This window comes from Felis catus, chromosome B1 (genome assembly GCF_018350175.1).
Source record: "Felis catus isolate Fca126 chromosome B1, F.catus_Fca126_mat1.0, whole genome shotgun sequence".
NCBI classification, from domain to species: domain Eukaryota; kingdom Metazoa; phylum Chordata; class Mammalia; order Carnivora; family Felidae; genus Felis; species Felis catus.
The window spans coordinates 35454959-35743316 of record NC_058371.1 but is presented as its reverse complement, the minus strand read 5'-3'; the positions used below and the strand labels follow the sequence as shown (position 1 = coordinate 35743316).

Sequence of the window (288358 nt, the reverse complement as noted above, 5' to 3'; positions counted from 1 at the left end):
CAAAACAAAACACAAAGTTTATTGTTTATTACTCACAAGTCCTGGAGGGTATACAAAATGCCTGAGGGCCACATAGCAAGGTCAAGGGGAGAGAAAGAAAGGAGAGAGACAAGGTGTGTGTGTATGGGGTAGGGGGGGACCTGAACTTCCACCTTTATTAGGATCAAAGGTGGGGTGCTGGCATTGTGTGGGTTTACTCTTTGTCTGGTGAATTTAAAACATAAGAGCAGGAATCAGGATGTGGGGAGGGAAAAATAGGGGCCCTCAATAAGTCAGACTTCCACAAGGCTTTCTAAAGAACTTCATGGATAAAGGCAGCCTGGCTCCTTATCTAGTTGTTTAGCTGGCAACACGTGTATTTGAGATGGAGGTCTTTGAAATGCGCACCTCAGCAATCAAAAAGCTTAATGTCAGGCACATACACTTGCACATTCTTGTTGATATTTATTATTGTATTAGTCAGCTACAGCTGCCATAACAAAATGCCACAGAATATGAGGGTGGTGACAGTGGTGCTTAAACAACAGACATTTGTTTCTTACAATTCTGGAGGCTTAGAAGTCCATGATCAAGGTGCTGGCAAATTTGGTTTGCGGCGAGAGCCCTCTTCCTGGCTTGTAGACAGCTACCTTCTTGCTGTGTCCTCACAGGGCCTTTCCTCTTTGCTCACATGGAGAGAAACAGAGATCTCTGGTGTCCCTTCCTCTTCTTAATCCTATCAGAGCAGGACCCCTACCCTCATGACTTCATTTAACTTTAATTATCTTTGTAGAGGCCCTGTCTCTTAATGCAGTGACAGTGGAGGTCAGGCTTCAACGTATGAATTTAGGGATGGCAAGATTCAGTCCATGACTTCCTGCCCTATGGTTTCCCAAAGTGCATGTCGTTATCACATGCAAAACACATTCATCCCATTCCAGTACGCACCCCATCCCCTAAACTTTTAACCCATTCCAGTGTTAACTCCCAGTCCAAAGTCTCATCTGGATATCATCTAAATCAAGTTTGATTCATCCTGAGGTAATTGTCCTCTCCAGCTGTGAACCTGTAAAGAAGAAACAGTTTTCCCTCCCAGATTGGGGTGTGAGTCCCAGCCCTGACATCTCTGAGTCACCTTTGGGGTTATTCTTTCCTCGCCTTAAAGGATAAAGCAGACTGAATAGCTGTATTGTCCTGTCTTCTAGAGTCCCAGAAGTCCAAAAGCCTTCCTTTCTTTCATCCAGGCTCTGTTCCTTTTGGTTCAAACTGGCAGTGTCTCTGCTGGTTATAATCCCATCTTTACTCCCAGTTTCTGCTGAGATAGCTGATTAACTCCATAGTTAATCTTAGATAATCTCCTAATGGACTGGATTGTCTAGCCACACCCTTGGTGTTGTCTCCAGAGCAAGATTTCCCATTTTTGCAATATGGGTAGGCTGAGAACTTTCCAAATCATCAAGTTCTAGTTCCTTTTTGCTTAATCTTTCATTCAATTAAAAAAAATTTTTTAATGTATATTTACTCTTGAGAAAGAGAGAGAGAGAGAGAGAGAGAGAGAATGAGCAGGGAAGGGGCAAAGCAAGAGAGGGACACAGAATGCAAAGCAAGCTCCAGGCTTTGAGCTGTCAGCGCAGAGACCTACTTGGGGCTTGAACTCACAAGCAGTATTATGACCTGAACTGAAATCAGACACCCAACTGACTGAGCCACCCAGGTGCCCCAATCTTTCCTTCAATTTCTCTCTCTCCTCTCACATTTTACTAGAAGCAGGAAGGAGAAGCCAGGTCTCACTTTCAACATTTTGCTTAGAAATCTCCTTAGCTAAATATCCAAGTTCATTGCTTATGAGTTCCACCTTCTACAAAACACTAGAGCACAATTCAGCCCAGTTCTTTGCCACTTTATAACAAGGATTACCTTTCCTCCAGTTTCCAATAACATGGTCCTCATTTCAGTCCCAGATCTCACCAGAAGCACCATTAACATCCGTGCTTCTACCAACACTTTCTTCAGGGCAATCTAGGCTTTTTCTAGCATGCACCTCAAAACTCTTCCCGTCTATACTAACCACCCAGTTCCAAAAACACTTACAAACTTTTATGTATTTGTTACAACAGCACCCCACTTCATGGTTCCAAAATCTGTTATTAGTCAGGGCTCTCCAGAAAAACAGCCATTAGGGTACATATACGGTGCTGTTTCAGTCTGAGAGCTGACAGGCTCAAGACCCAGAAACAGTCAATGTTTTAGTCTGAGTCTGAAGGCAGGAAAAAGCGGATATCCCAGTTCAAAAGCAGAGAGGTAGGAGGAATTCTTTTTTTCCAGAAAGGGTCAGACTTCTTGTCCTAATTAGGCCTTCTCCTGATTGGATGAGGCGCACTTACACTAGAGAGGGCAGTCTGCTTTATTCAGTCTCTCAGTTCCAATATTAATCCCATCCAAAACACAAAATGTTTGACCAAATCTTTAGGCACCCCAGAGATGGCCTAGTCAAACTGATTAATAAAATTAAGCATCACAGGTATTATCTGTCTTATTTATTATAAGCATTCTGGTGGGTGTGAAATGATATCTAATTGTGGTTTTAGTTTGCAGTTCCCTAGTGACTAATGATATTGAGCATATTTTGCATGTGCTTACTAGCCATTTGTATATCATCTTTTGTGAAAGATCAGTTGAAATCACTTGTCCCCTGCTTTTTTATTGTTTTGTCTTCTTATTGAGCCGTGTGTGTGTGTGTGTGTGTGTGTGTGTTTATATGTGTTTTAGATTTAAATTGCAAATAACAAAAGAACTGTTCACTCATTTTATTGACCCTAAATGTGTTTTGTATGTATCTATTTTTCTTGTGAGTTCATATTTACTGACACTTTTTAATGGGACATTTGAGGCCAGGTTGAAGCTATATTTCTCCTGGGAGGATCTGTATTTACTTATACCTGAAACCCAGAGGTACTACAGACATAGGTCTACTTCCAAGTAAATCCTCCCTGTAGTTTCTAGGCCCAACAGGCAATGTAATTTTCTGCCCTTGACCATGCTGTGGCTGTGGTGACTATATTTTCTGAACAAAAATACTCTGGAAATGTGGTCAGAATGGAAGTAGTTATGAGGACAAAAGGCCAGAGTGTTTGAAGTCATGATTGCCTGGGAAAATCAGATTGCAGGTAGTTATAGGGTCATCTTCATCCTGAGCTTTAGAGCCTGGCAGGGCTAAGTAGATGGAATTTGGTTTTATGAAAATATCGTTGATAATTTAATTTTAAATACTTAAGACAGTATGATGTATGCGTGCTATTTTTAATTGATATCCTACGTATGGTTAATTAACAAGTGAAGTACCCTGATAGGGAGTATAAACTCCAGGAAAGGTTGATTAGCTTTTGAAAGATTCTAAGCAGATGTCCACACTTTAGAGAGCTTCAACCATCTTTATGTCCACTCAACACTGAGACTATATGGATTTTTCTTTGGTGAAATAAGTAGTATTCATAATGTATGGATTGGCTAGAAACACTGTACAGAGGCCACCTACTCTTGCATGACAAGGAACCCTAAATATGCCCTTTGTAATACATATTACCATTACCCTTAGTAATGGTGCTCTTGGTTTAGGTTCCCAAACTGACAGCTTCAGAACATTACCTGAGAATTGTTGTTGTGAAGATCTGCTGAATCCTGCCCCTAAATATTGTTTCCTGGGTATGGAATAAATCTTCCATGCGAAGTTTGATGAAAGTACCCAGAAGGACAGGGAGTTGGGACTTTACCAAGGTTACAAAACAGTTTTTATTACTGTTTTTGAGTGCACTTGCTACTAAATGTTTGCATGGGCAACAAAATTCTGCCTACTATATATGTTATTAGAACATAACATTTTAACATTGCAAGGCAGGAAGGTAGTAGGGTAGAAGAACTTACAACGTTACAACGTTAAACAAATAATATCTACAAACAGTAAAGGGGTATCTTGCAGATAGATCCCTGCTTTGTAAATCCTCCTGCTCCAATAATTTTCAAACTCTATTCTGATTTGAGAAAAAGAGGAGATTCCTTGAATGTGTGGATTAAAACAAGGTATGAAATATCTGAGGTTTGGAAAAGCCTTCTCTAGTGCTATTTCATGCAGAGTATTTGCATGTCTCAGCAGCATCAGCCAAGGTTTCTTGAAGCTTAAACCCATCCACCTTGGAAAAGCTGGGTTTAGGTAAGGGTGTAGTTATTTGCCAAAATATTTGGAGTGGGGGAGAAATCTTTATTTTTTTGGGTGAAAATATTCTGTAATTGCAAAATTAACCACCAATACTTTTATATACTTTGGAGAAAGCTTTTCTTGGCTAACAGATTCAAACATCCATACATAATAATAGTAAGCAACATTTATTGCAGGCAATCTTGTGGTAAGTAATTTATATACATCATCCCATTAATGATGTATTTCCATACAACCCTGTGAATGGATGTTTTTATTCCTATCTTATATATAAAGAAAGCGAGGCACAGAGATCACATAATCAGGTGACCTTGAGTTTGAATGTAAACTCAAGTTTACCCTTTATTCACCACCTATATTCCTATATCCTCTAACTGAGAAGGATGGGGCAAGTCACTTACATTATGGACAAATTTTTTTAACGGGAGTTGCCCACAGAACGGAGTCTAGAGCTTAGAAAAAACACACTTAATTAGATTTACCCCTAACTTCCGGACCCCCATTTCTAGCACTTCTTTGGGGATGAACCTTCTGTAGAACGAAGCTGCTAGAAAGGGAGAGGTTCTTTTCTGAGACGAGCCAATGAGATGGCTGCATCATATGAGTGGCACGTCGTTTAGCCAATGGGTTCAGCCCTTGAGGCCTCGCGAGAAGACCAGAAATTGGTCTGGAGCATGTGGGCCTTTCGGCGTGTCGGGGGCGTTGAGCACCGGGTTCTCCTGAAGGCCGGCAGAGCGGGGCGACGGCTGGAGATTGGTGAGTGGACGGGACGCAGGTTTGGAAGGCCAGGGAGGCGCAGCTGCTCCCGAGGCAGGCCAGGTGGGCTTTCGCTCAAGCTTCAGGTGGCGAATGGGGGCGGGGAGGGTTCCTTTCGGCCCACTGCGGACTCTCTGCCCTCCACCCCCCAACCCCAGGCGGGAGGGGCTGTGGGTCCCCGGTGGGGCCGGGGCCGGGGCCAGGGCGGGGGCTGGAAGTCGTTATTTGAGGCTGGGTGTGTAGGAGGAACGCAGGACTGGAAAAGGTGGGAAGCTTGTGGCCAGAGGAGAGCGTGAAAGATACTTAGACGGAAACGGGGAGTGGGAACCCCGACAGAGCTATTGGTTTTGGGAATAGGACTTTGTTCTGGGGTGGGAGAGTAGGGTTCGCCTTCACAGGCCTCCCTTCTGGTTAGGCCCCAAGTCATAGTTCCCCAGCCCAGAGCTCCCACCTGGAGAGGTCGGGAAGGTAGGCCTACCTGGGGCCCGTCCCTATCGCGCCTTGTAACCAACCGGCTCTCTGCTCACTAATCAAAGGAGACAAGTCCATACTAAGGGAGGGCATACTGTAGGAGGAGCCTGAATCCCTAGAAGTGATGATGGAGATGAGGGAAGGGCTGAGAAAGAGGAGGATTCCAGAAATCCTGTAATTGGTAGGTATTATAGCGCCTCTCAGTGTGTGCTGGTTAGACAACTGATTCTTTGGGTGCTGTTGGGAAGATGTGAGCAAGGAGGCCAGGGCAACTGAAAAGGAGTTTAAACAATTAAAGGGGAGTACTATTGTAGCCTTTAAGGAAGGGAGGCATATCCTGCCATTTTAGTTTTACATTTATAGTTTAGTTAAAAATCAAAAGTTTGTTTTTTTGTTTTGTGGTTTTTGTTTGTTTGTTTTTTTCCCAGATCCTGAACTATAACCATCTGTAGTATTGACTTAGGAATTCTGTCAGTCTTTTCTGTATGTGGATGGCCTGATTTTTTGTAGCTAATACTTAAGGCAAGTTTGCAAAAGTTAAGAGGTTTCCTTGTCAGTTAAGGGATCAGGGGTGGGTCAGGGCATTGAAGGAAGCTCTTTAAAGAAGGAGTCCTGACTTCTATAGATTATAAAGTGATTTTGAAGAGGCTTGATGGTCCTGAGATTTGAGGAGCCAGGAAGAGTCTTATCCCTGGTTACCTGGGTGAGAAAAGAGTGTTAAATGTCACCCATGAGACTCAACAGGTATTGCAAGCTCAAAGCAGAAGAGTCTGCATCCTAGAGACTTCAGTTCTGGTAGAGTTTGAAAGAAGAGTTTTATAGAGAAGAATTGGATAAAGATTCAGAGAAGCAACTATGGAGATCAAGGGGGAGATGGAATAGTTTATGTGAAAGTAGACTGGGAAAAAAATTACGAGTCTAGTAGAGAAAAGAAGGCCCAAAACAAAGCAAAACCCATAACTATTTACTGACAGAATAATTTTGTGGTATGATTATGTTAACTGTGAATTTGTTCATAAACCAAAATCCTGTCCATACATAAAAAGTGCTTCCTTGTGCAATAGGTAGTTAACGCGCAGGACTGGGTTCTCTGAGAGGCTGTTTGGGTAGAAAATACAAGTACCTTTGAGGAGAGCTTGGCTTTTAAGGGCTTGCTGATGGAGAATATTCAAAATATTCTGGGCTAAATAGAGCTTTTGAAGTGAACATGATATAGGAAGGAGGCTGGTTGTATTACTGGTCTGACCTAAAGAAACTATATTTCCGGGGCATCTGGGTGGCTCCGTCAGTTGAGAGTTTGATTCTTGATTTCAGCTCTGGTCATGATCCCAGCATCGTGGGATTGAGCTGCATTGGGCTCCTCACTGAGCGTGGAGCCTGCTTAAAATTCTCCCTCTTTCCTCCCCCACCCCTGGCTTTTGTGTGCATGCGCTCTCTCTCTAAAACAAAAAAACCCAACTGTGTTTTTAATGCTTTGTGAATCTGTCTTGAAGGAGAAGGAAAACAATTGGGAATCTTTAATCTTTATAAAATGAAATGTTGGCAGGTAATTTATCAGAATAGGATCGACACCAGTGTCCCTGCAGCCGTTGAATGGATCCTGTCCGAACACCCTTCAGGGGCTCTTCTGTGAACCCATCTCAGTGTGTACGGATGCCTGGCTCTTGGCCACAAGCTCCTAAACCTTTGGACTCAGCGCTGGGCAGGGCAGGATCTACAGGCAGAGGCCATGTATTTGGGAAGCCAGGGGAACCAAGCCCACGGAGTGGGCCAGCACAAAGGGTAAGACCCTGTCTGGATGCAGATGTAGCAGCATACAGCTTATCATCAGAGGAAATAAGAGATTTCAAAGTGCTTAGAAAACTGAAGCCCTGTATGAAAAAAAAATGGTTGGGGTTTTTTGGTTGGTTGGTTGGGTTGGGTTGGTTTTTCTTTAACAAGTAATTGCATGCCGGGCATCTGTTTCAAATCCTAAAGTTGCAAGAGTTTAGAAAAAGTGCCTCATAAAGAATGATAAATAGAGTTGGGTAAATGCTTTAGTTCCCTAGCATCTATACATATAAATGCATATACACAAATGACAAGTTTAAAGATAATAGCTTGTTGTTCTTTTCTAAGTGTTTAGATTTTCATGCTGGGTTGGGCTCTGTGATATTAGCAGACAGTCCTGCTTCTGAGGTAATAATTGTTAAGAAAGTTTTTCCAGAAGGCTCCTTGCCCAAATCTTAAATAAAAAGATCTTCAGCCATTTCTTTTAATGTGTGTACTCTTGCATGTATATGCATTCTTAATCTCTTAATTATATAGTAATTTTAAAAGTGGTATTTGTAATTTAAAAATCTCAAAGAATAAGGAGTTAGCACATATAGGAAGAAGCTGATAAACAGTTATGACAATTTTAAGAGTTGACAGTGTCAAATGTAATATTCTGTAGGAAGAAAAATTGATGACGTTATGTTGTGTTTTTACTCAGATGACTTGCTTGAGTCTATAAGTGGCAGCTCTAACAGGTATAACAGCAGTAAACTTTCAAACCTGCCGCAAGAAAACACCAAGTTTTGTTAGAGGTCGTTAAAAAAAACCCACAAACTTCAGATACTTTTAAATGATCCAGTTTTTCTGAAAATATATTAACTAGTATATGTGTTTTCTCTTACCTTGGGTGTATAGGAAATAAACTAGAAGAATTGCACTCTGTTACTCTATACATCAAATCATGGGCTATAGCTGTATATATGCTTGACAGTCTAATATGACACAGTTATAAATGTCATATATAGTCACATGTAGTTATATAAGTGTTTATTAAAAGTTTATTGGGATGCCTGGGTGGCCCAGTCCCTTAAGCATCTGACTCTTGATTTTGGCTCAAGTCATGATCTCAAAGTCATTGGATCAAGCCCTGAATTGGCCTCCATACTGAGCATGGAGTCTGCTTGGGATTCTCTCTCCCACTCCCATCCCTCCCCTCCCCCCGCCATGCGTGTTCACTCTCCTGCAAAATAAATAAATAAATGTTTTCTTTTTTAAAGGGTTTATTAAATATACCTATAATTTTTTTATAAAGCATTTTTTCCTTTATGGTTGTAACGTATAGAATTCAAAGATGATTTTTATTACATCTTCTTAAACACTTCACTATGTGCATTACAGAATGTGCATCACTTCCAGTCATTGAAATAACACTGTTACTTAATTTTAGAAATGAAATACATTCTGCATCTTAGAATAACTTTTGAAATATATCTTAGCATAACTCTACTCTTTTCATAGGAATGTGTGGATTTGGTCTCCATGTTCCGAGGACTGGGCCTTAAAACAGTGTCTCGGACCCCTCTGAAACGGGAAATGCCTCCATTAGGTATGTGAAAAACTAATTTGAAAAAAAATGTGGTGGTATGTATGTATGGTTGCTTTGTTCTTAAATTCGTACAGTTTATCTTCAGGAAAATAATTGTACTTTAAAACATCTTCAGCTCACAGTTATAGTTGGGTTTTGGCCCTTCCATTCAGGTAGAGGCATTTTAGGTCGAGGCTTGTCTACCAGTATGGTACGCAAGGACAAAGAAGAACCCCATCCCACTTTTCCGGATCCTTCAGTGCTGGCAGCTGGGGATAACAAGATGGCAGAGGCCTGTGTTGGTTGGAATAGGTAGGTAAAGTTGCCTTCTCAGGTAAGTGTCAAATTCAGATGAAATAGCTCTGTAAATCCAGAGAGAAACTCTGAAAAGGGTTGTATTATCTTATAAACAATGCATGGTTTTATATTAAAGAATGGATATTTTGCAAGAATAATTAGGAGCCACTGATGTAATCAGTCATTAGAAAAGGGTAAAAAGTAGTTCTCCACTGAGCAGTTTACAACTCCATTTACTCTGTTAAGTTAACCTGATTGTGTGGTTCTTTAACCTGGCTGATTCTAACTTCCACCTCAGTTCTTCCATGAAAGTTGGCCCTGAGAGTCAGTATTAATAGAAATTAGCGAAATGAGTCATGTAGGTGTATTGGATCTGGAGAGAATCCCAAGGTTGGGTCCCTGTTGCTGACTCCTCCAGGAAAAGAATGTAGACTTGGAGGAATCATTTAGATGGGTTGTAGACGGTCAAGAAAATCCTGATTTGTTCTCTTTTCAATGTTTCAGAATGCTTGGAAGAGGGAATTCGGATATGTCTTTATTCCCTTTGGGAAGAGCAGCTGGTGGTATAGGCAGAGGAGTATACAAGGCTCCTGCTACTCTCAGCTTGACTTCTCGGGATCCTGCCCAGCTGTCATCACCACCACCTCTGCCCCCATCCTCACCACACTCTCTGGATCACCCTCTACTTGGGACTGTAGAACACAAGGGAAAGTAAGTCCGGAGCACTGCCTTCTCTGCTTGGCATTGGTGTGGGGAGAGGCCTTCTCATAATATTGTAAACACTGTTTTCTGTTGTATCTAAGCTCCTTTGTGGGTGGTAGCTACTGGAGGGTTGTTTGTTGTGTTTCTTGTTGTTGTTTTTTTTTGCCAGTGGGGGGAATGACAAGAGGTGGGACAATTCCTGATGAAGTAAAATGGGTTGATGGTATAGATAGCATGTACCAGAGAGTGATTCAAGTGATTTTTCATTCTCTTCTCAATTCAGACACAGCAGTTCTTTGTCACATTGAAGATAAGGAAGTCATCCAGGAAAGATATTGCAGCAGTTTATCTTAGTGGAACTAATTTTTGTGTTCTTAGTTATCTGGCCTAGATTATTCCATTTATATTACTGGAGCAAAGAAGGTGAACTTGCCTCTCTAATTAGAGATTGCTAAGAATTTAGCTTCTAGCCTTCAAAGCTTGCTTTTGTGTGTCTTGTGTAAGCTAAGTGTAAAATATTACTTCCCTCAATGTTTTTTTTATTTCTTTTTATTTATTTTCTTGTGGTATGGGTTTGCACTTTTGTTTTGGGTATATATGCATGCTTTTGTTTATTTTTCAGAGAGCTTTTTGTGAAGCAAGGATCAAAAGGTACACCTCAATCTTTGGGATTGAATCTTATCAAAATACAGTGTCATAATGAAGCAGTCTATCAGTATCATGTGACTTTCAGGTATTCACAGCTTTTTTCTCTGTATTCACTTCTTAGCATTAATGAAATAGTTTTCCTGGAAAAACCTGAATATTTTTCTGTGTGTTTCATAATGAACTTCTGCCTACAATAATGCACAAACTCTGGTCTTTGCATTAAATTTAAGGTTAATGTTATTTATATTTAGCTATGTTACCATTTCAGATTTTATTATTTTTGTTTTACCATTTTATGCGCCTGTAAGGTGGATTTTCTGTGAAGTTAATGAAGCTTAAGTGCAGGGTCTTTTACTTGCATAGACCCTTTCCATAATCTTTTAACTTATTTTGTATCTATTATTTTGTATTCCTTGTCTTAAGGAGAGACCCCTCTCCCCCAGTGGTGTGAGACCCACATCTCACAAAACGCAGATCCTCCTTGCAGTAAGTCTCCTATCATGATGGCTCTCCAGTGACAGTCTACGACAAAATCTGAGAGTGAGGGGTGCCTGGGTGGCTCAGTCACTTGAGTGTCCGACTTTGGCTCAGGTTATAATCTCACTGTTTGTGGGTTTAAGTCCCATATGGGGCTTGCTGCTGTCAGCGCAGAGCCCGCTTCAGATCCTCTGTCCCCTTTCTCTCTGCCCCTCCCCCACTTACACTCTCTCTCTCAAAAATGAATAGACATTTAAAAAAATCTAAGAGTGAGAAAATCAGAGAGAATAACTTTAATATTATGTCAGTAACTTCAGGGTTTCTCATTCTTAAAAATTAAGAATTCATTTTAGTTTGTGTTCTCTTTTAAAATCTCAGGAAACTTATTAGCTGGAGGTTATTGCTGGAATTGTGAAAATGAGTGTTTTGGAGTATCTTTGGGGAGAAAATAGGAAAATGGAAGACTGAATTTTTGAAGCACAGCTGCTAATTGGTACAAGAGGAATACGTAGAGTGTAAGAGAGAAGAAAGGAACAGTTAGGAGGAAATACCCTGAAGATAGATTATAAAGACCAAAGGAAGGGCTCCTTTGAAATTTTTTTTTTTTTTAACGTTTATTTCTTTTTGAGACAGAGAGAGACAGAGCATGAATGGGGGAGGGTCAGAGAGAGGGAGACACAGAATCCAAAGCAGGCTCCAGGCTCTGAGCTATCAGCACAGAGCCTGACGCGGGGCTCAAACTCACCGACCTCGAAATCATGACCCGAGCTGAAGTCGGCCGCTTAACTGAGCCACCCAGGCGCCCCAAGGAAGGGCTCCTTTGAATGAGAAGGAGGTGGTTGACTTTGGCCACAGTAAAAAAAGTTAACTGAATTTACTTTCAAGAGCACCCTTGTTGATTTCCTAGTAGCTTTGTTAGAGTTATGGAGAAAAAACTAGACTAAAAGAACCAAGGAGGGGCACCTGGGTGGCTCAGGTGGTTAAGCATCCGACTTCAGCTCAGGTCATGATCTCACAGTTTGTGAGTTCAAGCCCCCAGTCGGGCTCTTTGCTTTTAGCACAGAGCCTGCTTCAAATCTTCTGTCCTCTCTCTGCCCTTCCCCAACTTGTTCTCTTTCTCTCTCTAAACAAACTAAATAAAACTTAAAAAAAAAAAAAAAAAAGAACCAAGGAGAGCATAGGCCATGAGAAACAGCCACTAAATTGGCCATTTATTTAAAAAGTATGTAAGAGGAATGAGAAATGGAATGATAATTAAGGAGAGTACCAGGATGATTGCTTTAAAGCTGAGCACGTTACAGATGAAGAGAAGGAACTAAAAAAAGAGGGTAAAATTCAACCCCTGAGAAGGGAGGGTAGTGGGAATGTCCCTGCTCTGGAATGTAAGGGAAAGGAATGAGCATTAAAAAGAGGAAAGAACCCTTTCTGTGGAAATGGATTGACAAATGTTCATGATGCAGAAAGGAGTATGAGTCCTCATAGGTCTCTGCATTGACTGACAGTGAAAAAGACATGGATTTTATAAATTTTAAGATTATAGATCTGGACCTTTGAAGCTGCAATAAGAAGAGGATGCCAGGCCATGAAGAGGATACTGAGAAGATGTATTATAGTGGAGTGGTCATCCTGTGGCTTCCTTGTATTATGTGAAGGGAGTCCAGAAAGACAATTTTAAGTGTTGTGTTCAGGACATAGTGCCTTTCATGTATATGAATTTTTTTTAGAGAAGCTTTTTGAAATGTGATGTTAGCATGTGCGTGTTTAGTTTTGGGGACAGCTATGTTCGATTACCACTTGACGTTTTTATTTTTATTTAAAAAATTTGTTTTAACGTTTCTTTCTTTTTTTTTCTTGAAATTTTTTCTTAATGTTTATTTTCTTTTTGAGAGAGACAGAGACAGAATACGAGTGGGTTAGGGGCAGAGAGAGAGGGAGACACAGAATCCGAAGCAGGCTCCAGGCTCCGAGCTGTCAGCACAGCACAGAGCCCGATGCACGGCTCGAACTCATGAGCTGTGAGATCATGACCTGAGCCGAAGTCGGTCGCTCAACCTACTGAGCCACCCAGGCGCCCCTTAACATTTATTTCTTTTTGAGAGACAGAGAAAGAGCACAAGCAGCAGAAGAGCAGAGAGGGAGGGAGACACAGAATCTGAAGCAGGCTCCAGGCACCTAGCTGTCAGCACAGAGCCCAGCGCAGGTCTTGAACTCACGAACTGTGAGATCATGACCTGAGCCGAAGTTGGACGTTTAACTGACTGAGCCACCCAGGAGCCCCCAATTTTTTAATCTTTCATCATGTACTTGAACATACTCACCCTTTTAAGCCTTAGATTTGTTTAAATTTTGCAGTTAGAGAAGAGATGGTGTGTTACTGAGATGAAATGGGACAGTCATTGTACCAAAGTAGCTACTGGAGCTTTTCAAAGCTGTAAGATTTGTGACAATGAATCAATAAAGTGTAGAAATTGCCACAAGTGAAAAAAAAGAGTAAATTTTTTTTATTATTTATTATTTATTTTTGTTAATTTTGGAGTGCAAGTGGGGGAGAGGGGCAGAAAGAGAGAATCCCAGGCAGGTTTCATGCTCAGTGCGGAGCCAGACTTGGGGCTGGATCCCATGACCCCAGGTTCATGACCTGAGCGGAAATCATGAGTCACATCAACTGACTGAGCCACCCGGGCACCCCATAAAATCATGTTTTTAAAAAGTTCTTTTTAAAGTGTGTATCTCTGCAGGTTCTAGAGCAGGGATTGGCAAACTATGACTGGCCTGCAGGGCAAATCTGGCCCACCATCTATTTTATAATAAAGTTTTACTGGAACATAACCAGGCTCATTGGTGTACATGCCATTTGTGGTGTTTAGGTACGTGTTGGTCAAGTTGAGTAGCTATACCAGAGACCATGTGGCCTGTAAAATCTAAAATATTTGCTATCAGGTCCTTTAATGAAAAAGTTTTCTGTCTGTCTTTTCTAAAATCTGGAAGAACATATGCTGACATGCTAAGGCAGTTGTCTTTGGGTAGTGGGGTTTTTTTCTGTGGGCAGGTATTCTTGGGTTGAAGTTCCTTTTGTAGTCAGGTAAACTGTATTTGAATTTTTCATACGACCACTAGATGGAGCAGTAGTTACAACTGACTGGTTCTTAACAAACCTATTTAGTAAAGGTTGCCATTTGAGCAAATTGAAGTAAAATCCTTTTTGTTTTCTAGCCCCAATGTGGAGTGCAAAAGCATGAGGTTTGGCATGCTGAAGGACCATCAAGCTGTCACCGGCAACGTTACTGCTTTTGATGGATCCATTCTCTATCTGCCTATTAAACTTCAGAAACAAGTGAGACCAAATAGGAAATGTATTTTGGAATGAAACCTAAGAGAGTTCTGGTGTTTTGAGTGGTAGGAAGTCATAGACATCCTGACGTTTGAGTTGTTCTTTCCTATTCTTAGAGGGAAGACAGACTTCTCCATAACAACGAAATGTCAAACTAAGCCACTTTTTCATCTGAGTTCTCCAAGAAGTCCCTTCTTAAATAAGAGGAGTGGTTTGAAGCCTGTGAACTCAGTGATAGGAAATGGTTTAAGATTTCAGATGGAAAGGGATCTATTGCTAGTCAGTTCTCCATTACATTTCTCTTACCAAATCCTTTCTTAAATCCTTGTTGTCATGCTATGATTTTGTTCAGTGTGGACAGCAAGGTGAGGGGAAAGTGGAAAATATAGTTAAGATATTTTAGTGTTTTCTAGAACACATTTGATGAGATTAGGGCTTGGTAGTTTTGTCTTTTTTTTTTTTTTTTTTTTTTACTTGCATATATTTATTTGTTAGGTCCTTGAGTTAAAAAGTCAAAGGAAAACTGATGATGCAGAGATCAGCATTAAGATTCAATTGACAAAGATCCTGGAGCCTTGTTCTGACTTGTGCATTCCCTTCTACAATGTTGTTTTCCGTCGGTGAGAAAACAGCTTATTTTCTTTAATCACAGTCTTGTGTTTGTAACAGTGCTCTTCAAGAAGCTTGGATGGTATTATATACCACAGTTCCTATAGAGATGAGTTTGGAAACATTTAATAAATAAATGGATGGTATTGAGGCTAACTTATTCAAAAATTATGTCAAGTGATTAGCCAGATTTGGGTATAATGAAGGTCAGTAGCAGGATGCGTTCCTTGGAATCATTCAGGAACTTTAAAAGTAGATGTTTATATTGCATAATTTAATGGTGTTACTGACGGGGCTGTTCAAAGTGGTAGTGCACAAAAATTTTTGCTGGAAGAATTTTTTCTAGGTCCCTTGAATTTTTGGATACAGACAGTTCATATGTTTTTAACTTTTTATAAGATCCAAATTTTCATAAAACTTATTCCTGCACCACCTCTTTTTAAATGAAACACAGAACCTGATTTCTAACTAATAAGCTGAACTACCAGGACAAACATAACTTCCTATGCCAGAGTGATCTTTACAAACAGAAATTGACTCTCTTGCATTCTTTTTAGTTAATTGTGAAAAATAATGTAAATGGAACTTGGGAAATCAACTCAGTTTTTGGTTACCTAGTAACTAAGACAAGCTGTTGTCAGCTGTATGTACTCCAGGATAAATGCTTTGATAATTTTTCTTTTTCGTTTGGCAAGGGTGTTCTCAGCATAAAAGCTATGTTGTGCAAAGGACACCAACATTTTTGGCATTTCAGGCTTTAAAAGGAAAATATAACTAAGAGTAATAGAGCTTAATTTTTTTTCATTCTTCTCTAGAAGACCCATTTTTGCTCTTTATTTCAGGGTAATGAAACTTCTAGATATGAAGCTTGTAGGGAGAAACTTTTATGACCCTACAAGTGCTATGGTTCTACAGCAGCACAGGTCAGTGGTGTTTTTCTCTTCCTTACTTTTGAATGTTCTGGAAAGAAATTTTTCATTGTGATTACCATATTTAGTACAGAAATCTCAACAGTATTTTATGATTGTGAATACAATTTATCAGTTAAATCTGTTCCACAATTTAGTTTTTTTAGTAAGTTCACAATGATGTTGATTTAATTTGATTTGTGGTGCTTTTTCCATTGTTATTAGGGAGGCGGGTGGTATTTACTCACTTGTTTCAAATGGGGCAGGGAAGTATCTGTGGCCCTTTTAGAACCCTAAGATAAAACTCACCTGTCTCTTCAGGTTGCAGATCTGGCCAGGCTATGCAGCTAGTATCCGAAGAACAGATGGAGGTCTTTTTCTGCTAGCTGATGTCTCCCATAAGGTCATTCGGAATGATTCAGTGCTGGATGTCATGTGAGTGAATGGTGGGATCAACTTTTAACAAGCTAACAATTTTCTGAAAAGTTTAATAATAGCTGGTAATAAATACAGATTGGCCATTGTTCTCTTTGGGTTTTAAATTGTAGAACTGATTAAGGGTACTGAATATATGTGCTCTATTGATAAGTCTTGCTGAGATAGGTATTACTTGCTGTACTTTGAGGAGGAATTGTATTTAATGCTCTGGTTAAGAAGGCTTGGTTTAAAACATTCACACCCTGAGGTACCTGGGTGGCTCAGTCGGTTAAGCGTTAAGCATGTGACTTTGGCTCAGGTCGTGATCTCATGGCTCACGAGTTCAAGCTCTGCTTCCAGCTCTGTGCTGAAAGCTCAGAGCCTGGAGCCTGCTTTGTATTCTGTATCGCTCGCTTTCTCTGCCCATTCCCCACTCGTGTGTGCATGCGCGCTCTCTTTCTCTCCCTCTCTCTCAAAAATAAATAAACGTTAAGAAAAAGTTAAAAAAAAAAAACACACTGACACCCTGGATTTTTTTTTTTTTTAATGTTTTTTATTTATTTTTGAGACAGGGAGAGACAGAGCATGAACAGGGGAGGGGCAGAGAGAGGGAGACACAGAATCGGAAGCAGGCTCCAGGCTCCGAGCTGTCAGCACAGAGCCTGACGCGGGGCTCGAACTCACGGACCGCGAGATCATGACCTGAGCCGAAGTTGGCCACTTAACCGACTGAGCCACCCAGGCGCCCCTGGATTTTGTTTAAATGTGCTACTATAGTGAATCATTTATTATAGTAAATATAGATGTGTACAATTTGTAATGGCTTCACGAAATCTCATCTTATAGATTAAATCTGCGTTCATCGCGGAGTCTTTAAGGCTATGTACTTAGAAGTGGAATCACTTAATGAAAGGGCTGAACATTATAGAAACTTGATAAATATTTCTATAATAAAAATACTTAAATGTACGTTGACAAATTACCCTCTAGAAGACATTAGTTCATTTTTTTCACCATCTGTGTACAACTACTGGGTGTTATCAGGCTTATAAATCTTTGCTTATCTGATAAATTGATTGATTCATTCAATATGCATTTGAGCTCCAATTACATACCAGAGCCTTGAGATGTATCAGGTAACATAACAAAGATCCCTCTTCTCATGGAGTTTACGTTGTAGTCAGGTAAGTGAATTGTATAGTGTACTGGAAGTGTTGAGAGCTTTGGAAGGAAGAAAAAGAACACAGGGTAGGAGAGATGGGCGTACCAGGGGTGGGATGGGGTAGGTTGGAGAGCTGTAATTTTAAATAGAGTGGTCAAGTTTGTTTGTGCCAATACTTGCAGGAGATGAGGGATTTAGCCAGGTGAATATATGGTCGAAAGGACTTGTCAGAGAGACAGCTAGGATAAAGGCCTTTAAAAGACAGAAATATGCCTGGCTCATTCAGGGAGTGGCAGGAAACCCAGGGTGGCTACAGCAGAGCAAGTAAAAGAGTGGTGGGAGGAAGGGGAAGATGGAGGAAATGACAGTATAGGAAGGCTACTGTAAGGATTTTATCTTTTACTTTGAGTGAAGTGCAGGACTTGTGGCTGGAGTGACATGATGTGGCTTGAGTTGTAAAATGATCCCTCCCATTGCTGCACGGAGGAGAGACTTTTAAAAGGGTAGGGATAGAAGTGGGGTGACCAATCAGGAGTCTCAGTGGCGACATGAAGATGGCAGCAGTGGAGGTGGTGAGAAGTGGTTGACTCCTGGTTTCGTGTGTGTGTGTGTTAAAACTTAAGTTTATTTATTTTTGAGAGCAAGAGTGTGAGTGGGGGAGAGGTGGGGAGGGGGGAGGGGGGGGAGAGAGAGAGAGAGAGAGAGAGACAGAGAGAGAGAGACAGAGAGAGAGAGAAGGAGGGAGAGAATTCCAAACAGACTCCACACTGCCAGTGGAGAGCCCGATGCAGGGCTTGAACCCATGAACTGGGAGATCATGACTGGAGCCAAAGTCGGAAGCTTAACCAACTGAGCCACCCAGGTGCACCCTGGATATATTTTGAAAGTAGTGCTCAGTCAGTTTCTTTTCTACTCTTTCACCATTAAGTATGTTATCTGTGAGTTTTTTTTTTTCCTTCAGTGTTCATTTATTCTGATAGAGGGAGGGAGAGAGTGAGCAGGGGAGGGGCAGAGAGAGAGAGGGAGACACAGAATCCAAAGCAGGCTCCAGGCTCCGAGCTGATGCGGGGCTCAAACCCGTAAACTGTGAGATCACGACCTGAGCTGAAGTTGGACTCTTAACTGACTGAGCCACCCAGGCACCCCTCTGTGAGCTTTTTTAGAAGCCCTTTTTCAGAAGCCCTCTTTCAGATTGAGGAAGTTCCATTTTATTCCTAGTTTATGAAGTGTTGTTATCATGAAAGGCTCTTGGGTTTTGTCAATTGTTTTTTCTATTGAGATGATCATTTAAAAAAAATTTTTTTTTAATGTTTATTTTTGACACAGAGAGAGAGAGAGACAGAGCATGAGCAGGGGAGGGGACAGAGAGAGAGGGAGACACAGAATCAGAAGCAGGCTCCAGGCTCTGTGCTGTCAGCACAGAGCCCGATGCGGGGCTCGAACTCACCGCAAGATCATGACCTGAGCCAAAGTCAGACGCTTAACCGACTGAGCCACCCAGGCACCCCGAGATGATCGTTTTTTAAAAAACATCCTGCTTTTAGGGCGCCTGGGTGGCTCAGTCGGTTAAATGTCCAACTCTAGATTTCGGCTTAGGTCATGACCTCACAGTTCGTGGGTTCAAGTCCCACATCAGGCTCTGTGTTGACAGTGCAGAACCTGCTTGGACTTCTCTCTCTCTCTCTCTTTCTCTCTCTCTCTCTCTTTCTCTCTCTCCCCCTCCCCCTCCTTCCTTTCCCCTTTCTCTGCCTCTCCCCTGCTTGCTCTCTTGCTCAGAATAAATAAATTTTATTTAAAAAATCCTTTTTTAATTGATCTTTGGATATTAAATCAACCTTGCATTCATGGGATACATCTTACTTGCTCATGGTGTATGATTTTTTCTATATGTTGCTAGATTTGGTTTGCTTGTATTTTGTTGAGGATTTTTGTCTGTATTCCTAAACAATATCTGTATCTTTCTTGTGAGGCCTTTGTCTGATTTTGATATCTCGGTAATACCAGCCTTATAGGAAGAGTTGGGAAGTATTCCCTTCCTCTGTTTTTTGAAAGAGTTTGTGAAGGATTAGAATTCATTTTCTTTTGAATGCTTGGTAGAAAGTCAACAGAGAAGCCATCTGGGCTTTGGTTTTTCTTTGTGTGCAGTTTTTAAATTACTAATTCAATTTCTGTACATGTTAGATATTTATCAGATTTTCTGTTTATTTTTGGGTCAGTTTTGGTAATTTGTGTCTTTCTAGGAGTTTGTTCATTTTATTTAGGTGATCTAATTTGTTAGCATATTGCTGTTCAAAGTGTTCCCTTACAATTCTTTTTATTTCTATGAGCCAGTTGTGATGTCCCCTCTTGAATTCCAGGTTTTAGAAATCCAAGTCTCCTTTTTTCACAGGTAGTCTACCTAAAAGTTTGTCAGTGTTGTTGACCTTTTCAGAAAACCAGTATTTGGTTTTGTTGATTTTCTTTATTTCCTGTTCTCTATTTCATTAATTCCCACTCTTATTTCCTTCCTTTTGCATACTTAAGGTGTAGTTTGCTCTTCTCGTTCCAGTGTCTTGAGGTGGAAGGTTAGTTTATTTGGGATATTTTTTCTTTTTAATATAGGCTTTTACAGCTATAAATTTCCCTCTAAGTAATGCTTTAGCTGTATCCCGTACATTTTGGTATGTTGTGTCTTCATTTATATCTAGTTCAAAATATTTTCTAATTTCCTTTATGATTTCTTGTTTGATCCATTGATTATTTAGGGGAGTGTGTTGTTTAATTTCCATATATATGTGAGTTTCTGAATTTCTTCTGTTTTTGATTTCTAATTTCATTCTATTGTGGCCAGACAACAGAATTGTATTTCTATCCTTTTATATTTATTGAAGTTTGTTCTATGATCTAGCATATGATATACATTGGAGAATGTTCTGTGTGCGCTTTCGACATTGTAATTTTAACTCAAAATTTTTTTTTACATTTATCAAGGAAAGTGCCAGAATCAGAACAACTATGGTATACCTTTATATTGGAAGGAGAAATTCTTCCAGGCAGAGTTTGAGACCTTTGACATAGGCAAACTTAATGACAAACAAGAAAGAGAAGCACTAAAGTTGTCTAAGGATGTGTGTTTGTGAACCGTATTTCAGGTTCCAAGCACAGATAGAAAGGGCCATGAGATCAGTGATCCAACTATCATTGACCCTGGAATTTGAACTAAATAAACACAGTGAGCTTCTTTCACAAATTGCCAAGACAAGAAGTGCCTTCCTAACTAACGTTTGACCACTTGCTTTTTTACAAATTGGTTGCTGGATTAATGGACCTTCAAGTATGATGTCTCTGAAGTGGATTAGCTTAGTTTGGAGGCTTTCTCTGGTTTATGCCTCCGTGCATTCTCTATAGAACACCCTCATACATTTAACAGAGACAAGGAAATCTAGGGCAAAACAAAAACATATGAAAGAAGACTTTATGCATCTAGACAAATAACAGCAAAAGCAAAGTAAGCAAATGGAAAATAATCAAGTTAATGGCAAAAATAATTTTCAAAACAAAGACTTGGGTCCAAACAATTACTTTTTTTTTCTTTTTTAATTTGCATCCAAGTTAGTTAGCATATAGTGCAATAATGATTTCAGGGGTAGAATCCAGTGATTCGTCTCCTACGTAAAATACTCATTGCTCATCCCAGCAAGTGTCCTCCTTAATACCCCTTGTCCATTTAGCCCATCTCCCCACCCCCCCATCCTCCCCCCAACAACCCTCAGTTTGTTCTCTGTATTTAAGAGTCTCTTATGGGGCGCCTGGGTGGCGCAGTCGGTTGAGTGTCCGACTTCGGCCAGGTCACGATCTCGCGGTCCATGAGTTCGAGCCCCGCGTCAGGCTCTGGGCTGATGGCTCCGAGCCTGGAGCCTGTTTCCGATTCTGTGTCTCCCTCTCTCTCTGCCCCTCCCCCGTTCATGCTCTGTCTCTCTCTGTCCCAAAAATAAATAAAACAAAAAAAACAAAAAACAAAAACAAAACAAAACAAAAAAAACAAAACAAAAAACGTTGAAAAGAGTCTCTTATGTTTTGTCCCCTTCTGTGTTTTTTTTTAAATATTTATTTTTGAGAGAATGCGAGCGGGGGAGGGGCAGAGAGAGAGGGAGAGACAGAATCCAAAGCAGGCTCCAGGTTCTGAGCTGTGTGTCAGCACAGAGCCTGACGCGGGGCTCCAACACACAGACTGCAAGATCATTACCTGACCTGAAGTCCGACGCTTAACCAACTGAGCCACCCAGGCACCCCCCTTCCTATTTTTATATTATTTTTGCTTCCTTTCCTTTATGTTCATTATTTTAAATTCCACATGAGTTAAGTCATATGATATTTGTCTTTCTCTGACTAATTTCGCTTAGCATAATACATTCCAGTTCCCTCCACATTATTGGCAAATGGCAAGACTTCATTCTTTTTGATTGCTGAATAGTACTCCATTGTGTGTATGTGCGTGTGTGTGTGTATGTGTATCACAATCTTTTTTACCCATTCATTAGTTGATAGACATTTGGGCTTTTTCCATACTTTGACTATTGTCAATAGCGCTGCTATAAACAGTGTACGTGCCCCTTCAAAATAGCACACTTGTATCCTTTGGAGAAATACCTAGTAGTGCAATTGCTGGTCATAGGGTAGTTCTATTTTTAATCTTTTGAGGAACCTCCATACTGTTTTCCAGAGTGGCTGTAACAGTTTGCATTCCCACTAGAGTGCAAAAGGGTTCCTCTTTCTCCACATCTTTGCCAACATCTGTTGTCGCCCAAGTTGTTAATTTTAGCCATTCTGACTGGTGTGGGGTGGTATCTCATTGTGGTTTTGATTTGCATTTCCCTGATGATGAGTGATGTGGAGCATTTTTTCATGTGTCAGTTGGCCATCTGGATGTCTTCTTTGGAAAAGTGTCTTTCATGTCTTTTGCCCATTTCTTCACAGGATTACTTGTTTTTTGGGTGTTGAGTTTGATAAATTCTTTTTAGAGGATACTAACCTTTTATCATGTATGTCATTTGCAAATATCTTCTCCCATTCCATCAGTTGCCTTTTAGTTTTGCTGATTGTTTCCTTTGCAGTGCGAAAGCTTTTTATTTTGATGCAGTCCCAGTAGTTCATTTTTGCTTTTGTTTCCCTTGCCTCCAGAGACATGTTGAGTAAGGAGTTGCTGTGGCCTAGGTCAAAGAGGTTTTGTCTGCTTTCTTCTCTAGGATTTTGATGGCTTCCTGTCTTATAGTTAGGTCTTTCCTACATTTTGAGTTTTGTGTGTGTGTATGGTGCAAGAAAGTGGTCGAGGTTCATTCTTTTGCATGTCGCTATCCAGTTTTCCCAGCACAATTTGCTGAAGAGGCTGTCTTTATTCCAGTGGATATTCTTTCTTGCTTTGTCAAGGATTAGTTGGCCATATATTTGTGGATCCATTTCTGGGTTCTTTATTCTTTTCCATTGGTCTACGTGTCTGTTTTTGTACCACTACCATACTATCTTGATGATTATAACTTTGTAGTATAGGTTAAAGTCCGGAATTGTGATGCCTCCAGGCTTGGTTTTCTTTTTCAGGATTATTTTGGCTATTCAGGGGCTTTTCTGATTCCATACAAATTTTAGGATTGTTTGTTCTAGTTCTGTGAAGAATGCTGGCATTATTTTGATAGGGATTGCCAAACAATGACTTCTAACCTGAAAGGTCATTAGGCAACCAAAGCCTAATGAAACTAGTCAGAGCTCAGCTTGTTGTTGGGATTGACTCACTGCAGCAGATCTGGTGGACAAATAGAGTTAAGCACAAAAGGCCCAGTGAGTGCATCTGTTGGTCTGAAACTCCTGGAGTGTTGCTGAGGAAGAGCTTCCATAGTTACCTTGGTGAAACCTTCAGAATTGCCAAAGAATGATGAGACTTCTGTTTTATCTGAAATAAAGAAAAGGCTGAGTTCCTGCTTATTGCAGTAAAAAGAGACTGCTGACCTTACATAGAGTATTGGAGAGGTATGGAGCTCAGGACGGCAGTCTTGCAGAGGGGCAAGCAGTAGAAAGTGGTTGCTCAGGCAGTCTATTGTTGATTGATTAGTACTCTGTGGGATGCTTATTGGATTAAGGCGTTCCTCAATGTATAGAAACAAGGGGTTGACATTGGTTAGATAGCTTGCAAGAGGTGACTTGATACACATGTATTAAAACTGGATCTTATGGGGGTGCCTGGGTAGCTCAGTCGGTGGAGCATCTGTCTGACTTAAGCTCAGGTTGTGATCTCACGGTTCATGTTCGTGCTGATAGTGCAGAGCCTGCTTGGGATTCTCTCTCTCTCTGCCTCTCCCCTACTTACCCCCCCCCCTCAAAAATAAATAAACATTTAAAAAAGTGTTTTTAGGGGCACCTGGGTGACTCAATATGTTAAGCATCCGACTTCTGCTCAGGTCACGATCTCAGGGTTCTTGAGTTCAAGCCCCACGTCAGGCTCTGCTTTGCAAGTGTGGAGCCTGCTTGGGATTTTCTTTTTCTCCCTCTCTCTCTCCCCCTCTGCCTGCCTCTCTCTGTCTCTCTCTCTCTCTCTCTCTCTCTCTCTCTCCCAAAATAAATAAAACTTAAAAAAAATTTTTTTTAACTGGATTTTATGGCTACTGGTTACTGTGGCTACAAAATTATCTTTTCCAAAGTTTGTGATGATTTCTTTTTTAATTTCCAGGAGGATGTGAATGTTTGTTATCATCTACTTTTATTACTTAATTTCTTACACATTAACATTAACTTAATAAGAATTTATTTTGTAAATGATTAGCAAGTGTTCTTATCCATTTTTTAATGATATATTTCCCCTCACTAACTTGAAATGCCACTAGTGATCACTGGACACTCAATCCTAATGTATATTCCAGTCTCATTTGGATCTTACTCTATTCTGTTTTTTCTTTTTTCAGATTTAGTAGGACACAGTGGACACAATCAACCTTATACATTTAAAGTATACAATTTAATGAGTTTTACTATACTTATATACCTATGAAACATCGCAGTGAAGATCATGAACATACCCATTTCCCACTCAAAATTTACTCATGTCTGTTTCAGACCTCTCTCTACCCACCATGGGCAGCAAGCACTGATCTGGTTTCTGCCACTAGAGATCAGTTTGCATTTTCTAGAATTTTCTAGAAATTGTAAGTAGAATTATATGGCATAGACTCATTTTTTGTTTTTTTGTTATTTGGTCTGCTTTCTTTTCAGCATGATTTTTTTTTATTTTAATTTTTTATTTTAATCTCAGTAGAGAAGTCAGAGTAAAATAGTACAGTTAAAAATCATTGATTTTTATCTACTTTTCAATGTTGAATATTGGAGTAACAACATACAGGTCTATATTCTTTATCTCCTGCCTTCCTCAGTCCATTTTTAGCTTTTTCTTGATTGGGCCTCCCTCTTCCATATCTTCCACCTACCTTTTCTAATGCAAAAGACAATGATTAGGGGAATGGGCTTTGGTGAGAGAATATTAAAAACTGTCATGGAAGATTTTGAAAATAAATTACAGCTTAAAAAGTGTTTGAATATAGACTGTATACTAGTGGTTACTTTTGACTTCCACAGCTACATATATATAGCGAACTGTGTTTGTAGCCATCTCTCCTCTGTATTTAACCTAGCAGACAGAATAAGGCCACACACACACACACACACACACACACACACACACACACACACACACACACACACACACACACACACACACTGCATCCGGCATGTATCAAGCACTAATGGCAATGATGGAGATGATATTTGCAAGCACTTAACACAGTTCTATTATCTGTGCTAGGCACTGTTCTCAACGCTTCATTTATATAAAGTCATTGTGTTCTCTCAACAGCACTATGAGTTAGGTTCTTTCACTGACCCACTTTCACATGAGGAAACCAAGGCACAAAGAGCAGTAACTCGCTCAAAAGTTTCATAGGCTAGTAAGTGTAAGACGCAAGATTTGAACCCAGGCATTTTGGCTCTGGGTCTGTCATCAATGTTGAACTGCTTCAGGTGTCTGATTTTCATCACTTACTATAGTCTTTCTTAGGGAGAGTTCTGCAGGACACTAATTATCCAGAGTGGTAATGAACTGAATGTTCATTCTGTGAGGTAAAAAGGAAAAAGGTGGGAGGAATCTGGTTAAATACATTGGAGGTAAATCAAGCTAAGTATGTTTCTTTAGTAGCCTGATATGCTAATGTATGCAGTGAATCTCTAAGCAGGGCTTATAATATGCAGAATGGACTCAACTTTTTTGATTGTACAACCTTTTCCACACTTCTCACAACTTCTCAAGGGACCAGTGTTTCTGAAGAATATACCCTGGGTGACACTGACCCACAGAACAAAGTCCAAGCTCTGATCCTTGACTTACAAGGACATTCACATCTGGTCCCTGCCTATCTTCAGCCTGTGCTTACCATCTTCTGTCCCTGTTCCACCTCCTTGTCCTCCCCATCCCCAGATCCCTGCTTGTCCCCTGCATACTGCTGCCTCTGCCTGGAGTGTCACTCATTCCTCTGCCCCCTGGCATTTCTGCTTGGCAGATTGCTTCTTCAAGTATCAGCTGCCTCTGTAAACTTTCCTGGACTCCCTGGGCATATTCACACATGCTTCCTGTGAGTTACCTGTGTTGGGCTTGTTCACGGCATTGTTTAGAGGTTACCTTGAGGGTACATTTGCCTATGGTGAGTCTGCTTATCTGCATCTTCAGCATCTTCACCAGTGCTGTATAATGATAGGTATTTATAATCCTTTCCATTAGCTCAAAAGGGCAAATATAGTTGAAAGAATGTTTTGTTGTTCCACTGTAGACTATCCTAATAATGATGATACAAAATAATTATTTTGTTTGATTTGTTTGAATAAATACCCCTTTTGAAGGCAAACTATGAATTTTACTAATTTGTAGTTGCTGTTTTTGACTTTTACCTTTTCACTATTTTTTATTGATTTTGATTTTTTTTGGTAATGTTAAAGAAAAGAGATGAGAGTCCTATCTCTTTAAAGAGACAACTGGAGCCTTCTGGTGCTATATAGCTGTGATCATATCCCTGAGGTACTTACTTGCATCCCCTATCCTTTTCATTGTGCTCTGCATGTACAAATATGATGAACAGTCTTTTGTCTCTTTCCAAAGGCATGCCATGTATCAGCAGAACAAAGAAAACTTCCAGGATGAGTGCACTAAGCTTCTGGTTGGCAATATTGTTATAACCCGATACAACAATCGTACCTATCGCATTGATGATGTGGATTGGAATAAGACACCAAAAGATAGCTTCACAATGTCTGATGGGAAGGAGATCACATTCTTGGAATACTACAGGTGGAAAGAAGAGACTGACTGGGCTTGTGCCTTTGGGAGGGTGTGGAATGTAATCTACCATTCTATTGCAGGATATTGAGTTCCATAGTAGCAAACAGCAGGACACTTTTAAAATAATTGGATTGGTAATACACCTAAGGTTGAATGAGTTTGTTTGTGGGATTTGATTTGAATATGGTACCCTTACAATTTCATTTCTTTTAGTGCATTTGGAAGTTACTTTATAAATTAAAGCCAGGGCTTTGAATTATATTTCTTTTGCTGGTTTAGAAGTCTGGTTGGAGAGATGAAATTCGAGTCATTAATCATTTGACTATCATTTTGCCTTTCCAGTTGCCCAAGCCTTCAACCTGATACAGTTTTAAGCAAATTTTTCCCTGGACTATTAGACAATTTCTCCTCCATTTAATTGCAGTGTTAACTTGAGCCTGCCTTTTCCAGCTATAAATATGCTATAATGAGTTTCTAGTGGATTCTTGACAAGGGTATTATGCAAATTGTGTGCCTCAGTGCTAGTTAAGAGAGTCAGACTGTGTTGCTGTTAAGAGTAGTGATGCTGCTTCTGAAATGTTTTCCTGCCTCTGCCCTGCTCTAGCAAAAACTATGGGATCACAATTAAGGAAGAGGACCAGCCACTGCTGATCCACAGGCCCAGTGAGAGACAGAATAACCAAGGGATGGTGAGTGGGGAGTGTCAGATTTGTACTTCCAGCTTAAGTTCTTCATCTTCATCCGTGGTGCTGGGGACCCTGGAGCAGAGTTACAATGTGGTTGGGGAATGCTGTGCACGGCTAGGACTTGCTTTTGAAGCCCCCGTAGTGAGGAGCTAAGTATCCATATGAGCAAGTTAGGTTAAGGAAGAAAGAATTTGCTGCTAAAGATTAGAGCACTGCATCCATTAGGGAAGTTGTAGACATTTAACAAACAGGGCTAGGGGCCAGGGGAAAGTGCCTTGATACTGATTCCTCGGTCTTAGGTGAGAAAGCTGAAGATCAATGGGTTAGATGAGATGGAGGTATCACCTTAGCTTGTATGGAGGCCCAAGAGGGACAGATTGTTTTCTTCTAGTTTTTCCTTTCTTTTTTACCATATCAGTATTTTCCCCTTTACCAGGGTGCCCGGGTGGCTCAGTTGGTTAGGGTTCTGACTTTGGCTCAAGTCATGATCTCATGGTTCATGGGTTCAAGCTTGGGTTCAAGCATGGGGCTCTGTGCTGACAGCTTGGAGCCTGGAACCTGCTTCGGATTCTATGTCTCCCTCTCTCTCTGCCCCTCCCTTGGTTGTACTCTCTCTCTGTATCAAAAATAAACAAACATTAAAAAATATTTTTTTTTCCCTTTACCTAATACAACAGGCTCAAAGTATTGTGACTGAAGGGAAAAGGGTAAAATACTTGCAGTGTTTCATTGCCCTCTTTGGGGTTTTATGTTCCCTAGTGTGCCAGTTATGTCCCTGCAGGCCCAGCCATGAGCATGGCATGTCTGTCAGGTCATGGGAACAAGACAATCTTCTACTTCCTTATTTTTGCTTTCCATTCTCTCTTCAAAGTTGCTGAAAGGTGAAATCCTGCTGCTGCCTGAGCTTTCATTCATGACTGGAATCCCTGAGAAGATGAAGAAGGACTTCAGAGCCATGAAGGTGAGAACTGCCCATGTTGAATGGAAGTCCTTTTTGATAGCAGCTTGAGCTAGACCTGGACAGGCTTGTGGCATCACCTGGGTAGGTCTGTTCTTCCAGGCTCCAGTTCTCCTTTCTATAAAACATGATCCAATGTCCCTTCCCACACGCTATGAAAAAGCTGATCAGATTTCCCTTTTGAAGAGTGTTAGAACAATGGAATGATTGGATTATAAGGTAAAAGGAAACAAGTATCTCTGTTTTAACCCTAACCAATCAAATAGATGACTGTAAGCTAGTCATATGATCATAAGAGGTTTTTTGAGAGCACTGAGTTTTTCTAGCATTGCTACAAGCCTTCAGTCTATTTGAAGGAGTGGAGGAGATAATGCAGCAAAAGGCAATCCACAAGTCAGAGGCTGACGTGAAAGGATAAAAGTTTATCTTGGGGCTTGGAGTGTCCAGGAGGTGTCAGGCTCAGCCCCCGTAGGAAATAGCTGAGAAGCAGAGACGTGTGCAGCAGCATGAATCCAGAGCCAGAGTGCTTTGCCTCCACTCTGTCTGCAACGCTTGGGACTTTCCACACTTGAACTACTGTGCTGCCTCACTTTTTCAGCCCTTGTCTGTGTTACCCTTGGATCCATTCCTGTCTCCAATGCCACAGACTATTTTCAGTAACATCGTCAAGAGCCTGAAGTGAAGCTTAACATTCTTGTAAGAGATTTCTTTCATGTTTACTTTTGTTCCTTCTCTGTTTCTTACATAGGTCAAGGCTCCTTCCTTACAAGGCTCAGTCACCTAATGATTTTATGATCACAGAGCTATCTGTGTAGCCACGTTGACTGGTGCTAATGACTGCCTCGCAGGGAACAACTGTACTGTTCTTTGGTCTCAGAAGAATAAAGAACTCACTTATGTGATAGTCTTCATATACACCTTCTAGATAGATATTCATTCAACAATAACATTTAGAAAGCACCTATTATTGTTGAAACATTGGACAAAAAGTGTCTTATGGTGACATTAAATATAGTGCTCTGTAGTATGACATGAAGATTAAGACTGGATGTGATTTTCCATTCTGTTATGTTTGATTCTGTGCTGGGTACAGAACACTTTCCCCCATATTTTTCCGAAATATTAAATAGGTATAATCAAGCCCCCTTTGCTCCTGTTTCATAGACTTTCTTAGGAATTTTAAATTCAGAACCTGACTTTGAGAAAGAGATAAGGTCATATGGGAGAAAGAAACAATAACATTTCAAATTCTTTTATGGTTAAAATTTTAACTGTAGACCTCATTCACATTCCTGACAGATGTTTATTAAAATCCTTGGAGGTATTTGAAAATTCTACAGATTTCAATGGGAAAGAGGTTTTCTTTTGGAAATGTTTTAGACACATTGGGGTTTAACTTCATGTTGGAGAAAGTAATAACTTATAACATTATCTCTGTCTTAATTCTATTTAGGATTTAACCCAGCAGATCAACCTGAGCCCCAAACAGCACCATAATGCTTTGGAATGCTTGCTGCAGAGAATTTCGAAGAATGAGACAGCTAGCAATGAATTGGCGCGCTGGGGACTCTGTCTCCAGAAGGATGTACATAAGGTGAACTGGAGGGTGTAGTGGAGTAGGAACCAGCATTGACCAGCAATTTTAAGAGCTTAATGAATGAAACTGGCTGATAGCTCCCTACCTTATCTTTATTTTGGAGTTTTGCTTTACTATTATACTTTTTTTGGGTCCTAGTCATAATATTTGAATTTCCTTATCTTAATTTGCTACTAGCTCTTACAGATTTTTCTTCCATATTTCCCAGGGCTCCGAGGTGTTAATTTTTAGTCAGGCAGATGGCACAAGGAATACTGACTTACAATTTACCTCATTTTCAGGTTTCCAACCCAAATAATTCTTAAGGTTCTGTATGTCCTTTTCTTTTTTTTTTCTTCTCCAAGAAGTAACTTGTGATTCTTTGAATATACTATTGTCATGCTTTCTGTAGGCATAGAGAGTCTTAGTCTTACACAATCGAATTTTCTTACAGCCCTTTCTACCTGCGGTTTGCTGGAATCTGCTATGTTGTATTTTATGCAGCGTGATCCGTAGGGCAGAGGCAGCATGAGATGGTAGAGTCCTTGGCCTTCAGTATCTGCTTATTTGTCTTTGAATCTGGGGGCGCCTGGGTGGCTCAGTCGGTTGGGCATCCAACTGTGGCTCGGGTCATGATCTCAGGGTTCGTGGGTTCAAGTCCCACGTCAGGCTCTGTGCTGACAGCTCAGAGCCTGGAGCCTGCTTTGGCTTCTGTGTCTCCCTCTCTCTCTGCAGCTCCCCCCTCTGTCTCTCTCTCTCTGTCAAAAATAAACATTAAAAAAAACCTTTATTTGGCTTTGAATCTCAGCTCTACCACTTGCCATCTTAATTACTTTGAACAAATTGCATAGCATATTGTAGTTTCTTTATCTGTAAAATGAGGATAATGATTGAATTATAAAAACTTAAATGGTACCATCTTTCGTATAATATGTGACACATAGTAGGTGCTCAGTAAACATTAGCTGTTATTATTTTTCACCTGCTTTCGAGATTATACCAAAATAATTAATTCTGTCTTTTCTGTAATTCTTTTGCATTTTGAATTGACTCCTTGTTAAAAATTTCTTTTTCTCGGGGTGCCTGGGTGGCTTAATCAGTTAAGCGTCCAACTTCAGCTCAGGTCATGATCTCACAGTTCGAGCCCCACATCAGGCTCTGTGCTAACAGCTTGGAGCCTGGATGGAGCCTGCTTCAGATTCTGTGTCTCCCTTTCTCTCTGCCCCTCCTCTGCTCACACTCTTCTCTCTCTTAAAAATAAAGAAATGTTAAAAAAATTTTTTTTTAATTTCTTTTTCTCTGTTTTAATAAAAGTAATGGATAGTGAATAAGGAAAATTTGAAATTTTAGAAAATATAAAAAAATAAAAACATCAGTAATTTCGTCATCCAAAGATGATATCTCGGTGACTTATTTTAGATATTTATAAAAGATAACTTCAGGGGCACCTGGGTAGCTCAGTTTGTTAAGTGTCCAGCTCTTTATTTCAGCTCAGGTCATGATCTCGAAGTTGTGGGATCAAGCCTTGTGTCGGGCTCTGTACTGAGCTGAGCGTGGATCCTACTTAAGATTCTCTTTCTCTCCCTCTCTCTCTCTGCCCCTCCTCTGTTCACACATGTTCTCTCTCAAAAAATAAATAAATAACATAACATAACATAACAAAATAACATAAAATATACTTTGGTGTATTTCCTTTCTCTACACATTTTTCTGTGAGAATAAATGTTTTTCTTACAAAGTTGTGATTGTATTGTGTATGGTTTTACATCTTCTTTTTCATTTAATATCATATCCTGAACATGTTTTCATGTTATTGTCAATTTGAAGACATAGAAAACATAAACCAAAGAAGAAAAAAGTTCATCTTGCTGTATCAAGATAACTACTCTTAATATTTTGGTACATAACCTTCATTGGATTTGTGTGTGTGTATGTATGTGCATGCTTACATGCTTACGCACACTCACACATAGCATGTATTCATATCGTTTCCTTTTTTCCCCTCAGTTTTTCCATGTCATTTAATATTTTTCTGAATATTTTAATGGCTGCCAGATAGTTTATTAACAATTTCCTTTTCTTTTACATTCAAATTGAATTTAGTATTTTTCTGTTAGAAATAGTTATTCAATGAAGAGCCTTGTAACTGAATCTTTTTACATGTTTATTTTCATAGTCAAATTTATGGAAGTGGATTTATTAGGTCAGGGGACACTTATGTTTTTAGTGCTTTTGTTGTATATTGCCAGTTGCCTTCTAGGCTCAAGTTTCAAGGTTTAAGGTTCAAGTTTTTACTTTCATATCATGAGTTTGATTCCTTACACTCCTGCTAATATGGGCATTGTTATTCTTTATGTTAGATTTTGATAATGGTAATTAAATCATTGAAATTTCTTTTGATTATAGATGAAATAAGTAGATACATCTTTTTTAATTTTTTATGTTTTTTATTTTTGGGAGAGAGAGAGAGAGAGTGTAAGCAGGGGAGGGGCAGAGAGAGAGGGAGACACAGAATCTGAGGCTGGCTCCGCTCTGAGCTATCAGCACAGAGCCTGATGTGGGGCTTGAACTCACGAACTGTGAGACCATGACCTGAGCCGGAGTCAGATGCTTAACTGACTGAGCCACCCAGGTGCCCCTGTATTACTTTTTTGTATTAAAATTTTTTTAATGTTTATTTTTGGGAGAGACAGAGTGCAAGCAGGGGAGAGACAGAGAGAGATGGAGAGACAGAATCCGAAGCAGGCTCCAGGCTCTGAGCCCAATGTAGGGCTCAAACCCACGGATTGTGAGATCCTGTGCCAAAGTCAGATGCTCAACCAATTGAGCCACTCAGGTGCCCCGCCTCTGTTATTTTTTAATAAGCAAATGTAGAGATCATAGAAAGTAAAAATCCTCTGTAATTATACATCCCCAGAGATAATCACCACTAAGTGTAGATGCATTCAATTTTTTTTTTTTTTTTAGTTTATTTTGAGAGAGAGCACAAGCGGTGGGGGTGCGGCAGAGAGAGGGAGAGAGAGAATCCTAAGTAAGCTCTGCACTGCCAGTACAGAGCCCAATGCAGGGCTTGAACCTGTGAACCTTGAGATCATGACCTGAGCCAAAGTCAGATGCTTAACTGACTGAGCCACCTGGGCGCCCCAGACTCAATTTTTATGATACATACATTACTATTTATTTTTTTGTAAAAACAGGATCATATTACCTGTTGTTACAAAGGGGCTGCAGACTGGTGCCACCAGTCTGGAAAAGAGTATGGAGGTTCCTCAAAAAATTAAAAATAGAACTACCCTACTACTCAGCAATTGCACTACTAGGTATTTATCCAAGGGATACAGGTATGCTGTTTCGAAGGGACACATGCACCCCAATGTTTATAGCAGCACTATCAGCAACAGCCAAAGTATGGAAAGAGCCCAAATGTCCATCGATGGATGAATGGATAAAGATGTGGTATACATATATATGTGTGTGTGTGTGTGTGTGTATATATATATATATATATATATACACACACACACACACACACACATATATATATACACACACACATTGTATACACAATGGTGTACAGATATGTATATGTGTATATATATACACACATTGTATACACAATGGTGTACATATATATGTATGTATATATATATATATATACACACACACACACACACACACACACACACACAATGGAGTATTACTCAGCAATCAAAAAGAATGAAATCTTGCCATTTGCAGCTACGTGGATGGAACTAGAGGGTATTATGCTAAGCAAGGTTAGTCATAGACAAATACATGATTTCACTCATGTGAGGACTTTAAGACACAGAATAGATGAACATAAGGGAAGGGAAGCAAAAATAATATAAAAACAGGGAGGGGGACAAAACATAAGAGACTCTTAAATATAGAGAACAAACAGAGGGTTGCTGGAGGGGTTTTGGGAGGAGGGATGGGCTAAATGGGTAAGGGAGTTAAGGAATCTACTCCTGAAATCATTGTTGCACCATGTGCTAACTAACTTGGATGTAGATTATAAAAAATAAATTATAGAAAAAAAGTGATTTCAATGTTTGCAAAATAGTTCATTATGCTGTTATATCAACTAAATTATTTTCCTGTGTTTGGATATTTAGATCTGATTGACTTATTCCTAAATTTAATTTGTTCTTTCATTATATTTATGTCTTTTCCTGACTGCTTTTCTTTTTAGAGTATAATAGTAGGTATAGTTTATGTTCAGCCTTATTGAGAAATTTTACTTTTCGGCACCTGGATGGCTCAGTTGGTTAAGCGTCTAGTTTTGGCTCAAGTCATGATCTCATAGTTTGTGAGTTCAAGCCCCACATCAGGCTCTGCGCTGACAAGTGTGGAGCCTGCGTGGGATTCTGTCTCCCTCTCTTTCTGCCCTGCACATATGTGTGTGTGCTCGCTCACTCGCTCTCTCAAAATAAACTTTAAAAGAATTCTTTTTAAAAAAAGAAATTTTACTTTAATTTTCTACTTGCAATTTGTCCCTTAAAATATTTTTAAAGATTATATTCCTATTTATCTTGAAATTATAGTTGTTTTATATGCATTGTCTACTTCTAAAGAGATAATTCTTTCTAATCCTTGTTTTGGGAGACCATGTTGGAAACTTCAATAATTAAAAGCCTTGCCTATAAAATTTTTACCTGTATTTGTCCAGGGTTTTATTGACCTGGACTTATTGCTAGCAGTTTCATTTTTGTGCCATTTTCAGGGGTTATAACAGGAACAGGTCTATACAGTGGAGTTGACAAGGCCCAAGAGAGAACAGCGTCAGTGTTTTTTCCTAAATTAGTGTTTGCAAATGACTCATGTCATGTGTACTTTGTTTTCTGTTATAGATTGAAGGACGTGTTCTGCCAATGGAAAGAATTAACTTAAGAAATACTTCATTTATCACATCTCAGGAACTAAACTGGATTAAGGAAGTAACCAGAGACCTTTCCATCTTGACTGTAAGTGACTTTTAAGGTGGTGAAGAGAGGACCAGTATTACTAAAAATATGGAAATTAGAAAGCAGGAATGATTCAGTGTCTTCTTTTTTTTTTTTTAAGAATTTTTTTTTTCAACATTTATTTATTTTTGAGACAGACAGAGACAGAGCATGAACGGGGGAGGGGCAGAGAGAGAGGGAGACACAGAATTGGAAACAGGCTCCAGGCTCTGAGCCATCAGCCCAGAGCCTGACGTGGGGCTCGAACTCATGGACCGCGAGATTGTGACCTGGCTGAAGTCGGACGCTTAACCGACTGCGCCACCCAGGCGCCCCATCAGTGTCTTCTTTTTGAGGGAGAGTACCAACTGAATTCCCATCCTGAATTATCTGCTAAACAGGGGTCCTTCAAATAGAGCAAATTGATGAGTTGTTAGAGGGAAGCACTTTGGTTGGCCATAGACTTAGGAAAAGGAAATAGATTGCTATGGTAATTCATGTAGTGCAAGCCTAATACCCAGTCTCCCATTTATTTTCCTTTATCTTCCTGGATTTTCCCTGGGAGTTCCTTGAAGACGTTTTTATCCATGAAAGAAGTAATTAAAACAGTCTCCCACCAAGAGAACTGAAGAACAAAATTGTGTATCAGTATTTTTAAATGTTTTTGGCTAATGTGGTCTTTTTGGCCATGCATAAAGTACATCTGTTTCTAAAACTTTTTATTGAAATATATTTAAAGGAAAATTATACTTACAAGTGTACAGTGTTCCACTGTGGGAGTATGCCACAGTTTACTTATCACCCACAACTATGTTAGTTATAGGAATTAGATCAAAAAGGACTCAAGCAAGAGAGAATTAAAAGCAGTTTCTTCTTTAGACTAATATCTCCTGGGTGTGAGTTTGGAGTGTTTAAGTTGTGGGAAGTGCTAAAAATAGCTTGTGGTTTATTCCTAGGTCCCCATGCATTTCTGGGCACTGTTTTACCCAAAGAGAGCAATGGATCAGGCCCGAGAACTGGTTAATATGTTGGAAAAGATAGCTGGCCCCATTGGTATGCGCCTGAGCCCACCAGCCTGGGTTGAACTAAAGGATGATCGAATTGAGACCTATGTCAGAAGCATTCAATCCATGCTAGGAGTTGAGGTAATAAACTAATTTGAGTATATGAGTAGAATGCTTGTTTTAAAATACTTGCATACTTGATTTTAAATTCTCTTGCTTATCAGTCTGCTGTTTATGATGCCCAGAAATCTGTGTCTTACTCATGTACACATGAGTGTGTACTACTATACCAAGTAGTCTTCATGCCCTTTGGTTAATTGATTCTCTCATTCTATGTTGGCAGTAGTCTCTCTCACTCTGGTGTTCTTTTTTCACGTAATTGACGGAGAGAATAGCTGACTTAACTTTAGTTTGTTATCTGTATAGAACATGTTGTGTTCAGAAAGCAACTTTTTGGGCCCAGTGCCATTTTGCACAATTCAGTACTGCACTGTCACGGTCTGGTCTGGCTTAAGATTTGAATTGCTCTGGCGATGAACTTGGCACCTGGGCCATCAGCTCGGTCCTGATAGCTGATTGTGAGTGCTGCAGCTGAGCAGGTCATAGCACTCATAACTCAGTAGTTCAAGCCTGCGGTTCTTACCTGTTTGCACACAAAACGGAGGAAGAAGCTTAAGGAACAAAAGCAGAGCAAATGTTTTGGGAAGTAATTAGTCTTTGACTTGAAGAGTCCATTGTTGTGAGATCAGTACTGGAATTAGATTTTTCTGGGATCTCTCTGATCCCCAACTCTGGGTTATCACCCAGAGCAGCACCCTCATATTCTGTCTTTGTAATTTCCTTCTGGTTCCCCATGCCAGTTGTACTCTGCCATGGCTACCCCCTGAGCCTGATCATTGATAATTCTGCTGTGCTTTCAGAAGAATTGCCCAGTGTAGTGCATCAACTCCCCAATCTCATACTTGTTCATGTTCTCTTTAGAAGAGTGTACTTCCAGCAGTTTTCATGCAGCATGGATAGAAGTTTCATTCATGTTTACCAAACTTAACTCATCTTGGTCTTACTGTCTCTTTGTCATCTTTAGGGCATGCTGTTTTATTATATTTTATTATTATTTTTATTATTTACTCATTAATTTATTATTATTATTTATTTATTATCCCACACATGTCTGCAGAAGCCAGATGAGAAACACAAGTGTAGTGGGCTAGGAGGGGACTATAGTGAACTTGAGAGAGTAATCAACCCCATGACTGCAGATAAAAGCCCAGCATTATCAAATTAATTTTTGATTTATTTGTTTTTCAGTAGAAGCAAAAAATCTGGATTTGTATGTGTGTGCTCCTCCATATGTTTAAATGTTAATTAAAAAAAAAAAAAACGTGTAACTCATTGCAGGGACTAAAAAGCTACATGTGTTTGATAGATCCAACCCATAGGCTCCCAGTGTGCAGCCTGTGTTCTACGTGACTTCAGAAGTTCTTTGATGTGATTGCTGGAACGTGTGTTCTCTGAGAAGTCTTAATCTAACACTAATCTTGATTTGGAATAATATATTATTGATTTACCATTAATAGCTGTTTCTGGCATAAAGGATTGGCACTTTCATTTCCCTTCAGTGCTACTTTTCTTTATTTATGCTGAAAGATCCTCTGTTTCCAGTGTTGGATCTCTTAAATGGTGAGGGATCACAGATGTTTATATGAGATATGCTGCTGGCAATATCATTCTCTCTCCTAACCAGGAAGTTAGGAAAAGCCACTTACAGATTTGGCAGTAGCTTCATTTCTTTGTACTTGGCTCTGAATCTTTTCTTGTGGTATTGCATTCCACGTTTGCTCAGTTTTGTGGTATGAATGTAATAAGGTGCTTGGTTTACTGAAGAGAGTGGTAAAAGCATTCTAGGGAATTGAAAGCAGCAACTAAAAAGTAATCTTTGCAAATTTTCAAGCCTGCCTTGTTCAGGCATCTTAATTTTCCTAAGGAAGAACTCAGGTAGTCAGGGCCACCTCTAGATAATTTATGGTATTCTATCCTGTATTTCTATAAAGAAGCCCTGAATCCAGCAAAGGTTCAAGGACCTGTTTGGGGTTGGAGTGTCTACCCTCTTTGTTTCAGTCCCTTTTGCCTTAAAGGTCCTATGACTTCACAGGCTCTTAGACTGCCCACAGCTAGAGTCCCATCGAGGTCCCCTGCGACTTCCAAAGCCTGACTTATATGTACTTTATCTCTTCAAGAGGAAGATACAGATGGTTGTTTGCATCATCATGGGAACACGTGACGATCTCTATGGGGCTATTAAAAAGCTGTGCTGTGTGCAGGCTCCTGTGCCCTCACAGGTGAGTGGAGAGCTAGGCAGGAGGCATACATGGAAACTCTATAACCTCCCTTGAGGTTTTGAAAAGAAGGGTACAGATGTTCAAAAACTGAAGTTACTATTAGAAGACATCATGTGTAACCCTTCTGGTGGAAAGTTCCCCTTATTAGAGTAACCTGGTGAAAAGCAGAGGCTCTTTGTAAATAAATACTGCCTTCATATCCACAAATGAGTACTCTTGCTGGTTCAGACAGTGAGCTGCTGGGTGGTTTCACATGACTGGGTTCTGAGAGTATAGGCTTCACTCTGAAAGGGGAAAGCTGTTAATCCTAAGTAGGTTGGTTTGTTTGTTTGTTTGTTTGTTTGTTTGTTTAATTTATTCTGTGTGAGATCCTTTTGAAAGTTTTTGGGTTTTGGTTGTCTTTTTGTTTTGATGTGTGTTGTGTGTGCGCGTGCATGCCTACATAGAAATCCTAGAATTAGAGCTAGTCATGCATAGTGTATTGCCTGCTAACTGGGGTTTCTTAAACAAATGTAGTGTTTACTTCAGGATTGTTTATATCGTCTGACAGGCTTATAGTGTCCCCTTTCTCCACACCCCTTTATTATAGGTCATCAATGTTCGAACCATTGGTCAGCCAACCAGGCTTCGGAGTGTGGCCCAGAAAATTTTACTTCAGATTAATTGTAAATTGGGTGGTGAGCTCTGGGGAGTGGATATTCCTCTGGTGAGTGATGCTGAGATGTTTCTTCATTCAATTTAGCTCTCCAGAGACTCCTACCTAGCTATTTTCCTAGTTTTCCTCATAGAGTTATCCTTATTCTCCATGCTTAGTGGTCTAAATGGTTCATGGCCTGCTTTTGTGTAGCCCACGTGCTGAGAATGGTTTCTATAACCTTAGTTGAAACCAATAAAAATAAGACTGATATTTTATGACACATGAAAATTATAGGACATTCCATTTTCATTGTCCTTAAATGCAGTTTTATTGGAATATAGCTATACTTTTTTACAGACTAACTGTGGCTGCTCTTGTGTTGTAATGATAGACAAAATTGAGTAGTTCCTACAGAGACTGTGGCTCACAAAGCCCAGTGTTATTTACTGTACGGTCCTTTACAGGAAAAGCATGCTGATCCTTGTTCTAGATCTCTGACTTATTCATAGTGTTTAAAAAAATGTCAAGTTGATTACAGTCTCTTTCTTCCTCCAGAATTTATTTTCATATGTTGCTTTTGGGGTTCAGATAATAATTGAAGATGGGGTGATGGATTGCTTGGTTTTTCTGGTTTGTTTTTTGTTTTCTAACCCAGAAACAATTAATGGTGATTGGGATGGATGTTTACCATGACCCCAACCGAGGCATGCGCTCCGTGGTTGGCTTTGTTGCAAGCATCAATCTGTAAGTCTACTCAGTTCCATTTTGTTTGGTTACCTCATTTTGATGCCTAATCTTATTGTAAATCCAGCAAATACTTTTTGAATATTTTGTATTATAGTAAAAGTATACTTTAGAAAAGAATACTAAACTCTATTTTCTCCTTTATCTTTCTATTAGTTTATGCAGTCTGTTTAGCAAGCTTGTCAGGTCTGTAAGTTTGTTGCCTCAAATGTGGTCTGGTCTTCTTCAGAATGGGGGCTCTGTCTTGGTGTTTTTTCCCCCTAGGAATGAGGGATTTTTTTGTTTGTTCTGATTAAAAACAAGACCTGTTCATGCAGATACCTGCAGAAATTTAGAAAGTGAAGGTTCCTTGTGGACCATCTTTTATTGACCACCACCAAAGGTTTGAAGTATATATACTTTTCAAATTCTCACTTATGTGCATAGTAACACGTATAGGTGGTGCATGTATGTTTACAAAATGGCATATTGCTATGTATACTATTTCTTAATTTGTTTTATGTACTTAAATTGTATATTGCAGATATTTTCACATATCAATACAAAGAATCTCAACCAATTCTTTTTAACTGCTGCATGGAATTTATTGTATGCCAGAACACTATTTAGTCCTCTGTTGGTGGATATCTGAAATTTTTTCAGTTGGAAGCAGTTTTGTATCAAATGTCACAATTATGCCTATATTTTTACATTCTGTGTATGACTTACATATATATCTTTTCTCATATTAACGTATGTTTTTATCTGTAACATAAATGCATTTACTAGATACCGTATTGGTGCATAGAGGCGCCTGTGTGCTGACATTCAGACTGTGAGCCTTCCTCTGTGAGTGTGTGTTCATCTCTCTCTCTCTCTTTACTACCTCCTCCACAGCACACTCACAAAATGGTATTCACGAGTGGTGTTCCAGATGCCTCATCAGGAGATTGTGGATAGCCTGAAGCTATGCCTGGTGGGTTCCTTAAAAAAGTTTTATGAGGTAAGGGGAACAGAAATTCTAGAGTTGTTTTTAAGGACTACCTATCTGACCACTTTAAGAGGAAGTCTGATTTAGTGGGAGGGATCCCATATTGGAGGTGAATCTCCTAAACAGACTCAAAAGTTAGTCATTGCTGAACAGGCAGCTCAAAGGGACTGCCTTCAGGCTTCTACTTGTACAGAGCAGCATAAAGAGATAAATGCTTTGATTTTGCTGGGTAAGTAATGATTATTTCCCAGATTGTAATAAGCCTGATGCCTATAGATATAATCTCATGCCCTTATCAGGGAAGTGAGGGTAAATTTCAGCAATTAAAGCTTTTGAGTTTACTCAGCTTTTTATGACTATTATTAGGCACTTTTCATTTTGGTTCAAGACAAATGCCTCCCTATAATCACCCCTAGAACTCCCAGGAATGCTAACCATAGAGAATTGCTGTCATTAAATTGATATTGGGTCTGGCACAATGAGCAAGCAAAATACTGGGTTTTGCCTTGGCCAGTACATCAAAGGAAGCGTTGATAAGTGGCTTTCATTTCTTAGGGTCAGAGTTAGCCCTTTGCATGGAGATTAACAGCAAGAAATTTAATAATTTCATATGATTACAGTCAGTCACTAGAACTCCACCTTGTTTCCTTTTAGATTAATGTTCCCTACACTGTCCTTCAAACAGTTTGATGTTTTTCAGTGTTAGAGATAAGGAAAAAAAAAAAAAAAGTTGAATTTTGTCTCTAAGGAGACCTGTATGATACACAACTTTGTCACCAAGTTCTAACACCTTCATTTTTTTTTCCTTTTCCTTTTTTTTAAAATTTATATTCAAGTTAGTTAACATACAGTGTAGTGTTGGCTTCAGGAGTAGAACCCAGTGATTTCATCTCTTACATAAGGATACCCAATGCTCATCCTGAAAAGTGCCCTCCTTAATGCTTGTCACTCATTTAACCTCTACTCCATCCCCACCAGCAACCCTCAGTTTGTTCTCTGTACTTAAGAGTCTCTTATGGTTTGTCTCCTCTGTTTTTATCTTATTTTTCCTTCATTTTCCCTATGTTCATGTGTTGAGTTTTTCAAATTCCACATATGAGTGAAATCATGATATCTGTCTTTCTCTGACTGACTTATTTCACTTAGCACACAATACCCTCCAGTTCTAGCCACATTGTTGCAGATGGCAAGAATTCAGCCTTTTTAATCTCTGAGTAATATTCTGTTGTATATATATACCACATTTTCTTAATCCATTCATCAATTGACGGACATTTGTGTTCTTTCCATAATTTGGCTATTGTTAATAGCACTGCTATAAACATTGGGGTGCATGTGTCCCTTTGAATCAGCACTCCTGTATACTTTGGATAAATGCCTAGTAGTGCAATTGCAGAGTCGTAGGGTAGTTCTATTTTTAATTTTTTGAGGAACCTCCATACTGTTTTCAGAGTAGCTGTACCAGTTCGCATTCCCACCAGAGTGCAAAAGGGTTCTTCTTTCTCCACATTCTTGCCAACATCTATTGTTTCCTGAGTTGTTAATTTTAGCCCTCCTGACAGGTGTGAGGTGGTATATCTTATTGTGGTTTTTGACTTGTATTTCCCTGATGATGAGTGATGGTGAGCATCTTTTCATGTGTCTGTTTGCCATCTGGATGTCTTTTTTGGAAAAGCGCCTCTTCATGTCTTCTGCCCATTTCTTTACTGGATTGTTTGGTTTTTTGGGTGTTGAGTTTGGTAAATTCTTTATAGACTTTGGCTATTAACCCTTTGTCTAATATGTCATTTGCAAATATCTTTTCCCATTCTGTTGGTTGCCTTTTAGTTTTGTTGATTGTTTCCTTTGCTGTGCAGAAGCTTTTTATCTTGATGAGTTCCGAATAGTTCATTTTTGCTTTTATTTCCCTTGCCTCCAGAGACATGTTGAGTAAGAAGTTGCTGTGGCCTAGGTCAAAGAGGTTGCTGCCTGCATTCTCCTGTAGGATTTTGATGGTTTCCTGTCTTACATTGGGGTCTTTCATCCATTTTGAATTTATTTTTGTGTATGGTGTAAGAAAGTGGTCCAGTTTCATTCTTCTGCATGTTGCTGTCTAGTTCTCCCAGCACCATTTGCTAAAGAAACTGTCTTTTTTCCATTGAATATTCTTTCCTGCTTTGTCAAGGATTGTCCATTTCTGGGTTCTCTATTCTAGTCCATTGGTCTATGTGTTTGTTTTTACGGGTTAAAGGCCAGGATTGTGATGCCTCCAGCTTTGGTTTTCTTTTTCAGCAGTACTTTGGCCATTTGGGGTCTTTCGTGGTTCCATACAAATTTTAGGATTCTTTGTTCTAGTTTTGTGAAGAATGCTTATGTTATTTTGATAAGGATTGCACTGAATGTGTAGATTGCTTTGGGTAGTATTGACATTTTAACTGTATTTGTTCTTCCAATCCATGAGCATGAAATATTTTACCATTTCTTTGTCTTCTTCATTTTCTTTCATAAGCTTTCTATAATTTTCAGTGTACAGATCATTTACCTCTTTGCTTAGGTTTATTCATAGGTGTTTTATGGTTTTTGGTGCAATTGTAAATGGGACTGATTCCTTGATATCTCTTTCTGTTGCTTCATTATTGATGTATAGAAATGCAACTGATTTCTGTACATTGATTTTATATCCCACGACTTTGCTGAATTCATGCATCAGCTCTAGTAGTTTTTGGTGGAATCTTTCAGGTTTTTCCATGTAGTGTCATGTCATCTGCGAAGAGTGAAAGTTTGACTTCTTTGCCAATTTGGATGCCTTTTATTTCGTTTTGTTGTCTGATTGCTGAGGCTAGGACTTCCAACACTATGTAAAACAACAGTGGTGAGAGTGGACATCCCTATTGTGTTCCTGACCTGAGGGGGAAAGCTCTCAGTTTTTCCCCATTGAGGATATTAGCTGTGGGCCTTCATATATGGCTTTTATGATGTTAAGGTATGTTCCTTCTATCCCGACTTTCTTGAGGGTTTTTATCAAGAAGGGATGCTGTACTTTGTCAAATGCTTTTTCTGCATCTACTGACAGGATCATATGGTTCTTATCCTTTCTTCAAATGTGCTGTATCATGTGGATTGATTCGCGAATATTGAACCAGTCTTGTGCCCGGGAATGAATCCCACTTGATCGTGGTGAATAATTCTTTTAATTTACTGTTGAATTCGATTTGGTAGTATCTTGTTGAGTTTTTTTGAATCAAGGTTCATCAGGGATATTGGCATGTAATTCTCCTTTTCAGTGGGGTCTCTGGTTTTGAAATCAGGGTAGTGCTGGTTTCATAGAAAGAGTTTGGAAGCATTCCTTCCATTTCTATTTTTTGGAATAGTTTGAGAAGAATAGGTATTAACTCTGCTTTAAATGTCTGGTAGAATTCCCCTGGGAAGCCATCTGGCCCAAGACTCTTATTTCTTGGGAGATTTTTTTGATAAACGATTCAAATTCTTTGCTGGCTATGGGTCTGTTCAGATTTTCTATTTCTTCCCGTTTGAGTTTTGGTAGTGTGTGTGTGTGTGTGTGTGTGTGTGTGTGTGTGTGTGTGTGTGTGTCTGAGAATTTGTCCATTTCTTCCAGATTGTCCAGTTTGTTGGCATATGATTTTTATAGTTCTCTTATAATGGTTTGTATTTCTGTGGTGTTCGTTGTGATCTCTTGTCTTTCATTTGTGATTTTATCTGTTTGGGTCGTTTCTTTTTGAGAAGTATGGCTAGGGGTTATCAATTTTGTTTATTTTTTCCAAAAGCCAGTTCTTAGTTTCATTGATCTGTTCTACTGTTTTTTTATTTTTTTGGATTCTGTAACATTTATTTCTGCTCTAATTTCTATGATTTCCCCTTTTCTGCTGGATTTGGGCTTTATTTGCTGCTCCTTTTCTGGCTTCTTTAGGTGTAAGGTTAGGTTGTGTATTTGGGACCTTTCTTAAGATAGGCCTAAATTGCATTGTATTTTCCTATTAGGACTGCCTTTGCTGCATCCCACAGGGTTTGGACTGTCATGTTTTCATTTTAATTTGCTTCCATGTATTTTTTTTTATGTCTTCTTTAAGTTCCTGGTTAACCCATTCATTGTTTAGTAGGATGTTCTTTAACCTCCATGTATTTTGGGGGCTTTCCAAGTTTTTTCTTGTGGTTGGTTTCAAATTTCATAATATGATTTGAAAATACTCATGGTATGATCTCAGTTTTTTTGTACCTGTTGAGGGCTGTGTCACGACCCAAAATATGATCTATTTGGAGAATGTTCCATGTGCACACTAAAGAAGAATGTGTATTCTTCTGCTTTAGGGTAAAGTGTTCTGAATATATCTGTTAAGTCTATCTGGTCTAGTATGTCATTCAGAGCTCTTGGTTCCTCATTGATTTTCTGCCTAGATGATCTGTCCATTGTTGTAAGTGAAGTATTAAAGTCTGCTGGGGGCGCCTGGGTGGCTCAGTCGGTTGAGCATCTGACTTCAGCTCAGGTCATGATCTTGCAGTCCGTGAGTTCGAGCCCCGCGTCGGGCTCTGTGCTGACAGCTCGGAGCCTGGAGCCTGCTTCGGATTCTGTGTTTCCCTCTCTCTCTGCCCCTCCCCCACTCAAGCTCTGTCTCTCTCTCTCTCTGTGTCAAAAATAAATAAACATTAAAAAAAATAAATAAAGTCTACTACAATTGGGGCACCTGGATGGCTCAGTCAGTTGAGCATCCAACTTCGGCTCAGGTTGTGATCTTGTGGTTCATGGGTTCTGGCCCTGCTTCGGGCTCTGTGCTGACAGCTCGGAGCCTGGAGCCTGCTTCGGATTCTGTGTCTTCCTCTCTCTTTGCTCCTCCCCTGCTCACACTCTGTCTCTCTCTCAAAAATAAATAAAGATTAAAGTCTGCTACAATTATGGTATTATTATCAATAAGTTTCTTTGTGATTAATTGATTTATATATTTGGGTGCTTTCATGTTGGGGGCATAAATATTTACAATTGTTAGCTCCTCTTGATGGATAGATCCCTTAATTATGATATAATGCCCTTCTTCATTTCTTGTTACAGTCTTTAAAATCTAGTTTGTCTGATACAAGTATGGCCATTTCAGCTTTCTTTTGATGTCCATTAGCATGATAGATGGTTTTCCATCCCCTCACTTTCAGTCTGCAGGTGTCCTCAGGTCTAAAATGAGTCTCTCAGAGGGGTGCCTGGGTGGCTCGGTTGGTTGAGTGTCCAACTTCGGCTCAGGTCATGATCTCGCTGTTTGTGGGTTCGAGCCCCGCGTCGGGCTCGGTGCTGACAGCTTGGAGCCTGGAGTCTGCTTCGGATTCTGTGTCTCCGTCTCTCTCTGCCCCTCCCCTGCTTGTGCTCTGTCTGTCTCTATCTATGAAAAATAAATAAAATGTAAAAAAAAATTTTTTTTTTAAATGAGTCTCTTAGGGGTGCCTGGGTGGTTCAGTCAGTTAAGTGTCCAACTTTGGCTCAGGTCATGATCTTGCAGTCTGTGAGTTCAGGCCCTGCATTGGACTGTGTGCTGACAGCTCCAGAGTTTGAAGCCTGCTTCCAATTCTGTGTCTCCCTCTCTCTGCCCCTCCCCAGCATGCATGCGTGTGCTCTGTAGCTCTCTCTCTCTCTCTCAAAAATAAATATTAAAATGAGTCTCTTGTAGACAGCATATAGATGGATCTTGTCTTTTTATCCAGTCTGATACCCTGTGCCTTTTTATTTAGTCCATTTGCATTCAGAATCATAATTTAAAGATACTAATTTAGTACCATTCTGTTATCTGTACATTTCATGTTTGTTGTGATGGTCTCTCCACTCACATAGTCCCCATAGGATCTCTTGCAGCGCTAGTTTAGTGGTCACAAACTCCTTTAGTTTTTGTTTGTCTGGGAAAGTCTTTCTCTCTCCTTCTATTCTGAATGACAGCTTTGCTGGATAAAGGATTCTTGGCTGCATATTTTTCTTATTCAACACACTGAATATTTCCTGCCACTCTCTTCTGGCCTGCCAAGTTTCAGTGGACAGTTCTGCTACTAACCTTATGTGTCTACCCTTGTAGTCTAAGGACATTTTGTCCCTAGCTGCTTTCAGAATATTCTTTTTATCTTTGTATTTTGCCAGTTTCATTATGATATGATATAATATGATATGGTACTGACCTGTTTTGTTGGTTTTGAAGGGAGTTATCTTTGCCTCTTGGACTTGGATGCCTGTTTCCTTCCCCAGATTAAGGAAATTCTCAGCTATAATTTGTTCAAATAAATCTTCTGCTCCTTTCTTTTGCTTTTCCTCTTCTATTACTCCTATGATACAGATTTTTTTTAATTTCATGGAATCACGTAGTTCATGATCTAGTACTTTCCTCTCTCTCTTTTTTTCAGATTCATTATTTTCCATAATTTTATCTTCTGTTTCACCTATTCTCTCTTCTGCTTCTTCCATCCTTGCCTAGTCACTGTAACTAGTTTACTAGTTTACTTTGCATCTCAGTGATAGCGTTTTTAAATTCATCCTGACTAGTTCTTAGGTCTTTGATCTCTGCAGGCAAGAGTTTCTCTGGTGTCTTCTGTGCTTTTTTAAAGCCCAAGTATTAGTCTTATGACCATTACTCTAAATTCTTGTTCACATATATTGTTTATATCTGTTTTGGCAATTCTCTGGCTGTGATTTCTTGTTGAACTTTCTTTTGGGGAAAATTCCTCTGTTTTATCGTTTTGGCTAAGTTTCTGTCTTTTGCATGTTTTAAAAGCTTGTTATGTGTCCTGCACCTGAGAGTATTATATTAAGAAGGAATCATAACACTGTCTAAAGCCTGGCACTTCAGCAAGTGTTTTAGACGTGTGTTGCATGCACTCTGTTGTGCTTTGGCTGCTTTATCCCACTAGTCAGTCCTCTGTAGAGCTCTTCCTTGATTGTAGTAGTGGGGTGTTTAGACCTTCAACCAGGTATGCTTTGATTCATTTGTTGAAGTAACCCTGGGAAACAAAAGGAAAGGTGAGGGGAAGCCTTGATCCTGCCAAGCTGTTTCCCTCCAACTGTGGAGATCCTTCTGCCACTCCACAGATCAATTTCCTGGGTGTTCCAAGTGATAATGACCTCAACACAGCTGTGTTTGAGGGACAAGGAAAATCCTGGTTCCCCTATTTCTCTGCCATCTTAACTCCCTCCCCACACCTTCCTTTTCCTTGTTGTTGATGCTATGGTTTTCCTTCAAGTTCTGTCTGTTAAGGCCTAGCTCAAAGATTACTTCTGTGAAGGCTTTTCCATTTCTCCCCACTGCTCTTTCCCGTAAAGAGACTTATTTCTTTATGTTCCTTCCTCTTCCAAGGCCCTTTGTTTATATTCTGTGTAGTGGATGTTATATCCTGCCTTATATTAGTTATTTGCATCCTTATTTCTCCGGGTTGTAAATTACTTGAGCACTGCTTGGTTATTAATGGCTGTGTAACAGATTTACCATAAAACTTAGTAGCATGCAGTGAGCATTTATAACGTTTAAGTCAAGAAGTTGGACAGGATGCAGTGGGCTCTGGTGCCTCTTCATGTGGTCTTTCCACATGAGCTAGTTTGGGCTTCCTCACATTGTGGTGGCAGAGTTCAAGATGTACGGTTTCCAAGAAACTGAGAGTTACGTGGAAGTCATGTTGCTTTTATACCTTAGCCTTGAAAGTTATGCAGTATCACGTTCACTGCATTCCATTTGTCCAGTATATCATAATGAATATGCCTTATAATTGGAGGAGCCAGAGTGGAGTAAGGATAGATTTAAAGAAACAACTAATCTGCTCTTTAAAGCTGTTACATACATTTTCATATTTTTGTTCTGATTTAATTGCCTTCCCCCCACCCTTGATTTGCCACTGTTTGTACACAATAAATTTGTACAGAACTCTTTGGCATAGAAAGTAGCTGGTGGTTTGTTAACCAATCTAGTTCTTTCTCAGGCCATTTGTTCCATCAGTTTTATATCCTGAAGAAGCATTAACCCAATTTCCCAATATATTTGATTATCAGTATCAGGATTATCATAAGATTTGTGTAAGTAATATAACTGAATCTTACCAGTGAGGTTAGTGTCACATCACATTGTGATATGGTAGTAAATATAATCTGAAATATGAGTCAAAAGATAGTGGCATGTTGCTAGAGTCCCACTCAGGCATGAATAATTAGTCTAGTTTTTCATCATATTACATGACCAAAATGTCTCCCAGAACTATGCCAGTTACATTTCCAGACTTCCATTTGACATTGTCAGGTTCTAAAAGCAAAAGTAGTCTCAGCAACATGGCTTCACCCTTTCAGGTTGCTGGTATACTTGAGCTAACACACAATAGGATCATCTCTTACTCTAAGCCTATTTGAGATACAAATACAATATTGCATAACGATTGATTCATTCTTTTATCCTCAGCTCCCATTCTTTCATCTTTCCAGTTCTACCCTAACATTTCTACTTTTGGAGCCAGTGTTAGGTTTGGCCACTGTGCTGGTGTAGATTGCTGACAGCAGTGCTAGGATGGCAGGTGCTTCCCCCTTAATCCATTCTCATTAATAGGGAAGGGTTACACAGGTTCAGAATTAGTGAACTCTCTGACCTCTAGCTAAATACAGTTTATAAAGGTTTTTTTGTTTTTTTAATGTTTATTTACTTTTGAGAAAGACAGAGTGTGAGTGGGGGAAGGGCAGAGAGAGAGGGAGACACATAATCCGAAACAGGCTCTAGGCCATCAGCACAGAGCCCAATGCAGAGATCGGACTCATGGACAGTGAGATCTTGACCTGAGCCGAGTCGGGCTCCCAACTGACTGAGCCACCTAAGCGCCCCTAGCTAAATACAGTTTAGCTGTATTTCCTGTGAACCTCCATTTTTGCTAGAGGGGATCAAAGCACAGTCCACCTCATGAGGCCCTTAGGAATTTTATCATAAAGGTTTAAAAATATAGTTATAAAAAATATATACGACTACAGTTTTTTTTCCTTTAACATTTATTCATTTTTGAGACAGAGAGACAGAGCACAAGCTAGGGAGGGGCACAAAGAGAGAAAGGGAGACACAGGATCCGAAGCAGGCTCTAGGCTTTGAGCTGTCAACACAGAACCTGACACGGGGCTCGAACCCACAAACAATGAGATTATGACCTGAGCTGAAGTAGCCTGCCCAACCGACTGAGCCACCCAGGCATCCCTGATTACAGTTTTTTGCTTAGGGATTGTTATAGGTTGAATTGTATCTCCTCCTACCCCCAACAAAGATACTGAAGTTCTAACCACCACCCAGTACTAGTGAATGTGTTTGGAAATAGGACCTTTGCAGATGAGATAGAGTTAAGATGAGGTCATTAGAGTGGGCCCCAATCCAATATGACTGTGGTCTTAATGAAAGGAGGAGATTTGAACACAGGGACGGATACATGTAGACAAAAGACAATGTGAAGACAAAGATCACCATCTACAAGCCAAGGAACACTTAAGGCCACCAGAGGCTAGGAGGGAGGTCGTAGAACAGATTGTCCCTTATAGCCCTCAGAAGGAGTCAACCCTGCCAGCACCCTGATGTTAGACTCTTGTCCTCTAACCCTGTGAAACAATGCATTTGTGTTGTTGAAGCCACTCAGTTAGTGTGGTACTTTGTTATGGTAGACCTAGTGAACAAATACACAGTTCATCCCAGTTCTAACACCTGCAGTTTCAGCTCTGGTATGAGAACCAGTAGGAAAAAAGAATATTGACATCTTGTGGGGAAAACAAAATATTGTTATACTAGCATTCTTCTCCATTCCCTCTTCTCTAGATCCCCCAGGGAAGGGGAGGGACATTTTCTGGGCCCTGTTCATGTTGAATGTTAGTACACTCTCTCGAAAGCATGCAAATCAGCCTTTCTCGACTTTATCCCTTTGGTGTTAGACAAAAAACGTTTCAATTGCCCATTCTATTCTCTACCAAACTGTTACTCTGAGGGTGAAAATATGTTCCTTGGTCTGACGAAACGTGAGTTGGCAGTCCAAATTGGTGCAGTATCTTCTGTTTCAGTCCTTTTGTTTAGTATTTTGAACATTTATATCTACCAGCAGGTATGCATAGCCCAGTCAACAATAGATGTCTGTTTATGTCAAGAACTGTTTGTTGCCTTCTGGAGCTACCAGGGTCCGTGTAACTTGCCAACTATGTGCAAGGCCTTCCGCTCAGGGAATCTACCCCAGAACCATCTGCATTCTCTGTATCTCCTCTTGTCAGAAGAATTCCTGTTGGCATTTTGCACTTCTGAGGGTATAAGAGAAATATCGAGATTCAACCCATTTCTGCATTGCCGTAGCCCCCAGTGTCATTTCATGGATCCAGGTGTCACCTCAGACAAACAAGCACACCAAAATAACTGCTTATTAGTTCCAACCTCTTTTTGATCCTCAAGATAATGATTCCCCATTTACTCTCCCCCCTACTTACTGATTATGTCTACTGTGCTTTTCTGTCTCTCATTTATTGATTTTGGGTTATATAGAAGTAATCGTAAAATGCATGACATTTTGTGTCTGGCTTATTGCTTCAGTGTGTTTTTAAGGCTCATGCAAGTTGTAGCTCATGTAGTTGTAGCTCATGCAAGTTTTGTTTTTTTGTATGGATGAATAATATTCCATTGCATATTTATTCCACAATTGGTTTATCTATTCATTATTGATGGACATTTGGACTTGTTCCCACCTTTTGACTATTTAGAATACTGCTGTAACATGCTTGATTTTGTATTTGCTTGAGTACATATTTGCATTTCTTTTGGGTAGATACCTAGGAGTAAAATTGATGGGCCATAAGGTAATTCTGTATTCAACTCTTTGAGGAACCAGCAAACTTTTCTGCAGTGGTTACACCATTTTCTTTCCTACCAGCAATGTATAGGGGTCTCAATTTCTCTGCATCCTTGCCAATACTTTGTTTTCCATTTTTAACTATAACCATTGTGAAGTGGTATCTCACTGTGGTTTTAACTTGCATTTCCTTAATAACCAGTGATGTTGAACATCGTTTCATGTGCTTATTGTCCATTTGTATATCTTCTTTGAAGAAGTCTTTTCAGATCTTTTCCCCATTTTTTAATTGAGCTATTTGTCTTTTTGTTGTTGACTTGTAAAGAGTTTTTTTTACATATTTTGGATACAGAATGCTTATTTGATAAGTGATTTGCAAATATTTTGTCCCATCCTATAGGATGTCTTACTTTCTTGATAATGTTAATTTGATGCATAAAAATTTTTAGTTTTTATAAAGTCTAATTTTTGTATTTTTCTTTTTCTTTTTTTGCTTTTGGTGTCAAATCTAAGAATCTGTTGCCAAATCTGAGGTCGTGAACATTTACCCCTATGTTTTCATGTAACAATTTTGAGTATTACCTCCTGTATTTAGGTCATTGATCCATTTTGAGTTATATTTTGTATATGGAGTGAGGTAGGGATCCATCTTTATTCTTTGACATGTGGTTATCCGCTTATCCCAGCACCGCTTGTTGAGGAGTCTGTATTCCTTCTCCATAGAATGGTTTTGGCATCCTTGTTTAAATGGTTTTGGCATCCTTGTTTGGTTGGGGGGCATCTGGGTGGCTCAGTTGGTTCAGTGTCCAACTTCATTTTGGCTCAGGTCATGATCTCATGGTTCATGAGATAAAGCCCTGTGTTGGGCTGTGTGCTGACAGCGTGGGGCCTGCTTGGGATTCTCTCCCTCTGGATCTGCCTGTTGGTCTGCTCACTCTCTCTCAAAATAAATAAATTAAAAATTTTAAATAAACTTTTTAAAAAATTTAAAAAATCAGCTGGGCATAGGGGTGCCTGGGTGGCTCAGTTAAGTGTCAAACTCTTGATTTTGGCTCAGGTTATGATCATGCAGTTTGTACGATCAAGCCCCTTGTCAGGCTCTGCACTGACATAGCTTGCTTGGGATTCTCTCTCTCCCGCTCTCTGCCTGTGCCTCCCCTGCTTGTGTGTGTGCATGCTCTCACTCTCTCTCAAAATAAATATTTTTAAAAAATCCGTTGGGCATAGATGTTTATTTCATAGAGTTTATCTCTGAAGTCTAAATTCTGTTGGTCTAAATATCGTACAAGACTGTTTTGATTACTGTTTTTTTTTTTATTTTTAATTATTTTTTATAATGTTGATAGATCTTATTTTTTTTAATGTTTATTTTTATTTTTGAGAGAGAAAGAGTCCAAGCAGTGGAGAGGCAGAGAGAGAGAGAGGGGGAGACACAGAATCCAAAGCAGGCTCCAGGCTCTGAACTGTCAGCACAGAGCCTGATGTGGGCTCAAACTCACAAACCTCAAAATCATGACTTGAGCTCATTTAACTGAATGAGCCACCCAGGCACCCCTGTTTTTTTATTTTTTAGGTAGTTTTGAAATTGGAAAGTGTGAGTCTTCCAGGTTTTCTTTTTTCAATATTGTTTTAGCTGTTCAGTGGCCCTTAGAATTTCATATGAAATTTCCATCTCTGAAAAAAAAAAAGCCATTGGAATTTTGATAAGGAATGCACTGAATTTATAAATTGCTTTGAATCTATAAATTTGAACTTACTAGGGAATAATTTTAAGTGTTTCAGTATTAAGTATATGTTAACTGTGAGTTTTCCGTAAACTTGTTTTATCATGTTAAGGAAGTTTCCTTTTGTTCATAATTTGATGAGCATTTTTATGTTGAAAGCATGTTGGGTTTTATCAAATGCTTTTTTTGCATATTAATTTTTAACAATCTTGTTCAGATTAATACCAAATTGATTTCGGTAGTACATAAAAACTTTGTTCTTATGTGATTCTATTCTTCTCCTGTTTTTGTGTGCTAATTCTATATTATGGTTCTCCAGAGAAACAGAATCAGTAGTGTGTGTGTGTGTGTGTGTGTGTGTGTGTGTGTGTGTATAGAAGGAGATTTGTTTACGTTAAGGCTTACATAATTTATGGAGGCTGGCAAGTCCAAAAACTTCAGAGTGGGTCAGCAGGCTGGAGACCTAGAGAATAGCTGATGTTGAAGATCAAATTTGAGTTTATCCTAATTTGTATTCCTTAGGCTTCTTGGATGTTCAGTTAAATTTTTCATCAAGTTTGGTAATTTCGGGTCCACTGTTTCTTGAGATATCCTTTTTGACCCTTTCTCTCTCACCTCTCCTACTGAGACTACAGTTATTTGTATTTGGTATGTTTGATGACATCACATTGTTTCAGAGGCTGTGTGCATTTTTCTTCTTTTCCCTTCTTCTTTTTCATACTGGATAATCTCAATTGACCGATCTCCTGCTTCAATGGTTATTTCTTATGCCTAGTCAAATTGCTGTCAAGCCCCTCTGGTGGAATTTTCCCTTTCAGTTATTACACTTTTTACCTCCAGAATTTTTTTTTTAATTTTTTTAATGTTTATTTTTGAGAGAGAGAGAGACAGATCACAAACCAGGGGTGGGAGGCAGAGAGAGAGGGAGACAGAGAATCCGAAGCAGGCTCCAGGCTGTCATCACAGAGCCCAGTGCAGGGCTTGACCTCATAAGCCATGAGACCGTGACCTGAGCCGAAGTCAGATGCTTAACTGACTTGACTGAGCCACCCAGGCGCCCCATTTAACTCCAGAACTTCTATTTGGTTCTTGCTTGTAACTTCTTTCTCTTCATTGATGATCTTTTTGGTGAGATACTTCCTATACTTTCTTTAAAGATTTCAGATCTGGTTTTCTTTAGTTCTTTGAACAGTATTTAAAAAAATTTTTTTTAACATTTATTCATTTTTGAGAGACAGAGACAGCGCGAATGGGGGAGGGGCAGAGAGTGAGGGAGATACAGAATCTGAAGCAGGCTCCAGGCTCTGAGCTGTCAGCACAGAGCCTGATGCCAGGCTCGAATCCACAAACTGTGAAATCATGACTTGAGCCCAAGTCAGATGCTTAACCATATGCTTAAGCGACTGAGCCACCCAGTCAGTTGAGCCACCCAGGCACCCCTGGACAGTATTTAAAATACTGGTTTGGGGATGCCTGGGTGGCTCAGTCGCTTAAGTGTCTGACTCCTGCTCAGGTCATGATCTTGCAGATCATGAGTTCGAGCCCCGCATCGGGCTCTGTGCTGATAGCTCAGAGCCTGGAGCCTGCTTCAGATTCTGTGTCTCCCTCTCTCTCTGCCCCTCCCCCATTCGCTCTCTGTCTCTCTCTCTCTCAAAAATAAACATTAAAAAAAATAATAAATACATTATAAAAAATAAATAAAATAAAATACTGGTTTAAAGTCCTTGTCCTTGTCCAGTAAAGCCATCTGGATTTATCCCAGGAAGTTTCTGTTGACTACTTTTTTTTTCATGTGAATGGGCCATATTTTACTGTTTCTTGGAAGGGCTGGATTCTACTGAGGTTTCTCTTTTTGTCTTATAGATGACTGTCTTCATCCTGTGTTTGTCAGGATCTGTGTCCTGATATCTTCCTTTTTTTTTTTTTTAGTTTATTTATTTATTTTGAGAGAGAGAGACAGAGCACATGTGTGCACAAGTGGGGGAGGGACTAAGAGAGGGAGAGAATCCCAAGCAGGCTCTGTCTGCGCTGTCAGCATGAGCCCGATGCAAGGATCAGTCCCACAAACCATGAGATCATGGCATGAGCTGAAATCAAGAGTCAGATGCTTAATCAACTGAGCCACCCAGGCACCCCCCAATATATTCTTATAAAAGCACTACTAGTCATATTTGACTAGAGTCTGTTCCTTGTATAAAAACGGGTGACAGTAGTTTAGACTTAATCGAGGCAGTAAGTAGTCAACTGAAAGATGGGGTGCCTGGGTGGCTCAGTTGGTTAAGCATCTGACTTTGGCTCAGGTCATGATCTCACGGTTGTTGAGTTCAGGCCCCATATCGGGCTCTCTGCTGTCAGTGCAATGCCCGCTTCAGATCCTCTGTCTCCCTCTCTCTCTGCCCCTCACCAGTTTGTGCGCACATGCACATGAACTCTCACTCTTCTGTCTCTGTCTCTCTCTCTCTCAAAAATAAACCAAAAAAAAAAAAAAAAGTCAACTGAAAGATAAGAAAAATATCAAACTGAAACAATGAGATACAAAGGGATGGGAGATAAAGGGTTAAAATATAATATATGCATAAGTGGCCCAGAGGGAAGTTAAGGAGGGTATACAACAGAAGAAATACCTGAAAAGACAATAATAAAGAATATTCCAAGAGTCATGATAGAAAATAACAAAGCACAGATACAAGATACCCACAAAATCCCAAGTAGGATGTATAAAAACAAAAGTATACTAGGCACATTGTAATAAAAGTCTTGAAAGACAAATACACACACACACACACACACACACACACACACACACACACACACGTTAAGAACAGTGAAAGGAAAATAAAAGAAAGGTTACATTAAAAGAGCAACAAATGGACTAAAAGCTAACTTGTCAAAAGGAAAAGTGTAAGCCACAAGATAATAAAATTAATAGCTATACAGTGCTTAAAGAAAATAACTGCCAGGGGTGCCTGGCTGGTTCAGTCAGTAGAGCATGCAACTCTGATCTTGGGGTCGTGAGTTCAGGCCCCATAATGGATATAGACATTATTGAAAAAAAAAATAAAATCTTAAAAAAAAATTGCTATCATAGAATCTAGTATTCACTAAAACTAATTTTTAATAAAGTGAAATAAAGACATTCCATGACAAATAAAAAAATTGAGACTTTTTGTCACTGGCAAGCTTGTATTGAAGGAAGATACTAAATGGCATTCTTTACCTGGAAGGAAAATTATCCTAGAGAGCAGCTTAGAAGTGGTTTTAAGAATAAAAGTGGCAAAAATGGGATAAATTTGAATGAATACATACCATCTAAGATAATATACTATCCTGATAATATATATCCTGATATATATTCATGTGTGTGTTTAAATTTCAAATTAGGGGCGCCTGGGTGGCTCAGTTGGTTAAGCGGCTGACTTCGGCTCAGGTCATGATCTCATGATCTGTGAGTTCGAGCCCCGCGTCGGGCTCTGTGCTGACAGCTCAGAGCCTGGAGCCTGCTTCAGATTCTGTGTCTCCCTCTCTCTCTGCCCCTCCCCTGTTCATGCTCTGTCTCTCTCTGTCTCAAAAATAAATAAACGTTAAAAAAAAAAATTCAAATTAATGACAATAGTGCATACATCAGGCAGAAGTAAATGAAATTCTGTTGCTTTTAGTTGCTTGAATTGTTTAATATACTAATTTATATTACACTAGATTCGTTAAGGATCTATGTTGTGATTTCCAGGTTAGCCACTAAAAGTATAATAAAAGTATATAAATATCAAGATAAGAGAAAGCATAATAATTTTTTAAAAACTTAAAAAAAGGAAGAGAGGGAAAATGTGGAACAGGTGAGTCAAATAGCATGCATTTCTTGAATCTTGAAAATGTTATACCACATTAAAGAAGCCAGTCATTTCAGTGAACAGAAGACCACAGATTCCATTTATTCAAGTGTTCAGGGGGTACCTGGGGGGTTCAGTTGGTTAAGCTTCCAAGCTGAAACTTCCAAACTGAAACTCTTGGTTTCAGCTCAGGTCATCATGTCATGGTTCGTGAGATCAAGCCCCACATCGGGTTCTGTGCTGGCAGTATGGAGTCTGCTTGGGATTCTCTGTCTCCCTCTCTGTCTGCCCCTCCCCCACTCATACTGTCTCTCTCCAAATAAATAAATAAACTTAAAAAAAATTTTTTTTAAATGTTCAGGAGAGGGAGATACCAGAGACAAAAGGTATACAGTGGTTGCTTAGGCCTGAGGTGGGGAGAGAGGATGAAATGGTGGTTAGGGTGGTAATGTTTCTGATGTAATGTTGTACATATCTATGAATATACCAAAAGTCAGTAAATTTTACACATTATATTGGTGGGGTGTATGGTATGTGAATTATATCTGAATAAAAAGATGTTTAAAAAAATTTTCAAAACCATACAGAAATTCTGGAGTTGTAAAATACAATAAATGAAAATTTCACTGGAGGAGTTTAATATCAGATTTGACTAGGCAGAAGAAATAACCAACAATCTTGAAGACAGGTCAATTGAGATTATCCAGTGTGGGGAAAATGAAGAAAAAAAGAATGAAGAAAATGACTCAGAGATCTCGTGGGACACCACTAATCATACCAGCATAAACATAATGTGATTCTCAGAAGGAGAACTGAGAGAATGGAGAAGAAAGAATATTGGAAGGAATAATAGCCCCAAATTCTCACATTTGATGAAAACCAGTAGCAAACTTATCCAAGAAGCCCAATGAATACTAAGTAGTAAAAACTCAAAGATATCCACACCTAGACACATCACGCTAAAATTGCTGAAAGAGCATGAATCATGAAAGCACCAAGAGAAAGCCACTTACTATATTCAAGGCATCTTCAGTAAGATTAAGACCTGATCTTTCATCAGAAATCATGGAGATCAAAAGGAAGTGAGATGACATATTCAAAATAATGAAAGAAAAAGGTTGAATAAGAATTCTATATCCAGGAAAAACTGTTTAAAAATGAGAGATACCTTGACAATATTAAGCTCGGTGAAAGAAGCTTGACGTAAAAAAGCTGCATTTTATATTCTTCCATTTCAATGAACTGTCCAGAATAGGCAAATCCATAGAGACAGAAAAGAGATGACTGGTTTCCAGAGAATGAGGATGTGGGTGAGAGTGGGGAGTAATTACTAATGAGTACAGGGTTTTGGGGGGTGGGGAGTGATGAAAATCTGGGATTAATGTTGGTAACTGCATAGCTTGGTGAGCATATTAAAAACCACTGAGTTATACACTTTGAAATGGGGAATTTCATGGTATGTGATTTATGTCAGTTTTTTTTTAGATAAAGACATTTCCAGATAAAAACTGGGAGAATTTGGCACTGGTAGACCTGTCCTACAAGCAATACTAAAAGGAGTCCTTCATGTGGAAATAACACTAGACAGTAACTTGTGTCCACATGAAAAACTCAGTAGCACCAGAAATGATAACCATACAGATAAATATAAAAGAGAGCAAAAATGTTATTTTTGTCACTTTTTTTCTACTCCATTTTTGAGAGACAGCTGCATAAAGCAATAAATGTGAGTGGATGTGTATACAGTGTATTAAGGTGCAATTTGACAATAAAGGCACAAAGGAGAGAGGAGGGAATAGAGTCATACAAGCAAGAGTTTTTTTTTTAATTTTTATTTTTTCAAGCAAAGTTTTTAATATTGCTGGAATTAATTTTATATTAGTCAACTAGATGATACTATTTCAAGTGAATAGGTTAATTGTAATTTCCAGGGAAAACTCTATGAAAAGCACTCTGAAAAATATAAAAAAGGGAGTTAAAATGGTAACTAGAAAGTGTCTGTTTAATAGAAAATATAAGGCAGTTGTTGAAGAACAGAGGGACAAAAAAGTTACAAAGCATGTGGAGAACAGTGAAATGGCACATGTAAATCTTCCCCTATTAGTAATTACCTTAATTGTAAATGGACTAAACATTCCATTCAAAAGATAGAAATTAGAAGAAAAAAATTAGAAAATGGAGTAAGTAAAAATACATGGTTATGCTTTCTACAAGAGACATATTTTAGTTTCAAAGACACAGTGGATTGAAAGTAAAGGATAGAACAAGAATATATACCATACAAATAATAACCAAAAGAGAGATGGAGTGGCTGTACTAACACCAGACAGAATAGACTTTAAGATAACAATTGTTAATAAAGACACGGAAGGATGTTTTATAATGGTAAATCTATGAGGAAGACCTCTTTCTCTCTCTACCCCTCTTCTGCTCATGCACACTCTCAAAAATATTTAAAAATAAACATTAAAACAACAACGACAGGGATGCCTGGGTGATTCAGTCGGTTAATCGTCCAACCCTTTGACTTTGGCTCGGGTCATGATCTCGTGATTTCATGGGGTTGAGACCCACATCAGGCTCTGTGCTGGCAGTGTGGAGTGCAGAGCCTGCTTGGGATTCTGTCTCCCTCTCCGTCTGTCTGTCTCTCTCTCTCGATTCTGTCTCCCTCTCTCTCTGTCCCTCCCCCGCTTTCTCTCTCTCTCTCTCTCTCTCTCTCTCTCTCTCTCTCTCTCTCTCAAAAAACAACAACAACTTAATGTTTAAAAAAAAATTTAAAAAACTCCCAGAAAACTAGCAATAGGAGAACTTCATAAACTTAATACAGAACATCTGCAGAAACCCTACCGCTAATATTATTATTAATTATGAAACAGTATATACTTTCCCTTAAGATTGGGAACATGTATTTCCCCTCTCACCTTTCCTATTCACATCATACTAGAAGTTCTAACTAATGCAAAAATACAAGAAAAGGAAATAAAATATATAAATATTGTGAAGGAAGAAAGAAAACTGCAGATAGACTATGTAGAAAACCTCACAGAATTAACAACTAAAAAACCTGGAATGAGCAAGAATTATAAAGTTGCACGATACCAGGCTAATATATAAAAGTCAGTTTTTTTCTTATTTACCAGTAGTGAGCAACTGGAATTTGAATTTTAAAAATGCTATTTCTATTGGCACCAAAAAATTAAATAATTAAAGTATAAATCTAACAAAGTTGGTATAAGATCTACATGAGAAAATCTATAAAACTGTGATAAAAAAAGAATAAATGGAGAGAGATTTCATGTTCATTGATAAGACTCACTACCATTAATATGTCAGTTCTTCCCAACTTGATCTGTAGAGCCAATGCAATTCCAATAAAAATCTCAGCAAGTTATTTTGTGGTTATCTACAAAGTATACAGTTTACACGTAAAGGCAGAGGACACAGGATAGCCAGCACAATACTGAAGAACAAAGTTGGAGGACTGACATTGCTCAACTTAAAGAGTTACTATAAAGCTATAGTAATCCAGGTGGTGTGGTCTTGACCAGAAAAATAGATGTCAATGAAACAGAATAGAGAGCCCAGAAATAGACTTCTACAAATAGAGTCCAGTGATCTTTGATAAAGGAGCATAGACACTAATGGAAAAGGTGTGGTCTTTTTTTATTTTTTATTTTATTTTATGTTTATTTTCTTTTTGAGAGAGACAGAGTATGAGCCGGGAGGGGCAGAGAGAGGGAGAGAGACAGGATCCGATGCAGGCTCCAGGCCCTGAGCGGTCAGCACAGAGCTTGACACAGGGCTGGAACTCATGAACTGTGAGATCGTGACCTAAGCCACCCAGGCAGCCCTGGTCTTTGCTTTTAAAAAAAAAAAAATTTTTTTTTTAAGATTTCATTTTTAAGTAATCTCTATACCCAACATGGGGTTCGAACTCACCATCCTGAGATTTAACAGTCACATACCCCACCAATTGAGCCAGCCAGGCCCCCCAAAATGATAGTCTTTTCAAAAAATGATGCTGGAACAACTGTCTGCCTACAAAACACACACACAAAAACCTAAATGCATACCTTTTACCAAAATTAAAATGTACCACAAACTTACATTTAAAATGCAAAATGTTAAAACTTCTAGAAGGTGATATAGGAGAAGTGCCTGGCTGGCTCAGTCAATACGGAATGCAACTCTTGATCTCAGGCTTGTAAGTTCAAGTCCCATGCTGGACGTAGAGATTACTAAAAGTAAAATCTTAAAAAAAAAAACAAAAAAAACAAAAACAACTGGAGATATAGCAGGTTACCATAGGGAAAAAAAATCTAGGCGACCTTGGGTTTTGGTGATGACTTTTTTAGATACAAAAGTACAATCCATAAAAGAAAGGATAAACTGGACTTAATTAAGATTAAAAACTTCCCCAGGGTGCCTGGGTGGCTCAGAAAAGCATGTGACTCTTGATCTCAGGGTCATGAGTTTAAGCCCCGTCCCCCATGTTGGGTCTAGAGATCACTTAAATAAACAAAACTTTTTTAAAAGATTAGGGGTGGCTGAGTGGCTCAGTTGGTTAAGTGTCTGACTTGATGCCAGCTCAGGTCATGATCTCCCAATTTGTGAGTTCAAGCCCTGCATACAGCTCTGCACTGACAGTGCAGAGCCTGCTTGAGATTCTCTCTCTCTCTCTCTGTCTCTCTCTCTGTCTCTCTACCCCTTCCCTGATTTTGCTCTTTCTCTCAAAATAAAAAAATAAATAAAAGCTTTTCTGTGAAAGACACTAAGAAAATAGAAAGAAGCTATAGACTGGGAGAAAATATTTGCAAAAAACCCACCTATCTGATAAAGGATTATTATCTAAAATATAAAGAACTCCTAAAACAGGACAGTCTAATTAAAAGATGGCCAGAACACTTGGGGGCAGCTGGGTGGCTCTGTCGGTTAAGCATCTGACTCTTGGTTTTGGCTCAGGTCATGATCTTGCAGCTTGTGAGTTCGAGCCCTGCATTGGGCTCTGTGTTGATAGTGTGGAGTCTGCTTAAGATTCCCTCTCTCCCTTCCCCTCCCCCCTCCCTCCCTCCCTGTTTCTCCCTCTTTCTGTCTCTCTCCCTCTCCCCCCTCCCCCTCCCTGTCCCTGTCCTTCTCCCTCCCCGTCTCTCCCTGCTTGTCACCCACTTGTTCTGTCTCTCTCAAAACAGACATTAGGAAAAAAAGATGGGCAAAAGACTTGAACACATACCTCACCAAAAAAGTTATAAAAATGGCAAATAAGTGTGTGTGTGTGTATACACACACACACACACACACACACACACACTCAATATAATAATATAACATTGGGAATTGTAAACTAAAACAATGAGATAACACTACACTACACTCCCATTAGAATGGCCAAAATCCAAAACACTGACAATGCCAAATGTCAATGAGGATGTGAAGAAACAAGAACTCTCTATTGCTGGTAGGAATGCAAAATGGTATAGATACAGTGGAAGACAATTTGGCAGTTTTTTTTTCCAAAACTCTATTAAAAATACTCCTGAAGTGCCTTGCTGGCTCAGTTGGTAGAACATGCAACTCTTTGATTTCATGGTTGTGAGTTCAAGCTCCATGTTGGGAGTGGAACCTACTTAACAAAAAGATATCCCTTACCGTAAGATCCAGCAGTAGCACTTCTTAGTATTTACCCAAATGAGTTGAAAATTTATGTCAGTGCAAAAACTTTCACAAAGGTATTCATTGCAGTATTATCCATAATTGCTGAAGCTTAGAAGCAACCAAGATGTCCCTCAGGTAAATGGAAAAATAAACTGCAGTACCACCAGACAATGAAATGTTACTCAGCAATAAAAAGAAGTGAGCTATCAATTCATAATGAGATGTGGTAGAACTTGAAATGCATATTACAAAGTGAAAAAAAGCCAACCTGTAAAGACTACATACTGCATGATTCCAACTCTAGCACATTCTGGAAAACACAAAACAATGGAGATAGTAAAGATCAATCGTTGCCAGAGGTATAGGAGTATAAGGAAGGGAAGCATAAATAGGGGGAACACAAGGAATATTCAGGGCTGTGAAACTATTATATATGATACTGCAGTGATGGACACATGGCATTATGCATTTGTCGAAGCCTAAAGAACATACAACACAAAAAATGAACCCTAATATAAATTATGGACTTTACTTACTAACAATGTGTCAATATTTGCTCATTAATTGTAACAAAGATACCATCTTAATGTAATATGGTAGTGGGGGAAAACTGTAGTTAGGGGAGGGAGTATGTGGAACTCTGTATTGTCACCTCAATTTTTGTGTGAACTTAAAAGTGGTGTAAAAATAATCTCTTAACATACAGTGAGATACCACCTCACACTACAGTGGCTACAGTTTTAGAAGATACTGTGTTGTTGAGGATTTGGAGGTACTAGAATCCTCATACATTGCTGATGGGATTGTAAAATGGTGGAGCTACTTTGGAAAACAGTTTGGCAGTTCTTCGGGATGGTAAACATAGAGTTACTGTATGACTCAGCAATTCTACTCCTAGGTATATACCTCAGAGAACTGAAAACATATGTCCACATAAACACCTGTACACAAATGTTCGTACAGTATCATTCATAGTAGCTGCAAATGGAAATAATCCAAACTGTCCATGAACAGATGAACTGGCAAACAAAATCTGGTCTATCCCACAATGGAATTTATTTAGCAACACAAAGAAGTGAAGGACAGATATATACTACAGTATGGATGAACTGTGAAAACATGCTAAGTGAAATTATTTAGTTACAAAAGACCACATGTTCTATGATTCTGTCCAGAATAGGCCAATCCAAAAAAAAAAAGTACATTGATGTGTTCCAAGAGGGGTGGGGAGCAATGTGGAGTGACTGTTAATATGTGTGAGATTACCTGTTGAGGTCATCAATGTGTTCTGAAATTAGTGGTGAAGATTGCAAAATTCTATAAACATAAAATCCTTTGAATTTTATACCTTAAAAGGGGTGAGCTTATGGTATAGCAAATTAGAGCGAAATAAAGCTGTTCAAAAAAAGAAAGAAAACACCTCCAAACCTTCTAGCCTTTTAGGCACTTTTGTGGAAACCAGCAACTGTTGCCAGGGGAAGAACAGATACAGAAGCCTGGTTTATTTCCTTAGGCCCCCATTCTCTCACTGATGCTACCTGGATCTAAGGCCTTCCCCTGAATGTTTATGTACTTGGTCCAGCTTTTCAGTTGTAAGGTTTCCTCAGTATTCCTGGTCCACCACCTGAAGCATTGCAGGCAAGCTTTAAACTCATCATGGCTTTATTTAATATCTGTATTTAGATTTATATTTCTAATCCAGCCATTCTCAAGTTTTTGGTCTAAGGAACCTTTTACATTCTTCAAAATTCATGAGTTTTTGTTTATATGGTATATATCTATCAATAATTACCTTCTTCAGAGTGAAAACTGAGGAACTTTTATTTTTTTTAACTATTTTTTAAGTTTGTTTTATTTTTGAGAGAGAGAGGGAGACAGAGAATCCCAACAGGCTACATGCTCAGCGCAGAGCCCCACATGGGCCTTGATCTTGTGAACCATGTGATCATGACCTGAGCTGAAATCAAGAGTCAGACACTTAACCGACTGAGCCACCAAGATGCCCCTCTTACTGTTATTTTAAATTAAATTTAAAAATACAAAACATTGAAGGCACCTGGGTGGCTCAGTCGGTTAAGTGACTCATTATTTAATTTAGAGCACTATGTTAATTATATCACTGTCAGCACAGAGACTGATTGGGATTCTCTCTCCCTTTCTCATTGCCCCTCTCCCCCTCAAAATAAATACATAAGCTTAAAAACCAATAAGAAATACCGGCAAGGTTGTGGAGAAAAGGGAACACTTGTGCACTGTTGGTGGGAATGTAAATTGATGCAGTCTCTATGGAAAACAGTATGGAGGTTCCTCAAAAAAATTAAAAATAGGACTACCATATGATTCAGCAATTCCCCTTCTGGGTATTTATCTGAAGAAGATGAAAACACTAACTTAAAGTGGTATATGCAGCATTATTTGCAGTAACCAAGATATGGAAACAACGTCATTATCCATTAGTGGATGAATAAAGAAATTGTGGTATATATGTCACCATGGAATATTACTTAGCCATTAAAAAAGAATGAAATCTTGGGGCAGCTGGGTAGCTCAGTTGGTTGAGCGTCCGACTTTGGCTCAGGTACCGATCTCACGGTTCATGGGTTCAAGCCCCGTGTCGGGCTCTGTACTGATAGCTCAGAGCCTGGAGCCTACGTCAGATTCTTGTTCCCCCTCCCATGCTTCCCCCACTCAGGCTCTGTCTCTCAAAAGTAAATAAAGATTAAAAAAAATTTTTTTTAGGGGCACCTGGGTGGCTCGGTTGAGCAACTGACATCAGCTCAGGTCTTGGTTTCATAGTTTGTGAGTTTGAGCCCTGCCTCAGGCTCTGCTGACAGCTCAGAGCCTGGAGCCTTCTTCGGATTCTGTGTCTCCCCCTCTCTGCCCCTCCCCTGCTCATGCTCTGTCTGTCTGTCTGTGTCTGTCTCTCTCTCTCTCTCTCTCTCAATAATAAATAAACGTTAAAAAAATTTTTTTTTAAAGAATGAAATTTTTCCATTTGCAACAACATGGATAGACCTTCAGGGCATTATGCTAAGTGAAATAAGTCAGAGGAAGAAAAATACCATATGACTTTATTTATATGTGTCATCTTAAAACACAAAAAAAATAAAATACCTAAGTTCATAGAGAGCAGATTGGTAGTTGCAGAGGTGGGGAGCAAGGAGAGTGGACAAAACAGTTGGAAAAAGTTGAAAGGTAGAAGTTATAAAATGATAAAAGTCAAAGAGATGTAAAGAACAGCATTATGACTATAGTTAATATCACATGTTGTATATTTGAAAGTTGCTAACAGACTAGATCTTAAAAGTTCTCATCACAAGAAAAAAATTGTTTTATGTGGTGATGAATGTTAAGTAGATTGATTTTAGTGATGATTTTGCAGTATATATAAATATGAAATAATTTCGTTGTACACCTGAAATGAATGTCCTGTATCAATTATATCATAAAAATAAGAAAAACTGTAAACTCAGTGTATTTTTGTTTTTATTTTACATATTTTTTAAGCAAGCATTATGCCCAACATGGGGCTAGAACCATAACCCTGAGTTCAAGAGTTGCATACTCTACTGACTGTGCCATACAGGTGCCCGAATAATATAACATTTTTTAAATGTTTATTCATTTTTTGAGAGAGAATGAGCAGAGGAGGGGCAAAAAGAGAGGGGAACAGAGGATCCAAACTGAGCTCCACACTGACAGCTGCGGGCCTGATGTGGGGCTCCAACTCATGAACCATGATGTGACCTGAGCCGAAGTTGGAGGCACAACCAACTGAGTGACCCAGGCGCCCCAATAATATAACATTTTTAATTAAAGATAACTATTTGCAAAATGTTTAGTGAGAAGAGAGCCATTGCTTTGCATTTTTGCAAAAGCCTTTAATATTTGGGTTAACAAAATGCAAGTAAATATTCTTTTTTTTTTTTATGTTTGTTTTTGAGAGAGCACAGGGGAAGGGCACAGAGAGGGGGACAGAAGACCTGAATTAGGCTCTGTGCTGACAGCAGCGAGCCCAATGTGGGGCTTGAATTCACAGACAGAAAATCATTACCTGACCTGAAGTGGGACACTCAACCAACTGAGCCACCCAGGCACCCCGCAAGTAAATAATCTACATTTAATCTGTTGTGATGTCACATATCATTTACTCTGGAAAATTCTAGTATATATTTATGAGAGAATTACAGAGAAAATGGCAGATAGTGTAGTAGCAGCAGCAGCAACATATTTTTGACTTTATGGACTCCCTAGAATGTTTCAAGGACTTCTGAGTAGAGAAAGATGGGACCCCAGAGAACACACTAGCCTATACTGTTCATCTGAACTCCTACTCTTATCTCCAACTACCTACTTGGCCTCTCTAGTTCAGTGTCTCAGGGGTCGTTGAAACACCTAGTATGTGAGTCTGAATGCCAGTGTTTACTTCTGCTCAAGTGTGAAAATCAAAACCAAGCCACCTCAGCTTTATCACTCGTGATGAGTAATCAGCAGATATTCAGTTCATCAGTTATTTTGCCTGAGCTTAAGAAGCTGGAACTCAGCTCTGATCAACCCTTGTTGCTGCTGATGTGATTCTGGCTGTGGCTAGGACTATGTAGGGCTAGAGTGTTCTTGACTAGTATTTGACTTTAGAGGGGGAAGAGCCAAGGTGTTGCCATTGGAATGAAAAGTTGCAGGCAGCTGTAGAATATGTGTTATGGGTTCTTTCTGCTTTTCAGTTCCACCTTCACTTCTCTTTTCTTAGCAGAATTGGGAAGAGATTGGGGCAGAGTGCTAACTTGAGCAAGTGATTATTGTTTAGAGGGGTCTTCCAGATGTCAGCCTGTCCTTCCTGAACCCACAGTTGCCAGTAGCTTGCCTGGCCTCTTCTTACTTTTTTTTTTCACATTTTTTTTAATTGAGTAAAATACATATAGCATAAAATATACCGTCTTAACCATTTTTGAGTAACACAGTTCATTGGTTTTAAATACATTTATAATGTTGCGTAGTCATTACCACCACCATCTCCATAATTCTTTTCATCTTATAAAACTGAAACACTGCACACATTAATCTCCATTCTCCTCTTTCCCCAGCTCCTGAGCAACCACCATTCTATTCTTTTGATTTGACTAAGTACCTCACATAAGTGGAATCACACAGTGTTTGTCTTTCTGTGACTGACTTATTTTACTTAATGTCCTGAAAGTTCATTCATGTTGTAGTATATTGCAGAATTTTCTCCCTTTTTAAGACTGAATAATATTCCATTGTATGTATGTATGAAGTTATGATTATCCATTCATCTGTCTATGGACGCTTGGGTTGCTTCCATGTTTTAGCTATTGTGAATAATGCTGCAGTGAACATGGATATACAAACATCTCTTTGAGAGCCTGCATTCAATCTTTAGGGTATATATCCAGAAATGGAATTGGTTGAACATATGGTAAGTCTTATTTTTAACTTTCTGAAGAACTGCCATACTGTTCTCCACAGCAGCTATACCATTTTACAACCCCACCATAAGTGTGCAGCGGTTCCAGTGTCTCCACATCCTTGCCAATACTTGTTTTCTCTGTGTGTGTGTATATATTAGCCATCCTAATGGACATGAGGTGGTATGTTATTGTAGTTTTGGTTTACATTTCCCTTCAATTCTGTCATTTTCATATATATTGATGATCTGTTATCAACTGTATACATGTTTATAATTGTTATATCTTCTCACAGTTTTGGAACCTTTTATTAATATATAATGACCTTTGTTTCTTTTGTTTCCAATTTGAAGTCTGTTTTGTCTGGTATTAGTATAGCCCTCCCTAGTTTCTTTTCATTACTAGTTACACAGAATATCATTTTTCATTATTTCTGTTTCGGTCTGTGTTTTGGATCTAAATTGAGTCTCTTGTAGACAGTATATAGTTGGATCATGTCTTTTTATCTATTCTGCCAATCTTGGGTTTTTTTACTGTAGAGTTTAATCCATATTAATAAGGGGAGAAATTCTGTCATTTTGCTATTTGTTTTCTATATGCCTTATTCCTTTTTTTGTCTTACATTTACTGTATTACTGTCTTCTTTTGTGTTCAGTTCATTTTTTGTAGGGAAATGGTTAAATTCCTTTCTCATTTCCTTTTTCAAAATTGTGTAATTAACATACAATATATTAGTTCAAAGTGTACAACACAATGATTCAATAATTATTATTTTTTTTAATGTTTATTCTGAGAGAGATTACACAAGCAGGTGAGGAACAGAGAGAGAGAAGAAGAGAGAGAGAGAGTCCCAAGCAGGCTCTGGGCTGTCAGTACAGAGCCTGATGTGGGGCTCAAACTCATGAACTGTGAGATCATGACCTGAGCCAAAATCAACAGTGTGCTTAACCGACTAAGCCACCCAAGAGCCCCTGATTCAACAATTCTGTACATTACTCAGTTTCATCAAGATAAGTATACTTTTAATCGCTTTTTTCTATTTCACCCATCTTCCCCACCCACCTTCCCTCTGGCAACCACCAGTGTGCTCTCTGTATTTAAGTGTCTGTTTTTTTGTTTGTCTCTTTTTTTTTCTTTTGTCCATTTATTAAATTCCACATATGAGTGAAATCATGTATTTGTCTTTCTCTGACTTGTTTCACTTAGCATTATACTCTCTAGCTCCATACATGTTTTTGCAAATGGCAAAATATTCTTTTTTGTGACAGAATAATATTCCAGTGTGTGTGTGTGTGTGTGTGTGTGTGACACATCTTTGTTATCCATTCATCAGTTGATGGATACTTGGGCTGCTTCCCTGTCTTAACTATTGTAAATAATGCTGCTATAATCATAGGGGTGCATATGTCCCTTTGAATTAGTGTTTTGTATTCTTTGGGTAAATAGTAGTGCAATTGCTAGGAACCTCCATACAGTTTTCCACAGTGGCTGGACCAGTTTGCATTCCCACCGAACAGTGCACAAGTGTTCCTTTTTCTCCACCTCTTTGACAACACCTGTTTCTTATGTTTTAGCTGTTAGGACAGGTGTGAGGTGATACTGTAGTTTTGAGTTGAATTTCCCTGATAGTAAGTGATGATGGACATCTTTTCATGTGTCTCTTGGCCATCTGTATGTCTTCTTTGGAAAAAATGTCTGTTCATATATTCTGCCCATTTTTTAATTGCATTATTTACTTTGGGGGGGTTGAGTTTTATAAGTTATTTATATATTTTGGATACTCTTTATTGGATATGTCATTTCCAGATATCCTCTACCATTCTGTAGGTTGCCTTTCATTGTTGATTATTTCCTTCACTGTGCAGAAGCTTTTTATTTTGATTAGTTCCAATGCTTTATTTTTGCTTTTGTTTCCCTTGCCTCAGGAGACATATCTAGAAGAATGTTGCTATGGCTGATGTCAGAGACATTACTGCCTTTGCTCTTTCTTTTTTCTAAGGACTTTGAAGTTTTCAGGTCTCACATTGAGGTCTTTACTCCATTCCAAATTTATTTTTTATGTATGATTAAGACAGGTCTAGTATCTTTCTTTTGTATGTTGCTGTCCAGTTTTCCCAACACCATTTGTTAAAGAGACTGTCCTTTTCCTTTCCTGCTTTGTTGAAGATTAATTGGTCATATAGTTATGGGTTTTTTTCTGGGTTTTCTATTATGTTCTATTGATATATGTGTCTTATATCTGTGCTAGTACTATACTGTTTTGATTACTGCTTTGTAATAGAACTTGAAGTCCAGAATTGTGTTGTCTCCAGCTTTGCTTTTCTTTTTCAAGGTTGCTTTGGTTGTTCAGGGTCTTCTGTGGTTCCATACAAATTTTAGGATTGTTTGCTCCAGCTCTGTGAAAAATGCTGCTGGTATTTTCATAGCAATTGCGTTAAATGTGTAGATTGCTTTGGGTAATATAGACGTTTTAACAATATTTGTTCTTCTAATCCATAAACATGGAATGTCTTTCCAGTTCCCTTCTATTACTGTATTACTGTCAATTTTTTCCTTGTCTGTTAATAGTTACTTTATATATTTAGGTGCTTTTTTGTTGGGTGGATAAATATTTATAATTGTTACGTCCTCTTGTTGGATTGTTGCCTTTATCATTATGTAGTGTCCTCCTTTGTCTATTTTGTCTAATACAGATATTACTTCCCTGGCTTTTTTTTCACTTCTATTTCATGATAAATGTTTCTCCATCCATTTGTGGGGGTTATTTTGTAACGTTTATTTATTTTGAGAGAGAGAGAATGCAAGGAGGGGAGGGGCACAGAGAGAGAGAGAGAGAGAGAGAGAGAGAGAGAGAATACCAAGCAGGCTCTGTGCTGTCAGCATGGAGGCCGACATGGGTCTCAGTCCCATAAAACATGAGATCCATGACCTGAGCCGAAACCAAGTGTTGGACACTTAACTGACTGAGCCACCCATGCACCCCTCCATCCCTTCATTTTCAATCTTTATGTGTCTTTATGTCTGAAGTGATTTCTCTTGTAGGCAGCCTATAGATGGATCTTGCTTTTTTATCCATTCAATAACCCTATGTCTTTTTATTAGAGCATTTAGTCCATTTAAACTTAAATTAATTATTGATAGGTATGTATTTATTAACATTTGTTGTTTTATGGTTGTTTTTATAGTTCTTCTCTATTCCTTTCTTCTCTTGCTCTTTTGCCTTGTGGTTTGATGGCCTTCTTCAGTGAACTTCCTGTATTCCATTTCCTTTATTTTTTGTGTATCTGTTACAGGTTTTTGATGTGTGGTTACCCTTAGGTTCATATATAACATCTTATGGGTCACTTCAGTTTGAACCCATTCTAAAAGCACCAAATTTTTATTTCCCCACCCCATGGTGTATGTATATGATGTCCTACTTTATATCCTTTTATTTTGTGATTCCCTTGACTGATTTTTATAGATAGAATTTATTTTACTGCTTTTGTGATCCTAATTTTCTTCTATAATGGCCTTTTTTCACTCAAATAATATCCTGTAATGTTCTTGTAAGGCTGATTTAATGGTGATGAACTTCTTTAAGTTTTGTTTGGAATACTCTTTATCTCTCCTTCTATTCTGAATTAATAACCTTGCTAGGTAGAGTATTCGTAGATGCAGATTTTGTACTTTCATTACTTTGAATATATCATGCCATTCCCTTCTGCCTTGCAAAGTTTCTGCTGAAAAATCAGCTGATAGATAGGCTTTTGAGGTTCCCCTTATATGTAACTGTTTTCTTTTCTCTTCTTTTTTTTTCTTTTTCTTTTTTTTTCTTTTACTTTATTTTATCTTGTTTTTTTTTGTTTTACAGAGCACATGAGTGGGGAAAAGGAGCAGAGGGAGAGGGAGAGAATCTTAACTAGGCTCCACTGTCAGTGTGGAGCCTGATGTGAGGCTTAACCTCACATCCCTGGGATCGTGACCTAAGCTGAAATCAAGAATTGGACACTCAACCAATTGAGCCACCCAGGCGTCCTTCTTGTTGCTTTTAAAATTCTCTCTTTAGGGACACCTGGGTGGCTTGGTTGGTTGAGTGTCCGACTTCAGCCAGGTCACGATCTCGCAGTCTGTGAGTTTGAGCCCCGCATCAGGCTCTGTGCTGACAGCTCGGAGCCTGGAGCCTGCTTCGGATTCTGTGTCTCCCTCTCTCTCTGCCCCTCCCCCACTCATCCTCTATCTGTCTCTCTCAAAAATAAGACATTAAAAAAATTTCTTTTAATAAAATTCTCTTTACCACTGCTTTTTGCCATTTCAATTATTATGTGTCTTGGTGTGGACCTCCTTGGGTTAATTTTGTTGGGGACTCTCATTTCCTTTTGTGTATATGTTCAATAGCTATTTTGTATGAGGTTACTGTGAGGATTACATTTAATATCCTGAAGTTAAAACACTCTAATTTGAATGTATAGTAGTTTAACTTCAGTAACATATAGAAACGTTGCTCCTTTACAGGTCTATCTCTACCTCTTTAGATGTTGATGTCATAAAATTATATACCTTTATATATTTTGTGCCTTCATATATAGACTGATAATCCTTTTAAATACATTTGTCTTTAAATTTTGTAAAAGACAAGATTTGGAGTTATAAACCAAAGTTAAATAATACTCGGTCTTAGACTAATGCTTTTTTTTTCTTTAAATTTACTTGAGTCATAAATGATATAGAAAAATTTTAAATGTAGTACAAACCACTGTTACGATAGTACAATGATATGTCACCTTTATTGAAGTCTTTATTTCTCTCTATGGCTACACATTACTGTCGAGTCATCTTTTATTTCATCCTACAGGACTCCCTTGACCATTTCTTGCATGGCATGTCTCTTGGCAAGAAACTCTCTGAGCTTTTATCTGGGAATGTCTTAATTTCTTTCTTATTTTTGACAAAGAAATAGTTTGCTGGTATAAGTTTTGAGTGGCGGTTTTTCTCTTTTAGCACTTTGATAATCAACCCACTACATTCTGGTCTCCAGAGTTTCTGATGGGCAGTCTGCTGATAATCTTTTCTGCGTGCAATGATTTTCTTCTATCTTGTTTTCATGATTTCTTTTATCTTCTGCTTTTGAAAATTTAATTGTGTGTATCAGTGTGGTTCTCTTTGAATTCGTATCACTTGGAGTTCATTGAGCTTGACTGTTTATATTCATGTGTTTGATCAGATTTAGGAAGTTTTCAGCCATTATTTCTTCAGATATTCTCTCTACCCCTTTTCTCTTTTCTTCATGGGAGTCCCAAGATGCAAATATTGGTCTGCTAGATTGTGTCCTCCAAGTCCTTTAGGCACTGTTCTCTTTTCTTCAGTCTTTTTTATTTGTGAACAATGATTTCCATTATACAGTCTTCAGTTTGCTGGTTCGTTCTTCTACCTGCTCAGATCTGTATTTGAATCCATCCAGTGAAGTTGCAGTTATGGTACTTTTCAGCTCTGGTAGTTATTTTTGTTTACTTTTTAGGTTTTCTCTTAATTATTAATACTTCACTTTTTCCAAACATTGTTTACTTTGTCCACATCCCCTTTGGTTCTTTGAGCATCTTTAAGACCATAGTTTTTTAGTTTTGTTTTTACTATTTTAGTGTTTATTTTTGAGAGAGACAGAGACAGTGTGTGAGCAGGGGAGGAGCAGAGAGAGAGGGAGACATAGAATTCAAAGCAGGCTCCAGACTTTGAGCTGTCAGCACAGAGCCCAATGCAGGTCTTGAACTCACAAATCATGAGATCATGACCTGAGCCAAAGTCAGACACTTAATTGACTGAGCCACCTAGGCACCCCTTTAAGACCATTGTTTTAAGGTCTTTGATCAGTGTAACTGCCATGAGGTTTTCATCACTGACATTTGTATTGATTTAATGTTTTCCTTTGGTCCATACTTCCCTGTTTCTTTCTTTGCCCTATGACTTTTGTTGCAAACTAGACATTTGAATCTAATAATGTGGTAACTTTGGAAATCAGATTGGCCCCCTTCTTCAGGCCTTTGCTCTGTTTGTTACTTTTTATTTCTTGACTGGTGTAGGTTACGATTGTGCTTGAACTTAAGGTCTTTCAGTGTTTTGAGCTTTTATCTGAGCGTGCATTGTCACTTTCTGATTTTTGACATTTATGCAGTTGTTTTTGAATGTTCCAGTCTTTAATGTCTAACTTCCAAAAAAGGATAAAGAGAAAAATGAAGGGTCAGGGGAGGATGGCACTTGCCCATTAAATACCCTGGAAGTCACTTCAGCTGGAGAGTTAGCTGCCAGCCTCTTTGTCTGCACTTCTGTGATCAGAAGCAGCACTCAGAGAACAGATCCCAGTGTTTGTAGGACAGGGCCCTGCAGTGTGGGTGAGCATAGGTATAGGACAGCTTTTGTATCAAGAGTGGAAATTAACCGCAGTTCACTGTCCACATCTTCCCTGGGAAATTGCAAGCCTTCAACAAACTCCAGAGTTCCAAAATTATTCACATCAGACAGATTCTGCTAGTACATTTGTTATCTAGGTGGGGAGAGAATGTCCTTTTCTTCCTCCTCTGCCATCTCCCCAGAATCCTGTCAGTCTTGTCTGTTCTTGGTAAAATTTCTGCAACCTCAGGCCGCCTCTTCCTGCTACCCACGTTCACTCTTGTCATTTGTTTCATGGATGCTTCAGAAATTCACTGCTCCTTTTTGAAGGCTCCTCACTGTTCAAGTTCATCGAGGCTTTCTTGCTTCCACTGGTCTTTGATAGTCCCATATGTAAGTGTGATTTTTATATTATTTTGATTTTTCTGGTGTTACCATAAGAGTGAAGGGTTTCAGTGTTCTCATTTGACATCCTCAACTGGAAGTGATCTGGTCCTAATACTCATTCTTAATCATCTTTGATCTGTTTTGTAGATGGTTGCCAGAGTAGTTTTCAAATGTATGACTGATAATATAGTGGTCTCTAGTTGTTTTCTTACCCCTTGTCCAGCCACAATCTAGGCCTTTGCTTGTGTTATGCCTGGAAACCTTTTACCCTTCTTTGCTGCCTGAATTATCTGCTGATTCTTTCATTACACCTTTTCCTGAGGCATAATGTTGACTTTTCCCTGCAGACAACAAATGTTACCTTTATTATGTTATTTGTAATTTATTGCAAACATTTACTTTATGTGTCTGTCTCTCCAGTTCTAATTTGAGTTCCATGAACATTTGGATTGTATCAAAGTAATTTTTTAATTTTGTGAGACTAACACAATTGCTTGTATGTAGTGGCATTAGGTGTTTATTTTATGAACGAATGGAGCCATGCCTAAAAGAACATCTCAAACTTTCAGCAGATATTTATTTTCTACTTGATCCTTGCCATCGTACTCAGTGCTAGCAATACAAGTCAAACAGGCACAGTCCTGCTTTCAAGGTACTCATTAATTTATTAATTTATTTACTCTTGTACTGAAGTGGTTTAATAATACACATTTAACATTTATGTTTCAATATTGTGATTTGTCTTATATCCTGACCCTTGTCTAGACCCTAATCTTAACCATTTATGAAATAAAAGAGTATGGATTAGATGACCTAGAAGAGTTACCATTGTTGACTATTACTAGATTTTTAAGCTCCTTGATAACAGGAATCATCTTTCACTTCTACTGGCAGCTTATATTATAGGGCCAAGTATAGTATCTCACACTGAGTGGTTGCTTAGCAAATTTTAAAGAAAGAGGTGATGTCAGTGAATACTTCAGATGAATTTGATTCTATTTTTCACTCCATTTATCTCGTTATGTTACTTCTCGATGCTTTGGAATATCTGTATTTCCTTAATCTAGTGCATTCTGAACAACTTTTAAAAATATATGCAGTTGGCTGTTGAACAATGCAAGGGCTAGGAGTACTTACCCCCCATGCAGTCAAAAAACTGTATACCTTTTGACTTCCCAAAAAAGTAACTACTAATAGCCTGCTGTTGACCAGAAGCCTTACCAATAACATAAACAGTAGATGAAACATATTTTATATGCTAAAGGCATTATATGCTGCATTCTTACAATAAAATAAGAGAAAAAAATATTAAGAAAATCATACAGAAGAGAAAATGCATTTACAGTAATGTACTATATTGAAAAAATTCACATATAAGTGGACCCACACAGTTCAAACTCATGTTGTTCAAGAGTCAACTGTGTATATTTTTTACTTTATCCCCCTTAACAACTCTGACAAGAAGATAAGGTGGTGGTTTATCTCCATTTTTCAACTGAGGAAACAGTGTTCTGAGATCATAGCCAAGGAACAGCAGAATCATACTCAGTCCCAGGTCTCCTGACCCCAGATCCATTGGACTGCCACTCTGTTTCCTTCTCTGAAATGATGGTTTCCTCCTGATCTAAGTACCCCTGGTATCTACCTTTTAACATAGTGTATCAGTAAGGGGTCTTTGAGAAGTCATAGAAATGTGTTAGCTTTAGCAAAGTGAGAATTAATTGGTAAAATCATGGAGAGTCTCAGATGATTGGTGAGAAGGCTTAACATCAAACTGGGAAATGGACAGGAGTCAGGGTAGCTCCTGGAGTTCCAGACGCAGGGACCTAAAGAGACACCACCACAGAGGGACCATACTCCAAGTGATTTTCATTATCTGCTCAAGATTCAAAGCAAGCAGGCGCATTATGTTGGCATAACTTGGGTCATCTTTATGTCCTTTGATTAGTGCAGTGGTCCTCAGCTGGTGGCAGTTATGTCCTCCCAGTGGGCAATGTCTAGAGGCATTTTTAGTGGGGGGCGATTGCTACTGGCATCTAGTGGGTAGAGGTCAGGAATACTTCTAAACATTGTCAGCCCCCCAAAACAATAATCTAGCTCCATAGATCATGAGTGTTGAGATATCCTGGATTAGGGGAAGGCACCTCAATTAATAGTCCCAGCAGACTTATCCTGTTGGGGGGAGAAGGAAACTAAACGTTCTTACCAAAAATGATAGAATAGATTCTGGACAGCCAAAGACAACACAAAAACAGAAAAGTCATACAAACAAGAGCAATAATTACAGTTTGGGACTGTGAGGTGAATTACACATTTGTAAAGGTAATACTTGAGGTGTCTCAAAAAAAGGCACATTTATAAAAATATTTGAAATTCTGAGCTTTAACTTCAGCAAGATTCTAGGGGATTATTTTTAAAAAGGATTCTTTGAGGGATGTCTAGTTGGCTCAAGTCGTTTGAGGTTCTGACTCTTGATTTCAGCTCAGGTCATGATCTCACGGTTCATCGGATCGAGCCCTGCATTGGGCTCCGTGCTGACAGCCTAGAGCCTGCTTGGAATTCTCTCTCTCCTTCTCTCTGCCCCTTTGCCACTTGCATGTGCACGCTCTTTCTCTCTCTCTTTCTTTCTCTCAAAATACATAATAAAATAAACATTTTTTTAAAAAGGGTTCTTTGGGGGCACCTGGGTGGCTCAATCAATTAAGTGTCTGACTCTTGATTTCAGTTCAGGTCATGATCTTATGGTTGTGAGATCAAGCCCTGTGTCCAGCTCTGCACTGTAAGCGCAGATTTTTGGGATACTCTTTCTCCCTTTTTCTGACTCTTCCCCACTTTTTCTCTCTCTCAAAAATAAACATTTAAAAAATTTTTGTTTAATGTTTATTTATTTTTGAGAGAGACAGAGTGTGAGCAGGGGAGGGCCAGAGGGAGATGGAGACACAAAATCTGAAGCTGTCAGCACAGAGCCTGACACGGGGCTGGAACCCACTAGCTGTGAGATCATGACCTGAACCAAAGTTGGACACTTAACAACCGAGCCACCCAGGTGCCCCAAATAACCATTTTTTTTTTTTTTTTAAAAAGGATGCTTGGGGCACCTGGGTGTTTCAGGTTAAGTATCCAACTTTGACTCGGTCATGATCTCATGGTTTGTGAGTTTGAGCCCTACGTCAGGCTTTCTGCTGTCAACACAGAGTCCACTTTGGATCCTTTGTCCCCCTCTTTCTTTGCCCCTCTCCCACTCAACGCTCTTTCTTCCTCTCTCTCTCTGTCTCTCAAAAATAAATAGAACATTTTAAAAAAATAGGATTCTTTGAATTGAAACTTAAAAAGAATAAATGTATAAAGAATGTATAGTGTATATATATATTTAATTCAGTAATAATTTAGGTTTCTGAGGGGAATTGTGAATAACCTATACGACTTGATTAGAATCAAACTACCACTTACGGACTGTGGACTAAACTAAAGCACTTTTCAGGGAACTTCTAGTTTAAAGTTAGAACAGCTTAGGGGCACCTAGGTGGTTCAATCGGTTAAGCATCTGACTCTTGATTTCAGCTCAGATCATGATTTCATGGTTGTGAAATAGAATCATGTGTCAGGCTCAGGGTTGGGTGTGGAGCCTACTTAAGATTCTCTCTCCCCCTCTCCCTCTGCACTTCCCCTGCCTGTGTACATGAGCATTCATATTCTCTCTCCCTCCCTCCCTCCCTCCCTCTCTCTCTCTCTCTCTCTCTCTCTCTCTCTCTCTCTCTCCCCCCCCCCCAAAAAGAACAGCTCATTCTCTTGAACTATTGAAATCAAACACAGCTAGAACATAATTATATTCTCTAAATGGGAAAAGCATTATTCTTCAAACTGATTGAATCCAGCATTCAAATTTGATTTGGATCCATGGATAATTTACCATAACTGTATGCTAATTTTAATTATTTAGTAAAAATGTTTCACATTATACCTGATTGTAGGATAATATTTTGTAAGGGGTCCTTTCACTTGTTAGCAACTTTAGATGTTGCTTGTACATAAAAATGTGAAGAAGATGGATCTGTGGGTTGTGCAGTCCTATGTTAGAATTTCTCTAACACTTACCTTGTTCTTTGCCTAAATGGTAATTCATGTGAAATACAAGTCAAAGGAAGGTTGATTCATCCCATAATTTTGCTACCATTTCTTTCAACTTTGTTCATATTTTTTGAGTATGGGCCTTATGTATGTGACTCATCACTGGCTTATTTTACTTTCATAGTTTATAACACTTTTGCTGTACCAGGTCTGTTTTACTACCCTGAGGAAGTCTAGAAATGACTAGAAGCTTTTCCTCCCTTCCCTTCTGACATGGTGGCTTTGGGCCCAGCTGTCAGAGGGACCTACTGCCAGATTGCCAAGCTGTGTGCTGAGTGAGCTTCATACTGCCTGCGGTCATCAACCCCAGACTCCATAGTTCACCTCAGGAGGGTGTCGTTTCAGGTGAACCACTGTCTCCCAGAGAAGATTGTGGTATACCGTGACGGAGTGTCTGATGGCCAACTAAAGACAGTTGCCAACTATGAGATTCCTCAGCTACAGAAGTGTTTTGAAGCTTTTGAGAATTATCAGCCCAAGATGGTAGTATTTGTAGTTCAGAAGAAAATCAGTACCAATTTGTACCTGGCTGCTACTGAGCACTTTGTGACTCCCTCCCCTGGGACTGTGGTAGATCATACCATAACAAGCTGTGAGTGGTAAGTGGGGAAGACATTATATTTCAGCAAGAATAGGTTGGAGGGGTTATTTGTTCCTTGGGTATTGGAATGGGGAGGTTGACTAGAGAGATGTGGAATGGAATCCTCAGAGATTTTATGGTCTTAAAATATTTTCAAAACAACTGAAGAACAAACCGACAATAAATCTTTTACCTCTTAAGTATAAAATATTGAACGCACATTCTTTTCCCAAGATTATGTATACTTTTAACTTCCTGCACACAGATTTGGTAGTTTCTGCTACCATTCCCTTTTTTTTTTTTTTTTTTAACAATTTTAAGTAATTTTACACTCAACGTGGGACTCAAACTTACAACTCTGAGATGAAGAGTCACACACTATTAACTGAGCCAATCAGATACCCCTCTAATACCATATACTGTTGAGTCCAGATTCCTGAGCTGTAATATGGTTTGGTCTGTGTGTATCCTTGATCCAGTCATTTGACCTCTCTGAGCCTTAGGTGAAGGAGGCAAAATGATCACCAAGATCTTTTTCAGCTCTCCTTGGCCAAATCTGACCATATCATTCCTTTGTACTTTTTCCTTCCTAGGGTGGACTTCTACCTTCTTGCCCATCACGTACGGCAGGGTTGTGGCATTCCTACCCATTATGTCTGTGTTCTCAACACTGCAAACCTGAGTCCTGATCACATGCAGAGGTGAGCTGACCAATAACTTACTCTTTCTCATAATTAATCATGGCCAACTAGCTAAGATGGGGTCACTGCCACCTGACTGGAATATTTACCCTTTAATTTTTTTCATGTCTTTCATAATGGTATTTTTTTTGAAGAGTGATTGGTAATTCCTGTGCACTTTAAAATTACTTGAAGAGCTTAAAACAAAACATTGGTAAAGCTGATGCCCAGGCTTTACCCCAAGCATTCTTAGGCATTCGTATTTTAAGAACTGCTCTGGGGGCGCCTGGGTGGCTCAGTCAGTTAAGCGGCCAACTTCAGCTCAGGTCATGATCTTGCGGTCCGTGAGTTCGAGCCCCGCGTCAGACTCTGTGCTGACAGCTCAGAGCCTGAGCCTGTTTCAGATTCTGTGTCTCCCTCTCTCTGACCCTCCCCCGTTCATGCTCTGTCTCTCTCTGTCTCAAAAATAAATAAACGTTTAAAAAAAAAAAAAAAGAACTGCTCTGGGGGTGCTTGGGTGGCTCAGCTGGTTAAGAGTCTGAATTTTGATTTCTGCTTAGGTCATGATCTCATAGTTCATGAAATCAAGCCCCACATCCGCTCTGTGCTGACAGCAGGGAGGCTGCTTGGGATTCTCTCTCTTTGGCCCTCCTCTGCTCACTTGCATGTGCTTGCACACATTCTTTCTCTCTCTCTCAAAATAGATAAACATTTTTAAAATTTTGTTTATTTTACTTAAAACAATTTTTCAGTTTTTTAATGTTTATTTATTTTTAAGAGAGACAGAGTGTAGGGGCGGGGGGAGGAAGAGAGAGAGAGGGAGACACAGAATCCAAAGCAGGCTGTAGGCTCTGAGCTGTCAGCACAGAGCCCAATGTGGAGCTCAAACCCACGAGTTGTGAGATCATGGCCTGAGCTGAAGTCAGATGCTCCACTGACTGAGCCATCCAGGTGCCCCTTATTTATTTATTTTTGAGAAAGAGAAAGTATGAGCTGGGGAGAGGCAGAGAGAGGAGAGAGAGAGCATCCCAAGCAGGCTTGCACTGTCAGAGCAGAGCCTGACACGTGGCTCAAACCCATGAATTGAAGTCAGAAGCTCAACCAACTGAGCCACCCAAGTGCCCCAGACATTTTTTTAAAAAATAATTCTTTAAAGAAAAGAAACTACTCTGGGGCGCCTGGGTGGCACAGTCGGTTAAGCGTCCGACTTCAGCCAGGTCACCATCTCGCGGTCCGGGAGTTCGAGCCCCGCATCAGGCTCTGGGCTGATGGCTCGGAGCCTGGAGCCTGTTTCCGATGCTGTGTCTCCCTCTCTCTCTGCCCCTCCCCCGTTCATGCTCTGTCTCTCTCTGTCCCAAAAATAAATAAACGTTGAAAAAAAAATTTTAAAAAAAAGAAAAGAAACTACTCTGGATAATTACAACACACAGCCAGTTTTGAGACCCAATGTCATTGGGCTCAGATTATTTCAGTACTTTGCTGGGGTACTTAACGCATTCTTCAGCCTATTCTTGAGGCAAAAAAAAAAAAAAAAAAATTCTGTTGTTTTCCTTGTTTCAGTCCAAAAATGAGGGTACCTAAAGTGAGGGAATTTACCCATGTCCTCTTACTTACAAATAGAAATGAAATGAAATAATTCCACTTAAAAGTAATGATTCCCAAAAGTTGCATCATGTATTTCTTAGTTCCCCAGTTTTCTGGAAAGCATGCTGTGTGTCATACACCCATTAGTACCTAATCATGTCCCAAAATTAAAGGTGGAGAGTGATTTGGATCCTATTTTCTTCTTGGCCTACAGGTTGACTTTCAAGCTGTGCCACATGTACTGGAACTGGCCTGGCACCATCAGAGTCCCAGCTCCCTGCAAGTATGCCCACAAGCTAGCTTTTCTGTCAGGACAGATCTTGCATCATGAACCAGCCATCCAGCTGTGCGAAAACCTGTTCTTCCTGTGACTGGGCAACCAGGATATGGGTGCTTAGGGAGATTAGACTTCTGAACTCAGCTGCAACTCAGGCAGGATCAAGAGGGACCCAGGGGGTTTTTGTGTTGGTGGTGGGTTGTTGTGTGTGTGTGTGTGTGTGTGTGTGTGTGTGTTTACTAACCTGGTAGAATAAGATTTCTTTTTTCTTTTTTTTCTCTTTTATACCTGGTATCACCAAGAAGTAAGTTCCATTTCTAAATATCAGCTGGAAATTTCCTTGTTGCCTTGTAGAGCAAGTGGTGGCAGTACAGGTCCTGTATATATGGAGGGGGTGAATACAAGGGAACCTCTAAAAGCCCCCATAGCCAACATGAGCTATGGAAACCTGCAGAAACAGCAGTTACACCTTGTAAGTTATGCTTACTAAGCACTTCCTATTTCTGTGCCAGAGGTGATAATGAATGAAGTCATTCCAAGTTTCTTGAAGTAGAGAGTTACTTTATTTGGGCAACTGAGAAAGGTAGTAAAAACACCTGTGAGGCAAAGTTTTTCTAGATATTGTGATTGCTGGTAAGTGTGAAAGGCACGTAGTAAAACCAGCTGGTGGCGTAGTCAAGTCCTACTGACCTAATCTTGTCTGGGAATTGAGTTTATGACACCTGTGCCTTGAGTTGGCTTTGAAGCTTTGAAAGGGGCATTTAGCCATTCCTTGGCCTCCTGAGAAAGGCCAGATGAAGTTTTTTTCTGTATACTTTAGTTGCTTTACAGTGTACCATGTTGATTTCTTCCTACACCACCTCCCCCGCCCCCCCCCCCCCACACACACACACACATTGGCTCTTTGTTATTGATCTTTAATAAAGTTTCAGCTTTTAAATTAAGAATCAGAACACGGTGAAATTCAACAGCTAGGAAGATTCATGATGGAGTGAGTCTTTCTTAAACCTTTTTCCTGGATGTGTGGCCTTCTTTTCGTTGATGTGTTTGTAAATGGAATCACTCATTTCCCTTGCTCAATAACCTATTCCTGGCTGTTGGCGCATATTGTTAGGAATTTTTCTGAATCCAGCTTAAGGTTTCCAAAAGTCAGCTTTGGAAAACATGACACTCCTGCCAGAGTCCAGACATTTCAGCTTAGAAAATTGTCAATATGCCTGTGGGGTTTTTTTGTGTTTATTTTTCCGTTTTAAAATCCTCTGACTCCTTCAGGGTTAATTCAGTTTTAACTTGCTTTAACTGGTTTTAAATGCCAATTTTATTTACCCATTTCAAATTTGTATTTATTTATTTATTTATTTATTTTTTGGTGTGATGGCAGGGAGGGGACAAAGCAGAAACTCCCATTTTATATAATAGTGTCTGAGAAGAGAAACTTTAGCTTAAAACTCCTTAGAAGAATAAAAGCAAGCAAGTTTTCAGTTTGTTGCAGTGCCCCACAGAGGTTGAGGAACTTTGAATGAGTGTTGCTAGTCCTGAAGTGCACTCCTAGTTTCATTTAGAGTGTGGGACATAGGGCAAGGCTAAAGCCTGGAATTTAAAACCCACTGAATCAAACGAATTGGACCACTGGTCTCCATCTCAACAGATCAGCTTTCTGATTCTCTGTGGAAGCATTTTGAATTTCTCTTTTGAAGTTGGATTTCCTAATACTCATTTTCTCTTATATAATCAGAAAAGACAAATGCTTGAATATAATACAAAATTTCTTCACTTTTTATTCCTGTTCTCTTGCCTTTTTTTTCAGTTTTAATGTGCAATGATTGGGTTGTGGGTGGGAAATAAAAACAAATTTGTATAAACATGTAGTTGTGTTTGAAATAGTGCTGTTGATATATTGATATAGTTCTTTTCCTTTGTAGAGCTGTATAGCATTTGTTAGAATTACTGATTTATTACTCAGCAAGCAAGGTGCAGCTTCAGTAATATTAGGTAATTTCACTGTGATCTGGTAGTAAGATTTCTTGGAAAATAAGACTAATAGTCTTACTTCTGGGACAATTGAGGGGTGTGTGTGTATGTGTTGTTTTTCAAATCTGTTTTCCCATCAGACAGTTTCTATTAGCCTATGTGAAAGCTCCAAGAGTGGCCTCTTCTCTCCCCTTATTCTAATGCTTGCCCTTCTTTCCTTATACTTTACAGTGTGTCTGTACCCCCTTAAAAATACCTTCCCAAAGCACCCTGGTTGCTTGCTTCACTACTACATCTCTTTCAGTTTATTTAGAAACTCCATTCTGAAATGGTGCAGTGCTTCTTGAACTCATTCTCAAGAGAACCAATTTTTTAAAAAGTAGGCTCTTTGCCTAACATGGGACTTGAACTCATGACCCCAGATCAAGAGTCACATGCTCTACGGACTGAACCATCTAGCCACCCCTAGACAGAACCTAATTTCTGTACAATGTTATAGGGCCCTTTTCATTGGGCAACATTTTGTTGAATGATGTGAAAGGAAGAAGTTTTTTAAATGACTGTCTTTCTACATTGAAAACAAAATTTGTGCCTGAAATTTCTCAGTGATTTGAGATTATTGGAGAAGACCCTACTTTCACTTTGTGGCTCCATACCTAGCTTTATCTGAGTTTCTTAGTTTTCCTGTCTGGATTTATTTTGTTTCTTTAAAAAATGAGGAAAATCAAGAGAATGAGAAAATGACCCATAGACTAGGAGAAAGTATTTGCCAAAAATATTGGTAAAAGACTTATCCAAAATATACAAAGAACTCTTAATAGGAAGAAAACAAACAGCCAGATTAAAAATTGGGCAAAAGACATGACCAGACTTCTCATTAAAGATATATACTTGGTAGGGGCGCCTAGGTGGCCCAGTTGGTTTAGAATCTGAATTCACCTCGGGTCATGATCTCACAGTTCATGAGTTCGAGCCCGTCGTCAGGCTCCGTGCTGACAACTCAGAGTCTGGAGCCTTCTTCCGATTCTGTGTCTCCCTCTCTGCCCCTCCCCCACTCACACTTTGTCTCTCTCTCTCTCTCAAAAATAAACAATAAAAACTTAAAAAAAAAAAAGATATACACTTGGCAAATAAGTATATGAAAAGATGCTGAGCATCACATGTCAATACAGAATTACAAATTAAAACAAGATACACACCCAGTAGAATGGCCAAAATCTAGAACACTGACAAAATCAAATGTTGACAAGGATATGGAACAATTGAAACTTCTGTTCATTGCTGGTAGGAATGCAAAATGGTACAACCACTTAGGAAGATAGTTTGGCAGTTTTTTTACATACATTCCAAAAGAGGTAACGCTGACTGAATGTATAAAAAAGCAAGATCCATGTATACGCTGGCTGCCTAGAAGAGACTTAACTTCAGACCTAAAGACACCTGCAGGCTGAAAGTGAAGAGATGGAGAAGCATTTATCATGCAAATGGAAGTGAAAAGAAAGCTGGCATAACACTACTTGTCATCAAACAAAATAGACTTTAAAAGAAAGACTAATAAAAGTCAAGGGGCTGCCTGGTTGACTCAGTTGGTGGAGCATGCTCTTGATCTTGTGAGTTCGAGCTCTGCATTGGGGGTAGAGATTACTTAAAATAATAAAATGGTTAAAGTAGCAAAGGTTATGTGTGCTTTGTTCCAGTTAAAAAAATTTTTTAAGCAAAAATGGACACGATATGGGGCGCCTGGGTGGCTCAGTCGGTTAAGCAACTAACTTCAGCTCAGGTTATGATCTCAGGGTTCGTGGGTTCAATCAAGCCCCATGTGAGGCTCTGTGCTGACAGCTCACAGCCTGGAGCCTGCTTCGGATTCTGTGTCTCCCTCTTTCTCTGCCCCTCCCCTGCTCATTCTCTGTCTCTTTTCTATCAAAAATAAATAAATGTTAAAAAAAACTAAAAAATAAATGGACACTATATGATCATAAAGGGAACAATCTATCATGAAGATATAAAAATTGTAAATATACACCCAAGGTGGGAGCACCCAAATACATAAAGTAACTAATAACAAACATAAAGAAAGTAATTGATAGTAATATAATGGTAGCAGGGGACTTTAATACCCCACTTAGATCAATGGATAGATCACCCAAACAAAATCAAGAAGGGAACGGTGGCTTTAAATGACACATTGGACCAGGTGGACCTAACAGCTATATTCAGAACATTCCAACAGAATAACACATTCTTTTCAAGTGCACTTGGAACATTATCCAGAACAGATTACATGGTAGGCCACAAAATAAGTCTTAACAAATTCGAGAAGATGAAGTCCTGCCGTCATCTTTTCTGACCATGGTCTGAAATTAGCAATCAACCACAAGAAAAAAATCTGGAAAAGACACAAATACATGGAGGTAAATAACATGCTACTAAACAATGAATTGGTCAAAGAAGAAATCAATGAGAAAATTAAAAAATGCAGGGAGAGACAAATGAAAACACAGCAACACAAAATCTTTGGGATGCAGCAAAAGGTGTTCTAAGAAGATTATAGCAATATAGGCCAACCTCAAGAAACAAAAATTCAAATTAACAACCAAACTTCACACCTAAAGGACTAGAAAACAAAACCGAAAACCAGTAGAAGGAAGGAAATAATAAAGATTAGAGCAAAAATAAATGAAATAGAAACTAAAAAAAAAAAAAAAAATCAATGAATTTAGGATCTTTCTCTGAAAAGACAAAATTGATAACCCTTTAGCCAGACTCCTCAAAAACTAAACCTACTCTTACCATATTCTCTGGCAGTCAGTCACACTCCTTGGTATTTGCTATTTGCTCAAATGTGTTGAAAACTTATGTCCACACAAAAACCTGCATGCAGATTTTTATAGCAGCTCTATTCGTTAACTGCCCAAACTTGGAAGCAACCAAGATGTCCTTCAGTGGGTGAAAGGATAAATAAAATGTGGTACATCCAGATAATGGAATATTATTCGGCAGGAAAAAAAAATCATGCCACAAAAAGACATGGAAGAAACCTAAATGTTTATTACTAACTGAAAAGCCAATCTGAAAAGGTATACGCTGTGTGATTCCAAATATTCTGGTGAAGGGAAAAACCATGGAGACAGTGAAAAGATCAGGGTTGCGGAGAGAGAGGGATGAACAGGCAGAGCACAGAAGGTTTTTAGGGCAAGGATATTTCTGTATGATATTGTAATGATGGATAGATGTCATTATATATTCATCCAAACCTGTAGAATGTGAAACATTAAGCATCAACCCTGATATAAATTATGGACTTTGGGTGATTATGATGTGTCAATGTAGGTTCATCAGTTGTGACACATGGGTCATTCTGGTAGGGGATATTGGTAGTGGGGGAAGCTGTGTGTACATGGGAAATCTTACTTTCCACTCAGTTTGTGTGAACCTTAAATTGGTCTAAAAAATAAAACATTTTTTTTATGTGAGTAAACTAGGGAGACCTCTGGCAACATGGCAGACTGAACTGACCATACTGACAAATGTTGGCCAAAATAGAAAAAAAGATTTTTTCCTTCGGTTAGGTAGCTGAATTTGGGGGGAAATGGAATGGGGAATGGGAAAGGAAAAAGGAAAGAAAATATCAAGGTACAAGAAAGAAAGGGAAGCCAGAATGGTAATAGCTGATTCCAACACAGCTCCCAGGGATACAGACAAAAATGCAGGAGCAGGAGCCCCCAGGATTCTTGTTCCACTTAAGGATAGAAGATACGGTCTCACACCGTATGAGGTACAGGATCCCAGGACTGAAATCTCTTGGATGAAGAGAGCTGGAATCTAGAAGGGGAGTCAAGGGTCCCTGCCAACCATCAGCAGCAAGGAACTCCGGGGTAAAAAGGCATTCGTGAGAGATCTCAAAGCTTGGGCCACATGTAGGTATGTGCAGGCTGAATTTATATTAGGAGGATGTGGAAGGATCACAAGCTGAAAAATTACCATGAAGATTGGCTCAGACTGGTGAGAGACGCTGAGCCCTGCGGAAACAAGTGCAAAGTCAATTGAATTGCAGCCCAAAGAGGTATAAATGGGAACTATGCAAGAAAAGTGACCAGAGGAGGAAAAAAAGAAAATGAGAAAGTTGATGTTTGTCTGATAGGAGCTCTTGCAGCTTAGAGAATGAGTGACACAATATGAAAAGGTAGGATTTTCCAGAATTCAAGACAAATATCAATCCTCTACTTGGAGAAACTGAGGATAAAGAAAAGCACATTCACTTCTAGATGTACTGTAGTGAAACTATAGAACCCTAAAGACAGAATCTTAGCAACAGTTAAGAGGTGAAAGACATTGCTTATGAAGTTCATCAAACTAGCAGCAGACTGTCATCATTCAACAATAGATGCTTAACACAAAAGGAATAATAAAAATGCAGCATCAACTTAGAATTCTTTTCCCATGGCACAAAAACAGACACATAGACCAATGGAATAGAATAGAAACTCCAGAACTAGACTCACAAACGTATGGCCAACTCATCTTTGACAAAGCAGGAAAGAACATCCAATGGAAAAAAGACAGCCTCTTTAACAAATGGTGCTGGGAGAACTGGACAGCAACATGCAGAAGGTTGAAACGACCACTTTCTCACACCATTCACAAAAATAAACTCAAAATGGATAAAAGACCTAAATGTGAGACAGGAAACCATCAAAACCTTAGAGGAGAAAGCAGGAAAAGACCTCTCTGACCTCAGCCATAGCAATCTCTTACTCGACACATCCCCAAAGGCAAGGGAATTAAAAGCAAAAGTGAATTACTGGGACCTTATGAAGATAAAAAGCTTCTGCACAGCAAAGGAAACAACCAACAAAACTAAAAGGCAACCAATGTAATGGGAAAAGATATTCGCAAATGACATATCGGACAAAGGGCTAGTATCCAAAATCTATAAAGAGCTCACCAAACTCCACACCCGAAAAACAAATAACCCAGTGAAGAAATGGGCAGAAAACATGAATAGACACTTCTCTAAAGAAGACATCCGGATGGCCAACAGGCACATGAAAAGATGTTCAGCGTCGCTCCTTATCAGGGAAATACAAATCAAAACCACACTCAGGTATCACCTCACGCCAGTCAGAGTGGTCAAAATGAACAAATCAGGAGACTATAGATGCTGGAGAGGATGTGGAGAAACGGGAACCCTCTTGCACTGTTGGTGGGAATGCAAATTGGTGCAGCCGCTCTGGAAAGCAGTGTGGAGGTTCCTCAGAAAATTAAAAATAGACCTACCCTATGACCCAGCAATAGCACTGCTAGGAATTTATCCAAGGGATACAGGAGTACTGATGCATAGGGCCACTTGTACCCCAATGTTCATAGCAGCACTCTCAACAATAGCCAAATTATGGAAAGAGCCTAAATGTCCATCAACTGATGAATGGATAAAGAAATTGTGGTTTATATACACAATGGAATTCTACGTGGCAATGAGAAAAAATGAAATATGGCCTTTTGTAGCAACGTGGATGGAACTGGAGAGTGTGATGCTAAGTGAAATAAGCCATACAGAGAAAGACAGATACCATATGGTTTCACTCTTATGTGGATCCTGAGAAACTTAACAGGAACCCATGGGGGAGGGGAAGGAAAAAAAAAAAAGGTTAGAGTGCGAGAGAGCCAAAGCATAAGAGACTGTTAAAAACTGAGAACAAACTGAGGGTTGATGGGGGGTGGGAGGGAGGAGAGGGTGGGTGATGGGTATTGAGGAGGGCACCTTTTGGGATGAGCACTGGGTGTTGTATGGAAACCAATTTGTCAATAAATTTCATATAAAAAAATAAATAAAACTCTTAGTCCTAAAAAAAAAAAAAAAAATTCTTTTCCCAGCTAAACATTCATGCAAGGGACAGGGCAAAAACAATGATATTTTCTAATAAAGATCAGAGCAGAAATTAATGAAAGAATAGAAAAACGAGAGAAAATCAATTTTGAAAATATTTGAAAAGTGGGCAAACCTCTAGCTAGTTTGGCAAAGAAAGAAAAGACTCAAATTACTAAAATCAGGAATGAAAGATAGGGGATTACTGACCTGACAGAAATAAAAAGGATTATAAGGGAATACTATGAACAATTGTATGCCAACAAACTAAGTTATCTTAGACGAAATGGGAAAATTCCTATAGTTGTTACTTAATCAAGTGTTATTTTTACCATTTGGCTTTTTTTTTTTTTTTTTTTTTGTCTGCTGAAAGCATTAGATGAGAACAGAAATGACTGAGGCTGAAAGGATTCTAGCTCTTTTGGCTGACAGAGTGTGGAGTGCTGGTGCTCTGACATGATTTTGGTAAACCAGACACATTTCCTCTGATCCTCTTAAATTCATTAAAACATGCAAAAACATGAAAAACTTGGAATGCCTGAGTGGCTCAGTCGGTTGAATGTCCAGCTTCAGCTCAGGTCACGATCTCACGCCCCGTGAGTTGGAGCCCTGTGAGTTGAAGCCCCGCGTGGGACTCTGTGCTGACAGCTCAGAGCCTGCAACCTGCTTTGGTTTCTGTGTCTCCATCTGCCTCTGCCCCACCACCACTCGTTCTCTCCCTCTCTGTCTCTTTCCCCCCTCCTCTCTCTCTCTCCTTCCCTCAAAAGTAAATAAACATTAAAAAAAATTTTTTTTTTTAATTAACATGAAAAACTCATTTTCCCCCTTGAAACTATCTTACCTGGTCATTGGTTTCTCTGTCCAGTCTCTTTCAACTGTTCTGAGAGCTGAGGAGTAGAAAGGGGATCTTTGGCCCACCCTGCTGATCAAGTTGCCTACCTTGTCAACAGAAACCACAGAGCGAATTTTTGTTTTCTGAGTCCCCATCCCATTTTATACACGCTCATAGCTGGGGTTTTATTTCTCTGGCTTCTTCCCCAAGGCTGTTTCATTGGCTTCAGCTATGGGTAATCTGCATATCTTTTGGCTGGTAGCTGTGGTACCTTGTCAAAAGGGAAATAGTCAAGAAAATGTCAGGTTTTTGTGCTTAGTTCCCTTAAATATCATCCAACTTCAAACTTTTAGTGAGCTGGCCTATTCATTCATCCATCAAATGCTGAGAATTTCTTACATGCAAGATGTTATGTTAGGAGATGCAGAAATCTTTGATAATCCAGACAGTTTAAGGTCAAATTAAGTTAGAAATAAAACTGAAATAAGGGGGAAATGCAAGTACCATAAACCATAAAATGTGGTGGGTTTTTTTGTTTTTTTAAAATAGGCTCCATACCCAATGTGAGGCTTAAACTCACAACCCTGAGATTAAGAAGTTGCATGTTCTACAGACTGAGCCAGCCAGGCCTGAACCATATAAATTTTTTTAATTTTTTTTTCAACGTTTTTATTTTTATTTTTGGGACAGAGAGAGACAGAGCATGAACGGGGGAGGGGCAGAGAGAGAGGGAGACACAGAATCCGAAACAGGCTCCAGGCTCTGACCCATCAGCCCAGAGCCTGACGCGGGGCTCGAACTCACGGACCGCGAGATCGTGACCTGGCTGAAGTCGGATGCTTAACCGACTGCGCCACCCAGGCGCCCCTAAAATATTTTAATTCTATGCATCATAACCCAATATTGGGTCCTGAAATCAATTTAGTGGGCTTGTTATGACTTTAAAAAAAAATTGAAGCAGGGGCACCTGGGTGGCTCAGTTGGTTAAATGTCTAACTCTTGATTTCAGCTCAGGTCATGGTCTCAGGGTTCATGGGTTCAAGCCCTGAGTCTGGCTCTTCGCTGACAGTGTGGAGCCTGCTTGGGATTCTCTCTCTCTCCCTCTCTCTCTGCCCCTCCTCTGCTTGCACACACACATGTGCACACACACTCTCGCTCTCTCTCTCTAAATAAACTTGAAATTGAAGTAAAATATAAAATATTAGTACATTGCATGTACAGTGATACCTTAGATTGCAGGTAATTCTGTGAGTGTTCTGCAAGATAAGCAAACATTTCTAATAAATTTTAACTTGATAAAAAGTAATGTCTTGCAATATGAGCAGGATGTGATGCCAAATGTCACATGATCACAACTGAGCCAATGGTTCTTCTCTGTCTCTCGCTGCGGAATTGTGGGTGATTGTCTTCCATGCTCTGATGCTGTCTCAGGCCGCAGTGTTTGGCAGAAATCAGTGAGTTTTCAGAACATTGGAAGGTGCCCACAACTGGCACTAGTGTATCTTTGTCACTTCAGAGCACCTATGGACAGTCCTTTGCTTTTCCATACAAGAGTAAGCTTAAGAATGCTTGGCTTCATTCTAGGTCAGGCTGCCTGCAGATATAGACCCTTTCCTCTGCTGCCTTATTGCCAGTTATATTAAATATAGGATATGACAAGAGTTTATTAATACTGTACTGTAGTCAACATCCGTGCAAGGGTATACAATGGCCCCCGTGCAGAAAAATGTTGAAAAGAAAGGCAGTAAGAGGAAGGAGATGATTATGGTGGAAGTAGGAAATCACTGAGAAGTACGAAGGAAGTTTGTGAGTGGCCAAAACTGCAAGATTTTGTAAGAAGTTTACATCTGCATTTCTTCTTCAGAGGAGGAGGGGGAAAAGGTGGAAGAATCACTCACTTCAAATGATATTAGGGAGGTGTGTAAAATGTGGGAAACTGCAAAATTTTGTAGAAAAACACCACCTGAATAAGTCTGTAGCAGTGTGAGTGATGAAACTGTTTAATGACAATGCAATGTCACACTTCCACGAAATCCTCAAAAGGAGGCAAAAGCAAGTGTCATTGGATAAGTGCCTTGTTAAAGTTGCTTGAAAAGAAGATTCCATTGAGCCAATTGATAGCAGTGATTCAGTTAGTGATAGTGAAAGTTGTCCTACACAATAACCCTCACATCAGCCACAAAGGTTTTCAAGGTAAGTGTGGGTTAATTTGTTTATTTTTCTTTATATTTTGTATTTTCTTTATTATTTTGTATTATATTATTGTAATCATTTTTACATGAATATTTTTGGGTTGTGGAACAAATCATCTGAGTTTCCATTATTTCTTGTGGGGAAATTCACTTTGATATACAAGTGCTTTGGATTGCAAGCATGTTTCCAGAATTTGTGAGCGAATTATGCTCACAAACCAAGGTATTATTGTATTAGGGAAATTCTGGAAAACATTTGTTTGCTATAATGTTATTTATACTGGAGTTGCTGTGTAAAATATTTTTTAATGTGGGTTACAGTCAAAAGAGTTTGAAAGGATAGGTCAAATGTGCCACAGAAGAATCAAGAAGCTTTCTGAAGGGAAGTAGCTTTGAAAAGTTAGAATTTTAATGAGTGGAAATGTGGCTCATAAGAGGAAAAAGGCATATTATGCAGAAAGAAATATAGAATTGTGGGCCCAAGCATGGCACCAGGCATAAAAAATTGAGTACTACTGAGCAACAAGGAGAGACTTAGGGTTCACCTGAAGGATTTTGTGTGGGGCTGGATGTGAAGAGTTAAAACCTTTTGATTTTAAGCTATGTTAATAATTAATTGTATTCCCCTAATGGATTACTGATAGCTTATCAGTTTTGGTGGACTTTGGCAACTCTACCCTTCAGTCTGGTTGCAAACAAGTGAAATGCTGTCGTAGGCCCTGTGGTGGGGTGTCTTGTCCTGCCTCCTCCTCTCTGACAGGAGCCTTCTTGCCTTGTTTCCCTGTGTGTAGTGCTGACACCTTGCCTGGAAAAGCCATGGGATTATTTTTGGACCTCAGGTTTAAGAAAAGATTAACACCCCTGTGTAATATGCATTTATAGCCTTAAAAACTTTTCAGAGCTGTATGTGTTAGAAGCATTCTTGTTTGATTTAATCTCTGGCTCAGCTGCTCATTCCCTTTCCAGTACTTTAAGAAAAGGAAGGAATGGTATAGACTGGACCATTTCTGACAGCCCATTGGAGATGGGATTAAGTCCCAATGGATGACATAATGTCTGAAAAATACTCTGAGTTTAACCAAGAAGGACAAATATTAAGGGTTATTACAAAGATGAAGGGGCTCTGAGGGAAATTCTGCAAGAGATACCATTACTTTGAAATCACTTGGAAAATGAGAGGACTATCACCCCACCCCTTACCCAACGGGAGCACTGACTGTAATTGCAGGATGAGAATAATTCAATTTTAGAAAAACCAGGGCCAGGCTAGTCTCTTCACGAGTGGCATAAACAATCTGGCCTCCTCTGGCTTTGTTTCAAGGCTTTCTTTTTCCCTCTCTACCCAGTCCTTAGGAACAAGCTGCCACTGAACTCTGGATTCTCCCTGCTACATGCTCCAGGGATTGTCTGCACTGCCAGCATGAGGGTTCTTCTCTCCAGAATTTGCAGCATGGGATACGGGGCCCCTTCCCTGTGCAAATTCACAGAGACACTAAGTGCCAGCTAGGCACCAGACATTGAACTACAACTGGTACCTGGATACCAACTGGCTACAGTTCTGCTAGACCTTTCCTGTGGGTCCCCTAGACCCAGGTGGCAGCTGGCTTAGCTGTAGAGGAAATAATCGTGATGTCCACCAGAATAGAACAATGGGCGTTTAATGGGTGGCTTATTTTCTCAAGAAATTTCCATTTCCGAGACTTGATATCCATCTCAATAGGACTATCCCACAACGGAGGAGACTCCTAGGACACGCCTCACCCCCAAATTAACATTTCTCCCTGACTGGGATTCAGAAATGTGGTTCCCTTAAAGAGCCTGATTATTGGGGGGGGGGGGGGAGGGTTGTGCGACATTTAATTGGAAAGTGAGTATAGTATGGTTTACTTGGAACTTGAACAGGAAATTATTTTAATTTTTGTTCTTTTGGCTGGTTGAAATATGGAGAAGAAACATCGTCTATGGGGCGTCCCCTTTTAGGGCACATTTCAGAATTGAGTTGGAGGTTGAGAAGCTTTTTACATTAATCAAAAGTGTTAAAATATAGACATACATATTAGGTGAGTAGCAGTCTTACTGCTAAGGGATGGAGGCCAGGTTGTAAGAGGTTCCCACGTGGAGAGGGAAAGGTCTAAATGGGAGTTTCCAGAGGAAGGAGGAGTCAGTCTGTGGGCCTAAGTGAATGAAGAATGGAATTCGCAGAACGGTTACAAGATGAAGCTGGTCCGCCTAGGATCCCGGAGAGCTAGGTCTCCTCCTGGGCCGGCGAGGTGCCGGCGCTGGGCCGGGTGGAGCAGGCGGCGGGCTGACAGCTCGCGCACGTCGCCCTATCGTGGGCCGGGGCCCCACGTGGCAGGCCCTGGGGAGAGCAGGGTGGGGCGAGGGTGGGGCGGGGCCCAGGGACGGGGGTGGGCCCTGTCGCTGACGCGCAGACTATATAGCGGGGCATGCGCGTCGTGGCGGGGACGGACGCAGGCAGGGGGGTGAGGGCACGCGGGCTACCCGCGCGGACGCACCGACCGAGCTGCCGCTGCCGCTGCCGCTGCCGTTGCCGCTGCGGGCCGCCGGAGGGCCAGGCTTGTGAGGTTGCGCGGGGCCCCGGTGGCGTCCGCCTGAGCTTCAGGTGAGGGCGGAGAGCTTGCGTACCGGCGGGACCGCGCAGTGCCCAACAGTGCGGCATCGCGCCGACAAGCGGCGCGCCTCCAGCGCTTGGGGTCACCGGGTGGGGGTGGGGGTGGGAGTGGGGGCCTGGCGGCGCCGAGGACCGAGAGCCCGTCTCCGGACTCCGAAGCCTCGGGTTAGAGCAGGGAGGCGCCCGGGAGGATCAGCACATGGGCCCGGACTCTGGATGGAGGCGACACCTGGCTGGGGTGTCACGATGGGGGATACTTGGTGGTGAGGGGAGGGGGTTCGCAGCTGCACTCCTTTCGACTGGAGATCGCGGGATGTGGGAGCTAGATAGAGAACGGTGTTCGGTACGTAGACAGCCTCACTAAAAAGCCGAGAGGCTTCCTGAAACCCGCAGATAGGACAGAAAAAGCAGAGGGAGTAGATGGGCAAATCTGGTGGGCAGTTCTTGGGGCAGCTCCGATGGGACACTGGTCTCCGGACTTTGCTTTCTGGGAACTGTGTTCCTACCCTGGCCAGATCACCTACCCGCTGGAGAAAAAAAATGCCGCGGATTTTCCGGCCGACTAGTAGCAGGAGCCGGAGAATGGCACTGGAGCCACTCTGATAAACCCTGAGCTGGCTTTAGCCATGGGCACGGGTTTTTGTGTGTGTGTGTGTGTGTGTTTAAGCTATTTTTGGTCCTACCGACCAAGTTGGGAGCTTATAGCTCAGGCTGCCCTCTCTTGGTGGGTTAGGGCAATGGGACAAAATAGCCATCCAAGCAGTTTCAGGAATGATTCTGAAGTTCAGTTAAAGTAAAAGAAAAATTTCCCAGCTCGGGGTTGTGGCTTCGGTTTTGAGGCTCTAGTGTCTGCCAGGGCCTGGGTGTCCAATAGGACGCATGATTTGATGAGGGCAGAGTGCTCACCTGGGGCATAAGGAACATAGGGGCAGGAGCAACTTTGCACCTGACTTTTCTTCCTGGACTTACCCTGGGTTTGGATTTGTCTTTAGAGTCATTTTTCCCTGGAAACCCCAGGCCACGTGGGTAGGCTGCTGGGAAGTGGTGGTGGTAGTATGTACTGGAGACTGGCCTGGCTACCCTGGTCTCTGTCCTAGCTCCGCCTCTAACTTGCCCTATGATCTTGGGAAGGGGTAAGTGCTAAGGTCAGAATAGATCTTTTATCCAAAACATCTGTGATTAATCCTTAAGTCTTAAGAGCCAGAGAAACTGAGAGGATCTTGATGATGAAGCAAGAGAAAGAATGTCCAGAATTGTGACTTTTATAGGGTGGAATTAAAAACTAATATTCCATTTCTTGTTGGAGGCTCAGAGATGAATTTTCATATATCATGTGATAGCTAGGAGATAGACTAGTGGTACTCCTTCTTCCATTGGTCTGCAAGTATGACTAAAGGGCACCAACCGGAATTATTGGCTTTATCATTTAGGCAAGAAGAATAAGAACTGCAGGTTCTATGACTCTCAGATGCATCCTCACCCCTCTGGTTAGCCAGTACACAGGGCCTGGTCTGTGCTCAGCCCTTGGAGTAGCCACTGCCAAGTGCAAAGAGGGGATGAGGCCTGGCTCCTGTAGACTTTTGATGGGGAGAGAGAACATCCAGACACGAAGAATAAGGTAGCAGCGCGAGAGAGGCCACGCTGTTGTGTTCCGTTAAGTTCAGAGAAGACAGCACTCTACTAAAGATGGTATGAGGTGGTAGGAAAATTCTGGACTTTTGAGCTAGATGAATCTGTTCAAATCCTGGCTCCGTCACTCTCAGCAGGTTTCCTAACCTCTGTGAGCCTGTTCTGCCTGCCGTGAAGCATGTTGTGATTGTGCCTGGGACATGGTAGAGGTTTGTCATCATCACAGTCATCATTATCATCTGTGTGGGATGGGGTGGATTATTTAGGGGTCCCAGAAGCTTTTAGGTAGGTTGGGTTGTAGGAGTGGTATGAGCTCAGACTTAGTGTTGATTCATCTCCTCCTTAGGAACATGGATACAATTTCCCTGCCTTTCTGAGTAGGCCACTTTTCTGTGCCCTGCTGGAGATTGTCCCACAGAATCACTGGGCAAAAGGAAAAGAGATTTTTTTTTTTCCACCTTTAGTTTTGGGAGCTACTCTGATTTCTTCAGGTAATAGAAGTATTCCTTTTCTGTGCTGATAATAGGCTGGAAGGACTAACATTGAGTTGGGGGTCTGGGCACTGGGTATATATCAGTCACTGGGCTCGTTCTCTTTTCAAACCCTGCTCGGTCTTCCTTTTTCCCTACCTGCTCAAACCCACTTTATTCCAGAGGAACCTGAATCCGTGTACAGTATTCACAGGATCTTGGGATCTAAATGGTAGTGCTGTGAATAGATTGTATATGTCTGGGAATTGGGACTTCCTTCTCCCTACTGTGCTAAAATAATTCAAACTATTTGCAGTGGATGCCTGAAGAAAGTAATGCTTAGGCATTTTGCAGAACTACAGACAATAGGATGTTGAACTGCAGGGACTTTGGGAATCTTCCAGTCTAGTCTCTTTGTTTTACAACTAAAGAAACTAGGTCTAGAGAGGTTAATTGGTATTCCCAAGTCACATTGCTTGCTAGTGACCAAGAAGCTTGATGGAGAAGACCAAAGACAGGTTCTGTTTTTATTCCTAAGTGTAATGATGAAATTGCTGATGATTCTAGTCTTTTCCTTAAAAACATGAAGAGGAAAGGAGCCAGTTATCTCTGGTGCTTATTTAGGGGGAAGGAAGGTCCTTTGCTTTTGTAGAAAGAAGTCACAGCACAGTCATCTTCTTCTGGAGGAGTCCTGCTTCTCTTTCCAGAATGCCTTGAGACATGCGAGGATGGGGTGTGGAAGGGTCATGCCACTGGGGCCCCAGCCAGGACTCACTAGATGTCTACAGCGGGACTTTTCTGACCTCGAGGCTGGCAGATTGGCGGCACGCCAGCAGATAAGGAGTCCAGAGTCTGCTGCCAGCCAGGGGCCTTGTGCACTCCGGGGGAGCCAGCAGGGCAGCCTCACCGCAGGGTCTCTGACACCTACCCTTGCTGTGGTCACCAAGGCTCCCAGAGACATCCCCTTACTGGGCCCAGCTGACATCCAGAGACAGAACTCCCTGTGGGTTCTCTGGGACCCCCAGAAGGGCAGGAGGGAGAGTGGCCACAGAATCAGCCTGGAGAGGGCTTGGCATGCCCAGCTGTGGGAAACCACATTCCCTGCCTTGGAAAGTCCAGATCTGACTGTGTTCTGAGGCCTCCTAACTACCTTCCTCCAGGAGAGTGCTGGGGTTTGATGGAACAAGGTGACAGTCTTGAATTTGTTACCATTGGGTCCCTAGGGGCTCTTAGTCAAGGCACTCAGTAGTTTTAAAAAGTCAGCTTAAAGTAGGGAGTTTTAAAACAATCCATGTTTTTTTTATTATTTTTTTTTAACATTTATTTATTTTTGAGACAGGGAGAGACAGAGCATGAACAGGGGAGGGGCAGAGAGAGAGGGAGACACAGGATCTGAAACAGGCTCCAGGCTCTGAGCTGTCAGCACACAGCCCGACGCGGGGCTCGAACTCACGGACCGTGAGATCATGACCTGAGCCGAAGTCGGACGCTTAACCGACCAAGCCACCCAGGCGCCCCAAAACAATCCATGTTTTAAACAATTCATTTTACTTTAAAAACATATGCATCTATTTTTCTTTATTCACCAAAACTGATTTAGGGCTGAGAGGCCTTTTCTTTGGGTTTCTAGGTACTCTAATTAAACTTGCAAATTGTATATAAAAATCACACCTACACATATCACCTGCAATTTCACGTTTCCTTTTATTAAATTTTTTTCACTAGGCTATGTGTTCACATAGTTCAAAAATCAAAAGGTTAAAAAACCAACAATACATGTACACACACAACATACCGGGCAGGCAGTGAAACATTGTACCCCTGCCCCCTTTTTCTTACAGTTGGTTCAAGTTAGCACTTTAGACATGTTGTTTACCACCTTGCTTGTTTCACCTAGCAACTGTATAGGATCTTTCCATATGGGCACATAGAACCCTTGGGTCATTCTTTTATTACACCTGCACAATATTCAGGATATGGAAGTGAGATAATTTTTTAACCAAGATATGTGGGTCACCTCTCTCTCTCTCTCCCCAGCCCAGAACTTGAGTTGGGTTGTTTCCATTATTTTGTCTATTTTGCTGTTATGTCCGAGGCTGCAGTGAATAACTTCAAATGGCATTTCCTACCAGTGTAATTATGACTCTAGAAGAAATTCTCAGAAGCGAGGTTGCTGGGTAAAAATATATATATCCGTTTATTAGTTTTTCTTAAAGAAGTGAAAAGACGTTACATATGACTCCACATGCAGAAATCTACTTTTTAAATACACTCACCTAACTTAGTCTTTATTCCCCTCATTTGTAACCTGTCTTTCTAGATGAGCAGTTCTCAGACTTTTTGATCTAGGATTCTTTAATATTATTGTCTTTTGTGTATGTGCCAAATCTATTGATATTTACTGTTTTAAAAATTAAAGCAAATTTAAAAAGTTTTCATTTAAAATAATATAAGGTCATTACATGTTAACATTAAAAGCATATTTTAATGAAAATGTTCTCCAAAATTAAAAAAGGAGAGAACAGAATGGCATTGCTTTTACATTTTTTGCTGATCTGCAGGATTTCAAAATAGTGATTTATTACATGATGAGATAGAGAGATTATAATAAGTCTAATGTAAGTTTGCTGGTAAATATTCAGTTGAAGTCCTGAGAATAAACTGAGTTAATCTCTGAAAACACACATGTTTATACCCTAAACTTTTACCTTGGAAACCTCTACAAAACTCAAGACCACTATATTCACCACACTTCATTTAGCCTCTGAAACATGAGCATGAAAAAGCTTTTAACATTTTAATATTATTATAATAAAAATAGTTTTTACCTGACAGCCCTCCTGAAACGGTCTCAGGGACCCCAGGTTGTCCTCAAAGACCAGAATTTCAGAATTGCTTTTCTAGATCGCTTAATTTTCATAGAAATCAAACCTTTTCCTTTCTGCACTTACATTTCAGTTGCTGTTCAGTTATAACCACAAAAACAAATGGAACCAGAATGAAGAGGCTTGGGCATAGGCACAGCTGACTTGGTAAATGTGACTGTGACTGGTGGCAGCAGAGGGGCAGTTTGCTGAAGGATGGGTGGGGGAGGGGGACAAGCCAGTGGAGCTCAGCTGAGAGCTTCCACTTGGGGAAGACAGGCAAAACACTGTCTCTGTTCTGAAGATGCTTGTAAACCCATGTGGAGATGCTCCAAGAACACGTGGAAGTTTATGTGCTATCTTGTGGGTTTGTTAAGTGATGTTGAGTGGAACAGGTGAGCTACTTAAGCAGGCTGGGAGAAGGTGAAGTGATTAGGGCAGGAGTGGTCTGGGAAGGCTTCCTGGAGGTGGAATTAAGCCACGTTTTGAAAGTTATGGAGAAAGGAGAACAGGAGGAGGAGCCCTAGAGAGAAGGGCTGTGTGAATAATGGCAGAAAGATGTATTATCCTGAGGCAGGGGGTGATCATTTTAGGGCAGGGGCTGATAGAGGGAAGAGCAGGTGACAGGCATGGCTGGAAATTTAGGTTGGATACAGGGGTTTTAGAGGGCTCTGGGCTCTAAGGTACTGATACTCTCCCAGAACACTTAGCTGTTACCATGTCAAAGACTTACTGCTCTGTTTCAGCAGCCCGCCCTCTCTCTTGGGGTTCAGACTGCACTTACCTAGAACAACTCTGTGGCCCCAAATCTATATCCTTTGCACCAGTCCACTGCTACCTCCTGCCTCCTTCTAGCCCTCCAGAGGCAGGGAACACCTTTTTATCCCATCTTAACACAGCCCTCTCTACCTTAAAAGCCTCTACCACAGCATCCCCAAGCAACTGTTTGGTATTTTTTAAAATTTTATTTTGGGGGCGGCTGGGTGGCCCAGTGGGTTGAGCGTCTGACTTCGACTCAGGTCACGATTTTGCGGTTCTTTGTTTGAGTTTGAGCCCCGCATTCGGCTCACTGCTGTCAGTGCCTGCTTTGTATCCTCTGCCCTGCCCCTCTCTCTGCCCCTCCCCTCCTGGCACCCTCTCTCTCAAAAACAAACATTAAAAAAAAAAAGAAAGAAAATTTTATTTTTTTCTGATTATCAAAAGTAATGCATGCTTGGGGCACCTGGGTGGCTCATTCTGTTGAGCGTCCAACTTTGGCTCAGGTCAGGATCCCACAGTTAGTGAATTCAAGCCCCACATTGGGCTCCCAGCTATCAATGCAGAGCCTGCTTTGGATCCTCTGTTCTCCCCCCCTCTCTGCCCCTCCGCTGCTTGTGCTCTCTTATAATAAATAAAACATTAAAAAAAATAAAGTAATGCATGCTTAGTATAAAGAAGTATTGGAGAGAGAATTGTAATCCTGCCACCCTGAGGCAACCTCTGTTAACGTATTGCACTTCCTTATAATTGTTTTTTCATGATACAATTGCAGGGATCCTAACCTTAGCATCAAAATTTCTCCTTAGGCACTGGGTCTGTATTATGGCTCTATAATAACCTAGGTGACCATTTCCTCTTAAACTTTTTATTTTGAATTAATTTTAGATTTAAAGTGGCAAAAAATGTAACAGTTCCTTCTATCCCTCATCCTATAGTGCTTTTATCAAGAACAGGAAATCAACATTGGCAAAAAAAAAAAAAAAAGTTTTTAACATTGGCAAATATTATTAACTAACCTGCAGGCCTTATTTGAATTTTACCAATATTTTCGCTAATGCCCTTTTTTTGTTCCAGGATCCCACGTTGCATTTAGTTGTTACTTCTCCTTAATCTCCTCTAGTGTGTAACAGTTCCTTTGTCTTTTCTTCTTAGAATGGGGTTGTGCATTTGGGGCAAGAACATCACAAAAATGATGTTGCATCCTTTTCAGAGCATCCTATCAAAGCATTCATGATGCCAGTATGTCTTATTACTGGTGATGTTTTCCTGGATCACTTGGTGAAGCTGGTGTCTGCTAGACTTCTGCACTGGCAAGATTACTTTCTCCCAAGGTGACTCCTTATGCCTCAAATGCCTTTTGCCAGGATGAGCCTATCTCCTTCAAGGGCTCACCTAATTAGTTCTGGTCGTATAAGGTAATTTCTGTGTTTTTTTTTTTCTTTAGTTTCTCTTAATGTTTGTTTATTTTATTTTATTTTGAGCATGAGTGGGGGAGGGGCAGAGAGAGGGAGACAGAGGATCCAAAGTGGGTTCTGTGTTGAGAGGAGAGAGCCCGATGAGGGGCTCAAACTCATGAATCGCAACTCATGACTGGAGTCAAAATTGGATGCTTAACCAACTGAGCCACCCAGGCGCCCCCGACAATTTCTCTGTCTTAAGATCAATGAATTTGGTTAGCTGACACCAGCAAAATCCCTTTTGCCAGATTATGTAACATAGTAACGGGAGTGGTATCTCCTGTTTGTAGGTTGTGCCCGCACACCAAGGGTGAGGGTTCCTGGGGGTCATTTTAGAATTCTGTCTGCCAGCCCAAGAGAACCCCAGATAAAAGTGATCAGGCCTTAATTCTAGCATCAAAATATTAGTCTCCAATGGCTGCTCTAGCAAATTATCACAAACTGGGTGGCTTGAAACAACAGAAATGTACCCTCTCCCAGTTCTGGAGGCCAGAAGTTTGAAATCAAGGTGTCAGCAGTACCACATTCCCCCCAGAGGCTTGAGGGGGCCATCTTTCCTTGCCTCTTCCAGCTTTTGTTGGCTCCAGCTGTTCCTTGGCTCACTCCAGTCTCTGCCTTCATCTTCAGATCTCCTTCCACTGTGTCCCTCTGTCCAAATCTCCCTCTTTTATCTTGTAAAGATACCAGTCATTGGATTTAGGGCCCACCCTAAATACAGGATGATTTAATCTCAAGATCCTTAACTAATTATATCTGCAAAGACCCTATTTCCAAATAAAGTCACATTCTGAAGTTTTGGGTAGATAAGGATTTTGGGGGATAGTATTCAACCCACTACACTCACAATGGGGGGAAATGTCCTTTGTAGACTGTCATTCACAGACCTGCAAAAGAAAAGGGAGGTTTCTTTTTAAAATCAAGACAGAAAGCAGGCCTTGATACTGAGGCAAGGGCCTGGCCTCAGCCTGCCTGCTCCCATCCTGTTGACACAGATCTGGAAACCAAGTATAAATTATACAAAATTTTTTTTTTTAATTTTTTTTCAACATTTATTTATTTTTGGGACAGAGAGAGACAGAGCATGAACGGGGGAGGGGCAGAGAGAGAGGGAGACACAGAATGGGAAACAGGCTCCAGGCTCTGAGCCATCGGCCCAGAGCCTGATGCGGGGCTCGAACTCACGGACGGCGAGATCGTGACCTGGCTGAAGTCGGACGCTTAACCGACTGCGCCACGCAGGCGCCCCTAAATTATACAAATTTAAAAAAAAAATTTTTTTTTTTTTGAGAGGGAGACAGTGTGAGGAGGGGAGGGGCAGAGAGGGGGACACAGAATCTGAAGCAGGTTCTAGGCTCTGAGCTGTCAGCACGGAACCCCACATGGGGCTTGAACTCATGGACCTCAAGATCATGACCCGAGCCAAAGTCAGACGCTCAACCAACTGAGCCACCCAGGCACCCCACCAAGTATAAGTTATAAAGCTGCTCTAAGAGGCTTTTCATGCCTGGAATCCAGACGCTTTGCAATCCCAACAACTTGCCTTTGCAAGGAGCTCTCACTGAGTGCTAGTTTCCCTGTAGGATAGACAGGGCAGAGATTGTGGGACCCATTTGGCAGAGGAGGGGGATCTGACTTCAAAGAGTTGAGATAAATCACAGAATGTTAAAACTAGTCTGCGTCTAGTCCGGCAGTCCTGAAATGATCTCTCAGAACTAGATGTACAGGTACCTGGATCTTGCCCAAGAAGTTCTGATCCCAGAGAACTGAGGTTGAAGCCCTGGTCACTGGGGCGGCCAGGTTAGGGAACCAGGCACAGATGTAGTCCAGCCCAGGGCAGAGGAGGACTGCAATCTATCTCCACACTCTTAAGTGAAGATCTTTAAAAAGGGGAGGGAAAAGCCTTCTCACCTGGTCATCATTAAGCTTTTCCCATTTCCTAACTGAACTCTTAAAGTTAACTTTCTTGTTAAAGTAATACATGTTCATTGTAGAAAATGCAGATGAATAAAAAGGTAACAGAAGTTACCATTAAAGCCACCATCAAGAGATAACAATTATGCATTTTTAGTTTTTTTCTGTGAATGTATACTTTTTTTTTTTAATTTTTTTTTTCAGCGTTTTTATTTTATTTTTGGGACAGAGAGAGACAGAGCATGAACGGGGGAGGGGCAGGGAGAGAGAGGGAGACACAGAATCGGAAACAGGCTCCAGGCTCTGAGCCATCAGCCCAGAGCCCGACGCAGGGCTCGAACTCCCGGACCGCGAGATCGTGACCTGGCTGAAGTCGGACGCTTAACCGACTGCGCCACCCAGGCGCCCCTGTGAATGTATACATTTTAAGGAATGTCTGTGCCTATAGTTTTATAGGTTCTGTTTATTTTTTTCCACTTAACATATCATGAACATCTTTCCGTGTTAATCTTTCCCCAAATAGCTAGCATTTATTGAACAGTTACTGTGGATTGGGCAATGTATTTATATTCAGTGTCTCATTTACTTTCTTCCTTCCTTCCTTCCTTCCTTCCTTCCTTCCTTCCTTCCTTCCTTCCTTCCTTCCTTCCTTCCTTCTTTCTTTCTTTCTTTCTTTCTTTCTGTTTATTTTGAGAGAGAGCATGAGTGGGGAGGGGCAGAGAGAGAGGGAATCAGAGAATCCCAAGCAGGTTCCGCTGTCAGGGCAGAACCCGATGCAGGGCTCAAACTCAAGAACCATGAGACCATGACCTGAGCTGAAATCAAGACTCACTTAGCCTAGTGAGCCACCCAGGTGCCCCTCATTTACTTCTCTTACCTGCTTCTCAGGAGGGACTGTCAGTAGGCTTTGTTTTTCTGTATGAGGAAAATAAGTCTTGAATTTCTGACTTGACCCAAGCCCTGAAGCTAGTAAAAGAAGATTCAAGATTGACACTGAAGTCTGTCTCACCCAGAACTGAAGCTCCTAACCTCTGTGCTCAAACTATAAACATTTTGTTATATGGATTGTGGTACCTTACTCTAGTAGTCCCCTTCTATTGTGTACTTATTTATTTTATTAAAAAAAATGATTAAGTAATTTTTGAGAGAGAGAGAGAACGCAAGCAGGGGAGGGGTAAGGGGTGGGGCGGACAGAAGATCTGAAGTGGGCTCTGCAGGGTCAGCAGACAGCCTGATGCTGATGCGGGTCTCAAATTTACAAGCCGAGCCACGAGATCATGACCTGAACTGAAGGTAGACAGTCCTTAAAGCCTAGTACCCCCTTTCAAAATGATTTCCATAGGACGAATTCCCAAAGGGAAGTATTGGGACTAGACAAGATGACTTAAAAGTTTTTTTCTGAAAGAATGAATGTATGAGAATAGCCAAAAACAATTGAAAGAAAATAATGGGGCACCTGGCTGACTGCAACTCTTGATCTTGGGGTTATAAGTTCAAGGCCCACATTGGGTGTAGAGATTACTTAAAAATAAAATCTTTAGGGGCGCCGGGGGGCTCAGTCAGTTGAGTGTCCAACTCTTGATATCAGCTCAAGTCATGATCTCACAGTAGTGAGATGGACCTCTGCATCAAAGCTCTATGCTAGGCTCCTTCTCTCACTTTCTCCCTCTTTTTTTTTTTTTTTAATTTTTTTAAAAAACATTTATTTATTATTGAGAAACAGAGAAACAGAGCATGAGCATGGGAGAGGCAGAGAGAGGAGGAGACACAGAATCTGAAGCAGGCTCCAGGCTCTGAGCTGTCAGCACAGAGCCCAATGCGGGACTCGAACTCACAAAGCACAAGATCATGACCTGAGCCAAAGTCGGACCTTTAACCGAGTGAGCCACCCAGGCACCCCTCCCTTTCTCCCTCTTATTCTCTCCCTCTCCCCTACCCCCTCTCAAAATAAAATAAAATCTTTTAAAAAATAAAAAATGAAGAAAGTAGTGGAGTTAGACTTGCTTTACCAGAAAAAAAAATTTTTTGGTGACATTGGGACAGGATAGGTAAATGGAACAAAATAGAAACATCCAAAACCAGACCTCAATACATGTAGGAATTTAGCAAATAATGACATTGTTTCTTACTAGTTGCAGTCTGATTTTGAGCAAATATTCTATGTTTCCAAAATAGGGAGTTTCATGCAGTGTCTTTTCCTACTCTGAAAAGCTGCCCTTGGTCCTTTTATAATTAGGGAAGTCCTGTAGGCTCTATCGTAACTAAGTTTGTTGAGAAGATTAAATGAGCATGAGAACAAATTGCTTAGCCATGGTGCCTAGTAGACAACAATAAATCCTAGCAATTCTTACTGTAAAATTAAGGAAGAAAGAATTGTGGGTAAGTTACAGGGGTGTTTAGATGCAAATGACAGAGTCCAATCCATGCTGGTTTAGCAGATAACATATAAAGCATCTGGCAATTATCTGTGGGAGGTCCATGTTCCTGCTTGGTGCTGCCTGGGAGTCCCAGGCTCTCCTCTGTGTATATTTCTGCTCGCTGTCCTTTTGCAGGTAGGACTTTGTTCTTGTTTTCACTTGCCAGCCTGTCCCCTTGAGCAGGAAGGAGGAAGGGAAAGAGATGGCACCCATGTTTTATTAGCTACAACAGCCACCTGTATTTGACTTTATCTCTGTTCTTTCATCTTTTATAGACTCTATGGTTGAGGTTTATAAACAGAATAGACTGTTATATTGGATAATTGGGTATTTTAAGTTAATTTTTCTTTCTTACACTGTGACAAATCAAATTCTAGAGGACAGATTGAAATTTTTTAACTGCAAGAAAATACATGGGGTACCTGGTTGAGTGTCTGGCTTCACCTCAGGTCATGATCTCGTGGTTCCTGAGTTTGAGCCCCACATCACTGCACTGCTGTCAGGGCGGAGCCTGCTTCAGATCCTCTGTCCCCCTCTGTCTGCCTCTTCCCTGCTTGCACTCTGTCAAAAATAAAAATAAACATAAAAAAATATAATAATAAATCAGGAAAATACAGGTATATATTCCTATAATTTCAGAGTGGGGAAGGATTTTTCCAAGCATACTACCTAAAGCAGAAACCTTAAAGGATATGTGTGATATATTTACTTTGACTCTATTTTTTTTTAATTTTTAAATGTTTTATTTATTTTTGAGAGAGAGACAGAGCATGAGCAGGGGGGTGCAGAGAGAGAGGGAGACACAGAATCTGAAGCAGGTCCCAGGCTCCAAGCTGTCAGCACAGAGCCCGACGTGGGGCTCAAACCCACAAACCACAAGATCATGACCTGAGCCTAAGTCGGACGCTTAGCCGACTGAGCCACCCAGGTGCCCCTAGAATACTATTTTAATAGTCAATATTGGTGAGTGTCTTAGGAAATCGGCATTCTTGTACACAGATATTAGAAGTATTAAATTACTTAAACCTTCAGAAGGGTGGTTTAGCATATCACATAGTAAGTTCTTAATAAATATTTGCTGACTGCCACTCTGGGGCACAACTTGCTCCTGGATCTCACTGATTACTTTCCTTCTGTGAAGACCCCCTTTACCCCCTAGGGCCTCTCCCGTGTGCCCTGCTGCCAGATGGAGGTTGAGGGAGGAGGCAGTCAGCTTACCTGAAGGCCTTTCTCCACCACCACCTCCCCTGCCCCAGGATTACTGAGCTGTCCTCCCAAAGGGAGGAAGGGGAGGACAGACCCAACAGCTGTTTTTTTCTCTTTTTTATCGGAAGCCTGAAAGGTTGGTTTGTGAGGAAAGGGGGTGGGGTATGTTTGTGTCCTGCTAGTCAAGAAAGCCCTGTAAATCATGGGGGGCAGGGCACTCTCATCCTTTCCTGGAAACTAGACGGCTCCCAGCCAGCCCTGTGGACTCCAGTTTTCTTAGAGCACGGAGAACATGAGGCCTGGGGCGAGGTGGAACCATGTTGGCCTGGGGAAGCTGGCTCTGCTTTTCTTCCAGGGGATGAGCCAGAGGCGTTAGGCCCTGAAATCCTTTGCTGCCTCTTTCTCTCCCGCTGCTCACAATGGCATGCATGTGTCTGTGCTCTGCCATCCCAGGCCCAGGTGACATTGATTGGCAAATATATGTTTCAGTGCTGACCATTTTTCTCCAATGTTGGAGATGTTCCATATGAGAGGCCAGGCAAGTTCTCAGGATACTAGGCCCCTGGTTAGTTTCCAGGGGCAGCAAGCCATGACTGTTGTCATCACCTTTCCCAGAAAGGTGCAAAAAGTACAAAGTCACCCACTCCTCCAGACTTGGGCCACTAGCCAAGGTGGCTTGTGGAGTAACCTGACCAGCCCTAGGAACAGAGATTGTGTCCCAGGCCCTGCACCTCTCTCTTCAGCCACCCCCACATCTTGCAGACACTGTGGGGATGCCTCCCATGGCTGAGGCCTTGACCACGGCCAAACTGTGGTGTGTGCACAGCCCTGCCGGCCAGATTATGCTTGTGACCTTGACTATTCTCACACCACTCCCTCTTGGCAGCCACTCATGAGCCCCTCCCCCTGCATTTCAGGATGTGTGCAGTTGGCACATTTAGAGGTTATGTGCAACTAGGCTGAGACTCACAGTTTCCATCAGCAGCTGAGAAATTCTAGAAACAGCCTGTACTTGTGGAGTTTCCTTAGGTCCTTTTCTTCCCCTGCCATGGGGGAAAAGTTATGTTATTTTCGGCAGGATTATCAGATGGTTGCCCATCGTTGCATGTTTGTCTACGGAGTTGGAGGGAAGGGCGGCTGCCTGCCTGTGCCTGTTTCTCCCCCACCACCTTCCTCTTGGATCCCCCACTACAGTTGATGTTTCTCTTCAGTTTCTCTGCCTTATGTTTTTTATTCCAGCTCCAGACAAACTTCTCTGGCTCTCTAGGGGTCTTCATTTCTACTTAAGCTACAGGAGAAGGAGTCCAGTCCCTAAGGTTGTTAATAGTTCAACTGTGGATAGAGACCAAAGAACAATACGATTCTAAACTGTTGGCAGCTGGGAAATTAACACTTTCATTCAGCAGGTATTTTTTGGGGGCTGACTTAGTGCCAGCCACTCATTCCTCCACCCTGTGGGAGGGTCGTAGACCTGGAATCTGCACCACTGTAGAGCTTACACTGTTGTAGTAAGAGACAGAAAATAAATATGTAATCAAAACCAGAGAAAGAAGACTATTTTATAGATAGTGACATACGCTAGGAAGAAACTGAAAATGTGTGTTGGGAGTCTGAATGACTGAAAGTGGACTTTTCTTCCTTTTGAGTCACCTGGCCATCCACTTTGTAGAGGTGACATTTGAACTGAGGCCTATGAAAATCTAGGGGGAAAGCACTCTAAGCAGAGGAAACAGCAAGTGCAAAGGCCCTGAGCTCAGAATGCATATGCTACATTAAAGGGACAGAAAGAAGGCTGGGGTGGCTGGATCCTAGTGAATGAGAGGCCTCAAAAATGTCAGTGGGGTTGACAAGGGCCAGAGGACAGTTTAGGTTTTATTCCATTTGTACTGGAGAGTCATCAGAGGGTTTAAAGCAAAGAAAGTGCTGTGATCAGATTTTTAGTTTAAAAGGATGACTTCTTTCATTGAGCTATCCACTTAAGATTTGGGCACTTTACATGTGTGTACTTAAAAAAGAAAGGACTGACAGCATGGGGGTAGGTGCTCAGTGGAATCTGGAAGGCTGGCTAAGAGGTTTCATTTCAACCAGCCTTTCAACATTTCCTCCACTCAAATTCCCTGTGCTCCATCGGCTTTACAAGGAAAACTGGAATGGGCTCTTGTCCTCAGGGAGTTTACAGTGTAGTGTCTTCAGTTTCAGACAGTCCTTCCAAATCTTCCTGGAGGGGAGAGATCTAAGAATGAGTGGTATTCACAAGGCAGTTGTTATTAACATCTTGTAATGTACACTCAGTGTTAATGTAGCAGTAGCTGACTCACTTTTGTTTACTATTCTTCCATTGTGAGAATTGGTTAGTTTATTCATCCACTCCTGCTGATGGGCTTTTGGGGTTGCCTCCAAAGCTTTTGTTGTTGTGAACAATACAGCCCTAAGAATTACTCTTTTTTCTCTCTGTTTGGGGTGGAAAGTTACCCAAACTACAGCATGTCTGAATTGCAGGCTAAAATCAAACCCTTTCCAGGAGGCAGTCTGATTGCCCCTTGGCATTGGGGTTGGGGTTGGCGAGAGAGGAGTAAGCCTTTAAGTCTGGTCAGAATGTTGATCCCTTTTTAATAGGCAAGCAGTTATAGGAGGTAGGGGAGTGGAAGGGCAAGTGGAAACAGGAAGTCACTTCTGTACCACAATGCCCAGACTGCTGCCATACCCACAGCCTTGAGCATATTTTAACCTGGGGAAGGGGAGCTGTACCCTTTGGGTCTTTTGTTGGCCCTGGTCTGTATCTGAGTGTGATAGGAGCCAGAAACCTGGTTGCCTTTGCTCTGGAATCCATCTGTTTGTGCTCTTGACAGCCTCTCTAGAGCTCTGGCAGAGAAGGGACCATCTGGAGGGAAAAGGGTCAGATCCTCATGCCCTCCTTTGCTTCTTTACAGAGGGGGCTTTGGGAAGATAGTCATCTACTCCTGCCCTTGACTCCTTGGCTGTAAGCAGGCAGTGAAGTCTATCCCAGCCATTCTGTAATCTCTAGAAAAGGTGGGGGTATATCTGCATGCCACATGCAAGTTCAAATGAATATTTACATATTCATGCAGCAAGTACTTCTCTAGGTCCTAGCAACCCAGGACTGTTATGAAAGACCTGGGAAGTTAGCCTAAAACATTAGAACCAGCCTGGCCTTCTAGGAGAGGATACTATCAAGACGGGGTTGTTGGGAGCCAGAGGAAGGCAAGGGTGTTTACTGGGGTGGTAGGGCCTGTGCTGGGGAGGGTTTGGGGTCAGGGAAGGAGCTTTGGCCAGCAGGTCAGCCTTCTTTTTTTAAACAAACAAACAAACAAACAAACCACATCCAGGCCCTCATACCTTGTGGAGAAAGTGCTGGAAACACATGCGGACTTTCTGACAGGCATTTCTAACAAGTTAATCAGACTTCCTAGCCTGTGGGTTGCAGAGACAGGAGGTGCTGGGGTAAAGTGGGGCAGAGGCAGGATTCCGGGTGGAACCCAGGGTCCAGGCCAGAGAGTAGAGGCAGGTTATGGTGTAAAAGATAGAGCCTAGTTGCACGGAGCCTTAACTACAGGTGGAGGGACTGAGCTCCGAGTTTGCTGTAGGGTGGAGGGGAGTGCCCAAAGTTAGCATTATAGCAGCAGGTAAGGTGGCATGGGGCTGGGGGCGGGGGGGGGGGGGGGGGGGGAGGGACGGAGTGTGTAAGCAGACAGCATGAAGCTGTGGGTGGCACTGGTTTCTCTTCAGGAATGGTAGAAAGAGGGACATTCTGGTCACATGGCGAGGCCCACAGTGAGGAAGCAGAGGATGTGGTAAAGCCTTTTGCTTCAGTAATCAGATGGTGACTGCCAGTAACCTTGGGCCAGTGATGAGCCATGTGGTCAGTTTGGACAGTGGGAGGGAAAATGGAGGAATTACGATTCAGGAATGTAATTACTCAGTGCCCTTCCCTTTCCTGCCACTTTCCCCGATTTGGAAATATGGGCTTTTTCTTTCTTTTCCCCAGTAATCCCCTTTCTCATGAGAATAAGGCTCATTTATTACTCTGCTGAGAACGAATTACTTTGATGGTCACTGAGAAATCTAAGACCCCAGATGGAGCCTATGCCTGTCTATTGGGGCCTCTGGTCATGTGCAGGAGCAGTAGCTGGGCAGGAAGGGGTTGCTCTCTTTGGTGAAGAACTCTGGAACTCTAACGAAAGCTCTAGATCTTGCTCTGAGAGCAGTGGTCCTCAGACTTTAGGATGCATCTGAGATCACCTGAAGAGTTTCTTAAACTAGATTGCTGGGCCCCACCCCAGAGTTTCTGATTTAGCAAGTTTGGGTGAGGCTAAGAATTTACATTTCCAACACACTTCCCCAGCTGATGGTGATGCTGCTGGTCCAGAGACTACACTTTGAGAGCCACTTTTCTGGAAAAATCACACACAGTTCAGCATCTGAGCTGTAGAGATTGGCAAGGTCCAGAGTCTTTGAGGAGCAGTGGGGGGCTTGAGCGGGCTTGAGGATGGAAGGGTTGTGAAGGGGGAAGTTAGTGGTGCAGCAGGACATTGGAGGGGAGGGGTGGGTGGAGCAGCTGGCCTCAGGGCAAAGATAGGCTCCTTCAGACCGAGCTGTGGAGCTGCCCAGGGCCTGGCTTCTATAGAGAGAGCTTCACTGTGCCAGGGAAACCCAGCATGCCTCTGCTGGCTGTAGCTCAGGGTCTTATAAAGGCTCACTGTCTGAGAAGAGCCCACCTCACCTACCAAAGGGAGCCTGAGGCTCAGAGGATAATTCCTAACCCATTTCGGGAAGAAGACAGCATAAGAGACTTCTTGTCAGAGCCGTTGGTGGCCAGTTCTGCCCACAACATTGCTGCCAGGGAGTTTGGAGTTAGCATTTACAAATGGCCCTCCTATGACAGCAGGACAGTTAAGCAGACTGGTCTCAGCGTGATTTAGGAAATGATGGCGGTAGGTGGGTTGGTCTTCTCGAACTCACTCTGATACTTTGGTTATGAGGACAATGTTGTGGCTTATTCCTCCCCTAGTAGCGGCTAGAGAGGAGCCTGTTCACTTCTTTAATGGAAAGCTATGAGGCCAGTGGCTGCAGTGGCAGAGGAGGCACCCCAGGCTGTGTTGAAACAGGGAGAAAGAAGCCTGGCTCTTTAGACCAAACTGAGTGCTGTGTTCTCTCAGCTGGCCACCAGAGAACCTCCTGGTCCCCCAACTTCGGTTCTTAACCACCTCAAGCCCCTTCTCCACACTGCAACCAGGCTGATAAACTAAAGCCACAAATCTGATCACGTCTCTACTGAAAATGAGGTCCAGACACCTTAATGTGGCCTATAGGCCTGTCCCTGCCTTGGCCCCACGGGACTCTGAAGTCCTTACATGCACTATGCTAACTGAGTCTTTCCAAACTCAGCTACATTCTGGAACATTCCACCTCACCCCCATTCCCTTTACTTTTACCTGACCTGCTTTTACATGTCCTTCATGTCTCTGCTATAGTAATATGTCTTTGCAGGCTTCCTCCGATCTCTGACACTAGATTTGACTGTCCTGCTGTGTTCTCCACAGCCTCCTGTACCCCTCCTTGTCATGATCCATGATGAGTAGTGTGCACTGGCTTCTTCACCAGACATCCGTGGTCTGTGGTTTATTTCTGTTCTCCCCATGTGTTTATTAATGGCACCTCCTTTCACTATCAAGCCCACTACTTTGGATAATAAACTATGGTCCAACCCACTGAAAGTGGAGAATCAAAAACTTGCCAGGCATCCTCGCACTAAAATTGCCATTGTGACTTGGACTTGCCGGTTAGCTGCACTCCAGTCTTAAGTGTATGGCTTTCCTCTTCCTCAGGATGGACCCCAGGATGTCCATTTTGTGGGTGTTAGACGGTGGCAGGGGTGACAATTCTGGAGCAGGCAGCTTCTTGATGCCTTAGCTACACGATGGCAGCAGCCATCTCTGTACTGCGATTGGGGGAGGAGCTCCTCCATCGGCAGTGTTTCTCCAGCTCTTCCCGTGATTCTCTAAGCCATTTAATATGGTACACAAAATCCCTTTCTGCTTAAATAGCCTAACTGAACCCTGAACAGCAGGTAAACCTTTTCATCATTGTTCTTACAAGTTGAATTGTTCGCTTTCCCTGCTCTGTGAAGACAGGTACTAGGCATCCCCAGTACCGAGCGTTATTCCTCGTATGAAACCAGCATGCAATGAGTATGTCTTGAATAAGTTAACTCTTGCACTCAGTTTTTGAGTCTGATGGGTGTAGGTAGCTTTTTAGTTCAATGAATATAACTGAAATTGAAGGAATGGGGATTGTTTAGTCTGGAAGAGAGTGAGTGGTGTTGGCCACTGACTTCAGATAGTGTCTGTAGGCCCCAGGTGGGGGCAACAGGATGTCTCTGGAAGGAAGCACTGAGTTCACTGTTCCTATCTGGGTGTAGGAGTGATGACTCCATGCCTTCTAGCAGAAATCCTCTGTTTCTTCCTTGCTTGCCCAGCACTGGTCTAGGCACTGTGTTCTGGGGAGGGCTAAAGGGAGGGCCCTCCTTGCCTTCAAGGAACAAAAATCTGTCGGGAAGGATCCCTGGGAGACCAGATAATGAGGAGTCCAGAGTAGTTGGAGAAGAGTCCCCAAAGTCTGGTCCAAGACGGCTTCCTGGAAGAAGAGATAATTGAGCTGCCTTCTGAGAATAGGCAGGAGTCAGCTCTGGGTGAAGGGATTGGCCTCAGAGCTCCGGGGACGGAACAGAAGGAACAGACCTAAAGCTATGACCCTTAAGCTCTCTCATTTACCAAAGTGCCCTGCGAGGTGGGACATTTATTTCATAGCTTAATTGTGCTGGGGACACACGGTAAGTGTCCCTGTGGCAGGCCCCAAATTTGAACCCAGTTCTGCCCAACTTGTCATGTTGTCTGATGATTTGGCCACTAGATGATATATTTTTCTTATTTATTTGACTCAAATAACAAGTCAGAGAGTTTTGCTTCAAGCAGGTGACGTAAGTGGTGGACGTGAGCACCATGTTTCCTGAGCCACATGGCCTGACAAACAGGAGTGGACTTAAGGGACAACAGGTCAGAATTTTGCAACTGAGTGTCTGGGAAGTGGTGATGGATGAATGATCAGAACAGCGGTGACTCTTGCCCTGGCCTCTGGTGGGGAAGCCCCAGCTGGCCACTATTCCCCAGGCTGCGTGACTCAGTTAGTTAGTTTTGGAAGACTTCTCTGCTGAACGGTGGAGCCTGGCAAATGCACTCCCTCTCTCCCCTACTAGTCCAGCCGCCTGGACCTGGCAGTCATTTCCTTCACTCAGGGCTCAGCAGGTGGCTAAATCAGCCGCCAGCCACCCCACCCCCACCCCTTTGCCCCACCTCCAGCTGTCTGTACTGGGCCCGACACCAGGCTCTGCCCTTCCCAGTCTCCCTCCCACAGGCACTGACACACACAGTGGGGGCTCAGTAAATATTACCCGACAGGGAGCAGCAAGCTGCTGGTTCTAATTTTGTTCCCTGCTTCTGTGTCCCCACTTTTTTGTGTGTGTTTTCTCATCCTGCCCCTCCCAGTGATGGGGTTTCCTGGGTTAAGTAAAAAAGGCACTGCCTCCTGGTAACACCACCCTCCTCCTTGCCCCCAGACCTTCTGCATTGTTTTTGGAAATCTCCCATGCTGGGTGGCCTTGGTTGAGCCAAAGCTTGAGGCTAAGGATCTGGTAGTGGGAGCTGAGAGAAGAGAAGACGTCCTTTTAGGGTTTGTAAGAGAGCTAAAAAAGCAGAAGTCCAGAGGGGCCAGAAGAACGGGCCCTTTGAGTCCTGGGCCTCTTGGGTGAGGCCGCCTGCTGGCTACACTGCCCTGTACTTGGGAAGGGGCTTCAGCTTGCCCTGGAGGAGAGTGGCTTCTTGGATGGTGTTCATCTGGTGGGTGGGGAGGGCCGCAGACTGGGTAGTTTTTCTCAAAATTCTTTGAACTCCAGAGAGCCACTAGGGTGGTATTTACCTGAGGACCACTCTGTGAGACGACTGGTTTTCTAAGTGGGTCTGTTGGTACTTAAACAGACCACTGTATCGTTATTAGTTTGACCATGAACACTGGGAGTATGCTCATTATTTGTAGAACACTGGGCAGTGTTTATAGTCCGATGTATTGATCATTGCTTTTACAAGTTGTACGTTTTGTGCCATACTTAGAAAGTTCTCCCTAACCCCGTGATTATAAAAATAACCACCCGTATTTTCTTGTATTGCCATACCCCCACCTCCCATCAATGAGTTGAAGTAAAGGAAAAAAAAAAAAAGGCAAATACTCCAAATCCCACCATTCAAATAGTCATCACTACTATTAAATGAATACTATTCTGTATAACCCTCCAGGCATACTCATGGATACATGCATATAGAAATAAATAATCCTGTAAAAAAGTATTTAAAGTTTCCCTGAATATAACAGAAGAAAAGAAAACTAGCAAAATTAAAGGAATTATTAAGCTTTAAAGAAATGTTTTTTGCCAAGAGATTATTTCATGAAAGAGGTTTTAAAAAACTTTGTGAGTCATATCTATAATTACCCATTTTATTTTTATATTTTTTAATGTTTTATTTATTTTTGAGAGTGCATGAGCAGGGGAGGGGCAGAGAGAGAGGGAGACAGAGGATCCAAAGCAGGCTCTGTGGTGACAGCAGGGCTGGAACTCACAGACCATGAGATCATGACCCGAGCCAAAGTCAAGCTCCCCTCTAACTACCCATTTTAAATAGTATTTATTGACTCTGCTATGAAAGATGAGGACATTAGCATTTGCACTTTTTTTTTTTTTTAAGTTTATTTATTTTGAGAGAGAACAAGAGTGGGGCAGGGACAGAGAGAGAGGGAGAGAGAGAGAATCCCAAGCAGAATTCTCTCTCTCTGCCCCTCCTCTACTTGCGCTGTCTCACTCTCTCCCAAAGTAAATAAATAAACTTAAAAAAAAAAAAAAAAAGAGTTGGTTGCTTACCCAACTGAGCCACCCAGTACCCCTCTCATCTTCTTTTTTTTTTTTTTTTAATGTTTTATTTGTTTTTGAGAGACAGAGTGCAAATGGGGGAGGGGCAGAGACAGGGTGGGGACAGAGGATCCAGACTAGGCTCCACTCTAACAGCAGAGAGCCCTATGCAGGGCTTGAACTCACGAACTGTGAGATCATGACCTGAGCCTAAGAGCCAGATGCTTAGCCGACTGAGCCAGACAGGTGCCCCTCATCTTTTGATTGTATTAATTGTTATTAGTGAATTTGTCCATTTCTGTAGCATTTAGATTCTGTCCTGTAGCCATAATCCCGTGTGTGTGTGTGTGTGTGTGTGTGTGTGTGTGTGTGTGTGTGTTTGTTTTTAGGGGAGAATATTTTGAGCAGGGGAGGGGCAGAGAGAGAGGGAGAGAGAATCCCAAGCAGGCTTTGAGTCGTCAGCACAGAGCCCGACTTGGGGCCGATATGACGAACCGTGAGATCATGACCTGAGCTAAAGTCAAGAGTCAGACACTCAACCTTCATTTCTTTTTTGAAGGGCTTTAATATTTACCATCAGTGCATTATCATGGTTTCTGCATTCCTGTGACCTTTATTTTTATTAGCTAATTTCATTCTCCTGTTTTTTCACTCTGGGAAGGAGACTATAGCCTCTGACATCTTTCATGCTTGAAAATTTCTGCCTGTTGTCCTTATAGATTTGTGTGACATCTTGGCTGGGAACAATGTATGTGGGTTTCTCCTTCACTGTGTCTCTCAATGATGTAAACATTGTTGCCTTTTCTTCTGATACTGAAGGTTGCTCTGGTGAAGATGAAGGCTGTCTGAATTTTCTGCCACTTAAGAGAAGTTTTAATATGTATCAATTTTTGTAGTAAAATATTTTGGGGGAAAATTTTTCTTTGAGATGCCTGAAAATGTCTTTTTTTTTTTTAAGTTTATTTATTTATTTTGAGAACGAGTGCACAGAAGGGGCAGAGAGAGTGGGAGAGAGAGGATCCCCAAGCATTCTCCGTGCTGTCAGTGCAGAACCTGACATGGGACTCAAACTCACAAACCATGAAATCATGAGCTGAGCCAAAACCAAGAGTCAGATGCTTAACGGACCGAGCCACCCAGCTTCCCCAAAAATGTCTTTTTTAAGTTCAGCATTCTGCGTCAGATTTTTAAGTTGTGGGGCTTGAACTCACATCCTGAAACCAAGAGTCAATGCGCTCTACCAACTGAGCCAGACAGGTGCTCCTCATTGCTTTTTTCTTTTTTCTTTTTTTCTTTTGAGAGAGCGTGCAAGCAGGGGAGGGGCAGAGGGAGAGGGAGACACAGAATCCAAAACAGACTCCAGGCTCTGAGCTGTCAACACAGAGCCTGATGTGGGCTCAAACTCAAAGACTGTGAGATCATGACCTGAGCCGAAGTTGGATGCTTAACAGACTGAGCCACCCAGGCGCCCCAACTTTTTTTTTTTAAGAGGAAGAATGCAAGTGGAGGATAGGGGTAGAGAGAGAGGGAGAGAGAGAATCCTAAGCAGGCCTCACACTGTCAGCGAAGAGCCCGACATGGGGCTCGATCCTACGAACTGTGAAATCATGACCTGAGCCAAAATCAAGAGTTGGGCGCTCAATCAACTGAGCCACCCTCATTACATGTTTTAATCTGTCTTTTCCTTCTACATTCACTGTGGTTATTTCAGACCTTCTTTTGTCAGTATTTCTATTTTAAATTACTGGCAGAATTCTGTTCTCTGTTCATGATTATTTATTTATTGATTCTTTAGTGATGTTTTGTTCTTTTTTTTTTTTTAGTAAGCCTGCATCCCCTTTAATGTCACTTTGTTTTATAATTTCATCTTTAAAAAATTTTTTTTTTTTTTTAACATTTATGCCTTTTTTGAAAGACAGAGAGAGACAGTGTGAGCAGGGGACGGGCAAAGAGAGAGGGAGACACAGAATCCGAAGCAGGCTCCAGGCTCTGAGCTGTCAGCACAGAGCCTGATGCGGGGCTCGAACTCACAAACTGAGATCATGACCTGAGCCGAAGTCAGAGGCTTAACCGACTGAGCCACCCAGGCGCCCCTAATTTCACCTTTGAGCTCTGGTTTTATTGCATTAATGTTCTAATTAACTTATTCTGCAGTGTGAAGCAGTTGTGAATTGCTTTCTCTGGAGTTAATGTTTTACTTTGGGTCGACATCTTTGTCTTTTGCATGGTTCGCCTGCTATTCTCATCGTGTTCATGCTAGTGCTCTTGAGTTCTGTCGGCTCTAAAACGAGACTTTCTTCCCACTACATTGAGGCTGACTTGCCCCTCCACCACAACGACAGCAGGGTTGAGGGCCGGGTATTCATGTCCTGTTTTCTGTGGCCTGTAGCGAGTGGAGAGGAGCTGCGGTGGGGGAGCTGGATCTGCCCCAGATTCTGGGTTTTGGTAGCAGCCCCCATGGTGTGGGCGGCCACGTATCTAGGAGGTGCGTTCAGGTCTGTTGGAAGGGGAGGAATACTCACTGGGAATTGGATCACTTCCCCAGTTCAGTATGTGGCCTTGGGGCCCTGATTTCCCTCCAGGAGAGTCGCTCATTGTTCTTGTTCCAGTGTCACCTGTTTGTTTCCCAACAACTTTTCCCACTACTCCTTAATTGAAGAGAAAAAAGATTTGGCAGTTGTTTGCCTGCAGATTTGGGAGAGGTCAGTGAGAATTCTGGCTCCTCTGTCCTTGCTGTGGCTGTGAGGGCTGGGCCAGGCCTAGGAGAGAAGCCATGGATGGTGCCTCCTGCATTTTTTTTTTTTTAATTTTTTTTAACGTTTATTTATTTTTGAGACAGAGAGACAGAACATGAACGGGGGAGGGGCAGAGAGAGAGGGAGACACAGAATCCAAAGCAGGCTCCAGGTTCTGAGCCATCAGCCCAGAGCCGGACGCGGGGCTCGAACTCATGGACCGCGAGATCGTGACCTGAGCTGAAGTCAGACGCTTAACCGACTGAGCCACCCAGGCGCCCCCCCTCCTGCATTTCTTAACTTGCCTCTGGTTTTGAAGTTACTGATCAGATTATGTCCATCTCTGTGTTTGGTTGCTGTTGGTGTCTTTTTTTTTCTCTCTTTCTTTTTTTTTTTTTTTTCTCATTTTACTCAAAAAAAATTTCTTTTTTAAATTTTATTTATTTAAAAAACCATTTTTTTTTCAAAGTTTATTTATTTATTTATTTTTTAACGTTTATTTATTTTTGAGACAGGGAGAGACAGAGCATGAATGGGGGAGCGTCAGAGAGAGAGGGAGACACAGAATCTGAAACAGGCTCCAGGCTCCGAGCTGTCAGCACAGAGCCTGACACAGGGCTCGAACTCATGGACCGTGAGATCATGACCTGAGCCGAAGTTGGCTGCTTAACCGACTGAGCCACCCAGGCACCCCTCTTTTTTAAATTCTAGAGAAAAAGAGCATGCAAAGGGGTAGAGAGAGAATCTCAAGCAGACTCCACACTCAGCATGGTGCCCGACAATGGGGCTCCATCCCATGACCCTGGGATCGTGACTTGAGCCTAAATCAAGAATATGCTTAACTGACCGAGCTACCCAGGTGCTCCTTGGTACTCAAATATCAATCAATGATCAGGGGAAGGAAAATTGTGATGCCAGTTTCATTTCTCCATCTTAACTCAGAAGTCTTTATTTTCATATAATGTTTCAACATACTTTATATTAATACTCAAAACTCTGCATGTTTATTTTCCTCTTTCTGAACTAAGGAAACAGATCTAGTGAGCTCAGTGCATTGCTTGGAGTTGCTGCAAACTGGCCTTCTCATACCAGGTCCAGTGGTCCTTCTGTTGCCAAAGCTAGAAGTACACTTCTTTGGTACTTGGACCCACTAAGACTGAACGCTGGGGCGGGAGGGAGGATTTGATTCCTCAAGACCTCTCCCTCCTCTTCCCCTCCCCCTGGCTTTGTCTTTTGTCTGCAAGTTTCAGGGTTTTGCGCGTCTCCTGATGGAGGCTCAGGAATGTTGCCCCCTTGGGTCACCTGGACCCATCTGCAATAGTTAACCATTAGTGGGGAGTGTCTCCTGGGGAGACATTCCTACTGGGCTGACAGGTCACAGCCTTAGAATGGGGTGGGGGTAGAGACTGGAGAAAGACCAATCTATTTGAAGGTGTTCTACAGAAGTGAACTGTTGACCAGGAAAGAACCCTCGAGGGGCAGGGAATGGCCTTATAGCTAGTTGGGGCCTTGTAGCTAGTCACAGGCCTGAAGCCCTGAATGTGTACTGAAGTCATAGGTACCTTAGTGTCCTTGCTGTCTGTTCCCAAGAGGAACATAAGAGAACTAGACACCTCTTTTGACATCCTTTGGATTTTAGGTGGGGGAGAAAACAATTGAGGGGAAAACTTAAGGTGATTCATTAAGGCCAGGGGTTCTGGGGAGCCATCATTTCTATCACTATAGTTTCCCCTTCCCTCCACCCACACCTCCTCTTCCACCCCTTCAACCCCCATGGTCAGTGTCTTTCTGTCTTTCTTTTGTATAGACAATCAACCTTTTCTCAATTTTAAGTAAAGTGCTTTTTGTAAAAACCTAGTTGAGGCTGCCCTTCCTCTGATTGCTACCCTTCGACCTGCAGGTAAGACCTCAGCTTAAGAGTTCTAGCTTTATAATTTGTTGTGCTCCCACATAGCCCATGCCTTGAGGGGCACAGAATAGGCACAAGTAGGTGGGTTTACAGACAACATTGTTCACCCATTTCCTGTGGCTTACCAGTGGCCTTGGAAACAGTTGTTCCTTACCCATGTTTGTCTCTGGAGCATTCAGTCTTCGTGTTTCATTCCTCAACCCAGAAGGCTCCAAGAGTGAGTGAGAATGGTGGTCTCTTTGGCCAGCTGGTAGTCGGGGAAGGGAGTGGATGTTTGGAGGCCTGGCACTCCCAGGCCCGTTGGGTCCCAATGTCCAACCTCTGCACCAAGCGTCATAATCAGTCGCTGCTTTGACACTCTAGCTGGAAGTAAATGTTTTTGCTCCTAGTAAATGGGCATGGATAACCAGCAGCCTGTTAAGTACGATAGTTAAACTATGTCCACGGGACAGAAGTGCCATTTTTAGGATGAGATACTTCTGGATCCAGTGAAGGGATGGCAGGCAAGTGGAATCCTAATTCAGGAGCCTCCAAGATGGTGAGGAAACCTAAAGTTTCACAGAAGGTCTGAGAGCAAGCATCTGTTGCTGACTTTCTTTTAGGATTTTTATTTCCCCCTAGGAGGATTGGCTCTGGCGCCTTGGAGGCAGACCTAAAGGCACTAAAATAATTTACTTCTTTGAACCCAAGCCAGGTGAACAAAGGAGTGGAGAGACTCCAACTTGTCTTTAGTGGGAGGGCCTGGTCCTCTGAGCCAAGAGCACATTCGAGCCTTTGTCTCTTTCCAGCTTGTTTTCATGCCCTGCCCTGTTCACTCTTCTTACTACTCCTGGAAGGTGTCCTTGAGGGCAGCTGGCTTGGCTCCCTGGGACTGGGGGGAGTCCACCCAGGGGCCCGCCCATTTCCACAGCCTTAATAGACCCGGGCTTCCTCCCACAGCTGGGCCCATGTGGTGAGGACCCTTGCCTAGCTTCACCCTACAGCTGCATCAAGAGCTGTATGTGTTCTCTTCCTCTCTCCTTTTTTTCCTCCAGACAATCTTCTATAAACTCTTTTTCTCCCCTAAGAATAACTAGTAGCTAACGAAAAAAATCTCCATTGGAGCAGAAAGCTCCCCTTTTGTGTCTGCCAAAAGGCCAGGGTCACTTGAATTTGAAGTGTCTTTAGCAATGCCAAGATCCCTGGACCAGGACTTCTGAACTGCCCTCCTAGTTGTTTTTAGATTCTCGGGGGAGTGGGTCATGTCTTGAGTGTTGGGTCAGGCAGGAGGTTCTGCCTGTGCATTTCAGGAGGCTCTCCTGGCCACACCGAGGGGCCAAGGGGCCGCGGAGTTAACGGAGAACAGATACTCTTTGTAAATGCTTACTTTGACATGAATGCCCAGACAGGCAAAGCTTTTCAAGTTATGTGGGCTGTCTCCCACTTGAAGTGATTTTGTTTGTTTGTTCTGGATGTTTTGGAGTTGCTGCAGATAAATTTGAGAAATATAGCTGAAGTGGGGACCGTTGTTTTGTTGAAGTGATTGTACAGAAAGAAGGCACCCTGTAACACAGGCTAGCCTCTAACGTGTACCTGTGGGGTCCCTTGCACAGGTCTTCAGCGCATGTTATGCCTGGACTTGGGGTGCTTGTTGGGCTGATAGAAATTGGGAAGAGCTAGGGTGTCTGGCTGGCTCAGTCAGTAGCGCATGCGACTCTTGATCTCTGGGTTGTAAGGTCGAGCTCCACGTTGGATGCAGAGATTACTTAATTTACTTAAATAAGTAAACAAATAAAATTGGGAAGAGCTGCCTAGAGACCTGCAGGATTTTGCGGACCTCCTTGGGGACCCAGGGTGCGTATTTTATGTCTCCATACAGCGGTGAAGTGGTTCAGAGTACACTGACTTTCCCATCATTCAGACTGGCTTCAGTTCATGAAAAATTTAATCTACTTGACTTGTTGCCTATGGATCATGTTTCCTAATCTCTGAAACCAGGTTTCCTCATCTATTAGGTGAAGATAAGTATCCCAGCTTCTCTTCAAGGAATCCATAACTGTCACGGGCTTAGCGGCGTTGGTGCTGGTGCCACCAGCTGCTGACCTCATCATCTCTTTGCCCTCCTTTGCCAAATCCACGCGGCCCTCCTCTCCGTCGCTCTGATAGTACAACACATGCCTCAGATTATAGTGTGGCCAGGTAGAGGACGGTTTTCTTTGTACAGTGGATTTTAGCCATTTCAGCCTAAGATCCCACCTGCTGACTGTAACTTAACTTCTGGTTCTCAGTGTAGATTTGAGAGTTGTTAGTCTCAAAGTAACACTTTACTCCTATTTTGGCTGATGGCTAATCCATCTCTTTGTGTGACTCAAAGTACATTCCTTTGAAGAGGGATATTTTTCTGTCTCCAGATGCTGTGCATGCCCCATGTGTGGCAGCTAAAGCCTGGAATGTCCCGTTATATTTGTTGGGGAGACCTGTGGGATATGTGTGCTACAGGCCTGGAATAAAGTTAGCCATAGGGATATTCCCAGTAGTTCCATTAGCAGCTCAGTATCTGGGCTGGGAGGGAGTCAAAGTGGATTAATTATAATCAAATCACAACATTTGATTGAGTGCTTTTTGTATGTAGGTCAGGCACTTGGTGACTTGCTGTAGCTCATGTCATTAAATTTTCACAGTAACCCAGTGAGGTGCGTACCCATTTTATAGATGAGAAAACAGGTAGAGCCTAAGTAACTTGCCCAAGGTCACTAATCTGGCCAGCAGAAATTCAAGCCAGGTCTTTCTGACACAAAAGGCCAGGGTAAGCTGCATCACTCCTCTTTTTAAGTTTTATTTAAGTAATCTCTACACTCAATGTGGGCTCGAGCTCACAACCCCAAGATCAAGAGTCATACACACCACTGACTGGGCCAGCCAGGCACCCCTGCATCGCTACTGCGAGTGACTCTAGAATGTTTAAATATCTTGCCCAAGATCGCACGCTTTGTAAACAAGTGGCAGAACCAGGATGCAAACCAAACAAGCCTACTCTTAACCACTCTGCTCTAGCTCCTCTGTCACAAGCAAAGACCCTGTGGTGGAGTGATCCAGTGAGAAGAGTGCCAGGGCCCCGGGAGCCTGGGAGGTATGGAAACACCTGTAGTGATGGGGTTCCTGGGTCTGGATTAAATAGGAGGCTCATTTTCCCTACCTGGTATTTGTTTATTTCACTAATTAAATTATAACTATACTGAGGAAGTGATTAATGAAAGAAAATCATCAGCCCTGCTACTTTAGGCGTATGTTTCCCTGTTCCTTCTCACTTCCTACTTTTGTTACATAATTGTTCTGCTTGTTTGCTTTACATGAAACTCATGGTTTCGTTTTTATAGCTGCATACTATTCAATGAAATGGATATAATTTGCTTGATCATAATTTTCTGCCTACAGCCTTCGTAGTTTTGGATTGCTTCTATTAGTATAAATTCCAAAGGTAGACGTAATAATTCAAAGGATTGAAATGCTTTTATTATCATATAATTTTTCGAGTCTCATGATTTATATAGCCACCAGCCATATCTTACTCTGTTGTTTAACCTCACTAACATTCAGCTGTGCCTTTTGTAAATCTGTTTTGCTATTTTAATAAGCAGCAATATAACACTGTCCATCATTTAAACTTGTATTCTTTTTTTATTGAACTGTAGTTGACATACAATGTATTGGTTTTGGGTATGGAACATATTGACTCAATATGTATATGCGTTACACATTGCTCACCAAGGTAAGTGTAGTCACCATCTGTTACTATACCAATTTATTACAGAATTATTGACTATGTTCCTCAAGCTGTACTTTTCATCCCTGTGTCTTATTTATTTTATAGCTGGAAGTTTGTACCTCTTCATCCCTTTCACCTGTTTGCCCATCCCTCTACCCCCTTAAGTTTCTATTCTTAATTTTTTTTTTTTTCAACGTTTATTTATTTCTGGGACAGAGAGAGACAGAGCATGAACGGGCAAGGGGCAGAGAGAGAGGGAGACACAGAATCGGAAACAGGCTCCAGGCTCTGAGCCATCAGCCCAGAGCCTGACGCGGGGCTCGAACTCCCGGACCGAGAGATCGTGACCTGGCTGAAGTCGGACGCTTAACCGACTGCGCCACCCAGGCGCCCCTTAAGTTTCTATTCTTAACAAACGAGAGAATCTCAGTATTTCTTCATGTTCTCTAATTTAGGCAGTATAGGTAAACCTTTGTCATATTTGATGGTGTATTTATTCCCCTGGTCTATTTTTTCCCCCCTCTTTTAGTTGTAGGTTTTGTTTGTTTGTTTGTTGTTGAGAAAGAGAACAAGTTAGGGACAGGCAGAGGGGGACAGAGAGGATCCTAAGTGAGCTCAGTGCTGACAGCAGAGAGATCCATGCAAGGCTCGGACTCATGAACCTCGAGATCATGACCTGAGCCGAAGTTGCACTCTTAGCTAACTGAGCCACCCAGGCGCCCTGTTAGTTAGTTAGTTAGTTAGTTAGTTAGTTATAATTTAACTTTTTATTTTGGAGAAATTTCCAATGTACAAAAGTAGAATAGTATAGGGACTCCTGACTGGCTCAGTGGGTAGAGCATGCAACTCTTGATCTCAGGGTTGTGAGTTCAAGCCCCACATTGGGCATAGAGCCTACTTAAAAAAAAAAAAAAAAAAAAAAAAAAAAAAAAAAACTAGTATAATAAATTCCCATTCACCTAATTGAGCAGTTTCATGAGTTATTAACTCATGCCTGATGCCTGATTGTGTCTCATCTATGCTCCCAATGCAAATTACTCCCTCCTTTGTTATTTTGAAGCAAGTTCCAGGTAAGATATCCTTTAATCCACAATTATTTCTGAATCTCTAAAAGATAAAAACTTTTTAAGCATAATCAAGTAGTTTTTTACTGTGTATTTTTAAGTTTAGTCAAACCTGTTGAATTTGTCCTTTTATTATGTTTTTATTCCATGCTTTGAAGAGAAGTGTTTTTCTCAAAAGCTTGGTACAGGCATTAGGGAAGGGTAAAGAGTTAGAGGGGGAGGGAAGGCTGTCTGGAGTGAGGCTGCCATGTCTGGTGGGGAAGCCAGAGGAGAGGGTCGGTTTCTGGAGCCTCTCATTCACCTGCTTTTCCTTCTTACAGGCTTATTTGCCACCATGAAGCTGCTACACCCAGCCTTCCCTGACTGCTTCCTGCTGATCCTGCTCAGCTTATGGAGTGCTGCTGTTCCTGAAGCTCATGCTATGTCCACGGGGACACCAGCCATCAGTGCAGCCTCTTTCCTACAGGACCTCCTGCATCGATATGGGGAGGGGAACAGCCTTACCCTGCAAGAGCTGAAGGCCCTGCTCAACCACCTGGATGTGGGAGTGGGCCGGGACAATGTCACCCAGCCTTTGCAGGGACAGAGGAACCTCTCGACGGTAAGGCTCCCAGTGTTGCTGAACACTGTCTGCCCTCCTAGGGTCACAGTCTGGTTAGGCATGGGGAGCCCAAGCAGCTTGGAGCAGGTAAGCCTTGATGGCAGAGCAGAGGGGCCAACTCTTCTTCCTCCCGTTGTCTGGGTCAGTGAGTCTGAGTCCCCAGCAGCACCTCCTGCCCTCCCAAATGGCTGTTTTGAAGCCCTTAACGGAGGGAGCTGTCAGTGGGGGTTCTCGGCCTTCCACACATTTCCTTGCAGCTGCACTGGGATCACCTGGAACCGCTGGCAAACCGGAGCTCCCTGACAGCTAGCATTTCTCATAGGGCTTACAGTTTACAAGGCCCTTTGCCTGCAGTCCCAGGTGAACTTCACACTACCTCAGGTGCAGGTGGAAAGTCTTCATTGTTTAGAAAGCAATACTGAGGGTCTCGCGGTGACTCCTGGAGAGCTCAGGACTGGGACCCAGGTTCTTTGTTCTTTCTTCCATGTCATCTTTGCTAATCCTAGTCTGAGGCTATTTGTGGCAGCCAAATGTAAGTCAGCCAGCAGTGTCTTTATATATCTGCTTTGTTCCCTGTGCTGAGGACTGTGAGAAAGAGAAAAATGAGTCATGTTGAAGAGTTTGCTGTCACGATGGGGAGCTTAACCAACTGAGAACAGAGTCATCTGATAATAACATGAAGTGTTAAATTCTGTGGGCTGGATAGTCTTCATAGAGTTGAGAAATGAGACAGGGAGGGGAGTGTATGCTAGAGGAATCGAGGGAGGTTCGTGGGTTAGGCATCTGGGGGCTTCAGCCTGAAGGAGAACAGTTTGGAGAGGCCACGTAGCCAGGGGGCCAGGCAGCCTGGATGCAGAACCACAGGCACGCAGTAATGTCTGAGCTGGGGAGAAGGCTGCCCTGACAGGCTCTTGCAGACTGACCCCAGAGGGCCCCTTGGCACGGCAGCAGTAGCTTGGGGTCACCAGAGTCCAGCCCTCAGCTTTGTAGGCCCAGAAGCTCTCACTGGTCACCACACCCAGAGGGCTGTTAAGACGGCTCCATGTAAAACCACCTCAGATAAAGACTGATGTGTAAGTATATAAAGTATAATTAGAAGTAAAACTGCAGTGTTTCACAGGAACGGTATGTGAGAGTACTAACCTAACACCTCCCAAGGGGACTGAGCGTTCATGTCCTCTGGCCAGCCCGTACTTGCTCCAGCGTACACTGCATCTTTAGATTTTCCTTCCTTCCTCCACTAATCTCTGTCAACACATTCTTCAGACTGGGGACACGATGTATAGGGTCTTGGGGACTGATGTTCTTCTTTAGATGCCAGTGCTCAATAACAGCTCTGGACAAGTATCTGGAATCTGCATTTTAATATAACAGCTCCTCAGGCTATTGTGATGTGCAGCCAGATTTGGTATCTGAATGAAGCTGTTTCTTCAGGTATGCAAATAGATCATGTTTTCCACAAACCACACCCTGGTCACAAAGATTGGAATTCAGTTGTTCCCAGACCTTCTGGGCAGCCCTGTATGAATGGGTGTGTGTAAAGTGTGTGACTTTCACTGCATGGCTGATCTCTGAGATTACCTATCAGTTTTTCAAGTTTAGGAACTACCTTGCTCTCGTTCCTAGAGATTAGTCTACAGATTCCCCAAGATCAGGAAGGGTTCCATCTTCATTTTCTCCTCGTGGAAGGCTGTCGGTTGCTATAAGGGGTGAGGTGTGACTTTGGGTTCTGAGAGGCTTCCTGCCTCTCCCACTTTGTCTCAGTGTTTTAGTTCTGGAGACCTCTTTGCTGCCCACAACTTCAGCAACCAGTCACGGATTGGAAGGAGAGAGTTCCAGGAGTTCTGCCCTACCATCCTCCAGCAGCTGGATTCCCGAGCCTGCTCCTCTGAGAACCAGGAGAACGAGGAGGATGAGCAGACAGAAGAGGGGAAGCCAAGCGCAATTGAAGGTGAGCTGAGACAGGAAGGCAGGGGCCTGGGGCCGTGCTCATGTCACGTGGATCCCTGGGCTGATAGAAGGTGCCACTCACGGAAGGTCTCACAAGTGACCAGCTCATCACCACTAGGGGAGTGAATCAGAGTAATGATTACACTGATACCTTCTGCATTCCCAAGACTGCTCCAGCATGTTGTCAGACCGGCTGCTCAATGTTCAGTGTTGGGCTTTTGGACCAGCCTGGTGGGGTTTTTTTGGCTATTTTTTCATTTTTGTTTTTATTAAACTACAAGGGACTAATGGCCTTGGGTTTTTTTTGTTTGTTTGTTTTTGTTTTGTTTTGTTTTCAGTTTAGCTGCCCCCAGCCCACTTTATCCTTTCTCCCACCCTGCCCAGTACCTCTGCTCCAGCCACAGTGGACTCACCATGGTCTGTGAGTATCTGTGACTCCTGCGGGCCTGGGTTGCCCTTCTGAAATCCTGTCGCACTGATGTGCGCTGCCCACCCCTTGGTACCTAGCATATGCTGCCTTTGTTGTTTCCTGCTATCATCATTTCACTCCTATGGTTTTTTGGACTTTACTGTTTTCACTTGCTTCTCCATCTAAAAGGTAAGCTTCTTTGGATAGCGATTTTGCTGGGTTGTTTTCAGACTTCTCCACAGCACCCAGCAAGAGATGGACTCAACCGTTAATGTACTGACGGGTTGGTGCTCTCTGTCTGCCCAGATGGTAGCTGAATTGAGAATGGGCCACCCCAGGCAGCAAGAGCACCCCCACCCTCAGTAATGGAGGCCCTCGTCTGTTCTTGTTCCTCCACAGTGTGGGGCTTTGGCTTCCTCAGTGTTTCACTGATTAACCTGGCCTCTCTGCTGGGAGTCCTCGTCCTGCCGTGCACGGAGAAAGCATTTTTCAGCCGTGTGCTCACTTACTTCATCGCCCTGTCCATTGGAACGCTGCTCTCTAACGCGCTCTTCCAGCTCATCCCAGAGGTGCAGTAGAACAGAAACTTGCGCGTCCTCTTTCCCTGGGGGTCCTGCAGCTGAGCCCCTACCTAATGGCCCTGCCCCCACCATGTGTTCCGAGGCTCCTGACAACTGCCACCTGGAACATTCACTTCTCCCTCATATCAGGGAACACAAATGACTTCTGACTCTGGATCTCAAGGGACTTCTCTCCCTCCTGGGGCACCCAGGTTGGCCTGTGTCCTCTTCAGGTGATGTCAGATGCAAGGCTCTCCGCATGTGCCCTCGCTGTTGGAGATCTCTCAGCCTCCCTTTCCCAGTCCCTGCCTCTCCACTGCCCCGTTTGCAGGGCTCAGGAGGAACACTGCAGCTGGTGGTCACTGTCCAAGTCCTGGTACTCTGTACGTGCTTTAAGTAGACGCCCTGACAGTGTTCAGGTGTGGCCACCAAGGGATCACCCATCTGGAATGAGGTGGAAGGAAAAGAGGTTACCAACTGGTCAATAGAATTGGCCTAAAAAGTGAGGGATCCTTCCGCCCCACCCCAAGTAGGCCATAATTCGTAGCATAGAGAGCCAAATAGAACAAAAACTATTTAACGAAAACAAATTAAAATTCCAAGATAAATGAAAGGGGCACTCAGGCCTTCATACCTTGCATCTTGACTTTTTCCTGGGATTGGACTGACTTCCTGGTGCCCTTACTTGACTGTTTGAAATATTTGTTAATTTTGCTTTTTAATTGTGACCACTGAGGAGCTAAAAAAAAAAAAAAAAAAAGACCCAAGTTGATAGTCTGCCCACTCTGTCAGCTCAGGCAGGGCTGTGCACATGCAGTAGGGGTGATTGTGTGGGGACCCCCTTGGGGATTGGTGGCAGCTGCCTTTCATAAAGAGCCCATGTCACTGGTTGCCCAGCCTTTGCCAATCAAAAGACTCTCACCAGAATAGATGCCAGACGCAAAGCCCAGGCCTTGCCTGTTCCTTCTAAGTGAGAGAAGAAATCTGATTTAAGAGTAACTATCTCCATGTTATCTCAAAACTCCACATGAATCTAACAAGTGCTTCCAGGGGAGACCTCATCTTGGGCTTTTATTTATTTTTTTTTTTCAGCTCCAGAAACTGAATTTATTAATTTTTTAAAGATTCAAAATGAAATGCCTTGTTGCTTATTAAATGGAAAACAATAATTGTACATGCTCCGCCCCTGGGGCTCCCAGGGGAGTGCCTCATCCTGGCTCAGTTTTGTCCTACCTGGAGTGTGTGACACTGGGAAATGATAGAGGAGATCTTTTTTTGTGACAAGGTGATCTTGGAACTCTGTCCTCCATGCTGGAGTTCTCTCGGAGCAAATGGAAACAAACTTGAGACAAACAAACCTGAGAAGTTAAGAAACTAAGTTACACGGGCATTGGGTTTTACTGGTTCTCCATCCATCTGCCCTGCACGTCTGACTTGGTCTGGTTTTGCAAGATAAAACAAAGTCCAGGTGGAAGTGCGTGTGCCTATATGGTATAAGCCAGATGTGAAAAGCAAACATGGCAGCCAGCACAATGAGCTCTCTTTGTCTCCTTGATCTTGTTTCCTACTGAAGAGAGCCCTCTGAGTCCAAAGTCTGCCATGGGCAGCCTGTGGATAGGCCTGAGCACACCTCAGCTGTGTGAGGAGGCAGTGCCCCGCCCTGCAGCCACACCAGCTGGCAGGTGCACCTCCAGGTGTCACTTGGGCCACCAAAGGCAGCAGCTGGGGTGGGAGCCACGGGTTCCAAGGCCACCTTGAATTCCTCTTCATTTCTTCTGAACTGATTGAAGGAAATTTCATCAGACTTGAATCACTAACAGATTTTCTGTTTCTCTCTCCCTCCCTACTTGTCTCTCTGATTTTTCCTTTTTTGTTTCCTTGTTAATATCCACCAAAACCTTCCTCGTTGCCTCCCCGTCCTTTCCACCCCATGTTTCCCCTAAATGGTGGTCGCTGTGAAATGGGACGTTTGCCCTTCTCCCTGTCCTGGGTGGGGCTGGCTCTCCCCCAACGGCAGTGTGGGGATACGGTCTCCTCTGTGTGACCGTCATCTCCCTCTGCTCCCTCATGGGGGCCAGCGTGGTGCCCTTCATGAAGAAGACTTTTTACAAGAGGCTGCTGCTCTACTTCATAGCTCTGGCGATTGGAACCCTCTACTCCAACGCCCTCTTCCAGCTCATCCCCGAGGTATGGCAAGCCAGGGCTTTCTCACACAGGAGCATGCCAATCTCTGGGGGGGACTGTGGGGCATAGCAGAAGCACCCTCCACTTCTACACAAGGCATAGGAAGGAGGTCCCTTCCTTGTGGAAAGTGAAGTTGAGACCGACTCATGAGTTAGGAGGCAGCATAGCATAGGTTTGGGAGCTGGGTAGGAATCCCAGCTCTACCCTTCTACAAGTTCTGTGACCTTGGGCAAGTCATTGAACTTCTCTGTGCTTCTGTTTCCTCATATGCAAAATGGGGGAAATGATAGGACTGATCCCACATTGGCATTGTGAGGGCTACATGAGTTAGTATTTGTAAAGTGCCTGGTGCCTGGTTCATGCTCTCTGACTGCTGGGTGAAAAGATGTAGTGCAGTTAGATCACTTGATGGCTCCCGATTTGAGGCTGCAGGCACACACACAGAAAAACCGACAGAATCCCTAGATCTCAATAAAACGATCCGTTCTCCGCAGTAGGTTGTTTTGGGACAAAGGTAATCTAAATAAAATGGCCTGGTTTCACATACATTGATGGCACCTTTGCCAAGGTTAGTGGGAAAATCTCCACAGAACAGGAGGAGCTTAGTCTTTGTAATGTTTGGCAGGCAGCCTTGGAGAAGCTTCATCTGATTTGGTGTAATCTCTGCAGTAGACCTGCTAATGAGTATATGCAGGAGGTGTCTCCTTGTAGGTGGTCTGACAGGCCTGGGCCGAGCCAGAGTTGAAGTACAGAGACGATGCCACATTCTGATAGTACCTTATGTTTTCCATGATGTGGGTTTGTGTTTTCCTAGTTGACTTCTTAGATCAGCTGATGTCTAGAGAAGTAGGGTTTTACCCATTTAATAGAGAACAAGAAAACGTATCCTAGAGGCCAGGTGTTAGAACTGCTAAAGCCATGCTTTTGTACTCTGCCATTCTTCATGGCTTCCTGCAGAGAACTGTCAATGGACAGTTTTCACTCCACTCTTCCTTAAGATGATTTGCCTCTCCTGGAAATTGGGCCTGTGTGTGTTGTTTCTTGACATACTAGAACTTGACCTTTATGTCTCTTAGAAAACTACACAAGCGAGTAGAGATGGATTTTGTCCCTTTAAAACAGAAAGGAGAAACATCTTTTAAGCAGCCCAGCGTTCCTGGTACTTATGGTCACTTTTATCTTTGACCTATTCATGAGAAGGCTGGTTTATTTGAGAGGCTTGCTTCCTGTCAGAAAATGGAGGGAGCAAGTCACCGGGCAGTTACCCAAGGCCCCACCACAAGTCAGGAATATCACTGAGAATGGGATTCTCCTGATTCCTACTCCAGTGGTTTTCCCAATGGATTCTTCTTTGCCCCCCTTGATAAGTGAAGTTTCCAGAAATAACCCAAAACAAAAACCCCAAAATTGACATGTGCAGTGACACAGTCTGCTTTTTTGGCTTTGTGGTCACTGGAAGGTCTGCGGTCAGGAAGATGCCACAATTCTTACTATTTAACTGGGGAATGGATTTCCCATTTTAGAAAGTATAATTACACCATCTCTCTTTGTGTTTACAGGCAGATCAGCTGGGAACATTAGATAAGGAATGGAAATAAACATAAGTGTCTCCTTAAGTATGGAATTTGCAGGCAGGTTCTGCCCTTGTAGCAAAGGAAAAATGAAGACAGAGTCCTTATTAAAAGTAGAAAACCATATCCAAGGCTGTTCTTGGGAGTATAATTCTAAAGGGGACTGATCTTTTGCATCAGAAAATGAGCTAGAGAGAACCTAACAGGCCCTGGTGATATGGCATGAAGGAAAGTCAAGGGCTCGATTTTGCTGGAAGGGCAGGAAGGGGTAAGGCGGCAGAGCTATCACAATGAGTGCGTCTCTTTCCTTTCCTAGAATCAAGGAAGTGGTTAAGAGATGAGAGGGGACCCGTGGAGATTTTTTTATTTTCTTAAACTCATTTTGTTTTCCTGGGTCCACAGGCTTTTGGTTTCAACCCTCTGGAAGATTATTATGTCTCCAAGTCTGCGGTGGTGTTTGGGGGCTTTTATCTTTTCTTTTTCACAGAGAAGATCTTGAAGATGCTTCTTAAACAGAAAAATGAGGTGAGGCCTAATTGTTAGTAAAGGGAAAAGTGCTTGTAGGGAAAGCATCCATCTGAGAAATGTCTGTATGTCTTGGTAGTGGTGTCACCAATGCAGTGAGCTTACCTGCTGTCCCCCCTCTTCCCCCAAGAGTGGATTATAACCGACAGATTTCAGGAATAGATCTCCCATCTCCCCTCACAAGGATATTAGCAAAGGCTGAGGACAGACCAGAAGGCCGATCTGGCCCTGTGTGCCTTTTGCTAGGCAGTGGTGTATCCCCTCATTTTATTCTAGATTATTTTTTTAATATACCTTTTGTACTTTAGGAGGTGAAGGAGGGGCTTGGTACATAGTCATTACATAGGAAGTACCACCGCAGAGAACAGAGGAATGATTGTTGCGGTATAGTTCCAAAAAGGTATCTTTGGGTGCCTGGCACACAGTGATCAGTTGCCGAATGGAATAACATTATCCAGTGCAGCGGAGGAGCTCTAAACCTCACTAGCAATACCACCTCGTTGGACCAAGTGATGGCCATGAGGTCACTGTTTTGATTTCTGTCCTACACTAAGCCCTTATATTCACCTTAGTTCAGCTTTCTATAACAGCTTTCCCTTGGTTTCTGTGTGCATTGCCTGCTTATGTTTTCTCTGATGGTGGGAATGAGGTCTTCCCAGTGCTGGGAGCACCTACCAGTGCTCAAGAAGCTTTGTGGTTTTGGTGAGTGTCATGCTGACCCTTCCCCATGGTTCCTCCAGCATCATCATGGACATAGCCATTATGCCTCTGAGACGCTTCCTTCCAAGAAGGACCAGGAGGAGGGGGTGACCGAGAAGCTGCAGAACGGGGATCTGGACCATATGATTCCTCAGCACTGCAGCAGTGAGCTGGATGGGAAGGCCCCCATGATGGACGAGAAGGTCATCGTGGGCTCACTCTCTGTCCAGGTCAGTGGGCCATCTGCTGTTGGCCTTTAACCAGTAATGGCCTTGATGATTCGGGCCTACCTTGAAGGTCCATCATTCATTCTTTGACCTGGGGCCGTGGGGATGGGCTTTATTGTAGGACCTGCAGGCTTCCCAGAGTGCCTGTTACTGGCTGAAAGGTGTCCGCTACTCTGATATTGGCACTCTGGCCTGGATGATCACCCTGAGTGACGGCCTCCACAATTTCATCGATGGCCTGGCTATTGGTGCCTCCTTCACCGTGTCTGTTTTCCAAGGCATCAGTACCTCGGTAGCCATCCTGTGCGAGGAGTTCCCACATGAGCTAGGTGAGTGTGCCTGCACTGATGGCGTCCCCTGCAGCACCCTTCATGTGTCCCACTGCCCCCGCCCCCAACTTCAGAATGCTTGTTGTAACTGCTTAACACATTCTCTGTGGTAAAATCTAACCACCAATTCTTACCAGTTGAATTCATAATTGAAAATTGATCATTGAAAATGATGAAGATTTTTATTGGGATGTTTGTTTCCCTTCCCAGTCCATATCCTGTGCTATTTCCTCACCTCTATAATGGGGTTAATAATAATACTTACCTCATAGATTTTTCATTTATTTTTGAGAGAGACAGAGCGTGAGCGAAGAAGGGACAGAGAGAGAGACACAGAATTCAAAGCAGGCTCCAGGCTCTGAGCTGTAAGCACAGAGCCTGACATGGGGCTTGAACTCATGAACCATGAGATCATGACCTGAGCCGAAGAGGGGCGCTTAACTGACTGAGCCACCCAGGCACCCCTATTAGTCTTCCAGAGGCTGAGATGTCTGTTAGAGGTCTGGTGGGTGGAAGAAGTAGATGAACCTGGAGTTAGGGGGTTAGTTTTAGCAGAGCAAGAGTATAAAAGACCTAGACTTTGGAGGCTCAGGGACTCAAGGTCAAGTTTTACCTTTGCCAATTTACTGGCTTGTCACGTTGGGCAAATTACTTAACTTCTCTCAGTCTCCATTTTGTTTCCTAAAAACATCATTCAGTATAGTTGTGAGGAAAAAACTTCTACTTCACCATCAAACAAAAGAGCAATTGCTAGCAACTGCTAGTTGGTTGGCTATGTTGAAAATCCTGTGCATTATTTTCAGCCTCTAGGCTGAAAGTATGTGGCTAAGTTTTGCAAATGGAGACTACTCCTAGATGTGAAGAGGTGAAGAGGAGGGGTGCCTTAGACTTGTCCCTGCACTCTCAGGTCTGAGGCTGTCTTGATTTTCACCCACATGTTATGTATAGTTCAAGCAGTCTGTCCTCACTGTGCTCTCTGTCTGTGACCTGGTGTAACTCTTCCACACCCGTTCCCTCTTGTTATCCCGCCTTAGGTGACTTTGTCATCCTGCTGAATGCTGGGATGAGTATCCAGCAGGCTCTCTTCTTCAACTTCCTTTCTGCCTGCTGCTGTTACGTGGGTCTGGCCTTTGGCATCCTGGCTGGCAGCCACTTCTCTGCCAACTGGATCTTTGCACTGGCTGGAGGAATGTTTTTGTATATTGCTCTGGCTGATATGGTAAGTCTTCCATAGTTTATGCCATGTAGGCAGAATTGCACTACGTTATTCTTTGGAGGGGAGGCAGCTAAGAGGACATGAGTTAGTTTGTTCATAATAGCTTATTGAGGAATCATTCATATACCACACAGGTCACCTATTTAAGGCATATAGTTCAATGCTTTTTAAGAGGACATTAGATTTTATTTGTTTTTTTAAGTGAAGCAAGTATTTTATTTAAATCAGTTGTCACATCACATTTTATCCAGATGAATATAACATTGTCCTTAAAAGAGTGGGCACACATATGGCACAGACATAATACGGTATCTATCAAAATACCATTTGTAAAGAACCTGACTTACCTCATGCTGTGTATAAATGTGGTCCAGCATATAAGAGTAGAATAAAAACTTAAAATAGTCCGTTATTTTCTTGATAAGATGAAGAACATTTCATTACTTTGCCTCAGGATTGAAGCACACTCATTTGGAGGACATTAGCTTTTAAAGGACAAAAAAACTTACCCCAGCATATGTTATTAAAGAAGATGCTTGAACCCAACTCAACACTTCTTAATGAGTGTTGCCAGTGTCAGCGGTGCCTGAAAGCATGCATTATAACGGTACCTGCTAATGTTTGGTGTAGCCCCTTTAAGTGGCTTTGAGTTGGCTAATGAAATACCTGATTGGTATTTCACTATTCATTATATTTTGCATAACGAGGTTGACTTCTTGTTTGTTGGCATGACCTGTTCTTTGAGGTCATATTTTGCATGAATTATTTTCCATGTCCCTCGAAAATAATACTTTTGTTGCAGTGATAAGAGTGCTGACCACCATGACCCATTCTCACTCCCTGGAAGCATTTTAGATTCTCTCCTCTCTTGTGGGGAGCTCCCCACCCCCCCCCACCCCCCCACGGTTAAGACATTTTTCTGGATTGCTTGAATGTCCGCTCTCTGTCCCCTGCCTTACTGGCCAGCAGCGGGGCCCTTGAGTCCTAGGAGTGTTACAGCCCCAAGCTCTGGTTCCTTCCACAGTTGCTCAATTTCCCAAAGAGGTGGCAGCAGCATTTTGGTAACAAAAAGACCTTCTCAAATGTTTTTAAAGTCCGCAGCAAAAAAATTTATTTTTATCAAAGCAGTAATTTTTTAGCCAGCATCTAAACCTTTACAGGGCTACATGCACGTATAATACTGTTTTACCTCAATAGTTGAAAAGTAGTGGTAGCCACCGTGGGCAAACGCTGTGAAGGCTATTGCTGCTAATAGTCATATATCTTAACTACATAGTCTCTATATAATAATTGTATATTATATAATGGTAGATAACATATGTTAAGTTATAATCATATGGCAATTTGTTGTGTTAATGTTCTAACAAATATTTTTAGGATACGTCTCATAACGATGATTCGGTATACTATCTCTCTCTTGCTGAGTCGTCCTGGACGTACCAGGTTGAGAAAAACTGCAGCTCTCTTGTTTTTCTCCTCTTTCTCAGTTCCCTGAGATGAATGAGGTCTGCCAGGAGGATGAAAGAAATGGCAGCATCTTGATCCCCTTTGTCATCCAGAACCTGGGCCTCCTGACTGGTTTCACCATCATGCTGGTCCTCACTATGTATTCAGGGCAGATCCAGATTGGGTAGGGCCCTGCCAGGAGCCTCTGGGATTGGAAGTTGTCCCTTGGCTGCCCAATCCCTGGCCCAAGGACTCGGCAACCACGACGCACCTCAGAAGAGGCAATTGTATTAAAAACTGTGACACGGACTGTATTCTCGCATTCAGATGTCAGCTGTTTTTAAACATGCTCAATCCTAGGAATAAGCTGCCCTGGTAACCAGTCTCTAGATAGTGCCTCTCTGCCTTTCCTCCCCCTTTCTCAGAGTGACCCTGGAACCTGAATGCAGCTTACTTAGCAGACAAGCCTAACTTTTTTCCCTGGTTACCCTGGCCTCTTTCTCTTTGAACCAGCACTGAGAAATTTTTTAATCCTTGCCCTACAATGCAAAAATATAGCCAGTGCTCATGACTTGGTTAGAAATACCAGGAGGTGAATCTGTAGTTTAAGGGCCTGTGAATCTAAATGTGTGTCCTAGACCTCAAGATGACCCATTTTGGAATAAATTCACCTGTTTTTACAGAAAAGGTACAGGAGACAAGAATCCCTCCTATTTTTTCAAGGTCTGTTCAGTTGCCTGTTTTCTCAAAAAGACCTGAAAGTTAGAACACATGTGTAGGGCAAGAGGAGGCAAGGATCATCCCGAAGTTGAGTGGGGGGGGGGGGGGGGGGGGGCGGGACGAGGAGAACTGACAGTGTGTGTCCTGTTGTGGCAGTCACTTGTTCCCACTGGGCTGCGATGTTGATTTTGTGGCTGCAGCTGGCGCTTCACGGCTGTATGGGTGAGCTAGGGCTCGCTGCTGGTGAGCTGCTGTGTGGGTTCTGTTGCCTGGACGTCCCCTTCTTTCACAATGACACTGACAGAATGGAAGGTGGAGAATGGAGACCTGCAAGAAATCCATTGGTTTCATTGTCATTTCCACCTCCCCTTCCCCTCTCCCATCTTCTGAGCAACTTTACCCTAGAAGCACATTTGGAGCACATTTACAATCTTGTATTAGAGGGGAGACTGCACAAATGTCCCTCCCCCAGTCAACACTTCCGCTGCAAAGTGGCAAGTTTACTTGTGCACTTATGGAGTGCAGCTTATGGGCTTCTTAGACAGAGGTGATCAGCAATGGAATCGGTGTGGGCACAATTTAGGATCTGCTAATTACATAAATAAAAGTATGAGCAATAGAATTCTGAGATGGAAGGTCCAGAACTTGGGTGGGGCACTGCAGATGCTTGCAGAATAGGGGCTTCCTGATGACGCTGAGAGTGCGTGTTAGCGGCATGGCCTGGGTTCCCCTTCCTTCCTCACCCCGAACAAGAAAGGGCGGGTCCTGTACCGAACTGAATATTAATTGCTCTAACCCTCTTCAGAAGATGGATTTTTAGACTTGTCCGAGAGACTGTAGGCCAGCCTCAGGCACTGTGGAGCCCTCTCCTCAGAACTCTGGCTTCAAGGGGAGCTCATCTCCAGGTTCACTAGGTGAATTGATTTATTATTATCATATTGATAATGTGAGATTCTTTAGCCACTTTGGGGAGCCAGTCTCTCCAGAAGCCTTTCTTAGTGGTGCCCACAGCTGCAGCCCAGGGGCTGTGTTCACTGACTGATTTGTGTGCATGACTGACGAGTGCTGGTCGTGGCCAACACCTGTGAGTTTTTCTGTTCTTACACAGGAAGACTTTCCACTATACAGTAATTAAAAGCAGCATCTATTTTGTTTTTTTTTTTTTCTTCTTGGGAAATGGCCCTCAAACCAGGAATAGTCTTGAAAAAGAGTATGCGTGGGAAAATTGCTGGTGATGCTTTATAAGTTTGTCTCCTTCTCTTGCTGTTGACTTTGATAGATTTGAGAATGGGCTGAAGAAGAAGAAGGAAAACTTGAGTTCTCAAGATTCTAGAGTAAATATCAGGACTGACTCCTGATAGGATTAATGGTCCAATTTTACCAAAGAACCAATTCCTTGAATGTTGGAATCTAACTTTTATATTTTTATGATTGTTGTTACTGTTTTAAAACGGTTCTTTGTCTTCTGTTTTATTTTCCTCAGTGTCTGACATTGCTTTCAGGAGCTAGTAGCGAATAACACTCAAACTTTAAGACTTTACAAGATTTTTCTTTCCCTAATCCACATTGATAGATGAAATGTATAATTTTAGCATTCCCTGTAGATCTGCCATTCCTAACAAATACCATTATTCTTGGAGTAAAATACTAAGTTAGAGTTAGTGGGTTTCTAGTTTTAGGAGAAGAGCTTGAAAATGTAATCTTTAACAAATTAAAAAATAAAATATGAAGTAGTAGGGTGCTTTCCCTTTTCGTGCACATCCATATTAACTTAAGAACTTTCCTTTTATAGACCGCTGCCTCAAAGGGAAATTCTCTTTAAACTGTAGTTGGCCCAGAGGCCAGTGCTGGCTGGAACTCAGGGGTGGAGGCGCTCGGATAGTACAAGCTAGTACAAGCGAGCAAATGTTGCCATTGGCAGCAGAGTTGCCTCAGGCGTAGAAGTTTGTGGCGATTCCTTTTTGACTTTTAAGTGTTAGATTTGCTGTTTTAAGCATTTGTACATATTAGAAGTCTGAGGAGTAGCAAGTTGTGAGGTCTTGTTTGCCCCCGGCATTGTCCTCTTTAGCGTCTTTCCCCAGATGACCAGCTCCTAACATCAGCAAGGAAGCACATGTCCCATGCGGGAGCAGTGACCCAGGAGCAGGGTTGTGCTGCTTCTTAACTCTTGCCCTGGAGTGCGGGTTGCCTTCTGTCCTTGCCCCCTGAGGTGTTCAGTGTCTTTTGTGTCTAGTGTCAGCTTGGGGCTTTCCCTCGTTTGGTCCTTCACCCTGGGTTTAAAAGAGAATGCATCTCTGTTTGGGTATCCTAAGACTTGTTTTTGGTAAGTCCTCTTCCAAAGAGATGGTAGTATTGTGGAAATCTGCTTAAAAGACTAAAAGCTGTCTGATTTTTGCAAAAGAGAGGTGAGGTTTTTATTCATATTTCCTTTTACAGTTCTGCAGTTCCATCACAGTATTTTTTTAAATAACTCAGGTGTTATGAGATAAATTAGAAAAGAAAATAACTTATGTGGACTGTAAATGTTTTATTTGTAAGATTCTATAAATAAAGCTATATTCTATACTGCTGAATCCCAAGTGTGATTTTTTAAAGGAATGTGGGTGTAATGGAGGCTGAGGGACACAAGGTGGCGATGGTGTCTCACTGATTTCTAAAGCTTTGTTTTACTGCCCCGCCTTACATTTGGAGGGGAGATTTTAGGAGGAACCTTAGGTATAACCTGCTCACTTTAAAATGATTTAGGCGGGGTACCTGGCTGGCTCAGTCGATAGAGTATGCAACTCTTGATCTGGGGTTGTAGGTCTGAGCCCCATGTTGGATGTAGAGATTACTTATAATCTTAAAAAATAATTTTTAATTTATGTTCTATGGAGCCTATGACTTGACTGCTGTTGCATGATAGAAGAACTGTTGTGTTTCCTAAGAAGAACTTTCTGTCAATGCTGTTTCCCCATGTGTAATTCTACGATTTGAAACTCATAGAGTATGCTTGGTTCATTTAGACCACACCTCCTGTATGTCTTAACAGGGAAAAATCCTGTCATGGGACCTAAAAGTTTAAACCTGTTCTCCAGTTTAGTCATAGGGCCAGGGCTGTTGTTTTTCTTCCACAACAAAAATGAGCAGTAAGGTATAAGAATTGATGTGACCTTATTACCACACTAGAAAATCCCAAATGCCTGTTGCTCAACCCTTCCATTATTTAAAACTAAAAAATTATGTAGCTCATGCTGGTCTTCTAAGTTGCATTAACCAGCTACTCTATGGGGCTGCCATCTGCCAGAGTTCTTCAAAATGACATTCACTCCACTCTTCAGCTTGTATGCCTCCTGTGGAAAGCTTTCCTGGGTTGGCATTGGTGCCTCCCTGTACATATCCTAGTCAGTGGGCTTGCGCTGTAATCTGTCTTCAGACACCAAGTTCCTACTGGGTGGAGGCTATATCTGGTTTCTTGTTGTGATTTCAGCACCTGCCACATAGGAGGAATGAATGGGGAAAAAAAAAAAAAGAAACGTCTCAAAGGTCTGTGAAAACAATCTTTTTCCACCAGCAGCTATTCCATTGGTGTTTTTCTATCTTTGGTGTTGGTTTTGCTTATGTCTTCTTATTACTCATTTTTTTTCTTAATGTTTTTTTAATGTTTTAATTTATTTTTGAGAGAGACAGATCACACAAGCAGGAGAGGGGTAGAGAAAGAGGGAGACACAGAACCAGAAGCAGGCTCCAGGCTCTGAGCTATCAGTACAGAGTCCTACGTGGGGCTCGAACTCGTGAACTGCGAGATTAGGACCTGAGCCGAGGTCAGATGCTTAACCGGCTGAGCCACCCAGGTCCCCCCTCCTTTTTTTTCCTTAACATTTTTAAGCTTTTACTTTTAAAAGTAATATCCATGCCCAATGTGGGGCTCAAACTCATGACCCCAAGATCAAGAGTTGCTGTAACAACTGAGCCAACCAGGTACCCCTGGTCCTCCTTCATTTAGAAACAAGTTTGAGAGATGAATTTGTGACCCAGGTGGAACAGAGCTAAGCAGAGTAAACAAGTCCTTCAGGAGGTTAAAAGTTAGATATTAGACCATTCTTTGTAATGTTCTTAACCAGCTAGGCCATTTGGGACATGTTTGGTGGAAGGTAAATGCTTTTCTATTGCCTTGCTTCTAGAAGCACACTCTTTATCATGCAGTGATGCTGAGATGTGATCTGACCAAAGCCCCCTTTAAGAAATAATAGAGACACCAAATGTGGACAAAGCGTTTTTAAGTAATCTCTACACCCAACATGGGGCTCAAGCCTACAATCCTGAGATCAAGAGTCATATGCTCCAGCCAGCCAGATCCCCCAATGCTCATCTGTTTTAAAGATTTTTTTATTCTTTTTTTTTTAAGATTTTTTTTTTTTTTATTCTTAATGCTTTAGTGTGAAATACCTAAACTTATGAAGAATGATAGGTTCAAATACCAGCAGAAGTGAATCCCTTTCATCCTTCGGGAATAAAATGGATTAACATTCCATTTACAGCAAAAAATATTAGTGGTTGGAAAAGATTCATAGGTCCTTATCGGCCTTTGGCTAAGTATGTTTAGAACTGCTGGTCAAAAAAATCATTTTTCTTACCAACATCACAGCACCTTCTTGCCAGATGCCCATTCGTGGTTGTTTTTTTGTTTTGTAATTGTTTGAGTAAGCTCCACACCCAACGTGGAACTTGAACTCACATCCTCAAGATCAGGAGTTTCATTCTCTACTGACCGGGCCCAGCCAGGAACCCATCATGGTTTATTTTTATTTATTTTCAACCTAGAATTTTTGTAATGTTTATTTAAACAATGTTTGAGAGGGAGGAGAAAAAGAATCCCAAGCAGGCTCTGCCCTGTCAGCATAGAGCTTGACGTGGGGCTTAATCTCATGAACTAACTGTGAGATCATGACCTAAGCAGAAATCAAGAGTTGGATGCTTAGCAAATAAGCCACCCAGGTGCCCCCACTCACAGTTTGTATTAAATGAAGGAAGGAAGTTAACAGAGACTATCCACCCTGTATAACAGCAATCTTTTGACCCTGGCAGTAGGTGGGATTCCGTGATGGTAGCATCAATTACAGTTAAGGAATAACCCAAAAGTGTTCTGACTCTGGCAATCACAAGCCAAGAAGTAGTTCTTTCTTCCACTGGGCTCTTGATTTTTTTTTCTCTGTCTGTGGTTTGTTTATAGTTGTTTTGGAACACTAAGAATAAACTCAGGCAATAATCCATAAGGGTTTTTACAAAGACTATACACATCCTAGAAAGCCATCAGGCAATTCTTATTGGAGACCCCTGACAAGACCTCTTTTGATGAAGTAATTGTAACTGTGAGATGTGCTCTTAAAATACATATTGCCCTGCATTTGGTTTTCTGTGTGTGCACATTTAATATGAGGAGTGGGGTACTGCTGTCTCTGTCAGTGTGTATAGGGTGGTAGGGAGACAACCAGAGAGTAAGAGGCTGTTCTGGCCCCAGGCTGGGGAGAAGGATGCAGACTGAGGGGACGGGGTGGGTAGGGTGGTAAAGCTCTGCACACATCCGTGGACCACAGTCCAGGCCCACTCTGTCACCGAAGCAAGAATCGAATACAACAAGTGCAACCCCGGTGTTGGGAGGCAGGAAAGGGGAGGCACCGGACACATGTGCAGCCCACATTCAGTGCTGCCGGGTCTGGCCCACCTCCTGGCCAGACCCTCTTGACTGGCCACCCCTACCCCCATCCCTTGGAGCCAGGCAGGACCCCGATGTAGCTACTAGGTCTTAAATCAGTGATCATCAGCCAAAGCCACCACCATGTGGCCAGTGCCTATCCTGATGGCCCCTGCACTGGTTCTGCAGTCTTGTTGATCTAGGAGCAGAAGGAGCTGTCGAATGCTTGGATCAGCCACAATCCCTCTGGGGTCCACAGCTACTCCCACGGGAGCCAAACTTGAACTCTCCACTGGCACTGTACACCCCCAATGAATGACTGGAAATCCTTCACTACAACTGCATTCCTGTTTACAAGATGGGGCCCTACAAACTGCCATTGGGCTGGGAGGTAAAGACAGAACTTGCCGGCCACGATGTGGCGGCCACTCCGGGGGCCTGTGAGCCAGCTCTGATCTTTGTCTTGAAGATGCTGCCCCAGTGGTTGTCACAGCCACACTACCATCTCCCTTGGTGTCCACTGCCACAGCTAGAAGGCACTGAAGCTGGCCAGGTGATGCTCTCAAATCCCAGAGCACATCTTCCCAGAACTGGCCTTCACCAGAGAAAATCTGGATACTTTGGTGGTGGTTGTCTGCTACCACGATGCTGCTGCTGCTGCTGCTGCTAGCTGGCAGGTTTGGTCTTCTCCCTTCCATGGCTGCCAACATGGAAGATGGGGGTGTCCTGCTTGAGTCCTGCGTTGTGCTCAGACTGCCCGGAAAGCAGAGACTGGACACAGAGCGGGGCAGGGCCCAGGGGAAGAACGTGTGTTCTGCTTGACTAACCGTTTAAAATGCAACAAAATCTAAGAATGACACCCAAGCCGGTTAAATGAAAATTCCTGCCAAACATGATGTTAACCCTGTGTGTTTTAAGGGAAACAACTAATTCAATAAAGGCTTCTTGTTATTGTTGCTTAAAATAAAGGTTTAGGTCTTTAATTACAGATGCTAGAGAGGAGGGAAAAAAGTCTCTTTGATCTAGTGTATCTTCCCAGAATAGGAAATTCTTTCAAGTGGCATGTTTTCTATAACTTCTTGGGGTTAATAAAACAAGCTCTTTTGAAGCCAGTGGCTTGGTTGCATCGTAGAGACGTGGCCCCTGAGAAGAACTCTCTCAGGCTGCTAAATTCACATAGTTTAAACATTTTGTATTAATTCTCCAAATAATGTAGTTTCCACATCCCCACCCCTTCTCTTGAAAATTGCATGAGCAGAAAAGAGATTAAATTCAGATTTTCCTGGGGCACCTGGGTGGCTCAGTTGGTTGAGTGTCTGACTTCGGCTCAGGTCATGATCTCACAGTTTGTGGGTTCGAGACCTGCATCAAGCTCTGTGCTGACAGCTCGGAGCCTGGAGCCTGCTTCGGATTCTGTGTCTCCCTCTCTCTCTGCCCCTCCCCCGCTTGTGTTCTGTCTCTCTGTCTCTCAAAAATGAATTAACGTTGAAAAAATTTTTAATTCAGATTTGCCTTAAAACTGACTTTTTTTTTCCAGTAGGCTCCACACCCAAAATGGGGCTTGAACTCACAACCCTGAGATTAGAGTCACATGCTCTATGGATAGAGCCAGCCAGGTGCCCCTGGAATAACTGATTTAAAAAAAATTAGATTAAACTGATTTTTCAAGATAGATGGTTCAATTGTGTATCATAACTAAAAGAGTAGATAAAATTGAAACATTAGAGATCTCAACATTGTTTTCATTTGATTTTAAGGGTTGTTATATTTATTCCTGCAAACTGATTTTCCTAATTATGCTCTACTTAGCCTAGCAGAAAACTATTTTGCATTCCTTGGTTCATACATTAAAATTTTCCCTGAAAACTGCCTTGATCTAGCTGATGGTAATAATTTTTCATTGAAAATTTTAATGCAGCCTCATATGCTAGTTTAAATAAGGAAGTCTTTAAAAAAGTGTTAAGTTTGGTGCTTTTTAAAGCCAATGAAGATGAGCAAGAATGAATGCAAAACTACTAGCCCAGGATTCTGGATTCTGTCTTTGTCTTCACGTGAAAGAGCACAAGATGTTTAGGCCAAAAGAATGGATTTGTCATTCTGTTATTGACCAGCTATGTGAACTGCACCTCAATGCCATTATCTATATCAAGTAGAAACTACCATTTCTATCCTATCTGTCTCCATAGATGGAATGAGAACTAAACGTATGAGAAAGTGCTTTATAAATTATAACTCTATACCAGTGGTAATTAACATTTTGTTGTTTGGATTCCTCTGAGAATCTGAAAAATAAAGGTTTTCCAACATTTCTCTCACACACTCCCAAAAGCACTTGCAAATGTACTCGAACCCTTAATTTCATTTACAGTTGGGAAGGAGTGATTTGAAAGCCTTGCACCACAGGTTAAGACCTTCTGCTACAGGGGTGCCTGAGCGTCTCAGTCAGTTAAGCGTCTGATTCTTGATCTCGGCTCAGGTCATGATCTCACAGTTTGTGAGTTCAAGCCCCACATCAGGTTTTATGCTGACAGCACAGAACCTGCTTGGGATTCTGTTTCTCCCTCTCTCTGCTCCTCCCCTGCTTACTCGCTCTCTGTCTCTCTCCCTCAAAATAAATAAGCTTCAAAAAATAAAAAAGAACTTCTGCTCCAGGCAAGAGTAAGATATCCGCCCATTCAACAAATTACTGAGATCCGACTTCATGCCAGACACAGCAATGACAATGGCAGTGCCAGTGAACAGACAGAAGAAGGCGCTTCCCTTAAGGAGTGAGGGTAGACCCAAAGAAACAAGTGCTACAGGTAAATTAGGGTAATGAGGTAAGAGAGTGGTGGGGGTGCCCTAGCTTTAGTTAGCACAGTGATCAGAGGAGGGGCATTAGAGCTAGCCATAATCAGAGGAGACATTTGAGCTGGCCATAAACAATGAAGAGGCAGCTTTGTGAGAATGTTCTAAGCAAAAGAGATGGCAAATGCAACAGCTCTGGGACAGAAAGGAGCTTGGTCTGTGTGAGGCCAGTTTGTATAAATCTAGTATATACAGTATAAACAAGGCCACCATGTTTGAACTTCAGCAGCCATAGGGAATGAGGTTGGAGCTGAGTTCAAAGAGACAGGCCACTTTGGAGAAAGGAAGAAGCACTTGAGGGTTTCAGGCAGAGGAATGACATAAATCAGATTTATGTTTTCAGTTTGGGAAGATTTGTTGTGTGGCAAAATGGACTGTAGAGGGCATCAGTTGACAGGATATGTCCTGTGAGGGATCTTGCCTCCTCCTCCAACAGCCCGCCCATTCTACATTTCTGGCACAAGTGACTTGATGAATGTCAGTGTCATTTCCCTTGTGGGGCCCAGATGTGAGAGAGGTATTAAATTCCGCTCTCCTGGACGATTGTATTATGTAGCCAATAATGACTATCACCATTATCTCCTGCTTTGTAATGATGTAAACAAAAGTAATAGGGAATGATGGCAGCTTTGGGGCTCCTTGTTACATCACAGTTCTCACAGTGTTGGAGTCTCTCAGGAAGACCAAGGGAGACCTTGGTCCAGGAAGACCACTGCTAAGACGTTTGCATACTGCCCCCCAAAATTGGCTGAATATCAACCTATGAATACATATCACACATTACACAGTCAGCAGAACTTTCATGAGATTTTACTTACAGCTGTCTAGAGGGGTTCCTAATTTGATATCAGGCTATCATAATTAGTAGGATGTTGCTTTGGACTGTTTTTTCCATTACAAAATATATAAATATATATATTTTTTGATTCACTAATTTTTTTAGACATCAAGACTGTGGAGTTTCCACACCAAGGTAATTTAATCAAAACTAAGCATACTCAGGAAGATATGAATTAAATATAATACAGTATATGATGTCTATACCATATGTATTACTAACTGGGGTGCCTGGCTGGCTCAGTCAGTAGAGCATGCAATTTTTGATCTCAGGTTGAGCCCCCATTGGGCATAGAGACTGCTTTAAAAAAATTATGCAGTGCTTTTCATATAAATTTAGGAAGTATACACCATAAAAGACCTTTTCTGTGTAGACATTTTAAAATATTTTTTAATGTTTATTTTTGAGAGAAAGAGAGAGACAGAGCATGAGTGGAGGAGGGGCAGAGACAGAGGTAGAGAATGTGAAGCAGGCTCCAGGCTCTGAGCTGTCAGCACAGAGCCTCACGCAGGGCCCGAAACCATGAACTAAGAGATCATGACCTGAGCTGAATTTGGACACTCAACTGATGGAGCCACTTAGGCACCCCTGTGTAGCCATTTTAGAAAGCTTCATTTTACTCTAATTTTTAAAAAATTCTATAGTTCTCTTACCTGCATTTAACACAGACGTTTAATATTTAATGGCTTCATACAAATCAAAACTGAAACCAGGTTACTTTTATACAACAATGGAAACTAGGATTCCCTGTACATTTGTTAAATTGAAAGCATTAATAATTATTTCTCAGAAGGGCTGGTCATTAATTAAGATTTATGAAGTGCCTAGGGAGTTTCATAAGGAAATACACCAAATCTCACAAGCTCTGTAAAATGGAAACCTAGATTTGAAGAGATTATTAGAAATGCCAATTACACATGGATCTTGGTGATTTCTAAAAAAATTTTTTTTAATGTTTTTATTTTTGAAGGAGAGAGAGAGAAACAGAGCATGAACAGATGATGAACAGAGAGAGAGGGAGACACAGAATTCGAGGCAGGCTCCAGTCTCTGAGCTGTCAGCACAGAGCTGGATGCGGGGCTCAAACTCACAAACTGTGAGATCATGACCTGGGCTGAAGTTAGATGCTTAACCAACTGAGCCACCCACCCAGGGGCCCTGGATCTTGGTGATTTCTAATAGTCAATCATAACCAATGCAGAAAGCAAAAAGAAAGAGAACAAGATTTGCTAGTTAGATAAAAATACCACATACCCTGGCCAGGTGAATGGGTGTACAAACTGAATGAAATAGAACATTCGATTGTTGCTGGAAACTCTTAATGTCATGACTAAAAAAAAAGCATCACCACTACCAATAAGCTTGAATCTCATTTATTTAAAAAAATTATTTGGGAAGGAGCTTAGAGTTTTCTTTTCATATTTTCATTGAGTGGCTCTGATCAGAGAAATCTGTCAGAAAATCCCCCAAATGAGTATGTAACACTACTGGAAATAGGCCAGGACAATAGGTCTTTGAAAGAAAAGAGCTCTTTATTTTCACCTAGTTATAAAGTAATACTTCCTCAGCATAGACAATTTGTAAAATGCAGAAATTATTGTTCATTTGTTTCTCCTAAGCCACCCTTCTCCTAAGTCACACTACCCAGAGATGGCTACTATTAACATTCTTTTCCACAACAGACAATGCTCCGTGAGGGTTTGAACTGTGTCAATTTTAGTTCAACACTGTATCCTACAGCCTAGCATAGGGCCAGCAGGCACAGTTGGCATTTGATTAATGTTTATTGAACGAACAAATATTTCCTTCTAGCCTTTTTATGCATACATTTGCTTGTTTGTTAACAAAGGGGGTCCATACTGTACATTATTATATTCTATTATTTCCTGAGGCTTTTCTCATATCAAATATCTTTGTAGTCTAAAATATGCTGTTTTTTGGGGGTGCCTGGCTGGCTCCGTCAGAGGAGCATGCCACTCTCGATCCCGGGGGTTGTGAGTACGAGTCCCACATGCAATGTACAGATAACAAAAAAAATTTTTTTCATTTTTTTTAATGTTTATTTATTTTTGAGAGAGAGAGAGTGCGAGTGGAGGAGGCTCAGAGAGAGAGGGAGACACAAGATCTGGAACAGGCTCCAGGCTCCGAGCTGTCAGCACAGAGGCCAATGCGGGGCTTGAACTCATGAACTGCCAGATCATGACCTGAGCCGAAGTCACCGACTGAGCCACCCAGGCACTCCCCCCAAATTTTTTAAATATGTTGGTTTTTCTTAAAACATAATGCTCCATCCGATATCATATTTCGTTTAACCATTTTCCTATGCAAATGAAATAATATAGTATGTCTTATTTTGTATCTCGCTTTTGTTCCCCACAATGTTTTTGAGATTCATCCATATTGTTGTATGTACCAGTAATTATTTCTTTTATTAGCTGAGTAGTATTTCATTGTTTGAATAATCACTGCTGTCAGGTAAAACACCTAAGAACAGAATTACTGAGTCATAGAGTAGGTGTATATTTAACTTTATAAGAAACTTCCCAACGGTTTTCCAAAGTAGGTATAGCATTTTACTTTCCCATCAGTAACGTGGGAAAGTTGCAGTTGCTCTCACCCTTGCCCAACACTTGGCACTGAGAATCTTTTTTTGGTGGGGCACCTGGCTGGCTCAGTCTGAAAAGTATGCGATGCTTGATCTTGGGGTCATGAGTTCAAGCACCATGTCGTGTGTAGAGATTACTTAAAAAGTTAAAAAAAAAAACTGCTGTATTTTATTTATTTATTTTTAAAGGGCTTTAACTCATGACCTTGAGATCAAAAGTCACATGGTCTACCGACTGAGCCAGCCAGACACCCCAGTATTGAGAATCTTTAGTTTTAATTACTCTAGTAGGCTAGTGAAGTGGTATCTCAATATGGCCTATTTTACATTTTCTTGATGACAAATGATGTTGACAGAATCTTTTCATTGGCCATATGTAATCTCTTCTTTGTTGATACTGACAAATCCCTTTCTAGAGAAGTTGTGCTAATTTGTAATTCTGCTAACAGTGTCACCTTTTCAAAATGTTTTCCTATTTGCTATGTGAAAAATGGCATCTTGTTTTAAATTGATTTTTTTAATTTCTTCTGAAGTTGAACATTTTTAATGTTTATTCTTTTATAAACTCTTTGCTTATGGCCTTTACCCATACTTGTCGAGTTCTTCTTTTGAATAGTGAAAGTTCTTTATCTTGACTTCCGAGATGCAAATATCTTCCTGCTTTTGTGCCTTTTAATTGTGTTTATCTTTTTCAAGTAGTCAAACGTAACATTCCTTTGTGATTCCTTTCAGTACTTTTGAGCTTAGAAAGTCCTTATCTGAATTAACTAAGTTGTTTTTGATCTGATAAATGGGGGGAGGGAGCATCAGTATCTGTTGGCATCTATTAGCTCTGGAGTTAACGCCAATCAACCAAGTAGGATAACTTCAATTTCTTCCAGGTTTTTTTCTTTTACTTTTGCATGTAACTATTTTTTTTTTAAAGATTCTTTCTCTTTTAAAAATGTTTATTTATCTGTTTTTGAGAGAGGTAGAGAGAGAGAGAGAGAGAGCGCACAAGCAGGGGGAGAGGGCAGAGAGAGAGAATCCCAAGCGGGCTCCACCTTAGTGCAGAGTCCCGCATGGGGCTGTGAGATCAGGACCTGAGCCATAAACCAAGAGTTAGCCAACTGAGCCACCCAGGCGCCCTTCGACGTAACTCTTTTTTTTTTAATTTTTAAAAAAAAAATTTTTTTTTTCAACGTTTATTTATTTTTGGGACAGAGAGAGACAGAGCATGAACGGGGGAGGGGCAGAGAGAGAGGGAGACACAGAATCGGAAACAGGCTCCAAGCCATCAGCCCAGAGCCTGACGCGGGGCTCGAACTCACGGACCGCGAGATCGTGACCTGGCTGAGGTCGGACGCTTAACCGACTGCGCCCCCCAGGCGCCCCCCTTCGACGTAACTCTTTAAACAAGATTCACTTTATTTTGATATTATGGAGTGGCTCCAACTTGAGATCCAAATGGTAACTTTTCCACTACTACTACTATTATTATTGAAAACTCCATCTCTTCACATTGGTTTGCAATGTTTTACCATTTTTTTTTTTTGTTTTTTTAGCTATGTTCTTCAGATGAATTTTAGCCTCTACTATGCTGCAGGCACCACTTTAGTTTTGACCTTTAAAGATTTGCTCTGTTTGATAGAAGTGTGGTGTTCTCATTACTTTCTTTTTAATGATTTTTTAAAAGTTTATTTATTTTGAGAGAAAGAGAAAGCACAAGTGGGGGAGGGGTAGGCAGAGAGGGGGAGAGAGAGAGAATCCCAAGCAGGCTCCACACCATCAGCGTGGAGCCTGACGGAGGGCTCGAACCCACAAACCATGAGATCATGACCGTGGCTAAGTCACACATTTAACCGACTGAGCCACCCAGGCGCTCCAACTTTTTTTTTTTCTTAAGGTTTTTATTTATTTTGAGAGAGAGAGTGTGTGCGGTGAAGGGGCAGAGAGAGAGGGAGAGAGAATCACAAGCAGGCTCCATTGCTGTCAGTACAGAGCCCGACACAGGGCTTGAACCCATGAACCATGAGATCATAACCTGAGCGGAGGAGTGCCTGGGTGGCTCAGTTGGTTAAGTGTCCAATTCTTGATTTTGGTTCAGGACATACTCTCAGGGTTGGTGAGTTTGAGCCCCAAATCAGGCTCTGCACTAACAGGACAGAGCTGTTTAGTATTCTCTCTCTGCCCCTTCCCTGCTTGTGCTCTCTCTCTCTCTCTCTAAAAAATAAATAAACATTTTTTAACAATTAAAAAGATAGCTTTAAAAAAACAAAAATTAAAAAAAATGATCTGAGCCGAAACCAAGAGTTGGATGCCTAACTACCTGAGCCACCAAGGGGCCCCACTCATTACTTCTTAAATGAAGAACTTCCTCAGGATATCTGAACAATTCTCTTGGGTGAAAGCCTTAAGACCCAAGAAAACAGTACTAAATTAAATCCAGCTTCCAAAGTGCTCCTACCTTGTTGGGGTTGCTATGAATGGCCTTAGGTCAAAACTGCCAGGCATAATTCAAGGGATGCCTCCAATGTATACCCCCTAGATCTCCTCCCAATACATAAATCTATATTAATGGAGATTTAGGCTTTAACCCTTATAATCTTTTAGTTAGAGGCTGTCCAAAAAGACTTTGTGCTATGATGGAAATGTACTATGCTACCATGTCCAATAGGGTAGCCACTAGCCACAGAGTTATTGAGCGTTTGAAATGCACTTGAGGAACTGAATATTCAAATTTTTAATTCTATTTAACTTAAATGTGTATAACCACAAATGACTTATTGGCCACCATTATAACTGTTAAGACTGGTTTGACTCTGTTTCTTGTATCTCGGTTTCAATATTGCATTATCGTTGCTAAACTCAAAATATTTTTGACCTTGCTGGAAGCTATACTCAGTGAGGGAAGGCAGTCATAGTTTCTACTCTAGACTTAACAATGTAAGGAAAGAAAAGGTCGGTTTTTAACCCAGAGATGCGCTAGATTATTAAGACTCTAGAGACTTGCCCATCGTGTTCCACAGTAAGCATGAGCGGGGCAAACAGGTACTGTGTCACTGTGTCAAAGGGGAAGAGGTGTTGCTTCTAGCAGAGTAGGGGACACGCAGAGCATAATCATAAGGTCAGTTCCTTGCACAGTGGAGGTCTGGCTCAGGGGCTCCCTGGAGCGGCTGCCCTCCCTCCTGTTAGAGGTGGCAAGGAAGTGAGGAGGCCACCTAGGGTCTCAGGCCACTTGGAATCTGAGTCCCCGCCCCCCGTCCTGGACTGGAACTGGCATGGACACGAACGTACTTCTTACAATACTAACTGCACTCAACAAATGTGAAAACTGAAATCAGGTCTTAAATGGGTTTGATGAATCGGGGGAGGATAAACTATGGGAAGGAGCGTGGTCAAATTGTTAGGGACTCCCACAGACAGAGTGGGCGGAAGACCAGAAGAAAAAGAGGGAGGCCTCCCGTGGGGAAGGTCTGGGAAGACAAGGGCTCTCGGCAAGGTGGGCCCAGGGTGAGGTTCGGACCTCCACCGAGCTGCTGCTGGGTCGCTGCGGCCGGGGCACAAGATGGCTGCTGCTTCGCTGCGGCTTTCCGTGCAGGACCCGGGGGCTGGTGTTAGGTGCTGCAGGTCCGGGCAGCGGCAGGCAGCCCAGATGGAGTCAGCTGCGGGGAGGGCAGGCTGAGGAGAAGGGAAGACGGACCGTTGGAAGCAGGAGGGGAGAAAGGAAGCACGCGAGCGCGGAGAGCGCCCGCGGAGCCCTCGGGCCTCAGGAGTGGGGTCGACAACGACCGGGGTGGGGGGGGGCGGGAAGTCAGGTGGCCGCCTCGGCCAGGGCAGCGGGACCGCGCGTTGGGCTTCGGCAAAGCGGCGGCGCGCGCGCACGGGCCGCCGGGAAGTTGGGAGCGCGGCGTGCGGCGGCGCGCGCGCGCGCACGCGGGCCCGGGCCGCGAGCAGCCGCGGCCGCCCCGGTTGCCTCCCTTAGCCCGGTGTGCTCGGGACTCGGCGCCTCAGGAGGGAGCGGCCAGTGGGCTAGCATCTTGTCAGTGGGGTTCTGAGGCCAGGCTGCCGCGGCCACCTCTTTCTGGTGCCTGAGCCTCCCGGAGGGGCCGGGGCTGGGTCACGGCGGGCTGACTGGTCCCGGGGAGCTGAGACTGCTGGACCCGAAGGCGGAGGTGCACGTCCGGCGGTCGCCTGGCGCCAGGAGGAGGCTGAGGGGACCATGTCTGGGAGGAACTTCCACCTCTCCACCACCGAACGCGTCATCAAAGGTGCTGGGCGGGCTGGGCCCTCCTCGTCCACCCTCGGGAAACGGCCCTCGGCCGGGCGGTGGCGGGAGAACGGAGGGGGAGAGCCGAGGAGGGAGGGCGGCGGCGACCCAGGCTGCTTCCGTCCGGGAGGAGGAGGACCTGGAGGGGCTATGGGACAGAGGAGGGGGATCCCCTCCCCGCGGGGCCCCGGGCATTTTCTGTTGCGCCTTGACCCGTAGTTTGCTGGAGATTGCTGATTTATCTCCGGTCGAGCTGGACTTGCAGGTGGGGTGGGGATTTCTTCTGCCACCACCCCAAAGGGCCAGGATCCCCATCTTTTTAAAAAAGAAACAATTCCTTTTTTCTCGTCTTGTATCTGGTGAAGCCATCTAGAGTGGCGTGGGCAGGGACTTTAGCAGATTCTTCCAAGTCAGATCTTCTGCCGCTCCGCTCCCCGTCTTTAGGATCTGATTATCTCGCCCCTCCCCCACCTTTTTTAAAGGACGTTTACGCGTACCTTTTGGCCCACTTTCTAGAGATCATCACAAGTCACTGTTGTTACTAAAAGAAACAGTGTGGTGAAATAAATACAAATAAATCCATTTGGGAATGTGTGAAAGGGATTCACAGATCTCTTGACATGATGTTGGTGTTTTATTTTTTGGCCAAAGAGACTTGGAGAAGGATGTTCTCTGATTCAGAGGTCTAACCAAAACTAAACTGTTCCTTACTAATACTTGTGGGATTTTACATTGTTGTTTCTATTCTTAAACTAAGAATACTGGTTTAAACATAACCACTAATTTATGCACTTTTGTTTAGCGTTAACACTTAACTACAACTCTTCTCGCCCGAGTTTTAACAATCAGTTTGATAGCACGATTTTATAAGAAGGGCGTATACCTCGACAAGCCGTGTTAGTGGCTTCTGGATAAAGGGGTAGCTGTAAGAGGGGAATACTATTAAAATGCTCTTATTTTTTCATTTTGGTAATTAGAAGGAGAGAGGAAACTAAGATTGGTGACAAGAATGCATATATTTTTTAAGTGGAAAAGTCTCTTGAATGTTCAGTGAAGGGGGAGAATTTTAGCGTTTAACTTAGATTTTTCTCCCCCCTAAAACATGAATCATCATAAATGTTGATTTTCTACACTACATAATTCTAGTGTGTAACTTAGTTTTTTCCCCTCTAAAAAGCCAGGAGCATAAGTGATGATCATAAACATACACTACATAATGTTTAGTAAAGGTAATGGGTTTTTGAGATTTGTCAGTTTGTTTGGTTTTATTAAGGATCTAAGTGAATTGTTCATATAACTGACAGCCCTTTAACTGTTAAATATTTTGACCATTTTAATGTCAGTTTATATAGCATATAACCCATAAAAAGTATAAATCTTCTCTTAAGATAAGGAATATACTAAACATAACCTTTTCTGATGAATCAAGGTCAGTTGTGTACATTAATTTCTGTCCTGTGCTTTTAACATGGCTGGTGCATTCTGCCGGATAAGGGTGTTGGCAGTTTCTTCCTGTACCAAAATGACTCCTTACTGCTATACCATTTAATGCTTTTGTCTGTTTTCAGTTTATTTCCTCCAGGACTGTTTTCTATCTGTCAAAATATGCCCTTCTAATCTGCTGTTTCTAAGCTGAAGTAGGCAGGGAAACCAGATAAACCAGAATTGTGTGTCAAGTCAGAATAAATAGGATCTGAGCGAAGCTTAGTGGCAGTCCTCAAACCTTCAGGTATTATCAAATTCTGATCGCCATTGTTGCATGTAATTTCCATCATAAGATGTAAAAGAGATGTTAAAATAACCCTCTTAGACCCTTAAAATATAAAAGTAAAGTAAAATAAAACATAGTTAAAAGGCAGGTGCTGTCTTAGTGCTAGGCGTGCTCATAGTTAAGAAAACACCCTCATAGTCTGTATCATTTAAGTTTGGTTTTTGGCGAACTTATAAATTAATGCATGTTGTATACTTATAAGATTAGTCTTAAATAAATGAAATATAGTGATTTCAAGCCCTTAGAAATTTATGGATTTATCTTGTATATAAAAACTTTAGTGTGGGGCACCTGGGTGGCTCAGTCTTTGAGCAGCTGACTCTTCTGAGGTGGTGAGATCGAGCCCCTCGTAGCACTCCGAGGTGAGCTTGGAGCTCTGCTTGGGATTCTCTCTCTCTCCTTCTCTCTGTGACACTTCCTGGCTTGAGCTCTCTCTCTCTCTCTCTCTCTCTCTCTCTCAAAATAAATAAATAAACATTAAAAAAAAAAAAAAAAAACAACCAAAGACTTTAGTGTAAGAACTTGACCACAGCAATTTTGGCTTCTCCGTGACTTATGTTGCTTTTTTTCTGGGTTTTCCAGAGTTTGAAATAGTTGAGGTTTGTTCTAAGAAAGTAAGGTGTCACTGTATGTATAATATAGCTAAGATCCATTGTACTGGGTACTAAATCCTGATAGGATGTTATCCTGCCTGGCCAGAGTTGTCTGCAGTTATTCACAGCTGCAAATCTTTTTCAGAGGTGAGACCACACCACAGTTATTTTTGGTTCTGTCATTTCCTGTTAACTTAAAAGTCTACTTAATTGTTTTGTTTGAACAAATCTTGGAGAAGAGTGGGTAGGTAGGAGGGAGTGATTAGTATTTTAAGTGTCCTTTGAAAAGCAACTTTCCTAAAATGAAGGACTAGCCTGATCATCAGAAAAACCTAGATTTTACTGTCTCTGGAACTTACTTGTAGCCTTGAAACTTTGTCTCTCTCTCTTTTTTCTACAATCTCATCTGCATAGTAGGGTTAATGATACCTTCTTCGTCAGGCATCGGAGCCATGCAAATGATATAACTGACATGAAAAGCTTAAGACAAGGTAGTATTATGGGGGCCCCTGGGTGGCTCAGTAGCTTAAGCGTCTGACTCTTGGTTTCGCCGCAGGTCGTGATCTCACAGACTGCCAGTTCAAGCCCCGTGTCAGGCTCTGCGCTGACTGAGTGGAGCCTGCTTGGGATTCTCTCTGCCCTCTCTCTCTCTGCCCTTCCTCTGCTCGCTTGCACGCTCTCTCGCTCCCTCAAAATAAATAAATAAGCTCTCTCAAAATAAATAAAGACAAGGTAGTATTATGAAACATGATAGTAGTTTGATAATAAATCAGTTTCTACAGAAGTGGTAGGTAGAGAAATCGTTAACATTTGAAAAACACCAGAATTAGAAAGTATATGAAATTATAAGTTAGAAAACTGAAAATATCTCTTCTATAATTTATTATTTTATTTTATTTTCTTTTTTTAAGGTTTTATTTTCAAATAATCTCTATACCCAATGTGGGGCTCAAACTTGCAACACCGTGATCAAAAGTCCCATGCTGTACTGACTGAGCCAGGCAGGTGCCCCATTCTCTCTTACAGTTTAGAGGGTATCTGTCTGGGTGGAGTCCCATGTGAAAGAAAGTGAAGAGAGACCAGTATAGTTCTGCCTAGTACTTTCTTGACAGCTGGTTTCTTCCCTAGCAGTTGAAGGTGTCTGGATCTAAATTTTTTTTAATGTTTTATTTACTCATGAGAGAAAGAGAGACAGAGCATGAATGAGGGAGGGGCACAGCGAGAGAGGGAGACACAGAATCTGAAGCAGACTCCAGGCTCTGAGCTGTCAGCACAGAGCCCAACGCGGGGCTCGAACTCATGAACTGTGAGATCATGACCTGAGCCAAAGTCAGACACTCAACCGACTGAGCCACCCAGGTGCCCCAATGTTTATTCATTTCTGAGAGAGAGACAAAGAGCGTGAGTTGGGGAGGAGCAGAGAGAGAGGGAGATGCAGAATCCAAAGGAGGCTCAGGCTCTGAACTGTTAGCACAGAGTCTGATGTGGGACCCGAACCCACAAACCGTGAGATCGTGACCTGAGCCAAAGTTGGACGCCTAACCAACTGAGCCACCCAGGCACCCCTTTTTTTTAACTTTTAAAGTAACAGTTCTGAGTGTCTCTAGAATAGTCCATATGCATTGGGGTATCACTCCTGGTGACTGGTATCGAGAGCAGAAAACCCCAGAAACTCAAATGACTGAATTGTGAAAATCTTTCAGCTTGATTTTTTTTTCTTCCGGTTTCCAAGTTTCTTTTCCTGTTTGAGGGGATTTTTTTCTTTGACAGTGATTGTTATAAAAATAGTTTTTTCCCCTAGGCTGAATCTTTTCAGAAGAAGCAAGGAAATTTCACCAGGAATTACATGACAGATGTGGAGAATCCATTGTTGGTGGCCAAATGGTGTTTTACAGAAAAGTCTGACTTCTTTTCAATAAGATGCTGATATATTGCTCCCATTCATTTGGAATTCAAGTATATTGTATATTCACAGAAAGAATTGTGTCCTTGGTAGCACACACTGGAGGCTACTGGTTCTTTAATATCCTGCCAATTGGAATAGTGTGGCTATGGTTTTCTTACAGGATTTTAAGATTAGTATGGACAGAAATTGCTGTTTTCTCAGGTATACCCTGAACCCTGTTTCAGTTTCTGGTACCTATTCCTCATTTATTTCCACATCTCTTTGTCTTCTCTTGCCTTTTTTTTAATTTAATTTTATTTTTTTAGGAGAATGGATTTACTAAGGTTTTTTGGTTTTTGTTTTTGTTTTTAAGTTTATTTACTTATTTTGAAAGACAGAGATCATGTGCACATGGGTGAGCAGGGGAGGGGCAGAGAGGGAGAGAGAGAATCCTAAGCAGGCTCCATACTGTCAGCACAGAGCCCAACAAGAGGCTTGATCTCTGAACTGTGAAATCATGCCCTGAGCCAGAATCAAGAGTCGGATGCTTAACTGAGCCACCCAGGCACCCGCCAAGTTTTTTCTTTTCAATGTAAGCTCAATCCTGCTTATTATAACATTTGAAAGGCAGAAAGGGAAGAAAACAAAGGTGTCATATTCCTTCCCTGCAGAAACAAGTTCTCTTAATACTTTTCATGTATTTCTATCTGCTAGTGTATTTTGAATTCAAAGAAGAATGGATCACATATATTAAAGCTTGTACTTGGCAAATGTTTCATATTATTTTAACACAAATATTGTAATTTTCCCTAAATACTCATGATGATCTCAACCAATATGAAAACGATTTGAAAGTGCTTGTATTCATATTTTGGTCCTTTGTATTTTCAATCATTTGATACAGTGCCAACCTAGAAGAAACATTTTTAAGTATAAATATTTAATGTGGTCAAGTCATATAGTACATATCTGTTGAATTTGTCAACACCATTTAAGTTATACTTAGTTTACCATTGTAATTGACAAGCCACCACAACATTTAAACACTGGAAATCTATGCTATTTGAGTTTCATACCTCTCAGTGGAAGTCTCAGACCTTGGAAAGGACATCTTAATGTAAACACTTAAATCTTTTTTGAGCAGGAATAAGGTGTTCTTTCTTACCTGTATGTTAATGGTTGTGATTAAAGCTTTATTTATAACACATGTGGTAATAAATCTTTCTTCTATAAAGCAACATATTACCACTTTTAGTAAAGTTAAAAAAATGTTTTTGCGGACACCTGGGATTCTCTCTCTCCCTCTCTCTCTGCTCCTTTCCCACTCTCAAAATAAATAAATAAAACTTAAATGTTTTGGGGGGCACCTGGTTATCTCAGTTGGTTAAGCGTTGATGTCAGCTCAGGTTGTGATCTCGTGGTTCATGAGTTCAAGCTGCATCGGGCTCCCTGCTGTCAGCATGGAACCTGCTTTGGATCCTCTGTCCACCCCCTCTCTCTGCCCCTCCCCTGCTCGTGCCTGTGTGCGCTCTCTCTCAAAAATAAACATTGGGGCATCTGGGTGGCTCAGTTGGTTAAGCATCCGACTTCAGCTCAGGTCATTATCTTGTGGTTTGTGAGTTTGAGCCCTGCGTTGGACTGTGCTGGCAGCTCAGAGCTTGGAGCCTGCTTTGGATTCTGTCTCCTTCTCTCTCTGTCCCTCCTCTGCTCCCACTCTGTCTTTCTCTCAAATAAATAAATAAATAAATAAATAAATAAATAAATAAATAAATAAATAAATAAAGTTTTTGGATCATTTGAGTGAAAAATGCTAAGGATTCAGTAGTTAAGATGAATTAAAGAATTAATTGAAAACCTTTCTGAAGTGGTATTTGGTAATAAAATACCTTACCATTAAAGTAACATTTTGGGGAAAAAAATAATTTTTAGACATATCTATGAGAGACAAAATTGTTCAGCTAATTCCTGGTATTTGTAGTCATTTTGGAGCTTTGCTGCTACTTAATTGGAAGGACTAATGGAAATAAAGGGGTGTCTGGTAATCATTATCATCCTTTGGTGCAATCATTAATAGACTATTATACTCTGTTTTAAAGTTTTCATGTTAAATTTTAGCTGCATTTTATTATTTTTTTTTAAGTTTGAGAGAGAGAGCAAGCACATGTGGGGAAGGGGCAGAGAGAAAGAGGGAGAGAGAATCCCAAGCAGGCTCTGCATTACCAGTGCAGAGCCTGATGTGGGGCTCAAATTCACATAGAGCGAGATCATAACCTGAGCCAAAGTCAGACACTTAGCCAACTGAGCCACTCAAGTGCCCCTTAGCCGCATTTTAAATTGCAAAACTGAGATGTAAAAATCTCAGCTCATCCTTGGTTGTATCTGACTTAGGTATTTTTATAGTCTATCTAATTATTCAGATACATGCACAGAGTACTTTTAGTTTTATTTATTTGATACAAACTAGATTTTTATCAAGAAATTTGTTTCTTGAGTCTTTATTATTAGAAAAGCGTACAACTTGGTAACTAGATCTCTAGACTGGTGACAGAAAGATACGCTGTATAAGCTGGCCAAGGCAATGTGCATTTTCTATGATCATTATTAGATTTACTGAATGTGAACAATTCATGAGATTTTGTGCAGTCTAGACAGTGTTAGCCCAACAGACTGAAACAAATGAAATAAATACTGGGAGACAATTTAAGAATTTATTCAACAATTACCTATATAATCCTTGCTAAAAATGTTTAATCTGGATCAAGTTATAATAAACAATCAGACAAATCCAGTTTGTGGGATTTCTCTAAAACAACTGGTCTGAACTCTTCGAAAATGTCAAGGTGATAAAAAATATAAAAGGCAGAGAGACTACTATAGACGAAAGAAAATGAAAGAGAAATGACAAGTATATTGCCAAGCCTGGATTGGGAAAATAAAAAGCTGTACAGGCCATTTTGGAGACAACTGAGGAAATTTGAATATGGAGTATATAATAGATAATAACATGTCAGTGTTAAATGTCTGGATCTGATGATAATGGTATTGTGCTTATAAACGAGAATGTTCTTATTCTTAGCCAATACCTGATGTAGTATTTACGTTGAAATGTCATGATGTCAGCAATTTGCTTTCAAATGGTTCAGAAAAAAAAATTATGTATTTGTTGAGAGAGAGTAAAAGTAGCAAAATGTTCACCATGTTGAAAAGGTAAGGAGCAAATGTGTATTCATTTAACTATTCTTTTACTTTTTTTTTTTTAAGGTGTTAATTAAATTTTTAAAAAGCTTTTATTTATTTGTTTTGAGAGAGAGGGAGAAAGCCCGAGTTTGAACAGGGGGTGGGGCAGAGGGAGAGGGAGACTGAGAGTCCCAAGCAGACAAAGAATCCCAAGCAGGTTCTGTGCCCCCAGCGCAGAGCCCGACATGGGTCTCAAATGCCATCCAGGCGCCCCAAGATTTTATTTTTAAGTAATCTCTACACCCAGCGCGGCCTTGAACTCACAACTCACAAAAAATCAAGAGTTGCACACTCCACCCACTGAGCCAGCCAGGTACCCCTAATCTTTTACTTTCTTATAGGATTTCAGTTTTTCAAAATACAAAGTTGGGGAGAGAAGGGCTTCGGAAAGGCTACCATCGTATTTAAGGATTCAGTAGTGTCTTAGGGAAAGCTTAAAAGAAGAAAATTTTAAAGTATATTATACCTGATGTGAAGTAGAGGTAACTTCTTTAGCAGAACAAGAGGTTATTGCAGTTACATAGGGTTTGGAAAAACATGCAGAAATGAGGATGGAGAAAAACAAAGTGTATTTGATTAAGGAGTAGACAGGGTGGGTAAAACTAGAAACCTCAAAGAATTGAAAGAGGTAAAACAAAAAAGAGGAAGAGAGATAGCTGAAAACTACTAGGGCAATTGATGGTGATTCTATTAAGGGAATAGCAAGATTATTTTGATGGCTATATGTTTTTAAAAACCCAAAGCTTAATTGGCTTATAAATGTAACTCAGAATTATAGGTAATTGAGGGGCGCCTGGGGGCTCAGTCAGTTGAGTGTCCGACTTCGGCTCAGGTCATGATCTCACGGTTTGTGAGTTCGAGCCCCGGGCTGGGCTCTGTGCTGACAGCTCAGAGCCTGGAGCCTGCTTCGGATTCTGTGTGTCCCTCTCTCTCTGCCCCTTTCCCACTTGTACTCTGTCTCTCTCTCAAAAGTAAATAAAGCATTAAAAAAATTAAAAGAATTATAGACAATTGAAACATCGTACAAATAGAAATTGTGGAAAGTGAGACCTGTTTTAATTTTATTGAAGAGATTATGAAAAAAGTGGGAAAAGGTGGTATAGGGATAAAACAAATATTCAAAAGCACTAATAAGCAGAGGAGATAGAAAGGATTTTCTAAGTGTATTTCCCCATCCCTGTTAATCACACCACTTACCCATTTAGTCACTGGCTCAGATGACAAGCCTGGGAGTCAGGCCAGACCCTGTTCTGTCCCTTGCACTTCACATCCAGTTCTTCCAGACTCAGTTCTATGGACTTTTGGTTTGCACATAGCCTTCTACTTCATCTCCCTCTCTGACTTCTTGTTTATACCATTGCAGTAGCCTTGTGCTAGGGCTATTTAATCTAATGTCCATATTGCCATCATGATCTGTAGATAATGTAAAGGATTATTCTTATGCTTGAAATCCTTCATGAGCCTGTTCTGCCCACAGAATGAACTCTAAACTCTGTTGATCTATAGTTCCCCTCATGCTAAACTGTGTGTTACTTTCTCCTCTCATTTCATACCCCTGTTCCCAAACTTTACTACTGCTTGTGGTCCCTAGAATGCCATGAAATTTTATATCTGTGAATGGGTTCTTTGTATTATTTTTATATAGAATCTTGTGCCCCAACTTGACCAGCTCCTATTTCTCTTTCAAGATTTAGCTAAGGGGACATCTGAGAAGCGTTTTCTCTTTTACTAAGAGGCTGTCTAGAATAATGGTTTTTAGAACACGGGCTTGGAAGTCAGACATACTTGGATTCAAATGCTGTGTCTTTTAGTAGCAGTATGACCTTGGACCAGTCAGTTAATCTTGTTTTTGCTCAGTTTCTCTATCTGAAGAAAAGGGATAATATAACCCACTTTACAGGATAGTTGTAAGGATTAAATAAACTCCACAAACAGTGATAGGGGCCTAGTAAGTGCTCAATGTATGTTAGCTGCTATCATCATCATTAGAAGGGTTAGGTACTGGGGCCCCTGGGTGGCTCAGTTTGTTAAGTATCCGACTCTTTTTCTTTTTTTAATATTTATTTATTTCTGGGGAGAGCGCAAGCAGGGGAAGGACAGAGAGAGGGGGACAGAGGATCTGAAGCAGGCTCTGCACTGACAGCCTGACAGCAGCAAGCCCAATGTGATGCTGGAACTCATGAACCAGGAGATCATGACCTGAGTGGAAGTGGGTCGCTCAACCAACTGAGCCACCCAGGTGCCCTGCGTCTGACTCTTGATTTTGGCTCAGGTCATGATCTCGCAAGTTACTGAGTTTGAGCCCTGCTTTGGGTTCATATATGTATGTGTACATATATTTGTGTACATATATATATATATAAAAATATATATATATATATATATATATATATGAAGGGTTAGATATTGCTCCTATGAACAGTCTCATTGCTTTTCAAATTTCTCTAAATATTTTTGTTATTTATTTACATTAAACTATTCTCTTCAAGGGCAAGAACTGTGCATTATTAATGCTGGATACAGTGCCTAGCACATAAATGCTTAGTAAATGTTTAAGTAAGTGAAAGCTTAAGAAACATATTTTATGGAAGATAGTGTAGAAAAGGGCACAGGCTCTGCTAATTACTAGCTCTGATACTTTTTTATTTATTTTCCTTGCTTGAAGTTTATTATTTTTAAAAAGAATTTTTAAAATGTTTATTTATTTTTGAGAGAGAGAGAGAGAGAGAGAGAGAGAGAGAGACAGAATGAGCAGGGGAGGGGCAGAGAGAGAGGGAGACACAGAATCTGAAGCAGGCTCCAGGCTCTGAACTGTCAGCACAGAGCCCAACGCGGGGCTCGAACCCATGAACCGTGAGATCATGACCTGAGCTGAAGTCTGACGCTTAACCGACTGGGCCACCCAGGTGCCTCTATTACTTTTTTTTTTTAAGTTTATTTATTTTGAGAGACAGAGCGAGCAGAGGAAGGGGCAGGGAGAGAAAGGGAGAGAGAGAATCCCCAGCATTCTCTGCAGTGTTAGAGTGGAGCCCCGATGTGGGACTCAAACTCATGAACCTTGAGATCATGACCTGAACCAAAATCAAGAGTCAGATGCCTAGCTGACTGAGCCACCCAGGTGCCCTTCCTTGCTTTGAGTTTAAAATGAGTGATAACAGGGGGCGCTTGGGTGGCTCAGTCAGTTGAGTGTCTGACTTTGACTCAGGTCATGATCTCGCAGTTCATGAGTTTGAGCCCCAGGACGGGCTCTGTGCTGACCGCTCAGAGCCTGGAGCTTGCTTTGGATTGATTCTGTGTCTCCCTCTCTGCCCCTCCCCTATTGTATGTAAAGCATAATACCTCTAGTGGGTGCTTAATAAATGTTAGCTGTTCTTTATTAAAGGAGTTAATCTTGAGTCTTAGTGAGATTTGATAGCAGATCTGTTTGACTTCAAGTGGCATATGTGAAATGAATGTTTAAGAATGTTGTATTTTATGTTTTCCAACTGTAGTCTCCTTAGGACTTTTGAAAGGATTTAAACCTAAAATGCTTGATAAGGAAATTTCCTTTGGGGCATCTGGGTGGCTCAGTAATTAAGCTTGTGCCTTTGTCTTGGATCATAATCTCAGGGTTCATGAGTTCTAGCCCCGCATCAGGCTTTCAGTGCAGATCCTGCTTCGGATCCTCTGTCCCCTTCTCTCTCTGCCCCTCCCTTGCTTGTGCTCTCTCCCCGCCTCTCAAAAATAAACATATAGTAAAAAAAATAAGGAAATTTCCTTCTATAGTATAGATAGAATTTCATAAATCATAAATTTATAAACATATTTGATGAATTCCTACCACAAGAAACACATTTCTCTCTTAAGCTTAAATACAGTCTTGAAAAGTACTCAGCATATAATAGCTTCCCAAAAGCGTGACAGAGATTAGAAGTATGGAGCTTCCTAGGACTAATACCACCATGGAGAGCAGACATCTAAATGGTAGACTGTATCTGATATGAAATCTTTGCTTCCTCACTCTACAAATTGACAATCCTTTCAAGTTTAAACTTTGGACATTGATCAGTAGCCTAAAGAAGTAAGACTCAATTTGTGGTTTTTTTGTGTGTATCCATAGGTACATTGTGTTCTTGTGACCTAAGGGTTTGTGGAGGTTTAAAAATAACATAGGATAAAACAAAAAACTAAATAACATTAAAAGAAAAAACCATAAATAAAATAAGAGTTTCAGTGAATGGCCAGAGTAATAAAGGTAATTGGTAGATTTATCCATAAAAGGAAGCTAGTTATTTTTGACTATTGCATGCTGTTTTATTAAAAACTATGAATGTCACTATAAACTTAACTGTTTCTATCAGATTATCATTGATAGTGATTATTACTTAATTGGTTCTGGGAGGGCTAGTTCCTAATATTTTGAAAGTGTGCTCTGGGACTATCAGAGAATAGAGGGAATGATCTCAAAGAGCTATGTCAGATCATTGAAATAAAACTACTTGTTCTAGTAGGTTATGAAAGGATCTGAAAGCTACATATGACTTTCGGTAATAATACTTAACATAACCTCTTCAGTGGTGTTTAACTGGTTCATGATTGGAAAAGCAGGTGAGTAGATTAGGAACTAAGTCTGCAAAAGTAGGGCAGGCTTGCTGGCTTAAAATAGGAATGAAAGCAGGGTTATTTGTAGTGAACAGAGATAGCTATTTGGGTAAATCCTGGTGTCTCATGGGGGTTAAGACCACACAATAATCTAAAAATAAAGCTTATAGGCCAATAGCTTTTAAGGTTTATATTTCATAGTTGCTGCTGGATTAAAATGGTCATCACCAATGTTTTCTTTCTCTTGTATGCAGCTCTGCACCTGATATTAGGTATATTTACCTAAAAATATCATTTATGTAGTAGATCTATATTGTAGCAGGATATTGAACTGATTTTGCCTGTGAAGAGGCTGTAGAATTTCTTCAGTGTGCTTTAGAAACTTAGTTTAAAAATTTTATGAGGTTTTTGTTTTTGGATTATAGATTCATAGGATGTTGCAGAGAATGTACAGAGAGAGGTCCTACGCATCCTCCCCTAGGTCTCTGTCCTCCACAGTGTCAACATCCCACACTACCACAGCACTGTACCAAACCGAGAAATTGACATTGGCACAATTCATAGAGTTTATTCAAGTTTCACCAGTTATACATGTACCTGTGCACGCGTGCATGTATGTGTAGCTCTATGCAATTTTACTTGCGTAGACTTGCATAACTACCACCATGATCAGTGTAACTCACCACAAGACTCCTGTGTTACTGCCTCTTTGTAGCCACACTCATCCTCTTCAAGAAACTCAATATTGTTTGTTTATTATGTTCTTTAAAAGTTTTATTTATGGGGCACCTGGGTGGCTCAGTAGATTAAGTGTCCAATTAAATAGGTTAAGTGTCCAGCCTGATCTTGGCTCAGGTCATAATCTTATGGTTTTTGGGATTGAGCTCCCTGTGGGGCTCTGCGCTGACAACACGGAACCTGCTTGGGATTTTCTCTTTCCTTTTCTTTGTGCCCCTCCCCTGCTCACACTCTCAAAAATAAATACATAGATAAATACAAATTAAAAAATAAAAATTTCATTTATTTTAAGAAATTTGTGCACCCAACATGGGACTCAAACTCACAACCTCAAGATCAAGAGTCACATGCTCTTTTGACTGAGCCAGCCAAGCACCCTTGTTTGTTTTAAATCATGTGTACGCTTGGTTGGATTAGGGTTTTTGATTCTGAGTTGGAAGCACTGTCAAAAAATTTTTTATTGAAATACAGGTAATCTAACAACAACTGAATCATGGTAAAAAGCTAGGTTAAAATGTATCAGCAGGGATACCTGGCTGGCTGTCAGTAGAACATGTGACTTTTTTTTTCTTTAAGATTTTATTTTTAAGTAATCTCTATACCCAATGTGGAACTGAAACCTATATCCCTGAGATCAAGAGTCACATGCTCTACTGACTGAGCCAGCCTGGTACCCCAGAGCATTTGACTCTTGATCTCAGGATCTTGAGTTCAAGCACCATGTTGGGCATAGAGCTTACTTAAAAAAAATAATATGTTAGCAATTTGAGAGCACTAAAAAGTTTCTTGGATGAATATATATATATAGGCTTAGAATGATGGTCCTCAACTAATCAGAATCAGCTCTGGAGCTTTAAAAAAATGCAGAAAAATGGCTTCTGTGGCCCCATTCTAGATAAGTCTAGAAAGCAGTGTCAAGTATAAAAATGTAAGTTCCAAAAAAAAAAAAAAGTGAGTTACAAAAGGATGTACAGTATGATACTGTTTATATAAAATTTAAAATATACTGTGTTGTGTATAGATACAACAAATTATATACATGTGGGAAGGATATACAACTACTTAAATGTAGTAATAACCTCTGGAGAGGAAGGAATTGGATGAAGGTTGCTCAATTATATCTGCAACATTTTATTCTTTTTTTAAAAAAATTTTTTAATGTTTATTTTTGAGAGAGAGAGAGAGAGAGAGATACAGAGGGTGAGCAGGGGAGGGGCAGAGAGAGAGAGGGAGACACAGAATCTGAAGCAGGCTCCAGGCTCTGAGACGTCAGCACAGAGGCTGACGTGAGGCTTGACCCCACAAACCGTGAGCCGAAGTCGGACACTTAACTGGCTGAGCTATCCAGGAGCCCCAAGCAACATTTTAGCTCTTAAAAATATTTGAAACAGATATGGCAACTTAATATTTTAAATCTACATGTTAGGTATATGGGTAGGTAGCAACATTTGAATTATTAATATTATTTCCTATACCATTTTATGTAAAATTATTTTTGAAATATTTCATTAAAAATATCCATACAGGGGCACCTCAGTGCCTGAGTGGGTTAAGCATCTGACTCTTGATTTCTGCTCAGGTCATGGTCTCACAGTTTGTGAGTTCAAGCCCCACATTGAACTCTGCACTGATAGTACAGATCCTGCTTGGGATTCTGTCTCTCTCTGCTCCTGCTCACGCTCTCTCTCTCTCTCTCTCTCTCTCTCTCTCTCTCTTTCTCTCTTTCTCTCTCTCAAAATAAATAAATACACTTAAAAAGATTTAAAAAAAATCCATACATGCAGTATATTAGATGTCTGTCTGTCTGTCATTTCTTCCTTTCTCTCTTTTAGTATACCTTTTATTTTGATGCCAAGAGTCAAGTGCTGCTATAACAAATACCTAAAAAGTGTGGAAGTGGCTTTGGAACTTTGAGAAGATCCAGCTCAAGTCTCAAGTTTCTGATGTCCTTCCTTGATTTCTGTAGCTACAGCTGACATCCCCTTTATATTCTTCCATGCTAAGAGCCTGTACCATACAATGTATTGTTTAACTGTTTTGTGTTCATATTAAATCTTGTTTTATGTGAATTCTTTTGCCTACTTAAATAGAACATGGGACACCTGACTGGCTCAGTCGGTGCAGCAGGCTACTCCTGATCTCAGAGTTGTGAGTTCAAGCCCCACGTTGATTACTTAAAAATAATCACTTAAAAGTGCAGAGATTACTTAAAAATAAAATCTTTTAAAAAAAATTTTAATGTTTATTTATTATTTATTTTTGAGAGAGAGAGAGAGCTAGTGGGGAAGGGGCAGAGACACACACACACACACACACACACACACACACACAGAATCCAAAGCAGGTTCCATGCTCTGAGCTGTCAGCACAGAGCCTGATGTGGGGCTCGGACCCACAAACTGTAAGATCATGACCCGAGCTGAAGTCAGATGCTTAACTGACTGAGCCACCCAGGTGCCCCAAAAATAAAATCTTTAAAAAAAAAAAAAAGAGCATAAAGTGCTGCTATGTGTTAAAACTGTGTAATCTATAAATGACTTACACAATGTGAGCATGTAATAGGTGCCAGATAAATACTGAATTATTTAACTCAGAATATAACTACTTCCCTAGTATTTTTGAATTTTACTTAATGAACCCTTCCAGCTCTCTGTATCCTATAGATTTCAGAACTTTAGACTTTAGCAGATATTATTATCCAGTTCCAGGAAGGCTAGCTATAGAAACTTAGATCTATTCAGTTATTGAATGTTTTGTTTTTTACTATCATACAGTCTTTCAGCTTTTACAAGGATGACACTGGATAATTAGACTTGAATTGTAAATTGCAGATGAAGGTAAAATGCCAGAGTTTCATAAAGAAACAGGAAAGATTTGGTGATTGTATCCAATCTTTCCTAGCTCCAATTATTAGGAAGAGAGATAGTGAATTCTTCTAAGTTAGCTACTTTTAAAACAAATAGCAATAGTAGGTAGAATAAGAGTATAAAATGCTTCATTATTATGAAGAACAGTGCAATCTTAGCATGTGTAGACTTCACATATTGAAGTTGACGCTAGCAAGGTAAATTTAATAATTTTTTTTTTAAATCTCTGTTCTCTTTTATAATAGAGCCACAGATTGCTTAGTACTCCTTATGCAATCCTGGTGTGAAGTTGTTACTAACAACATTGGAAGTTCTGAAGTTTTTGAATGATTTTGTATATTTGTCTGAGAATTAGGGTGGATTCAAGATGACCACTAATAATCACTTTATTGTCACTTTGTTGTGTGGGCTTTTTTTTTTTTTAATGTAAAAGAGACAGTTATAGCTAATTTATCTAGAATTGTGTACAATCTTTTTGTTTTCCATGAGAGTATGTTTTGTGTATTTGTTGTGTGTTATGCCTACATAATTCTCATTTGGACTTACACTTTAGTGGCCACTGGCTTATTTTCATTCCTTCTCATGTTATATCATGTTGATTTGTATATTAAGAAAAAGTATTAGAGATTATTTGGTAAAGCAGTGTAGCGAAAGAGGGAGAAGAGCTTACTTAGGCTCTGGACTCCGCTGACATGGGATCAAGGTCCAGCTCCTCTAGTTGCTAGTTGTGAGGTCTTAGACAAATTTTCTAACTTCCTAAGCCTTAGTTGCCACACCTGTCAAAAAGAGAAAATAATACTTCATAGAGTGTTATTAGGTTAAATGAGAGTATATATAAAGCACATAGCATAATGCCTGTTGTGTAGTTAGCACACAAACAGTAAACATCATGGTCATTATTATTATTGCAAATCCAGTTAAGAAAATTGAAATCTAAAACCTATATTGAAAAGGCTTTGTGGATACTGTAGTTTTAGCAGTTTAGCACAATATAAATAATTTAGCATCAGATATTTTTTTAGCAAATTGAATGTACTTTTTTTTTTTAAAGCAAATTGAATGTATGAATTATAAGAGTAACACATCATTAGCAAGTAGGGTATATCCCAGAAATGCAAAATTGGTTTGAAAATCATTCAGTGTAGGGGCATCTGGGTAGCTTAGTTGGTTAAATGTCCGATTTTTGACTCGGGTCATGATTTGTGACTCATGAGTTCGAGCCCCACGTCAGGTTCTCTCCTCTCAGCACAGAACCCACATGGGGTGTAAAGATTGCCTGCAAATAAAATGTTAAAAACATAAGTAAAATAAAATTTTGCCCGGAGTTGAGGCATCTGGCCAGCTCAGTTGGAAAAACAATGCAGCTCTCAATCTTGGAGTCGTGAGTTCAAGCCTCCCATTAGGTTCAAAGATTACTTAAAAAATAAACATTGCTTAGAGTTGAAATGCCTTTTAAATAGGGGAAAAAATATATGCTCTTTATTGCTAGCTTTAATATGTGGGTGTGTTTTTAGTGATCTTTTATACTTCCCTGCAAATCACAGAAAAAGAGAAAAAGAAAAATGAGCAAAGGATACAATGTTTAGAGATAATTTATAAATGAGTACATTTAAATGGCTGATAAACACATGAGCTTATAATGTATGAACAAAGATACTTGTTGCTACATTATTCATAAGAGCAAAGAAAATAAAAAAAAATCTGCAATGTTTAATAAAGCAGATTAGTTAGGTGAATTATGTTATCTCCATGATGCAGTCTGAAAATTATAGAAGAACATTTGTTGTTATGAGAAGATTTTAGTAGTTTACTACAAAATTTAACAAAAGACAGATTACAAGATTGTATAGTATAACTGTTTATAAAATAATATATTTAAATATTTAAAATGTTAAGATATATACCAAAATTTTAAATGGTTATCTTTGACATTCTAAGAGATTTGTTTTTGTCTTGTGGTAGTTACTGTTTTTTGTGCTCTTTAGTCTTAAAAAATTCTTTTGCATTGAGTTATAATGTAGTATCTTTGATTTAAAGAAATCTTCAAAGAGTAGTTTGAAGGTTGATAATTGATACTACATGGGTATTCATTATGCTGTTGAACATTTTATAAGAAAAATTTGCTGGGACACCTGAGTCTCTCAGTCAGTTGAGCGTCTGACTCTTGGTTTTGGCTCAGGTCATGATCTTCCGGTCCAAGGGATTGAGCCCTGTGTCAAGCCAAGCCCCAAGTCAGGCTCTGCACTGACTCTATGGAGCCTGCTTGGGATTCTCTCTCTCCCTCCCTCCCTCCCTCTCTGCCCCTCCCCTGTTTGCTCTCTCTCACGTTTTCTCACTCTCTCAAAATAAGTAAATAAATTTAAAATCTTTAATAAAAAATAAATTTTACTTATTTTGAGAGAGTGAGAGTGCAATAGAGAGTGGGGGAGGGGCAGAGAGAGAGGGAGAGAGAGAATCCCAAGCAAGCTCTGTGCTGACAGAGTAGAGCCTGACGCTGGGCTTGATCTCACAAACCCCGAAATCATGACCTAAGCTGAAATCAAGGGTCAGTTGCTTGGGGTGCCTGGATGGCTCAGTTGGTTAGGCGACCGACTTCGGCTCAGGGCACAATCTCCCAGTCTGTGAGTTCGAGCCCCATGTCAGGCTCTGTGCTGACAGCTCAGAGCCTGGAGCCTACTTCAGATTCTGTGTCTCCCCCCTCTCTCTACCGCTCCTCTGCTCTCTGTCAATAATAAATAAACATTAAAAAAATTTTTTAAAAAAAGAGTCAGTTGCTCAACCTACTGACCCACCTAGGTGCCCTGAGATTTTGAATTTTGACATAAAGATCTATTGATGATATATTGATGATCTGTTAATGTTCTGTAATCCCTCTTAGCCTTATAGAAACAGGTAGTGAGTTTTCCTGTCTGCTGACAGCCAGCAATACTATGATTCCTGGATGAATTGTTACTGATTGTATATTGGTAGTGTAACTGTTGGTTGACTCATTTATGATAAGAGTTATATATATTTGTAGATTCTCATTTTATTCTTTTAAATAAATAATATAACATGGTATAAAAATTTTTAAAGGTATATAGCAAGGGCGCCTGGGTGGCTCAGTCAGTTAAGTGACCAACTTTGGCTCAGGTCATGAGTTCATGGTTTGTGAGTTCAAGCCCTGGGTCAGGCTGTATGTGGACAGCTCGGATTCTGGAGCCTGCTTCGGAGGCCCTGTCTCTTGTTCTGTCTCTTGCTCTCTCAAAAATAATAATAATAATAATAATAATAATAATAATAATAAAAAAGGTATACAGCAAAAAGTCTTCTTCCTATTCCCAATTCTGGGCCCCCAGTTGCCTGCCTTGGGAATGTTAAAGCCCACGGCCAACGACCACCAGGAACATATCTGTAATCAAAAATAAGTTCACATGTATTTAGCTTGCTACAGCAAGGAATGGCACACACCAGAATAACTGTGGGGCATCTCAGAAGGAGGCAGTTAGCAAAGAAGATACACAGGGTTTTAGGAGCTGAGGTTAGTTATAAAGTGATTTTAGGGTGGAAATTAGTTTCAGCGGGGATTGGCTAAAATCTGTAATTTAGGTGAGTTGCTGGAATAGGCAATGGTTTTATCTTTAGTACACAAGAGTCCCTGAGAAGTTATAGCTAGATCACTTTGACTATGGTATTGGAACATAATGAGCTAATGTTTAAAGAAATCTGAGCTTGGATAGTATGTGATGCACATTGTGGTTTGGTTTGGTTCAGTTTATCTGTTTTATAAGTCATGGTGTTTTTCAGAGTGTTTGTGAGCACTTTGTGGTTTCTCTTTCAATTCTTAGTCTCTGCTTTTGATCATTTTTTTCTAAGCTGGAGGATTTAACTTTTAGAGGAAGTGATCAGTCAAGATCTATATCATTGTTAGGTAGGTTGTGAATGTTTATCAAGCTTTTGATGGTAGGAATTTTGACCTCTGTAAACACTACAACCCTGTTCTGTTTCTTAGATGATCATGTGTTAAATCATCTGGCATGATAATATCTGACTGTAGCATTTAAGACCCTGGAAATCACACATACATGGTTTCTGCAACAAACAAAACCTCAAACGAGTTACTATTAAAGTTTGAAATAATGTCCTATATGTACCATTATCTATTTGGATCTTCCTTTAGTAACCAAGTAAATTTTTCTCCTTTAATTTTGAATGTGGATTATTTGCCTTACCAGTGTCTGAAGAATTCGTCCTTTATGTAAAAGTGATTGTCAAGGATAAAGGTGTTGGTAGTACTAAGAATAAAGGACAGGGTGTTTGTTGACAGTCTGGAATCTTTTCTTTTTCTTTATTTTTTTAAAAATGTTTATTCAGTTTTGAGAGACAGAGAGAGATTGTGAGCAGGGTAGGGGCAGACAGAGAGGGGAGACACAGAATCTGAAGCAGGCTCCAGGCTCTGAGCTGTCAGTGCAGAGTCCAATGCAGTGCTCAAACCCACGAACTGTGAGATCATGACCCAAGCCTAAGTCGGATGCCCAACCGACTGAGCCACCCAAGCGCCCCTCTTTTTTTTTTTAATATTTTATTTTTTTGAGAGAGAGAGCAAGTGGGGGGCGGGGTGCAGAGAGGGAGGAAGACGGAGGATCTGAAGTGGGCTTTGTGCTGACAGCAGAGAGCCTGATGCAGGGCTTGAACTCATGATGAACTGCAAGATCATGACCTGAGCCAAAGCTGGACGCTTAACCTACTGAGCCACCCAGGTGCCTGACAGTCTGTAATCTTGAACCAGCAGAGAAGAAAATAGCCATGAGGATAAAGGACAAAATCATGCAAAGTACATGGTAATCAGTGGCTTCTGAGCATCTGAGAAGTTGTGTTCTGATGATCTTGGAAATAAGTGGTCTGTTCACATTGTTGTCTTCTTTTGGATCAAAACTGTTCTGAAAACCCAGATTCAGCCACAAGGTCTGTCTGCAGCAATGATGTCAGCAGTACATGTAATTCATTCTCTGCAGCATCAATAGTTGTAAGTGCATGATGCATACCTTTATAGAAGTTCTTTCGATATATCTCCACACAGTTCAATACTTGATCTTAGATTATAGATGGCAACTTTAGGTGAATGTAAGGAAAAAGCAGAAACCACTTGTGGATATTGAGCTATAGGCTTTAGTTAATTTATTATGTTAACCAGCATTGTTAACCAGAATCTTCTACTGATGTATGTAATCAGTTTTTTTTTTTAATGTTTATTTATTTTGAGAGAGACAAAGAGAGAGCAAGTGCATAAGCAGGAGAGGGGCAGAGACGGAGAGGGAGAGGGAGAGAGGGAATCCCAAGCAGGCTCTACAGTGTCAGCATAGAGCCTGACATAGGGCTCGATCTCACCAACTATGAGATCATGACCTGAGCTGAAACCAAGAGTTAGACACTTAACTAACTGAGCCACCTGGGTGCCCCCATAATCAGTTTTATAAGGAGTTAGTCACTGATTATCCTGAAAGTAAGAATGTGCTATGCCAAATCTCCAGGCCTTTTATTTGCCCTATAAAATGTATCATGAATTTCACCAGTACAAACTTATTTAAGCCTCGAGATACAATCTGTGTAGACAGCTGTTGTGTCAGTCTTTGTATATGAAGGTTTGTTTCCTTTAACCTGAAAGATACACAAATATTGAAGCATATTTTACTCACACATGATTAACTTAGGAAGGTTGAACTCTTTATCAGGTTTTTTTTTTTCTTTTAACCCAATTTTAATAAAGCAAAAAAGCTCTCATAATAGTTTTGAGTTAATTAAAAATTGGAGAATTCCAAACAAAGCTAATAATTTCTGTAATCCTTTAAAAACATTTTTAATAAGATGAAGGACCAAATCTTTATGTTGCCTAATGATCATTTAGCATAAACCCAAAGATGTCATAGATGTCAGAAGCATCTTAACAGTTTTATTATTCTGAATTTGGAGAAGAAGAAAATCAAAGAGAATTTTCATTTGACAAAATGTAAGTCATGACTATCCAAAGAAACAGTTATAGGCAGTTTTTTAATTTATTTTATTTTTTAATTTTTTAAAAGTAATCTCTACCTCTAATATGGGGCTCAAACTCAAGTCCCCAGGATCAAGTCTCCTGCTCTACCAACTGAGCCAACCAGGTGCCCCCAGGCAGTATCTTCAAAAACAGCGATAAATGACAGTTAACTTTTCCCTAAAAGTAAGGAACTTAAAAAAAAAAAAAAAAGATTTATGACTAGACTATTTCAAAAAGCAGAGAGAGTTAACAGAATATTTTGATGATGTAAGGGAAGTTTTATCTGGGCACAAAACATTTGCTTTTTTTTTTTTAACAAAGCAAAGCTATTTATTTATTATATTTTTTAATGTTTATTCATTTATTTTTGGGAGAGAGAGAGGAAGGGGCAGAGACAGCGGGAGGGAGAGAATCTCAAGCAGGCTCTTTGCCATCAGCACAGAGCTGAACATTGCTGTAACGCATGAACCGTGGGATCGTGACCTGAGCTGAAACCAAGAGTTGGACCCTTAACTGACTGAGCCACCCAGGAACCCCTAATTTTTCTTTTTTAACAAAATGAAAATTAAATTCTAGATTTAGTCTATTATTCATGAAGAAGCTACATTAAAAGGATTTATAAGGTTTTATTTTTTTATGATAAACCTCTCATATTTGACCAATTTTTGTCAAAAATTTTAATATATTTCTCCCTTCACATTCTTTTTTTTGTAACTATTACAAACCCGGACAAATAAAGTGTACTTATTCTTAGACCTTCTTCCCTTACAGTGTATTGTCAAATTTGTTTCTCACTAGATTCTTTCACATCTTGGTACAACCAGAAATTTCTCTTTTTTTTCCAGCTTTATGGAGATACAATTGACATATAACATGCATAATTTTAAGGTATGCAGTGTGTCGATTTGATACAGCTATATATTTTGGAAAGATTACCACCATAGGATTAGCTAATGACATATAACACCACATAATTACCATTTTTTTGTGTGGTAAATCATACATTACTTATTTAAGACAAAGTTATCCTTTTTATTTCTAGATAAACAAAAGCATTTCTGATACTATGCATTCATATTCTCTTGTCTTCACACACATTCTTTTATATTCCTCCAAAATCACTGTAACTGCAAGACAATATTAAAGTGAGAAGGAAACTCTGGAGGTGTTAGGAATTGCTCTCACTGAGTAATCTCATAGCTTCCCAGAGAGTTAAAAGTTTTAAGGGCTTTTAATTGTTTCTTAAGGATTAATCTTGAAATTCTTTCTAGGGTGATGCCAACTAGCCTTTTCCAGGTTTTGCATCTTGTAGGCACATCAAAGTATGGACCAATTGATTTGGGAGGCCTATGCAAGGCTGATTTTTTTTTCAGTAAACTTTCTGCTTTTTACCCTGGGGTTTGGGAATTCTTTCAGGGAGGCAGTTTTAGAATTTGAATTGCATTAAAGAATGCAAACCATTGGATATCAGAGTTCTGGTTCCTTTTTTCTTTCGAGGTGCCTCTCAAACAATCTTGTTCATGTCAAAATTTCCCCAGGAAGACATTTGTAATTCAGAATTTTTCCTTCGTGAAATTATTGTTGAGTTATATTCATAATCTGAAAACAGGAAAGAAGTAGATAGAGAAAGCACAGAGTAGGCGTGGATTTAGACTGAGAAGATTCTTATGTGACCTACGGTAATTGGTGAGGATGGGGCTTTTGCAACCACCTGTCTCCAGAAGACATGAAGTGACACCAAAGATTGGCTGTCATCATTTGAGGACTTAGCAGAACCTCAGCTCCAGGCAGACAGAACTAAGCAAAACATATCTCAAGATTATAAGGACTAAGGAAGTCCTTAAGAAGTTTTAGGAAATGTGACCCAGTACAAAGTTTATGTAAAGACACTGGTCTGATAAGACCCCCTGGACTTGTCAGCTTTTGGAGCTGGCTGGAAGATGTACATATTAGGCCTATGTCTGTCCTATGCTGTGGAGTTCGTCTTACAGATGCATGACACTCAAGATACTGAAAAAGGGGTGCCTGCCTGGCTCAGGCAGTAGAATATGTGACTCTTGATATTGGGGTTGTGAGTTTAAGTCCCATGTTGGGCATAGAACCTACTTAAAAAAAGATACTGAGCAAGTAGGCAGATGATAGGAATGCTGTTAATTAGGCAGAAGCCAAACTTCACTCATGAACAGTATAATTGATAAGACTTAAAGTCAGAGGACCCAACTATCACCTCAATCCTGAAGTGCTCAACAAAATTACTGAGGCTCAGATACCTCACTGTCACAGGCAGGATGGCCTTGAGCAGGTAGAAATCAGTGGTCACATACGTGCACACTGTGGCAGAGAGTCATACGTCTCCCCAGGAAAAGGAGGTCGGCTGAATCTTGGAAATGCCAATTGTTAAATAGTAGGACACCCATAAACCACCTACTAAAGATCATCCAGGATTTATTTGTAGTTAAGAAAAAAAAAGTTAGGTTTATTTAACCTGCTGCAACAAGCAGAGAGAAGTGGAGGAACTTGGGATCTTCTCAAAATGGGAGGACAGTTAAGAAAGGCTGCTCATTGAGACTGTTGTTAGATTAGGGACTGTTGTTAGATTTTAGGGTGGAAGTTTGTAATCTGAGCAAGGATTAGATAGAATTTGTGTAATAGATGAGTTGGTAGAACTTGTGAAGTTCTAGTGTAAGATCAGATGTAGTGTTGTGCAATTACTATTAAATTAGTTTGTGTGAGGTCTTATCTTGGAACATATGGATTTGAAGGATCTGGTGTTAAAAGGAGTTTGAACTCAATACAAAAAAAAAAAAAATCTGATTAAGAAAAGAGGAGAAGACTTGAATAGACATTTTCCCAAAGTAGACATATAGATGGCCAACAGACACATGAAAAAATGCTCAACATCACTGATCATCCGGGAAATGCAAATCAAAACCACAATGAGGTATTACCTTACACCTGTCAGATGGCTAAAATCAAAAACATAAGAAATAACAAGTGTTGGTGAGGATGTGGAGAAAAGAGAACCCTGTGCGCTGTTGGTGGGAATATAAATTGATATAACCACTATGGAAAACAGTACAGAGGTTCCTCAAAAAGTTAAAAATAGAAATACCACGTGGTCCAATAATTCCACTACTGGGCATTTACCCCAAAAAATGAAAACAATTCTGAAAGATATACACGTCCCTATGTTTATTGCAGCATTATTTACATTAGTTAGGATATTTAAGCAGTCTAAGCCTGGGTGTCCATCAATAGATGAATGGATAAAGAAGATGTGGGGTGTGTGTACATGTGTGTGTGTATGTCTATATACATATATAGGTACACACAGTGGAATATTACTTGGCCATAAAAAAGAAAAGAGACCTTGCCATTTGAGGCAATATGGATGGACATAGAGGGTGTTAGGCTAAGTGAAGTAAGTTGGACAGTGAAAGACAAATACCATGTGATTTTACTTGTATGTGAAGTATATAACATACATACATAACTTGTATGTGAAAATATAACAAATGAACAAACAAAAAAACAGACTCAAATACAGAGAACAAACTGGTGGTTGCCAGAGAGGAGATAGGTAGGGGAATGGATGAAATAGATAAGGAGAAAAATGGAAAAATAAAAAGTTTGAGCATAGATAGTCTGTGTTGCATGTTGTGGTTTAGTTCTGTTCAGTTTATCTGTTTTATGAGTCATAGTACAGTTATAAGGTGTGGCTTGTGTTTTCAGTTCTAAGAGACAGCCCATGTTAGTTTCTTGTGTATTTAAAACTGTGTTTATAATTGTTGAAGGGATGTAGAAAATAATTTTGAAAGAATTCTGCATTAGTTTTCTTTCTTTTTTATTTTTTAATATTTATTTATTTTTGAGAGAGAGAAAGAGAGAGGGGGAGAGGGGCAGAAAGAGAGGGAGACAGAATCTCAAGCAGGATCCAGGCTCCAAGCTATCAGCACAGCACCTGATGCGGGACTTGAACCCACGCTGGGAGAACATGACCTGAGCTGAAGTCAGATGCTTAACCAGCTAAGCCACCCAGGTGCCTCTGCATTAGTTTTCTATTGCTGTGTAACAAATTACCACAAACTCAATGGTCAATTTTTAGCTCAAAGTTCTGTGGGTCAGAGTCCAATCATGACATGTATTTCTCTGCTCAAGGTCTCAAAGGCTGAAGTCAAAGTGCCCACCAGGCTGAGTTTTCATGTGGAGCTTCTGGGGAAGAAGCTGGTCGTTGGCAATTCTTGTGGTGGTAGGAATGAAGTCCCTAATTTTGCTGTCTGTCAACTAGGGGTCACTCCCAACTCCCAGAGACTACCTGCATTCCTTGCTAAATGGCCCCCTCTATTAAAGCCAACAATGCAGAACTTGCACATGAAATCCCTCTTGTGCTTCAAATCTCTGAAATCCTACATATCTGACCTCTAGATCCAGATTTAAAGGTCTCATATGATTAGGCCAGGCCCATCTAGATAACCTCATTTAAAGGTCAGCTGATTTGGAACTTTTAAATTTTGTTTTTTAATGTTTATTTATTTTTGAGAGAGAGAGAGAGGGACAGAGCATGAGTGGGGGAGGGGCAGAGAGAGAGAGACACATAATCTGAAGCAGGCTCCAGGCTCTGAGCCATCAGCACAGAGCCCAACAGGGAGCTCAAACTCAAGAACTGCGAGACCAAGTCAGATGCTTAACCGACTGAGCCACCCAGGGGCCCCTGATTTGGGACTTTAAAAAAAAATGTTTATTTATTTTGAGAGAGAGAAAGAGAATGGGGGGGGGGGGAGCGCAGAGAAAAGTGAGGAGAGAGAGAATCCCAAGCAGGCTCTGCATTGCCAGCGCAGAACCCAATGCAGGGCTTGATCTCATGAACGGTGAAATCATGACCCAAGCTGATGCCAAAAATCGGTCGCTTAACCAACTGAGCCCCCCAGGCACCCCTGGGACTTAAATTATGTGTGTAGACTTCCTTCACAGCAGTACCTATGTCACTGTTTGCTGGAATAACTGGGATGAGATGTGTGTATATCATGGGCCATGAATCTTGGGGAGCCTACCTCCAGCCTACCATAATGTCTTTTTAACATTTTAAGCATAAGCCTCTGGGTCATCTTAGTAACTCTTGGTGGTTTATAGGTGTAACTTAAATTTGAGGTTGAATTTTTGAATGTTACTGGTAAGAGTCAGCTTGGGATACAGCTCTGCTGATATGAGAAAAGTCTTATTCATAAAACTGAATAACAGAAGGAAAGTTATTGCCAATGCCATTGCTTTTTTTCCCCCTTAATGTCTATTACTTTTCTTTCAATAAAGTTTATAAAAACTTGGAAAAACTCGAATGTAGGGCAAAGCAGATAGAAAAATAACAAAAATCACCTGTAGTCCAAACACTCTTCCTTATACTTTTATCATTTTCTTCCAGTTTTTATTGTTCAATTAAAAGAATATTATTATAATCATGTATATATGAAATAACTATATATACTGACTTCCTTAAGTATATGTTTTTTTCTGATTATAAAAGTAATACAGGGGCATCTGGGTGGCTCAGTCAGTTAAGCATCCAGCTCTTGATTTTGGCTCAGGTCATGATCTCATGGCTCATGGGGTCAAGTCCCAGGTCAGGCTCTGCATGGGATTCTCTCTCTCCCTCTCTGCCCCTCCCCTGGGTGTGTGCTCTCTCTCTCAAAATAAATAAATAAACATTAAAAAAATAAAAATCAGTCATTGGAGAAAGTTAAAAAAAATAGGAAAGTAATAAGAAAAATAAAATAATTTAGAATCTTGTTACCCAGCACTAATACTTGGGTATATTTCCTTAGTGCCTGTTCTAATGCATTCCTTGGTCACAGATTAGATCCTATTGTATGGATTTATTTTTTTTTAATTTTAACAATGTTTTTATTTCTCATGCACTATGAAATCATGAGCTGAGCTGGAATTGAGTCAGACACTTAACAGAGCCACTCAGGCTCCCCTGTATGGATTTATTTTTAAGTAGAGTTAACACTGGAACACTTGCAGATTTTAAATAAGAGGCGTTTGACATATTACTTACTGCCTAGTCATTTTTTTTTGTCCTAACCATTAAAACAACTTCATTGATTCTGTATAAGTTTGTTTTAGATTCATAAATGTGCTTTTTATTTTTAAAATTTTATATATGCTTGTAGTTGTATATATTTGTTGTATATATTTGTATTGATATAGGTTCATAATTCAGTATTTAATGAAATAGTAAAAGAACACACAAAAAACTCCATTGCTCAAATTGATTCACTCCCTAAGGGTCCCTGACAGCTGAGTTTTCACTGTACCTTGTTTATTATTATTATCAATGGGCCAGGGACATCAGTGTTTCCATTGGCTCTTCCCTCTTGCTCCTTGGGACAAGATTCCCCTGGTTCTGGCATCCCTGTGGGGGCAGCAGTTTAGGAGAAAAAAACGCTTTGAAAAAATTTCTCAAAAGAACATTCCAGACTTAGTAAAACAGAGCACTATGTGCCCCCTCTCACCTCTTCTCCTGGTTTCTTATACTGACTATCATGCCAGAATGTCTCAGCTGAAGGTACTGACTGATATCAGTTCTCAGTGCAGTGTCTTTCTGCTGAAACACTGACAGACTGGGCTGCTTTTTTTTTTTTTTCTTTTAGAAAGAGAGAGAGTGAGCACCTGCAAGCTGGGGCAGAGGGAGACAGAGAATCTTAAGCAGGCTCTACATAGAGCCCAACTCAGGTTTGATCTCATGTTCCTGGGATCGTGACCTGAGCCAAAATCAAGAGTCCAATACTCAACTGACTTAGCTACCCAGGTGCCCCTAGACTGGGCTCTCTTGGCTATGTGTTTGTTTATTTATTTAGTTACTTAGTTATTTAGTTATTTATTTATTTATGACAGAGAGAACAAGCAGGGGGAGGGCAGAAACAGAGGGAGAGAGAGAATCCCAAGCAGGCTCCACACTGTCATTGCAGTCACCAGCCATGTGATCATGACCTGAGCCGAAACCAAGAGCTAGAGGCTCAACCAACTGAGCCACCCAGGCTCCCGTCTTGCTATGTGAGGTTTTAAATAATACGGAAAATCATTATTTGAGTTACTTGGCAGTGAAAATAGTTTATTACTTACTGTGCTTCTGCTTTTGAGGAGAGAGGGGAGGGAAAGACAGATACTTTGTTATGTAATTTTCCTTGCAGAGTGTCCAAAATGTAATTTGGATGTGGTCATCAACCATGTCAAGAGAGTTTCTGTTTTAACAATGGGATGAAAAAAATCATTCCAGAAACACCTTTCTGGGACTGGGAAGGAACTGAAATGGAAGTTGTTATGCACACGAGGAGAAGTTTGATCTCAGAGTTGCATAATCTTGAAATCAACCTGGACTTCTGAATCTAGGGTTCAAAGTAGATAAAAGCTAGACTTGAAAATCTTTAGTACCATGATAGCTTCATTTTAAACTGGGAACTTGCCATTTTATTTTGAATCAAGTATTTTAAAAATGTATACTTTACATGGATAGTTTATTTTTGCATTTTTATCCCTTCTGTTTATTTAGAAGGAAAAAAATCTTGATTTTTTTTTAACAACTGGCTAATCAGAAAATATTTAGTTTATGCAACTTCTAATATAGCACCCTAAATTATTTTGAAACATTTAGGAATGTATCTACTTTAATGTTTTCCCTGTAATAAGTGAATAAGTATTCTCATTTGGTAATAGCTTGGAAAATATAGGACAGCCATTTATTTTTTTTCTTATTATTATTAAAAAAATTTTTTAATGTTTACTTATTTTTGAGAGAGAGCGAGAGAGAGAGCATGAGTAGGGCTCAAACTCATGAACTGTGAGATTGTTATCTAAGCCAAAGTTGGATGCTTAACCAACTGAGCCACCTAGGTGCCGCCCCTCTTCTTATTTTTTAAACATGCCACTGCATGAATTTTTTAAAATTATTTTTTATGTTTATTTTTATTTATTTTTTTTTTTTTTTATATTTTTTTTCAACGTTTATTTATTTTTGGGACAGAGAGAGACAGAGCATGAATGGGGGAGGGGCAGAGAGAGAGGGAGACACAGAATCGGAAACAGGCTCCAGGCTCTGAGCCATCAGCCCAGAGCCTGACGCGGGGCTCGAACTCATGGACCGCGAGATCGTGACCTGGCTGAAGTCGGACGCTTAACCGACTGCGCCACCCAGGCGCCCCATATGTTTATTTTTTTGAGAGAGAGAGAATCCCAAGCAGGCTCTGAGCTGTCAGCAGAGAGCCCGATGTGGGGCTTGATCCCATAAACCACGAGATCATGACCTGGGCCAAAAGCAAGAGTCAGACGCTTAACAGACTGAGCCACCCAGGCGCCCCTTAAACATTCTTACCACAAATCAACAGGCTGTACATCTTAAACTTACACGTTGTTATATGTTAATTGTGTCAACGAAGCTGGGGGAGAAAGGTCGCTTCAGTTGCTGTAAAAGGCCAAGAATAGAGAAGTGGAAAAAGAGACCAGTTAGAAAACTGTTGCAGTAATCTAGAAGACACAGTCATGGCTAGACTAAGGTAGTAGTGATGGATGTGTTAAAAATTATTGAATCCAGAGTTTATTTTATTATTTTATTAGGGAATATTTATTCAAAGCAATTAAAACTGCTGCGTCAAAAAAATATACACCTTGGAAAACCTTCCCCCACTTTCAAAAGACAGAAACTCAGTGTGACTGCATCTGCTTGGAACTCCTGCCTGCACTGTACTCCCAACATAATGAGGGCTAGCTGGAGACTTTCTGAATTTAAAGTATATTTTAAAGGTAGAATCAGCTAGGGGTGCCTGGCTGGCTCCGTTGGTAGAGATCAGGTAGGGCATGTGACTTTTTAAAAAAAATTTTTAAACATTTATTTATTTTTGAGAGAGAGACAGGGAGAGAGATCAAACAAGATGGGAGGGGCAGAGAGAGAGGGAGACACAGAATCTGAAGCAGGCTCCAGGCTCCGAGCTGTCAGCACAGAGCCCCATGAGGGATTGGAACCCACAAACCGCTAGATCATGACCTGAGCCTAAGTCGGGTGCTTAACTGACTGAGCCACCCCGGCGTGGCATGTGACTCTTGATCTCAGGGTAATGAGTTCAAACTGCATGTTGGGCACAGAGCTTACTTTAAAAAAGGAAAAAAAAAGAGAGGCACCTGGGTGGCTCAGTTGGTTGTGTCTGACTTCAGCCCAGGTCATGATCTTAACGGTTTGAGAGTTCAAGCCCCACATTGGGCTCACTGCTGTCATTCCAGAGCCTACTTCAGATCCTCTGTCCCCCCTCTCACAGCCCCTCCCCTGCTTGTGCTCTCCCAAAAATAAACATTAAAAAAAAAAAAAGAGCTAGTCTTGCTGATAAATTGGGATTTGGGGAGAACTGGGGAAGTCAGGATTAAGGGAAGATCCCACAGGTTTTTGGCCTAAGCACGTGGGTTTAACGATGTTTCCATATATTTAGATGGAAAAGATTAGAGGCAGTCTGGGAAATTATAAGTTTAATTTTAGACATGTTATTTTTTTTCTAGTTTTATTGAAAAATAATTGGCATACATCACTGTATAAGTTAAAAATTTTTTTTTCAACATTTATTTATTTTTGGGACAGAGAGAGACAGAGCATGAATGGGGGAGGGGCAGAGAGAGAGGGAGACACAGAATCGGAAACAGGCTCCAGGCTCTGAGCCATCAGCCCAGAGCCCGACGCGGGGCTCGAACTCACGGACCGCCAGATTGTGACCTGGCTGAAGTCGGACGCTTAACCGACTGCGCCACCCAGGCGCCCCCATCACTGTATAAGTTTAAAGCATATAGCATGATGGTTTGATTTAGATATACAGTAAAACATTGGATTTTGAGTAACTTGTTCTGTGAGTGTTCTACAAAGCGAGTAAACATTTCTAATAAATTTTAACTTGATAAAGTAGCAGTGTCTTGCATAATGAGTAGTACGTGACACTCAATATCACATGAGCACAACTGGGCCAATGGTTTTTGAAATTTGCTTTGATATATGAGTGCTTTGGATTACAAGCATGTTTTTGAAACAAATTATGCTCATAAACCAAGGTTTCACTGTATTTTGAAATGATTACCACAGTAAGTTTGGCTAACACCCATCTTTTCATATACATACAATAAAAAGAAAAAAAAGGAAAAAAATTTCTCCTTGTGATTAGAACTCTTAGGATTTTAGTATATGTGCTGCCGAAGCGAGCACTAGAACTCTTAGGATTTACTCAACAACTGTTCTGTCATATAGCAGTATTAGCTGTGGTTATCATGTTGTATATTATATCCCTAGTACTTTTTTACCTTATGCAGGAAGTTTATATCTTTTGATTATAGTCCTCCATTTTCACCTCCCTTGCCCCAACCACTACCTCTGGCAACCACAAGTCTGTTCTTTTTTCTGTGAGTTTTGTTTTGATTTGAATCCACATATAAGTGAGATCATACAGTATTTGTCTTTTTCTGTCTGATTTATTTCATTTAGCAAAGTCCTTCAAGGTCCATACATGTTGTCACAAATAGTAGGACTTCCTCATATTTTATGGCTGAATAATATTCTGGTGTGTGTGTGTGTGTATCACAAGTTCTTTATCATTCATCCATCAGTCCACTTTTATGTTGTTTCCATGACATGTTAAATTTTAAATGCTTATTAAACCTCCAAGCAGATATTAAATAGGCTGTTGGATTTAAGAGTCAAAGGAGAATTTAGGCTAATCATTTTTTAGAAGTTTTATGATGAAATCCTTGGTTGTATTTGTAAAAACAACTCTATGATCATGCTGTAAATTGTATTATGAAATGAAACATTTTCATAATTCTTAGTTTCGTATTTAAAGATAAAATGCCAAATTGTTTTCCCCCACAGTTTACTGTGTATGTTTATTTTATGTGGATACACTTTAAGTGGCCTTTCTTAGTACCAGTCATCTTTGAATAACAAGTACCTCCTCTACTCTTCAAAAAAAGAAAAATACTGTAGTTTTATTACCCATGAATTATTACATTTCTGGATAAGTGATGTTTCGGTTCACATTTTTTTTTTTAACTGTGTAGTGGTGTTTTGAGACCCTTCAACCCTCTGTTAAGTCTCCTTTCTCATTGGTAAGGGTTGTAGTTTATAAAATAACAGACCTATATTAAAGATGAAGGGACTGCTCTCCTCCCCAAATTAGGATATGATATAACCAGTAAAGCGGTAATTAACTTGAGCGCTGACACTAGTGACATTTTGGTTCTTTCATTTAAAAATGCTTACTTCAGGGGTGCCTGGGTGGCTCAGTTGGTTAAGCTTCTGATTTCAGTTTGTAAGTTCGAGACCTGAGTCAGGCTCTGTGCTGACAGCTCAGAGCCTGAAGCCTGCTTTGGATTCTGTGTCTCCCTCTCTCTCTGCCCTTCTCCCCACTCGCACTCTGTCTCTCTCTCTCTCTCTCTCTCTCTCTCTCTCTGTCTCTGTCTCTCTCTCTCAAAAATAAATAAACATTAAAAAAAATAAAAATAGAGTTTTAAAATTTCACTCGAGAACTTATTTTATTTTTAGGTTTATTTATTTTGAGAGAGAGAGAGTGAGCACGAGTGGAGGAGGGGCAGAGGGAGAGGGAGAATCCCAAGCAGATTCTGCACTGTCACTAGGAGCCCAACTCAGTCTCATGAACCATGAGATCATGACCTGAGCCGAGATCAAGAGTCAGATGTTTAACTGACTGAGCCAGCCAGAAGCCCTTAAAAATAGGGTTTTAAAATTTAATTGGAAAATTCCTGCTATTTCCTATCATGACCAAACTTAGCTAGATTCCCTTTAGTCTTCTCAGGATGGTGGCTGTTCCCATTCTTCTATGAATCAACCTCAACTATATTGTGTATACAACTATCTAATAAAGGAAGGAAGTTGTAATTTAGGGCTTCTAAACATAGCTAGGAGTAACTTGAGAGGGGATAGGACCCACTCCTTTAAAGTTGAAGATTCTTTTCTTTTGATTTGAAGGAAATTGAATTTATTTGCCCTTACCTAAAAACTTAGGATTCTTCTGGAACTTTCTGTTATGTATGTTGTCTCAAGCCAATCTTAATTCCTCTTAGTGTTCCTGGATCAGCTGTGTCCCATTTCTCTTAGCTGGGCATAATCCCCTTGATCCATTTCAACCTTGCTTTTGCTTTCATTTAATTAGGTGACTTGTTTACTTGTTTTAAGTAAATTGCAACTAGAGACTTTGAAAGAAAGAAAAAATATCTTTCTAACTTTTTTTCTCGGAAGTTCTTTAGGTTGCTTATCTCTTTCATAACTTATATGATACATAAGAAAAATGGTTTCCTATTTTGTAAACTGTTACCTGATTGCAACAATAATGGAGGAAAATTATTTTTATTAGTAGGTATAATACTACTGGTAGAAGTCAAGTAATATGTTGTGGATCTCTTGTCTCTGGAACTACCTCTATATATAATACCTTTTTTGTCAATTCCAATATATTTGATTTTGTATTATTTCATTTTATTTTTAGTTTGTTAACCAATTTCAATTATTTACAAAGTGGGGATTAAAAACAAGCTGGCTTCTTATGGGGTTCATTTCAAAATGGGGAAGGGCAGTTTGGCTAGCTAGAAATTGAGAGTAAGAGTTTGAAAACCGAAAAAGGTAAACTAGGTATGAAAAGGGGAATGATTAAATGTGGTATCTTCCATTTGTTTTTCTGGATCAAGATTTCATAGGACTGAGGATTCTCTGAAGTCACAAACAAGCGATTAAGTATATCTCTTGATTGAACCTCATGTAAGTTTCTCTAAAGAAAGTTTCTCTAAGACTTCCACTCTTAGGGGCACGTGGATGGCTCAGTCAGTTAAGTGTCTGACTCTTGATTTAGGCTCAGATCATGATCCCATGGCTCATGGGATCAAGCTCAGAGTCGGGCCTTATGCTGACTATGGATTCTGTCTCTCCCTTTCTCTTTGCCCTTCTCCCGCTCATGCCTGCATGCATATATGAATTCTCTTTTGCTCTCCCTGAAAATAAATACACTTAAAAAAAAAAGATATACTCTTAGTTTGGGCAACTTTTCCACCTTTTTATGATAAGTATTTCAACCATATTAGAACAGTAGAGTGAATAGTATTATGAACTTCCAAGTAAACATCATCCAGCCTCACTAGTTATTATTGACTCCTTACCAGTTTTTTTTTTCATCTGTACCCCTGCTTATTCCCTGTCCTCTCACTGTTGTGAAGCAGATTCCAAATAGCATATAATTTCATCTGAAAATATTTCAGTAAGAATCTCTAAACTATAAAGGATTTTTGTTGTTAAACACAACCATATTGCCATTACATTTTAGTAAAAATTTAAGTAAGTTTGTTTAGGACTTACCTTTCACTCTGTCTTAAAGACTCACCAGATAAATAAATAAAAGATTCGTCATAATATCTTATACAAATTAACACAAATTAAACTGATTTATCTTTCACATTGGAATACTTGTGAGAGTGAAAGGGGGTGCTATTAACAGTTATGCTAGGACAGCAGTGGAAATCTAGGACTGTCCTGATTAAACTGGGATATATGTGGTCCTCTCTTTCAAAGTAATGTTTGCTGTTTGGATAGCTACATTTTTTCAATAAGCTTTGAATTGCCTAAATTAGTCAAGTTGTAGCTAGGAGCATGATGAAACTTACCATAGAATTTTCAAGTCTAAAAATTAAAAAAAAATTTTTTTAAATGTTTTTATTTATTTTTGAGACAGACAGAGACAGAGCATGAGCAGGGGAGGGGGCAGAGAGAGAGGGAGACACAGAATCCGAAGCAGGCTCCAGGCTCTCATCTGTCAGCACAGAGCCTGACATGGGGCTCAAACTCACAGACCCTGAGATCATGACCTGAACAGAAGTCGGATGCTCAACGGACTGAGCCACCCAGGCGCCCCTCAAGTCTAAAATTTTTATAGTGCCTGTAGATTTCAACTTGTTTTTTTTTTCTTTTTAAGTTTTTTATTATTTAAGTAATCTCAATGGGGGGTTCAAACTCACAACCCTAAAATCAAGAGTTGCATGCTCCTGTGACTGAGCCAGCCAGGCACCCCTCAACTTAGTTCTCTCTCTTTTTTTTGAGAGGTTTTATTTTTTAATTTTTATTAAACATTTTTTTCTTAATGTTTATTTTTTTAAATTTGAACTTATTTGATTGATTGATTGATTGTGATTTTTTAATATGAAATTTATTGTCAAATTGGTTTCCATACCACACCCAGTGCTCATCCCAACAGGTGCCCTCCTCAGTACCCATCACCCACCCTCCCCTTCCTCCCACCCCCCATCAACCCTCAGTTTGTTCTCAGTTTTTTTAAGAGTCTCTTATGGTTTGGCTCCCTCCCTCTCTAACTTTTTTTTTTTTCCTTCCCCTCCCCCATGGTCTTCTGTTAAGTTTCTCAGGATCCACATAAGAGTGAAAACACTTGGTATCTTTCTCTGTATGACTTATTTCACTTAGCGTAACACTCTCCAGTTCCACCCACGTTGCTACAAAAGGCCATATTTCATTCTTTCTCATTGCCACGTAGTATTCCGTTGTGTATATAAACCACAATTTCTTTATCCATTCATCAATGGATGGCTTAATATTTATTTTTGAGAGAGAGAGGCAGACACAGAATCCTAAATAGGCTTCAGGCTTGAACCCATGAGCTGTGAGATCATGACCTGAGCCAAAGTCAGACACTTAACCAACTGAGCCACCTAGGCACCCCTAGAGATTTTATTTTTAAGTAACCTCTACACCCAGCATGGGGCTTCAACTCAAAACCCTGAGATCAAGAACCACACACTCCACAGACTCGGCCAGCCAGGTGCCCTCAACTTGGTTCTTTATTTTTTTTTTTTTAAGTTTATTTATTTCTTTTGAAAGAGAGAAAGCACAAACAGGGAAGGCTCAGAGAGAGGGAGAGACAGAATCCCAAGCAGGCTCTGCCCCATCAGTGCAGATCCCAATGTGGGCTCAAACTCATGAACTGTGAGATCATGACCTGAGCTGAGATTAGGAGTCAGTTGCTTAACTGACTGAGCCACCCAGGCACCCCTCAACTTGGTTCTTTTTTTTTCTAGGTTTTTTAAATGTTCATTTTTGAGAGAGAGAGAGAGAGAGAGAGAGAGAGAGAGAGAGAGAGAGAGAGAGAATATGCATGTGAGGGAGGGGCAGAGAGAGAGGGGAGACAGAAGAAGATCTCAAGTAGGCTCTCTCTGCCCTGTCAGCACAGAGCCCAATGTAGGTGGGCTTGGACTCAGGAACTGTGAGATCATGACCTGAGCCAAAGTTGAACGCTTTAACTGACTGAGCCACCCAAGTGCCCCAACTTGGGTTTGTTTTTGTTTTTGTTTTTTTCCAATTTCTTCACATCCTTTCCAATACTTTTTATTTTCTGTTCTGTTTTTGTGTTTTTCTTATAATCATTCTACTTGGTATGAAATGGTATCTCATTGTGGTTTTAATCTGCATTTCCCTGATGATTAGGGATGTTAAAGATCTTTTATTGACTTATTGACTGTTCATGTATCTTCTTTTTTTAATGTTTTTTTCTTTCTATGATTAATTTATTTTTTATAATTTACATCTAAGTTAGCATATGGTGCAATAATGATTTCAGGAGTAGATTCCTTAATGCCCCTTACCCATTTAGCCCATCCCGCCTCCCACAACCCATCCAGCAACCCTCTGTTTGTTCTCTATATTTAAGAGTCTCTTATGTTTTGTCCCCCTCCCTGTTTTTATATTATTTTTGCTTCCCCTAACTTGGTTCTTAATGACACTTTCATAAAAGTAGAAGTGGAACCATCAGGCATAAACCACAAATTAAAATGAACCCCTTGTTTAAATGTATAGTTTATAGGCTTGTGGATATTTAGATCATAGATAATTAGAATACATTATACAGTAGATTAGGTAAATGAAATGATGGTCAAGTTTAAAATGTCAAAGGTTTTTTCTGTTAAAGTTGGTAATTCACCATGATATTAGATTAACTTTATACCCAGCATAAACTGAAATTAGTTTTTAGCACTTTCAGATTAGAAAACACAACTAGACCTTCTTTATCTATTCTTCTCAAGTTTATGCTGTGTTACTATAGCAAGTAATTCTCAGAAACAGCTCCATCCAGTTAGTGTTTGCTTATTAGCAGTAATATTTTAAGCAACTACCTTTTAAAAAAATTTTTTTAATATTTATTTATTTTTTATTTTATTTTTTATTTTTTAAAATTTACATCCAAATTAGCATATAGTACAACAGTGATTTCAGGAATAGATTCCTTAGTGCCCCTTACCCATTTAGCCCATCTCCCCTCTCACAATCCCTCCAGTAACCCTCAGTTTGTTCTCCATATTTATGAGTCTCTTCTGTTTTGTCCCCCTCCCTGTTTTTGTATTATTTTTGCTTCCCTTCCCTTATGTTCATCTGTTTTGTATCTTAAATTCCTCACATGAGTGAAGTCATATGATATTTGTCTTTCTCTGACTGACTAATTTTGCTTAGCAGAATACCCTCCAGTTCCATCCATGTAGTTGCAAATTGCAAGATTTCATTCTTTTTGATTGCCGAGTAATACTCCATTGTGTATATATATCACTTCTTCTTTATCCATTCATCCATCGATGGACATTTGGGCTCTTTCCATACGTTGGCTATTGTTGATGGTGCTGCTATAAACATGGGGGTGCATGTGTCCCTTCGAAACAGCACCCTGTATCCTTTGGATAAATGCCTAGTAGTTCAATTGCTGGGTCATAGGTTAGTTCTATTTTTAGTTTTTTTGAGGAACCTCCGTACTGTTTTCCAGAATGTCTGCACCAGCTTGCATTCCCATTAAGCAGCTACCTTTTAATAATAAAGTATACATCTATGATTGCCCCGATCAGGAGCTCAAGTCAGACTTTTAAAACACAATTCCATTAGGCCAGTTCTTTGGAAAAATAAATACCCTTTAGTGTTGAAATTTCTTTCCTTTCATTTTCTTTAACCACAGTTTCAGTTTTAATACTTTTTCTATAAGTAAAAGATAACTCATATCATCTAGTTCTTTATTTTTTAGTTTATTTTCTGAATCAGCTTCAAGTCTTTGACGTTTATATGTAAAACAGTATAATTCATACATCCACACACTGACTTCGACTTTGTGGCCTTTTTGAAAATTAGAATCGATCTTCTGTAACATATAGTATCTTAGATTTTTTCCCCCACATGGTTCTGTTGCTGTGGATTTGAAATCATGGTAATGTATTAGGTTTAATTTGTTACATTAAAAAAAAAATGGGTTCACAGTTCTTTATGCATTTAAGTATTTTGAATTACTTTTCCTCTCTTTCTAGCTGTCCCCTTTCCTCCAACCCAACGGCTTACTTTGAAGGAAGTATTTGAGAATGGGAAACCTAAAATTGATGTCTTAAGAAACCATTTGGTGAAGGAAGGGCGACTGGAAGAGGAAGTAGCCTTAAAGATAATCAATGATGGGGCTGCTATCCTGAGACAAGAGAAGACTATGATAGAACTAGATTCTCCAATCACAGGTATGAGAAATATTTGGGTGGCACTTAGAGTTGAGCTTATTTGAAAAATTATTACAAATAACCAACTAAAATGTGTGATAATTTTTCTAGGAATTATGAGGTAGTCTTAGGATTGTTTGTTGTTTATTGACGAAATACAACTTAAAATATCTCATATTTCCTATAGGACTATTCAGTATTGATAGATTGACTACAATTATAGAACAGCCCAGTCAAAAGCTAAAGTGATTTCAGTTAAAAGTTAAACTGTGATCTTATTGATGTACTGCCCTTTCTCTTCTAAGACATCATTTTTCACCTCACGTTATGCCCTTTTTTTCCTAGTGTGTGGTGATATTCATGGACAATTCTTTGACTTGATGAAGTTGTTCGAAGTTGGAGGATCACCTACTAACACACGCTACCTCTTTCTGGGTGACTATGTGGACAGAGGCTATTTCAGTATAGAGGTAAAAATTAAATTGGATACGTGGGAACTTTCATTACCTTTTTTTAGAACTTTGCTTTCTATTCTTCGGTAGAAGAAATTAAAATGAGAACACTGGCAGAACTTATAAACCTTGTTACTTTTAGTAATTAAGGTGTTAGAAAAATGTTTTCACTGGTGTAAGAAAGTTCTATTCCTTCTTGTAGCTTCTATATGTGGTAGACATATAGAAGGTGCTATATTAAACCCAGCTTTGCAGGTAAGTCAAATGTTTACCAACCTTTCCTCTTTGAAGATAGTGCACAGGCTGTATATAAATGGCATAAATTGCTATTCACCCTAAACAGGGTTTGGATTAGCAGACACTAATTCTAAAACCACAAGCTGGTGGGCTGTAATTTACTCTTAGATTAATTTCCAATGCTAAACCACCAGGCACTTAGTTTACTGTAGGAATAATTTTTGATACTGTTATGCATAGTAAGCACTTAATAAATGTTCATTGAATAAAAAAATGATTAAAATTAATGAAGTTAATGGAAACTCAAAATTTACTTTCATGTATTTTGAAAACTGAATGAAGAGAAAAAATGATTGGAATTAAAGTATAAGCTGTTGTGTATAAAAAATAAAACTATTTTAGAACATCATGCAAAGACTTGAGTACAGTGGAACCATATTCATATTTAATATCAATTGATTTAGCTGTACATGCTTGGCAAATAAAAGGCAAGTAACGTTTGAAATAGTACAGGTAATTGAATTTATAATGTGCCCAAGAATAAGCATGAGATGAGAAATTGAGTCCGCTTGCTGTTCTTGTAGTCTTTAGTCCTGCCTCTCCCTCGTAGTGTGACGGTCTCAGTGTATTTAGTGTGTTTTTAGTGGTTAAAGGTTTATTTGTGCAGCATCACTCCTAAATCCAAGTCAACTATCTCACCTAGTGCTTAAAGAAGCAGTGGTTATTCTAAAGCTGGAAGAAACTCTTTAGTTAAATAGATGTGTCTATTCATGAATCAGTGAAGTTCAGAGTTATGTGCCAGTGCCCCAAATTAATTTAGTGTCATCTGTGAGGACAAAGGTTAATGGTAGAAGCTAAGAAAATTATCTTCTTGCCCTGCTGCTCAGTAAATTCCCAAGGTCTCCAAGTAGGTACCTGGGATGAGTGGAGATGATACCTGCAGACTGTATCATTGAAATGCTTCTCTATTCCAGGTATCCTAAGTGTCCATTGATAGGGACACCTGGGTCGCTCAGTTAATTGTCTGACTTCAGCTCAGGTCATGACCTCACGGTTCATGAGTTTGAGCCCTGAGTCAGGCTCTGTGCTAACAGCCTGGAACCTGTTTTGGATTCTGTGTCTCCCTCTCTGCCTCTCCCCTGCTCATGATCTGTCTCTCTCTCTCTCAAAAATAAACATGAAAAAAGTTTTTAATTAAAAAATTGTCCATTGATAGATGAATAAATAAGATGTAATAAATATATATAATGGATATAATATAATAGAAAATTACTCAGACATAAAAGTGAATGAATGGACCTAGAGGATATTATGCTAAGAGAAATAAGTCCAAGAAAGACAGATACTTATGATTTCACTCAGGTAAGGAATCTATAAAACAAAACAAGTGAACAAACAAAACAGAAGCAGACTTATTTATAAACACCAAGAACAAACTGGTGGTTGCCAGAGGAGAGGGGAGTAGGAAGTCAGGATATAGGTAGAGGGGATTAAGAGGTACAGACTTCCATTTATAAAATAAATAAGTCATGGATGAAATGTACATCACAGGGAATATAGTCAAAATACTGTAATAACTTCATATGGTGACAGGTGATAACTATCCTTATTGTGGTGAGCATTGCATAATATATAGGATTGTTGAATCACTATGTTGTACACCAAGAATTAATATTGTATGTCAACTGTAGTTCAATAAATAAATAAAATAAAATAAAAAGGGAAGCAAACATAGTCTAAAAAGGAAAAGCTTTCTAATTCCTATTCACATCATGTTTCAAGAGACAATCAAAAATATGGATGTTTGAAAGACACATTGAATGTTTACTTCTTTGGGTATTGATTAGCATGAAGAGGTTTTATCTATCTATCTATCTATCTATCTATCTATTTTTTTTTTAAATGTTTTATTTATTTTTGAGACAGAGAGAGAGCACGAGCAGGGGAGGGGCAGAGAGAGAGGGAGACACAGAATCCGAAGCAGGCTCCGGGCTCTGAGCTGTCAGCACAGAGCCCGATGCGGGGCTCGAACTCACAAACCGCGAGATCATGACCTGAGCTACAGTCGGGCGCTCAACCGACTGAGCCACCCAGGCGCCCCATATCTATCTATTTTTGAGAGAAGAGAGAGCCAGTGAGCGAGGGGCAGAGAGAATTCCATGAGTTGCAGAGAGAGAGGGAGAGAGAGTAGGGAGCCCAGAGCTGGGCTCAAGCTCACCCAGAGCGGGGCTGGAACTCACAAACCATGAGATCATGGACCTGAGCCAAAGTTGGATGCTTAACCGATGGAGTCACCAGGTGCCCCAGCATGAAGAAGTTTTAGAGGCTGAAGAGAAGAATACAGAACTTACTGAATTTTTAATTAGTCATTATATTTAATGAAACAACTTCTTAAAAAGATAATATTATGCCAAATCATCTTCAGGTTGTTGTTAACTGACACATTTACAAATAGTTTCAATGCATTAATACATTCAATACAAAGCACACACTGAAAAACTCCATAATGATTTTTGTACACACATACTATATTCAGAATATTTTCTGTTACATATTTTTTCCTCATTTATCAACAAATGTTTCCTGATTGCCAACTTTATGGCAGGCTCTGAGGATAAAATAATGAATAAGATTTATGCTTTCTATTTTTATTTGTTTGTTTTTAAGATTAATGCTTTCTATAGGAGCTGACAGTCTGTTAGAAAAGATGCACTTGTAACTAGATTTTTCTTTTTTTTTAAAGGAACTCTTTTTTTTTTAATTTTTTTTTTTTAACGTTTATTTATTTTTGAGACAGAGAGAGACAGAGCATGAACGGGGGAGGGGCAGAGAGAGAGGGAGACACAGAATCTGAAACAGGCTCCAGGCTCTGAGTGGTCAGTACAGAGCCCGACGCGGGGCTCGAACTCACGGACTGCGAGATCGTGACCTGAGCCGAAGTCGGACGCTTAACCGACTGAGCCACCCAGGCGCCCTGTAACTAGATTTTTCAATACAGTATAAAAGTGCTTGTTTAATTTTCTGCAATATTCTTCATATTAAGACCTAGCATACTAGCATGGTACCTGACACATAGTTGGCACTCAATAGTTGGCACTCAATATTTGCTCAATGAATGAATGTTAATAAATCATAGTTTATATTTGGCTTTATCCTGTTATTTGACATTTGACTAACTTAAAGGATTTTTCTGGAATAGCTTAAGAGGTAAATGGATCAAAACATTAAAGTGACAATGCTATTTTATACCAGTTTTAAAACTAAAATTCAGGGTGTATATAGTGTTAGTTGGAAGTCACCTACTTATAAACTACCAAGGTTATAAACTTCTGTAGGCTACAGCTTAGTCCAGCATGATATAGGTATATACTTGATCACAGTTTTTTTTTTTTTTATCAGTGTCCTTGATAAGCATGAGTATGTTGTTTTTGTCAAATGGATGAAAATAAGGTAATGGAGTCCTTATTACATTTTTGTTGTTGTAAATAGTTCATTTTTGTAGAAAAATTGGGAAATGTAGACTCTAAGAAAACAAAAACTTGTATAAATCACATATAATCACTGTTAATATCAGTTTTTTTTTCTTTAAGATTTTAAATTATTTTTTAAAAGTAATCTCTACACCCAATGTGGGGCTGTAACTCACAACCGCTGGACCAAGAGTTGCATGCTCCACTGACTCAGGCAGCCAGGTGCCCCAACATCTTGTATTTTCTTGCAGTCCTTTTTCTTCTTTTACATCTGTATTTATCCTTTTTTAAAGAAAATTGAAATCATTTTGGACATTTCCTTTTGTAGTCTTTTTTTTCCCCACTCAGCATTGTATTGAAAACACTTTTCTCTGTGGTTAATGGTGAAAATACCAGAATTTACTTCACTATTCTTTATTTTTGGATGTTTGGTTTGTTGATACTGCTTGCTGCCTATCTTTTCTCTCCTTCTTCCTTACTATCAAAATTCTATTTTTTTCAGATAAGTGAGATTGGGGTTTCAGAGAAAACCTTTGATTTCAGTATGGGGAAGCCCTTAACCCAGCCCCAGGGAATGAATTGATTGGTCTGAGCTAGTCATATAAACCCATTCCTTGTCACCAGTGATTGGTCTAGGGATAAACATGGGATTCTGTTTTGCCCAGTAATATATAAAGGGAACTCTGCTGGGTGCTTTTTAGGTGTGTGAGTGTGTGCATGCATGCACATGCGTGCTGACACACACTTTGAAACACTTCGTTTCCAGAAGAAAAGACTAGCAAGGTGAAAGTTTCTGAACCCCTGTTTAACTACATCATATCAAATGTGGGTGGGTACACTATAGCAGCCATTTTGTGATCATGAGGAGGTGCTAAGGATGAAAAGCAGACCTGTGAATTACAGATCATAGAGGGAAAGAGGACATGGTTTCTTGGTGACAGCATTAAGCTGGTACACTAAATCTGGACATCTTACCTCCAGATTTCTTGTTTCATGAGATACTTAATGTCTTTATGGCTTAAACAATTGTTAATTGGATATTTATCACTTGTACTGTAAGTGGATGGTTTCTAGTTACTTCTGCATATTGTTACACCTTTCTGAATTAATAACATTTCTGATATTTACTTAGGTTAGATTCTTATAAGTAAAAGAAGTGGATGAAAGACTATGAACATTCTATTTTTTTAAAGTTTATTTATTTTGTGAGAGAGAGCAAGAGAGCACGTGAGTGCAGAAGCGAGTGGGGGAGGGATAGAGAGAAAAGGAGAGAGAGAATCCCAGGCAGGCTCCTCGCTGTCAGGGCAGAGCCCGACATGAGGCTCTATCCCATGACAGTGAGATCATGACCTGAGCTAGAGCTGAGAGTCAGACACTTAATGGACTGAACCACCCAGGTGGCCCAGACTATGAACATTTTAAAGACTTTTGATACATATTGCCTAATTGTTTTCACAGAACTTTATTCACTTTATTTATATTTTCTTTCTATACTTAATAATTGTTTTCCTTGAGCCTGTGTGAAATACTCAAGGCAAGATGATTTTTTTCATGCCCAGAGCAAGCATATGTCTTTCCTAAAGCAATGCAAACTTTGATTAGTACAAATACTAAGGACTTTTGGCATTTAGGGACTGATCTAAATGTCATTGACAAAACAAAATAGTAAAGGTTCACTTACTTCTGAGCTTTTTGACATCCCTTCTTCATTTGTACCTATTATAAACTACTTACTCTGAGGTAGGGCAAGCTAAATTTTAGTTTCTTTTAACTGATTCTTCAATAAGAGAAAGGGCTAAAGGGGATTTTTTTTTTTTTGAGAGAGAGAGAGAGAGAGAGAGAGAGAGAGAGAGAAAGCAAGAGAGAGGGGCAGAGGGAGAATCTTAAGCAGGGTCCATGCTAAGTGCAGAGCCCAACGTGGAGGTTGATTTCATGAACCGTGAGATCTTGACCTGAGCCGAAATCAAGAATTGGATGCTCAACTGTCTTGATTCACTGAGATGTCCGGGTCCTACTGGCATTTAATGGGCTGGGTGCAGGGAAACAAACATCCTGCAATATGCAGAAACTCCTAAACGACAAAGGATCATGCTTTTCACATAGTCAGTATTACCTCTGTTGGGAAACACTGTTAAATTTTGGGGATGGGTGTGAACAAACAAAGCCAAGTCTTTTACTGTGTTTTCTAGTGAAAGAGGCAGCATTGTGTATTTGTTTAGTGTTATGAAAATCAAATCAGGGTAAGGGACTAAAAGAGCCCGCAAGGATAGCTAATTTAGATGGAGATTAGGGAAGGCTTATCTGAGGAGGTAACATCTGAAGAGAAACTTGAATGACCTGAGGGAATGAGCCCTGCTTACCTGATGGGAGGTGGGGGAGGGGTGAGTACATTCCAGCAGAGGACACATCAAGTATTAAAGCTCTGAGGCTGGAGCACGCCTAATGCAGTCCAGGAATAGTAACAAGGCCAGTTTGGCTAGATGGAAAAATGAGTAGGGGGGAAGATGTAGGCGATGTGTCAGAGGGATAGGCAAGGGTTAGATGATATCAGGCCTTGGAAACCATAGTAAGGAGTTTGGGTTTTATCCTGAATGCGAAAGGAAGCCATTGGAGATTGTTTTGAGATGGGAGTGACATATTCACATGTATGTTTTGAAACAGTCACTCTGGCTGTTTTGTGGTAAACTGTGGAAGCCTAAGAGTGGGTACAGGGAGGCCAGTTAGGAATCTAATCCTGTAAGCATGGGCAAGAGACATTGGTGATTTAAATTAAGCATTTTGGGAAGCATCTGGATTTAGAATTTTGAAACCTTTTTTTGGGGAGGTGGGAAAATCTCAGTTAAATTCATCAAGCTGTTCAGATCATGACACATTTATTACTAGTCATTGCAAAGTCCCTCTCTGTTTTATTTTTTTCTTATCTATGATCTCTATTAATATTTTCCTCCTCTTGCCATTATATATGTTTCTGTTATATTTGGTATATGCCTCAGAAGACATATAATACATTACACTAATTTTATAATATGTAAGGTTTTGGTGGATAAAAGTATTTTAATTTTACATAAATATGGTAGTGTTCAGTGTCCTCAAACTCAAGCATACATCATAATTTCCTCGAGCACCTGTTCAAAAACAGATTGCTGGGCCCCACCCCAGAATTCCTGGAGTCTGAAAATCTCTGTCTCTAACAAGTTCCCATGTGATGCTAATGCACTACACTTGAGATGAATGTGACCACGCTATGGCCCTGTTTCTGTTGATTTGAGTTTTCATTTATCATGATGTTTTTAAGATCTATCCAAGTTGCTGTCTCTCAGTCATTGCTTTCTGCTTGCTGTAGAGTATTCCATAGTATACATCTATGACATTTTAGTTCTTTATTCTCAATGGTGGACACCTAGGTTGCCTCCAGTTTCTTTTTTCTGTGAACATTACTGTTATGAATATTCATAAAAATATAAATCTACTGATGGTACCATGTTTTAGTTTCTCTGTGGTTTATGTACAAGAGTGGGATTGACAGAGAAAAGGGTATATACCTTCCATACTTGAACTGACCATCACAGATTCCTCTTCAGAATAGCTGTACTAATCTATACGCCTGCCTGTAGCAGCTAAGAGTTCATATTTCCCTACGGCCCTCTTTCCAGAATTTGGTTTTATCTCATTTTCTAATATTTACAAAAATGATGGGTATAAAATAGTATTTTATGTTTCAAGTAGTATTTTTTCCAATTACTGATGAAATTAAGCATCTCCTTACATGTTAGCCATTCCACTCTTGTAATCACTGTTAAGAGTTTCTTATATGACCTTTAAGATATAGGTTAAGCATTTACCAGCATATTTCCATATCTATTTTTAAAAAATAAATGTACTTATCAGTGTACATTTGCCCTTTAAGTGCTGCTCTATCTGGGTCCTTCAGATTTTGACCCGTATTGTTTCTATTATCATTCAGTGTTTTATATTTTAAGATTCTCTTTAACCTTAACACAATGAAGTAGTATGTTTTTTGTTTCTAGTCATGCAAGATTTTTTTCATAAAGTTAGTATTTTGTTATTGATTTTATTAGTGTAATTAATTAGAGAACATAACCTGGACATATTCATTCTTTGGAATTTATGGGGACTCTATTTGTGATGAGATACCTAGTAGATTTTTGTGACTATCTTTTTTTTTTTTAAGTATCTCTGCACCCAAATGGGGCTTGAACTCATGACCCCAAGATCAAGAGTCACATGCTTTACCAACTATGCCAGCCAACCACCCCTTTATGACTGTCTTGTGTATACTTGAAACTTAATGCATTCTCTGTTGAATTCTCCCTGTGACGTTCATTACTTTTGTCTGCTTGAACTAGGAGTTACTTTTTGGGTGTTTCAGAAGAGCCAACTACAGTTATTACTGATTCTTACCATAGTCCTGTCAGTTGTTGCGTGTGTTTTGAGACTGTGAGATATGTAATGAGGGAGTGTGTGGCAAGCTGAGGGCAAAATGCAGGCTAAAGCACCCCCTCTCCCACCTCAGGTGGAGTATGCGTGATATTCTGTGGACACTCCTGGCTACCCAAGAACAAAGGAAAGGGGTTAAAGGGCTTGCCATGGTAATGTGGGAAGCAAAGGCAAATGAAAAATTAAATTCCATGCTGCCTGCAGCCCATTGACAAGTCCTTGAAACCAGCAGAGTGACTTCCCTTTAGGATCCCAGCTGCCTTAAGGATGACATTTTTGCTAGGGGCAAAAGAGAATCTTAGCTTAACCTTATCTCAACCTCCAGGATCCTGTAAATCTACTTCCTTTATCTCAAGTGCCCCAAGATATATGCTGGCAATCATGCTCCAAGCTTAATGCCCACCCCCCATACATCTGAAAGGTCTCATGACTACGGTTTTACTAAATGGTAATAAATGGCATTTCCCTAGCAACAGCTGGCCTCTCAAGGTCCTGAAAACCTTGCTTCCACAATACCTTAGGTACTTACTCTATACCCGATCCCCTCCCAACTTGAGGTTATATAATCATATAATCAGTAACCCATCACAACCACAGTGCAGCTCTTCTGCCCCGTGGGTCCTGTCCCCATGCTTTAATAAAATCACCTTTTTGCACCAAAGATGTCCTCAAGAATTTCTTGGCTGTTGGCTCCAGACCACCCCACCATCACCCCAAAACTTCATCAATATGTATACTTCATTATTAATATATATGATTGCTCTTCATTATTTGCAGATTCCGTTTTGCATACATGCCTCCCTGCTAAAATTTATTTGTAGTCCCAAAATCAATACACATAGTGATTTTGAGGTTCTAGTCCCTTTCATCAGGAGCTAGGAAATACATATAAGCATACTAAGCTGCACATATACCCACATTTTTATCTGTTTCTTCATCTATCTGTATATACCCTTAGAAAAGTGAGTTTTGATTTCAGTCCAAATTCACAAGATTCAGCCTAACCTTACCTCTTTCCTACTCTCATGATTTATGATATATTCACTTGTCTGTTCAATTCTAGTATACTCACAAAGTAGGTATATAGCAGCCAAATCATGCTTTGAAAACAGATTCACTAACTAGAGATACAGTATTTGTGTATATTTCTTTGTGTCTTTGCCTTGCAGTATGCAGTCAAAATGCTGTTTTCCAAAGTTACTTGGGTTCTTTTTTCCCCATACCCTCCTTTGTTGCTTTGTTTTTCATTTATAATACAATTAGGTTTATTACTTGTTTGCATTCTATTTTGGGCTTCTTTCACATGCTGGTTGATTACCTGTTTTGCGGAGGCACATGTAGAACATTACTGTTGTAGAAAATCAAAGCTATCCAAAAAGGTATGCTTTGAGAAGTGTTGCACCCTGCTCATCCCCCTTAAAGTGTTCTTAGTGCTCCCTTCTTTCCACCCCTTTCCTCTGTGCCCTCTGTAGGTAACTGATGTCTCTCTCTAGTTTCTGATTTATACTTCCTGTATTTCTTCTGCACAAATGAGTAAATACATGTGGATCTCTTATATCCTTTCTTTATTACAGAAACAGTAGCATACTTTTTTGTCCTTTGCTTTTTTTCACTTCACAGTATATTTTGGAAATTGCTCCAAATCTGTTTATAGAGATCTCTCTCTCTTTCTTTTCTTTTTTCTCCCTTTCTTTCTCCCTTCTTTCCTTCCTTCCTTCCTTTCGTTCTTTCTTTCTCTTTCTTCCTTCCTTCCTTTCTTTCTTTCTTTCTTTCTTTCTTTCTTTCTTTCTTTCTTTCTTTCTTTCTTTTCTTTCTTTCTTTCTTTCAGCTTCATGGTACTTTATTGTGTTTGCTCAGCCTTACATCCTATGTAGTTATTTAGTTTGTTTCTAAAATTTTGCTATTATAAGCAACACTGCAACTTTGTGCATATATATTTTCTTGTTGGAAGTGTATCTTTAGGGTATGCTTCTAGAAGTGGTCGAAAGTTAAATGAATATGTTGTTTTATCAGTTTTCGCCATATTTTTTTTTACTGTGCAAATTATTTTTATTTGTAGATAGTCAAATTTATCCATTTTTTGCCTCTGGTTTTTTGTCATTAGTACACTTTATCTTAGCCAAAAGGCCAAGAAACATTTGGCTTTTTGTCATTAGTGATAAAGTTTTCCCCTACACTAAAGGATAAAGAACTCACCACTTTTTCTTCTAGAACTTGTATGACTTAATTTTGATATATTTGTTTTTTGATACATTTATCTCCTTTATCCATTTGTCATTCATTATGTATTATGTGAGAAATATAGATCTAATTTTTTTGAAATGCCACCAATTGTCCCAGAGGCATTTTTTGAGAAGTCCATCATTACCCCCTGTGATTTAGGATGCTACTTTTATTGTATACCAATATTGTATGTACTTGGATTAATTTCTGGACTGTTTTATTCCACTGGTATATTTATTTCTATATGTGCCAGTACTACTGTTTTGTTTTGTTTTTTTTTTAACATTAAAAAAATGTTTATTTATTTTTAGGGGCACGGGGGTGGCTCACTTGGTTGAGCATCTGACTCTTCATTTCGGCTCAGGTCAAGATCCTAGGGTCGTGGGATCGAGCTCTGCTATGGGCTCTGTGCTGAGCATGGAGCCTGCTTGGGATTTTCTCTCTCTCCCTCAGCCCCTCTCCCCAACTCGTGTTCTCTCTCTCTCTCTCTCAAATAAATAAAATGAAAAAAAATTTTTTTAAATCTTTAGCTTTGAGAGAGAGAGAGAAACAAGCAGGAGAGGGGGAGGGGCAGAGCGAAAGAGGGAGGGAAGATCTGAAGTCCGGTCCATACTGACAATAGAGAGCCAGATGCTGGGGCCCAAACTCAGGAACTGAACCTCGAGATCATGACCTGAGCCAAAATCAGATGCTCAACCAACTGAGCCACGCAGGTGCTCCCAATTATAGAAGCTTTACAGTATCTTTTAATATCCAGTAGGGCTAGGCCCCCTCCCCATTATATTTCTCTTTTTCAGTGTTTTTTGTTTTTGTTTTTTGTTTTTTCCTGGCTGTTTTCCTGGCTGTTCTTGCATGTTTATTTTTCCACAGAACTTTTATTATCAACTTATCTAACTCCATAAAATAACTTGTTGGTATTGGAATTGCAGTGGTTTTATAAATTAGGAAGAACTGATGCTGAATCATCCTATCCAACAACAAGGAATGTTTTCCATTTGTTTTGCCTACTTTTGTGTCTTCCAGGAGATTTTTAAATTTTTCTTGGTATTAGTTTTGCACATTTCTTACTAAATTTATTCCTGTGTGTTTAGTCTTTTTTGCTGGTATTGTAAATGGAGTTTTCTCCACCATGTGTCCTATTTATTGTTTGTGTATGTTAATTTTATATCCTGCCTTATTACTGAATTCTTTTATTTTTTGAATTAGTTTAATCATTGATTTTTCTGGAGTTTTTCAGGTATGCTATCATATCATCTTCAAATAGAGTTGTTTTATTATTTTCTTTACCCATTCTTAAGCTTTTAATTGATTTCTCTTGTCTAATTCAATTAGCCAATACCTCTAATATAGTGTTGAATAGTAGCAGAGATAGTGGATATCCTTGTCTAGTTCCTTATTTAGTGGAAATTTCTCTGGTGTTTCCTCATTAAATAAATACAGATTTTAAGATATATGTATATATATATATATATATTTATATATGGGGAGATATATATATATATATATATATATATATATATATTTTTTTTTTTTTATATGGGGGTGGATTTGTCACAGAGCTCTAGATACTTGGAAAAACCATGGAAATAGAAATTAAGGAAAGGTATCTATCAAGTCTACTCTATGCTCTGTTGGAGTCTAGGGCAACAGCTTGTTCCTTTCAAAAAGCTGGAAGGTTTCATGTTTCAGTTTGGGAATGACAATTAGATATGCCATTACAACAAGTCATTTAAGTCATTTGAATTCACGTAAATTGTCTTTGTGCGTTGTCATGGTCACAAATAAAAATTTATCCTTACGTTTGCTTTTTATAGTGTGTGCTGTTTTTGTGGAGTTTAAAGATTAATCATCCCAAAACAGTGTTTCTGCTTCGAGGAAATCATGAGTGCAGGCATCTTACAGAATATTTCACCTTCAAACAGGAATGTAAGTATGATCACTTTTCCAGAACCTTTTTATTTGTTTGTTTTAAGTAAACTGTACTCCTCACAGGCTTGAACTCACAACTCTGAAATCGAAAATCCCATGTTCTACTAGCCAGGTGCTAGCCAGGCGCCCCATAACATTTTTAGTTACCCTTTTGTCAGTCCCAAAATGAATCGCACAGAAACCAAATAAAGAAACTAATGGAACCCAAATGGTTTCTGTTGTTTATTTTCTGATAAGAACCAAGATTCTACCTTTTAAGACATTTATTTTGAAAATATCTTTTGTGGTTTCTCCCTATTATGTAATGTAATACATTTGGGATATTTGGAAAACATAGAAAAGTCCAAAGAAGATAAAAGTTGTCCACAGTCACGCCACTTAAAAATAATAACTATTGGGGCGCCTGGGTGGCGCAGTCGGTTAAGCGTCCGACTTCAGCCAGGTCACGATCTCGCGGTCCGTGAGTTCGAGCCCCGCGTCGGGCTCTGGGCTGATGGCTCGGAGCCTGGAGCCTGTTTCCGATTCTGTGTCTCCCTCTCTCTCTGCCCCTTGCCCGTTCATGCTCTGTCTCTCTCTGTCCCAAAAATAAATAAACGTTGAAAAAAAAATTAAAAAAAAATAATAACTATTATCTCACTATTTGAGATATAGTCTTTTCTGCATATATAAAAACCTATCATGAAATAGTTGAAATACATATGTATCTATACATATTTTCAAAAAAATTAGACTATTAAATGTACTGTTTAATAAATTGCTCTTTACATTTTATATAATAACTTTTTCTAATTAAATCATTAAGTACCATTAAATATCTTTGAACATGATTTTAAAATGTTATTATAATATTTTAAAAGTATTTCATCCTGGGGCGCCTGGGTGGCACAGTCGGTTAAGCGTCCGACTTCAGCCAGGTCATGATCTCGCGGTCTGTGAGTTTGAGCCCTGCGTCAGGCTCTGGGCTGATGGCTCAGAGCCTGGAGCCTGTTTCAGATTCTGTGTCTCCCTCTCTCTCTGCTCCTCCCCCGCTCATGCTCTGTCTCTCTCTGTCCCAAAAATAAATAAACGTTGAAAAAAAAAATAAAAAAAAAAAGTATTTCATCTTATTGATGCACTATCATATATGTAGCCAATTTAGTAACAGCTGTATGACATTTCTGTTGTTTCCAACTATAAATCATACTGTACTAGTAAAAAAAGCTTATTATTAAGGTAGAATTTTTTTGAAAGCCAAAACATTGCTAAACCATTTGAAAAAAAAAACAAAAAAACTGGCACATTTCTTTGACCAGCACTCACAGTTGACTCTTAACATTCAGTGTGATGGTAACTAAATTGGGCTTGTTTGAGAGAACTTGCCCCAGGGCATTTGTGCTTATTGTTTCTTGTCTTCCCAGATAGCTATCTGTTTATATATAAGACCTACATCCTTACTTCATTCTTGTCATCTCCTCAGAGACTTTCTTCCCTGGTTCCTTTTTCTAAATTAAAGATCTCATCATTTTACTCTCATACCTTGTCTTTTTATTAATGGTATCCATCAACACCTGAAATTTATATATATATTTTTTTATATAAAATTTATATTCAAGGGGCGTCTCGGTGGCTCAGTTGGTTAAGTGTCTGACTTCAGCTCAGGTCATTATCTTGTGGTTCACGAGTTCGAGCCCTACGTTGAGCTAGGTGCTGACAGCTCAGAGCCTGGAACCTGCTTCGGATTCTGTGTCTCCCTCTCTCTCTCTATCCCTCCCTCTCTTGCACTCTGTCTCTCTGTCTCTCTCTCTCTCAAAAATAAATAATCATTTAAAACTTTTTTTATTTAGCATTCTTTAAAAAAATTAAATTTATATTTAAAAAATATATTTATTTGTTTGTTGTTTTTCTATCCTGCCGTAAGTTAAATTCCATGATGACATGTTTTATCCACTGTTATTTTTCCAGAATAGTATCTAATAACTCATTGGAGATGTTTAAAAATAGTGCTTGAATTAATTTGTTAAATGAATGATCATCTAGGATTTGTATCTTAGCACAAATTCTCAGAAGAGAATTACTAAGTCAGAGAGCATGAACATTTTAAAAGACTTTTTGATACATACTCTAAATAGCCCTCCAAAAAGATTATATATCAGTTTATATTTTAATGAAGTTTTATATTTTTATATAAGGTGAAAAGAAAATACTGAAATAAAACCCACAAAATTTTACCTTTTCTCATTCCTAAAATTTAGTATATTCTGTATAAAATAAGGAAGCTGAACTAAATTCTTGGATATTGTCTGGCTCTAAAATCTGCTTCTTTCCTCAAATAACAATAAATATATACAAATGTTTTAATGTCATATAACTGATGGTTTGATCGGATTTCACTTTGTGTCCTATTCCAATGATTATCTTGGAGGAATCTATTATAAAATATTTAAAGTTTTATTCCCCCCAAAATATTCAAAGTTGAAAAAAACTGATCCTGGGTGACTCACTCGGTTAAATGAGCGACTCTTGATTTCAGCTCAGGTCATGATCTCATAGTTCATGCGTTTGAGCCCCACATCAGACTCCACTCAGTCGCTGTGCGGAGTCTGCTTGGCATTCTCTTTCTCTCTCCCTCTCTGCCCCTCCTGTGTACTCTCTCTTTCTCTCTCAAAATAAATAAATAAACTTAAAAAAAAAACTTTCAAATTTGTTTTCTGAGACTCAAGAGTTTATCCAATCCTTGGCCCCAAAATCCCTTTAATTGATACAACTTGGTAGTGTTTCATATGCTCATATTAACTCTTGTTACCATAGCTTTCATATGCTCATATTAACTCTTGTTACCATAGCTTCCTACACTGAAGTTGACAGTTGTAATGATGGCCTTTCTCCTAGTAGATCCTGAAAGGAAAGGTCATTCTTATTACAAAAAATTTTAGAGACTGAACACTTAAAAAAATTCCTCTGACAGAACAGTCAGCTACAAGTGGGCTTTTGCCCTACAGATCATTCCAGCCCTTGGGACTTATTAGAATAAACAGTTCAAATCAGTAGGTAATAACCAGCAAATTTTTTTTTAAAGTTAGATCTCTTGGTGAATGTTTAAATTGCTATAAAGTATTTGAACAGCAGTTTTGGAATTTCTGTAAAAATTTTTGACCCAGCAATTTGGCTTCTAGGAATTTATCATGCAGATTATATAGGCGTTTTGTTTTTGGTTTTGGTTTTTTTGGGTTGTATAGGTTTTTTAATGCTATATAACAAATTACCACAAATTTAGCTGTTTATTTATTTTTAAAGTTTATTTATTTTTAAAGCTTATTTTGAGAGAGAGAGCATGGGGGAGGAGCAGAGAGAGGGAGAGAGAGAGAGAGAGAGAGAGAGAGAGAGAGAGAGAATATCCCAAGCAGGCTCCACACTGTCAGTGCAGGGCCTGATGTGGGGCTTGAACCTTAAACTGTGAGATCATGACCTGAGCCACAGCCAAGAGTCAGATGCTTAACCGACTGAGCCACCCAGGCGCCCCAGGCTTATTTATTTTTAAATATTTATTTTGAGAGAGAGAGAGAGCACACATGCATACACACATATGCATGTGAGTGGGGGAGGGAGAGAGAGAATCCCAAGCAGGCTTGGTACTGTCAGCACAGAGCCAGATGAGGGCTTGATCTCACTGACTGTGAGATCATGACCTGAGCGGAAACCAAGAGTTGGATGCTTAGCCAACTGAGCCACCCAGGCGCCCTTGAGAGAGAGAGAGAGAGAGAATTTGAATATCAATAAGGGACTGCTTAAATAACTGATAATATGTTTTAAAAAATGGAATACTAGGCAGCTATTGAAAGATCACCGTGGGCCTAGATGTGCTCCTTTGTAAATTAAAAATACATAATGTGTAGGGGCATACACACACAGACATACACACACACACACACACACACACACACACACACGAGGAATATATATAGAGAGAGAGAGCAGAAGAAATTGATAGCGGTGATTATCTGTGGGGAGTTGAGTCAGCAGGACTTGTATTTTTGATTTTGTATCTTCCTGTGGTGCTGCTGGAGTTGTGCTTCATCACCACCTTGTACTACTACTGTAATAAACTTTTAAACTGGTAACTTCAAAACCACCTGGATGGGTGCCAAGCATTTAAGAGGCTTTTTAAAGACCCCAGATAATTGTCCTGCATGCAGCAGTTTAGCACACCTGCTCCAGAGGTTTGGAAAATATCTACTATTTTTCATTTGAGAACCACTTCACCAAATAGTTGAAAAATTGCAACTATTTTGTATTATTTTTCTAAGCCAAATATGGGGATATTACTCATTACACTTCTCTTTCTTTACCTGGGAAAATTAAATAATGCATATCAAGCAGTTGACAAAGGCCCTAGAATGATTAGTATTTAGCAATAGGTAAGTAATAAGAAAGCTGCCTCAGGATGCCTCTGTTCTGAATTAAGGTTTAGGTTTTTTTAGGCAACATTTTATCCAGTTCTTCCTCTGTTTTATCAGAGTTCTTTTTTTGGCTAGTATAAATTGGTTCAGACTATTTTTAGAAGATGGAACAATAGGTTTGGGAAACATTTTAAGCGTTCTCATTTTTTCACAGAATTTCTTATCTTCGGTTTTTATTTGCTTTTCACATGCTTTAAACCAGGTTTCTTTTCTTCTCTTACCTACAGACATACTCCTGTTTCATTCTAATGCTACATCTGAAATGTGAATAAGTCTTGGTACAAATACATGAATATAATTTCAAATTTTGTTCTTATAAGCAAGGAGCATGTGTGCTGCTTTGCATGGGTATTTTCAGTGATAAGCTGATCTCTCGTAAAGGGCCACCATGGCTTTTAGAATCAGCACCTTATAATTACTGCTAAGTGATGCTTAGTTCCAGATTGTGCATCTGTAGTCTTGAGAGTATTTCTAAGGGAGTTAGAATATTTTGTAAGGGAGGAGTTGTTTTTTTCTTACATCAATTCTTTAAAAAACATTTTTTTTAATGTTTATTTATTTTTGAGAGAGAGAGACAGAGTGCAAGTGGGAGAGGGGCAGAGAGAAAGGGAGACACAGAATCCGAAGCAGGCTCCAGGCTCCAAGCTTTCAGCACAGAGCCCAACATGGGGCTTGAACTCACGAACCACGAGATCATGACCTGAGCTGTAGTCGAATGCTTAACCGACTGAGCCTCCCAGGTGCCCCTCTTACATCAATTTTTGAATTGCTTTATATTGCAGGGGTCTTTAAATATTCCTCTCAGGGTACCTGGGTGGCTCAGTCAGTCGGGTGACTGACTCTTGATTTTACCTCAGTTCCTGAGATCGAGCCCCACATGGGGCTATGTGCTGGCAGTGTGGAGCTTGCTTGGGATTCTCTTCTCTCTCCCTGCCCTTCTCCCACTTGTGCTCTCTCTCAAAATAAATAAATATTTACAAAAAATAGGGGTGCCTTTGTGGCTTAGTCAGTTAAGTGTCTGACTCTTGATTTTGGCTCAAGTCATGACCTTGGGGTTAGTGAGTTCAAGCACAGCATTAGGCTCTGCGCTGACAGTGCGAGCCTGCTTGGGACTCTCTCTACCTCTCTCTCTTCCCCTCTCCCACTTGTGCTGTCCCTCAAAAATTAAATAAACATTAAAAAGAAAACAGTATTGTTATGGCAGTTTATATTTTGGACAAGTTTTTTCTTTTTTAATAAACAAATATTGGGGCGCCTGGGTGGCGCAGTCGGTTAAGCATCCGACTTCAGCCAGGTCACGATCTCGCGGTCCGTGAGTTCGAGCCCCGCATCGGGCTCTGGGCTGATGGCTCGGAGCCTGGAGCCTGTTTCTGATTCTGTGTCTCCCTCTCTCTCTGCCCCTCCCCCGTTCATGCTCTGTCTCTCTCTGTCCCAAAAATAAATAAACGTTAAAAAAAAATTAATAAAAATAAAACAAAAAAAATAAATAAACAAATATTGTTTGTCGTTAATTACAGTATTATTTATAGTAGTAAGAGATGGGTGTGGTTAGATTGCGGTATATCCTTAAAGTGAAATTCTCTGTAGATATAAAAGAAATAATTACAAAGCTCTCCGTATAAAGATGTTCTCCAAAATGTGTTAAGTACAAAAAGTGAGTGCAAAGCAGTGTACATATGCTTCCATTTATGTAAAAAGCAAAAGGATGTTGAAAAGAGAATAAATGTACACATCTTGTGTGTTTGCATACAGTATCTTTGTAAAGACACCCAGAAAACTAGTAACACTAGTTGCCTTCAGGGAGTGGGTAGGAGGAGTAGGAGTAGGAGACACCGTATAATCTTTTGTGACTTTTGCTTTTGAACCATGTAAATGTAATTTTTTTTTTTTTTTAATAATGAAAGCAAGTGAAAATCGAGACAAGTGTATAATCAGTGGCTAGACCAGGTCATGGTTTCTTACAAATAGTGCTGACTCTCAAAATTACTTTTTTAAAAATTTTTTTAAGATTTTATTTTTTTAAATGGGGCTCGAACTCACAACCCTGAGATAAAGAGTCACATGCTCCACCAACTGAGCCAGCCAGAAGCCCCTCAAAATCACTTTAGAGAATATTGTTGAAATTTTGTTTTGTGAATGTTATATTATTGATACTAGTTAGAACTTGTATCATCTGTGTGATCCCTGTGACTGAGGTGCATTTTTCCTTTATTATAGAAATGATTGTTTTATGAGATGTAGCTTAAAATTTGTCATGAAAATAAAACACTGAGTCAACTAATTTAATGTTTGGGAATTACATATTTGGCTATTTAAATTCTCCTAGTAGATATTTCATTTCAAATAATGATTGGGAGGAGTATCACATGGTATTAAGAGCATAAGCAGGTTCAATTTCCAGTCCTGCCACTTACTGGCTTGCAACTTTGGGCAAGTAGGCCCAGTTCCTTCAGTTTTTTAAGGACGATACTAATAGCACTTGTTTCATAGGGTTTCTGTGAAGATAAAATAATTTTATTAGTTAACACTTACATAGTATCTGCTGTGTGCCAGACATTATCAAAGCATTTTACATATATGAATTCATTTAATCTTCACAGCAGTCTTGTAACATAGATATGTATTGCTATTATGCCCATTTATAGATGAGGAAATCAAAGCACAAGGCATGAAGTAATTTGTGCTGAGTACCACAGCTAGTAAGCCAAGGTTCAGATCAGGGCAGTCAGGTTCCAAACTGCATTTTCTTGACCACCATGCTGTGTAGAACACATAGCTCCCTGATGGTACAGATGAATTGTGAGCCTTCAACAAATTTCAATAATAAAGGTAATATAATAATAAATGTTACTATAAAAGTTATATATTCATTGGAGAAAATACAGATAAATGAAGTAAACAAAATATATAGATATCATCTTCAGTCTAACCCCTCAGAAAACAAATATGTTGGTATTTATATACCTATTCATATACTTTAAGAAAATAACATTTTGGGGCACTTGGGTGGCTCAGTCTGACTTTGGCTCAAATCATGATCTCGTGGGTTTGTGTGTTTGAGCCCCGCATTGGGCTCTGTGCTGACAGCTTGGAGCCTGGAGCCTGCTTCAGATTCTGTGTCTCCCCTTCTTTCTGCCCTTCCCTGCTGCTTGTGTGCATGCTCTCAGAAAAAAAAATGAATAAACTTAAAAAAAGTTTTTTTTAAAGAAAATAGCATTTTGTAAACTACTTTGGTCATGTGTTAATACAGCATTAACTCCTTTTTGCTTAATTTGATTCATCATCTCCTGGGTTTTTGAAAAAATTTTATCAAATTTTTTAATTTTAATTTCAGTATAGTTAACATGTAGCGTTATCTTAGTTTCATGTGTACAATATAGTGATTCAACAATTCTATACATTACTCAGTACTCATCATAAGTGTACTTTAAAAAAAAATTTTTTTAATGTTTGCTTATTTTTGAGAGAGAGAGAGGGAGAGAGAGACAGAGCCCGAGTCGGGGAGGGGCAGAGACACAGGGAGACACAGAATCTGAAGCAGGCTCCAGGCTCTGAGCTATCAACACACAACCCTATGTGGGGCTTAAACCTATTTGCCATGAGATCATAACCTGAGCAGAAGTCAGACACCCAACCAACTGAGCCACCAGGAGTCCTGATAAGTCATAATCCCTTTATCTGTTTCACCCATCCCCCTATCCACCTCCCCTCTGGAAACCATCAGTTTGTTCTTTATAGTTAAGAGTCAGTTTCTTGGTTTGTTTCTCTGTCTCTCTCTCTTTTTTCTTTTGTTTCTTAAATTCCATATAAATGAAATCATATGATATTTCTTTCTCTGACTGACTTATTTTACTTAGCGTTATATTCTCTAGCTCCATCCATGTCATTGCAAATGGCAAGATTTCCTTATTATTATGGCTGAATAATATTCCTGTGTCTATGTGTGTATTACATCTTTATCTATCTGTTGATGGACACTTGGGCTGCTTCCATAATTTGGCTATTGTAAATAATGCTGCAGTAAATGTAAGAGTGAATGTATCCTTTCAAATTAGTGTTTTTGTATTCTTTGGGTAAATACCCAGTAGTGCGATAACTGGATCATGGAGTAGTTCAATTTTTAATTTTTTGAAGACCCTCCATACTGTGTTCCACAGTGGCTGCACCAGTTTGCATTCCCACCACCAGTGCACAAAGGTTACTTTTTCTTCACATCCTCACCAACACTTGTTTCTTGTGTAACCTCCTGTTTTAATATACAAAATGGAGGTAAGATACTGTATTGCTTGCCATCTTTCTCTAGATTTGGTATTCTTTTGGAAGTAAGCTAAGGAATTCTTTTGAGTCATTCATAGAGGTTTCTCCAAAGAAGACAACAGACACATGAAAGATGCTCAACATCGCTAATCATCAGGGAAATGCAAATCAAAACCACAATGAGCTATATCACCTCACACTAGTCAGAATGGCTAGTATCAAAAAGACAACAAATAGCAAGTGTTGGCAAAGGTGGGGAGATAAGTGAACCCTTGGATTCTGTTGATGGGAGTGTAAATTGGTGCAGCCAGTATGGAAAACACTATGGAGTTTCCTTAAAAAATTAAAAATAAAAGTATCATATGATCCAATAATTCTATCACTTAGATACTTACCCAAGGAAAACACAAACACTAATTTGAAAGATAAATGCAGGGCGCCTGGCTGGCTCGGTCAGTTAAGCGTTCGACTTTGGCTCAGGTCATGATCTCACTGTCTGTGAGTTCGAGCCCCGCGTCGGGCTCTGTGCTGATAGCTCAGAGCCTGGAGCCTGTTTCAGATTCTGTGTCTCCCTCTCTCTCTGCCCCTCCCCTCTTCACGCTCTGTCTCTCTCTGTCTCAAAAATAAAAATAAACATTAAAAAAAATTAAAAAAACAAAACAAAAAAAAGAAAGATAAATGCACCCCTATGTTTATTGTAGCATTATTTACAGTAGTCAAGATATGGAAGCAACACAAGTGTCCCTTGATAGATAAATATATAAAGAAGACAGACAGACAGACAGACACACACACACACACACACACACACACACAAATATACACAGGAATATTACTCAGCCGTAAAAAAAAGAATGAAATCTTGCCATTTGTTACAACATAGATGGACTTAGAGGATATTATATTAAGTGAAATGAATCAGAGAATCAGACAGAGAAAGACAAATACCATGATTTCACTTATATGTGGAATCTGAAAAAGAAAACAGAAACAAACAGACTCATTACATAGAACAAATCTGTAGCCAGAGGGGAAACAAATGGGAGAATGGACCAAATGGGTTAAGGTGATTAAGAGATACAAACTTCCAGTTAGAAAATAAATAAGTCACAAGGATGAAAAGTATAGCATAGAGCATATAGTCAATAATATTGTGTTAACTATGTGATGAAGATGACAACTAGTCTTATCATGGTGAACATTGCATAATGTGTAGAATTGTTGAATCACCCTGTTGTACGTCGGAAACTAATATGACATTGCATGTCAGCTGTACTTCAATTAAAAAAAACCCTGCCTATATGCAAGCTTAAGACTCTTACAGAGGAATTTCTTTTTTTTTTTAAGCTTATTTATTTTGAGAGAGAGAGAGCACACGTGCTCGCAGGAGTAAGGGGAGGGTCAGAGAGAAGAGAGGGAGAATCTCAAGCACGGAGAATCTCCGTGCTGTCACCGCAGAGGCCAGTGCGGGGCTTGATCCCACAAACTGCGAGATCGTGACTGGAGCTGAAATCAAGAGTCATTCACTCAACTGACTGAGCCACGCAGGCTGCCCCTTACAAGGGAATTTCTTATTGACATTGACAACAGAGGGAACTCTGGCTACAAGGATTTTCAGGAGAAAAAGTCAATCACTGGCCACAAATGAAAGGATTTTTTGTTTGATTTTTTTTCTTACATAGACTTTATGGCCAATATGAATCTACTTTCATAATAGCCAAAATTTAATAGTGTTCAAATAAAAAGAATATAAGGATGTAATTGTAAGGAGATGTAAAGATGCCTAAGATCTGGCTCCTATTAACTTGGTTGTCATAATAGAGTTAGCATATGTTGTGAAATAGATGATCTGAACTGCTGTCATGTAATAGAGTTTTTAAAGGAACCCACAAACTCCCTTTGTGTCCTCAAATCTTGACAATAAAGAGAAAAAATCTTCACATTCAAGGATAGAAAGCTTTATAACCTCAAATATGGTCTCTTGGTTTATACCTTCCCGTTAGGAATGTCTCTCCAGACATGTCTGTCAACCATGCATTGTACTCTGGCCCAAATTTAGACCATTACCTTTCACTTTATTCTCCCATGGCTTGCCACAACCAGGCGCTGATACTTAAATACAAGAAGGAAATACACAAATAATTATCAACTGCATAATCTAACTCGCTTGCTGTAGCTTTGTAGCTCTAGGTCCTGTAGGCTCTGTTTCATCTTCACAGAATCTTGGAAGAGAAGGAGCTCAGTTCTGTAGGGCCGCCTGCCTGTATGATCTTTGGCCTTCTCTACCAACATGCCCTTCCAAGCATGACTTGACTCTGAAATCCAAGGCCAAAGAAGAAGAAAATATTCCCTTTCTTTTTAAACTAAAGCCATCTTTCAGTTTCTCATCTGTTAGTTCATGATGGATTCTTTCTGGATAATTGTGGAGACCCTACCCTCTGCTCACTGGAGTATTTTCTTGTTCTTTAGCCCCAACATGACAACCACATCAAAATACAATTCATTAAGATGAACATTTTTACATAAAATAGAATCAGGACAAAATTTACTTAAAGACTTTAAAAATCATGAGCAAAGATTATTGATATTTTATTGATTACTCTTTTTTTTTTAATTTAATGTTTATTTTTGAGAGAAAAGGAGAGAGACAGAACATGAGTGGGAGAGGGGCAGAGAGAGAATGGAGACACAGAATCCAAAGCAGGCTCCAGGCTCTGAGCTGTCAGCACAGAACCCGATGCTGGGCTCGAACTTGGGAATGGCGAGATCATGACCTAGGCCAATGTCGCAGACACCCAATCAACTGAGCCACCCAGGCTCCCCTTTTATTGATTACTCTTAAAACATCAGTTTCCACTTGCATGTCTTCAGTACCCCCAAGGAGTCTTTTTAGACCCAAGAAAATATTCAGGCTTACAGGACTGCCAGGGGCCCATACTGGCATTCATCTACTTAGGAGGATACAGTCCAGGAAGGGACAGTGCTAGGCATCCCTTTTCAGTGGAGTAGTCCTCATAGGAGTGGGTATAGCAGTCCAAAGGTTTTCTGCCTTTCACTTCTTCCTTCCCCAACCCCCTCCAAGTCACAGCTCAGGTGCAGGAAAACAACATCCACATTGTGCAGATCAGGGAGCCACCATGGGTTAGAAGCCTCATATAGTACAACTGCTAATATCTCCCATAGAAGCTTTATTGGTATAGATCCCAGGGTCCCCTAGGGACATACCTTGAGTCATCCCACTCAGAAGTTCAAAGCTATAGCTTCCCACCAGGTAATTGAGTGATTTTTACCATAAGCAAGGTTGCCTAGTAACTCAGCTGACATTCACCTTATCAGGTTTCCAGGGCAAAAGAGATAGAAAGTTAATCCAAGGTCACACTTGTCTTTAAGGAGATTTTTTTTTTACCTTTTATCCACAACTTCTCAAGAGTATTTTTATAAAGATGATTGTGATTTCAAATTTGCCTGAAATAAATGGCTTTGAAGTAGCTTCATAATTTTGTGTCCTATTGGTAAATTTTAGCTTTTCTTCCTTTGACTGTTTTTCCTTTTTTGATAGGTCGAATCAAATATTCTGAACAGGTGTATGATGCGTGTATGGAGACATTTGACTGTCTTCCTCTTGCTGCCCTCTTAAACCAGCAGTTTCTGTGTGTACATGGAGGGATGTCACCTGAAATTACTAGTTTAGATGACATTAGGAAAGTAAGTAATCTTTCATTAGTCTCATGGAGTATATATATCTTTAGTTCAGTTTTTTTGGTTTTTTGTTTTTTTGCAGTCAGCTAATATGCCTCCGTCTGAAAATTTTTAAATACTGATAATCAAAAGTAAGAAACTGGAAATCACCTACAATCTCATTATTGGGAGATAACTACTGATAATATTTTGCTATTCCAGAAAATTTCTGTAAATTTTAATGAAATCTGTACTTTTACCAAGTAGAAACATAACATATTTTGGGTACAGTCCTGAGACTTTAAATTGTGTAGCAATACGAAAGGAAGGAAATCAGAATTCTAATCCCTGTCCTGCAGTCAATTAATTGTGCAATCTTGACCAAATCCCTTAAGTCTTAGTCACATTTTCTTCTCTGGGAAATAAGGAAGTTAGAATGGATGGTCTGAGGACTTCCAGCTCTGAAATTTGTTGACACTGACATTTTAAATGATAGAGTTTAAGTTGCTATACTTGCGTGAGTTGGTGATTATTATTTTCAGGACTTCAAAAAAAGATGATCAATCTTTTTTCACTTCTGTTGTTCTACATTACCATCTTCTTTTCTCTACCTTTGTATTCTTTTACCTGTCTATGTAGGTACTGAAAGTAAAGATTTTTCTGTTTATAAAACTTTTTTCTGAATTAAAGTTACTTTCCTCAGGGTAAGAGGGTGTGCCTACATCTCTGCTGCCTTATCATCTTTAAAATAACCAGAATTTCTCTTTTACATTGTAAGTCTTGAGTTTCGCAATTCTGAACCAACTGTATTAAAAAAACACTCTCCTTTCACTTAGTAGAAGTCCTCAGCTATTTTAGTTACTCATTTTGTCTTGGTTTTTACACTGCTAACCAAAGCAGCAGTGACTAAAGGCTTTAAATTGATAACTTACATTGAAATGCCTCCACTGCATAGAATGGAAAGGATGAAAGTCCTTTACAAAATAAAACTAGAAATCTCCATTGGGATGAGGTAAAAAATGAACAGAACCATTGTAAAACCTTTGCTCCTTTGATGGTAACCTTAGCTTACCTAGGCAGTTGAAATGAAGACTTTCCATAGCCTTTCTCAATAATAGTGTATCTCTATAGTGGTTGATTTCACATTCGAATTAAATGAGTACTGCTTTTAATATTAGGATGTAAAGCAGTCCTTTTCTTAGATGACAGAGATATTTATAAAAATTTATTTCAAGAAAATAATAAAAATTGTATATCCAAATTTGTTAAGTGTTTGTATTCTTCCTAAAGGAACAGTTCTTTAAGGTGCTTGCTGCTTTTTCCCCTAATACATTCTTGTGGGTGGGAGGTTTTTGGCTTTTGGGTTTTTGATGCATACCAGGTTCCAAAAGGTCTTTTGCTTTCATGATTTTTCTTCTTTTGGCTCTTGTGTGTCTTCTAGTTAGACAGGTTTAAAGAACCTCCAGCCTTTGGGCCAGTGTGTGACCTGCTTTGGTCTGATCCGTCAGAGGATTATGGCAGTGAAAAGACCTTGGAGCACTATACCCACAACACTGTCCGAGGGTGCTCTTATTTTTACAGGTAAGCTAATCCTCAAAGTTATAAAATTAGGAAAGGCAATTGCAATATGTTTCATCAAATTATTTTTAAGTATTTTATATCTTTAATTTGTATAGTATCGGACCTTCTGTTTAATTTTTTAATTAACAGAAGGCAGAAAACTCTTGTTTGTTTTGTGTTTTATATCTTAATTGGCATTATGCCCTCATATATGAATACCCTCATGATACTTAAGTGTAATATACTGAACATGATTGAACAGAGTATCTTGCAGTACTTAAATGTTATTTTTCAGACTCTAGATAATCTTGATTATTTGTTCCCAAACATCATTGATAAGCTTTTTTAAAAATAAAGGTTTGTTGACTCTTCCCCCAGAGATTCTGATTGAGTAGGTCTGAGACAGGAAAATCCTGTTATTTTTTTAAAAGCTCTCCAACTTCTGGAACCACTGCTATAGGCAAAGATATAAAAAGAACAGGACATTGTGAACTAAGCCCAGGACATTTCCTGGAAGTTGGCTGTTGTCTTAAATCTCACATGAGCTTTTATTGTGTTCTGCCGTTCAAAAATAGGGAGGTAGAGGGAGGTTTGAAGTCTAAATATTTTTAGTTCCAATATTTTACTGTGACAAGTAATGCATAAATGTAGTCCCCTAAAAAATCTGTTAATTGCCTAAGATAATATATTCATGAAGTGAAATCCACATACAAAAAGTAAAGAACTTCAAAATTGCCATAGTTTTAACATTTTTCTAAGCAACCTTGTTTTATTCCTTTTTGAGTCATTTAAATTTTACTTCTCTTGGGGCACGTGGGTGGCTCAGTTGGTTAAGCGTCCAACTTCAGCTCAGGTCATGATCTCGTGGTTCATGAGTTCGAGCCCCACATCAGGCTCTGTGCTCCCAGCTCAGAGCCTGGAGCCTGCTTCAGATTCTGTATCTCCCTCTCTCTCTGCCCCTCCACAACTCGTGCTCTGTCTCTCTGTCTCTGTCTCTGTCTCTCAAATATAAACATTAAAAAAAATTTTTTTACTTCTCTTTACATTGCTTAAAATAAAGAGCATCATTTATTTTTTTATTGTTATTGTTTGTACAGTATAAACTGGTACAGTCTCCTTGGAGATCAGCTTGATAATATCTCTCAATTATAAATGTCCACCCAGGGCCTTTGAACCAGGAGTTCTCCTTCTAAAATGTAATCCTATAGCCATAAGTCAATCCTCGTTATTTATGAATTCTGAGCTGTAAATTTGCCTACTTGCTAAGAATTACTTGTAACTGCAAGGTCACCACTTAAACACTTTCGTGGTCATTCACAGACATGCACACATGCAGAGTGATGGCAAAATTCGAGTCACCCCATGTGTGTTCCTAACTGAGGTTAACAAGGAGCTGCTCTGCCTTCTTTTTCCAGCTTTCATACTACAAGACTATCATTATACTATTCTTTCTGTGATCCATTTAGTGCAACATTTTTCACATTTTTTGTTGGCAATTTTGCTGTGTAAAATGGCCCCCAAGCATAGTGCTTAAGTGCTATCTGGTATTTCTACGTGTAAGAAGGCTGTGATGTGCCTTGCAGAGAAAATACGTCTATGTTATATAAACCTAATTCAGGAATGATTTGTGACATTGTTGTCCATGAGTTCCACGTTAATGAATCAACAGTATGTATTAAATAAGATGTCCTTAAACAGAAACACACATACAACAAGGTTATGTATTGATTGATTAATGAAAATGTGACCAGAGGCTCCAGGACCCTATGTATTTTCTCTAGGAGCAGTGGTTCAGTTTTGACTAATTCCGTTTTTGCAACAACTTTATAGAACATAGCTACTGCAAATAACAAGAATCAACTATATAAATGTGCAAATGTGTAAAATGTATGTACAGCTGACCCTTGAACACAATGCATTTGAACTATGCAGGTCCACTTATACATGGATTTTTTTTTTAAGTTTAGTTATTTATTTTAAGAGAGAGAGGGTGGGTGAGAGGCAGAGAGAAAGGGAGAGAGAGAGAATCCCAAGCAGGTTCTACACTGTCATCACAGAGATCGTGAGAGCCATGAGATTATGACCTGAGGTGAAATCACGAGTCAGATGCTTAACCAACTGAGCCACCCAGGCGCCCCTACATGGATTCTTTATATAAATATAATACAGCACTATAAAAGTATTTTTTCTCCTTTATGATTTAAAAAAATTTTTTTTAATGTTTATTCGTTTTTTGAGAGACAGAGACAGTGTGAGTGGGGGAGGGGCAGAGAGAGAGGGAGACACAGAATCTGAAGCAGGCTTCAGTCTCTGAGCTGTCAGCACAGAGCCTGACATGGGGCTCGAACTCATGGACCATGAGATCATGACTTGAGCCGAAGTCAGATATTCAATTGGCGGAGGCACCCAGGCGCCCCCTTCCATATGGTTTTCTTAAGAACATTTTATTTTCTCCAGCTTATTTTAGTATAAGAATACAGTATATGATACATACAACATACAGAATATCTGTCAGTTGACTGTTACGGGTAATACTTCTGGTCAGCAGGCCAGTAATTAAATTTTGGGGGAGTCAAAAGTTATATACATGAGGGGTGCTTGCTGGCTCAGTAAGTAAAGCCTGCAACTCTTGATCTCAGGGTTGTGAGTTCAGGCCCCACATTGGGCATGGCGCCTACTTCAAAAGAGTAATACATGTGAAAAAAGGTTATACAGTTACACAGTTATAAAAAGTTACACAGATTTTTGACTGTGCAGGGAGTTAGCACTCCCTACATTATTCAGGGGTCAATGGTTCAAGGTTATTCATTGCTGTATTATTATCTTTTTAAATGTTTATTTATTTTGAAAGAGCATGAGTAGAGGAGGGACAGAAAGAGAGAATCCCAAGCAAGCTCCATGCTGTTAATTTTGACACTTAAGCCAGACACTTAACCAACTGAGCCACCCAGGCACCCCTCACTGCTGTATTATTTATGATAAAAGATTTAAAACAATCTAGATGTTCAATAGAAGGCTAGTTAAATACCTTGTGGTACATTCAGACAATGGAACGTGCCAGACTATACAGTGAAGCTGTTTTTAAAAAAGAAAAAAAAAAAAAAAACCTTTGTACACTGATATAAAATCCTGGCATACTTTGTTTTATTGCACTTTGCTATATTGTACTTCATAGATACTGAGTTTTTTTACACATTGAAGGTTGGGGCAATCCTGTGTTGAGCAGGTCTCTTGGTGTTATTTTTCCAAAAGCATTTGCTCATGTCATGTCCCTGTGTACATTTTGGTAATTCTCCCTATATTTCAAACTTTTTAAATTGTTATTATATTTGTTATGGTGATCTGTGATCAGTGATTAAAACCACTGAAATCTCAGATTATGGTTAGTATTTTTTGGCAATATTTTTAAATTAAGATATGTACATTGTTTTTTATTTTTTATTTAAAAAATTTTTTTTTCAACGTTTTTTTATTTTGGGGACAGAGAGAGACAGAGCATGAACGGGGGAGGGGCAGAGAGAGAGGGAGACACAGAATCGGAAACAGGCTCCAGGCTCCAGGCTCCGAGCCATCAGCCTAGAGCCTGACGCGGGGCTCGAACTCACGGATCGCGAGATCGTGACCTGGCTGAAGTCGGACGCTTAACCGACTGCGCCACCCAGGCGCCCCTGTACATTGTTTTTTAGACATAATGTTATTGCATACTCAATAGACTACAGTATAGTGTAAACGTAACTTTTTCATGCACTGGGAAACAAAAAAATTCATTTGACTCACTTTATTTTGATATTTGCTTTGTTGTGGTGGTGTGGAACAGAACCAGCTATATCTCCAAGGCATGCCTGTAGAACATCTTTTAAAGAGTACTCAAAGAAACTAGGAACATTGGTTGTTTCTAGGGTAGCTGGAAGCTAGATGTAGGAAGAAGGAAGGCATTTGGGGTGCCTAGCTGGCTCAGTTGATCTTGGGGTTGAGAGTTTGAGCCACATGTTTGGTGTAGAGATTACTAAAAATAAATAAATAAATTAAAAAAAAAACGAGAGAAGGGAGGTATTTCATTGTATAATCATTTGTATCTTTCAATTTTATACCAAATGGATGTACAATCTATTTTAAAAGTTAATATTTTCTAATGAGCATCATAAGAAACAAAGATTTAAACATAAAGTAAATAATTGGGGCACCTGAGTGGCTCAGTCGGTTAAGCATCCAACTCTTGGTCTCAGCTCATGATTCTTGGTCATGATCTCATAGTTTGTGGGTTCAGGCCTTGCACTGGGTTCTGCACTGCCGATGCTGAGCCTGCTTGGGATTCTGTCTCTCCCTGTCTCTCTCTGCCCTTCCCATGCTAGTGCTCTCTCTCTCTCTCTCAAAATAAATAATGATAAAGTAAATAATTAACACTTGGATAATTCCAGGATAATTTGGTATTTTCCAGTTCTTCCTATCAGGTATTTCTAAATGTAGAAAGATAACATTACTGAAAGAGAATGTTAGGAGCAGATGTAAATATCAGACCTTTCATTAGAATACGGTTGGGTGTAAATTTGTATTTACTCCTAAAATATTCCTGTATAATTTAATTTGGCGTAGATATTACCTGTGAAGCTGTTAGTAGATTCTTTAACTTTTCAAACCATTTGACAGTTTGAAAATTGTGTATTCAATTTTTAGCAACTAATAATCTTTCTCTGTCTCTCTCTCACACCACACTCTCTCTCTCTCTCTCTCTCTCTCTCTCTCTCTCTCTCTCTCTCTCTAGCTCTCTCTCTCTCTCTCTCTCTCTCTCTCCCCCTCTCCCTGGTACTTTTTTTTATATCAAGACACAAAGAAAAGTTTTGGTTTTGTATTATTATGGATTAAGACAAAGACAGTTAAAAGGTAAAGGAGCTTTTTTTCTGTCGTAAGGTTATCTGTTACCTGTATATTTGATCTGGAATGAGTTATATTCATGAAGTAGAAAAACAGTGATGATTGCTAAGCCATAAATAAAGGTTCAGTGGTGGGGTGCCTGGGTGGCTCAGTTGGTTAAGCATCCAGCTTCAGTTCAGGTCATAATCTTGAGGTTTGTGGGTTTGAGCCCTGCACCAGGCTCTGTGCTGACAGCTCAGAGGTTGGAACCTGCTTCAGATTCTGTCTCCCTCCCTCTCTCTCTGCCCCTCCCCTGCTTGCTCTCTCTCTCTCTGTCTCTCAAATAAACGAACAATCAAACAAACAATAAAAGTCCAGTGGTATGTCAAAAACCTGTCTTTTTGAAACAAATTCAACTAATATCATCTTGACTTTTCCCCTTCCTCCTATTAAAAAACAGTTGTTTTCGTTCTGGATTTATATTTTCTAATTTTCTATTCCAGTTACCCTGCAGTTTGTGAATTTTTGCAGAACAATAATTTGTTATCAATAATCAGAGCCCATGAAGCCCAAGATGCTGGGTAAGTTAGATTTATACTGTACCAGATATCACTGTGGAGTTTTTGCCTTTATTATTAAGACAGACGGACTGTTATTTCTCTTCCAGGTATCGAATGTACAGGAAGAGCCAAACAACAGGCTTTCCATCACTCATTACAATTTTCTCTGCCCCCAATTACCTAGATGTCTATAACAATAAAGGTAAAAGAGTCCAGCGATATTTGAGTTTGAATTTGTGAGTAAATGTGGGCTCTAGTTTAATCATATGTGTGTGTGGTTTTAAAACATATGTAAATTTTAAATAAAAAGAAAAGAGGTCTTAGTTGAAAGAAAGGCCAAGAAACTTAGAATTTAGGCTACTGCTTGGTTTTCATTTCCTAAGGACTATTGGGCTCTGTAAATAAATAATAGGTTTGATTTGTACTCCTGAATCAAAATGTAAGACAAATAAATTACTTCAGGTTCAAGTTAGAATAGTCACCATAAATTATTAGTTTTGGTGAATTTATTTGTAACAGTACCTCAATAAAATGTCACTGTTTGGTGTTTTAATGTTTGTACATTATTAAGCTGTTTTTGGTTTTCTTGAGGAATGGTACAGGCAGAGTGAATACCATAAAAAATTAAGAAAAATCGTTTCAGTCCAATCCCTGCCAGAAACTAGTAGTGTAACTTTAGGTCTGTCATGTAATTTTTCTAAACCTCAATTTCCCATATTAAAAAAGAGGATTAAATATAAATATGCCTTCAGTCCAGAAGTTCTCATTCTAAGACTTTATCCTATTGAAATTTTTTCTTTTTAAGTATGCCCAATGTGGGCCTTGAACGCATGACCTTGAGATTGAGAGTCACATGCTCTATTGACTGAGCCAGCCAGGTGCCCTGAAATCTTCTTTTTCTTTCTTTCTTTTTTTTTTTTTTTTTTAAATTTTTTAAGATTCATAGTTTGTAAGTTTTGTAGCAGGGCAGACTTCCTCTGTAATATCCTCTGTAACATCCTCTGTAACTATTTTGTTGTTTATAAAGTATGACTATAAAATAATAGAACTTTAATACAAACATGCCAGAACGTATATATCCAAGTGAGTATTGTCCCTTCACAGTAGTTACCTTGGGAAGCTACACGCTTATTCCAACAATGCTGCCATTGTTCAAAACGTTTTTGGAACTCCTCTTTTGGCATTGCCTTCAGAATCTGCGACACATTCTTTTGATTATCCTCAGTGATGGGAAACCTTCGTCCTTTGAGGGTGGATTTGATTTTTGGAACAGCCAAAAGTTATTCGGAGTCAAGACTGGTGAATAAGGTGAGTGATCAAGTTAGATGGTACCATTTGGGGTCAGAAACAAGGTATGATTATAGGGTAATGAGACTGGTTTTTCTTGTGTTGCTTATAAAATGGGTCTGGAGGCAATTCCACAAGAGGAGTTCCAAAAATGTTTTGAGTAATGGCAGCATCTTTGGATTAAATATACGGTAAGGCAGCAAGGTGTATTGAAAAGAGCACTAATAAGCTAAGTCAGAAAATCTAGTCTAGCCCTGCTTCACTTTTCAGTCCACAGTAAACATGACACTTAATTTCACATCAATAAGATATTTAACTTCTCTGAGCCTCAGTGTATCTTTAAAATACCTGCCATATAGGGTTGTTGAAGATAAGTTGGAATAATAAAAATAAATATTAAAAAGCATCCATGAAACTCTACATTGCTGTAGTACTATAACATTTTACAGTTGTGCCTCGTATGACTATGTCAAAGGACCACACTCATCTCATATATAAGGTCTGGTGTGTTTGTAGTTGGTGGTTTCTTAAGTCTCATTACTTTATAGTCATACCTTGTATATGCAGGTGGGGAGTCAAGTTTAAAAGCAGTCCACAGTATACTCATACATAACCTGAGCCTGTGTAAAGGGAAACTATGGAATGGCACATCTCACTTCAATCTGATTTGAATCAGTCATCTTAGTGTGTCCTTCAGTGGCTTCCTATTCATTTTTAAAAACACTTCTTTGGCTTAAGTTCTCCCCCAGCCGTATAGTTCTTTACATCTCGTCATTCTTTTCTGAGTCTTAGCTGTCTAGCCACAACACTCAGCTTCTCCCTGACTCCATTGTTTCTTATTTCCTTCTTCCTAATATGCCCAGTATATTAGAGACTTAGTTTTGTTCTTGTTTCTTCCATTGTGAATGGTGTGTGTTGCTTGTGTTGCTAACTTCTTCAAGGACACTTAGTGGCTATAGTCCTCATATTTGTGATGAAGACTGTCCCTTCTCCCTTTTTAGACCTCAGCTGGTAAGTGTGTCTCTTGATTGCACGGTGGATTTATCGGTATGCTCAACTAAAACGTGCCACCCAAAACAGCAGTCATTTTACTGACTCACTGAACACCAGCTCATTTTTGGCCCATTCTAACCTGGTATTGATCTTGATTATTCCTTTAGCAAACTTTTAAAGTCACAGTCCAGTTTACTGGAATTTTCTGTTGACTTTGATATAACTGGTAACTTTATCTTGAAACATTCTTATTTTCCTTGCTTTTTCTCAAAAAAAATTTTTTTTTAGGAAAAAGAAAATGTGGCATCTGAACCAATGTCTGCTGGTACTCAATTACTCCCCACAGAAGTACTTCTTTTCTTGAAAGACAAGACCACTTGTCTTGCAAGACAATTCACTTCCCCTTTTCTTTTTCTCTCTCTTCTTCTGTTGCTTTTCTTTCTTGCATATTGGTACCAACAAGTAATTCTTAGTTCCAATGATTATGTGAAAGGTCCTTAAGTCATAATTTTTAAAGATTTCTATTCCTATTTTTTTGTTTCCACTGGGAACGTACACGAAAACAATTTTTTTTATCCTTTCATTTATAATTATCCACTGTAAAGACCCACCTTTCACCTCTTTTTCCTGTGTAGATTGAGGGAATTATTGAGTAAAATATATGCATAATAAAATACATATACATGAAAACATTGTATCTAGTGGCAGGTTTTTAAGAGCAGGCAATCCTACTTTCATGTATTTTCTTCATGATGTACATTTTAGACAGCCAGTAACTTACATTTTGAGCACACTAGGCATTCATTTAATAAGCAAAGAAACGGGAACCAGGGAATGACCTGTACCTCATTTCTGGAGTACTTCATACCCGATTCTATTTATGATCACAGTAAGAGTAAAGAGAATAATGCAAACAACATCACAGTGCTTTTACTCATGGTGAAGTCCAAGAAATTGGATTTCAAAACTTTTAAAATATAAAGAAAATTAGTTTGGTACCAAAGTATGTGTACAAATAAATAAACTGGTTAATTTAAACATTTATACAGTGCTAGCAATATACTGGCTGTGTATAGAAGAGATGGCTGTTTTAATCCTCTTTATATATGTAGATTATTTAATCTACTTTTGAGCCTTGTAAATTGCTCTAAGTTTACCATCTGTATCCCCCACTGTGAATTGATAATTGCTATGCTATAAACTCCCAGAGTTTATAAAATCTTTGGCTCTGGATAATGACTAGTAAAATAGGCTGTGTTCATTTAGTGAAAAATGTTTGCCTTCAAAAGAGAGCTGTAATTGTAACCATTTGGCCTATAAAGGGAAATTATGACAACATTTTTCTAACATGGAACCTGAGATTTCTATAGATAGTTACTGTGCAGTGGCCCTTTGAAGTTTCAGAGCTCAGTTTCTTTTGTACTTTTATTATATGGGATCTTCAGGTAACTTTGTTCCTTGGGGTAATTCTTAAAAGAATGAGGTGTATAGAATGCTTTAAGATTTTCCATCTGCTCTTAAATACCGAGGCCTGAATTTACAAATGGAGAGTAAGTTCCTGAATTCTGTTTAGTAGGTATGCAGCTGTATGAAGCATGCCAGTTGCTGTGTCATGTTCCTCTGTGCCAGATTCTCTTGCTTTTTCCTTTTTAGCTGCTGTGTTAAAATATGAAAACAATGTCATGAATATCAGGCAGTTTAACTGTTCTCCACACCCCTACTGGCTTCCAAACTTTATGGATGTTTTCACATGGTCTTTGCCTTTTGTTGGGGAAAAAGGTAAGGAACTAAAGCATCTGGGCTATCAGTTGTCTTAATTAGTAATGGAGTACACTTTTATATTTGCATGAGTCTCCTGATGGTTCAGAAATGTTTTTCTTAAAGTTATAAGAAGTATTTTCGAATTTTCTTTGTTCTCTACAAAGGTTTTTAAATGGTACTTGGTTTTTAAGTTAAAGTTCTAGTCGATTATATTCTTCTTATTGTAAATATCAACTTAAAATAGCTATCCTACTGTGATCAAGATGTTAAAATAACATAAGTCACTACACCATTCCTTCAGGGATTTCTTCAGTGGTAAAGATATTTAAAAAGAAAATACTGTCCTTAGAATTTCATTTGTGCACCTATACAAATAAGCTATGCAAATATAAAATAAGTCTGTTGGACATAGACATGGTGGCTTAACTTCTTTGTAAAGTGGGAAGAAATCTTTTCATGTACATATCAGTGAGGAAAAGGTTCTGGACAGCAGTCTCATGAAATCAAGTAATTAATGCAATAGAATCATCAAGACCGAACTTTCATCGAAGCAAGTGATTTCCCCAAATTCTATATAAACCCAAAGGTCTAGATTTAATGCTACTCTTTATGAATACTCTTAGTAGCATAATGACAAATCATTTTTGTCTATGTTTATTTAACATGTATGTTTAGACAGCCACATCATTATAGAGAAAGTACCTTAATAATTGTATAAATTTTGGGTTATTTTGTCTTATTGTATAGTCACAGAGATGCTGGTTAACGTTCTCAACATATGCTCTGATGATGAATTGATTTCCGAAGATGAAATTGAAGGTAAACTTGCCTTTTTCTCATTTGAACTAGAAATGAAGAAGTTTTGGTTTTGGTTTTAGTTTGTTTTGAATAATTTTTTTGACTTATTAAAAAAGAATTATGTTCGTTCCAGAAAAATTAAATTTGAAAAATACAGGAAACCGTAAGTAAGAACAAAAAAGTTACCTATAATCCTGCCATCTCATAGATATCCACTGTTCACATCTTGATGTGATATTGTGTTACCTGTCTTTTTTTTTTTTTTTTTTCAACGTTTATTTATTTTTGGGACAGAGAGAAACAGAGCATGAATGGGGGAGGGGCAGAGAGAGAGGGAGACACAGAATCGGAAACAGGCTCCAAGCTCTGAGCCATCAGCCCAGAGCCCGACGCGGGGCTCGAACTCCCGGACCGCGAGATCGTGACCTGGCTGAAGTCGGACGCTTAACCAACTGCGCCACCCAGGCGCCCCTGTTACCTGTCTTTTATCTTTGCATATATTTTCCCATTTTTTCTTTTTAACAAAAATGAGGTCATATAATAGTATCACAAACATTTATAGTTACTTATTTTGAGAAAGAGAGAGAGCGAGAGAGAGAGAGAGAGAGAGAGCGAGAGAGCGAGAGCAAGCAGGGAGGGACAGAGAGAGGGGAGAGAGAGAATCCTAAGCAGGCTTTGCACTGGACATTCAGAGAGCCCAATGTGGGGCTTGAACTCACAAACCATGAGATCATGACCCGAGCTAAAATCAAGAGTCAAGATGCATAACCAACTGAGCCACCCAGGTGCCCCTATAGTTTTTTTGTAGACTAATTTTTAACAGTTATATAGTTGTCCTTGTTGATAATTTTTTGTTTTAATCAGTCCCCTGCTGTTGGATGTTGGATTTTTCCAACATTTTTGTTTTAAAACCCCATAGTTTGGAAAATTCTTAAAGATAAATCTTTATACATTCTGTCAACAACCACTATTCATCACATGCCTAATATATGGCAAGTACTGTTTGGGTCCTTGCATACAATAAGCTTATATTCTAGTGGAAGAAAGAGAAAGAATAGATAAGTGCAAGTCAGATGTTGATATATGGTATGAAAGAAAGGAAGCAATATTAGGATGTTGAGAATAACATTTTCTTGATTATTTTCATAGGATAAATTTCTAGAAATTATAATTTAAATCAGATACAGATAACCTCTAGAAAGGTTGTACTAGGTTATATTTTTTGTGTGTGATGCATAGTTCATAATCCTCTCTCCAATTATAGTTTTTATAATCTGGTGCTTTTTATATTTTAATTTGTATTTTTATGATGACTAATGAACATTTTTTGTTGTATTTATTGACCATATATGTTTTTCTTTTGTGAATTTGTCAATGCATACCTTTTGCCCATTTTCCTACTGGGTTATGTGCACGTTTTTTTTTTTGTTTTTTGCTTTTCTTACTGGCCTGTGGGCGTGAGGGATCTTTATGTAGTAACATTTTGTTATATATATAGCCACGTATTTTTTTCCTAGGGTGTTGTGGGAGGTTTGATTTTAAATATATATTTTTTAATGTTTATTTATTTTGAGAGAGACAGAGACAGAATGTGAGCAGGGTAGGGGCAGAGAGAGGGAGACACGAATCTAAAGCAGGCTCCTGGCTCTGAGCTGTCAGCACAGAGCCCATCGTGGGGCTCGAACTCACAAACCGCGAGATCATGACCTGAGCCGAAGTTGGACGCTCAACCTGGACGCTTAACTGACTGAGCCACGCAGGCGCCCTGAGGGTTGATTTTAAAGTTAGGTCCAAACTTATCTGAGAATGCAGAAGATTTTGGAAAGATGGTGGTACCTGAGTTCAAAACTCTGGCTGTCTCATTTTCCAAGCTGTGTGCTAAAGTGATTCACTCAACTGTTAGGATAAATTATCTACATCGGGGAAAGCCTAGCCTACTTTGGGCAGATAGAGTCTTAAACATATTTATGTTTTAGATTCCACAGTGAAGGTGAGGAGCAGATGGAGCATAGCTTGTGAGTACCTTTATGTAAGATAAGAGATCACTAGAAGGAACCAATTCTTTGTGAGGGAAGAGTACAGACAAGGAAAATTAAAATGAAATAAAGAATTTAAGTTGGAGGAAGAGGAAGAAATAGATCTAGTAGAATTTATATTCAAATTTAAGTGGACATGGAAGTTATTGTGAACTCTATTATATGTATTAAGAAAGGATTCTTGATGATCATAAAGGTATGCTTATAAAATTATGCCAAAAATTGCATATATATATATATAAAAGGATTGCAAATATATATATTACAAAATTGCAAATATATATATTAAAGAATTGTTATAATAGCAACAGATTCAAAGCAATCTAAATGTCCCTCAGTGGAGAGGTGGGTAATTCAATCATGATATATCCATATAATTGATTCTCTACATAGAATATTATTTTCTTCATGCAAACCTCCTTTGTCCCATTCTCTTCTAGTCAGCTCTTATTCAGCTTATTGTAACATCCTCATGGAAGACATTTCTGACCTCCCTGACTAGATCCAATACCCCTGTCATGCTGTCTCATATCAACCTGTATCTCTTCTTAGCATTTGATAGAGTTGTAATTTTGCATTTATTTATATTATTGTAAGATTAATATATTTTACTCCCACTCAACTGTCAATTCCCTGAATGCTGGGACACAATTGGTTTTTGGTTTTAGGGCTTACCAGTATAGCCGTAAAGCCAAGTGTAGTGCAGTGAGCATGGTAAAGTAAATATTTGTTGAGTTAGATTCAGTGATATGAAGGGCAACTATTAAAAAAAGAATGGAGTAAGGCTATCAGTGCTAATATGGAAAATTTATTAGATATTCTGTTAAGTGCAAAAGTGAATGAACAGAATCCTGTCATTCTCATTTTTTACAGGGTGTAAAGATATCAGCTGATACATGCTTTCTAATTTTTTTTCTGAAAGGAAACAAAGAATAACCATCTAGGTTATAATGGTGAATTGAACACACCTCTAATTCCATTCCTTCCTGAAACCACACTAAAACCACAATACAATTTTGGTTTTATTTAAGTGATATAAATTAAGGATTTCCACTTTAGTAATATCAGACTAGATAGTGTAAATCAACCCTGACTTAAGATCACTGCAAAAGCTACACACAGGATTGTAAAATTTGCTTTAAAGGCATTCAGAAAGCTAACAAAGTAAAATAATTACCAAGTTGAGATCTGGAAAAAGGCATAAATCCAGAGAGGTAAAACCAACATTTGGGACTATTTGTCTCCTGGAGATATTAATGAATTTCAAAAGAGAGGGTAAGAGGTTGAGCAGCCCTCTTGATAGAAGCTAAAAAGTTAGGGCTCATGGCTTGCTAAGGATGATGTGAGTGCTGGTAAGTTTCTCCTCATTGGTTTGGGATCCCAGAAGGTCGCATCCATGTAAGTAAAGGTAAGGGTGAACTGGAAATAGAACAGCCCTCAAAGGGACTACAGCTTACCCTCAAATCATTTCAATCCATGAAATTTAAATAAAGTAGCCCCAGGCGCCTGGCAAAAGCAAACCTCTCTAGGCTAAGATAACATCATGTAGGGCCTTAAATTCCTACAAATAGCCTTTCAAATATAATACGTGGCTCACAACCAAAATAACTAGGCATATGAGGAGATAGAACAACATGAATGAGAACCAGCAGAAACAGCAAAAAATAAAAACAGATGCCAGATTCTCCAGACATTGGCTTTATCAGACTGAACTTTAAAATAGCTATGCTAGGGGCTCCTGGGTGGCTCTATCAGTTGAGTGTCCGACTTAGGCTCAGGTCATGATCTCGTGGTTCTTGGGTTCAAGTCCCACATTGGGCTGTCTGCTGTCAGTGAGAAGCCTGCTTTGGATCCTCTGTCCCCAAACCCCCTGCACCTCTCCTGCTTGCTCTCTCTCTCTCTCTCTCTCTCTCAAAAGTAAATAAAATAAAAACATTTAAAATAAAATAACTGTGCTAAAAACAAAACCAAAACAATGATTACTGTGTTCAAGATCATAAAAAACTAGGTTGAAGGGGCACCTGGTCAAGCATCAGACTTCAGCTCAGGTCACAATCTCACAGTTTGTGATTTTGACCCCTGCATCAGGCTCTGCACTGACAGTGCAGAGCTTAGTTGGGATTCTCTCTCTCTCTCTCTCTCTCTCTCTCTCTCTCTCTCTGTGTCTTTCTGTCTTTCTCTTCCCCCCCACTGCCTCCCTGTCTCCCCCCCCGCCCCTCCTCAACCTGTGCTTTCTTTCTCTCTCAAAATAAGTAAATAAACTTAAAAAGAAAAAAAAAACTAGGCTGAAAATTTTGGCAAAGAATTGTGAATTATAAAAGGAGATGTAGCAGAGTTGATAAAGTACCAAAAGAAAATGCTAGGAAGGAAAAGTAAAATAAAATTTAAAACTCTGGACAGATGAATTAACACATTCAATAAAGCTTAAACTGAGAATAAATGAACTAGGTAAGAGGTCAGAAAAAAACAATCTAGAATGAAGGAGTCATGAAAAGAAAAAATAAAATACCAAAAAGAAAGCCTAAGAGACAGAGGATACAGTGAACAGACATATCATCTGTGTGTTTAGAGTCCCAAAGAAGAGATAGAGTCAGGGACAGAATCACTATTTGAAGAGAGAATGGATAAAAATTTTCTAAATTTGTCAAGACATTAAGCTACAGGTCGAAGAAGCTCTGTAAACCAAAGCAGAATGAATTTAAAAAATAATAATAACATCTTAAACACATCATAGTAAAAGTACTTTGGATAACAAAAAAACTTGGGGTTGTAAATTCAAGCCCCAAGTTCGGTGTAGAGATTACCAAGTAAATAAATAAATAAACTTTAAAACAAAACAAAACAAAACATGTCATACTTTGGTAAGAAATGGGTGTTACAATTTAGAGTAACTTTCAAGAAAAGAGAGTTTTTTTTAAGTATGTAACTTTCAAGGGGCACCTGGGTGGCTCAGCTGGTTAAGCATCTGACTTCGGCTCAGGTCATGATCTTGCAGTTCGTGAGTTCAAGTCCCACGTCAGTCTCTGTGCTGACAGCTCAGAGCCTGGAGCCTGCTTCAGATTGTCTGTCTCCCTCTCTCTCTGCCCCTCCCCCACTTTCTCTCTTTTTCTCAAAAATAAACATTAGAAAAAAAAAGTATATAACTTTCAAGTTTTAGAAAAAGTGGAACGATAGAAAAATAATCCAGAAGAATGCAAGAAGGGAGGAAAGGTACATATAACAGTAAGATAAATAGAATAAATTATCACGGTAAATGTTTCAGAAATTTTATTAAATGTAAATGGATAAAAGACAAATTATCAAGTAGGATTTTTTTTAATTTTGTTTGTTTTTTAACTTTATTTATTTATTTTGAGAGAGAGGGCATGTGCTCGAGCAGGGGAGGGACAGAGAGAGAGGGAGAGAGAGAATCCCAGGAGAATCCCACTGAGGGGCTTGATCCCATGACCATGAAATCATGACCTGAGCTGAAATCACGAGTTGGACACTTAACTGACTGAGCCACACAGGCACCCCAGACTTTATGTTTTATAAGAGACAAGTTCACAGCATAAGGATACAGAAAGTTTATAAGTAAAAGGAGAAGAATAAATAATATCATGCAAGTACTAACCAAAGAAAAGTTGTTACAGATAGAGTAATATTACATGAAGTAGAATCTAAAAAATAAGATGTAACAATTTTAAATGTATATGCAATTAAATAATACGGCTTCATAATATATAAAATGAAAAATAACAGAAGTATAATGAGAAATAAAAATATTCACAATGGGTAGTAGGAGAATTTAACACATACCTCTCAGTAATTGATGGAATAAGCAGACAGACAAAATTAGGAAGATCGTAGAAAATTAGAACAATGTAATTAATGAACTTGACCTACATATAAAGAACACTGCGTCCAACAGGTGCTGAATACACCTTCTTTTCAAATACACATAACATTTACAAAAATTTACAGAGCTAAAAGCAAGTTTCAGACGTCAAAGGATTAAAATCATAATGACTATGTTCTTTGACCACATGCAGTTAATATATAAATCAGTAACAAAAAGATAATCTAGAACACCCTCATAATATTGGGAGATTTAAGAATATACATGATAGGGGCTCCTGGCTGGCTCAGTTGATAGAACATGCGACTCTTGATCTCAGCATCATGAGTTCAAGCCTCATGTTGGGCCTAGAGCTTACTTTAAAAAAAAAAAAAAAATGTATACGGGGCGCCTGGGTGGCTCAGTCAGTTAAGCGTCCAACTTTGGCTCAGGTCTTGATCTCATGGCTTGTGAGTTTGAGCCCCATGTTGGGCTCTGTGGTGACAGTGCAGAGCCTGGAACCTGCTTTGGATTCTGTGTCTCCCTCTCTCTCTCCCCCTCCCCTGCTTGTGCTCTGTCTCTCTCTGTCTCTCAAAAAAAACATTGGGAAAAAAATTTTTTAAGTATACACACACACGCAAACACACTTGATAATCAATGAATCAAATAGCAGATGACATTGAAAATTTGAAAGTATTTTGAGCTGAATGACTATGAAAAGTAGTACATATTAAAACTTGAGGACAGGCAGCACACCAGGCAGGCCTGGGTTTGGGGCTGGAGCCTAAACCTTGTGGCCATGTCAGCAGATGCTAACTGGTTGACAGCAGAAGAGAGGAAGTAAGTTATACTTGACCTTAAAGTAACAGGATGGTCAGAATTAAGTGAAAGAGATGCCATCTACAAAGAATTATTTAAAATTTTTATTTTTAAGTTTGTTTGTTTGTTTGTTTGTTTGTTTGTTTAAAGAGAGCATGTGTGAGGGGGAGGAGCAGAGAGAGGAAGACAGAGAATCCCAAGTAGGCTCCACGCCTCTAACAGAGAGAGTCCCACACGGGGCTCAAATTCAAGAACCGTGGAATCATGACCTGAGCCAAAATCAAGAGTTGGACGCTTAACTGACTGAGCCACCCAGGTGCCCCTCCTTCAAAAATTTTAATCAGTCATTTGGCTTCATGTCCTGAGTTGCCCTTGAAGCAGAAAAGATGAATCATCACCCAGAATGGTTCAGTGTGTGCAGCAAGGTCCGAGTGACTCTCCTCTGTCATGACTGTGGAGAACTGACCAAAAGATGTGAAAGTGGTCAAGCTTAATGACTAATCAGCTGCTTCGGTGTGAGTTCTTCCAAAATGCATATAAAATCTTGCATATGTCTTAGTTGCAATGTTTTTTAAGGCATCTTCCACGAACAAATTAAGTTGTAAATTTAGTTCATCTTATACTACATTTGTAGTATAAAATCAGTGCTTAAACTCAAACTGATTTAAACTTGGGGGGGAACAAAAATTGGGTGTATCTAAAGCCATGCTTAGAGGAAAATTTATAGCTTTAAATACATATTTGGAAAAGGAGAAAGGCAGAAAGTCAGCATCTATCTGAAAAAGTTGACAAAGGGTAGATAGTGCTTTACACCTAAAGAAAATAGATGTCACGAAATAAAAAGAATATTGTTACAAAATAGGAAAAAAGATACAGAAAAGCAGTAATAACCAAATTGTGCTCTTAAAAGAGACTTAATAAAATTGATAAATCCCTGGTAAGACTTACCAAGTAAACAAAATGGAGACATCAGACCCTATAGACATTAAGAAAATAATGAGAATAGGGGTGCCTGGATGGCTCAGTGGGTTAGGCATCTGACTTCGGCTCAGGTCATGATCTCCCAGTTCATAGGTTCGAGCTCCTTGTCAGGGTCTGCGCTGACAGCTCAGAGCCTAGAGCCTGTTTTAGATTCTGTGTCTCCCTCTCTCTCTCTGTGCCATCCCCCCATCAAAAATAAATAAACATTTAAAAAATAATAATGAGAATAAATTTATACCAGTGAATTTTAAAACTTAGATGAAATGGACAGATTCCTGAAAAACGTAACTTACCCAAACTGACACCATATAGAAAATCTTAATAATTACAGTGCTACCAAGAAACAGGATCTATAATTTAAAAAAAATTTTTATGAAAAAAATTCCAGGTGAAGATAACTTCACCAACAGATTTACCAAACATTTAAGAAAGAAACAACACCAATCTTAAACAAATTCTTCCTGAAAATAAAAAGAAGAAATGCTCCCCGATAATTTAGTGAGGTTAGTATAACTATGATCCTAAAATGTGAAAGGACATTAATCCTAAACAAAACATCATCAAATTGAAACTAGCAATATATATAAAAGAATTCTGCCTCCCAACCAAGTTGGAAGATTTAACATTAAAAATTCGATCAGTATTACTAATGTAAAATCTTAATACTAGTGGAAATTGCGAGAGGGGTGTATGTGAACTCCATAGAGTCTTCACTACTTTGCTGAATGTCTAAAACTATTCTAAAATAAAAATTTTATTTAAAAAATCAGTATAATTCACTGCATTAAAAACCATAGATGTAGAGATAGCTTTAGGTAAGATTCATCCTTCTTTTGCAATAGATCCATTAATCTAGGCTTGGAGAGGAATTCTTTAACATATTTATAAAAGCCTATTGCAAACATCATATGGCAAGATGTTGAAAGTTCTCCTTAGTGATTGGGAACAGGTAAGGATGTCAGTTATTAATACCTCCATATAATACCGCATTAGAAGTTATACCCAGTAGGGGCGCCTGGGTGGCTCAGTCGGTTGAGCATCCGACTTCAGCTCAGGTCGTGATCTCGCGGTCCGCGAGTTCGAGCCCCGCGTCAGGCTCTGTGCGGACAGCTCAGAGCCTGGAGCCTGTTTCGGATTCTGTGTCTCCCTCTCTCTCTGACCCTCCCCCATTCATGCCCTGTCTCTCTCTGTCCCAAAAATAAATAAACGTTTAAAAAAAAAAAAAAGTTATGCCCAGTATAATAAGGCAAGAAAAAGCAACATAGGGTATAAAGATTAGAAAGAGAGAAACAAAGCTATCATTATTTATAGGTGATTTGACTGTGTGTAGAGAAAATTCAAAGGAATTTATAGATTGTTAAAATCAACAAGGGCATGTAGCTGCTGGATACAAAGTTAATAAGCAAAAATCATTTGTGTTTCTATTACCAGCAACAAGCAAAATGAAATTTTAAAGGTGCCATTTATAGTATTCTCCCTAACAATAAATCTGACAAGTGGTGTGTGATACCTCTAAGCAACAAACTATAAAACATTATTAGAGAAATTAAAGGAGATCTAAATAAATGGAAAGAAATAAAATGTACATTGAATTTTGGAAAACTCAATATTGTAAAGATATGTTATTCCCAAATTGATCTGTGGATTCAGTACAAAGTCAACTATTAACAGACCATTTGACTGTAAAATTTATATGGAAATACTGAGGATAGATTCTAAAATTTGTATGAAAATGCTGAGGATAGGTTCTAAAATTAGTGTGGAAATAGTTTAAGTCTTGAAGAAGATCAAGGTTTACTGCAAAGCTAGAGCATTTAGGATTATTAGTGCAAGGACAGATGAGCACTGAAACAGAGTAGAGAATCCAGAAACATCACAGCATTTGTGGACACTTGATTTACACCAGAGGTGGTCCTGCAGAGTAGTGGGGAAATGATGGTATTTTTTTTAAATTTTTTTTTCAACGTTTATTTATTTTTGGGACAGAGAGAGACAGAGCATGAATGGGGGAGGGGCAGAGAGAGAGGGAGACACGGAATCGGAAACAGGCTCCAGGCTCTGAGCCATCAGCCCAGAGCCTGACGCGGGGCTCGAACTCACGGACCGCGAGATTGTGACCTGAGCCGAAGTTGGACGCTTAACCGACTGCGCCACCCAGGCGCCCCATGATGGCATTTTTAATAAGTGTTTTGGGGATATCTGAGAAAAAAATTAAACCTGACCCATATCATATTTCAAACGCAAAATAAATTCCAGACGGATTAATACATTCATATATGAGGGGCACCTGGGTGGCTCAGTCAGTTGAGCATCCGACTTCAGTGCAGGTCATGATCTCGCAGTCTGTGAGTTCGAGCCCTGCATTGGGCTCTGTGCTGACAGCTCAGAGCCTGGAGCCTGTTTCAGATTCTGTGTCTCCCTCTCTCTCTACCTCTCCCCCCCCCCCCCATGCTCTGTCTCTCTGTCAAAAATAAATGAACATAAAAAAATTTTTTTTAATAATTCATATATGAAAGGCAAAAAAATAAAGCCTCTAGTATTTATAATACAAAATATCTTCATGACCTTGCGGGAAGAGAACAATTTCTTAAATACAGGTCACAGAAAACACTTACCATATGGAAACTATTGATAAGTTGGACTACATTAAAAGTAAGAATTTATATTTATCAAAAGACCCTTTTAAGAGTGTGAAAAGTCAAGGTACAGAGTGGGAGAGGGTATTTGTAACACAATCAACAAAGAGTTCACTTGAAGAATATATGAAGAACTCCAGGTCAGTTAGACGAGACTTGAATAAGTACTTCACAAAAGAGAATATCAAAATGGTCTGTGAAGATATAAAAAGATATCCATCCACATTAGTGATTGTGAAAATGCAAATTAAAACCACAACTGGCTGATTCTGTACACCCAGCAGATTGGCTAAAATTAAAGATGAATTAAAGATGACACCAAGTGCTGGCCTGGACGTGTAGCAGCAGGAATGCTCATACACTGAAATATAACTTCATACGTCCGCTTTAGTAGATAATATCTAACTTATCCAAAGTTGAACATATACATACCCTGTAACTGATCGTTCTAATTCTAGGAATGTACTTAACAGAAATAGCAGTAAAGAGAAACGCATAGGAATATTCATAGCAGTTGAATTCACAATAGCCAAAAATTGGAATTAGACCAAATAACCACTGATGGTAAAAAGGAAAATTGTGGCATATTCATATGGTGGAATTGTATACAATAATGACCGTGAACTACAGTGGGCAAAACATGGATCAGTCTTACAAACATAATGTTGAGCAAAAGAAGACAGACACAGAAATACATATTTGATTGTTCTAAATACAGAAAGATAAAACACAATGAAAACCATAGTGTTTGTGGATACCCACACGCTTACATGGTAAAACTATAAAGAACAGCAAGAAAGTGATTTCAATAAAGGTCAAGAGAGTGATTTTCTTTGGGAAGAGAGAGACATTTTACATTTGTTTTGTGCACTTTTCTGTATGTTTATCATACCTCACAATAAAAAAGTGATAAACCTAGAAAAATGTGGAGATTTTTATAGGAACTTCTAGAAGCTGGGAAACATGAATAATTTGTGTTCCTCACTTAGCTAATTCAAGAAAGCTAAAGTAATGTGGAATGCTGAATTATAGCACAGAATCCTCAGAAAGCAAAGGAATTGGTAGTACCAGTTTCTAGAATTGGGGACTGGGTTAGGGGGAGTAAGGGGATGGGCACTGAGCTAAAAAAAAAAAAAAAAAAAAAAAAAAAAGACTAGGTGGAAGCTGTTTCAAAGGCAGTTAAAATCCTAATTGCCACTGGGCAGTTGCCTCTCCTCCAGGTCTGGAGGCAAATCTCTAAAAAAAAGTGTAACCAAAGAATTTCTGGGTTAGGAATACATCTGAGGGCATCATTACCTGGCCCCAAACCAGTGAATTAAGCAGCCATGTGCATCCTCAATACTGATAAAGAGAATTCCCTAACAAAAGTTCACCCTGATCACAACCTGTAAAGCTCCAAGTCTGCAGTCTACCTGGCAACTCTGAGAGCCTTTTAGGCCCTCATTCCTAATCAGGAGCCGACACCAAGGATTACCATCCACCTCAGGAAAGTCTTGGAGTCAGTCAAACAACAATACAAACAGCAAAAAACAATGTGAATGAACTTGAGATTCTCAAGAAAATATAAAACTTAAAAAAGGAAAACCTATAATATCTCCAAAAAGGTATAGGAAGATAGTGAATCCATTAAACAAAAACATATTGCTCTTATTACGAGATTTGTAGGCTGTTCATTCTGTCCTTTGTTTTTTGTTCCTTGTTTTCAGCATTGTTTTGTTTCTTAAGTAATATCTTTTTCTTTGTCTAATTTTATTTTCATGATTTGTGGGGATGGGATATGTTCGATAAAAACAGATGTGAAATAATGTAAAACTATAAACTTTAAGAAATGGAAAACTGTTGAAAAGAAATTTGTAATTTAATGTTCTATCATGATACCAAGGATGTCTCTTCTGAGCTGATAAAGATAGTAGCCTGCTTCTCTCATTGCATTTCACTTTGATTTTTTTTCTCTCTTCCATGTAAACTTAAATTTCTCTTCTCATATTTCTATCTTCATCTCCTTGTTTCTTGGTGTCTCTTCTCCCTGAAGATCACTACATTTCAAGCTATCGGAAAGGTATCCGACTAAAATGTGCTAAGAGCTTACTACTCGCTGTCTGTCACACACAGTCTATTAATTTTATTGGATCTTTTTAGTTGTAGTTGAGTAATTTCAGACAGGCTCTCCATCCTCCCTTTCTGTTTTAATGTGAGTGTTTTCTCTGGACCTGCCATATAATTCTGCAGGATATTGAGAGCTGGAGGGGTGAGGAAGGAGAGACCATGTTTCTCTTTCTGACTTTTGAATGTGGTCACCTGGTGCATGCCTGGACCTTGGCTTCTCATACGTGAGCTGTTTCCTGAATCATAGATGGGAAAAGGCCATAAAATGTTGTGGTAACTTTTTTTGATGTTGCTTTATAAAGACCTTACCCATCATCATGATTTGTACCACACAGTTGTCTATGGTAGGCAATAACTCACCAGTCTGTGAGTAAGTGAGGATTATAGAATGAAAGTAGCCCTCACTAAGTTCAGGAGAGCTAGCTGTATATATGCAGAAGACAACTGCTTGAATCATCACTTGCCATTTGGCAGGCCAAACCCTGCATCCTAAGGTGGCCCACAGCATTTGCAAAAGAGATCTTTGCTGTAGCAACTGTCTTTGTTTATGTGTATATTTCATTCTTTGCTGTGTTCTACATTTCAGAACCACAAATAAGTTCCTACCTTTCATAGATCCATCCAGTCTGTCTTTGTTGTGACCCCTCCATTTTTACTTCCATCTTTTTCCCCCCTTCTTCTGGGTTGTTTTCTCTCTTGCTCCTTAGAACTTCCTGGGATTTTTGTTTGTTTAAACAAACTTAGGCCTTGATTTCTTTTTTTAAAACAATAATTTCTTTAAGTTAGAAAGATACTTCATCCTGCATATTTTAAAACTAACCTTGTTAACACATTCTTTTAACTCACTTATTCTTTGTATTCTTTAAGGAGGCACTACAGTTCGAAAGGAGATCATCAAGAATAAAATCAGAGCCATTGGGAAGATGGCACGGGTCTTTTCAATTCTGCGGTGAGGATAAATCTGTCATTACAGTATGGGATAAAAGTATTTTGAGAGACAATTAGAAGTTGATTTTAGAACAGGTTTTTTTAGAATTAAAGTGTAGTACGATTGGATAGGTCTTCAAAGCGGAGTGCAGATTGAATCTGACCTATCTGTTAAAGTGACTAGAAATGTTTTGGCAAACATTCATTTGGTACAAGCTTAGGTATAGTGAATGGAGTGATTTAGTGTGAATTCTTGGATCCAGATTGCCTGTTCACATCCTGGCTCTACCTCTTCTTAGCTGAATGGTTTGGAGCCTCAGTTTCCTTGTCTGTAATAGAGTGACAATAACAAGACCTGCCTTATACGGTTATTAGGAGGATTAAATGGTATGATATATGGGAAACATTAGAGCAGCGGCTGCCTATTAAGTACCTCTAATTGAGAAGCAAGATCTGGCTGGTGGTTTAAAATTGGAATATTTTCATAAAACATCTGTTTCTTTGGGTCAGAAAAGAGGTAGGAAGAAGGAGAACCTGTCCTCCATCTCTGTGCATCCTTTCTTAACTTCCTTCTAGTATCTTTGAACTGCTGAGTGGTGGACACCCTGGCGTTAATGCAGGACTTTAACCTTCCTTTGCAGGGAAGAGAGTGAGAGTGTGCTGACTCTCAAGGGCCTGACGCCTACAGGGACACTCCCTCTAGGTGTCCTCTCAGGAGGAAAGCAGACTATTGAGACAGGTGAGTCTGAGAAATACTGCTTTCATGGAAGATGCACTCCCATTACACAGCAGTCAACATAAAATCTAAAATTAGGGCTTCTTTGAAGAAATGATACTGGAGCAATTGGACATCCATTTGGGGGAAAAGTGAATCTTGACTTTTCTCTTTACATATGAAAATTAATTCAAAATGAATTATAACTTAAATATAAAAGATAAAAACAATAAAACTCCCGGAAGAAAGGATGGAGAGTATTGGGGTAGATAAAAAGTCCTTATATAGGACACAAAAAGTGCTAACCTTAAAAGAAAAAAATCAACTAAATTCCATAAAACTAAGAATTTCTAAAAAAAAAAAAACTTAAGAATTTCTATTTACAAAAATATATGATTAAGAAAGGGAAAAGGCAAGCCATTAACTGAGAAAAGATTTTTTGCAATATGTATGTCTGACAAAGGGCTTGAATTCAGAATATATAAAGAACTACAAACTCAATAAGAAAAACACAGCTAATGTTTTGTAATTTTTTTTTATTTAAAAAAATTTTTTTTAACGTTTATTTATTTTTGAGACACAGAGAGACAGAGCATGAACAGGGGAGGGTCAGAGAGAGGGAGACACAGAATCTGAGACAGGCTCCAGGCTCTGAGCTGTCAGCACAGAGCCCGACGCGGGGCTCGAACTCATGGACCACGAGATCATGACCTGAGCCGAAGTCGGCCACTTAACCGACTGACCCACCCAGGCGCCCCTGTAATTTTTTTTAATGTTTATTTTTGAGAGAGAACAAGAGAGGCAGAGTGCAAGCGGGTGAGGGGCAGAGAGAGAGGGAAACACAGAATTCAAAGCAGGCTCCAGGCTTGAGCACAGAGCTTGACGTGGGGCTTGAACTCACAAACCGTGAGATCATGACCTGAGCCGAAGTCAGACGCATAACCGACTGAGCCACCCAGGCGCCCCACACAACTAATGTTTTTAATGTCAAAAGATATTAACAGACACTTCACAAAAGAGGGTATCAAAATGGCCAATGAGCATATGAAAAGATGCTTAATAAAGTTATCTGGGAAATAGATATTAAAATCGCAGTGAGATGCCACTACATATTCACCAGAATGGCTAAAATTAAAAGTCTAATAACACCAAGTGTTGGTGAATTTATGGACAAGAGAACTAGATACATTGTTGGTGTACTTGGAAATTGGTTCAGCCACTTTGGAAAACTGTTGGGCAGTAAAGCAAAAACATATGTCTTACCCTGCAACCCAGCAATAAGACCTGGTATATATTGAAGAGAATCAGCGCGTATGTCCTCCAAAGGATAGGCATAAGAATGTTCACTGTGGCTTTATTCATAATAGCCCCAAACGGGAAACAACCCAAATGTTCAGCAATAGTAGAATAGATAAATGTGTTCTATTTATACAATGGAATACTACACAGCAATGAAAAATCACATTACGAATACATGCAAAAACAGGGTTGAACCTCACAGACATTATGGTAAACTCAAAAAGCTAGGCACAAAATGGCACAGACTGTCTGGTTTACAGAATGTTCAAGAATAGGCAAACTAGCCAAATGGTAATAGAAGTCGGAATAGAATGGCACTTCCTCTGGTGGGAGACTAATTGACCCCGAAGGAGCAAAAGGAACTTCTGGAGTAGTGGGGGTGTTCTGTATCACTCTCTGGGTAGTAGTTACACAAGTGTATTCATACATAAAAACGTATAGAGCTGTGCACTTCAGATTCGTGCACATGATATGCCTCACCTAATGTATATTTTATACCTTAATTTTGGGTGTTAGAATGTCTCAGAGAGGGAGTTTGCCTCTGCCTACAATACATGTTCTGCTCCACTGCCATGTCACCTATCCAAACAGAGTGTCTGTTCTAAAAAGTGTGTGGGTGCTGGCTTGTAAGGAGAGGGCTTTATGGAACCCTGGAATGAAAAGATTGATATTTGTCAGAATAGACATAGATCTGGTCAAGCAAGACAGTTAATTCTAGGCACAAAAACTGGAGTCGAAACATTAGCAACTTAGAGTTTCACTGCTTTTTGCCCCCTTATTTTATTGAATTGTTTCTATTTAAGTTTTTTTTTTTTTTCTTGTCATCCCATTACTTACAGGAATCCTTTCCATTTTGTGGAAAGTCCATTGATGTTGATTACTAGGAACAAGCTCCTTTTTCCCCTTTCTTTTTATAGGATTGATTTTCTCCTTCTCTTTCAAATTAAATACTGGAATGTTAGAGTTCAGCTATTTAGAAGGAGGAAATAAACATTTTCTCCTTGGAAGTATATAACTAATTTTCTTAATTTGTTTAGTTTCATAAAAAGGATCAGTAAACTATTTTAGATTGAATTTTTTCTCTCAAATAAATGTGCAGTTTCTTGTGAGGCAATACTTCCCACTGTTACTTTGGTAATTAGTCATGTGAGCTACTCTGAGAGCAGTTTTGGTAGGTTGGAATTAGTTGGAAACACCATGGGTGAAGAAGAAGGGAGTGTCTTCTACAGCCTTTCTTGAAAAGTTTTGGAAACTTGCTGATCCACAAAGTTGTTGTTTTAATCTGGACCTTGAAAGAGCAAATCAGAGATGAATAATGAAGAGAATTTTATAGATGTGTTGTTTGGAGATTTGTTTATAATCTTTGATCTGCCTTCTGTTCTCAGTCCCAAGTATATTGTTTTCTTCATTCCTAATTGGAATATTAGTGTTTTAATCACATAAGGTTTTTCATTGATAGACATCTTCAGGAATGTGTAAGAACAGAACTGAAGGTGGAGCCAGCTTTTTAGACTTCCTTATCTCTCTCACTGATTGACAGGAACTGAGCTTATTTTGTCATTTTCCCATCAGAGTCTCAGTTCTGTAGGTTCATTGGCAAACTGGAACATTAGCTAAAAAAAGACCTTTATTGTTCTTGTAACTTTTTAAAAAATTATTTACGTGATTTAATTTTATTTTTTAATATAATTTATTGTCAAGTTGGCTAACATGCAGTGTGTACAGTGTGCTCCTGGTTTTAAGGGTAGATTCCCATGATTCATCGCTTGCATCCAACACTCAGTGCTCATCCCAACAAGTGCCCTCCTCAGTGCCCATCACCCATTCTCCGCTCTCCTCTACCCTATTGTTCCTGTAACTTTACTTGGAGACCTTTCAACCAACAATATCCCATATGGCCTTATAGCATGCATTCACTTACATCTTACCTTGTTCCACGAGGGAATTGAGTAAGTTACAGTACACACATAATACAGGGAAGTAAAGTAAAGTAAAGAAGCTGGGAATTTGGAGCACAAAGGAAAACAAAACAAAACAAGCCAATAGCCACAACTTTTACTACAAGCTTCCTAATACCAAAATAAAGAGGAGTGCCAAGAACTGAACAGATTCACAAAGACCATAAAATAAAAAAACAGATTAGGTATAAATTGGACTGCATCAGAATAAACATTTGTGCTGCAAACTGAGCCATCATCAAGAAAGTAAAAAGACAAGCCATAGAATGAGTGACAATATTAACAATCATGCATTTGATAAGGGACTGGTATCTAAAGAATTTAAAGAACTCTTATAATTGAATAATAAAAAGACAACTCAGGCAACAACAGATGTTGGCGAGGATTCAGAGAAAGAGGATCTCTTTGGCATTGTTGGTGGGAATGCAAGCTGGTGCAGCCATTCTGGAAAACAGTATGGAAGTCCCTCAAAAAACTAAAAATAGAACTACCCTATGACCCAACAATTCACTACTAGGTATTTATCCAAGGGATACAGGCGTGCTGTTTCAAAGGGACACATGCACCCCCATGTTTATAGCAGCACTATCCACAATAGCCAAAGTATAGAAAAAGCCCAAATGTCCATTGATGGATGAATGGATAAAGAAGATGTGGTGTATATATACAATGGAGTATTACTCGGCAATCAAAAAGAAAGAAATCTTGCCATTTGCAACTACGTGGATGGAACTGGAGGGTATTATGCTAAGCGAAATTAGTCAGAGAAAGACAAATATCGTATGACTTCATTCATATGAGGACTTTAAGAGATGAAACAGATGAACATAAGGGAAGGGAAACAAAAATAATATAAAAACAGGGAGGGGGACAAAACAGAAGAGACTCATAAATATGGAGAACAAACAGAGGGTTACTGGGGAGGTTGTGGGCGGGGGGTGGGCTAAATGGGTAAGGGGCATTAAGGAATCTACTCCTGAAATCGTTGCACTATATGCTAACTAATTTGGATGTAAATTTAAAACAATAAAATTTAAAAAAAGAGAGGATTAACCCTAAAAAAAAAAAAGACAACTTAATTAAAAAATGGGTAAAAAAGTTGAGTAGACATTTTTCCAAAGACATACAAATGGCCAATAAGCATGTGAAAAGTTGTTCAACATCATTAGACATTAAGGAAATACAAATCAAAACCACAATTAGATGCCACTACACCCAGTAGAATAATAACAAGTTGGTGAGGATGTGGACAAATTGGGACCCTCATACGCTGCTGGTGGAAATGTGAAATGATGTGGTACTTTGGAAACCAATCTGGGAGTTCTTTGGATGATTAAACATACAGTTGACCTTATGAGCAGCCGTTTCACTTGTAGTTAAATACCTCAGAGAAATGAAAACATAGTCACACAAAGACTTGTACACAAATGTTCATAGCAGCATTTTTTTCTTTTTTTTAATTTTAAAATGTTTTATTTATTTTTGGGAGAGAGTACAAGCGGGGGAAAGGCAGAGGGGGACACAGAATCCAAAGCAGGCTCTGCACTGACAGCAGTGAGCCCTATGTGGGGCTTGAACTCATGAACCATGAGATCATGACCTGAGCCAAAGTCAGATGCTCAACTGACTGAGCCACCCAGGTGCCCCAAAGCAGCATTTTTCATTAGAGCCAATAAGTGGAAACAGCCCAGATGCCCATCACCTGATGAGGTGGATAGTCACGGAATAGAATACTATTCAGTCATAAAAAGGAATGAAATACTGATGCAGGTTTCAACATAAATAAACCTTAAAAATATTAGACTGAATGAAAGAAGCCAGTCACTAAAGTCACATATTGTGTGATTCCGTTTATATGAAATGTCCAGAACAGGCAAATCTGTAGAGGCAGAAAGTAGATTATTGGTTGACTCTAGGATCAGGGGAAGGGAGGCGGGAGGTAAATAGGTTTCTTTTTGGGGTGATGAAAATGTTCTGACCACAGACTGTCCTGTTGGTTGTACAACTCTATATCAAATTGTACACTTCAAGCAAGTGAATTTTATGGTGTATGAATTATATTTCAGTAGAGAAAGATATTTCAACAAAGAAATAAAATTTCAATAAATATAATAAAATAAGAAAAATATATATAAATATGAATAAATAAAATAAACCAGTTTCTCAGTTTTATGGGACTATTTCTTATAATGTCCTTTAATACAGGCTGGTATCTAAATACCCAATGCAAAAAGCAGTTCTAGGAGGACCCAAAACAGTGCAATACTAGTACATATTTTACCACATAGCTTTTAAACTCCAATTAGAACAACAATCTGTATACAGTTTCAGGCTGCACTTTGTTCGTCAGCTTTGTAATAGCACCAGTGATATACTGTTTGAAGGCACTATCGTTTTCTTGTGAAAGTTTATTCTATTTGAGGAGATTAGGGAGGGTGTGACATTGCTTTACCACAGGCCTACAAATGGCTGACATATTTAAGCACTTGATAAATTGATTCCAAGTTTCCATTTTTCACATTGTGATAGGAAGTTAACTGTCAGTTCTTCCAGTTTCTCCTCTCTTATTGACACATAAAACCTCAGGACAGCAAACTGTTACTGTTCATTATTCTTTCCTGACTTCTTTTTAAAAATTGGTACTGGAGGAACTGAGAGGGTTCTTCTAGTCGGATCTTTCTTGCTACAACCTGTGACCTTTTCATATATTCAAGTGTTTACTGTTTTAAAAAGATGATACTAGGAAACTTACCTGTTGGCACTAATCTTTAAATTGCTTCCTTTTCCATCACCGAAGGAGAAGGCCTTAATAATTGGCCTGCCCTCCTGCACAGTAAATGGAAGCCGTATGGGTTGGAAATGTCAGCTTCTGCTGTATCTCTAATCCCAGATGGCAGGTGAATTTGTATCCAGGATTGAGTAGTTTTATGCCTTTGCCAGCTTAGTACTCCACCCCTGGGACAAGAAATAATCGCTCACTTATAACCCACGTTCCTTTCCCTTCCAAATGCTAGTCTGTTATTCAAAGGCCATTCATTTTTTTATTAAGTAATTAAAAAGGACAGTTGGACCCCACATAAATTGCTTAAGAGCAGGAAGTAGTTTTAAATAACTGTTTTGAATAGGTCCCAGCAACAGCTCATTTAATACCATCTGAGCTGTTAGAAACTAAAGAACAGTTGTAATGTTAAATTATTTGATTCAAGCTATTTTGATACGTGAATGTCAAGACGTAAATTAGCAGTTGGCTATTTAAAATAAGGAAAGCAACATAACTCTTGGTTGTTTGTAGTCAGCTTGACTGACCCATTGTCTTAGCTATGGATGCCATTAGTTTAAAAGGTTCCCATGCCACCTGAAATGTTAAAAATAATAGACCCTCTCCCCGCCTCACATTTCCCCGCAATTTAGTTTCTCGCAGCAATCCTCGCTTCTCTAGTTGACTTTTGTTATGAATGGGAATAGGCTGAGGTGGGAGCCTGGGATGTCTGTGCTGGCAGCAATGCTGTTGGTTTACTCACTCTTTTTCTGTCTTCATTTTTGCATGCCACTGCTCCTGCCTCTTACAGCCACAGTAGAAGCGGTAGAGGCCCGGGAAGGTATGGCCATATTCCTGTGTTAGATGTGATCATGTGTCTGTCTACTAGTTTTAAAGAGCTGTGTCAACATTTGAAATCTTCAATTATCGCATCGCCAGAACTATAACAGTGAGAAAAGAATTAAGTATTTCTAGGCATGCTCATAAAGTGTTTCCTCTGTGTCCTGTATTGGTGTTAATATAAATGACTTTCTCCACAGCTGAAGTCCTCTCTGGGCTCTATCAGTTTTTGTTTTTTATTTTTGTAAAATGTTTATTTTTGAGAGAGGCGGGAAGGGGCAGAGAAAGAGGAGAGAGAGAATTCCAAGTAAGCTCTGCACGGACAGCACAGAGCCTGATACAGGGCTCGATCTCATGAACCTTGAGATCACGACCTGAGCTGAAATCAAGAGTCAGACACTTAACCAACTGAGCCACCCAGGTGCCCTTGGGCTCCATCAGTTTTAATGCGATGGCTGAAGCTTAAGCAAGTGGTCATGAGGGATCAAGTGGTTTAATCCAGTAGCCCCTCCTTGTAGAAGTGATTTCTATTTGATTACTAGAGACTCAAACAGGTCAGCTTCTTTTTCTAATGATTCTAAAGGACATCAAGAACAGAGTCAAAAGTAGACAGGGATTTAGTTTAATTCATTTCTGAGGTTGCACTAAGGCAGTCAGGCTAAATTATCTTTGTTTCTAAGAAAACAAGTTTCAAGTAACAAATCATCTATGAATCTGATGGTGAAAATCATTGGAATTGATAAACATGTGTTATAAATTTAATTGTTCTGTTAAGTAAGGTGATTGAAAATGGGAAGGCCTTCCCTTGGTGATACAAAAATTCAGTTAGAAAGATCTCCAGAAGCTCTTTTTCAGATGGCTTTTAACTTACATTCAGCTCCTGGTTGTGCAAGACAAAAAGCTGTCCTTCTAAACAAAAAGATGAGCTCTTATTGGTACTTTTTTTGTGGCCAGTATGGTGTTTGTGCTAAAGTTAACTACTCTGTTTAACTTGTTCTGTTATTCTAGCATTGCCTTTTTTTCTGACACTCAGCATGTTTTAGGCCCATAAGAAACTCTCAAATGTGTTACGGTTGGGAACGAACCTCTTAGCCATTTGTCAGGCATGCTTCTGCCATGATTAATTACATAGAGCTTCTGTGAAAAGTACTTCCACAGTGTCAGCTTCCCTCTGAGCCTTAAGGAAGCAGTAGCTTCAGACAAGTCTGATTCAGATCAAATATTGCCTATTTACCTTCACCAGACGTCTGCTCCAACCCTGTATGGTCCTCTCTAGGAGGTTGCTGTGTGCTAGCATGCTTTAAGCTTGTTGCTTTGCTGTCTAACTGAGCTCCTCCCTTTCCTGTTTTCCTGTAGCCATCAGAGGGTTTTCGCTTCAGCACAGGATCCGGAGTTTTGAAGAAGCCCGAGGACTGGACCGAATTAACGAACGGATGCCACCCCGAAAAGACAGCCAGTACCCTGACGGGCCAGTGAGACTGCCGGCACAGCCCAGCGCTGCGCACAGGAGTGACAGGGGGAGAAGAGCCAACAATGACACAGAGCCCTGCTGTGGCACAGGTGGATCGAAAACTTAAGAACAAATTTTATTTATTTATTATTGGAAAACAAAACAAAAACAACTTCAACAACTTAAACCTGGAGGTGCATTCATATACACTTAGCATTTATGCTGTAAGAAAGGTGACCATTTTATAAATTGTTTTTAATTTATGTTTAATATATATAAAAAGTGCATCTGTTTTGTTTTTCCCTTTTCTTCCTAATTTTTAGGAACTGATCTGATTGTCTGATACATATGTGAAGTCTTGTGCTACACAGGGGACCTTCCCCTAATAAAAGGGCCTTGGAAACCTCCACACTGGGCTTCTGACTTGAACTAGCCAGCCTTTTCTCCTGTTCTTTTGGAAGGTGATAGCTTTCATTTCAGACTAATAATAGTTTTTCAAACATAAGAGGGTTTTTTTCTTTTCCCTTTCTACAGGGTACTGTTGAAGAAGATGGCTTGGATTTCACTGGCTAAAACTACTCTTCTTATGGAAAACTTGATTATAGTCAAACTTCTCAGTGAATAACCCAAACCCAGTGATTTTGAGGGCCAAGGAGAATGTTTTCCATATAACCTACTTTCTTCTGGACTCTCAATTCCTTTTAATATGTTCTAGTAAGACAAAATAAAAAGCAATGAGAGATTTTCTTAGAATTATTCAAAACCTGTTCTTCCAACCGTGGGCATGGTTGGTTTAAACTTCCCTTAGAATTTTGGAGGTTTCTTATCCCAAATCCTTTTGCTTTCATTTCTGAAGCCCAGGCAATTGACCCAACTGCAAAGGAAGCTACATTTCTAAATATTTTATAAATGTCCTCCGTAGAACGTTCAAAAATAAGAGGTATTTGTGTCCTTCTGTGCGATTGTATCAGCTATTGCGTCTGTTCTCCCCATTGTCCTTATATTCCTGTGTCAGCATTTTAAAACCCAACTGGGGTAAAGGAAACTGACTAGGGTAGAATGATCCCCTTATGAATTGGGAGTCTTGCTAAAGGACATTGGACAAGTGAGGATTTCCTATTTTCTGTATCGGTTACTGGGATGTTTCTCCACCTTACACACTCGTTAGGTTGAACTGTATGTCAATCTCCATCAACAAAAACAAGTGTTCAGATACAGTTTTTGAATAGTCTTCCAACAACCAGTGAGTGAAAGAAATTTTGGTGATCCTTGGGCCCCCATTTTTGGTTTAGCCTGGTGACAGGTACCATGTTGTAATGCTCATTTGTCAGCTTTGCAGTGAATGTCCGTGTCTGGGCAATACTACACCAAAGTGCATATTTACACAGCTCTTAATATCATTTGGCATGTAGGAGTCCAGCATTGAAGCAAGCATCTCAGACAGTAGTACTTGATGTTGTAAGCTTAAAGGACACCAGAAACCTTTTTCAAAGAAAAACCCACAATTTCACTAGAAGAATGAGGATTTAGCCCTTTTATCTATGTTTCCCTATACCTTTTGCTAATAACAGTTCCCAGTTTATGAGAGAGAAAGCATGTTGGGGCTTGGGATCTGGTGGCATGGATTACTCTGTTAATAAAAAAAAGATAGGAAGGATATGGGGGAAGGAGATAAAAGACCTCTTACTAGGTTGTGAGTAAAACCTGTGAAAGGAGGGAGACAAAGTCTTGAATAGTTTCCTTTACCAATCGTCATTTCTTTATATTCAAAGAGGGAATTCATCATCTGCATAGCCTCGTACTCCTCCCTCCCCGAGTCCCACTCTAGAAGGGACACTGTTTTGGAAATCTCACCTAATAAGAAGGTCAGTCCACATGACAGTTGATGGATAGGAATCCCTTACCCCTTTCTCCTTTTCTTCTAGCTGAGGCTATTGTTATACATATATAATCCACAGGTAGAAACCACTCTTAAGGGCTTCAGTCAGCAAGTAAGTAGTGAAATAGTTACTACAAATCCTTACAAGCAAAAGATACTGTACTAGTAAAAAGGATGATTATTTAGAAATGTCTTCATTATCTTCTCAAAAACAAGCTTTTACAGTAAAGCAAGTTTCCTTGATAGAGGATGGCAAAAGACCTATACATACAGAGAACAAACTGAGGGTTGCCAGAGGGCACGGCGGGGGAGGGGGTGCAAAATGGGTGAGGGGGAGATACAGGCCTCCAGTTATAGAATGAGTAAATCATGAGAATAGAAGGCACAACATAAAGAATACCATCAGTGATACTATAATAACGATGTAACAGGACACATGGTAGCTACAGTTGTGGTAAATATAGCATAATGTATCAACTTGACAAATCACTGAGTTGTACACCTGAGATGTAACGTGTATCGACTATACTTAAAAGAAAAAAAAAAAAAAGATGGGGCGGGGGGGGGGGGGGGAGGATGTATTTTACAGGTACCCTGGGAGCTGTTGAGGGATCAGCCAGAGGGGTAAGAAGTCATGATTCAAGAAAATCAGAGTGAGTTGAAAATAAAGCAACAAGGAAGTTAGGTTTGAAAATTCAAATTTTGTTGAATTCTAAAGATAAAGGTATTTCTTATGTTCTGTAGAAAGCTGGGGTGTGTGTTTCAGCAGTTGAGAAAGTTGTGTGGTAAACGTGTCTCTGTGTAATACACACAGCTTCTGAAAGTGAGACTGTCAGTCTATACTTTATATGTATTTACACCTGTGACTCAAGATGGTTTAGAAGGCATGTGCCTTGGGGAAGTATATATATATATGGATATATATATTGTGGTAACAGGACTTGTTCTTCACTTTAGACTTCGTTGGAGGGTTTTAACATATTTTCGAATGTTTTCATCTAAACAGTAGCTCCCAAGATGGCTGGCTGCCTGTTCTGGGTTTGCCTAAGGCCATCATTTCAAACAAACATTTTCACTGCTGTCAGAGCTCTGCAGTATTCCCATTTTCAAAGCCTCTTCTATTATAGTAAATCATACCCCTGCGGGTTCTAAAGATACTAAAAATACTTTTCTCTTGTTCTCTTTTACTTTAAGGTCCTTAGGGACCTTATTTTCTTCAACTTCTTTTATCTGGGGAAGAAAAACAAAACTTCTTACATCAGTTCCCTAGACATGTTGGAGGACTCTTTTATATACTTTACTGAAATATCATTTTAAAAATGACACTTCCCAAGGACCAGTTTTTCCATTTGTGTTTACGTCTGCATCATATGAAATTTCAAATCGATCAGGTGACCGTTTTTTTTTTTAATAAAAATTTAAAAACTCATCTAACACAAGTTTAGAACATACATCCTTTTTAAATCTCTGTGTTCTGAATATTTAAGAGCAACCCCCCCCCCCATAAGCCAAGGGGAGTGTGTGTTTAATGGAATACTAAAACGCCGCCTCAGTTTCTTTTAAAACCTCAAGGCAAACACGTGGTTATGGGTCTGACATTGCTGGTCTGCTGGCCTTTTGTGACTAGATATTGACCAGCAGAGTGAAAATTGCTTGTCACTCTCTGATGGGCTTGATCTGGCTTCTTGCCTAGAGATAGAAAATCAGGCCCTCCAGGAACATTGGTAAATTTTATCTACATTTATATTGCCTTTTCTGTTTCTACACAACAGTTGCGGTTCAATGAAACAAGTTCCTGTCAATAACAAAGAGTTGATTTCTTATCCTAATAACTTAGGTATGACTTCCTGATACTGTTCAAAATAGGAAAAGAAAAATCCTTTTATTTGTTTTGTCAACAGAATATTATTATTTAATATTATTAAGGAGCAAGGGTGGGAGTTTTTAAAATTAGGTAACTTTGGGGCCCTTTCAGCCTTGTCATTGTCTTACAGATCCTCTTCTAAGTAATTTTAAAACAAAGTTTGAAGCAGCTGCCCTTTGTAAGAACATTACAAACCATGCTTACATGACACACAGCTGGGCTTACTGCTCATGGTCATTACTCGCGGGTCTTCTCCAGCCTCTCTGAAGGAGCAAGGCTAAAATCACTTCCCTCCACCCTCCTTTGTTTTATGTACATATTGTAGCTGATCTCCAGAATTTTTGACCATGCTTTATCTATAAATATAAAATTGAAGTTCTTGAGAATTAACCGTTTAAGTTAAAATAATTAGGAAGAGCTTGCCCCAGGTTGACTAATTTATAGTTTTTCTTTGTATTACCAGTTTTTTTTCCTCCAGTTTTTCTATTGAAAAGTATTCCTGAACCCATAAAGACTTGTTAAGATATCATTCTAGAATCCCCACTATTTATTATAGTTGTTATAGTAACAGTGGAACGCAAGTTTTTTTTCAGAGCATTATTCAGTTTTTCATATGTAGGCAGAAATGATTTCAGGGGAAAGGTGAACCCAAAGCCCCAGTTGTGGGCATGAGGCTCCAATTTCCTAAATCATTTGTGGTTATAATGATGGATAGATACCACCTTGTCTGGCACCTGGTCCACAGCTTCCCTGAAGTCTGCTATAAGAGGGAGTAAAGGGCAGCCTGGGGGCCCCCAGCAAGAGCTGGAGGAGGGTCTGGATGACCTGGAGGGTAGTTCCAAAGCAGTGTTGCCACAGCCCCTCTTCGGCACTGCTGTGATCAAATGCTCATAGGAAAGCCTGAAGAGAGAGCAGATGTGTATGTAGGGGAAGAAAGCTGTGTAGTCGAAAAACAGGGTTGTTATTCTTGAGTTGTACAGAGAACTGCGTTAACAGTAAAGCTTTGTGCCATTGACAGGGTGTGAAAGAGGTAACCTGTGTTACTCTGAGACTTGTGACCTGCCCTGCCTATGTCTAGCCAGCCAGAGTGAATGGGGCCAGGGTTAGCTGCCTTCATCTATGCAGTCACAAAGGTAAAGGTGATACTGGAGAGGATATTCCCTCCTGGGAGGCCTTGGCCTCACGCCCCAGCAACCTCGGCCAGACTGGCTAAATAACACCTTTGTCTGAGACAGGGTTATGCATGTTCTCCTCTTCTACACCCTCATGACAAGTCAAGGTGGCTTAAGATCAAGAAGCAAGGACATGGATGTGGACTGTCCCTCCGAGCAGCTCTAAAGTAGGGCCATGCACATTGCCTTCCTGTAAGTTCTTGAAGATTCCCTTCACTTCCTTGACGTAGCTATCTCCAAATAACTTGTTGTGTTTTGTTTTGCATGTTAAAGTGGAAGTGCATGTAATAAGGAGGCCTACCACAGATTTTGATTTGCGGCAGTAAAGACACATTTTTTGGTCTGTCAGAGAACCTTTTTGAAGATGCCATCATGAGCACCTTTTCCTTTCTCAGTGCACTGTGACCAATATTGTTTTTTCCTAATAGAAATGTCAGCAGGCATTTTCTAAGAAAGGATCCTGGTTTCGCTTCCTGAGGTGGTCAGACATAAGAGTAGCTGGTGATGGTCATTTTTTTAAAGGCTCTTCTGAATGATAGATTATGTGCTTGTGCTGAGAGATTACTTGCTTTTTCTTGCTTTCAGTTATGTTTAAGAAAACGGTGAAAATGTTATTTATTGGCAGAAGTGAACAAGTCTTTTTTGTGATCAAGAAATTAATTTGTTCAAATTTTATTGTAAATTGGAAGTCATCTTTAAAAAAAAAAAGCACTGTTAAAATTAAATGATAACTTTATTGGCTTCCTGTGTCTTTATTTCCTTTATTTCCTGTTAGGGGCACTAATATTTGGCTCTTATCCATTAAATAATTCCAGAAGTCAAGGGAAGGCCTGGTGTTTGATGTCTGGTCTGGTCTCTGATAAAGGAATCTCATCACAATAAAAAAAAAGACCTCTTTCCTTCACCCTCTTCAGCCCTTCCTTTAGTTTTAGACAGGCTTTGGTGGCTGCAGGGTGCTCTCCCACTCAGAATCCACTGCCTTGCCCCAGCCTCCTTCCCAGCACTCTGCCCACCACTAATTCAAGTTCCAGCTCCTTCTGTTGCTTCTCTGGCAGAGGCCACTACTTGTAGAAAAGGAAGAAAGACATCCCAGAAAATGTGTAGTCTTTACAAAAGATATTAAAAATACTTTTTATTGTACTAATTTAATAACTCTGCATATGATCCTAATAATAACAGGCATGAGTTCCATCTTGGGAAAAGTCAAAGGAGCCAGAGAGGTGTTGAATGTGGAGCTGAACTAACAAGAAAAGGAAGTGTAAGACCAGCCTTTTGATTCCTTTGAAAGTAGAACTACCCTGAGGTGCTATGGACTCAGAAGGGAAAATAAATGGAGGATTGAGGGTAGGGCAAGCACCCAGGGCCCTTGCAGAGGAAAACGTATCTGAAGGAGTTTTATCAGTTCTGGCAGTAGAGGCAGAAAGTCTAAATCGAGGCCCTGCCAGGCCTAAGTAACGCAGTTTTACCAAAAGTACGGCCACATCAAGGGCCACAGTGCAGTTTACAGGCCTAAAAACAAGCCCAGATTTCTAATAAGCTGGGTATGCATTTTGGGATCTTCGTTATTCCCCAATAGCATCCTGGCTTAGCAATGTCCTTATACCGCAGCTAAACATTGAGTAAAATGAGGCAGTGTTTGTCCTTATTTCCAGAGTTGTGAAAAAAATTATTTAAAATACTGAAAATTAAGAGCTAAAATGCAAACTCATGTTTACCTCCCACTACATGGAGACTCAACCCCTACTTGGCTGCCTGCTTTATGTAATTACATGGTCTTTCTGGTTTTTCTATTGTGACTTGCAGGTTTTAGGAAGAAACTAATGTTGATCTAGTAGATTCATAACAGTGGGAAATTAGGCTTTTTAATGTTGGTGCAGTTCAGGGGAAGGTTCATCATAGAATCAAGGAGTGGGAAGACAAAGTCCTACTTTGAAGGCCAGTGGACACCATAAAGTTGTGCTCTGATCAACATATCAACCGTCTTGTCTTCCTCATCTCAGTTTACCTGCACTAGGAGAGAAGGTTGATGCAGACCTACTTTTCCAGCTCCTGGTCTGTGTGCCCTTCTTTGTGGCTGAGTTAACTTGGCTGGGTTTTCCCTCTGAGGTCATCATTTATTTATCCATCCCTTATAAAACCTGCTTTCTAAAGAGCTGACAGCCATTTGTTCGCTCTTTCTTTCCTGAGAACTAAAAGAGGTCCCTCCAGCTCAGCTCTTCTCAAAGGCACCACATCTGCACGTGACACTTGTTCACTCATCTATAAAAGGAGGGAGAGAGAACAGTCTCTGATGTGATGTCAGTGTAAAGGCTTCCTTGAATATAGACTAGACAGTTGGACAAAGGGCTGAGTTCTCTCACAGCCTTCGGGCTGGAATGGGACTGACTCAGAGGACCCTGAATAGGTGTCGCCTGTTCTGTCCTGTGTGTGCTAGGGGGAGATCTGTGCAAGGCAGGCCTGGAAGCCGCCTCCTCCATCCCCGTGAAGGTCCACTCACTTGCCCCAGCCGCCGGGCCCCAGCACTGACCATATTTGACCTGTGGTGGGTATTTTTTCACTCCGCTCTGGTCTGCTGGCTTTGTTCCCCTGGCAGGAAGAGAACACTCTTCTGAGAGTACAAATAAATTTGCTCAAAGCCTAACCAAAGAATATACTAGAGTTTATCCGTGTGGAGGAGAAGAGAAGGAATAGCAGATGCCCTTCCTTTGCCTAATGTGGAAGGACTGAGGCACCGGGCCAGGAAGCCACTTAGCTGCTCAAGGGTGGATCTGAGTGCCACATTCAAATGCCAGACTCCCAGTACTAGATAAGGAAACTCCTCAAGAAACGGGACTTCAGGTGTATGTCTTCTGGGATCCCTGGCTTCTTTTTCCTCACTTGAGAACTAAAAACTCTCTGCTCACTTACTTACAATAAAAAGCTACTTAAGGGCTCTTTCCACTCATCCTTCCTCTTGGTGACACAGGTTGGTTTTCAGAGTGACCCATATTTCTGTATGAAGAGCCACCTTCTTCTCCTGAGGCTGCATGTGAAGAGCCAGATCTATTGGGAGTCTCTTGGCTAATCAGGGTGGTGGGCATGGACAGATCTCTGTTGACATGAGTGTCATGGGATAATTCACAGAACAAAAGGTGGCAGGCTGGAAGATCAGGTGGGGGTGGGGCATACTCCCGACCAGGATCAGATAGCTAGGAAAAACAGAGTAGTTATGTAACTGTGTTTACTATGGCTCAGGTGACTCTGAGAAGGCAGAGGCAGCCCCCTGACAGAAGGCAGTGCCAGAGACTGGGAAGAGTCACAGGGAGGGAGGTCCCTGTTAGATAAGGGAGTCACCAGAGGAGACAGTGTATTGGGATGAAAAGAATTTTTTTGTTGTTGACAACAGCCTGTCACCTGGGACAGCCTTCTCTATCCTTAGCCTCTCCCTAAAGCATGCCAGCTGTCTGTGGGGTTGAGCCAGCAGCAAGTAGAACTGAGGGTGGAGGGAAGAGTCGAGAAATCAGATACCTGTTTCTTGGCTAAATCTTTGGACTTTGCTACTTCCCGCTCCCCCCCCCCCAACCCTTAATCTTCCACTTTTTCTAGGAGGGATTCTTGTCCCTAAATGTGGGCAGGAAAGGAGGAATCAGTCAAGGTTCCTTATGCTCTATGCTCCCACCAATCTCTCATCCTCCTTGCCATGAGGCTGGATGGCCACCAGGGAACCTGCAGGGATCCTATTCTAGCTCCTCCTTGGTCTAGGCACATGGCCTAAGGCTCAGAAGGAGAGAAATTTCCACTGGATCAAGGGCAGAGCGGGTTCCGATCTGAGAGAGGTGATAAGCCCAGTAGAGCCTGGGCCTAAGTAGACAGGTAGAAGTCAGAGCAACTGGGGAGAAAGGCTCAGGTCTCCAGTGGGACCTACCCGGCCTCCTCCTACAAAGCTGTTTACTGGACTCCCTATTTCCATAGAGATGAAACTGGTAGCCAGTCCCCAGCTCCTTGCCCCTGGCGGCTACCTCCCTTTGTAAGAAACAGGAAGTGAGGACCTTTGTCAGCTCAGCTGCACCGTCTACATTAAATATTTATCTTGGAGTCCAGGTCAGAGCCCTAGAGAATAAGAGACGCTCGCTGCTGGTGAGAGAGGGTATGGCCAGGATTCCTGGAATTGGAAGATCTTCAGCTTCACCATCTTTGGAGAACAAGGAAGAACATGAACGAGATGTGGCCCTTCTTAGTCGCAAGGATTCTGACAGGTGGGAAAAGACTGGTGACAAGGGAAATGGGCACATATTTTATCCCTGAGGGAGACAAGAGGATGCTGCCCAGGGTAGGTAAGCAAGTATCCAGGCTCTAGGGGCAGGAAAATGCCCTGCTGCCTTTCCTCAAGAAGTCCCAGAAGGCCTATGCTCCTTTCTGCAGCTGTCTTCTGTGGGTGGGGCTATCCATCCCCTCCCTCCCCTCAGCTTTCCTGGAGAACCATGGATTGTTGGAAGGGGCCTTAAAGGTGAACCCGTTCAGCTCCCTGCTCGGTGCAGCAATTGCTTTTATAAAGATGCCCCATAATCGGTAGGCTTGGAACCCCTGTAATCATTCTAAAAGTTCTTTGGAAACCTTGGGCCTGCTTCCAGGTATGCAGCCAAGGGTCTCACTTCTGCTAGTGCAGCCGGTCTGTTTCCCCACAGCAGTCCCGCAAGCACTGGAAACCAGCAGCATAGCATGCCTGTCTCTCAAGCTTCTCCACAACCTAAACATCCCTCCTTCCTCTTTCACATGCAATATTGTTTCAAGCTGGTTCATCACACTGGGATAGCGCTTTTAACTGAATTGAGAAAAGATAAAGCTAATAGCATCGATAATGGTGGGATTAAAATTTTTTTTTCATCTTTCTCCATTCTCTCTCCCTTCTCAAATTGGAGTGGAACGATGTGCTTGGGAAACATCCTAAAGTGCATGGTGGCCCCAGGGCACCAATCTTAAACCCACAGGTACACATAAATGTTTTCTTATTTTTATAATTTATCACTGATTACTCCCAAAATGGATCTGAAATTGCCCAATAACTACTTGCTGTTTGGTTGTTTTGGGGCTTGGGGTCCTAGAGACAAGCTAAGGGCTAAGAAGTACTCCAGTCTTTACATTAGCAGTAAAATCTACACCCTCTGTGGGGACACAGAGGCTTGTGGGAGAGGGGAAAGAAGGGATGGCCAGAGGGGTTGGGAGCCAATGGGCGCGGGCTCTTGGGACTGGTGTCAGAGCCTCGGGAACAGCGGAAAAGCAGCAAAATCAAAACAAATACGGTGTATGGGAACACCAAGACCCTGGTAACCCCATCCCCGCCAAAGGGACCCCGCCCTCATCCTCTTCAGGGGCGCGGCGCGCCCAGGGGGCCGCTCCCTAAGGCCGATTTCCTCCCGCCACCGCCCTCGGCGGTGCTTGCACGTGTGTGAGCATCCGCCCATTTGCTGGTGCACGCGCGCCTGTGTGCGTGTGTTTGCACACGCCCGGACACGCGCTTACGAAAGCACAAAGTCTGTCTCCCCAAGTAGGGAGGGAGGCGGCGGGACCTTAACTCGGTCCGCTGAGCTACTCCACTTGTTGGGGTGCCCTTATCTCGGCCCCAGCCTGTCTGCATCTCAGTCCTGTCTCCGGGGCTGCTGGCTCGGTATCAGTTGCTGGTTTGACCCGGGACCTTTAATCATTCCTGCCCCCTGTCCTGGCTCCGCCGTGCAGGGCTGCCTTCCCACACGCTGGAAATGTCGCTGGAAACTCTGAGTGGCGCTCGCCAACCCCCCCACCCCACCCCCGCCCCCCCCCCCGGCCCGATGCCAGCCCTGCGGTGGGGGCCGAGGAAGGCAGCTGGGAAACCAGAGCGGGCTCCCCAGGGACCCTCGGCGGCCCCTCCCGGCGCCGCCCGCGGCCGGCCCGGCCCCCTCGGCAGGGGGCCACAGCGTCCCCGCGGCGCGCCCCGACGGAGGGCACTCGCACGCCCTGGCCGGCCGGCCGGAGCCCCCGCCCCGCAGGCCGGAGAGGCCCAGATTGGAGGGAGACAGACTGCGCCGCCCGCCCGCGCGCTTGTCGCGGTCCTCCCTCCCTGCGCGTGCCCTCGGCCCGGTCGATCCCCCTCTTCCTCCTCCCGCGCCCTGCCTCGCGGAGCCGGTCCTGACCCGGTCACGAGGGCGGGTGGCACAGCCCGGACTTCTCCCTGCCCTCCCTCCTCGAGAGCCCGCCGCGGCCGCACCAGGCAGGAGCCGGGCAGAGATGCTCCTGCCCTCCCGGGCGTCCTCGGTCCGCGCCACCTGCTTGCTGGGAAAGGTAGGTGCTGCTAAGGGGAGGGGGCGCCGAGGAGGCGGGGGCCCCGCAGGCGGGGAGGGACCCGTGCCCAACCCGAAGGCAAGGCAGTGTGCCCCTCCCCCTAGAGTCTCGTCCCCAACTCTGGGGTGGAAGGAGGTGAAGCAGTCCCTCCTCAATCTAGAAAAGGCGAAATTCGAGAAAACTTGCCCTTGTCCACGTGGACTTGTATCTGGGAAATACCTGGAAAAACGCCTAGGGCCAAGCCCCCAAGGTCAGGTCCGTACTTGGAGGTGCAAAGGAGTCTGTCAACTACAAACAGGGAGCTACTTCACCTCTTGCAGCCCTTGGGGTGAAGGACTGCCAGAATTCTGGGAGGACCCCAGAGGTTTCCTGGCACCCTCTCTGTCCTCTGCCAGGTGCAGGACCAGTGCCTCTGTGCCCCCATCTCCGTATGAGAGGTCGCTCGTAGTTTCTGCTGGCACAGCCACTGAGAGAAAAAACTCAGCCCACTCTTCCCCACCCACAGCTGCCTATCTCTAGAGGATACCTGCCACAGGCAACAGTGTTGGGGAGTGGCTTGCTACACCACCAAGGATCAGCAACCCCTGAAAAACTGGGTGCAGAGAGGGGGCGACCTCCTGTCCTCCCCATCCTACCAGAGGGCAGTTCTCTTTGAGCACAGCAGGGTGGGACGGCAGGAGGGGGAAGGAGGCCTGGGTCAGCTGATGGCTGGGACTGCAGATGCTGACCTCGCATCTTGGTTTCAAGCAGTCAGCTGGGAAGGGAGGGGCTGCTGCTAGGACCCAGCCTGCCCCAGGCCTCTGGATCTCCTGCTCTCCCCTGCCTCAATTTCCCCCTCAAGGGGAGGGAGAACAGCGGGGAGCTGGGGTGTGTCTGCATGTTTTGCTTTTGGTAGGAGTCCTAATTGGATCCAGCTGGGGAGCTGCCCCTCCTCCAGCCTCAGCCCTCACTCCCCCCACAGCCAGGGATGGACAAGGAAGAGCACTGTCCCCAGTAGGTCTTTCAAACGGTAGAAGAAATCCCCACTCAGAACAGAGACAGGGACCTGCCACCAGCCTTGTCGGTACCCTCCAGCCCCTGTGGCCTGAGCAGGAACAGGGCACAGGATGTAATCACAGCCCCCTATTGTATCTTCATCCCCTCTAGTCTCTGTAGACCTTGTGCTACCCCTATGAACCCCTGCTGCACAGCCCCCCCCCACAGCTACCCTTCAGCTTACATCCTTCTGTACCCACCCACCCCCCCATGCTCACATGTGTCCCACCCCCACAGTACCTTCCACACTTCACAATCACAGCTCTGCACTTACATTCCACAACACACAAACACAGCACCTCACAAGGCCCCCTGGCCCTTCTCACGAGCTCCCAAGCTCCACAGGCACACACAGGCCTAACTCGAACACACAGGCCAGAATGGGTCCAGCCCCGGCAGTGGAGGTTGGCCTAGCTCTGGTCCAGTCCAACAGCACACGTGAGGAGGGACAGCCCTGTTGGGCAGCCTGACCACCTTCATCTCCTGGGTGCCTGGAGTCCCCTTCTCCTGACCAAGCCTTTGCATGAGGCAGAAGAACTAGGCTGGCCAGTCAGGTGTGCCCAGCTCTCTGTATCCTCAGCCTCTCCCTAAAGCATGCCAGCTGTCTGTGGGGTTGAGCCAGCAGCAAGCAGAACTGAGGGTGGAGGGAAGAGTCGAGAAATCAGATACTTGTTTCTTGGCTAAATCTTTGGACTTTGCTACTTCCCCCCACCCTTACTTAATCTTCCACTTTTCCTAGGAGGGATCCGTGTCCCTAAATGTGGACAGAAAAGGAGGAATCAGTCAAGGTTCCTTGACTTGTTAAAAAAACAGCATAGGGGCACCTGGGTGGCTCAATCGGTTAAGACTCCAACTTCAGCTCAGGTCATGATCTCGCGGTTCGTGAGTTCGTGTCCCGCGTTGGGCTCTGTGCTGACAGCTGGAGCCTGCTTCAGATTCCGTGTCTCCCTCTCTCTCTGCCCCTCCCCTGCTCATGCTCTGTCTCTCAAAATGAATAAATGTTAAAACAAAACAAAACAGCCTAGAGGATAGGGGCACCTGGCTGGTTTAGTCGGTAGAGCATGCGACTCTTGATCTTGGGGTTGTAATTTTAAGCCCCATGTTGGATGTAGAGATTACTTAAAAAAAATAAAATAAAATCTTTAAAAAAAAAAAAAGCAGCCTGGAGATGTAAAAGAAAATGGTGTATGGGGGTGGGGGGCACTCAACACCACCTCTCCATCATAAGCACCCCCCACTTTGTTCTTATCCACGGCTTTGCTTTCCATCCCACCCCTCACCAGCACCCTGAGCCCTCTGAGGCTTCAGTTCCAGGGAAGAAGGCCAAAGAAGGGAGCGGATAGTCCTTTGAGCCTAGAAGGAGTGGTTCCTGCTGCCTGGAAAGGCCCCCACACTCTCCCCCTCCCATAACCTTGGCCCCGTTGGGCAGTGGGCCGGTGGCCTTGCTGTTGTTCAGGGCCTCTCCCGCAGCCCAAGTAACCTGTTGTGCCTGCTGGCAAGCCGATGCTCACAGAGGGACTGGAGGAGACAGAGGGAACTGAAACAAAGTCCTGAGTGCCCAGGCCCTCCTCTGCCAGCTGCCCCAGTTCCCTCATCCTTCCCTCTGGGGGAGCGGGCTGCACTGTGCAGTGAGAGCCCCAGAGGGGCTGGCCAGCAGGCCCGTGTGCCCAAGGCTTTGTCCAGCAGGCCTGCTCCTGGCCAACCTCCCCTCCTCCCTGCCTGACTTCCCCCTCCCCCACTCCCACCCGGAGCTCCTGGCCCGGGCCTAACAAGCAGCCCATTGTGCCTCTGAGAGCAGGCACGGGCAGCCTGCAGGCGATCGCCCGCAGAGGCCTGTTTCCTGGGTCCTTGACTCCCACCCAGCTGGCCTGACCCCCTCCCACAGCTGTCCCCTCCAATCCCCCACCCCAAGGTTGAGCCCAGAGGGCATGGGCAGCCCGAGCCCAGCAGGGCTTTCCCTTCCTCCTTCCTTCCCCACAGAGGGCACACAGAGGAGCAGCTGGCACACCAGGAGCCCTCCAACCTTGATCCAAGCATGCAGGCTCCACCCTGCAGCCTCCCCGCTGGGCTCAGCCTGGACGACTTCATCCCTGGCAATCTCCGGGCTCACGTAGGGTCATCCTCCCAGGGGGCACGGGTGAGTGACAGTGAAGAGAGGGTTACTGTGGGCCCAGAGTTGATGGGGACCTCAAAGGACAGGTGGGGGAGCAGGAGGATTAAAGGGAAGGAAGGGGCAGAAGATAGCTCTAGAGAGCTTTGCTGGCTACCTACAAAGGGGTTAGGCTGACCCTCCAGCGCTCACCATGGGGTAAACCTTGTCCATGGTTCCCGCCCTTCTGCGGAAACTTCGGGCCTGAGCTGCTGCTCCTGGCCCTTCCCCACAGGTGCCTGTGATCCGGAATGGTGGCTCCAACACCCTTAATTTCCAGTTTCATGACCCTGCGCCCAGGACCGTGTGCAATGGGTACTTACCCTCCAGGAGAGATGCTTCCCGGCACCCAGGTGGGTCTGCTCCAAGATCCCCATGTTGGGGGTGGGGGGATCAGAGCTTCGTGGGCCTTTGACCTGCCAGGAAGGCAATGGCAGGACTCTCAAGGTCCTGGGCCTCCAAGCTCAGCTAGCTGCCCTTCTCCGTGTGAGCACTGGTGTCCTGTGAGTATAAAATGTGCTGTGGGAGAGCAGTCCGACGTATCTCTTCCCCTCCTCCTGTACCCCAGTGCCAGGGGAAGGAAGTATGCAGGGGACACAGTCTTGGGAGGCTGGGGGACCTCTAGCAGACAATGGAACAGCTTGGATTTGGGATGGAAGTGTGGAGGAACGTGAGCATATGTTGTCTGCCGAAAGTGTGGGGGCCAAACCCCACAGCAGGGCCTAGGGGCTGCTCCAGTCTGTACTCACCAGCCAAACGGAAGTTTGGAGAGGCAGCTCTGAGAGCCTGTCAGCTCCTAGGATCCTACCAGTCACCAGAGTCTGGGCCATGGGGTCCAGAAGATCCTGGGACCTTCTGGGTGCAGGTCTACCCTGAAGGCCCCTCTCCTGAGGAGGGAACCTCCTTCATTGAGCATCCTCTTGAGGCAGGCTCTGTGTCAAGTAGTTTATTCATTTGACAAATAATTGTTGAACACTTAGAGCTTGTAGGACACTGAAAAGACACATTCACAAGCCTTGTTTCATTTAATCCCTTGAAGTCCTGGAAAGGTAAGCTACAATTATCAGCATCTTCCTAGTAAGGACCTGAGTCTCAGGGATGTTCAGTTGCAGAGGCTGAACCGAGATTCAAACCCTGGTCCTTCCAGGCCTGAAGACCTTCTGCTGCTACACTGGTGACTTGGGGGCTGAAGGTTCTGGGGAAGTTGAGGATGGTAGCCACTGTTGAGACGTAGCCACGTCTGGTGAATGAGTTTCTGTCCCTTATCAAGAGCCTTGAGGGGCGCCTGGGTGGCTCAGTCAGTTAGGCGTCCGATTTTGGCTCAGGTCATGATCTTGCAGTTCATGAGTTCGAGCCCCACGTCGGGCTTTGTGCTGACAGCTTGGAGCCCGGAGCCTGCTTCGGATTCTGTGTCTCCCTCTCTCTCTGCCCCTGCCCCACTTGCATTCTGTGTCTCTCTCAAAAATAAAAACAAACATTAAAAGAAAAAAAGAGCCTTGTGAGTGTGTGTCAGGCACTGTGCTCGGCACAGTCACACACACTGGATCTCCCTGGATTTTTGCCATGATTACCCTTGCTTTACAGAAGTGGAAACCGAGTCACTGAGAGGTTGCTTGCTGTGCCCCAGGTCACACAGCCAGTAGGTGGCAAGCTGGCATCTGAATTCTTTGTCCCCTCCACCCCTTTTCTGCCGCACCCTGCTGCCTTCCCAGCTGGGACTGTCCCCAGCATTCTCTGCCAGTAATGATTCGCAGCCCTCATTCTGAAGACTTTTAGGGCAGCCCGAGGAAAGGATAGGGTGGACTTGGGCACAGATTTCTCGGGAAAAATCCACTTTCATTCACTCGAACTTAAAAAATAAACAAAGGCCTGTGGTCTTGCTGGGGATGGGGAAGTTTGTAGGGTCCAAGCCATCAGTCCAAACAAACAAGGAGATGTTTAAATTTTTTGCACCCACAGGATCAGTGTTCTGAAGAGCAAAGGGACAAACAAGTCCAGGTGGGGCCACTGCCCTTTGCTAATGCTCTACTGCACACTCCCCACAGACCCTGCCTGGTATCAGACCTGGCCAGGTCCTGGGAGCCAGCCCCCTGGGAGCCAGAAGACCCCTGCCTCCCAGCACCCCCACAACTGGTCAGCCACATGGACCAAGGACAACAAGCGTCGGGACAAGCGCTGGATCAAGTATGAAGGAATCGGGCCCGTGGATGAGAGCGGCATGCCAATTGCCCCCCGATCTGTGAGTCCAGGGCTGGAGGCCACTGACAGATGGGGCCTAGGGACCCGCGCTGATCTCCACTTCTGTGAATTAAAGTGGGAGCAACAAAGAATGCACCCAAACCATTTCAGACTAAAGCAGGGCTCAACCATGATGGGTTTTGGGGGGTCATAAGCCACATAAAATTACAGGTGCTCTTGTGTGTCTGAGTTGCACAAGTGGTCTGTGGGGGGAAAGGGGATCTAGAATGCCCCCAGGTTCTCAGAGGAGCAGAGTTCCTGCTGTAAGGGCTGAGCGAGGCAGGGGTCCCCTCTGTTCATAGCCACGGGGCCTAGCACAGCCAAGGAGTGAATGACTGGGCTGAATGAGCTAGCGAGAGTCCTCTGAGTGAGAAGGCCTCACACGGTGGCAGGCATGGAAGGATCCAGGGCCCAGGCTCTGAGGAGTCTGCCCTTCTTCCACTGCATGCCTGTCTTGAGCCAGCCACCTGCCTTCAGTTCTCCACCTGGAACTGAAGTTGGTAACATGCTTCCCACAGCTGTTTTCAGCCTCCAGTGAGGCAGGGGCCATGAAATAACAGCCTGTGTTATTGTATTTATTTTTCATTGTGTGCAAATATATGTTTGTTGTAGAAATACCAGAAATATAGAAAAGCAAAGAGGGAAAACAGAAAACACCCCAAATCTTACAGCCTCGGGACCATCACTGAGGGAGATCCTTCCCTATACCTTGTTCATATGTAATGTGCTACATGAAGTTACTGTTATTAGACATATCACAACAGCCCCCCCACTGGGGCTTCAAGGGTGGCCAGAGAAATTACCAGTGTGGAAAAACTCCTGTGGCTTCATATCAAGAGGGTGGTCTGACTTTGTCTTTTCTGACCCCAGAGTGTTGACAGCCCCAGGGACTGGTACCGAAGAATGTTCCAGCAGATTCACCGGAAAATGCCAGGTGAGACACGCTTCTAGGGCCCTCTCTCTGCCTGATTGGGCTCCACCCCTGAGGCAGGGGGAGGGATGGGCAGAAAAGGGAACGTACCTGCTCAAGGAGGTCTCCACTACCCCAGGCTCTGTGGTGAGCGGTCCCTAAAACAGGCCAAAGGGCTTGGAGCCTCCAAAGTCTTCTCTGTCCTTGGGCGGGGAGGGGGGATGATGACCAGACACTGTCCCTGGTATCCTCTGAGAGTTCCAGGAAGCCATGCAGTCACTCATTTGTCACATCAGCCCCCTGGTCATCTATTGAGCACTTACTGTGTGCTGAGCACTATTCTGGGTGCTGAAGATAAAACAGGGAATAAAAAAGAATGTCATTGCTGCAGTGAAGCTGAAGACAGAGGGAGACACAGAATGAACAGATAAATATTTAATATGGCAGATTGTGGTAAGGGCAAGGGAGAAAAGAAAAGGTCAGTGCCCAGTGTGGGCTGGTCAGGGAAGGCCCTGATAGGTGGTGGCATCTGAGCAGAGCTGAGGGAGGGAAGGAGTCCGCCCTGCAGAGCCAGGAGAGGAGCCTGGCAGCAGGGGGAGTGGCAGAGACCCAGAGGCAGAAGCAGGCCTTTCTGGAGCAGCAAGGAGAGGCTGGGCTGGGGTGAGAGGGGCACTGGTGGGAGACAGAGGCAGAGTGATGGGATCTGGTCACTGTGGGCCTTTAGGGCCATTATCAGACTTTGGCTTCTACTCCGTAAGAGCTGAGGAGCCACTGGGAGGTTCTGAGCAGAAGAGTGACCTGCTCTGGAGGCTGGCCCCGGCTGCCGGGTGGGGAGGAGACTCTGGAGGCCCGGCTGCCAGGTGGGGAGGAGACGAGGATGCAGGATGGAGTGAACCACTTAGGGGGCCTGGCTTTAATCCAGGTTAGAGACGGACAGTGTCTCAGACCAGGGCAGTAGCAGTGGGACTTGTGGGATTGTGGAGACAGAGTCATGGGGATTTGCTGATGGATTGGATGTGGCATGAAGGAGAGACGTCACGGATGACTTGAAACCTGAGCAAGTCAAAGAGCCCCCCTCTTATAAGTACAGGGAAGTGAGACAGGTACAGTCTAAGGGGTGTTCAGTTTTAGATGAGGTCCATCTGCTTGGGGGTGTCAAGCAGGCAGTTAATATGCAAGTCAGCAGTTCAGGGGTGAGGCCTAAGCTACAGATGGAAATACCTGGGATTCACTCAAAGATATTTTGATTTAAAGCCCCCAACTAATTCCAATGTGAATTCCTGCAATAGACAGTATTTTTTTTTTTAAGCCAGAAGACTAGACAGGATCACCTGGGGAGATAGACAGAGGCCCAAGGACTGAGTCCCCAGGTACTTGGATGTTCAGAGATTTGAAAGATGAGCAGAATCAGCCAAGCAGACAAAGAAGGTACAGCAGGGAAGCCAAGTGAAAAAGAACTTTCCAGGAGGAATGATCCACTGTGACAGATCGACCATTTTAAAAAATATTTTTAAAGTTTGTTTTTGAGAGAGAGAGAGCGAGCAGGGGAGGGGCAGAGACGGAGAGGGACAGAAAGAATCCCAAGCAGGCTCCACGCTGTCAGAGTGGAGCCTGATGCGGGCTGGAACTCACCAACTGTGAGATCGTGACCTGAGCTGAAAGAAAACAAGAGTTGGAGGCTTAACTGACTGAGCCACCCAGGCACACTGACCATTTTGATTTGGTAACATGGAGGTCACTGGGGTCTTTCGTAAGAGCAGTTGGGGGCAATCTGTTGGAGCTGAAATCTGCTTACCAAAAAGGGGCATTGGAGACAGTGAGTTAGTGATGGCACAGCTGTTTCTTGCAAAGGAAAGCCAAACAGTCTAGGAGCTGGAGGACGTCTGGGATCTGGGGAGAGGCATTTTGGTTTGCATTTAAGACAAGTGCTGTTGTGGCACGTCTGCATGCCAAGGGGATCAAGTGGGTTGGCTGGTCAGCAGCTTTTCCTAGGAGGCCCCGGAAAGTCATGAGCGCCATGAGGAGTGGGTCTGGGCAAAGGGGGAAGGACAGGCATTCAGAAGGGGGTGCAGAAAGGGAAAGAGGGAGAAGGGGAGGTGGAATTTCCCCAACCTGACATGGTGAGGGCAGGTTTACAAAGGTCAGGGAAAGGGTGTGTGTGGGAACGTGGGGAGGGAGGAACAGGAGGGTTTGGGCAAGTCCGCTGCCTGGGTTGGCTCACTCAGGCCCGAGGTCTGCCAGAGGCATTTCAAGCCCTCCAGAGAACTGCCCTCCTAATTCCTTCCCTCCCTCGGGACATTCTTCAGGCCCTGACTCAGCCCCTTGTCCCCTGCTCTAGCAGGAGGATGGCTGGGAGCAGCTGAGGGAGCCTCACAGGGCTCGGTGTCCTCACTTGCGGCCCCACCCCTGATATGGTCCTTTCTGCTCCTGCAGACCTGCAGCTGGACTGGACCTTTGAGGAATCACCCAAAGGTGAGGGGATGCGGGTGGCCCGCCCCAACTCAGTGCCTGCATTTGCCCATCTCGTAAGCCGTGCCTGGCTTTGAGGCTCCCCCGTTGGCTTCCTTCAACTTGAGAAGTTCCTATAGCCCTTTTTCAGTGAGCTTCAAATCCCCTGGTAGGTGGCGATGAAAAACCTCAGCTTCGCTGTCCGGTCGACATCTTAGCCCTGGCTCTGATTTCTCTGGGCTTCTCTCTCATCATCTGTAAAATGGGGACACTACCTACCCCAAAGTTGTGGAGATTTAGTAAAGAGTGTGAAGCCCTTGGTGCAAAAACCCCAGCCCTGTTCCCACAAGCCACCCATGAGCATGTGTGAGCGTGGGTGCCAGAGCCTTCAATGGTCACCCAGGTATCCTCAAGCTCAGCTCTCACTTCCCCTGGCCTGTCTTCTCCCACCCTCAGTGGCTTCCTCCTGTGCGGCCTCTGCAGACTCAAGGCATCCAGCGCCCCAGCAAAGACCGGCTGCCAGGCCAGGCCAGGCCTCTTCTCTGAGTGGGTGAGCCATCCTAGGAAAGGGGCCCAAGTGCTGCAGAGGGGTGCTAGCTTCCTTGTGGGGACTGGCACCCCCTGGTGGCCATGGCCGGTGCAGCCTCTCCGTGCCCCCCTCCCTCTGCCCTACCCCACAGCTCTGCTCCTCCTTAGGGTCCCCACCACTCCAGATACCCTCCTCGCAGCCAGGGCCAAAGGGGAATGGCGGGCAGGGGTGGACTCCGCACCCATTCCTGGTCAGGAATGCCTGTGATTCTTTTGTGGTTGGTAGCAGGAACTCATCACACCAAAGATCCACAGGTCATATGGGGTGGAGAGTGGAGTGGCCCACAGGCTGGGCGTGGACCTGTGGCCATTCACTCCACAGCCTTAGAGAAAACAAGGGGTGCAGAGGATCCCAAGTTTCCTCCCAAGTCGGGGGAGATGAGGATGAGAGAGGCACCCTTCCACATAAGTGAAGGATGTAGTTCCTTTGTTCTGCACAAACCACACAAGCCCAGCCCAGGCTGCCAGGGTCCTGGAGGGGCTCAGCCAGACCTTGAGAATCAGGAGCTCTGCTCACAGTGAAATCAAGGGGTTTCTTATTCCTTTATAGGAAGGGATTACCCTCATTAGCGTGGCCATAACTGGCCTGTGGCTCTTGGTGTCATCAGTAAGATAGAGGCTAAGAGCTCAAGATTTGAACCCAGAATTTGGATTCAAGCTGCTGTGCTGCCACTAGCCATGTGACCTTGGGCACCTTAACCAATCTCAGCCATCTGTTGAGTGGGGACCACAAGGTGGTTGTGAGTATAAAGGCACATAGCAAGTCTCCACAAATATCACTAATATACAGGAGTAAATATGACTAGAGCTCCCTTAAATTAGGAATGGTGTATTCTATTCTCATTACCACTGTTATTACTAATATCATTATTTCTAAAATAGGGAATAGAGTCATACAGCCAATAAATCCTCACCTTCCGGTCAGACATTCCATCATTTGATAAGCTTGGTACAGTGAATCCACTTGGTGGAAACATTCAAACTCAACAGAGGCTGGAACATTTAAGCCAGCCAAGAAAGGAGCCCTGGAGGGGAACTAGGGCAAATGTGACCGTGTGGAGCTTTGGTGGCTGGAGTGTTTTCACAGATGACATCACTGAATCCAGAACCCTTAAGGGACTGAGGCTGAGGGAACAGAAATAGCTTACCCAGGCTCCTGAGTCAGGGCCACAGGCTCTTTCCCCTGCCCTGGGTTCTCCTTGGACTAGGATGTGGTCCCACACTCAGGCATGTGTGTAAGACCGCTCAGCTGTGACAGCCAGAAAGACCAGCTTCATCAAAGCTGCACAGACATACATAGCCACAGTCATGGGGCCAGACTGAACACGAATGTAGAGTAGTTCACCAAGGCCAGTAGGAAAGGTCTAGCCATAGCTTCACCACACCCTCATGAAGGTGGGAATCCTACTCACATTATAGGTATTGAATCTGAGGCTCTAAGAGCCCTGTAACTTGCCAAAAAGGTCACAGCTAAGTGGTAGAGCTGGCATTTGAACTCAGAGCTTGTAACTTTCCAGTATGTAATACTGCTTTCGCAGGCTGGAGCCAGTAGTGAGGGGTGATGTGTGTATGTGCAGGGCTGTGTTTTCACGTATGCCTCAGTCTCCCTAAAAGGAAACTGAAGAGATGTCCTCCCCTGTCTTTAGAAGAAGTTGGGACGCCTCTGAAGAGTCTTCTAGAAGCACCTTCAACTGTAATCCTGGAGCATCCTCCCTACACCAGACCCCACATCAGGTAGCCTTCCCAGCATCCTTCCCACACTACCCCCAATGCTGTGCCCTTTGGCCAGTCCCCTCTGCCGAAAGAGTATAGATAATGCCCTTTCAGTTTGGGGCCTGTCTTGTGCAGCCCTGAAAGCCCAGAATCCTTAGGAGGGCACTGGCAGGCACAGGGGTGAGGCAGTGGCCTACAAGCCTACTTTTTGAGCCTGGACAGTCTCCTGGCACCCCTCTACTCAAGCTGATGCCCACCAACTTCCATGCAGGTGCTCAGACGCCAAGAGAAAGTGGAAAATGTCTGGACAGAAGATTCTTGGAACCAATTTCTGCAAGAACTAGAGAGTGGGCAGAAGGTGAGTGTCCTCCTGGCCCTCTGAGAGTGGTCATACTCCTTAGCTAGTGCATTTACGAAAGGGGATTCACCCCCTCTGACTTACCTTTCCCACCCTTAGCCCAAGAAACCGCTAGTGGACGACCCTGTTGAGAAGCCCTCCCAGCCCATTGAGGTGAGTGCTGCAGGATAGGCTGGTGAAGGAGAGAGACAGCTATGTTGCGGGACAAATGAGGGAGACTCCTGGGTGATATTGGCCCCAGTGACCGTGGGCAAAGGCCAGAGACCCAAAGCTCTGACCCTCTCCAGTCCCGTAGAGTTGACCTCTGTATGCCCAGCACCTGGGACAGTACCTGGCATAAAGTATACACTCAAATATGTGTTGAATCAATGTCTATTGACCAAAGCGGGACCAGAGAAGGGAGTGGTCAGTGTGGACTTGTCAGGAAGTGTTCTTGGAGGTGGAGCTGGGCTCTCAAGATTTGGGAGAGCTTGTTGAGCCAGAGAGAGAGCACTCAGTGTGGGGAGACACAGAGGCAAAGGCTGGAGGGGCAGCAGGAGGGAGAGCAGGTGGAGTACAGGCTGTGGAAAGCACAGAAGACTTGATCAGAGAGGAAATAGGGAGCCTGATAGGCTCTGGAGCAGGGAAGTAACAAGACAACAGACACTATCAGGAAGTACTAAGGTACTATCATGGGAGTAGGGATGGGCGAGCCCGGTCAGATGGGAGGGGCCAGTGAGAAGCTGTGGAAAGGCCATCCTGATACCCTGAGACAGCTCTGGGCAGGCCCACCGGCAGGGAGCCTGCCCTTTACCCAAGCACTGCGTGCTTTGTCCAGCTGCCCATTGGGTTTCTCACATCTGACCTTCGATCAGCGCTCCCGCACTGTGTCCTCCACCACCCCGCGCTCCCGCCCCTTCCTCCCTCTCCCCACCCCCGTTACTGCCCAAGTCTCTCCCCATAACCCGCCCCCAGGTCCTGCTGGAGAGAGAGTTGGCCAAGCTGAGCGCGGAGCTGGACAAGGACCTAAGGTCAATTGAGACCCGGCAGCCATCCCCCAAGGTACCGACCTCCCAGTCCCCTCCTGGGACCCTGAGCCCGCAGCAGCTGAGCGTGGGTGGGAGGGGCAGGCAGACCAGAGGTGTTGCCTCCAGCGCGACCTTGGACGGACTTCATCCCTGTCTGCTCTCTCCTTTATAAAATGCAGGGCGTTGACTTTTCCAAATGACCCCTAAGAACCCTTCCAGGCGGACTCCACGTCAGCCTGACGTCCTAGTGCCGGGGGCTCCCCGCCCCGGCCTCGCCCCGCCCCGCACCCCCCCCCCCCGCCGACCTCGGCCCGCAGGGACCCCAACCCTTACCCGGCCCCAGTTTCCTGGGCCGGCCTCCCCTCTTCCGCCACCCCACGGTTCCTCCCCCGGCTCGTCGGCTCCTCCCGGGTTCCCGGCCCTCCCGCCTGCGCGGGCGACTCTAGGACCCCGCGTCCCTCCTGCCCCTTCCCACCCCTCCCGCCCTTGCGAGCCGCAAACTTTTCCGGAGGCGGCGGCCTCGGCTGCCGCGGGGCTCCAGCGTCCCGGGCCCTGACCGCGCCCGGTCTCCCCGCACAGAGTTCCCAAGTGCCCCGACGGTGCCGGGAGCCGCGGCCTCCAGCGCGGTGAGTGGCCCGGCGGGGCGCCGGGGACGTGGCGCGGGGAGGGGGCGGCCGCGCTGGGAAGGGGGGCGAGCCCCGCGGAGGGCGCGGGAGGAGGGGCCTGGGAGGTTGGCCAGTGGCCGCGGAGGGAAACCTGTCCCCGTCCGAGGACTGGGTGGCCTCGGCCAGCGGCGGAGCGAGGCCGAGGGAGCCTCGCGCTTCCCACGCGCCCTCCCGCGGCCCCAGGCCGCACCCTTTCCCGGCCGCGACCGCTGGGGAAGTAGGACATCCTGTTCAGAGCCCGGGACGTGGGAGACGCCTTGGGAGGAGGCGGCGGGAGATGCGGGGAGACTTTTGGGCGGGCAGGGGTGAGCGGCGTAGGGTGTGAGGCCCCGGACAGGTGGCTCACTCGCTGTGTCCCGCGCAGCCCGGCCTCCGCCTGGAGCTCCAGTTACCCGAATGCACTTTACCAGGGTTCCTCCCGGCCCCTGAGCCCCCACAGAATGGCGGATGGAACAAGCCCCTTCCTAGGTCGCAGGGACTTTGTCTACCCTACCTCGGCCCGAGGTAAGGACCAGCTCTTTTTCTCACCCAGACGCCCGCCACCACGCACCAGTTATGCTGGTGCCTGGGCTGGGGGTGGGGGGCGGTGGGGGGGGTGGGGGGGTGGGGAGGCAGGACGTTCATAGAGCCCCCTGCTTCCACTGGTCCCTGTCATGGGGTGGAGGGGGGGAGCGGAACACCATCCCAACTCCGCCCCCCCAGACGTGGCGTTCCCAAGCTGAGGTAGCGCTTCTCCACAGACCCTAGTGCCTCTGAACGAGGGGGCAGCCCAGCCAGGAAGGAAGAGAAGAAGGTAAGGAGGGGTGAAAGCACTAGGGTCAGGGTGCGAGGGGGTCTGGGGTGGGTCCCGGTGATAGCTGTTTCAGACCCGCCGCCTGCTTGACTGAGGTGACTCCCTCTGTCCTCTCCTCCTGCCCAGAGGAAGGCCGCCAGACTCAAGTTTGACTTCCAGGCACAGTCCCCCAAGTAAGTGCCCTTCTCTCTCCTCCCCACCCCCAGGACTGTCTCTGCACCCTATGGGAGGAGGGGAGGACAGGGCTGCCGGGGCCTCCCCAGAGGTGGGTGAGACTCTGGGTGCACTAGACAGGGTCTGAAGGGAAGGAGGATTGGGAGGGCCTCACTTTGCTGGATGTCCTTACTCTGGCCTGCAGGGAGCTGACTCTGAAGAAGGGTGACATTGTCTACATCCACAAGGAGGTGGACAAGAACTGGCTGGAAGGGGAGCACCATGGTAGACTGGGCATCTTCCCTGCCAATTATGTGGAAGTAAGCGGGAGAGCAAGCAGGAGTGTGGCCTGGAGGGCGGATGGGTTGCAGAGACTTAGGGTGCAGACGCACTGACCCCTCCACAGCCCTTCTCTGGAGCTGACTGCTTCCCACACATCTCACAGGCTTCCTGATAGGTAAAACTGTGGACTCCAGGGGCAGGGGCCTGGTCAGCCTCATTCATGCCCTTGGCCCCCACAGGGCCGCACCCAGTACTTTGCCTGTACTCAGGACATGTTTCTTAAATGAGGACTAAAGGTAGAGCGCAGCCCATGGAGGAGAACCAAGCGACCCCATCCCTGTGCCCAGACTTTCACCATTCAGCAGCTCTCTCAAGCTGTCTTTGGGAAGGATCCCGAGGGCAACTGGCAAGGGCGTGTAGTGTGTGACAGCTTTCTAATCACATCACATGTACATGCATCGCTTTCTTCATCTGTAGTACCTTCCTTGTTCTCTCATTAACCTGAGAAGAGATCAGTCAGCCCCACTTTACAGATGCCCTTGTAAGGTTCAGAGACAAGTGGTTAAGTACAAGATCCAGAGGTGCCTGACTGGCTCAGTGGGTAGAGCATGCGACTCTTGGTCTTGGGGTTGTGAGTTTGAGCTTCACATTGGGAGTAGAATTTACTTAAATAAAGAAAACTTTATTTTCCTTGAGTATTTAATGATATAAATTTCTCTGTAAGCACTGATTTAACTATGCTCCACAGGTTTTGATGTTTTGCTTTTTTTTAATTCAACTCAAAGTATTTTCTCATTTCCTTTGTGACTTCCTCTTTGACCCATGGATTGGGTTATTGTTTAATTTGGGCTCTTGATTTGATAAGAATCAGTAGGCCTCCCTTACCTTCAGAACAGTCTCTGTGATTCTGAAACTCCACCAAATATATGCAGTATCCCGTGTTATTAGTCATTTACATATTAGTATGAAATAGTTTACTAGCTTCTTGATTTTTTTTATGAATAGGGTGAAGCAAAGGGAATGTGGGGATTCTAGGCACCTGGTGGGGTAGAAGGGACAGGGAAGAAGGATACTTGGTATCGGCAGTGGTGTTAGATCCTCACTTTTAGATCAGGTTGCAAGATGTTCCCTGCTTTTTAGAACTCTTCATTTACTTCTGTACTCTAATTTAAACTGTCTCTTAGGACTGACTTCCATCTTTGTTCTTCCACTGCCTACTCCACATACCACAGGGGAAATTCTTCCTCCAGTAGCCTTCTGGGACTAACCACCCCTTGGCTGTGCTCACCCTGGACACCCCAAAGCTTGTGTCTGCTGTCTGTATCCTTGCTGGCTTCTGGGGCACATCTCACCGATACCATCTTCTCTTTGTTACCTCACCCTCCCGGGAGCCTCAGGTCTGCCCAGTTGATGCCCAGGCTTAACCTTTCTTCCTCTAGGTGCTGCCTGCAGATGAGATCCCTAAGCCCATCAAGCCTCCAACCTACCAGGTGCTGGAGTATGGAGAAGCAGTGGCCCAGTACACTTTCAAGGGGGATCTGGAGGTGGAGCTGTCCTTCCGCAAGGTGCGGCCAGGCAGGAAGTGGGGGGGGGGGGGCGGTCAGGGGCCGGTGAGGACATGGGTAAATATGTGTAGCTCAAACATTTTTTAAGAAGTCAAGTGTACCCATCTTCTCCCAGTATTTAAAAATTTTTCTAATCTCTTTGCATATGTTTCCCCTAATTTAGCCCATTTTTTAAAAGTTTGAAACTTCTAGAGTAGTTGTGCTTTTTTCAGTTGCAGGTTGGTAGGCTGTGAGGATCATAATCAGCATTTTTATAAGAACAGAATGGAAATCTTATAATGCTTTGCATGTAGAAAGGGTATTTTATCAAACTTTTAGGCACTTACATATGTACTCATGTGCGTGTGTGCGTACTGGGTTGTTATTAGAATGTTAATTTTTACTATAGATCATAAGGAAGTTTGAAAAAGTCCTAGAAAGCGGGAGCTGGTCTCGCTTTGGTTGATTTTGGGGGCAGAGACCGTGAATGCCCCTAGCGAAGGTCCTCCAGAAGAGCTAGCCCCAGGGAGAGAGAGGGAAGGAGCTGGCTGGGTAGTGAGAGGTGGGGGGCGGGAGAGGGCTGGAGACCATCCTCCCCAGGGCAGCCCTGCCTAATGTCAGTCAGCATGTGGGCTTGAGGACACACTGGCTGTCCCTGGGAGTTTGTTTTTTGATGCACTGGTGATAGATCACCCAGTGAAGAGGCAGGGACAGGACCGTGTCACGGCAGTGGCGACTGATGGCTGTCCAGTGCTTCTTACCAGTCGGCCACTGATCTCTCTTGCTCCTCACAGCAACACGATTGCTATCCCCACTTAACATGTGAGGAAACTAGGCTCAGAGAGGCACAGTAACTTGTCCGAGGCCACACGACTTGAAATTGGCAGAGCCACCAGGTTCCCCCGTGACCGGAATTCCGGGGAGAGGGTGCTTTGGAGTCAGAGGGGTACATGTCACATAGGCTTCCCAAAGAGGCAGGACTTGATCCATGCCCAGTGCGGCATGTTGTGGGAAGAGCCCAGGCAGCCGGGGCTTGGCTCCTGATTCCACCACCTTCTAGTGACGTGACTGCACAACCTGCTGACCTGCTCTGAACTTGCTCTGTGCAAGGCATTAGGTTTAAATGAGACAGCCCCCGTGGGCACCCGCAGGGGCATGGTGCCCAGGAGGGCCTTGCAGATGCTGATGCTTTTCTGCACCCCCAGGGGGAGCGCATCTGCCTGATCCGCAAGGTGAATGAGAACTGGTACGAGGGGCGCATCTCCGGCACAGCGCGCCAGGGCATCTTCCCTGCCAGCTACGTGCAGGTGTGCCGTGATCCCCGGGTCCGGATCTGTGACGATGGCCCCCAGCTCCCTGCGTCTCCCCATCTGACCACCGCCCGTCTGGCTCGGCACTCCAGCTCCCCATTAGCACCACACAGCCCAGTCGATCCTGACTGGGGGAGCCAGACCTCCCCCCGCCGTACTGGCTTCTCCTTCCCCACCCAGGAGCCCAGAGCCCAGGGCCAGGTAAGGTGACCTGCCTCAGCTTAGAGAGCTGATCCCTGCTTCCCACACTATTTCCTCCATTCCTTTGACAGAATCCTTTGGATTCCTTCCTAGTCTGCCCCAGGACAGATCAGTGGAATAGCTGGGCAGAACCTTGCACAGCAGAGCCACCCTGGCCTTGTGGACCACAGACCTCTCAAGTTGGTTCTGGCTCTTGAGCTGCAGCCCAGGAAGGCATGGGGCAGCCAGCTAGTTTTAGGTGTGACCCCAAAGCCAGCCCCGACCTCCTGACCATATAGACTCCACTCTTGTGATTTGCCTGTTATCAGTTTCTAGGACAGGGTCATGTGGGAGTCAGAGGTCTGCCATTCCCTTGCGTCTGACCTTAGGCAGATGACATACAGTCTCTGGATTTAGGTTTTCTCCGCTGTGGAATGGGGATAATAATTCCCACTGGAGAGGGTACTCGGGTGGGTTTGAACTAAAAGCTTATAGTAGCTGATGGGGAAAAGATATCATTGGTACTTACGCTGACATAGTCCACAAACAGGTACGCTCACTCCTGTGCTCATCCATTCACTCAGCAAACCTATGGGAGCATGAGGCACGTCCCATGCCTGGCTTTGTGCTGGCGTTTAGAATCGGCCACCTACCCTAGCTGGGCCTCAGCTTCCCAGCCCCTGTGAAGTGCAATGCTCAGACAGACCTCTCTGCCATGGGGGTTCAGAGGATGAGATGGGGGCAGGAGGTAAAGTGGGAGGGCCCACTGCACTTCCCCTCCCTCATGCCTGCATGTGCCTGCCTTTCGTCCCGTGGACCCCCAGGGTTTCGGCACCCCTGGGTCAGCTCTGTCCCATCCTGGAGGCTCCAGCCATCCCGTGGACCTGGGGACCTCCCCCAACACCACTCAGATACACTGGACCCCGTGAGTACCATCTGGGGGTGCTTGATCAGGGGTGGAGTGTTGCTTGCAGGCAGTGCTGAGCACAGTGACGCCCCGCCCCCCCCCGCCCCATAGCTTGCCCTTTTCCCACTAAGATAGATTTGGTAAACTCCTGCGTTTGGCACCGATGGATGATTTGCTGGGCGGCCACTTGTCTGTGGTGGTCCTGACCTGTCTCTGCTAGCCCTTTGTCCTTAAAGCAAGTTTCCCACACTCTGCCCCTTGGCCTCAGTCTCCTCACTGTGTTTCCAGCCCTGAGGTCAGTGCGCGTATGTGTGAAGTGTGGGAACTGGTAGAACAGACCTGAAGGCACTGGGAGCTCGGAGGAGGAGGGGTTGGGGTAGTTAGGGCTTGGAGCACAGGGTGCAGGCCTGGGAAAGGTTGCACTGAAGCCAGACAGAGTTGCCATTCTAGAAGCTGGGCCAGGAGCCAATGGGATTATCTGGAAAATTCAGAGGACACGGCAACACTTGAGTTAGACTCTCTGGGCCTGATCTGAGGCAGGGGCCAGACTCTAGTTGTTGCCATGATGCTGTCTCCCACAGGTATCGGGCGATGTACCAGTACCGGCCCCAGAATGAGGATGAGCTGGAGCTGCGGGAGGGGGATCGTGTGGACGTCATGCAGCAGTGTGATGATGGCTGGTTTGTGGGTATGTGGGCCTGGCAGGTGGGCTGGGGGGTGGCAGGTTGGAAGGGGTATTTCAGGGTCCCAGGGAGGTGGGCTGAGGGGCAGACCAGAAGGGGATATCTGTGAGTTCTGGGCAGGATAGCTGGGGAATATCTCAGGGTCCTGGGGGATGACCCAAGGGACAGGTCAGAGTGGATATCTTGGGGTTCCTTGGAAGATTTAGTGGGCTGTCGGCCTGCCAGTGCCGATTCAGCAAAGATTTGCAGTCTGACCGACAAGCCCAGGGTCACTGATGAAGTCAGCATGGACTCGAGACAGCAGCGTTCCTGACCTTCACAGCCCTGGTCCTTCCCACCACACACCTGTCTCTGATGGGAAGGACCAAGTCTCACATCCAAATATACCCACCCCCCACCCCCAGTTAGCAGCTGGCTCCCCTGCCCACAAGAGGGAGTAGAGAAAGATCCCGGCCCTTAGGGCTGGTCCTAGGGCAGCTCAGGCAAAAGACTAAAGCAGGAAGCCTCAAGTTGGCCTTGGCCTGGTTCAAGGTGACCAACCCAGCAGGCTTCACACAGCCTGTTTCCTCCAAGTGGGCAGGGCCATACAGGCCTCAGCTTCAGAGGAAGGGACCGTTTTCAGAGAGTAGCGAGCAGCCAGAGCCCCCTCCCACAGCAGGCTGCCGAGCCTAAAGGGTGGCAAGGCTGCTTGGTGGCCCCAGGGGCAGTCTCTTGACCTGGCAACCCACCGTTTCTCATCTGAATCCTAGCACCTCATTGCTGACCAAGTTTCTGACACACCAGCGATCACGGAGCACTAACGTGTTAACAGCGCTTGCCTCAGAGGGGTGGGCTTGGGGGGCACATCCTCATTTTCCTCTGTACACTTCTGCTTTTGCTGGATTTACTTAGTTTATTTATTTATGTTGAGACAGTCAGAGAGCGCAGGGGAGGGGCAGAGAGAGGGGGAGAGAGAGAATCCCAAGCAGGCTCCACACTGACAGCACAGAGCCCGATGCAGGGCTTGAACTCACGAACTGTGAGATCATGACGTGAGCTGAAATCAAGAGTTGGATGCTTAACCGACTGAGCCACCCAGGTGCCCCTGCTTTTGAATTTTTTTTCTTTACTACCAATAAAGCTTTGCAAATGTAGACAAGAAGAAAAAGCACCACTTTTGTGGTATAAGCCACAAGTGCTTTTAGAGGAAAGACTTGGAAAGTTCAGTATCTTAGTCACGCTAACACAGTCCAAGAGCTCAGTAGCTACATGTGGCTAGTGGTTATCATTTTGGACAGGGAAGGCTTCCTGGAGGAAGTTGGGGAGCTAGGCCTTGAAGGGCAGGGGAAGGATTAGGGGAGGCATCCCAGGTAGGGGAACAGTATCGGCAAGGCCTGGGGACAGGGTGAGCATAGGCTGCTCATAAGGAAGTCAGGATGCCAGCCTGCTAGGAGGGGAAGGTTCAGGACTTTACTTTCATTTTATATTCCTGTGTCTTGTAGCATTCTCCCTTCTCCACCCCCAGAACATGGGTTTCTTTGGGGTTGTAGCAGACCCAAGGCCTGGATTTTACTCCCACCTCTACCCCTAAGTGCTTTTGGGGAATTCACTCGGCCTTCTCTTTAGGCCTTGCCTGCCTGTCCCATCTGTAAGGTGAAGGTGAAGGACGCCTAGGTGGCTCAGTGGGTTAAGTGTCTGACTCAATTCTGGCTCAGGTCATTGATGGTGGTGACATGGAGGCCCGCGTCCAGCTCTGCACTGGGTGTGGAGGCTGCTTGGGGTTCTGTCTCTCCCAAAATAAATAAATAAACATTTAAAAAAAATAAATTGAAGGTGTGGCATCTGAATGGCTCGGTTGGTTAAGCATCCAGCTTAGGCTCAGGTCATGATCTCGCGGTTTGTGGGTTCCAGCCCCACATCGGTCTCTGTGCTGACAGCTCGGAGCCTGGAGCCTGCCTCTGATTCTGTGTCTCCCTCTTTCTCCGCCCCTCCCCACTCACACTCTGTCTCTCTGTCACTCTCTCTCTCTCTCTCTCTCTCTCTCTCTCAAAAATAAATAAACATTAAAAAGTTTGTTTTTAGGGGCACCTGGGTGGCTCAATCGGTTAAGCATCTGACTTCAGCTCAGGTCATGATCTCGTGGTCTTTGAGTTCGAGCCCCGCATCAGGCTCTGTGTTGACAGCTCAGAGCCTAGAGCCTGGTTTCGATTCTGTGTCTCACTCTCTCACTGTCCTTACCCCGCTTGCACTCTCTCTCTCTCTCTCAAAAAATAAACATTAAAAAAGTTTTTTAAATTGTTTTTAAAAATAAAGGTGAGAACAGTGAGTTTCCTCCATATTTAAGGTCTGCTAAATCTCAGATTTAAGGTCTGAATTCATCCTCCTGCTTACTTTCCTGAGGAAGGCTGGGTAATTCAGTGCTGTGTGCAAAGTTATACACTGTAGAGTACTCAAACTCCGAGTCATTGAATTTAGGAAGTGTAGCTTTGCCCAGCTGCCCGCTAGGGGGCAGAAATGAGGAAAGCAAATCCTTCGTCCCTGGGACAGGGACTCCACATGCAGTTCCCGGCACTGCCAGTAGGAAGAAGGTCCTACACCCCCACATTCCTACTAAATAAAGAAGTTTAGGGAATTCCTTTTCTCTTTTTCTCTTTCAGGTGTCTCCCGGAGGACCCAGAAATTTGGGACATTCCCTGGAAATTATGTAGCTCCGGTTTGAGTGGTGGTCTCCGTGGCAACTCAGAGCCAAGCCAGGATGGGGTGGGGAGCGGTAGCACTTACAGGAGGGAGAGAAGATCCACCCCCCTCCCTTCCCCAAGACCTGACCTGCTGGCATCTGCAGACAACTCCAGCAGCCATTCTTTGGAGCCCCCTCGAAGCCCCCTGGACTGCTTCCCACCCACAACTCACAAACATTCCTCCAACAGCCTTTTTATTTCCTCCCCTACCACACTCCCCAAATATAGAGGTCTGCTTTGAAGTGGAGACTGTTTCCAGGCCTTATTGAGACCAGACCCTGGAGCCCCCCACCCCGCCCTGCTATGGCATTTCCTCTAACAGGGACCAGCTCCCAGCTTCACCCCCATGGGGTTCTTCTAACAAGGACCAGCTTCCTAACCTAACAGAGACCAAAGGCCGCCTCTCCCTGGAGGAGATTCCTCCTCTTTCAGTCCAGCTTACCTGCTGCCCCCTTTGCCTTCCTGCCTCCAGCTGGGCTTGGGAGTGAGGTGGGAGAGGGACACAGCACCTCCTTAGTGCCCAAGGCCTGGTAAGAGGTCTTGCCTGAAGGCGCCCTCTTCCCAAAGGCTGCCAAGCCCTGGGCTTGGGCTGTGTGGGCCATCCTGCTGCTGTAGTGCCCAGGAAGGGCTGGGCCTCAGAGGACTGGCCTATTCCAGGTGTTTTCCCAGAAGACTGATATGTGCTGCCCTCCAGCCTCCCCAGCTCCTCCAACCCCCAAGTCCCCTCTGAAAGAGAATGTCAAATAAATCTGGATACCAGGGACCTTGCCAGTCCTTTTCCTTCTGGGCAGGAGAGGGCTCCTCCTGCTTAGCGTTGTGGGAATTCTCTCTGCTGTCAGCTGTGCTGGGAACCAGGTGGGATGTTGAGTGTGTGTGTGAAAGGGGAGGCTGGAAAAACACCATCATTGTCTCTAAAGATCTCAGCCCCTGGGTCTCAGGCAGAATGGGGCAGCCCCCAGGACCAGACAGCAGTCTGACAAGCAATGCTGAGAGAGAACTCACGTCACAGGGCCCAGGGCAAGGCCTGATTGTGGGGAGAAACCAGAGATGGGAGCTGAATGTGGCCTTGTGTGCAGGCTGTTTTGATTCCGGAGTGGCCATGGGGTTGCTGGACTAGATGACATTTCTAGCTCTTCTGCTCCTAATGTTTTCCTTCTGTGTGCTCCAGTTCCACACCAAAGCTCTCGTGTGTTTGTTTACTTTCTTCTTTGAGCTCGGGTTTTTGAGCAATCAATTGCGGGAAGCTGGGAGTGGTGAGGCACAGCTTACCCGAAGCAACTCTTCTCGCCCAAGGTTTCAGAGTCCTGGGGCCTGGTGGATCCTGCTAGGCGACAGCAGTGGCACCGTCTGGGCCGGCTGCTCTGCCAAGAAAGAAAACTCCAGTCCTTGGCAGGTGCTGGGAGTTGAGCAGGGCATGAGGTGCTACACGTGTGTTCTCTGACGTAAGCGTCTCAATGACAGGTATATGATTCTGTTTTATAGGACGAGAGACCGAGGCTGAGAAATTAAGTTGTCTGGGCCACATGAATGTGAAGTCAGGTCCAATGACTCTTGCCACCTGTCTGCACAAAGTGTATCAAATGCCCAGGCAGTCCTTGTCCCAGAGAAGGAAGGTCATGCAGGAGGCCAAGGACTTCCCTGGGGCCCCCCCAGGTTGGGCCTCCTTTATATACTTCCTGGCAATCCTGTCTTCCAGGCCTGTGGGTGGGAAGAGGTGCT

At 41.5% G+C, this 288358-nt stretch overlaps 4 protein-coding genes across 23 annotated transcripts; all 4 read left to right on the top strand.

The window, feature by feature from the left end:
• Positions 1-2780: 2780 nt before the first annotated feature.
• On the top strand, positions 2781-83727 carry PIWIL2 (piwi like RNA-mediated gene silencing 2). 4 transcript variants are annotated; one of them, XM_019828442.3, is made up of 23 exons: positions 2781-4948; positions 6966-7201; positions 8693-8780; positions 8933-9071; positions 9561-9767; positions 10381-10491; positions 14097-14217; positions 14710-14834; positions 15666-15746; positions 16053-16166; positions 26477-26665; positions 27261-27345; positions 28214-28303; positions 29754-29894; positions 34748-34861; positions 35797-35985; positions 38082-38183; positions 38773-38889; positions 39476-39564; positions 40441-40519; positions 79172-79425; positions 80000-80107; positions 81885-83727. In XM_019828442.3, the coding sequence occupies exons 2-23, from the start codon at positions 7013-7015 to the stop codon at positions 82039-82041; spliced, it is 2889 nt and encodes a 962-aa protein (XP_019684001.1). In that variant the 5' UTR covers positions 2781-4948; positions 6966-7012; the 3' UTR covers positions 82042-83727. The 4 variants fall into 4 exon arrangements, with proteins under 4 accessions (XP_019684001.1, XP_019683999.1, XP_003984757.1 ...); XM_019828440.3 differs by having other exon boundaries at positions 2783-5011; positions 40441-40546; XM_003984708.6 differs by having other exon boundaries at positions 2784-4948; positions 40441-40546.
• Positions 83728-95263: 11536 nt separating this feature from the next.
• SLC39A14 (solute carrier family 39 member 14) lies at positions 95264-141589 on the top strand. 3 transcript variants are annotated; one of them, XM_023252507.2, is made up of 9 exons: positions 95264-95431; positions 126900-127180; positions 128945-129131; positions 132117-132286; positions 134257-134379; positions 135120-135308; positions 135427-135634; positions 136669-136853; positions 138338-141589. In XM_023252507.2, the coding sequence occupies exons 2-9, from the start codon at positions 126914-126916 to the stop codon at positions 138482-138484; spliced, it is 1476 nt and encodes a 491-aa protein (XP_023108275.1). In that variant the 5' UTR covers positions 95264-95431; positions 126900-126913; the 3' UTR covers positions 138485-141589. The 3 variants fall into 3 exon arrangements, with proteins under 3 accessions (XP_023108275.1, XP_023108276.1, XP_044911339.1); XM_023252508.2 differs by lacking the exon at positions 132117-132286 and adding an exon at positions 129939-130108; XM_045055404.1 differs by lacking the exon at positions 95264-95431 and adding an exon at positions 124856-124879.
• A 13286-nt stretch (positions 141590-154875) lies between these two features.
• On the top strand, positions 154876-259406 carry PPP3CC (protein phosphatase 3 catalytic subunit gamma). Of its 5 annotated transcripts, XM_019828439.3 has the most exons (16): positions 154877-155230; positions 194282-194479; positions 194804-194928; positions 207113-207224; positions 219480-219625; positions 221040-221179; positions 226513-226590; positions 226677-226771; positions 230503-230628; positions 231358-231429; positions 243730-243756; positions 244671-244752; positions 245372-245469; positions 252272-252301; positions 253657-253860; positions 254285-259406. In XM_019828439.3, exons 1-16 carry the CDS (start codon positions 155182-155184, stop codon positions 254293-254295), a joined length of 1593 nt encoding a protein of 530 aa, XP_019683998.2. In that variant the 5' UTR covers positions 154877-155181; the 3' UTR covers positions 254296-259406. The 5 variants fall into 5 exon arrangements, with proteins under 5 accessions (XP_023108273.1, XP_019683998.2, XP_023108271.1 ...); XM_023252503.2 differs by lacking the exon at positions 254285-259406 and having other exon boundaries at positions 253657-254159; XM_023252505.2 differs by lacking the exons at positions 252272-252301; positions 254285-259406 and having other exon boundaries at positions 154876-155230; positions 253657-254159.
• On the top strand, positions 258723-287402 carry SORBS3 (sorbin and SH3 domain containing 3). Of its 11 annotated transcripts, none has more exons than XM_023252496.2 (22): positions 258723-258857; positions 262746-262900; positions 267975-268131; positions 268379-268496; positions 270189-270382; positions 271252-271315; positions 273725-273763; positions 274196-274289; positions 275974-276061; positions 276312-276398; positions 276498-276551; positions 277353-277439; positions 277985-278031; positions 278435-278574; positions 278811-278863; positions 278990-279036; positions 279222-279336; positions 280738-280863; positions 282048-282353; positions 283157-283257; positions 283821-283927; positions 286559-287402. In XM_023252496.2, exons 2-22 carry the CDS (start codon positions 262794-262796, stop codon positions 286618-286620), a joined length of 2193 nt encoding a protein of 730 aa, XP_023108264.2. In that variant the 5' UTR covers positions 258723-258857; positions 262746-262793; the 3' UTR covers positions 286621-287402. The 11 variants fall into 11 exon arrangements, with proteins under 11 accessions (XP_023108264.2, XP_044911334.1, XP_023108262.2 ...); XM_023252498.2 differs by lacking the exon at positions 258723-258857 and adding an exon at positions 263564-263632 and having other exon boundaries at positions 262778-262900; XM_045055399.1 differs by lacking the exon at positions 258723-258857 and having other exon boundaries at positions 262741-262900.
• The last annotated feature ends 956 nt before the right edge of the window (positions 287403-288358 follow it).

Coding starts and splice junctions, on each gene's coding strand:
- PIWIL2 (XM_019828440.3), top strand. CDS start 7,013: ATGGATCCTGTCCGAACACCCTTCAGGGGCTCTTCTGTGAACCCATCT. Junction 9,072..9,560: donor GCCTGTGTTGGTTGGAATAG/GTAGGTAAAGTT, acceptor TCAATGTTTCAG/AATGCTTGGAAGAGGGAATT. Junction 79,426..79,999: donor ACCATAACAAGCTGTGAGTG/GTAAGTGGGGAA, acceptor TTTCCTTCCTAG/GGTGGACTTCTACCTTCTTG.
- SLC39A14 (XM_023252507.2), top strand. CDS start 126,914: ATGAAGCTGCTACACCCAGCCTTCCCTGACTGCTTCCTGCTGATCCTG. Junction 129,132..132,116: donor GAAGCCAAGCGCAATTGAAG/GTGAGCTGAGAC, acceptor CCCCAACGGCAG/TGTGGGGATACGGTCTCCTC. Junction 135,635..136,668: donor GGAGTTCCCACATGAGCTAG/GTGAGTGTGCCT, acceptor ATCCCGCCTTAG/GTGACTTTGTCATCCTGCTG.
- PPP3CC (XM_023252503.2), top strand. CDS start 155,182: ATGTCTGGGAGGAACTTCCACCTCTCCACCACCGAACGCGTCATCAAA. Junction 230,629..231,357: donor GCCTTTTGTTGGGGAAAAAG/GTAAGGAACTAA, acceptor CTTATTGTATAG/TCACAGAGATGCTGGTTAAC. Junction 244,753..245,371: donor CGGGTCTTTTCAATTCTGCG/GTGAGGATAAAT, acceptor CTTCCTTTGCAG/GGAAGAGAGTGAGAGTGTGC.
- SORBS3 (XM_023252496.2), top strand. CDS start 262,794: ATGGCCAGGATTCCTGGAATTGGAAGATCTTCAGCTTCACCATCTTTG. Junction 268,497..270,188: donor AGATGCTTCCCGGCACCCAG/GTGGGTCTGCTC, acceptor CACTCCCCACAG/ACCCTGCCTGGTATCAGACC. Junction 277,440..277,984: donor CCCGGCAGCCATCCCCCAAG/GTACCGACCTCC, acceptor CTCCCCGCACAG/AGTTCCCAAGTGCCCCGACG.